The sequence below is a fragment of the Rhinopithecus roxellana genome, chromosome 4 (genome assembly GCF_007565055.1).
Source record: "Rhinopithecus roxellana isolate Shanxi Qingling chromosome 4, ASM756505v1, whole genome shotgun sequence".
NCBI lineage: Eukaryota > Metazoa > Chordata > Mammalia > Primates > Cercopithecidae > Rhinopithecus > Rhinopithecus roxellana.
The window spans coordinates 103,999,224-104,240,155 of record NC_044552.1 but is presented as its reverse complement, the minus strand read 5'-3'; the positions used below and the strand labels follow the sequence as shown (position 1 = coordinate 104,240,155).

Below are 240,932 nucleotides of genomic sequence, written 5' to 3'. Positions count from 1 at the left end.
AATTTCATGAAACAAATTATAGTGGAAACACAACATACCAAAACCTATGGGATTTAGTAAAAGCAGTATGAAGAGGGTAGTTTATAGCTCTAAGTGCCTAAATAAAAAAAGAAGAAAAACTTCAAATAAACAACCTAATGATACATCTTAAAGAACTGGAAAAGGAAGAGAAAACAAAACCTAAAGTTAGTAGAAATAAAGAAATAATAGAGATCAGATCAGAAATGAATGAAATTGAAACAAAAATATACAAAATATCAACAAAACAGAAAGTTGTTTTTTGAAAAGATACACAAAAATGGACAAATCTTTAGCCAGAGTAACAAAGGAAAAAAGAGAGGAGACCCAAATAAATAAAACTAGAGATGAAAAAAGGAGACGTTACAATGGATGATGCAGAAATTCAAAGGGTCATTGGAGTCTACTATGAGCAAGTATATGCTAATAAATTGGAAAACCTAGAAGGCATACATAAATTCCTAGATACACACAGTCTACAAAGATTGAACCATGAAGAAACTGAAAACCTGAACATACCAATAACGAGCAACAAGATCAAAGCTGTAATAAAAAGACTCCCATCAAAGAAAAGCCCTGGACCCAATGGCTTCACTGCTGAATTTTACCAAGCATTTAAAAAAGTACTAGTACCAATCCTATTTAAGGTATTCTGAAAAATAGAGGAGGAGGCAATACTTCCAAACTCATTCTACGAGGCTAGTATTACCCTTATGCCATAACCAGACAAAGACACATCCAAAATAAATAAATAAGCTACAGGCCAATATCTCTGATGAATATTGATATAAAAATTCTCAATGAAATACTAGGAAACCCAATTCAACAATATGTTAGACAAATTATTTATCATGACAAAGTGAGATTTACCTCTGGTATGCAAGGATATTCAAAATATGTAAATCAATCAACATGATACAACATATCATAATGAAGGATAAAAATCATATGATCATTTTAATTGATGCTGAAAAAATATTTGATAAAATTCAACATCTCTTCATTATAAAAAAAAACTGAAGATAGAAGGAACATAACTCAATGCAATAAAAGCCATATATGACAGGCCCACAGCTAGTATCAAACTGAATGGGGTCTGTAAGATTTGGTAAAAAACAAGGATGCCCACTTTCACCACTGTTATTCAACGTAGTACTAGAAATCCTAGCTAGGGCAATCAGACAAGTGAAAGAAATAAAAAGTATCCAAACTGGAAAGGAAGAAGTCAAATTATCCTTGGTTGCAGATGATATTATCTTGTATTTGGAAAATCCCAAAAACTCCACCAAAACACTATTGTAACTGATAAATTCAGTAAAGTTGCAGAATACAAGATCAATGTACAAAAATTAGTAGCATTTGTACATACCAAAGTAAGCAATTTGAAAAAGAAATCAAGAAAGTAATCCCATTTACAATTGTAACAAATAATAGTAAATACCTAAGAATGAACCAAAGAAATGAAAGAGCTCTACAAACTATAAAACACTGATGAAAGAAATTGATGAGGACACCACAAATGGAAAGATATTCCATGTTCATGGATTTGAAGAATCAATATGTTAAAATGTCCATACTACCCCAAAGTAATCTCTATTCAATGCAACCCCTATCAAAATCCCTATTATAGTCTTCACAAAAATAGAGAAATACAGTCCTAAAATTTGTATGGAACTACAAAAGATCCAGAATAGACAAGCTATCCTAAGCAAAAAGAACAAAACTGGAGGCATCATATTACCTGACTTCAAATTATATTATAGAGATATAGTCATCAAAATAGCAAGGTACTGGCATGAAAGCAGACACATAGAACAATGGAACAGAATAGAGAATCCAGAAACAAATGATACATCTATGCTAACCTCATTTTCAACAAAGGTGCCAGGAATATATATATATATGGAGAGAACATATATATATATGGAGAGAACAGTCCCTTCAATAAATGGTGCTGGGAAAACTGGATATCCATAGGCAGAAGAGTGAAACTATACCCCTGATTCTTGCTGTATATAAAAATAAAAATGGATTGAAGACTTAAATATGTGTTCACATACTATGACGCTACTAAAATGAAACATCGAGGAAACTCTTTAGTTTTTCTTTTTGTTTTAGTTTTTGTGCTTTTTTCCCACAAAAAGCACAGGCAGCCAAAGCAAAAATGAACCAATAGGATCTCATCAAGTTAAAAAGCTTCTGCACAGTAAAGGAAACAAACAACAAAATGAAGAGACAGAATGGGAGAAAATGTTTGCAAACCACCCATCTGACAAGGGATTAATAACCAGAATATATAAAGAGCTCAAACAATTCTCTAGGAAAAAATATCTAATAATCTGATAAAAGCATGGGCAAAATATCTGAATAGACATTTCTCAAAAGAAGACATACAAATAGCTAATAGGTATATGAAAACATGCTCAACATCACTGATAATCAGACAAATACAAATAAAAACTACAATAAGATATCATCACATCCCAGTTAAAATGGCTGTTATCCTAAAGACAGGCCATAACAAATGCTGCAAGAATGTAGAGAAAAGGGAACCCTCATACCCTGTTGCTGGGAATGTAAATTATTGAAGCCACTATGGAGAACAGTATGAAAGTTCCTTTAAAAAAACACTAAAAAAGAGCTACCATACAATCCAGCAATTCCACTGCCAAATAAATAACTAAAAAAAAAAGGAAATCAGTATATCAAAGAGATACCTGTACTTCCATATTTATTGCAGTACTATTCACAATAACGAAGATTTGGGAGCAACCTAAATGTTCATCAATAGATGAATGGATAAAGTAAATGTGGTACATATATACAATGGAGTGCTAGTCAGCCATAAAAAAGAATGAGATCGTGTCACATGTAATGAAACAGATGGAACTGGAGGATATTACATTAAGTGAAATAAGCTGAGGACAGAAAGACAAATTTCACATGCTTTTACTAATTTATGGAGGCTAAATTTTAGAACAATTGAACTCATGGAGACAGATAGTAGAATGATGCTTACCAGAGGCTGGGACGTTGTATTAGTCCATTCTCACACTGCTGTAAAGATACTACCTAAAACTGGGTAATTTATAAACAAAAGAGGCGATATGGTTTGGCAGTGTCCCCACCCAAAATCTCATCTTAAATTGTAGTCCCCATAATCCCTATGTGTCACAGTAGAGATAAGGTGAAGGTAATTGGATGATGGGGCGGTTTTCCCCATGCTGCTCTTTTGGTAGTGAGTTATCATGAAATCTGATGGTTTTATAAGTGTTTGGTAGTTTCCTTTGCATTCATTCTCCTTCCTGCCATCTAGTGAAGAAGGTGCCTTGCTTCCCCTTCACCTCCTGCCATAATTTGAAGCTTTTTGAGGCCTCCACAAGCATGCAAAACTGTGGGTCAATTAAATCTCTTCCCTTTATATATTTTCCAGTCTCAGTGTGAGAACTAACTAATATAGTAGATTGGTACCACGGTAGTGGGGTACTGTATAAGGATACCCAAAAGGTGGAAGTGATTTTGGAACTGGGTAAAAGGCAGACATTAACACAGTATTGAGGGCTCAGAAGAAGACAGGAAGATGTGGGAAAATTTGGAACTTCCTAGAGACTTGTTGAATGGTTTTGACCAAAATGCTGAGAGTGATATGGACAATGAAGTCCAGGCTGAGGTGATCTCAGATGGAGATGAGAAACTTCTTGGGAACTGGAGCAAAGATGACTCTTGCTGCACTTCAGCAAAGAGACTGGTGACATTTTGCCCCTGTGCTAGAGATCTGTGGAACGCTGAACTTGAGAGAGATGATTTAGGGTATCTGGCAGAAGAAATTTCTAAGCAGCAAAGCCTTTGAGAGGTGACCTGGGTGATCTTAAAAGCATTCAGTTTTATGGATTCACAAAGAGATAACTTGGAATTGGAACTTATGTATAACAGGGAAGCAGAGCATAAAAGTTTGAAACATTTCAGCCTAATGATTTAAAAGTAAAACCCATTTTTCTGGGGAGAAATTCAAGACAGCTGCAGAAATTTGCATCAGTAATGAGGAGCCAAAATGTTAGTCACCAAGACAATGGGGAAAATGTCTCCAGGGCATGTCAGAGGTCTTCATAGCAGCCTGTCTCATCACAGGCCCAGAAGCCTAGGAGGAATAAATGGTTTCCTGGGCTGAGCCCAGGGCCTTTCTGCTTTGTGCAGTCTTGGAACTTGGTGCCCTACTACCCAGCTGTGATTAAAAGGGGCCAACATACAGCTCAGGCCATTGCTTCAGTGGATGCAAGTGCTGCAAGCCTAGCTCACATGTGGTGTTGAACCTGCATGTGCACAGGGTCAAGAATTGAGGTTTGGGAACCTCTGCCTAGATTTCAGAGGATGTATGGAAATGCCTGGGTATCCAGGCATATGTCTGCTGCAGGGGCAGCAGAATGCCCCCACACAGAGTTCCCACTGGGGCACTGCCTAGTGGAGCTAGAGGGCCACCATCCTCCAGACCCTAGAATGGTAGATCAACAGACAACTTGCATTGTGCACCTGGAAAAGCTACAGGTACTCAGTGCCAGTCTATGAAAGCAGCTGGAAGGAGGAGATACCCTGCAAAGCAACAGGGCCAGAGCTGCCCAAGACCATGGGAATCCACCTCTTGCAGCAGTGTGCCTTGGATGTGAGATATGGAGTCAAAGGAGATTATTTCGGAACTTTAAGATTTAATGAATGCCCTGCCTGGGTTTGGACTTGCATGGAGCCTGTGGCCCCTTTGTTTTGTCCAGTTTCTTTCATTTGGAATGGGAGAACTTACCCAATGCCTGTACCCCATTGTATCTTGGAAGTAACTAACTTGTTTTGATTTTAAAGACTCAGAGGTGGAAGGGACTTGCCTTGTCTCAGATAAGACTTTGGACTTGGACTTTTGAGTTAATGCTGGAATGAGTTAAGACTTTGAAGGACTGTTGAGAAGATATGATTGGTTTTAAAATGTGAAAAGGACATGAGATTCGGGAAGGGCCAGGGGTGGGATGATATGGTTTGGCTTTGTGTCCCCACCCAAATCTCATCTTGACCTGTAATCCCCATGTGTTGAGGGAGAGACCTGGTGTAAGTTGATTGGATCATGCAGCAGTTTCCTGCATGCTGTTCTCATGATAGTGAGTTTTCACAAGATCTGATGGCTTAAAATTGGCACTTCCTTCTTCACTTGTTCTCTCCTGCTGCCATATAAGACATACCTTGCTTCACCTTTGCCTTCCATAATGATTCTAAGTTTCCTGAGGCCTCTCCAGCCATGTAGAATTGTGACTCAGTTAAACCTCTTTTGTTTATAAATTACCCAGTCTCAGGTAGTTTTTTTTTTTTTTTTTTGTCTGAGACAGAATCTCGCTTTGTCATCCAGGCTGGAGTGCAGTGGCAAGATATTGGTTCACTGCAAACTTTGTCTCCTGGGTTCAAGCAATTCTCCTGCCTCAGCCTCCTGAGTAGCTGGGATTACAGGCATACACCACCATGTCTAGCTAATTTTTGTATTTTTAGTAGAGACAGGGTTTCACCACATTGGCCAGGCTGGTCTCGAACTCCTGACCTCAGGTGATTTGCCTGCCTCGGCCCCCCAAAATGCTGGGATTACAGGCATGAGTCGCCATGCCCAGCCTCAGGTAGTATCTTTATAACAGTGTGAAAATGGACTGATACAGAGAGTTTTAAAGGCTTTTTTTTTTTTTTAATCAAATGAGAGAATTAAAAATGTATAACTAGAAGACCAATTAGAGTTGTTAGTCTAACCATTTAATTTTATAGATAAAGAAATAAACAGATGCCATTTTGCCCTGGCTCACTGATTTGCATAGGAATAGGCTTCTATTTATAAAGCACTTTTACATATATTATTTACTTTTTTCTCTCAACAGCCCTATATGAGACATTGTGATTCCTATTCCAAAAATGAGAAAATTAAGGATCATATATCATTTGCGACCTGCCTAAAACTCTAAGCTTCTAAGTCTTATGCTCTTTTCCCCTAACCCTGTTAAACCAGATCAAGTCTCTGGATATCTGAGTTCATTCAATAACTAATGATTACCTGTGTGCCTGGCCATCTTCTGAGTTTAGGAATATAGCAGAGCACAATGTAGGCAAAACACCTGCTCTCATGGGACTTCTGTTCTATTGAAAGGGACAGATTAAAAATATAACAGGTGTATGAAAAAGATAATTTTGATTATGATTTAAGTGTTTGAAGAAATTGAATAAGGTTCTCTAATAGAAGATGGCCTGATATGGGTAGGCAGAGGGTAAGGTTATTTTACAATCTTAAGTTTAGACACAGAAATCAGAAAAGGCTTCTTTGAGATGACATTTAAACTGAGACCTGAAAGATGCAAAAGAGCCAGCCACGTGAAAAGTCAGGAAAGTGTTCCTGGTGAAAGAGGACAGCAAATGCAAAATTACTGACAAGGCAATGAGGTCAGCATGGTTGAGGAGTGAGGGGATACTGGGATAAGTAGAGGCCAGGTGTGTAGTCTTGTAAGCCATGGGAATTTTGGATTTTACTCTAAGTAATTCTGATCTTACCTCTGCTACTACGTGCCTCTGTGAATCTGGGCACATTGCTCTCGGGCTTCTTTGACATCAATTTTTTTTTTTTTTCAAATTTGAATCTTGAAATTGTATGCTTACATGATTGTTGAGTGAATTTGTTCCTCTTCCCTCTGTTGTAATGATACCTGACCTACATTTTAAGATTTTAGTTTAGTACCAATTATGATAATAAATAAAGGGCTCAATCTTACATGTGCAAAGCATAACTTTGTTAGGAAGCTAACTAGATTTTTAGACACTGAAGATTACGAAAAATTCTTCTACTCAGCCAGTTACCTTATATTATGAGCCCCACCCTCACCCCAACCCAACAAACATAAATGTTTAGTCCCTTGGAAATTTTTGGCTTGTTAAAGACAAGATAGAGCTATTTATTATATATCTTTAACCCAGCACATAGTACCCAATTCTTATTAGTTTACTCTATTGCAGTTTCTACTTTTCTTTACATCATAGTTTCAAACCAGGATCCCAGGTCTTTCCTGGTGATGCTAGTTCATGGACTAATGAGGAAAAAAGACAATGAGAGAAAAAAAGACTAAAATGATTATCTTTTGGATTTTATTATTGTTGTTTCTCATCTTAAAGCTGAATTTAAATATTCCCCTTTGAAAAATTAAATAATAATCATGAAACAGAATGAGAACCTGATAGCTTATTTCAAACCATCCTACCACTTGACTTGGCAATGTCAAGTTCTTGCCTTTGACTCATGTTTTTGACTGTGTCTTCTTAACTATCTGAGGAACCTTATTTAAACAGCATATTAAATGTAGATAGAGTACAGAATATAAAGTGTTACAGATTAACAATAAACTTTCAGATACAGTCAAACTGTCAAAACTGTCAGAACTATGAAAGCCTTCAAATAGAATATTAGTCCATTTAAAATAAAAGGCAATTTCGTATTTATGGATGCATTCCAAAAGAAACGTCAGCAGCTACTGAACATTTAGGACAGAAATACAGATATATTAATGTGTGTGTAGGTACATATGATGGCTTATGCACGTGTGCAAATATGTAAAAATATTATCAACCAATATTAATGAACACCTTCTAATTGACAGGTATTAGGTCAGATACTGGAGCTACAAAGATGGACAAACAGCCTTTCTCAAATAACTCATAATCTAGAGAGGGATGTATGCATGAACAACAAGCTAGACCACATTGTGATAAGGACTTATCTAATGGTGTGAAGAAGTGGGGTAGCAGAGAGGAGAGAGCAATTAATCCTGGGGCATGGGAGACCTTCAAGAGAACAAAGTGACATTGCAGCTTGATCATAAAGGGTTACTGGAATTTTTCCAGGCTAAGAAGGAAATGAAGGATATTCCAGGCATGAACAAAAGCACAGAGAATTGACAGCACATATTGTTTAGGGGAAGAGCAAATTGTGGGAAATTAGCTTAGAATGGGGGTATGATACCCAAATAATGGCGTATGGAAGGTAGAATGTTAAGGAGACATCTCGCCAGATTAAAGCACTGAACTTCCCTAGAGTCATTGGAGGAGCCTTTGAGAAGTTTTGATAGGAAACGGCCTAATTGGAGCTGGAGTAGAACACATTGGAGAAGGAGGAGATGGAACAGGCAGACCCGTCAGGAGTATGATCAATAATTCAGGCTGAAGATGCAGCAGCAGAGGCAGGCCCTGAGCAGCAGGGAAAAAAAAAAGGGAAAGTTGAGAGCCACAAATGAGGTAAAAAAGACCCACTGGTGACTGATTAGATGTGCATATGGAGGAAGGCAGAATGTGTGCTGAATAAATATTTTTGGTGGGATAATATTTTATGTTTTAAATGATTTATTTCCTCATCCCACATACAAAATGCCTTGTTTTCCCTTGCTCAGTTAGCTAGGGCACTGCCTCCTCTTTGTCCTGAGCTAGAGTTATTGATGAAGAACCAAACAGAAAGAAAAATGTCACTGTCACTGATATAAGTTCCAGAACAGGGTCTCAGTCACTTTTCTATTTCCAATATTTAAAATAGAGTCTGACACATCCTGGGGTCCAATAAATGTTTGTTGAATAAAAAAAAAAAAAAGCTGGGAATTGAATTTCAAAAGAGAATTTTGGAGATTATGGTATAGACAATAGCTTTCAGGCAAAAAGAGTTTTTGAGTAAATGGCAGCCTGGTTTAAACATCAAGAGCTGAGGTTCTGGCCTAAACCAGAGGCATACAGATAATTGTATCATGCTATGCAGATGATAATAATCTCACAGGCTTGGGTAGAGTGTGGACAGCGTTCTGAGCCGGACCCCAGGGGTTAGCTCTAAGGAGGGGAGAGGAACGATGGAACTCTGAAGAATTTGAGGATAAGTGGGAGGACTGAGGCTCTACTTCCTTCTGGAATACAGAGGCGGTCCCCACAAGAGAGTAGATACCTGGATGGCATGGTTCAGCCCAGGACTGGAGAGAGCTCCCCCAGTGTCTAGTGACCCAGAGGGACACGGAGGAGCATCTTACCTGAGACGCAAGAGACAGCTTAGATCATTCTTAATACATATGTGGGAGCCAGAGTCTAAGGGAAGAGAAGGATGGAACATTTGACATTTGAAAGTCTTCAGGGAGTATTGGGCAATTAAAAATTCAAAAGGAAAAGGGCTATAAGAAGTGTTTTGGGGGCTTTGAGTTGGGTTCCTTTTAGAATCTTTTGAGAGTCAATAAAGAATGGAATTCCTTTATAAGTACTTTTCATCTCTTTTCATCTTTTGTATTCTGCTCCCTGAAATGACAAGACCTAACAATGGGACCTACAAACAGTCTTGACCAAAGATGCAGCCATGTGAATCCCAGCTTCAGTGGCACAGCATTCAAAAGACCTGTGCCTAGGGAAGCACTTGAGAGGAATTTTTAGAAGTTCTTTCCTCCTCTTCATGGTGGTTGCTCTTGAAATGCATGTGATTACGAGTAGACAGAGGGAAGGAGTCTTATTTTCTAGTCCTCCTAATAACAGTAAACGTTCATTGAGTGCTTACTACCAGCTCACCAATTCCTAGATAGCCATCTTCATAGTTAAAAATCTTAAACAAATCAGGATATGTCTTTCAAACACAAATTACCAGTGTTTTTGTTTGTTAGTAGTACCAATAATGGCACATATTACTCTCAGTGGCATCTTAGTTTAATAAAACGCTGTATGCATCAGATACTATCCTGAGCATTTGACATGTACTATATTAACTTCATAATCACTGCCATTTTACAGATAGGAAACTGAGGCATGGAGAAGTTTCATAGTCTGCTCAAGGCCATGCATATCATGGAGTAGGCAGTTAAAGAAATCTTGCTTCAGAGCCCACGCTCACGTTCCTATACTCCGCTGTCTCAGGCTGGAGAGCCCAGGGTGCCCTCACAGAGAGGCCTCTCTGCTGATTTACGTGACTCACATTCTTACATGGAGTCTGTCAAACAATCTCAAACTTGGCACTGTTTCTATTATTTAATATTTGAGGGAAATAAGTTTTTTTTTTTTTTTTTTTTTTTTTTTTTTTTTAAAAGCTTAAGTAACTTGAAGTCACACTACTGGTAAGCAGCATTGGCCTGACTCCAAAGTCTCTTTTTTACCTGCTTAATAAAAACAGTCTTTGAGAGGCAATCTGCTCTATAAAAGAACAGGAAGGTAACACTCTAAATTAAGATAATTTTTATATTTAGAGATATTTTATAAAGAACCTGTGAAAAATGTTAACTATGCTATGACTAAACCTCCAAAAGTATTTACTGTCTATACCAGATAGAAAAAAATGAGCACTTATGAATTTAAATATTGACATGGTTAGGCTTTGTGTCCCCATCCAAATCTCATCTTGAATTGTAATCCCCCTAATCGTCATAGTCCCCAGGTGCCAAGGAAGAGATCAGGTGGAGGTAACTGAATCATGGGGACAGTTTCCCCCATTCTTTTCTCATGATAGTGAGTTGTCACAAGATCTGATGGTTTTATAAGGAGCTCTTCCCCCACTGTTCACTCTGCATTTCTCCTTCCTACCATCTTGTGAAGAAAGTGCCTTGCTTCCTTTTCACCTTCCACCATGATTGTAAGTTTCCTGAGGCCTCCCCAGCCATGCTGAACTTGAGTCAATTAAACTTGTTTCCTTTCTAAATTACCCAGTCTCGGGCAGTTCTTTATAGTATGAAAACAGAAAAATATAAATATATTTGTTTAAAAAACACATTTCCAGGTAGTGGGATTTGGTTACAGTTCTGTTTTGAAAGGTAACCAGAGTAATTTCAGTAAGATCTTGTATCCTGATGATAGTTGGCAATAAATGCATCCTGAGTTGGTTCCCTGGAGTAAACACACAACAAAGAAAAAATTCAGTTGAAACCAAAGGTGCCTATGAAATTCACATTTTGATCTTCATTATTTTATTAAAGATAATGTATCAATTTTTATCCTGATTATAGCAGTAATAATATTGATTTGCTGATCCTGTTATAAGACATGCTATTTGTTCTTCTTTATTCAAATATATCTGATTCACAGAGCTTCTAAAGGACTAAGATTTTTTTTTTTTTTTTTTTGAGATGGAGTCTCGCTCTGTCGCCCAGACTGGAGTGCAGTGGCCAGATCTCAGCTCACTGCAAGCTCCGCCTCCCGAGTTTACGCCATTCTCCTGCCTCAGCCTCCCGAGTAGCTGGGACTACAGGTGCCCGCCACCGTGCCCGGCTAGTTTTTTGTATTTTTTAGTAGAGACGGGGTTTCACTGTGTTCGCCAGGATGGTCTCGATCTCCTGACCTCGTGATCCGCCCGTCTCGGCCTCCCAAAGTGCTGGGATTACAGGCTTGAGCCACCACGCTCGGCCAGGACTAAGATTTTTAAGATCATATAGCTTTGAGTATTTTAATTGTTTTTCTAATAATTTTCAGACGTTATTACATTCCCTCCAGTGGCTGAGGTAGGTAAGGCTAATATTTAGATCACGGTTTTATAAACAACAAAACTCAGGCAAATAGAGGTTAACTTGGAAAAGGTCATTGGTATTGCTGGTAAACCTAGGGACAGATTTCTGGTCTTCATACTCAGACAGATGTGCTTGGCATTTGAAATGAGCTCTATATAAATGCCCACTTTTGATGCACTTAAATAAAATACTAGGCAAGTGGACTTCTTTAATAATCAACCAATAATCACAGATTGAGTTTTGGTTATCAGAAAAAGTGAAAGTTTCCAATACTAATGTTACATAATAGACGTTTATAATCTGTAAGAATCTATATAATCTTCCTAGAATGAATTCATTGCTCTATTTGTCAGGATAAGTTTTTGTTACGAGAAACATACCATATATTGATATGTTTCAGGCACAAATTTATAAAGATAAGTCTTAGTTAATTCACTCTGACTGGTTCAAAAACGGTTTAAATGAGAAAGTGAATATAGACTTATAAGAGCAATTAATGCAAACTACTCTAAAATTCCAAACTAGAATTTCAGTAGTCTATACTTCTATACTTTTATGTATATATTATGGCATAACATTTATAAACGTATTTGTGACAGTCCCACTGCATGGGAACACATTTGAAAAAGGATGGGTCCTAGTGCAGGTCCTACTCTCTGGCCTAAGCGTTCAAATGTCAGAGGGTGTGAGGGGCAAAACGAGGCTACAACAGGAGTGAGGTTAGGAGGGGATACCCCCTTGGGAATGTTTTAGAAATATGTGGGACTTGTCTTTGTTCTTCTCATGTGTAACCTCGGCATTTGCATATTGAAATTCGTTTTAAAAATTATAAATTGCTTTCCTTTTATATCTCTGGCACATTAGTTCAGACACTATGTTGATTTTTAAAACTTGAATATATAGGCAAGCATATTATTTATCATTTCATTACCAGATAGTAACGGAGACATCTAAACCATCTTTGATACAGAGAAGACACTGCTTCTAGGGCATTGCTCTAGTCTACATCAGGGTTCTCAGTAAGTGTGGCTTGCAGACTGGCACCTTCAGCATCAGCTGGGAACTTGTTAAGATACCAATCCTCGGGCCCCACTCCAGGCTTACTGAATCAGAAACTCTGGGGGTGTGATCCAGCAATGTGCTTTCACAAAAGTTGTATATCCAGGAGATTCAGATGCCCGAGTTGGAGAACCACTGCTTAGACTAATGGTATCTGCAGTCACATTGTTATTAAAGGAACATGGAGGTTTTCACTTTCTGAAATGTGGTCTTCTAACTTTTGTACTCATGCAATGCTGTAATTTCTGGGCATCTTTGATCTTGAAAGCTAAAACACCTGCCTGCATCTGGTGGTCCATGCCTGTGATTCCAGCACTCTGGGAAGTCAAGGGAGGAAGATCGCTTGACCCCAGGGGTTCAAGACCAGACTGGAAGACATAGTGAGACCCTGTCATTACAAAAAAATAAAGATAAAGAACTTAACTGGACGTGGTGAGGCACACTTGTAGTCCAAACTACTTGGGAGGTTGAGGCAGAAGGATTGCTTGAACCCACGAGTTCAAGGCTGCAGTGAGCCACGATTATGCCACTGCACACCTGCCTGGGTGAGAGTGAGACCATGTCTCAAAAAATAAAAAAGCAAGCTGGATGAACACCCTAGTGAGGCAGCAGTGTGTTCTATCCCAACATACTCCTCCAGTGCTCTTATGAGTTACAATTCTCAGCCTCAGCACAGTATTTCTTCCACATACTAATGTGTTTTGCTTTATCTGCTGATATTTTGAGTGTCTGGAGGTAACAAAGAGGGATGGCATTATTGTATCTATAAACATTATTCACAAATCTACTCAGTATTTAGGAGGGGCAATGGGAAACAGAGGGATTGTATTATTTCCCTGTTAAACGGGCAAAGAAAAGTGCTCAGCTAAAATAAAACATACTAAAGAGTAAAGAGAATTGGGGTGAGAGGCATGGGGGGCAGGAACAGAACTGAAATGCAAGCAGCAGAGAGAAGTGTAAAGAAAGGTTCAGAGTTGAACTCAGCCAGGGAGAGATGAACAAAGAGGTCTCTTGTTTGGTGGGAGACACACACACTCACACACACTCTCTCTCTCTCTCCTTAACTTTAAATGAAGTCCTCAGACTTCTTTCCTTTCCTACTAACAGAATATTCTATTTTGTTGGAACCTTGTTAAATGCGTATCTTACTTTTATGCTGTTTTTGAAAGCAGTTATTTAAAAAAAAGATGCTATGGGGTTTTTAAAAAACAGTATAAAATCATATAAAATGACTAAAACTAAATGTTAGAATATTTCCATAAGTTTAAAATTAACAGAATATACATTATTGATATTACAAAGACAAACTGAATTTGAAAAAAATAGAATGACAGGTAAGTATTTTCTTATGTAAAAGATGTTTTAGTCTAAAAAAAGCATTTTGAAAGCTTTTCTTAAGGTACCTAGGACAAAACGCTTTTGTACAAAAACTGAAAAAAGCATAAAAACAGGGCAAACATACAATTTTTAAACTAATGGAAGAAAAGCAGAATCTTCCTGTAAACTCCTATGAAGGGTTACAATGACACATAAATTTTTATCTAAAGCAGTGGATAGCACTGTACCATTTACACAGGACATACCCAATATAATGTTCTTTAAAAAGGCATGACCAGAGACATGAAGACAGTCTTCAGTTTTTAAAAGTTTATCACTTTATGCCTCTATTTCCTAGAAAAACACTGAAAAAATTTTTATTATTATTCCATAATAAACCAGATCACTCTACCAAATTATTTACATAACTTTGTAATAACTTAGGAACATATTATCTGTTCCATATCTAAGAATGTTTAATAACTTTCTAGATAAAAAAAAGTATCATGAAAATTATCCTTTGGAAACTGTTTTTTTCCCCCTGTAAAATTGTGCTGCAAGCACTTCTTGCTAAAGGCTCACACAGTGAGATGAGACTGCCACCATGTGGGATAAGCATGCATCACAATAAAAAATATATATTTCAAAATCAAATAATCCTTCAGTGTAATCAGAGAACTACCACATCTTTTATTCTAAAACACAATAGAAACAGTGGTAAGTACTGTTTGGTCTTCTTTACATTTTTCAAGATTCATTAATTTGATACTCATTTTTGGTACAAGTAGCTGGACACTGACACTCTGTGGAAACTATCCACATCCTTGCTACTCAAAGTATGTTCCAAGACCAGCAGCATCGATATTAGCTTGAAGCTTGTTAGAGATGCAAAATCAGGCCCCACCTCAAATGCACTGAATCAGAATCTGCATTTTAATATGATCCCCAGGTGATTCGTGTACACACTAAAGGCCAAGAAGCATGCAATTAGATTTCATTCCTATTTCTTACTCTCACCCTGTCTCCTTTACTCTCCATCCACCCAACACAGGGGTAGGTGTTTTTCACCAAAAACTCCAGATAGTCAAGAAAAATATAGTTGGTGTTACCCGAGTTATATGATTAGCTTCACTTTCAGTAAATGTGGAAATCTATTTTGTATCAATTATTTTCTTGGGTTATTAATCGATTAATTCCATAATTCAGAAAAAATTAGAACAAATTTTCCAGGAAAAAGGGCTTGTTTAGTTTCAGGAGAGATTAGAGTATTTTATTTTGCCCAATCAGAGCCCTTCAGCATAAAGAGACATTCATATACATATATATGAACATTTTCCAGAAACATTAATTTATAATACATTTTTTTAAATACCAGCTTAACGGTATTTATTTACAAAAATATTTCATTACCTAATTTTAAACTTTTTGCTGTGATGACAGTTTGTAAAGTACAGGAATGCAAAATAACTACAAAGTTTAACATGTTTTTAGTGTTTGCAATACTGCTTTTCTTTTTAGATGAAACAATACACAGATTTTTTTAAACCATATTTCAAAATGCATATTCCAGCAATTACCTTTGAGATAGTTACTGGGACTGAGCAAGATTAAATAAAAAGTGCAGCAACTGAAAAACACCTGCAAGTTACAGTTGAAGGTATACACAAGCTAGAGCTCTATACCAAGCATGCTTGTCCCTGAAGTGGACAATGTTAGAAAAACTTAATCTTGCTCTTTTTCATATTGTCTTTTGGTAATGCATTTACAATGAACCAATAGTATAACTAGAAAGCAAAAGTGTTTTTCTGGTTCTAACTATCATGTGGAACAGAGGTCACACCTAACGTATCACAGTACTATTTATTTACAAAAAAAAAAGTTAAAAAAATTAAAACATGATTTACCCTCTTTGCATTGCTTTCCATTGCTATGTTGATTCTATTTTCAACTCCTTACACTGTCTTCAATTGAAGCAAAGTTTAGACAACACAAAACAAATTGCAGAAGTTAAAAAAAAACCCTACCAAATAAACAGGATTCCATTGCCATTAACCTATATCCATTTGAAATGCCTGAGTCAAACAACCTACAATAAATACTGGTTTATTTACATGCCATACACTATAAGATTTTAAACGATGAGTCTCATTGTAAAATACTGGTAAAACTGACATTCATGATTTTTCTGTTGTAAAGAATAAAATAAAGAGACCATTTACATGTAGCCCTGGACTACTGTACTGAATTTGTAAATGAATTGTGCCTATATTGTTAAAATTAATTTGTATTAGTAACTGAAGAAAGCAATGTTATAACCCTGGTAATTGGGAAGTTATTAAAATCATTAAATTCATCTGAGAAAGGTAAGCCAGTTTTCCCTCTTTTCTTTTTGTTTTTGGTTATTTTTGATTGCAACAACTGTTTTCTGTCTACAGAACCTTTTTTAAAACTTCGGAGGCAGTAGTAAAATCATTAATATTCACAAGAAAAATAATCCCCATAGCACTTTACAAGAAATTGATCAGAGTGATGAAAAGTGCAATTAACAAAAGCTGTAAACAGTATCTTCACATTCATTTTCAAATGAAAAGAAAAATCTGTGGGCATACATTTCAATCCAAGAGAACAAATACCCTAAAAGGGAAAAGAAAGAAAAAAGGACATTTAAGATATAGGACTGCTTTTTTATCCCCCAAAGTAAATACAGATTAAAAAGTCTAAGAATGTTGATCAAGTATCAAACTGATAAGGAACAAATTCTATAAACTACAAAATAAAAACCTTCATTGACAAAAATACATAAACTCTGTTTTCATTTTTGGAAATTTATTTTTAAAAAAGGTAGAAGAAAATACCTGGAAAACTATTTTAAATATATATATATATATATCTATATTTTAAAACAATAGTTAAGGTAGGCATCCAACAGCAAGCTGAAGCTATTGAGAGAGATCTTGCAATTATTGTTGTGGGCATTTTCCCCCAAAATAAAATTAATATTTGAAAATGCTCAATAGAGGGTTTTTTAAAGCACAGAAATGGTATCTTTCCTGTTCATGTGTGAAGATTTTTAAATGATGTATGATTTTTTTAAATTAATTGTATCTCGATATGAGATACCAGTATTTCTTATTATAAGCGTAAAACATAACTTTTTGTATGGATAATATACATACTTTTTAAGTACTTTGACTTAAACTTAACAAGTTCACCATTTTTAAAATTAAAGTACATTTATAAAAATTCCATTTTAAAACTAAAAGTATATTTTCTAGCAGTATGTATAAATATAACATGTTACTGTGTGATCTTAAAACAAATCTGAAAGTGTTGCAATAATTTAAGACCAAGAACACTGAAACATACAGCAGATTATTTTACTATTTTTTAAATCTGTATAAAACCCTATTAAAGGTTTTAAAACTGATCAGTTTATTTAAGGTACAGCTAGCAGCATATTCATGATTTTGGTATGTTTTATACACATGTATCACTTGGTTTAAACTGAGCAATGTGGATTAAATGATAATAAAAAGTTTTCATTACCTAAAAAAGTGCAGAAAAAATTCAAGTTTAAAGTTCAGTGCTCTTTATTTTGCTGAAACAAATAAAATCCCAAAAGTTAAAGTGTAAAATAAACCTTTGCCACAAAAAATTTACCTTTGGATATAGCTTTTCTAATGTCACATGAGAAATGCCTTAAGCAAAACATATATGGAAGATAGAACTCAGGGTAAAACTTTGAATTCCGTGGTGTCTTCCACATATTCTTCCTTTCCTCAGCTGTCTCCCCAGCATCCCTGAACCTAAAGGTATGTAACACTTTCAGACTTGTTTAATAAAACACATATCTACATGAAATAGCTTCAGAGGAACCTACAATTAAGAAGTTCTAAGCCAAAAAAAATTTGCTTCGTTCTTTAAACTACTGTACTTAATTAAATTGTAATATACTTACACATAATAACACAGACAAGTAGCAGCATTTTTCACATCCATAAAAAATCAAATGGAGAAGTTAGAAATAGCTCAGTCGAATCTATAACCATTTTTTCGGAAACACTTTGTACAATTGAAATGCAAAGCAAAAGTGTTAAGATGATGCAAAACTTTAAATGGATGTAATGTACAGAATTTGTCAGAATATAAGATTTCAAATAACTTTCTCAGCAAATATATATGTTTTTTAGTTTGAAAACTGAAATGACTGGATATATGGTACATGCAGAAAAACCACTTCCTACTTACAAACTACTAATCATGAATACTTCAAGGATTTTAGAGTCAAGGACAAATGCAACAAAACAATGAGGATATAGAGAGGGCACATAAAAATATTTCGTTTCTCTGATATTTTCTATTTTGACTTTTTTTTTTTTTTTTTGGTCAGTTTTCCTGAAATCGTGGCTTGCTGGTGACTATTACTTTCTTAGTATTTAGAAAGAAAAAAAAAATAGAGATGTTACCTCTCAAATTACAATAAATTCCCTGGGTTAGTTATTACTGCAGACTGTCTCTTATCTACAGATGGAATCAAGTATAACTCTAAGAAGCTTATTTCCTACACTCAAACACACTTTAAGCTTTCTAATCCTAACTGAGTCTCTTGTTTGTTGTGCATAATTTGTAGATTAATTTAAAAATTAAATAAAATAACTCAAAACACTGATTTAAGATTTTCTTACAAAATCTTGGAAATCCATGTAAGGTAAATGTATATACTTTTATATTTGAAAATAATTACAAGACTAGTTCATTTTGTATACAACAGAAAAAATGACAGTAAAAATGAAGTTAATATACAAATACATTTGTGTTATATAACACAAAATAACACAGCGAATTAAATAACTGCAGCTAATATGACCTTCCACAGAGATAGGGAACCAATCAGTATATTAATCTACATAATGTTTTTCAACTTCTTCAAATCCGTAACTGTTGATTTTATTGATGACATTCACAAAACTGTACCTTTAAAATAGGACCTAACACTTCCTGTGACATATCATGGAACTATGGGTTTATTGGATAACACAAATTAAGCAATTTATAAGCTGCTGAATGTTCAGACAGCTGACATTAACTTAACAGAAATATGTTATTCATTGGTACTTTCTATAAATTCAAAAACTTTTGAATAGGGCTTATTTAAAAAATATTTCTTTTGGCTTGATCAATTATCTGTATCACACACATTTAGTCCCTACCAAATGATATTTAAAGTAAACTTTGATGTAAACTTTTGTATCTAGTAGTGCATGTTATAAAATGTAAACATAAAAGCTTTATTAATGAAGAGTAGAGGAAAATATGCGTAACAGACTGTATGAAAAAGACGTCTGACATATTCCTTTAATGATCATATGGAGTAGAAAAACAACCATCTTGTTTACTATCAATTTGTGTTCTGATTATCTCTTAATGAAAAAACAAAATAATTTAAAGGAATTTTTTATAGAAGACAATATTTAAATTTCATTAACATTAATTTTAATGCTTCCATTTCGCTTCTGCTGGGTTGCTTTAACAACAATCAATAATCATCTCAGATTAGTCTGTATTCTGAGATTGCTTACTTCTAGATCTACTAGGTGGTTTCTTTCCTGTCCATAATGCTAGTCTATGAAACAATCATTCATTGTCCATTGCTGGTCTCGAATTGTATTATATTCCAATACAGAAATAATTTAGTTATCACAGTGTACATATTTTCCTTTCTTTTTGGCTTTTTGAAACCTTGAAAGGATATGTACAGATTTATAGAATATTTATACAGAAAATATTTTGTAGGTCATCAGACTAAACTCTTATATAGATAATTATTGACAACAGATGCTTGTAATTTTCCATGCGATAGCATGTGCACTAAGATTTAACTGGCTCATCACCTGAGTGTATTGGAACAGTTAGCAAATAAAGGGCATTTTAAAAAGGGAGCTGAGCATTTTACTGAAATAATGAAAGGTTTTTTTTTTAAGCAATTTTAATTAAAGAATGCAAAGATACATTTGGTTAAACATTTTATAAAAATTCAAGCAAAATTAAAAACACAGCCAATTTCAACATTTCTACAAATTTAACCAGTATTATTTTGGTCAAATCCACCTTTAGCTGAATTAATGAGAACAAGGACAAGGGACATTGAAGTATTCTCCTCACCACAATGGAGGTTTTTCTCACTTTCCACACTGCATAGCCCACTACATGGAAACTCCCAGAATGATGAGCAATTCAGTCATGCTCTACACTTTTCTTTTCAATGAAAAGTGATGTATCTTCTTGTTTTGCTTTTGACAAAATATGAACTAAATACAAGTCTATAATAACAAGAATCCAAGAGTAGCTCATACACAAGTCAACTATGTGTATGTTTTTACTATTTAAAGCCCACCATTCAGCTTATTTGTCTAAAGAGATGATAACAGTTTGTTTGTTTTTCATTAATGATACTGATGACCAGTCAGTGTTAAGAGAGGGAAAGTCCAAGACAGCTGCTTATAATCCAGTCCAATGACACATATATAACTATTTCAGCTTCAAGACTTCTGACTTATTGCCTCTGCCCCAAACAGGTCAAACACTGACAGCAGATAAAATGGCACAAACCCTTTTGGCATATGAAAGTTTAATACAGGAATGATCCAGGATTAGTCCCTGCACCAGGTCTCCTCAGAATCCCCCTTGGTTTCTTCATTTGTCACGTGTGACCTGTTTAATTCCCAAAGTGTCAACTCATAACTGGCACACATCATATACTCCATTTCGAGTGCGTGTGAACACTCCTCAGTTAAAGTCACATGACTGAGGTAAAACAGTGCATGATTGTGCTAGGAAAGAACAGTATTCAGTGACGAACATCCCTTTAAAGTTAACTTTTCTAAATAATGTAATAAAAATGGAAAACTTTTTTCCTTCTGGCTGAAGTTGGACTTATTGGATTCTGGTTGTCAGAACTGGTACCACTTCTTATCTTTGTATTTCAACATAATCTAAAGGGGAAAAAAATAAGATAAACACGTTTTTAAAATGCCAGAACAATAACCTTTATAAGTTATAAGTGATTTCTGTATTTTTCCAAAACATTATGTCATTCTGCAATATTCTGTAGTGCTACTATATTGCTTACTTGAAATCAACTTATTGAAAGCAGTAAGAACTATTCTATTTAGAGGAAAAAATACGATATCCATTAAGAACTAGCCTGAAGTTCCTCAGATTGCTTAGAAATGTGACATAATTTGGTGACCTAAGCTAGTAATATAAAAGTAAGATAATTTTTATTTTGTACTATGAATTAAAAATAATGCTTGAAGAACTGGGGAATTAAAGGTTGAAAATGCTACTCCTACTGCCATCTCAAATTTATTGAGCATGCACTCTGAGCCAGACACTGCATGACACACGTTCCCTACTTGATTTCAGTCACAACAATTCTTGGGCTAGGCATTGTTTTTCTCCCCATTTAATACATGAAACTGAAGCTTCTAGAGGTTGCCCAAGGTAATGCAGTGGTGAAACTGGAATTTGTGCCCAGGCAGTCTAATTAAAGAACCTGTGATTGTAACTACCTCAATGTATTGTCTTCCGTAGACTCTGAAATACAGCTCAAGAACAATTGATAGAAGGGAAAGCTATCAGTGTAAGATTAAGTTCTTTCCTAAATATTCAGAGTGTGAATATATTCCAAAATTGACTGAAGTGCTACATGCTGTGGAGATCACACAATCGGGTGTAGGGTTATGACAACAAAAATCCTGACCTAGATTGACCATCACCAGCCTGTATCTGAGGTGCCTGTGGGTATAGTACAAGTAATCATAAAGGATGTCTGAACCTCTCTGAAGCCCTAGACAAATATCTTCCACGTCCAGTTACCTCTTCATGCATTCTAGGTTTCTGGATTTTTGAGCAAGGAGAAAATGACTTTTGATTGAAAAATTTAAAAAAGAGTTATCACTACTAATTGGGTGCTCAAATAGAAAAACAACCTTAAAATTGTTTCTTCAGACAAAATAAAAATGTCCTCAAGGGCCCGCCTAGGAACTACATGTGTGAAGTAACCTAGTATAAAGCATCAAGGAAAGACAGGCCTGTGTGTCAAAAAGAAAAATGTGAATTTCCTGTAAAGACTTTTAAATTCAGCTTTTTAAGAGCACAGTGTGGTGTAAGGGGACCAGTCGGGGATCCCAACTTTACAGCATATGTCTCTAAGCTCTATCATGACTTCCTAGGTTCCCCATTGCAAAATGCACCTCTTTACTCCTCCATATGAATTGGTCCACAACGCAGACTTAGTATTATTTATTTAAATAAAAAGGTTTGTCAATTTTAGTTATTTATATCTACCTGGAAGACTCAAGGAGGCAAATTATATCTTTCTCTAGGACAAAGTGGTAGTAGACTCTGAGGCACTAAGAAAAATTAACATTGGGCCGGGCGCAGTGGTTCACGCTTGTAATCTCAGCACTTTGGGAGGCCAAGGCTAACACAGAGACTATCCTGGCTAACACGGTGAAACCCCGTCTCTAATAAAAATAAAAAAAATTAACTGGGCGTGGTGGCGGGCGCCTGTAGTCCCAGCTACTCAGGAGGCTGAGGGAGAATGAGGTGAACTCGGAAGGCGGAGTTTGCAGTGAGCCGAGATGGTACCACTGCACTCAAGCCTGGGCAACAGAGTGAGACTAGGTCTCAAAAAATAAAAAAAAAATAAAAAAAAAATAAAAATAAAAATTAACATTGGTATTGCATTCCTTAAGGAACAGTTGTAGTTGCAAAGCTGCTAGCTTTCTTACCAAAAGCCTGAAGGTGGGCAGGTTCCTTCAAAATTTATAGTCTTATAGTAAGAAACCAAAGGCTATTGGAGATACATTCCTGCGTGGTTCCCTCTGGTGGCAACAATTAGGAATTTGCCATTGTACAATGAATATATGCAAATTCATGTGTGTAGAATAGCTATAAAAATAAAATAACATTCACATTTGCTTTATCTAGGGCTTTTTGTTCAAATATCTGTTTGAGAGTCGTACCTCATGCGCATGTTTAGAAAATGACTCTGCACTTGATAACATGGCCGCAGTTCTTTCTTCCAGATCGCCAAGTTTCTGTCCTCTTTCATCTAGTGCCAACCTGGCTCGTGCTAATTCACCGACAACTCCAGAGGCTGCCCCTTTCACACCTTCAATGCCACCAGGGCCAGGAATATGCTGTGCAAGGCTCCTTGAAGCCTTTCCCGAGGATGATTCTCCAACTGAACACATTTGATAAATGAAAGTGTAACTCAAAACATGAAAATTTTACTAATATAAAATCCTACTACGTGATAGCATTAAAATACAATTTTTGGATTGAGTGGTAATATAATTAAAATAAAATTATAAAGTGAAATACGCTTGATACATGCTTTCTTATGATTGGTTTAATAATTTTTAGATACTTTTTCAAACATGCAAAAACACAATGTACATTAAATACTCTATACTGGTTCATTCAGCAGGACTTATGCAAAAAAGGAGCTGGTAAATATTTAATGAAATACATAATAGGTATATTGATACCAATTTATATAATGGCAAAAACTGCTCTTTCGTGTGCAAAAAATGAAAGATAAAGATATTTAGCTTCAAATATACAGATTTAAATTTAAACATACAGATTTGATTACGTTTATTTACTCCATACTTCCTCTTACTTAAAAATATACTATGCTTAGGCTCAGAAGTAAAGAGAAATTAACAATTTATTCAGTAGTCTATTTCAGTCTCCAAAAATTATAGGCATGCTATATTCTTTTCTTTTTCTCCATTTATCTTGTCACTTATGAAATGGATCACATTATTGCTTCAAAAGATCTTGGGATTCATTCTTTTCTTTCCCTTTGCTATCCAGATGTTTTTTTACCTAACACTTATATCACTGTAAAAGTCTTAAATTCTTTAAAGGCTGACCCCAAGTTTCCTGGTTCCTCAGCTTACATTTCTTTCTTTCCTTTTTCTTTAAATGTAACTCATATACCACATTTGCTCCTTTAAAGTGAATACATTGATGATTTTTACTTTATTCACAAGGCTGTGAATCACCATCACCACTAATGAATTCCAGAGCATCTCATCACTGCAAAAGAAGCTCCAGGCCTATTAGCAGTCACTTTCCATTCCCACTCTTTGCAGTTCTTGGCAATCACTAATCTACTCTCTGTCTCTATAAATTTGCCTATTCTGAGTATTTCATTTAAATGGATTCAGACAATAGGTGGCCTTTTGAGCTGGCTTCTTTCACTGAGAGTAATGTCAAAGGTTATTGATGCTGTAGCATGCATCAGTACTTCATCCCTTATTATGGCTGAATAAAATATCATTTTATGGATAAAGTATATTTTGCGTATTCATTCATCAGCTGATGGACACCTGGGCTGTTTCTACTTTTTGGCTATTATGAATAAAGCTACTATGAACAGTTATACAAATTATTTGGGTAAATGCATGTTGTCAATTTTCTTGGGTATACGCCTAGGCATAGGATAGCTGGGTGATGTGATAACTGTATGTTTAGTTTTTTAAGGAACTATCAGAGTTTACCAAAGAGGGTGCATCATTTTACATTTCGACCAATAATATATGAGGGTTCCAATATCTCCACATCCTTGCCAACATTTGTTATTGTAAATCTTTTTGATGACATCCATCCTAGTAAGTGTGAAGTGGTATCACATTGTGGATTTGACTTGCATTTCCCTAATGACAAATGATGTTGAAGATCTTTTCATGCATTCATTTGTCATTTGTATATTTTCTTTGGATAAATATCTATTGAGGTTGATATGGTTTTGCTGTGTCCCCACCCAAATCTCATTTTGAATTGTAGCTCCCACAATCCCCATGTGTCATGGGAAAGACCCAGTGGGAGGTAACTGAATCATGGGGGCAGGTTTTCCCATGCTGTTCTCATGAGAGTAAGTCTCACAAGATCAGGTCTTACGCTTTTATAAAGGATAGCTCCCCTGCACATGCTCTCTTGCCTGCTGCCATGTAAGATGTGCCTTTGCTCCTCCTTGGCCTTCTGCCATGTGTGTGAGGCCTCACCACCCATATGGAACTGTGAGTTTATTAAATGTCTTTTTCTTTATAAATTGCCTAGTCTTGGGTATGTCTTTATTAGTAGGATCAGAATAGACTATTACACAGATCCACCTAAAAATTGATCTATTTGTCTTCTTATCATTGGGTTTTAAGAGTTCTTAATATATTCTGGACACTAGACCTAATCTGATATCAGATATGTGATTTGCAGATAATTCATCGCATTCTTTGGATCATCTTTTCACTTTCTTGATAGTATTCTTTGAAGCACAAAGTTTTAAATTTTGATAAATTCCAATCAATATTTTTTTTCCTTTGGTTGCTTGTGATTTAGGTGTCATATCTTAGAAATCACTGCCTAATCCACGGTTATGCAAATTCATACCTGTTTTCTTCTAAGACTTTTACAGTTTTAGCTCTTATATTGAGATCTTTGAGCTATTTTGAGTTAATTTTTGTGTGTGGCGTGAAGCTGGGGCCCAAAATCATTTTTTTTTTTTTTTTGCAGGTGAATATCTAGTTATTCCAACATCACTTATTGAAAAGACCATTCTTTGGCCACATAATTTTCTTGGCATCCTTTTAAAAAATCAATTGACCATAAATGTATGAGCTTATTTCTGGACTCTCAGCTTTATTTATCTTTATGGTAGTACCACACTGTCTTGATGACTATAGCTTTGTAGTAAGTTTTGAAAATAGAATGTTTTAGTCCCTTCAGCATTTTTCTTTTTCAATATTTGTGTGTGTGTGTGGCTATTGTGAATTCTTTGCATTTTCATTTGAATTTTAAGAACAGCTTATTGCTTTCTGAAAAAAAAAGTTATCATTTTGATAGGAATTGTGCTAAATGTGTAGATCAATTTGTGGATACTGCCATCTTAACAATGTTAAGTCTTCTAATTCATGAACGTGAGATGTTGGTCCACTGACTTACATCTTGGTTTCTCAAAATGATATTTTGAAGTTTTTACTGTATATGTCTTATACTTCTTTGGTTAAACTATTTCTAACTGGTTTATCTTTTTGATACTACTAAAAATGAAACTGTTAATTTCATTTATGAATTAGTCATTGCTTGTGTATAGAAATGCAATTCATTTTCTATATTGATCTTGTATCCTGCAACCTTGCTGAAACTGTTTATTAGCTATAATTATTTTTGTATGGATTCCTTAGGATTTTCTATAGATAAGATTACATCTGCAAATAGAGACAGTTTTACTTCTTCCATTCCAATTTGCATGCATCTTACTTGCTTTTCTTGCCCAATTTCCCTGGCTAGAGCCTCCTTTCCTATGTAAAATAGAAGTGGTAAGAGCTCTTTGAATATGCATATAAAACTTGTAATTAGCTATACATTTTTGGAAGGATTTTGATTAGAACTGCATTAACTGTATATGTGTATACATACATACACACATCAGTTTTGAGATAATTAGATACACATTTTTGGAAGGATTTTGATTAGAACTGCATTAACTGTATATGTGTATATATACATACACACATCAGTTTTGAGAGCACTGGTATCTTTTATTGAATCTTCCATTCCATGAACATGGTATACTCATTCATTTATTTGAATCTTTAACTTCTCTCAACAAAGTTTTCTAATTTTCTATTTTTCCCATGGAGATTCTGAATATGTTCTGTGAAGATTTATTTCTAGGTACTGAATTAAAAGAAATACTATGGGTGATAGGCAGAGTAATGTCTCCCTTCCCCCACAGATGGCTACATTCTAATCCCTGGAACCTGTGATTATGTCATGCAGATATGACTAAGGACCCAGATATAGAGTTCATCTTGCATTACCTAGGTGAGCCTAACCTAATCACATGGGTCCTTAAAAGCAAAGAGGTTCCCCCCCCGCCCCCCCCAGTTGTGGGCAGAAAGAGATGCGGCTTTCAGAAAAATAGAGATATGCAAGGTTGTTGGCCTTGAATACTGACAATGGGACCAGAAGCCAAGGAAAGTGGATGGTCTCTAGAAGCTAAAAAAGGCAAGGAAATGGATTCTCCCCTGAAACCTCAAACAAGAAACACAGCCCTGGGAACACCCATAAGATCTGTGTTGATTTCTAGCCTATGGAATTGTAAGATAATACATTTGGGTTCTTTTAAGCTAGTAATTTTGTGGTAATTTGTTATAGCAGTGACAGAAAACTAATACAAAGAGTAATTTTAAACATTTCATCTTTTATGATTGTTAATATAAATTAAATTTTATTTTTGTATATGATTACATCTAGTAAGTTTGGTAACCTCTGTTATTTCAAACAATTTAGCTATAGATTCTTTTGGTTATTCTAAATATGTCATCTTATCAATCATTTGCAAATGACTGCTTTGTTTTCTGTTTTCTATTATAGTACTTCATTTTTTCTTCCCTTTCCACACCCTCTAGGGACTTGAAAAGAATGCTGAATGTATGTGTTAATAGTGGGCATTATGTGTCATTCCTAATTTCAAAGGGAAAGTTTTTAATATTTAATATTCCTACATTAAGAGTGACATTTGCAATTTAGTTTCTAGGAGTCTCTATCAGGAATTGCTACTGAATTTTTTTTTAAAATGATAAATCAACTTTGAATTCCTGGTACAAACCAAACTTGGCCTTGGTATATTATCTTTATTACATATTATTTGCTATCTTAATATTTTATTTCAAATTTTCTACCTATAAATGATTTTTGCCTTTGTTTTTTGCTTTCTAATACTATTCTGGTTTTTGGTATCAAGGTTGTGTTAGCCTCCTAAAATGAGCTGATGAGTGTACCTATTTTGTCCTATCTTTTGGAAGTTTGTGTGAGAGTTAAATTATTTTTTCCCTAAATATTTGGGAGAAGTATTAGTGAAGTCCAATTTGTACCAGAAGTTTACTTGTAGAAAGGTTTAAAATGATGGTTTCAATGTCTGATAGTTATAGTACTATTAGGGTTTTTATCTTTTTGTCCATTTTCATTGTAATTGATAAAATAAATTCCTTGAAAAATAAAGTTACATGTTACATTCTCTTATTTTTAACTTGAGTGTCATTCCTTTTTTTTTTTTTTTTTCCTAATAGCATCTACTTGTGCATTTCTTTTTTTGTGCTCGGTTTCACAAGAGGTTTATCATTTCTATTAGACTCTCAGAGAATCAACTTCGGCTTTTCTTATGCACTGAACAGTTGTGCCCCACCTCCACCCAGTCATATGTTGAAATCCTTCCCTAACGTAATGTCAGAATGGGACCTCTGGGAGGTAATAAGGGTACTGTCCTCATCAATGGGATTAAAGCCCTTAAAAAGAGGCCAGAGAGGTAGCCTGCTTTCTTTCCCCCAGGTGAAAATGCAGCCAGAAGGCTGTCTGCAAGCCAGGAATAGGGCCCCCAAACAACTCAATCCTGCTGGCACCTTGGTCTCAAACTTCCGACCTCCAGAGCTGTAAGAAATAAGCTTCTGTTGTTCAAAAGCCATCCAGTCTATGGTATGTTGATATAGCAGCCTGAACTAAGACAGCTTTGTTAATTTTTGTATTGCATTTTACTATTTCATTAATACCATAATCTTTTTTATTTGGTTTATTTTGCTGTTTTTCTAACGTTTTGAGATGAATGCTGAGTTCACACATTTTCATGTTTTCTTTTTCAAATACTAATATGTATTTAAGATTAAAATTTTCACTCTTCAGTTACAAACCAATGGTCATAAATTCTTTGACACAAGGGTTATCCAAAGGTAAGTATATTTCTTTGTTTTCAAACATGAGGATTTAAACGTATCTTTGTTATTGATTATAAGCATAATTGCACTGTGATCAAATTGTATACACTGAAGTTATTTTAATTCTCTGAGATTTATTAATTGATATAACTGTTTGTTATTAAATCTATATTTAGAACTTCTTACGATGATTGAGAAACTGTTTCTTCTATTAGTTATGTCAATATTTGTTTTATATGTTTTGAAGTCAAAATAGTAGGTGCATTCAAATGCCTTAATGTCTAATTTTTCTTATATTAATACAGTTATACCAGCTGATTCTTCATTTGTGTTTATGCTTTTCCATCTTTTTAAATTTCAACCTTTCTGTGACCTTATGTTTTATATGTGTCCCCATAAACAATGTACATTTCTTTCTATTTAATTAATTAATTAATGTATTTTTAGAGACAGGATCTTACTCTGTCACCCAGGCTGGGACAACAGTAGTGTGATAATGGCTCATTATAGGCTCAAACTCCTGGGCTCAAGTGATCCTCCTGCCTCAGCTTCATGAGTAAGTGGGTCTACAGGTGCATACCACCACTAAATTTTTAAATTTTTTGTAGAGACAGGGGCTTGTTATGTTGTCCAGGCTGGTCCCAAACTCCTGGTCTCAAGCAACCCTCCTGGCTAAGCTTTCCAAAGTGCCAGGAATGCAGGTATGAGCCTCGGCACCAGCCTTCTTTTCTTTTCAAATTCAGTCTAAAAATTTTTGTCTTTTAGCTGAAACATTTATTCTGCCTACATTTACTATTATTATTTATATTTAAGTTAAATCTACCATGCTTTAGGTACTATCTGTTTATCCCACCTGTTTTGTATTCTCTCTTTTTTTGCTTTGTTTTAGAATGACTGTGATTTATCCGCTATTCATCTGGAAGTTATGTTCTATTTTTCTAAGTTTTACAGGTTATCCTATAAATTACACGCATCCTTAACTTATCAATACCAATGAACACTTTTTACAAGTTTCCCAAAAAATTCAAGAATCTCAGATCACCTTAAATCCATTTACTCTTTCTAAACTCCTTAATGTTATGACATATTTTGGGCCATGTTGTTGTTTGTGTATGTGTGTATACATACATATGCCATACACCTTTATTTTGTAGTTTATAAAGATTATATTAATTATATTTATGCACATATCACTTTCGTTCCAAATCACTGTTGGTGTGTCTCTGACATCCCATCCAAGATTATTTTCCTTTTATCTGATGTGTACCCTTTAGAACTCCCTTTAGTGTGACAGCAAAGTTTACTTATTTATTTGTCTAAAAATGTCTCATTCTTAAAGAATTTTTGTGTATAGAATTATGGATTAAATAGAATCAATATAATTTTCTGTCAATATACAGAGGATCATCTTACTATCTTTGGCTGTTGAGAAGTCATGTATCAGTCTCTATTTGTTAAAAAAAACTATAATTTTTCTCTAGCCACATAAAAGATTTTCTCTTGGTCTCTGGTGTACTATATTTTAATGAGATTAGCTAATTGAAAATTTTTAACATCACTGGAATTAATTGGGCTTCTTGAATTTGTGGATCCCTATCATGTATCAATTCTAAAAAGTTTTCTGACTTATTTCATATATATATATATTCTTCTTTGCAGTCCTATTTCCTTCTTGAGAAGGTCTAAACATATGTTAGATCTTCTCATAGCAACTTCTTTTTTTAATCCTCTCCTACATGTTTTATTTTGTTTGTTTCTTTGTCCTGTATTTTGGATGATTTCTCCTAACCTATCTTCAAGTTACATATTTCTTTCTTCACTTTTGTCTAATTTGTAGTTAAGCCTATCTACTGGGTTTTTAATTTTAGTTTTTGAATATTTCAGGTCTAGAATTTCATTCTGGGTTTTTTCACATCTACTGCTATTGACTTTTACAGTTTTCAGTTACCTGATACAATGTTCAGGCATGATATTTATCCTCTTGAACACAGTAACTACGAATAATTATTTTATAGTTTGTGTCTGAAAATTCCAACATGTGAAGTGCCTATCCTTCTGCCTTTTCTGTTTTATTAATCATGCTGTTGTCTCCTAGTGTTCCTGGTTATCTGTGACTGGTTTCTGGTCATCTATGTTCCTGGTTATCTATGACTACATATTTGAAAAGTTATTTGTAGAGATAATTCGAGGACTCGGAATACACTATATTCTTTTTGAGATCATTTTTTTCATTTGCTTCTGCCAGGAGCTAGGGACTCTAGCAGTCTGGAAAAATCTTAATTAACAATTAACACTGAAGATGTCACAGGCCACCCAGATATTTGAAGCTGAGCTTAAAGTCATGTGTGTGTACGTGGCAGGGGAACGTGGGCAGTTTATTCGCAGTTCACCCTTACTCTCATAGTCCTTTGGTGTCTTTGCAAATAGCAAGGAGTTATTTCAGGGTCCCCACTCTTGCCAGGCAGGGGAGCCCATCTTGCTAGCCCTAGTACAGCTTAGTACCTCAGCCTCATTAGCAAAGCACTGCAGAGTCAAAGTGCCCAAGTTGCCAGGCTCTCTGCTCTGGGCTTCTTTCCCCATGGATACTGTTCTTGAAAATTCCTTACTGTATGATTACTTCCTTGATGTTTTTAACAAATTTTAGAAATATGTTTTCTAAGTCTTATATAACTTTATAAATTTTCTTCAGTAAGAATTTTATTCCAAATTATCAGTCCCCACTGACTTAAGCAGTCTTCATTTTTAAAGCTGAAATAAAACTATAGAGCAATCTTCTCGGTAAGTTAAAAAAAAATTCATTGCACTGCTACTTACTGCTATTTAATGTTAGTTTTTCTAATTAGTCAAACAAACATGAAACAACAATTCTAAATATTTTAGCAAAAAAGAAAAAAACTCAAAGGATAGATAATAGCTGCCATTTATAAGAAAGGTCAAGCATTCACTGATTCATTAGTTCATTCAAGGACAAACTGTTCACTTGTATCAACTTCGTGGAAGGTACTAAATGAAGCAGAAGGTTTCTTTTATTATGAAGGTTAAATGAACTAGAATAGTTTTTAGAGGTTTTGAAAGATAGATTAAATGTTAAAGTAAAAACTTTTCAAAGTTAAGGTTATCAGTTAAAGAAAATCATAGCATTAAAACAACATCACATTTAATGAAAATAAAGTAAGTACTTTCTAAATTATTTACTTAAAGTTGTGAATATTACTTTTTAGTATCGGAAGTTATTCTGATTTTGGTTCCTTGAGTAAAATATTTCCCTGATTTGGGATAGAATAACAGAAAATAATTTTATGTATTTTGTTAAAACATGGAAATAGTAATTGTGACAAACAGAAAAAAGTGAACATAATTTACAGGTATAAAAAATTCGTATGGCTTGTTTCTGTTTTATAGATATATTATCCGAATTAAATAAATCAACTTACATAATTCTTCTCTGTCAAGAGACTGTGCACCACCTCCAAATAAGCCTTTAAAGAATCCCCTGTTTGGTGCTTCAGGTGTTTCTACAGGAGTGAAGAGTTCACCTAACATTTCCTTTAAAATTAAAACAAATTGTAACTGTTAAAATTTCAGGGAAACTAAACTATAATTAACAAAAGTATCACTGTAAACCCTTTTAACTTAAGCTTAGAACATTACCTGTTGAGATTCACTATTAATGAGCACATGTCCTATGATCAGATACAGAACATGCTGATTTATTCCAACACCAAGTTTCTAAAACTAAAATATGACTTATTTGCTGCTTGCCCCTTTCACTAGATCACTTTCTTTGTTTGCATTTGAGGCAAACAGTATTTCTGCTTAAGAGTGTCAGGAGATTCTAATCTTTAAGATGACATTTTCATATAACTCATATGAATTGATAATAGGATTAATAATTACATTAGAAATACTTTTTTTTTTTTTTGAGACAGTCTCACTCTGTCACCCAGGTTGGAGTGCAGTGGCACGATCTTGGCTCACTTGCAGCTTCTGCCTCTGGGGTTCAAGTGATTCTCGTGGCTCAGCCACTGAGTAGCCTGGGATTGCAGGCACACGCCACCATGCCTGGGTAATTATTGTATTTTGTAGAGTCAGGTTTTGCGGCATGTTGGCCAGGCTGGTCTTGAACTCCTGGCCTCAAGTGATCCACCCGCCTTGGCCTCCCAAAGTGCTATACAAGCGTGAGCCAACATGCCCCGCCAGAAATAAGACTTTTTAACAGCAAGTATAAAAGTCCAGTGTAATAATGATGATATATAGTTTTGGAATTATAACCTTTAGCTGAGTCAGAAAATTTGTAATTTAGACACCAACATTTTTTCTCATAAACACATGCTAGGAAGATAATTATGCCAACATACACCTGAAATTTCAGAAATCTGGCAGAGAGATGGGAACTCTTCCTTGTACATCATCAGATTTTTCTGAAATTACTGTCAATATTTTTCAGAGTACAGAAATGGTAAAAGTCAGGAGAAAAGTAAGATTGCTGACATGTTATTGGTTTTGATGACAATACATAAAGAGGAAAGAAGATTTTTCTAAGAAAAGGATGGTAGTGGCAGGGCGCGGTGGCTCACACATGTAATCCCAGCACTTTGGGAGGCCGAGGTGGGCAGATGACGAGGTCGGGAGTTCGAGACCAGCCTGACCAACATGGTGAAAGACTGTCTCTACTAAGCATACAAAAATAAATAGGGCGTGGCAGCGTGTGCCTGTAATCCCAGCTACTTAGGAGGCTGAGGCAGGAGAATCGCTTGAACCTGGGGGGCGGAGGTTGCAGTGCGCCAAGATTGCGCCACTGCACTCCAGCATGGGGCAGAAAAAAGGATGGTAGCAACATTTATATAGGAGTTCTGCTATACTCTGGTATAGGTGGAATAAAAGTATGTATTTTTCATGGTTTTTTCCTTAGGGCTGGGCTAAGAAGGCTGGTAAAGGATGTTTAGGTTTTCTTTTAGACATATCCATATTAATGTTATCCCTCTACCCAGATTGCAAATGGGAGGAGATAACTATTAACACTACACAACAGTTTTATTTGTAAGGCGGAAGTGGACTGAAGTCCTTACGTTTTTATTTTCTTTCCTCTGGATTTCTATAAAGTGTAGTAAACCTGGAATAAAACACTTTCTGAATTCAATAAATCAAACTTGGTAAAACCCACCATAGAATATACTGATATCTAGTATTATATTGAAATTTATATTAAACTCTATAACAAAGGCAATTTTAGGCATATTTTAAATCTTTTAAAAACTGTATTTCACAGATTCTAATTTAAACTATATGTATTAAATTGTTATAATGCAAAAAAAAAAAAAAATCAATAACGGCAACATACCTATCATTTGGGTGTCTCATGCTAAACCAAAAGAAGAATATGACATATAAACAGTGATAGTTTAAAGGCATGCTTTTTAAAAAATTTTACCTCATTTCAGAATTACGGTTTGTACTTCTTATTTGGTGTTTAATGAGCTTACAATTTTACAAAGGTAAAGTAAGAAATATAAAAGCACCAGATTAAACTCATTATATTCTCTGAAGTAGAATGATTACAAACTTTGGAACCAGATGGATCTGGATTTGATTCTCAGTTTCTGTCTTTTACTAGCAGAAGACTCTTAGTCAAATTAGTCTGTCAAAGAAATGGCTTCTTCAACTTTAAAAGGGGGAGATAATGATAACTGCCTCTCAGGAATATTACTAGCATTAAAGATAATGAGCATATAAAGTGCCAGGAGCTGACATCAATAATACATGTACAGAAGTAGAAAGATCTATCACATAGAGATGAAACCAATTAGAAAATACACAAGTCATTTATCCACAGGTTAATATTATGAACAGACATCTTTAAAGGGAGTTGAAAATTCAATGTTTCTTAGAGTCTAGATTATCTGCAGTCTTAGTATAAAGGTTTTGAGAAGTACATAAAATAATATGTATAGGTATTTTTTTCACTTCTATTTAAATAAGGATTTTGATTATAAGTAAATCTACTATTTAGAATGATTCATGTTAATGCTAGTAAATGGTGAAATCTAAAACAGATTTGTAATTTCTGTGATCTTGTTACATCTACTCATAGTAGACAGTATTTCTGAAACAAGACATTGGACTTACTCTTCTAAAATATAAATATTCAGAAAAAAATATACTTGTCCGATTTTAGACTCTTGTATATCATTTGTTTTGCATGGGAGCTAACAAGGTTAGAATGGTATAATTTAGGGCTAATTTCATGAATGGGTTTGTATGGGCTTTGGTTATCCACACATTGGATGCCACTACAAAGTCCTGTATAGTGCATCAAATAATCACCGATTTTAATCATTTTAAGAAAACTTTATATTGTAAGAGTATTGAGTCTGAAAAAATAAATATCTCCATGATAATCACACAGCAATAAACTTCATACTGAACCTACACAATATACATGAGAAGCTAAGCAGTTCAACTGACATCAGTTGTTTACAGTGATTACTTGGGGTTTTGTTAATAAATTATAATCCTGAGGTGCTTACTAAAGTTACTTACTTAGTTGCTTTAAACTGAATTAATTGGTATGTTCCAACTCTATGATTACAGTAAATCTTGGTTAGGGTTCACAAATGAATATAAATAGTCCATTTGAAAAAAACAGTTTATTGTAAATTATCTTTGTGTTTTTCACTATGGTATAGTTAAAAATAATGCTGTAAAAAGAAATTTAAGTATTTCAATCTATAAATATACCATTGACTAACTGCCCGTCAAAGACAATTAAAAGTCCTGAATCCATAATCTTTTAAACAGCTTTACTGAAGTATAATTGACATACAAAAACTGGCAGATATTGGACGTGTACAATTTGGTGAGTTTTGACATATGCATATATGCATGAAACCACCACCACAATCAACACTGTGAATATATCCATCACTCCCAGGTTTTCTTCTGCTCCTTTGTAAGACCTTCTCTCATTCCTTCTTTACCCCCCATATCCAAGTTACTGCTGATCTGCTTTCTATCACTATAATTTGTATTTTCTTGAGTTTTTATATAAATAGAACAACATGTACTCTTTTTCTTGGCTCCTTTCATTAAGCATAATTATTCTGAGATTCATTGATGCTGCTGATTGTATCGTTCACTCCTTTGTATTACTGACTAGAATTCTACTGTATGATAAACTGCAATTTGCTTTTCCATTCATCTGTTGAGGACATTTGGGTGGTTTCCAGCTTTTGGCTATTACAAATTAAGTGGTTATGAATATACATTTCCTTTTAATAATAATAATTAAAAAATGAGTAAAATGGCTGGGTCCTTGGCCCATGAATGTTAACTTTTAAAAAAAACTCCTAAACTGTTTTCCAAAGTAGTTATACTTTTTTACATTCCCATCAGCATTGTATGGAGTTCTAGATCGTCTATATCCTTGCCAAAACTTGGCATGGTATTCTTTTTAATTTCAACCACTCTCATAGGTGTTTAATGGTATCTCACTGTGGTTTTAATGTGCAGTTCTCTAATGATAAATAATGTTGAGCATCTTTTCATGGTGAGCTTTCTTTTTGAATATTCTGGCTCTGTTTTTATTGGGTTGTTTCTCATCCTTCTGGTGAGTTTTAAGGGTCATTCATATATTTTAAAGACAAGTCCTTTATTAGATACATGTTTTGCCCAGATTTTCTTCCCATCTATAAGCTGTCTTTTCATTTTCAAAAGTGTCTTTTGAAGAGCAGAAAGTTTAAGTTTTGTTGAAGTTATCAATTTGTTCTTTTATGGATGGTGGTTTTGGTGTCATAGCTAAGAAATCTTTTCCTAAAATAAGATGTTTTCTTACGTCTCTTTCTAGAAGTCTTGTAATTTTGGGGTTTCCATGTAGGTCCATAATACATTTTCAATAAATTTTGGTTTATGGTGTGAAGAGTGGATCAAAGCTCATTTTTTTTGCATTTTAATATCCAGTAGTTCCAGCATTACTTGTTGAAAGGGCAATTCTTTCTCCACTGCATTGCCCTGTGCCTTCCTTAAAAAAATCAGTTATCCATGTATGTGTTTATTTCTGGATAGTCTATTCTGATCCATTCATCTTGATGCCAAAAATACCATTCTCTACTGATTACTGCAGCTTTACAATAATTCTTGAAATAAAATTGTGTTAGAGCTTCCATTTTTTTCAGAGCTGTTTGGTGTATTTTAGTTCACTTGCATTTATGTATGAATTTTAGGATACACTTGTCAATTCCTACAAAAATTTCTAAAAAAATTTTTAAATTTTTAAACATTTCTTTTATTTATTTATTTATTTATTTATTTATTTATTTATTTATTTTGAGACGGAGTCTTGCTCTGCCACCCAGGCTGGAGTGCAGTGGCCGGATCTCAGCTCACTGCAAGCTCCGCCTCCCGGGTTTACGCCATTCTCCTCCCTCAGCCTCCCGAGTAGCTGGGACTACAGGCGCCCGCCTCGTCGCCCGGCTAGTTTTTTGTATTTTTAAGTAGAGACGGGGTTTCACCGTATTAGCCAGGATGGTCTCGATCTCCTGACCTCGTGATCCGCCCGTCTCGGCCTCCCAAAGTGCTGGGATTACAGGCTTGAGCCACCGCGCCCGGCCAACATTTCTTTTATTAATATTTTATAGTTTTTCAGTGTAGAGATCTTTCATTTTCTGTTAGATTTATCCCAAAGTATTTCATATTTTTGCTATTATAGATGGTATGGTTTTTAAAATATCAATTTCCAAATGTTCACTACTAACATATAGAAATAAAATTATTTTTATATATTTATCTCATATCCTTCACCCTTGCTAAACATACTGATTAATTCTAGTAACCTTTATGGTAGATTTTATTAGATTTCCTATACTGATGATCATGTCAGTTGTGAATAAAGACAGTCCCTTTCCTTTTCTTTTCCTTGCCTGAGTGCACTGGTTAAAACCTTAATTACAATACTGAATGTAAGTGGTAAGAGTGAACATTCTTCTGTAATTGCTGATTTCAGGAAGAAAGAATTAGGTATTTCATCACTAATATTATTTGAGATGTGGGTTTTTTTTACATGTTCTTTAAGTTTTCTTCTATTCCTTGTTTGTAGAGATTTTTAAAAATCAGGAATATTTGTTAGATTTTGCCAACTGTTCTTTTGCTTTTTTTAAGCTTTTTAATAAGATGGATCACAGTGACTGATTTTCAAATGTTAGGTCAATCCTACTTTCCTGGGATAGGTCTCACCTGGTCATAATGTATTATCCCTTCGACATATTGCTAAATTCAATTTGCAAAACTTTTTTTTTTTTTTACAAATTTTGCTTTTATATTTGTGAGAGATATTGGTTTATATGGAGTTTTCTTTTCTTTTTTTTTTTTTTTTTTTTGAGATGCAGTCTCGCTCTGTCCCCCAGGCTGGAGTGCAGTGGCCGGATCTCAGCTCACTGCAAGCTCCACCTCCCGGGTTCACGCCATTCTCCTGCCTCAGCCTCCCGAATAGCTGGGGCTACAGGCACCCGCCACCTCGCCCGGCTAGTTTTTTGTATTTTTTAGTAGAGACGGGGTTTCACCGTGTTAGCCAGGATAGTCTCGGCCTCCCAAAGTGCTGGGATTACAGGCTTGAGCCACTGTGCCCGGCCTGTAGTTTTCTTTTCTTATAATGACTTGGTCTAATTTTGGTATCAGGTTAATGCTTCCTTCATAGAATAAGCTGGGAAGCAGTCCTAATTCTGTTTTTGAAAAAGTTTGTGAACTGGTATTATTTCTTCCTGAAATGCTGATAGAGCTCATCATTGAAGCCATCTAGGCCTGGAAGTTTCTTAGTCCCAAGGTTTCTAACCTCAATTTCAATTTCTTTAATAGATACAGGACTATTTAGGTTATCTGTTTTTTCTGCAGTGAGGCTTGGTAATTTGTCTTTCAAGAAATTTGTCCATTTCATTTAAGGTTTTGAATATTTTTGGCATAAACTTGTTCATAATATTTCCTTTTTATCCATTTTATATCTACAGAATATATAGTAATGAGACTTCTCTTATTACTGATATTAATAATTCGTAACTTCTTTCTTCCTATGGCTTGAGATTAATTTGATTAGTTTTGGTTTCATTGATGTTTTTGGTTTCATTGATATTTTTCTATTGTTTCTTTGTTTTCCACTTGGATGTTTATTATTTTTTTCTTGTATTTACTTTGTGTTTAATTTGCTTTTCTCAGTTTTTTAAAGTGAAAGTTGACATCATTGCATTGAGACCTTCTTTTCTAATATAGGTGTTTTAGTGCTAAGTTTGCCAAGTTCAAACACTGTTATTTTTTTCTGTCACTACGCTTTCAAGTTCACTATCTTTTCTTCTGTAATGTGAAATCTGCTGTTAATGCCATTTAGCATATTTTTCACCTCAAACACTATAGTTTCTCAGCTTTAGAAGTTTGATTTTATTTTTGTATCTTTCGTGTTTCTAACTTTTTGAACATATGGAACACAGTTATAACTGTTTTAATCTTCTGTGTGCCAATTCTGGTATGCATGTCAGTTCTGGTTTGGTTTCTGGTGATTGTTCTCCTCGTGATGGGTCATGGTTTTCTGTCTCTTTGCATGCCTGGTAACTCACTGGATACCAGACATTGCGATTTTTACCTCATTGTGTGCTAAATAGTTTTTACTTCCTTTAAGTTTTCTTGAATTTCATTCTGACAGAAAACATTTTCATCCTTTTGAGTGTAGCTTTTGCCATTTGTTAGGCATGTCTGGAGTAGTGGCTGATAACGGACCATCCAAGGATATAAGGTCCTAATTTCTGGACTGACAAATATTACCTGGCAAGGAAAAGGAGTCTATGCAGATGTGATTAAGTATCTTGCTCTGGGGAAATTATTCTGGACTACTGAATGGGTTATAATCCAATTACAAGTGTCTTTTTAAGAGACAGAGGTAGAGAAAGATTTGAAACACAGAAGACGAGGTAATGCAGCCATAAAGGCAGAGATTCCAGTGATGTGGCCCAATGTCAAGGAACACCAGCAGCTCCTAGAAATGAGAAGGGGCAATAAAAATTATCTTCTAGAGCCTCTGGAGGGAGTAAGACCCTGCTAGCACATTGATTTTGCCTCAGTAAAACTGATTTTGGACTTTTGGCTTCTACAAGTATGAGCAAGTAATTTTCTACTGGTTTTAGCCACCAAGTTTGTGGCCTCAGGAAACTAATATCCACACAAATTATGGGTTTCTCCAGTCTGGTTGTTGGGAACAAGCATGTTCCTGGAACGGTTTCTACAAATCCTCTATTCCTTTCAGATGGTTCTTTTTCTGCTCTGAAAGCTTAGTCACATGTACGTGCTGAATAGCACGTATGGTATACTCAGGGGGACTCTGCACATCTCCAGGGTTCTTTCTCTTTGTAGCTCTTTTCTCTCGAATTTACCTGGTGTCCCCGAACTCTTGTTCCTGACTCTTCAACTTGGGAAGTCTGCCAGGCTTTAACTCAGTACCTTCGCCCTGTGCCATGCTCTGAAAACTCTATTAAAACATTAAAGCTGGGACACCTTCTTTGTTTCCTATGTCAGAAATTACTTTCCTTCATTGCCTGATGTCCAGTAATTTGAAAACCATTGTTTCATGAGTTCTGTCTGCTTTTTTTAAGTTGTTTCAGGAAGGAGGGTTAATCTGGTTCCTATTATTCCATCTTGGCTGGACACTCCATAAATGTTTGTAGCCATCTTCTTTTTTTTTGGCTAAAGTTAAAGGAATGCACAATGTAAAAGGGTACTCAGGGAACCAAGGTATAGTGTTTATCAAGTTCATCATAGTCTTCAACAGGTTTTTACCAAGGCATTATTTCTGGCTACTAAAAATACAGAGGTAAACAACATGTCATTATTGCCCAAAGAAAACATTTTATCACAAATTCCTTTAAGATAGTCCATTTTTTGTTTATCCCTGTATCATGAAGGCACACAGCTGATAATTTAAAATACAGTTTACTACTAAAAGACTATTTCATTTAAACATAAATAAGTAAACTATGGCTACTATTAATTTAAGAATAATTTAAGAATAATTAAAGAAAACACCAACTAAAGGATAGAATAAATTGATCCCAGAAAAGTGATGAAGTTTAGATTTTTGAGTACTTGAATTAGGACCACATTTCAGATGGCAATGAATTAATATTCAATTGTCCATATTATTTCTTAACATTTTGCTAGTGAAAGGAAATTTTAAGGTTTATCCTTCCAACAGAAAACAAAAGTTTACTTCAGAAACTTAGGAATCTTTGAAAAATAACTTTCACTCAAACATAAATGGGAATTTAAATCTAAAATGTCAGATATATAATTTTGTTTTACTCTCAAAGTTTACAATATTACTCAGGACTAGGTTTCCAGTACAGTGTAGCTTACTGAAATAATAACACAATGAGGACAACACCTGACATTATTAAGCACCGTCTGTAGCGGGGCACTATGCTAAGCACAGTACATGCACTGCCTCCTTTAATACCTGTAATATCCCCGCAGATGCCACTTCTATGCTAATTTTAAAGATGATGCTTAGAATCATTAAGAAACTTTTCTATGATTACATAATAGTATAGTTAGCATGATGGACTTGAATTCAGCCTTCTTGACTCCAAAGTCCATGTTCTAAAAATAATAAGCCACAAATTCAAATTTGCAAATGTGTAAAATAGGGCTAACTGCAAAAACTTTCATTATAAAGTTCCTCTAGATAGTACTTTCCTCTAAATATTAAATATCAATCAATATTTTAGCTCAATATTTCCAGAGCACTTTTACTTTAGAAGGTAAATCTAAATTGATCATTTCAAATATACACAGAAGCACATACAGCACTCAAATACTTTAAAAAGGACACAATTCTGTATATAAAGAATTTGTATATAGTCTCTCAAAAACAGATCAACCAAAATACTACAGGAAAACTACCAAATAACAATTTTTTCTTCTGTGTAAATATCCTTGTGAATAGAGAGTATAGGAGATGAGATTACAAAATTTGCCCTAAAATAGACTCATTTATTTTCACATTAACACACTCCTTTAAAAAGGGCTGTGTGTGTGTATAATAGATATTTATTCTATGTAGAGAGTAGGTATAAAATGTATGCAGCAGTTCATATTTCTCTGCCATCACTGGAAAGACAGATATGGAGTAGTAAGATGAAGCTGCTTATAGGAGATGTCTGAAGAATATACTTTTAATCATGGGAGTCTCAAAGCATGTGCTCTGAAAGTCTAATTCAACAGTCTGGATTTTCCCAAGCAGGCTCACTTGTATACTTCCATGAGAATAAGGGGTAGACAGTATACGGGCCCTCAGAGAATACTTTACCTCTGAAGAAATTATAGTAATATTTTTATTAATTACCTGAAGATTTTCACAGGTCTCTTGACTATAAGTAAGTCTCTGGATTTCTGTAGGTGAAACAAGGTATAATGCTTGTCCATTGTTGGTAAAGCAGAACGTTCTGGCTATCCGCATATTGGTAAGGGGCAAGTAATACACATCCAATAGAGGTCTTAAACTTGGCAAACTTGAGAAAAAAATTAAAAACTTGTTAATAATAAGGTAGATTTTAGTCTTGAACACACTATCATTGTTAAAAATGGCAGAGACTTCATAAACCTTATGATTTAGTTTGTATACTTGAGTGGGAGATTAAAAATGGCTTATAATCCTCATATACTTGCTCACTATTAACAGAATAAAAATAAATTCTCAGCGCATAAGACTACACACACGAAAAAAGCACTTCTTTTAAACAATTCTGTAGTATAGTTTGAGGGAGGAAATGCTATATCTGCATTTAAAAAAATATCTAACTCTTACCTAAAAGTCATTATATGTCCATTGGCACAGAAACAAGCAAGGCAGATACTGTTACTCAATGCTACAATATCTCCACGAAGCACAAATGAGGTCTCTGTAATATTTTGCTTATAAGCACAGTTCTGGGTTGGCAGTGAGATTACTTTTGCTTGCTTTTCAGAACATATCACTGCATACTGGTTTTCACTAATTTCCTGAGAAGAGGAGGGGGATACTGAGACAGGCCGCCGTTTTTTCAATTTCTCCTTTTCATCTTTTTCTTCAGGAACATTGTGTTCTCTCCAGGGTTCATATGCAGGTGGTATTAAGCAGCCTGTGGTATCCAGAAATGCCATTCTCAAGATCGCACCTTTTAACCTCAATATAGTACCTAAAATACAGAAGTCTAGTAAATTACTGAAATATTTTAATCAACAGAGTAAACACATTTATTCTAACTTTGACATACATAGTAGATACTCAAATATATGCTGAATGCATATTGAACTGAACACTGGCTCATTGACAGGATTCAGACTTTAAGCGTGATGTTTATGGGTCTGGAAAAAGATGTCAACTTACATGCTCCAAATAGATAAATGCCACTAACGATCACTCACAATTTAATTACATATGATAAATTTGGCAAACATGTATCTGATCTTTAAATGAATAAACAAACAACATGCTGGAGTATTTGGAACTGTTTTCTCTTATACCCAGCAAGTGCACTACCAGTCAGCAAGAGAGCAAGTGGACAGCACCCGGAGCAGTCAGCGTGGGGCCACATGTGGCTGCAGAGCACTGGGAATGCACCTTGTCCAAAGTGTGCGAACAACTGCAGTGCATGGTGAGAGTCAAGCACATGCCCCATCTGAAGACTTTAGCACTCCAAAAAGTTCAATGTAAAATACCTCAATCACTTTTAATAATTACAGGCTAAAATGATAATATTTGGGACACAGTGAGCTAAATAAAATGTTATTAAAATTAATTTCACCCGGTTTTTACTTTTTTAATGTGACTGCTAGAACATTTAAAATTATGTGGCTTTGCATTGCTTTTCTAATAAACAGTACTGATCTAGATGACCAATGAAAAAAAAATCTACACATTTCTAACCATTACCTCTAAAATAATAATTCCTCTTAAATGATTTACAACAACTGTGAGATATACTTAAGGCATTATTTTGGTCAGTTTATCATCTTAATGTAGGGGCTACATTTTTTGACTTGCTTCTATTAATGGTACCCTTTCCCCCTATATCCTTGATAATGTACAAATATGCTTTATGCTCACTTCTGAGTAAACTAAGTGATAACATTAATAGAATGGAAGGGAGGGTAGGTAACTGAGTTAGCATTCAGTTCTTAAAGATTTTTCATATTTTGTTTTAAATTTATATAAGGTTTTATAGCTTGCAGTATTTTTTCCATATATTATTTTCTTTTATTTCTAAGCAAAAGAGTTCCTGATGTTCTCTCAAAACTTTTTAGAAGAAAAAATATTCTTTCCTTTCCTCTTTGCATTTACGATTTATCAATAGTAAGGATACAGAATACAATGGAGCACATATTTCAATTTGAATTTCAGATAAACAATGAATACTTCTTAGTATAAGTATGTCCCAAATGTCATATATCTGTCCAATTCTAAATGCGACACACTTATATTAAAGTATTTGTTATATAAATTAAAATTTGACTGGGCATCCTATAATTTTTATTTGCTAAATCTAGTAACCCTAGATGTAAAGTTTGGCGAGCAGATAATTTAATTATTTTAAGCAGCTTGGTAGAAAACTTCGAAACACAAGACAGTTATAATCTTATAGTTCTGATTATTATTTATCTCAAAACATATTTAAAGCTAGTTTTTCTTTCAAGATCTCTTATTTTTTATTCTGGTCCACCCAAAGAGTCCTTCAGCCTCTAAAGATTTGATGAGGTCAGCTGAATTATCCATTCTAATTTGGGAACTGTTTATAGCACATATATTGTTCTAGTATGCGGATTTTTTTTAAAACCTGGCCTAAAACACCGTTAAATGTATGTTTATCCTATAGTTGATGGGACTTTAGCATGTTTCCCAGTAGAGTAGTGGTTAACTGTTGACTCTTCCTCTTGAAGAAAAGAAAAAATAACAGCCAAAGTAGACCACTTTAGGCTCTTAAGCACAGAAATCCATCAGCTTGAAAACATCTCTCTCTTCTCACAGCTCCAATACAGATGACATCAGTGTCACTGATATATTTTTAAGTAGGCATCTTATTAAAAACAAACCTCAAAGATTCCATCATCGAGAAGAAACTAAGTTGCCTTCTTACATATGAAAGTTATTTTTGAATTCACTTTACAGCTAATTTGATTTATTGCAAGTTGGAAAGTATATTAAATACTTTTTGTGTAGTTAACAGTAAATCATCTATAATCCCGCTCACTCATTTTCATTTATTGGAAACATTTTCTTCTTATTACAAATTGGTGTATGTTTGCTGTAGAAAATTTAGAAACTACAAATCAGTAAAAAAGTGAAAATAAAAATGACCCTAAATCCTACTTACCAGTGATAACTCCTGTTAACCTTTTTTCAACTTTCCAGTTTATTTTATTCCTATACGCATATTTGTTTACTAATAAGAACTGAGATTAGTAAGAACATCATTACGTAACTTGTCTTCTTTAATCTAACAACATGATGTGCAGTATATACTCAAGCATTTATAGAGCAAAATGAATAAATCAAACTGATTAAAGATGGCTCAGAAACATAATCATAAATGCAGTTTAACTTCTAAATTCCAAAAACTGTAAAAGTCAGCACCAAGACAGATTTATTAGCAAAATCATGGTTGTTTCCATCTGGATGAGCATAAATGAGTAGTAACAGAAATCAGAATTCTCAGTTATCTCCTGACCTAACAGACTCCACAACATTTGACAAAATCCAATCTCATTTTCAATATATGAAGTCTAGTACTATTTTTAAAAATTTGCTTTCAAGTCACCTTTTTCTAACACTTCAAAGTAGAAAAATAATCTCAGGTTTCACACTTGGAGATGAAAAATAACCATGTGTAGAATGTTTAAAAATGTACTTTTCTGTTTTTCTCCTAAATTTACAGCATTCTTTTGCTTGTGGTATTTGCTTGAGGTATTAGGAATGCATTACTGTAACCTTTAAAAAAAATTTTCTTCCATGGTAATTATTTTACACATGATCCTAAAGTTTAAAAAAATGGCAAAACTTGAATGGCTGTATAAACAAACAACATTCTGAAATCTTGTTCTATGTATTCTTTCATTAAAACATAAGGCCGTCACTGATTTACTTTACATTTTATAATTCTTAGATCAATTCAAGAATGAAAAACAAAGGCTTCTATCATAGTAAATCACACCTGTAATGTAACTCTAAGTGCAGCAGCAATACATACCACTTGGAGACACAATTACTGGCTGAAGAAGTCTTTGTTCTCCCCCTGGGGGAAGGTTCAGTGCAATGACAAGCACTGTTCCTAGTGTTGTTCCAACCCATAGACAAGGGGAAGGGGACGAGTCCGTCTTTCGAGTAAATGTTTCACAGAAATGAAGAGCGGAGATCGCTTCTCGGGATTCTTTGTCAATGCTTGTTACACTTGAACTCCGTGATCGGCTAAAGGAGTTATCCTTTACATCTGAAATGGTTAAAAATGTTGTGAGATTGCTCAAGATATAAAATAAGTTGTTTGTGCTTTTTTTAATATAAATTTGGTCAAATAATCTGCAAGAAGACAAAATCTACAGCATATTTAATTTTAACTTCATTTTAGTTGATCCTTGAACATGGGTTTGAACTGCACAAGTCCACTTATACAGGGATTTACCTCTACCTCTGCTACCCCTGAGACAGCAAGATCAACCCCTCACTCTTTCTCTTATTCTTCAGTCTACTCTATGGAAACACAACCTTTGTGATGATCCACTTCCACGTAAGGAATAGTAAATACATTTTCTCCTCCTTATGATTTTCTTAATAACATTCTTTTCTGTAGCCTACTTTATTATATGAATACAGTATGTAACACATCTAACATACAAAATATATGTTCATCTACTGTTTATGTTACTGGTAAGGCTTCCAGTCAACAGCAGGGTTTTAGAAGTTAAGTTTTTGGAGACTCAAAAAGTTATATGCAGAGGAGTTGGTGCCCAATCCACATTGTTTGAAGGTCAAGTATAATTGAAAACAAAATTTACTTATATGCTAACGAATTTTCCTTTTTTCTTAAATATATAAACAAACAACTCCACGCTCCTCAGAACCAAACCGGGTGCCTCCTGATGAATATGTGAATGTGCAATCCTCGGGGTCCTGGCTGCTTAGCCCTTGGCACCTTCTTTCTCATGGTACTTTGCCTTCCTTTGGTAATACAATCCACGACTGGTAGAGCGCAACAAGTGTGCATCTTTTCCATTTTCTACCTTTAAAAAACACATTTAGAAGTACTCTGATTTGATTTTCTAATTTACTGTATGATGGATCTTTTATTTTTTTTCAGATCTAATTTACTGTATGATGGATCTTTGATTTTTTTAATCAACAAAAGTTTAGCTTTTTTTCCCATTTTTCTTCAATGCCATTTTAACTACAATCCACATTCACTATAGGCGTTTTCACCCAAATGTGTAACTGCCATCTGGCTCACACTTGATACCAGGCAAATTCCCTTACTCAGCTCTGTCTGTAATGACAGAGACATTTTTAAAAATTATACTAATAAAACTTCTCTCATCTTCAGCTACCTTTCCTTGTTGCTAATCCCAAGCTTGTCTCAAGCCCTAGCCTTTTCCTTTTTCTCTTGGAACATCATTTCCAAATACTTCTTGAACATTTTTTCCAGTTATGTCTCATTATGCAAAACCAAAGCATATACGTTTCCCCAAACCAGTAAATTCTTCGAATGGCACTATTTATATTAATGACACTCCTGTTCTCATAGGCAGAAACACTTAAGATGAGCCACAGTTTGGGTTTCTCCCTTTCATTTGACCCATACATCTGATGGGATGCCAAGCCCTAAGGTATTTTATTGGACATTTTTGTTTCCTTCTTTCCATTGGTAATCTACTTCCATTACCCTAAGTTCGGGCTCTCATCACCATTTACTTAGACAATTCCCAACTCATCTCTTCACCCACAGCATCTCACTACTAACACAACCCAACTAAATTTTATAAGGCATAGTTATAATTCTGTGGCCTCAATCTAAAAAATCCTTAGTAGTTCCTCTTTATTTAATCATACTTATAATCTTACTCAAGTTTTTAAGACTCTTCACAAAACATCTTTAATCTACCCTCCCGGCCTTATCTCCCAATGCTACCCTATTTCAGTTCATTGTGGGAAATAAATAGAGCCACTCAATTTTCCCCAAACATAATCTGCACTTACCTACTTTTAGGCTTTTGCTTGAGGTATTCTGATAGGTGCCTCTTCTCCTACCTATCAAGATTCTGCTTATTTTCCACCTCAGTTACTGTCATCTTCCTGAAGTTTCCCCTGATTCCCACAACCTATATAGTTTCTCTCCCTCTTGAATACCTATAGCCATGTATCTCTTCCATGACACTTAGATTACATTTGTTCTGTAGTTACTTCTGACTTTTCTCATGCCTCACTCTAAAGTGACTGGAAGTATCTTGTAAGCAAGGACTGTGTTGTTTTGATACCCTGTGGAATTTAGCACAGTGTCTTGCATGTGAAAGGAATTCAGTAAACACTTGCTGAAGGCAGATTTATAGTTAAGAATGTCTAAACCAATGCTTCTGCTATACCATTAGGATTTATTAAAATTCCCAGTAGCTTCTACTACTTACGTCTAATAACTCCTTAAATCACATGCTTTCAATGCTATTGTGAAAGAAAGGACTCTTCAAAATGTGAAAACTATAAAACATGTTAAAGTCTTCTAAGTTGTACTTTACTAAATAAAAAAGGTATAGCCAAATCCTAGTTATACCCTACAAAAAGTTTTTTGCAATCAAATTTAGATTCATAGATTAAAAATATCCCCTTAAAATAACTATATGCAACATAATTATGATTATAGGTAGCCTCTGAAAACAATGTTATTAATTATGATAATACTATGGATCTTTTTTTAAACTGTAGCCTCTAAAAATATCTTTCTTTTGCTTGAGATTGGGATTCCCATTATTTACAAATTATGATATGGTAGAAAAGAACTACTTACTATAAATAAAATAACTTTCCGTAATCAACACCTCAATACAGAAAGTCTGTAATATGATACTGATTACAAATGTTTATTAACTCTTTATAGTTTCCAAAGTTATTTTAGCAAAATACATTTTTAAAATTTTACAATGATAAATAAACTTAATTTGGTACTTGTAAAGGATACATATACAAGGCAAATGAACATTTTCAGCTGTGATGTAGTGACAGTAATAGAAAACAATGATATGAGAAAAGTGGATAATAGAGATTCCACTGTAAATTAACCTGTAGAAAAACTCTTACTGTTAAATAACAATTAAAATTACAACAGGTGATTCACAACAACCTATACTTTAAATGTTAACTCATAGGTCAAATGAGCAATGTTCGAATTTAATAGACTAATTTAACTATATAAAATTCACAACCTAAAATTACATTTTTATTACATGATTTATCTATAAAAATTAAGATTACCAAAGCAACTTCTAAAGCTAGATCAAAACGGAAAAATCGACTGAGTAAGAGTCAAGTTTGAAACTGACAGAGATAGGTTGCTTATTTTATTATCTGCCTAGACTTTTGAAAAAAAGTCAGAATTTTCAGCAATTCATAAATTACAACTTCCACTTACTCCTTTTAAGTTAAACATTATGGGTCTCTGTGGGCTCATTTATACAAGTTTGGCAAACTAAATAAATGGAATAAAAGTTTAATTTTAGTAGCTCTAGTAATAAGAACAGAAGTGAAAATAACTACCACTAAGCAAGGCCTACCATGTGCCAGGCACTAATACTTTACATTTATCATTTTATTGAATCTATATAACCACCTTGAAAAGTATTATCATCACAATTTAACAAATAGTTAAATAGAGACTCAGAGAGATTGTGACTGGCCCAGAATGACCAAGCTAGTATATGGTAGAGTCAGAATTTGTGTCTATCTCCAAGCCTAAAACTTTCTCTTAGGCAACTCCAGACAGCCATATCACCACTATCACAGCTGGAACACTATGGTTATTATTGAGAATTAAAGTTCTAGTTTAGATGTCAGAAATGTGCTTGAATATGTGATCTTTTTAGCTGATCTAAACTCAGACAAAATTTGTCATGAATGCTTCCATCCAGCTCTACCTGATACAATCATGCCATAAAATCACTGTTTTCATGCTACTATCTGCAAACTTACAACATGCTACTTGTATATATCACTTTCTCCTCCCCACAGACAGCCTTATTCAACAAACTTTTATATTCCCAAATCAAAACATAATGCCAAGAGATGAATCTGTTCAGGTAAAAATCAGGGTAACAAACTAATTCATATCAAAGTATATAATGGTTCTGATGTTTGCCTCCTATGGCTGACATTTGAAATGTGACAATCAGAAGTGTAACAAAATCACCCATGGATTCTGACTTCTGGGTTACAGAATCCAGGATAGTGAAGCTATAGTGAAAGTACAGTGCTGCACAATTTCCCCATAAGCAAAAATGAATTCTATTCACAGAAGCTTCTGGAGCTGCACAACAGCTCATTGGCCTCAGTGCTTTACCAACACCTGGCAGTTTGAACCTATCAATATAGTTGGAGTTACTCCCCATCGCCTCCCTGACCAATGTAAAATAATTAGCAGCAAGAATCTCCACCAAATAACAGTTCAACAACAAAATGACTTGAGGGACACAGGAATGTTACAGGTATATATTAGTCAAAGTTATAATTGGCTTATGGCATACATGGGCATGCTAGCTAAACCATAAACTGAATAGTCTACAAAAGCATGGAATACACACTTTGATTAAATTACTTACATCATTTGTAAATGTGAGTATGCTTTAAAAAATAATTGGCTATGGTATTTTTATAATTTTAAAAGTATGTTTACATGTGTTTACCCAGATTTTTAAGAAACTAAAATACACAAAGCCACTTTAACTAGTAATATTTAATGCTATTGAAATCCCGGGCCTCTGAGAATCTGATGAAAACTCTAGATTCTGCTATAGGGGAAAAATGCACATTGTATGCCTCAGATATATTTGGTTTCAAATTATATCTGTTTTTTAGTGGAGAAAACTATGACCTCAAAATGTCTACTATCCTGTATTCTATGATTAACTCTTGTTCCCTTATACTAGCGATATCACAGTGTTCTACTAAGTTGTTTTCCTATGAATGAAACTTTCTACAAATGACAGTGTATGCCTACTAACTCATAACTCATAATCACATGCTTTCTGTCAGCATAACTGAGGTAAGATAATGATTTGGAAATGCTAAAATTAGTACGTTTAAATGGACCAACACCTAAGTTTGCATGATGCATAAGAAACATAGTCAAGAAATCTAGAGAACAAATGGTGGTGAGGGGTGTGTGCTAATGCAAGGGAGAAAACCCAGTTATCTCTAAGATACAGGTGGGTGAAATCATCCTTACATAATCACACCTATTTAGTTAAAGGCAACAGAAATTTCTTAAATAAAAAAGGAGTTTAAAACGATACCATGTTTTATATGTATTACATGAAATCTTACTTTTATCTTTGTTGAAATGTCATCTGTCCCTACATGATATCAAGGAGCTATTTGTGGGTTGGATATAAAACAAAATGAATGTGTGAATATATTCATTCTGCTTTCATAATAAATGAATTGCACAGAAAGTGCTGTGGAAGAAATATTTCTCAACTTATTAAAATCAAAAAGTAATGATGACTCTTGCTATGATTCACTGTAATACAGAAAAACGTTAATCTATTTTAAATATTAAATATTTCATTAGTATACAAATAATTTTATAGAGTTCAAAGTAGGTTTTCAGGTGGTTAAATGGGACATAACCACTTTTAATACAAATTAAAATTGCACAAATTCAATCTTATGCTAAGTTCTGTTTAGACATAAAGCATGAGAGGGCTAAGAAAATACATTCTTTTGGTTTGCTTGAATTTGTATTATAATTGTCTTTTTAAATTTACAGATAGCATTCTAAAGACTATTCCAAAGAATGTTTAAACCTTAAGCATCTTAGTCATTTTAAATTTGCTTTCCAATGACTATCTTATAGTAATTATAAATCTTCTGATTTCCCTGTCTTCCCATTATAAGGAGTTAAATTATTTTGAATATTTATTTTACTTACCTAAATCAGGCTTTAGGTCAGTAGGTAAGCTTAACTTCCTTGACATCTTTGCTGAAAAATAAAAGACAATTTTAAAATTCTGAAGAATATTTGATTCATACTAATATCAACTGATTTTCAAGATAGAAGTGAATACTTTTATTACTAAAACTAGATATTGAGATAATTAAAAAATGAGTAATATTAGGAGTGGAAAGTAAATCTTATTTTCAACTTTTTATTTTCTAATTTTTTGAGACAGGGTCTCATTCTATTGCTTAGATTGAGTATAGTGGTGTGATCACAGCTCACTGCAGCCTCAATCATCTGGGCTCAAGTGATCCTCCCACCTCAGCCTCCCAAGTAGCTGGAACTACAGGAATGTAACCACCGTGCCTGGCTATTTAGGATTTTTTTGTAGAGATGGGGTCTCACTTTGTTACCCAGGCTGGTCTCAAACTCCTGCCTCGGCCTCCCAAAGTGCTGAGACTGCAGGCGTGAGCCACCATGCCTGGCCAACTTTTAAAAAATGTGTACTTACTTGATGTAATATATTTTTGTACTTAAAATTTTTACTTTAAGGAAGCCTTTTAAATTGTAACTTATAATTATTTCTTAGGCTCACAGGAAAGGGTTAGGCTTTTCTGAGTGAGAAAAAGTAACTTCTCAGAAGAAAGGTGTTGCAGACAAGGAGAATAGAGGCCGAAGACTCAGTTGGGGTATGTGATATAAAATCTTTCCAGCTCATCATCTTTACAGCTATTGGGTTCATTCTTTTTTTTTTTTTTTTTTTTAATTGAGGTGAATTCTCACTCTGTTGCCAGGCTGAAATGCAGTGGTGTGATCTCGGCTCACTGCAAGCTCCGCCTCTCAGAGTCAAGGGATTCTCCCGCCTCAGCTCCTGAGTAGTTGGGATTCCAGGTGCAAGCCACCACTGCCAGCTAATTTTTGTATTCTTAATGGAGACGGGGTTTCACCATGTTGGCCGGGCTGGCCTCGAACTCCTGACCTCAAGTGATCCACCCACTTCGGCCTCCCAAAATGCTGGGATTACAGGAGTGAGTCACCATGCCTGGCTGGGTTCGTTACTTTTTAAGTTAATTTCTAGCTTATAGGCCAAACCTATATCCAATCAAATTTAAGTATTTGATTACATCATACAATATCTGACTCAACCACTCCTTAAGTTCTCTCTTCTATTTATATTTTAGTGAAAAACAAAAACTGAGTAAGATCATGCATAATCTAAAACTACGATATTTACATAAGATGCAAATCACAGGTATTTTTCTGTAACATTGGAAAAAGAGTGAATGTATAAACTTACTGGAATCCACTTTCCATCCTCAAAATCAGTTATTGTCTTAATCTAGAAAGTGACTTAAAGTTAGGGGTTGTTCAACTATATCTATTATGTTAGTGATAGTGCATGCGTAAAAGAAAAGTGCTTCCTATGTGAAATTTTCAAAAAGCATTTGTTTGTTAATACAGGAATGCATATATTAGGTTAAATTTTGGACTGTTAGGAGATATTTAAAGCACAGACCCTGCTAGTCCATAAGGGCGCCATGTAAACAAAGAGAAATCCAGTCATAGTACATGACTTCCACATCTAAAAAAATGACAAATCCAGTGTTAGGAAAGAGGCATTAGGCAGACTGGGAAGGAATGGGGGTTGGAAGGGACATCAAGTTTTCACTTCTCAGCTTCATTAACTTAATTAGTATCCTTTAGCAAACAACAACGGGTTAAATTCATAAAACTGTCACCCTATTTTCACTGACGTAAAAAATTTCAGTTAAAAGAGAAAATGCAATACAAAATTAAAATGGCCAAATAACATCTGTATGTAGTTGGTATCACATACATGGTTGTTCTTGTGCTTGAAATCCAATACCCTTAAAATTAGAAAATATTATCTCTAAAACAGTCCTCCAAAAGGCAATATTAAACACTGAAAAATCCAGAGATTTTCCTCAAATATCATAGGTGCAGTACACCCTGACTGATAAGTAGTATCTATACAATGTGCATGATGTCAGATGTAGAAAATAAATTTGGTACAGTCTAAAGATAACTCTTTTAGAATCATATGATATGGACGCCACCTTTCTAGACATCACTACTCTGATTTGATCAAGTTATTTTAAATCCTGTGCTTCTCAAACTTGAATGTGCACACCAGTCACATGGAGATCTCGTTAAAATCCACACCTTGATTCTGTCCTCTGGGACTAGGGCTTAAGAGACATTTCAAAGGAGCTCCCAGGAGCTGCTGATGCTGTTGGTCTGTGGATCACACTTTTGAGTAGCAAGGTCCTTAGACACTAAGCAACTTCATGGTAGTAACCAAGACAAATTAATCCCAGTATGTATACATAATTAGGCCCACCAAAAACATTTTGTGAACAAGCCTTAATAAATGTGGAAGAGTAAGTATAGTGGTTAGGACTGGGTTTGGAATCAGCTCAAACCTAGGTTCAAATCCACTTTAACTAACTACTACATGTGTAACCTTAGTAATCACTTTGCCTCTCTAAACTTCAAGTTTCCTCATTTGTAATATGAGGACAGGCAGTTGTGAGGATTATGTAAGATTACATAAGCAAAGAACTGAGCATAATACCTGGCACATAGTATGATTTAATAAATATTATTATTTGTTGTTAATAACAAGGTGAGATATAAACTTTTTATAAAATGTAGAACACTATACAGATGAGCTATTACTACACTTGCAAATAACCCAATGTTCCTTCATTCTAATTCTATGGCAAAATTCTAAGTAACTAAAACAAAACCATAAAAAAAAAATTAGGATAAAAGTATAGAATGCAACGTATCAATATAATAAGCTCAACCTTTTAAGTTCATTTCAAAAACTAAACTCAATATATATGGCTAACCAAAGAAGAGTAATAACTTCAGTGATTTATAAGATAAAAGTAACAAATTCATCTCTAAATACATTAAATATTACATACATATTTTCATCAATTAGGAATGTTTATTTACTATATTTATGCTTTCATTCACTATCTATACATACATTGCTGCCAAAAAATATACCAGCAGAAAATTTCCTTCTGAATTTTCTAGGTGCATGCTTTGGATCCTCCTTAGGATTTCTACTAAAAGTAATTTTATATAACCTCAAATATTCTTAAAAATTTAAGTTAGCCTCTCCCATAAAGTTTTTTTCTAGTACTATTTTTAATTTCGTTATTATGTAAAAAATACTAAATATAACTAACCAGCTTTCCAAATAATTCTGTTATTCTAGTTTCAACATTTTATTGAGAGGTTAAAATCACACACAAAATGACTGGGAAGATTTTTGAATAATAAATGTTTTGAATATAAATGTTATGTAAATTTTAATATAGTCAATTTATTATTTTCTCCTGAAACACGTTGCAAGTGGATATCCACAACCTGGACACCAACTTTGACAGATATTTAAGCCATATTGCTATTATATTTGGATAAAATTATAAGCAATCTCCTTGAATGCAGAACTGGAAATGACATTAGAAGATTAACTTTTGTTATTTTGTGTTAATTCTAGATATCAAGTAATATTTAAAAATACAGAGCTAAGAGCTTCCATGAGTAGAGAAAAACTTGTTACATGTGGAGGTGTGAATATTCATTTATTAAATATCTACTGGGCATATGCCTGTAATGTGCCAGAGGGCAGGGATATACTTCCGGTCTCCCAGGAGCTCACATTAGATGAAACAACTCAAAATGCAGTATGTACTACTCACAGAGGTAGGCATAAAGTGTCAACTGGAGTACACGGGATTTATACCTATCTCAGTCTGCAACACTTATCTAAGACCGTGGGTAGTGGAGACAAAACCGCAAGAGACTTTGTACATTTTCACAAAACAAGATGTTCCCCAAACATTTCTTTTTTGGTTAACAGTATATTTTCTTTTGATGTAAAACTTACATACAAATGCAGAAATTTTAAAGGTATACTCACTGGCTTTTGATAATATATACATCTCTGCAACTCAAACTGTTATAAAGAACATTACCATTCACCCCAAAAAGGACATGCATGCTTCCTCCTAATCAATCCCTGTCCCATTTTCCAGGATAACCACTGCTCTGACGCTTTTTAAGCACAGATCAGTTTTGCCTGTTTTACAACATCATACTGATGAAATCACAGTATTGACTCTTGTGTAAGGCATCTTAAACTCAGGATAATGTTTTTCACCTTCGTCCTGAAAGTATTTTAAGGCTTGTATTTTTCTTCAATGCACAGAATGAATGTAAATACACATCCTCTTAATTAACAGAGTCAGAGGGCCATATCAGATTATATTCTCTTACTGTATTTTACGTTATACATGCGTTTTTATCTTTGAGTTATTTTGAGTTATGTGTTTTCATAGCAAATTTGGACAATAAAGAATAAAGAAACAGAAAAAAGGTCATTATTAATGCCCATAGTCAGAAGCAACATTTTTGCATATCTCCTACCAGTCACTTTTAAAAATCCACTTTTCTTTACATAGTTGAGATCAACTATATAAAGAAATCTGTATCCTGCTGCCTTTCACTATTAAAACAAGCATTTCTTTTTTTTTTTTTTTTTTTGAGACGGAGTCTCGCTCTGTCGCTTAGGCTGGAGTGCAGTGGCCGGATCTCAGCTCACTGCAAGCTCTGCCTCCCGGGTTTATGCCATTCTCCTGCCTCAGCCTCCCGAGTAGCTGGGACTACAGGCGCCCGCCACCTTGCCCGGCTAGTTTTTGTATTTTTTAGTAGAGACGGGGTTTCACCATGTTAGCCAGGATGGTCTCGATCTCCTGACCTCGTGATCCGCCCGTCTCGGCCTCCCAAAGTGGTGGGATTACAGGCTTGAGCCACCGCGCCCGGCCTAAAACAAACATTTCTTAATGTCATTAACTGTCAGTATATTTTAATGGCTGCATATTTATATGAACACTTATGAATCAGGCATTTTCCAATTTTTCAGTATACACAGGAATAAAAGTGTTGTACATAAATATTGGCATATAGCTTGGATTTCCTTAGGATAGGGTTTTATAGGGGGAAATTAATGCCAGTACTACTCCCCCAAATCTCAAGGAGCTCTAAAGTGTGCCTTTAATATTTTTTCAAAGGTATATTAAGTATAATACTACCAAAACTTCTGTTTAGATGAAAACACAGAAAAACATGTGTAACTTTGGTAAAATGTCAAAGTTTTTCTCACAACTATATCCCCTCAAAACTTAAGAAGTTGGTCCATTTTGTTACTGTATTGACTGCAGCTGAAAAATCTGAATGTTAACTAGTTATCACCTATCTACCTCTGAATCTTGTCTATTTTGCATGCATGCCTTTCACAGGGTGGGGGCAGGGAGTAGGAAGAAGGAGGGGAGGGGGAGGGAGGAAGGGAGGGAAAGGATTTAAATCCTAGGATGTAATGGGTTTCTTTCCCTTGCATGAAGAGGCATCTATCTAAATGCTTCTAAGTGGCAGGCAGGAGAACTGTGCAGTATCTACCAAGGCTTTGTGTTGAGTGGCAATGTTGACTTTGTGTTGTGATCACATATCCTTACCTAATTCCTGCTGAAACTGAATGGCCATGTTTTTCTTTGATTTCATAAGTACTTTAGTGCAAAGCTGAGAAAACCTCAGAGAGCAGTTGTTAACCAGATATAATGTCATGACTAACATTTAAAGTAAAATTTTAAACTGCTTTTGTAAAAATAATTCGTTCTTATTATAAAGAATTCAAATAATGCAGAAAAGCACACATTAAAAAAAATCACCCAACATCCTAACCAGAAATAACCATTAAAATTAGTTGAACATTCATTTTATATCATTGTATAAATACAGATAGCCACTAATATTTTGCAGAAATATGTGATACATATGCTTAAATACAACATTTGCTTTTCCTTACATCTAACTAAAGTGAAACTAAAGTAACTACTGTATTTCAAACTTTTCTTTACTACAAGATATATCATTTCTTAAAAGTTCTAAGGATAGGAAAATACATTGAGAAAAACATTCAGAGATTGAAATATTTCCATAACTATTAAACAGTAAATATCGGCTCTCAGCTATGAAAGATCAGGAAAGTAGCCCTCTTTTCCTGTTATGATCAACATTCCTTCTTCTCGATTTTTATTAGTTATATTATTTTCACATTTATAAGTTTTAAAACTCATATTGTATATCATAATCACAACTTGTACAAAGGTTTAGTGTACATTTTAAGTTTAAATGGATTTAAAGATCAACATCAATCTTCCTGCCATGGCTTTCCATCTCTTGGGTTATTTTGCTGTAGTACTTAATTGTGAAACTTTCACCATGAGGTAGTTTTTAAAAACTACTGCTATATTCCTTCATGGTTAGAAATGTCTACTGTCTTCATACTTGAAAGCTGTTCCACCTTCATCCTTGAAAACTCTTTCTCTCTATTATTTAGGTATTCTTTCACTGATATCTATTTTGCTATTTCATTCCTTCTATTAACTTGGCGTTTAATCTGTCCTTCTTTTTCTAACTTAAGACAAAGACTTGAGATCATTGCTTTAAAACAGTTCCAATGCAAGCATTCAAAATACACAGTTCTCAGGACCTAGCTTCAATCTACGGAGATTTCAGGACTCTTGTTGGAGCAGTTCCTCCTCTCTAGCAAGTATTTCAGTCATACCAGCAACCCAGAACTCCACTGTCTGCCTCCTTAGCTTCTGACATGGCAGCTCCACTTGTGCTGCAAGGGGAACATGCTGTCGCAGAAAGCTGAGCAGAAAGGTGGGAGAAACATGGGGCTCACCTCATGTATATTCATTTTCTCAAGGATGACAGTCCTGGAAAGCCTGTTGTTCAATGCCTGGAAATACTAAGCTCGTATCTTTTGACCAATTTTTACAGTTGTTTTTAGTGGGTGGCTAAGTCCCAAACCTAAGGCTTAAAGTTGAACTTCTGGCTAAAAGTTTTTTTTTTTTTTTTTTTTTTTTTTTGAGGAGACTCACCCTGTCACCCCACGCTAAGTGAAGTGGTGTAATCTCGGCGGCTCACTGAAACCTCTGCCTCCTGGGTTCAAGTGATTCTCCTGCCTCAGCCTCCTGAGTAGCTGGCATTACAGGTGCTTGCCACCATGCCAATTTTTTTGTACTTTTATTAGGGGCAGGGTTTACCATGTTGGCCCGGCTGTTCTCGAACTATTGACCTCAAGTGATCCACCCACCTCGGCTTCCCAAAGTGCTAGGATTACAGGCATGAGCCACTGTGCCTGGCCATGTATCTTTCAATTTTTGCGACTTGTGGGGAATATACTTGCTTCAGGTCTGTTTAGTGAACCTCCTTGATGGCAAGACCACAAGAAGCAGACCCATCTCTGGAGAACCTCTAGTCAGTCGGTCCTCCCGGCTTGTACCCTGCACTCTGCTATAACTTTGTGATGATGGGGTTGTAGACTTTGTCCAACAATTTTGTGATGTTCATATTTCTAATTCCCAGGAGTCCCAGAATCACTTATGAAACTTATTTACCCAGCTAGCTTGTTTCACTGTACTTATCAAGAAACTTCTGTTCATGTCTTGAAGTTACTCATCTTCTAGCGTGACCTTCAAGCTGAAAGCATGCCATCTGGGTGAGTTCTTGAAAGACACATTGTTTCTGTTTTCTTCTTTCACTGTGTATTCTTCAACGCTTGCCCCTGACAGAAGGTTTCTTCAATCTGAGGAAAACTAGTCTCAGAGAGTGTAGGCAGGTAGTTAAGGTGGGTCATTGCTCTCTTCTTATAAACCTGAATAAGGACATCAAACTGTCTGGTTGTATAAACAGTAAAGAGCTGCATTTGCTTAGTAGGAATAATGAAGTTATACCTGATCACAATGATTATGTCTGCAATGCAAATTTCAATACCAAGGAAAGATGTATGATGTCCAAGAGAAGCAAATTAAACAGATGTTTTGTAATTTTCCTTTAGTGCTTCTACCCATTGTGTCCACATCTTTTTTTCTAAACAAGTGCTCTTGAAAGAAAAACAGAACTATAACTTCACTTTCTGGAATTTGAAATTTATAGTAAAAAATAAAGCAAAGGTAAAAGGTAAAAAGAATTATTATGACTGATGAAGCTGTCATAAAAGTAAGTTGATTTTTGTTTATACTGAGAGTTTCAACAATTAGAATAAAATGACAATATTACTTTTGTCACCACAGGCAAAGATCCAGCATGACTCTCTTGAAAGGGATAATGTTGGAATGTATTTGTGTTTAATAAAACAACTGAGATAGTAAAGGAATTTAAAAAACTCAGTTTGCAGGATATAGCAGGGAATCCAAGAGGAAAAGTGGAACCAAGAAGTAGAAACTTTCTTGTCAAGTATCACATGTATTTTAGTAGCCACTAGAACTAACAATACCAATGTCTGTCTCCCATGCTAAAATATTCCAGGAGTTCAGAAACAGAATTTACCTTGTAAAATACTCTATATATATATGTTTCCAGCATTTAATGTGTGCTTAATAAACACAATGAATAAATAATTGCAATGAATAAAGGAAACAAAACTGTCATTGGAATTTTACTTCTATAGAATGATAAATTTCTTCACAAATGAAAAGAAATAAAGTGAAAAAGAGGGCAAATTAAATACAGACTGTTAATCAAAAAGATGACTTTTGGAAATACCCATAGAATCTATACCTATTACCTGAAATAGAGGTAAATCTTTAAAGAGATATCAGTATTTGTCAAGTAAAGATTTGACTATGCCAAGTTTTTTTCATTCTTGAACTCGCAGAGCTTTTTTCTTCAATTTTTTTTCCCTGACCCATCTGCTTTCCAAGCATTCATAAAACTTAATGTCTAAATAACATCATAATTAAACTCTTTGCAACATCTCAAAGAGAATTCTGTACAAAATACAAGGTATTACATAAACCTAACACAGTAAGTGTTATGGAATGAATTGTATCCTTGCAAAATTCATATATAAAAGCCCTAAGCCCCAGTTCCTCTCCTATATTTGGAGACAGGCCTTTAAAGAAGTGATTAAGTTAAAATGATGCCCTTAGGCTGGGCCCTAATCCAATTTGATTGGTTCTTATAAGAAGAAATGTGGATACACAGCCATCAGGGTCGTGCTCTGCATAGAAACCTATGTGGGGATACAATGAGAATGCAGCTGTCTGCAAGCCAAGGAGAGAGGCATCAGAAGAAATCAAACTCACTGACACCCTGATCTTGGACTTCTAACCTCCTGAATTGTTTAAGCCTCTCAGTCTGTGGTATTTTGTGGTGACTGTCCCAACAAACTAATAAAATAGGTAATGACAGAACATAAATTGCCATATTTATAGTTTTGTTCAAATAATAGTTGACAAAGTTTAATTTCAGTAATGTAACTTTAACTCAGACTAATTTTCTTTATGCTAGGAAGCAAACTACAGGTTATTTCTAGAAAGGTCACTGCATATCCTTTTAATGTAAAAAAAGGCAGTTCAACAGAGAGATAAGTACACATACAGTAAGTACAGGAATATGAAACACAGACTTTCCAGCATATTTTATTAAGAAATCTGACAGAAAATACATTCAAAAGTAAAATTTAAATTTAAATATACAATATGCCAATACTTTTCAATTTTTATTCATTCTAAAAAAGAAAAATAATTTGTTAGTACTCAGACTCATATAATAATTTTGAAGTATCTGCCTATCAAATTCAGTTCTTGACCAATTAAGGTCAAGTAATAATTTTCCTTCAAAACAGAAAATATTAAAATCACCTGTAAAAAATGGTATCATTGTACACTACTAATCATCCCTTTCAAACTGAGCATGTCTTCTTTTTTTTTTTTTTTTTTTTTTTTTTATTATACTTTAAGTTCTAGGGTACATGTGCATAACGTGCAGGTTTGTTACATATGTATACTTATGCCATGTTGGTGTGCTGCACCCATCAACTCCTCAGCACCCATCAATTCATCATTTATATCATGTATAACTCCCCAATGCAATCCCTCCCTCCTCCCCCCTCCCCCCTCCCCATGATAGGCCCCAGTGCGTGATGTTCCCCTTCCCGAGTCCAAGTGATCTCATTGTTCAGTTCCCACCTATGAGTGAGAACATGCGGTGTTTGGTTTTCTGTTCTTGTGATAGTTTGCTAAGAATGATGGTTTCCAGCTGCATCCATGTCCCTACAAAGGACGCAAACTCATCCTTTTTTATGGCTGCATAGTATTCCATGGTGTATATGTGCCACATTTTCTTAATCCAGTCTGTCACAGATGGACATTTGGGTTGATTCCAAGTCTTTGCTATTGTGAATAGTGCCGCAATAAACATACGTGTGCATGTGTCTTTGTAGTAGAATAATTTATAATCCTTTGGGTATATACCCAGTAGTGGGATGGCTGGGTCATATGGTACATCTAGTTCTAGATCCTTGAGGAATTGCCATACTGTTTTCCATAATGGTTGAACTAGTTTACAATCCCACCAACAGTGTAAAAGTGTTCCTATTTCTCCACATCCTCTCCAACACCTGTTGTTTCCTGACTTCTTAATGATTGCCATTCTAACTGGTGTGAGATGGTATCTCATTGTGGTTTTGATTTGCATTTCTCTGATGGCGAGTGACGATGAGCATTTTTTCATGTGTCTGTTGGCTGTATGAATATCTTCTTTTGAGAAATGTCTGTTCATATCCTTTCCCCACTTTTTGATGGGGTTGTTTGTTTTTTTCTCGTATATTTGTTTGAGTTCTTTGTAGATTCTGGATATTAGCCCTTTGTCAGATGAGTAGGTTGCAAAAATTTTCTCCCATTCTGTAGGTTGCCTGTTCACTCTGATGGTAGTTTCTTTTGCTGTGCAAAAGCTCTTTAGTTTAATTAGATCCCATTTGTCAATTTTGGCTTTTGCTGCCGTTGCTTTTGGTGTTTTAGACATGAAGTCCTTGCCCATGCCTATGTCCTGAATGGTACTACCTAGATTTTCTTCTAGGGTTTTTATGGTATTAGGTCTAACATTGAAGTCTCTAATCCATCTTGAATTAATCTTCGTATAAGGGGTAAGGAAAGGATCCAGTTTCAGCTTTCTACTTATGGCTAGCCAATTTTCCCAGCACCATTTATTAAATAGGGAATCCTTTCCCCATTTCTTGTTTCTCTCAGGTTTGTCAAAGATCAGATGGCTGTAGATGTGCGGTATTATTTCTGAGGACTCTGTTCTGTTCCATTGGTCTATAGCTCTGTTTTGGTACCAGTACCATGCTGTTTTGGTGACTGTAGCCTTGTAGTATAGTTTGAAGTCAGGTAGCGTGACGCCTCCAGCTTTGTCCTTTTGACTTAGGATTGTCTTGGCAATGCGGGCCCTTTTTTGGTTCCATATGAACTTTAAAGCAGTTTTTTCCAATTCTGTGAAGAAACTCATTGGTAGCTTGATGGGGATGGCATTGAATCTATAAATAACCTTGGGCAGTATGGCCATTTTCACGATACTGATTCTTCCTATCCATGAGCATGGTATGTTCTTCCATTTGTTTGTGTCCTCTTTGATTTCACTGAGCAGTGGTTTGTAGTTCTCCTTGAAGAGGTCCTTTACATCCCTTGTAAGCTGGATTCCTAGGTATTTTATTCTCTTTGAAGCAATTGTGAATGGAAGTTCATTCCTGATTTGGCTCTCTGCTTCTCTGTTACTGGTGTATAAGAATGCTTGTGATTTTTGCACATTAATTTTGTATCCTGAGACTTTGCTGAAGTTGCTTATCAGCTTAAGGAGATTGTGGGCTGAGACGATGGGGTTTTCTAAATATACAATCATGTCATCTGCAAACAGGGACAATTTGACTTCTTCTTTTCCTAACTGGATACCCTTGATTTCTTTCTCTTGCCTGACTGCCCTAGCCAGAACTTCCAACACTATGTTGAATAGGAGTGGTGAGAGAGGGCATCCCTGTCTTGTGCCAGTTTTCAAAGGGAATTTTTCCAGTTTTTGCCCATTCAGGATGATATTAGCTGTGGGTTTGTCATAAATGGCTCTTATTATTTTGAGATACGTTCCATCAATACCGAATTTATTGAGCGTTTTTAGCATGAAGGGCTGTTGAATTTTGTCAAAAGCCTTTTCTGCATCTATTGAGACAATCATGTGGTTCTTGTCTTTGGTTCTGTTTATATGCTGGATTACGTTTATTGATTTGCGAATGTTGAACCAGCCTTGCATCCCAGGGATGAAGCCCACTTGATCATGGTGGATAAGCTTTTTGATGTGCTGCTGAATCCGGTTTGCCAGTATTTTATTGAGAATTTTTGCATCAATGTTCATCAGGGATATTGGTCTAAAATTCTCTTTTTTTGTTGTGTCTCTGCCAGGCTTTGGTATCAGGATGATGTTGGCCTCATAAAATGAGTTAGGGAGGATTCCCTCTTTTTCTATTGATTGGAATAGTTTCAGAAGGAATGGTACCAGCTCCTCCTTGTACCTCTGGTAGAATTCAGCTGTGAATCCATCTGGTCCTGGACTTTTTTTGGTGGGTAGGCTATTAATTGTTGCCTCAATTTCAGAGCCTGCTATTGGTCTATTCAGGGATTCAACTTCTTCCTGGTTTAGCCTTGGGAGAGTGTAAGTGTCCAGGAAATTATCCATTTCTTCTAGATTTTCTAGTTGATTTGCGTAGAGGCGTTTATAGTATTCTCTGATGGTAGTTTGTATTACTGTGGGGTCAGTGGTGATATCCCCTTTATCATTTTTTTATTGCATCTATTTGATTCCTCTCTCTTTTCTTCTTTATTAGCCTTGCTAGCGGTCTGTCAATTTTGTTGATCTTTTCGAAAAACCAACTCCTGGATTCATTGATTTTTTGGAGGGTTTTTTGTGTCTCTATCTCCTTCAGTTCGGCTCTGATCTTAGTTATTTCTTGCCTTCTGCTAGCTTTTGAATGTGTTTGCTCTTGCCTCTCTAGTTCTTTTAATTGTGATGTTAGAGTGTCAATTTTAGATCTTTCCTGCTTTCTCTTGTGGGCATTTAGTGCTATAAATTTCCCTCTACACACTGCTTTAAATGTGTCCCAGAGATTCTGGTATGTTGTATCTTTGTTCTCATTGGTTTCAAAGAACATCTTTATTTCCGCTTTCATTTCGTTATGTACCCAGTAGTCATTCAGGAGCAGGTTGTTCAGTTTCCATGTAGTTGAGCGGTTTTGATTGAGTTTCTTAGTCCTGAGTTCTAGTTTGATTGCACTGTGGTCTGAGAGACAGTTTGTTATAATTTCTGTTCTTTTACATTTGCTGAGGAGTGCTTTACTTCCAATTATGTGGTCAATTTTGGAATAAGTGCGATGTGGTGCTGAGAAGAATGTATATTCTGTTGATTTGGGGTGGAGAGTTCTATAGATGTCTATTAGGTCCGCTTGGTGCAGAGATGAGTTCAATTCCTGGATATCCTTGTTAACTTTCTGTCTCGTTGATCTGTCTAATGTTGACAGCGGAGTGTTGAAGTCTCCCATTATTATTGTATGGGAGTCTAAGTCTCTTTGTAAGTCCCTAAGGACTTGCTTTATGAATCTGGGTGCTCCTGTATTGGGTGCATATATATTTAGGAGCGTTAGCTCTTCCTGTTGAATTGATCCCTTTACCATTATGTAATGGCCTTCTTTGTCTCTTTTGATCTTTGATGGTTTAAAGTCTGTTTTATCAGAGACAAGGATTGCAACCCCTGCTTTTTTGTGTTCTCCATTTGCTTGGTAGATCTTCCTCCATCCCTTTATTTTGAGCCTATGTATGTCTCTGCATGTGAGATGGGTCTCCTGAATACAGCAGACTGATGGGTCTTGACTCTTTATCCAGTTTGCCAGTCTGTGTCTTTTAATTGGAGCATTTAGTCCATTAACATTTAAGGTTAATATTGTTATGTGTGAACTTGATCCTGCCATTAGATATTAACTGGTTATTTTGCTCGTTAGTTGATGCAGTTTCTTCCTAGCCTCGATGGTCTTTACATTTTGGCATGTTTTTGCGATGGCTGGTACCGGTTGTTCCTTTCCATGTTTAGGGCTTCCTTCAGGGTCTCTTGTAAGGCAGGCCTGGTGGTGTCAAAATCTCTAAGCATTTGCTTATCTGTAAAGGATTTTATTTCTCCTTCACTTATGAAACTTAGTTTGGCTGGATATGAAATTCTGGGTTGAAAATTCTTTTCTTTAAGAATGTTGAATATTGGCCCCCACTCTCTTCTGGCTTGTAGAGTTTCTGCCAAGAGATCTGCTGTTAGTCTGATGGGCTTCCCTTTGTGGGTAACCCGACCTTTCTCTCTGGCTGCCCTTAAGATTTTTTCCTTCATTTCAACTTTGGTGAATCTGGCAATTATGTGTCTTGGAGTTGCTCTTCTGGAGGAGTATCTTTGTGGCGTTCTCTGTATTTCCTGAATTTGAATGTTGGCCTGCCCTACTAGGTTGGGGAAGTTCTCCTGGATGATTTCCTGAAGAGTGTTTTCCAACTTGGTTCCATTTTCCCCCTCACTTTCAGGCACCCCAATCAGGCATAGATTTGGTCTTTTTACGTAATCCCATACTTCTTGCAGGCTTTGCTCATTTCTTTTTCTTCTTTTTTCTTTTGGTTTCTCTTCTCGCTTCATTTCATTCATTTGATCTTCAATCGCTGATACTCCTTCTTCCAGTTGATCGAGTCGGTTACTGAAGCTTGTGCATTTGTCACGTATTTCTCGTGTCATGGTTTTCATCTCTGTCATTTCGTTTATGATCTTCTCTGCATTAATTAGTCTAGCTGTCAATTCTTCCACTCTTTTTTCAAGATTTTTAGTTTCTTTGCGCTGGGTACGTAATTCCTCCTTTAGCTCTGATAAGTTTGATGGACTGAAGACTTCTTCTCTCCTCTCGTCCAAGTCATTCTCTGACCAGCTTTGATCCGTTGCTGGCGATGGGCTGCGCTCCTTTGCAGGGGGAGATGCGCTCTTATTTTTTGAATTTCCAGCTTTTCTGCCCTGCTTCTTCCCCATCTTTGTGGTTTTATCTGTCTCTGGTCTTTGATGGTGGTGACGTACTGATGCGCTTTTGGTATAGGTGTCCTTCCTGTTTGATAGTTTTCCTTCTGACAGTCAGAAGGACTGTCTGTTGGTCTGTTGGAGATTGCTTGAGGTCCACTCCAGACCCTGTTTGCCTGGGTATCAGCAGCAGAGGTTGCCGAAGATAGAATATTGCTGAACAGCGAGTGTACCTGTCTGATTCTTCCTTTGGAAGTTTCCTCTCAGGGGTGTACTCCACCCTGTGAGGTGTGGGGTGTCAGACTGCCCCTAGTGGGGGATTTCTCCCAGCTAGGCTACTCAGGGGTCAGGGACACACCTGAGCAGGCAGTCTGTCCGTTCTCAGATCTCAACCTCCGCGTTGGGAGATCCACGGCTCTCCCCAAAGCTGTCAGACAGAGTCGTTCGCGTCTGCACCGGCTCCAGCTACTTCCCCTGTTGGTCTTCAGCTGTGCGCTGTCCCCAGAGGTGGAGACTACAGAGACAGGCAGTCTTCCTTGAGCTGCTGTGAGCTCCACCCAGTTCTAGCTTCCCAGCGGCTTTGTTTACCTACTTAAGCCTCAGCAATGGCGGGCGCCCCTCCCCCAGCCTCGCTGCTGCCTTGCGGATAGATCGCGGCAGACTGCTGTGTTAGCAGTGAGGGAGGCTTCGTGGGCGTGGGACCCTCCCGGCCAGGTGTGGGATATATTCTGGTGTGCCTGTATGCTTACAGCGCAGTATTGGGGTGGGAGTTACCCGATTTTCCAGGTGTTGTGTGTCTCAGTTCCCCTGGCTAGGAAAACGGATCCCCTTCCCCCTTGCGCTTCCAGGTGAGGCGATGCCTCGCCCTGCTTCAGCTCTCGCTGGTCAGGCTGCAGCAGCTGACCAGCACCGATTGTCCGGCACTCCCTAGTGAGATGACCCCAGTACCTCAGTTGAAAATGCAGAAATCACCGGTCTTCTGTGTCGCTCGCGCTGGGAGTTGGAGACTGGAGCTGTTCCTATTCGGCCATCTTGCTCCGCCCCCGCCGAGCATGTCTTCTTTCAACAGCCATCTTGTGGATTGCATATAAAAGCTAAATTCTACAAATTCAATAGCCACGTTTTAGGTTGAATACTGGGGAATGTAAAGTAGAAATACCAGCACTACTTTGAGTTTTACAATGAATAAAATAATTTCACAACATACTACTTAATTTAATACACACTTTTTCATTCATATGGCAACGAATCTAAATGAACCTTTGTGAATTTATTTTTTAACTTGTAAATACAAAAGAATTGAGAAGACGCACAAGAAAAAGCAGTAACATAAGAAAGAAAAAGTGGATACTTCAGTATGAAGCATGAAACATGCTACACATAGTAAAACAAGACTCAAAAAGCCTGGATTCCGGTCCTGAGTCATTACCATGGAGCATTATTTGGATGTGTAACCTAACTTCTCTGACATTCCATTTCTTTTCTTGAAAAATAAAGGTGTTAGAACTGCTTTAAAATCGTGTGAGTTAATGAGTTAGTGATGTAGAATAAAACAACAAAGAGAAGATTTTAGTGATGTTGGAATACTTTAAAAAAGGAATCATTGAGATTCATGTTTAAGAGAACTAATAACAGCACTTGAACAGTATTGTCATTTAAACTGAATTCAAAAATTATTCCAGTTTTGCTAAGTTAACGCTTACCTAAATAATTATGCTAACTCAGAATTGGAGAGATAAAAGTGACCCTGGAAGTATAATTTTCCCTCTATTAATAAATACCACATGAAAAAAATAGCTGGTATAGTGTCTAGTCTATAATTTAGGAGGTGCCCAGTAGATGAAGCTATTATTTCTATTTGTTTTTGGCAAAGCACTCATTTAAGTAACCATAATTTTGAGTTGTTATTTTTTTATCCTTAGTATTATTTTCCCCTCACAACTTCATGTAACCAGAAGGAATTTGGTAATCATTCCTTCTCTAAGAAAATTAGTAATAAAACTGGATATAGACCAGGTCACAGACTATGGGTTCCAGCTAGAAATCTACTTTTAGCATGAAACAAAACCATAATGAAATAGAATAATCTTTAGAAAAGGTTTATCATGTAGTTTCAAATTTATCGAGCAATGTTAGCATGTAGGCTGTATTTTATTCATAAGGATATCACAAAAAATTTGATTAATACATTGTTAACAAAGATATGCATTGTAGGACTATTTTTATATGAATTAAAAATAAAAAGCTTTGTGAAACTCTATACTTTCAATTTTTTATAAAACAAATAACAATAAATAAAAAAACTGATACCCTATCTTATTTTCTAAGTGATTTACAGTAGTACAGGAAAAACTATGGATTCTGAAAATGTTGGTAATTAAGATTTTACTAACAAAAATTTATAAGGTATACACAGGCAAAACAAATTACCATATGCATATACATTACACGCATGAAGCTTTCTTTATGGATGCTGCAATTACATTATATTGTTATGTTTTCCTGTCAAACTCACAAGACTAAAGCTATTTCTATAATTTATAGGCTGCTCTTCTTATGCAAGATCCAAGGTCACTGTCAGGATCATTCATCTGATTTAGTTTTCAATCAGGAAATAAATTATGAAGCTAGGCTTTGGGTAGATGGGCTAGGGTACTCCAGAGTTTGCTCTAGTTATCCTTCCTTTGAGTCTAGTCTTTGAGGAAGGTAGACTTTCAGATACTATATTATGCTTGAGTGATGGGTACCAAGATGGCATCCATGATCTGACTCTAACACAGAACTTAATCTTTTTTTTTTTTTTTTTTTTTTCCCAGATTATTGTGTAGATAGAACAGGGCCATAACCAAATTATCTGGTTATTAATCATACCATGAATTTGCTTTGGAATCCTTTAGTTTTCTGTAAATTGTATTAAGAGATAAAATAGCATAGTGTTTAAGAGGACAGACCATGGAGTAGGGCTACCTGGGTATAAATCCTGCTCTCATTTATTAGCTGTGCACCAACAAATACATTACTTATATTCAGTTTCCTTATCTGTGAAACAGGGAAACAGTAGTAACTAACCCACTGAGATTATTGTGTGGATTGAGAAAAATTATTTATAAAAAGCTGGCACATGCCAGAAAAATTATAAGATAAAGGCTAAATACATTCAAAAAGCTTATTATAGTCTCAGCTATCTCAGCTGTCCTGTCAGGCAGTTGAAAAAAAAAGGTAGGGTGATTGATTTCCCATGCTTGGGTTAACCATTAAATTGTGACTGCCATTCTGTACCACCCACCCACAGCACATACACACAAACCCACACACACAAACTGACACCAGCAGCAGTTACTCTCAAAGAACAGGTAAAACTCAGGGGCAAACTTTCAGGGCCAAGCTATTTACTCACCTTCCATACAAGGTGGCTCTTTTACTAGTGCAACCCTGGAGGTACTAATTCTTACGTTTTGGCCACTGCGTAACTACCTAAAGTTAAAGCTATAAATGCTTGTATATTGAGGAAGAAGAGGTGGTAAGTTCATGAGATTCAGGATACTTCATAGCAGGTACGAGATCGGACGATAAGGTGAGTTCAGAATGCTCAAGAAGTCCTAATACTTTTGACATCACAGCTTCACGCACAAAATATCAGTCTGGATAGAGAGGTCCTCAGAAGATCTACGAGTTTTTTTTTTCCAACATTTCATTGACATTTTATGTTTTTTGATAGCATATTTTACGTTAATTCTTATAATAAAACTAGATACTAATGTAAGGAGATAAACTAATGTGTTAGTTTTTCAAATGCAAAAACTTTACAGTCTAAAATGGGGCAGTTTTTTCTCCCTTTGAAAGAAGAAAAAAATTGTGACACTAACTTTCCTTATATATACCCAAATCTTGTGATTTAAAAAAACCACACATACACCAAAAGGTTCCAAACAAAGCCAAAGCATATAACAATGGTTCCTGAGGTTTAAAAATAATTATGTGTAACTGTTCTACAACAATTTTGAAAAGTTGAATGAAGCTAACATAACATGCTTTCCCCAAAATACATGACTACAGAAACTGGCATGACAAAAAGTAAAACTCACCAATAAGATAAAAATAAAGCAAGAATGTCATCAAAGAACTATCCTTCCAATAACATTATCAACACTGATAAATTTGCTAATGTAGTCTTTCAAATAGTCAAGCTCAAGTACTCCATGTTACATATTCTATTTAAAACACAGAAAAAAATGGGAAGGTAGTCAGTACATTTAATAAATAGAACCCCAGCACAAAATAAGACAGAACAATTGTTTTTAAAAATTTAATTATGTACAAAGTCCCTTTCATGCAAGATAAAGTCCCTAGGTAATTTAAAAAGTTGTTTAGTAAAATATAAGTAGGAAAATCTTTTCTTTTTGCATAATATGGCAACAAAAGAACCTCTAATGTACTATTAAGATAGAATTACACAATAACTGAAATTGGTTATTAAAGACTATTGTGCCATAGTGCTAGTACATGATTACAGTGATTTAACTATTACCAAAAGAGTCACTAAAAACCCACAAATACAAAGATAAACAATTGATTCTCCATAAATGAAGAGCCCTTTGCCCAAGAATAAACCACCTTATTATAAAAATGACAAGGGGTGAACAGTCAGTCACCGCTAATATGACTAAACAGGGTTCAATTTACAAAATATGCACAAAAATATGTTACTTCTAAGAATTTTTGAAAATTTAAGCATATCTAAAACATTATCAGTTGAGAAAAAGTAAAACTATTCCACTTGCCTAGAAATTCCTCTAATTTGACTGACCTCAAAGAATATCTGCTAGAGGTTTTGGGAGGAAATAATACAATAACTGTATAATAAAAATTTGGAATTTAAATCAAAGATCAAATTTATCCTCTTTTTCTAAAAGTGTTTTTCAAGACTTTAAAAATCTTTGGAGAACATCTGAACTTTCGTGACCTTAAAACCCTAATTTGATTATGTCCTCAAAGTTTGATTATATATTTTGTTCCCTAATTTTAAACTTTGAGAACTTTGGACTGAGTAATTCATCTCAACATATATTCACAAAAACAATCACAAGAAGTAATGCATTTTTTACTTGCAGTGAGGGAGTGGGGGCAGTCCTAGAAAATTCCTATTTAATCTTGCCAAAGGTGGTACGGATTATAGACTAAAAGGGTTAATCTTTTAGAAAACCATTTCCTTGAAATACGGGGTCTTGAAAATATGAGAGAGATGGAATAAAGGTAGAAAAAACACAAATAAAACTATAAACAACTGCTTCAAAACTTGGGAGTATAAAATTGTGCTACTTATGGCATAAATTGAACCCTGCTTTATTTTAAAGTAAAGCAAAAATAAAATTAACAGAGAAATTCACACTGTAAGTCAGAAAAAGAACTGCAACCCAATTGAACTGATTTTTAATAATTATTGCCCCAATGAGTTTAAAAGACACACAGCCCAAGAGATTATTTTTTAGCATAGGAACAACAAATTTACACAAAAATGCAATGCATTGGATAATTTTCCAGTGTTGGGTTAGCACTGCATATAGCAAGGATTAGAAACAAAATAGAAATTTCTATTTCCTACCTATATCATTGGCTACCATCTTGGAAAACTTTCTGCTTTTGGTCTTCACTGAAAATAATATTTTGATATAAAATGTCAAAATCTATTCAAAGTAAACTAAATAAATTAAACATAAAAGAAAATACTTTAAAATCAAGATACTATACCCTTTTCTATAAAATTATTCATTTTTTGTTCATCATCTGAATTGTGTGGTGATGAAGAACCTACACAAATGAAGACAATGGAAGGAACAGGTACATGGTCAGTCATAAACACTGAGTTGTAACAAGAAAAATGTACAAATAAAAAATCTGGTAACTTTTAAAACAAGTTATCACCTAAGTGACCACAAGAAGAGACCATGTATATAGTAAATAACAGTTCTTATACTATTACAGTATAGTAATAAGTAGTGCAACATCTCTCATGGTAGACCCTGGTATATATAAATATTAACTCTATAACAATTTGGCAAAATCTTGGTATATTAGATGTTAGAAAATATATAAGGAAAACTATAAATAGTGTTTAACTGTTTCTTTGAACAAATCTGCAATTCTTGATAGTATTAACTGAATACGGTTTATCTAGCAGAACCAAGATCTTGTACTATAACTTTGCTGATAAAATTTGTTATTTTAGAGTTAGACTGACAGTTTAAAACTATATATTCATTCTACTACATATTATAGAAATCTTTAAAATGTACAATAAGGGATCTTTAAAATAGTGAAGATAATATTTATATTTGCAGGTATGTTCAAATGTCTACCTAAATTTATGGAGGTAAGAAATATTTAATTTTATTTTGGCTGTGACTCCCAATATTATTATATAATGTTACCTAATATTTCTTTAAGATTTTTTGGGTTAAAAATATTTCTAATTTCTCATAGTATTCCTTTAATTTATAACATACATCTTTTATTATAAATGTGATCCTAAGTAGTATTTTCGTTGATCACTTTTGGACAACTATTCTTTAAAGGCACATCTCAATACCTCATCCATTCAATTTTCACAGTCTCCTCAGCTGTAAATCACTTCTCCTCCTTTGAGTTACCTTAATGTTTTATCTATATATTTCTCATATGATGCTAACCACTTAATATCTTATTATTTTAGATTTATGCACATATGACCTTCCTCACTGGAATGAACTTCCAAAAGGCAGGGCCCACATTTGATTCATTTTTGTATCCCTTTTGTAATTAGTGGAGTGTGTTACATGTAGAATTCTCTAAGTAAGTATTTGCTGAATTCATAAAGCTTTTCTGCTAGAGGGAAATACCTAGAATGTAATTAGAAGCAGATAAAAAAGTTTCTTTCTCTGTTTTAAAAATATCCCAGTAAAAGTACTGAATCTTAATGAATCAGGTCAAAATTTGACACCACATATAACACTCCCCAATAAAATTGTACCTCCTTCCTTCCCTTGGTCAAGTGGTGAATGTCCTTGACAGCTTTTCTCTGACCGACTAAAACCTGCCAGCATTGGCAGAACCACTACTTTTATAGTGGTTTTAGAAGGTTACTTTTTTAAAGTCCCTGTTATTTTTTGCTAAACGTCATTTACAGATCCTCATAAATCCCACTTCAAAAAATATCACACAGGTAACACTGAGCTCATAACATTTCCAGGAACAGAAATAGGTATAGTTGTTTTTAATATACTTCTGAATTTAATTCTAAATAATATAATGGTTATATGTTATAAATATTTGAAAATATCACTATCATCTCTACAAAATAGCCACATGAATGCACAAAAATGTATTATTGATACTAGTTTTGATATATTTCATATCAAAGCAATAGCAGGATAACATATCTATACATAATAAAATTAGAAAAATATTTGATATTTTCAAATACAAGAAGGCAACATAGGCTGTAATGTAAATAAAACAGGAGGTTTATTTTTCTTCTAATTAAAAATACTTACTACTGATTGCTATAACTTCTGTGACAGCTCATGTAAAAGCTCCAAAATAGTTTTCTGCTTATCCTATTTGAATATATTTACTAAATTTCTACAATGAAACACAGATAATATCCACAGCTTATTGTTTTTCTAGGACACACAGCATTTAAATCATGAATGCAATTGAAGGCATCATTTATATTATGGTATGGGTGGCCCTGGGTTTTCTTCAGCTTGAAACAACCTAACAGTTAAAAAAATTATTTTAACATGATTTGTTATGTGTGTTTGTGTGTGTGTGTGTGTGTGTGTGTGTATTTGCATGCAGTACTAAACAAATTCCAGTATTACTAAAGTGCTCACTGAAGCAACATGAGTTCTTTGACGTAAAGATCAAATGAAGGTCTTTCCCTTCATTTGTTCAGGATGCATATGTTCAGTAGGCAGAATTAACTTTCTGTTAGGGGGACCACTGGTTTATTTAAAAATAAATGAAAAGGTTAACTATATGCATTACATGGATTTTCTCATGATGATATCTGAAGACAGCTTTGATTTTAATTAACTAAACAGTTGAGATCACAAATCTTAATTGCGAGATTTAAAAGGTTTTCAAAAAAAGTTTCCCTTCATATATGAATTATTTTAAATGAACTCACTGGTTTTGATAAAGCCATATGGCTATTTTATATTTCTATATTTGTCTGCCTCTTAGTATTTATGAGAGACTCATTTTAACTCCCAATCCACTTTTATACATTTCTTCTTTTCCCATAAATACCAACTTATTTTATATTTGCTATATCGGTTTTAATAATCTATAATGCATCACTTAACTATTTTACCTTTTTATATTACTCTCATTGCGGAAACTATTTGAGGCTTGTAATTTAATTACTAATTTTTATGTTTTTAAAAACATGATCCCCGTGTGGCTCTTTTGATTCACTTCAAATTCATCCCATCTGTTATTCTTTTTTGACCATCGCAAATTAGTAGAATTTGCATGTGTTGGCCACAGGGGTAATAATAAATTATTTCTTTATTTATCTATTAGAATGTTAACAGGAATGAAGGTTCAAAAAAGTTACAAATACACAGAGTAAGACAATTAACCCATAATAGATGGCAAAAATTACTATTAACATTTTTTACATGGACAAGTTGAGAAAGACACACACAAGCTATAAAAATGCAGTGTCAAAATTATTTATATTAAAATAGTTTTCCAGAATCTCACTCTACTTTCTATGGTAATACTCTTACTAGTTGTGCATAACTGGTATCTCCTGCTATGTGAAACAACTATTCCCTCTTAAAGTTTGACTTTTTATTAAAAAAACAGTATTTCCTGATTTGTAGAAACCAGTATGTCTCAGAGAATTCTTATGTTTTTCAGAGCATAATCAAAGACTAAACTAAATAAAGGTTTCTATACCTAATGATAAGAATACATGATTTATCAGTGATTTTTTGAAGTCACAATTTTTACTTTGCATTTCAAACATGCTGAGATAGAAACAATGAAATATCTAGATCATCTGAATTTCTGCATGTTAAAACCATTACTTTCCTTTTCACATGGACCAAAGAGCAAAAATATATTTGAAAATGCTGAACCATGTTTGAGTTTCTCTGTTTTGAGAAACAGAATTTACAGGGTTTTTAACCTTTATTTACTTTTTATATTTATATACTTAGATTTAAATATACACTTATCTTCAAATATCACTTGTTCGTTTGTTTCAAAGGGCTAGATGTATCCACTTTTTGAAAGTCTGGCCCAGGATAAAAAGGAGTACTAATTTATTTGGGTTGAATCTTATTAAAACGCATCCTATGGGATTTAACATATTTAAGCATAACATATTACATGTTCCATGTCCAAATTGTCCACCCTGGCTTATATACTTAACATACTGACAAATGCATTTACGTGGATTTGGGAGAAGATGAGAAGGTCAGAACATTATTTTACGTAGTCAGAAGAAGAGTAAGAACTAAAAGATATTACAATTCTAAATTCCAAATTCAGAAATAAACAGTCCTAGGAGACAGAAAACAGTTCCTGCTTCATACTATTCATTCAAACTTAATTCTACCAATGTTAAAACTTATCAGGTACTAATTATGTGAGCAATTCCTCCATATGTTTTATTAGTTTAATGAATAAATTTAAATATGAAGTTTAAAGAACAAGAAAGTCAGAAAATGCATAGATACATTTTAACTTTAAGAAATAATCAACTAGTTTAACATCAGGAAAATGCAACTGTAAAAGGAAAACATCATAAAAGCTTTTGCAGTCTTAGATATAATAAAATATTACACTAAAATGTGAGGGAGTAAAACAAAATACCCTTGTCAATATTTCCCATTCTGACAATTGTTTCTGATGCATTATACCAGCTATGGAAGGATCAAAAACTGTCTTAACAACAGTGTTACTTATGCTATGAATGATCTTTTCACTAGAAAACTGGTGAATAATATTAACTTTATGAAGGATTAGAAAAGGACCAATCCACCAAAATAAAATAAATTCAAGATCGTGTTAATTTTAAGAGGTCTCCAAAAATAATAAAAATAATATTCTTTTGAAATATTAATATATGCATAGGTCACACAAAGACCCATCTATAGATAAGAAATGAGAACTGCTTTAATACAGCTATAAATATATAAGAAATTATTTTCATCATAAATAAAAATACATGTAACTAGTCTATAATTATTCTAATTGACTATACTCATGACTTGATTATAAGTGTTAAACATTTTTTCATAACGTTTAAAGATTGTAGATAACTAAGACATTTGATCCAGTGGTAAGGAGTAAGATATATTTTCTATTAAAAAGGTGTAAATAAAAGAAAGTTAAATAAACAATTACAGGATTCTCAGCAGGTAAACTTTTGGATTTTTATTTAGCACAGCTACATTTCTTTCTGCTTAATCAGAATTCAAAGAATGCAGTTAAGATTTTAAGGATAAATATATGACACAAAAGTTTTTGTAGATGTATTTTAAATGCATCTCTATCAAAATGTACACTGTTATGTTATCTTGGATTTTGTAGAATCATAATTATTAATGAAATTAAAAAAAAACAAATTACCAGAAGTTGGAGACTTGCAGCGATCCTCTGGAACAACAGTCCCTTCACTAATATCACACAGACCGGCTACAAAACAAAAACAAAAAACAAATCAACCCATAAATTTATGTAAGTGCAGTTTTGTCTTTTATTTACAGTACATATTAAACTACCGTCCATTTATTTATTTATTTATTTATTTATTTATTTATTTATTTATTTATTTATTTTATTTTTTTTTTTGAGACGGAGTCTCGCGCTGTCACCCAGGCTGGAGTGCTATGGCCGGATCTCAGCTCACTGCAAGCTCCGCCTCCCGGGTTCACGCCATTCTCCTGCCTCAGCCTCCCGAGTAGCTGGGACTACAGGCGCCGCCACCTCGCCCGGCTAGTTTTTTTTGTAGTTTTTAATAGAGACAGGGTTTCACCGTGTTAGCCAGGATGGTCTCGATTTCCTGACCTCGCGATCCGTCCGTCTCGGCCTCCCAAAGTGCTAGGATTACAGGCTTGAGCCACCGCGCCCGGCCACTACCGTCCATTTAAAAGAACCCAATAAATCAACAGACTGTTGGTATTGATACCATGCTCATTGGGTTTGAGACAGAAATATTTTATATTAAAATACCTCAAACTAATACAGCATTCATCAGTTAAAAATATAATCTACGATAAAATAGAAAGTAAACAATATGATTATAAATTTCCCTGGTGATTGAAGTTATAAAAACCCCTGCAAATTGTATAAACATTATAAATAAACACACATCAAGGGTTTGGACTAGCTGAGCAAGGAGTCACATGTCTGAGCCTTAGAAGTCAGGTGTCACATCGATGAACAGAATGTGTATGTATCACCAGTATCTGCTTTTCTATTACTTTGCTAAAAAGACATGATGTCACATTTCCAACAGTCACTGAGAAAGCTTTCAAAGTAACATTTCCTGAGAACATGAGTACTAAACTGGGCTTCTAAGAAAAGTTTTCTATTTTGAGGCACACATTAGTTTTTTTCATTAGATAGGAAGTTCTTGAATGAGAATTAGTCATTTGTTTGTTTTCTAAGACGGTGTTTCCCTCCGTCACCCAGGCTGGAGTGCAGTGGTGCGATCTCGGTTCACTGCAACCTCCATATCCTTGGGTTCAAGTGATTCTCCTGTCTTGGTCTCACGAGTAGCTGGGACTACAGGAGTGCCCCACCATGCCCGGCTAATTTTTTTGTATTTTCAGTAGGGACAGGTTTCACCATGTTGGCCAGGCTGGTCTCGAACTCCTGACTTCCAATGATCCACCCACCTAGGCCTCCCAAAGGGCTGGGATTACAGATGTGAGCCACCAACCCAGCCTGATAATTAGTACTTTAAAAAAAAATCTTCATCAAACTAATGGTCCTGGAAGAAAACCTGGTTTTTACGGTTCTAAGATGATAGATGTAATTATAGGTATGCATTTAATATTTGATAAAATATGTTTATATACATGTACTCTTTCTTGATAGCACACTGAGACAGAGGATATCTAAACAGTAGTGATAACATACTCCAGTTTTATGATGTGCCTAGTACTGAATAAAAATGATCAAATTTGAAATTTTACCCCCTTGGTATTTTGTCAACTGCTACTAAAAATTATACTTAGGGAAAATCACTTTGAGGTTTCAGTTGAGGGTCTTCATGATATAATAATTACTGAACTTATTGACTAAAAAAATTATTAGACTTATATGATATAGTTATCATTCTTAAAAAGGCCGAGGAAGAAACATTTAGGAGTTGAATTACAGAATGTGGATAGAGAGGATTTCGTTTAGATATTAAACAACTGTTAAATAAGCTAAACATCCATTCAGTGCCTTCTATCTCACCCAAGGTAAAAGTCAAAGTCCAACCCTACTTGGTCGGGTGATGTATACGATCCGACAGTATACTGTATCCTGTTACCTCTCAGACGATCTGCTGTTTTCACTGACTTGCCCACCACTGGTACTCTCTCTTCTCCAGCCACACTGACTCCTCATTGTTCCTTGAACTCACCAGGTGTACTGCTTCAGAGCAAATTGTACTTATTCTCGTGCATGAAATATTTTTTGTTTGATTGTTTTCCCAGACATCCTCATGGTATTATAATAGCTCTCTCATTTCCTTTAAACCTGAAGTCACCTAGACACTCTATTTTATTTTAACACTCCATCATTGATATTTCAAATCCTCCTTCAATTACTTTCCCCCTCAGCACTATTAATGTAATCTACTGTATATTACTTATCTTTTTAAGTGTGTGTCTCTTCCAGTAGAACATGAGTTCCGTGAGGGCAGAGAATTTTGTCTGTTTTGCTGCCTATAATGGTGCATAGCACATGGTAGTCTCAATATTTGTTGAATGTTTGAGTGAATACATGTGAAAGAATTTCATAGCATGCAAGCTAATCTATCCCTTCTATTGCTGCCAGAATCCCTTCAAAAATATTCCTAGCAATACATCTACCCAGGCTCTGCTCAAACATATCTCACTCAACCCAATTAGTTAAGTGGTCTTAAGTGACATTTACTGAGTACTTACTATGTGCCAGATATGGTTTTAAGTGCTTCATTCATTTAACCCTAACAGCAACAAATGAAGTAGACAGTATTCTCATTTTACAGAAGAAGAAACTGAGGCACTGAGTGTTTTAGGCATTTTATATTGGAACAAAAACCTAATTACTTATAGAAAGGGTCCACTTAATTGCCACTCAGAGTTTTTTTTTTTTTCCACTGGTAGAAAAGCTCTGCATGCTTTAGGACAAAATCTGCTTTTTATAATGCCCTGATTTAAAAATGAGGAGAAAATAACATAACATAGACATAGACATAGAACTATAATTTTAACTGTTCTAAACTTCTCACATTAGTATATTCAGCAGTTCTGCCACATTACTGGCACACACGAAGTTGTGGTCAACAGTAACAAAACAACCTCCTGAATGCCAACAACATTCACTCACATGATTAGGTATGCCACATGTGTCCTCTCACTTAATAATCACACCAACTTTATGAGGGAGTCACCATCTGCATTTTATAAATGAGGACACTGAGCCTCAGAGAAATATCCTTTCTAGTATCACAAACTTATAAAAAGAGTGATTTAAACTTAGATGTGCTTAAACAAAATCTCCAATTATGTTTCACACGAACTACTCTTAAGCCAGTGTTTTCTGTTCTATATGTAAACAATCAGTCTTTATAACCTAAACTCAGGACTCAACATGTATTGTTGATAAATCTCATTTCTTTGGTTTAAATTTACTGTTTCTACCTATAAATTATCTTTTTGAGTTGTTACTCTGCCATCAAATGTAATACCTACCTCCCCCTTAAATAGTGACCATTCTGATACGCATATCTTATCTTTCAAAAGTCCAGAGAGGAAGTTACATTTACTATTTGAAATATTCAACAAAACATAATCCTATGTTATTCAACACAATATATGCATTAACTGAGGCATACTACATCAAGGTAATTAGACCACACATTAATCCAGTACCATGGTTTAACTGAGAGGGCTGGCAAATGTTTTCTGTAAAGATCCAAGTAATAAATAGTTCAGGCTTTTTCAGCCAAAATCTCTGTCACCAAATATTCAGCTGTTATGTTGCAGCACAAAAGCAGCTATAGACAACACATAACAAATAAACATGTTATTTCTCCAATAAACCTGTATGTACAAAATCAGGCACTAGGCTGGGTTTTGGCCTACAGACAATAGTTTGCTGACTCTTGGTTTAATCAATCTTTCCATCATTAAACTGAAATAGGTATTTAGGTCACTTCTACCTGTCTGGTTCACAAAAATATCCTAAAATTAATTTTCAAATACCTCATTAACTTCAGGCAACATTAGGTCAACAGGCTGCCATAAGTCATCAATGTAGTTACAAGATTAAAAAAGTAAAATTGATTTTGCTACAACTTACTTTTAGTGAACTTCTGCTGACTTCTATCGGTCATTTCTATTTTCTATATGCATATAGCAACTCATTCTAGAATTCTGACTAATTTGTGCCTCAAATCAACTGAAATGTAAAACGTTTGACCTTCACCAGCTGGGGATACCTTTTAAATTCACCAATTATCTTGATATTCTTTTTATTATCGCTTGGTCTACCTCATTTATATAAAGGACCTTAGGCTTTAGTTTCTCTTATTATAGCTTTCATACTTTTCGGAGAGGAAAATGATTCTTCTTAATGTAGCACTCAGAATCAAAGTTACTTAACTCTACTTAAGTAGAATTACTAATTCTAATATACACACAATCATTAGTAATATACACACAATCATTAGTAGATGTAATACACACACAATTAGTAGTTTTATCATTCTACTGAATCATAAAACGACCAGCAAAACAAGATACATATTATTCAACAGTTCATTTTTAGTAGAATCAGATTTTTAGCAGATATGAGTAGCTGAAATACTTCATTACTGTTTGTCCTTGTGACAGTTTTAGAATTTTTATTATGAAAACACAGCCTATATTTTACTAAATAATACAACTGCATTGTAATACAGCTATGACACATTTAAACTTGGCTGAAATAGTTTTGTCTTAAAATTCATATGAACTACATTCTTTATAAAATATATCAGCATCTATTTGTAGCAAAAACAAAAAATTTCTCCAAACTGTTCTTCTAAAACAGCCTGAAGAACAATTTGATATTTGGTCTACACCTAAGAACATGTTATAAAATATACATGTTAGGAAGAATATCATTTTTTACCTCACGAGAAAGAACTTTTATACCAATCATTGTATATTTATTTCAAATATTTATAAATTTGGGGGGATTAGTGTCAAAAATATTCTTAAGACGTTATTTTAAAACATATTTTAACATAATTTTAATTTTTATTTAAAATATAACCCTAAATATTGACAAAGTGAGGCATAATAACAATGGGTGAATATCTTAAACTAATAAAGAAAAACTCAAATAGTTCTCCTGTGCCTACATAGCTAATTCTTCAATAATAAAATAAAGCAAACAATAATATAAATAATATGTATTATGGGGTTTACTGGAGAATAATGTAGGATGCAGTGAAATTTTAAAAAGTATTTTTAAAATTAAATGCTAAAAATCAGGCTCTATCCTTAGATAAATCTAGGCATTTAATTTCTAGCAATTTTATATAAGCTAGTATAAGGTATAAAGGAGAAAAGAGGTTAATTTTATGGATAGTGAAATTTTTACCTATTTTATGGATAGTAAAATAAACTAAAAGTTTTATCTTCAAAAAATATTTCTTCTCTATCATGATAACTTTCTAACATTCTAGCGTTAAATATTAGTATCTTGGCTTTATAAAGAGATAGAATTGGGGCATAAGTATTTAAATAGCTGTTTTCATATACATGTCATGAGATGAATCTAAGTAATGAGTACAGTGTTTTAGACATAGAATGTTTTAATAAGCTCTTTTAAAAATGAACAAAAAAACTCCCAATGATTTTACAAAGAACAAACAAGCCAAAGCATAAATGACTTACTTAAAAAAGAAGAACGAAGTTTTTTCATAGATTCAGAATATAAGCTAGAAAGGCCGCACATGCAAGAAGTCACAATCAGCACACCTTAGTGAAGCAATGAAAAGCGGAAGAAAAATAAAAGGAAACAAAAATACTAGAATGGTATGGTTGGGACAATAATCTCTGCTGAAGATATTACATGACAAAACGATCACATTCAAACAAAAATGGAAAAACAAAACTTTGAAAAGAAAAATTCAATCATCAAGCCAAAGTAATAGAAAGGTCTATATCCCCTCATTTTTCTTTCCCATGAATTGTAAAACTTGCAGTATTAGTTAATAATGTACTGAACACAACTGAAAAATGAATTGCAGAATGACTTTTAATTCAGAGCGGACTGAGTTAGGAAGTACAGACCAGAGCTTCCCGAATGGTGTTTCAATACACACTGGTATTCTGCATATGAGTTAAGTATGCCCCAAATAGGGCTGCCCTCAATCTCTGGTCCAGCTGGGCAGGCCCTGGGGAAACTGGATATCACCAGGCCAGTTGTAACTGGAAGCCTCATTAGTGTACCCTGTGTGCCATATATCAAATGCCAGTTTTTTGTGTGTCATGAAATAAAAAAAGGGCAAGAAGTACTGGTATATATAGCTAAGTATACATGTATACCTTGAGGTACTATGGTAGAACATTTAAAATTACGACTAATTACCTAGCAAACGTAAAAGAACTCTATAAAGAGAATCTTCAATGACTGTAGGCTTACATTTAATCAAAGCTATCTGAGAATGCTATATTTTCAAAGAACTAAAATTTACCTTTGCATTTTCCTTTTTTCCCCACATGGGAATGATTCCTTTGAATTAAATAGTTTAAATAATAAATCATTGGTCTTACAAAAACCAAACAATGAAAAGGAGCAAAATCTCTGAAAGTAATTTTTTTATATAATAATGATACAAATATTCCTTTCGTTATATTTCAGCTGAGAAGTTTGATCCTGTGGTTCTTTCTCAATGTGCAATAAAATCCTAGAATATTAAAAAGAAAAGCAGGCCGGGTGTGGTGTCTCACACCCGTAATCCCAGCACTTTGGGAGGCTGAGGCAGGTGATCGCTTGAGCCCAGAAGTTTGAGATTAGCCTGGGCAACATGACAAAATCCCATCTCTACAAAAAAAACAAAAAATCAGCTGGGCTTGGTGGCATGTGCCTGTGGTCCCAGCTACTCAGAGGGCTGAGGTGGGAGGATCACCTGGGCCCAGGAGGTCAAGGCTGCAGTGAAGGCACTACTGCACACCAGTCTGGGTGACACAGTGAGACCCTGTCTCCAAAAAAAAAAAAAAAAAAAGTAAAAACCACAACTATAGAAAACAAAAATAAAAAATAAGACTCATGCCTTTTGCTAGTTTTTGGAAGTTTATATATACAGACTAAATCAGGCAAGCTATTTACCTAACTGAAATACTTATATTCACAGAAGTCAGTCAGCATTTATAGAAATCCTAAAGCTCAGGATTTTCTTCTTTTTACCTCCTGAAGGTTGTCGAGATTTACGAGGAGATCGGGGTTCTCTCCGATAAGGATCATTAGACCCATATAATTCAATAGTGCCCAGGTTGAGCAGCACTGCTTTCTGGAGGTAGTCAACCATAGCAATGCCATTGCAGTTGCCAAAAACCACCCTGCAAATAGGAAAATAACAAACATTTTAGCACAATCAAATAATTCCAAGAAAATGTACTACAGTCTACAAGGCTGAAGAAAGAAGCATGGTGGGTCCTTCAGAAAATTCTTTGAAACAAAAGATAACTATATGAACTGAAATACAGGTTACATGTGCCTTCTCATGGAACTGTTTAGATCTTCTGCAGACATTAATTATTTAATATCACTAAATCAATCAACTGTATTATTTATAAAAATATTTGGCATAGGAGTTGAAACTTGATCAGAGATAGAAATCTCTCACACCTTGCAATGCAACATCTATTTTTCTACCTTGGGGGTGTTTTGAGCTCTTCATGGGTGGGAGACATTCCCTTGTACTAGGCAAGTAGGAGATTAGACATTCGGGTAAGTTTTGGTAATCATTCAAGTCAAGAATAAAAAGTAGAAAGTATACATCTTGGAGGCCTCCCTTTGGGGTGTTCTAAATATCTTCTCAATTATCAGTCAGGAACTATAAACCAACCAACTATGAATAAAGGAAATTTATTCTTTTAAGATATTTTAAGCCAGGAATGGAAAACTGACATGTATAGAGGGCTAGATAAGTAAGTAAAAGAGGACATGTAAGCACATGGTTGCTTAAGAGTGTATGGCACATCTAATGAAAAGCTTCAACTGAGTTCCAGCTGAGGCTGCCATGCAGAAACATGGACACGGCCACATAATCAGATTTTTAAGTTGGAGCTCTAAGTATGGATTTATATAGTCTTGGTAACTAATTAAAATTCTAAAAACACACAGAAATGGCCAAACAAAATACAACTGTAAGCCTAGTGAGGCCTGTAATTCATTGATTTGCACCTTCCTTTGAAACTTCCTATTGGTTCTTTTTCTCATTTCCTATGTTTTTTGAATGGTTGTGGACAATAAAATATTTAAAAGAGGAAAGTCTGTGCTCTTACATTGTATGGCAGCAAATAAAATATGAAAGAAGACTATTTCAGACTGTAGCCAGTGTTAGTTTGATGTATAGTTGTCCCTTGGTTTCTTCAGAAGCTTGGTTCCAGGACCCTCACAGATACTAAAATCTGCGGATGTTCAAGTCCTCAATACAAAATGGCAAAGAGTTTGCATGTAACTAACATACAGTCTCCTATATACTTTAAATCATCTTGAGATTATTTACATATACTTAATACAATGGAAATGCTATGTAAATAATTTTTATACTGTATTTTTAAATTTATTTTTTTAATTGTTGCATTTTTTTGTTATATTTTCTGAATATTTTTCATCTGCAGTTGGTTGAATCCATGGAAGGAAGAGGTGGATACAGAGGGCTAACTGTACAGCTGCAAGAGACAGAGTAGGTGGTGGGAGCTACTGGCAAGAAAAAAATGAATGAGTCCCTAGGGCTAGCATCAAGCAAGGAGACAATGAGCTACACATGATAAATAGCTCCGGGACTGAACAGTCAGGAAGCAGTTTCTTACACTGCAGTGTTGACCTCTGAAACAAGAAAATAACAAATGCTTTACAAGTCTATCATATTGTAATAAAAGTATGTATAATTAACACTATATGGCTGAAGGCATGAATTGATAAATAAAACAAGTATACTGTAGTATAGATGAATATTAATTATCAGGCCTTTACAATTTATACAAGTTAATTGAAAGTAGAAAGAAAAATTACACAACTACAGTTCAACAGTTACAAAAATCAGTTTTATAACACAGTCTTCTGGGTTCATGTTGTTAGATTTCCATTACAGTAACTATTAATAAGAAAATTATTTCTGGGGGTATATCTAGGAGAGGATATACTGACTTTAAAACTTCATCACAAATAATTTATTGGTCCATGAGGCATTTAACTTTACATCAGGAAGTAGTGCATGCATACCCAAAGTAAGTTATTCAGAATGAAATTATGTTCCAAATAAACAGTGAATTTGGTCTGAAATTAGTTACAGAATGCCATTTTAGGTGATGATATAACAAAGACCATCCTTTCTATTCTTAAAAACAAAATGATGTATGGAATACTATGAAGAGACTTAGAACAAAAATAACTTATACTTACAGTCCATAGGAAGAGTTGACTGCCAGGCTGGTTATTTGTTGTGGTGGTTCTCCACCCACCCAAACCAACTGAATAATCAGTTCTGTCTGATAACCTGGAGACTGTTTAAGTGGTGAGTTTTTAACTCTAAAATAAAAGAAAACATGTTATCTTTTAACCCATTTTCAACTATTGTCCTATATAATTATAAACATCTTTTTATATGAAACGATACTAGATATTTAAATATATAAAAATCAGAATCCTGTTATCTAGAAGCATTTAATCTATGCTTGGAGGGACTAAGTATGTAATTAACAAAAATAATATGCAAACTCTACATATAAAGTGGGGGAGGTCAGCAGGGGTGAAGGAAAAGAAAAGAAGTGAGGAGGAAGAAGAGGGCTTGGAAAGAAGGCAGGGAGGGCTGGGGAGAAAGATGAAGAGAAGCGGCAGCCCAAGGATTAAGAAGAGAAAAAAAAATCAAGTTAGAAAAAATGTAAGTTAGAAAAGCAGTTTTAAAAACGGCTAGGCGCACTGGCTCACGCCTGTAATCCCAACACTTCGGGAAGCCGAGAAGGGCAGATCACCTGAGGTCAGGAGTTTAAGACCATCCTGGCCAACATGGTGAAACTCTGTCTCTACTAAAAATACAAAAATTAGCCTGGCGTGGTGGCGTGCGCCTGTAGTCCCAGCTACTCTGGAGGCTGAGGCAGGAGAATCACTTGAACCCAGGAGGCGGAAGTTGCAGTGAGCCGAGATCGTGCCATTGCACTACAGCCTGAGCAACAAGAGCGAAACTCGTCTCTAACAAAACAAAAACACAAAACTTAAAAACATATGTAACAAAATGAAAACTGTCCAAAAACAAGTTAAAAAATGAGTTAAAACAAATATGAGAATTTATCTGTGCGTGTGTGCCTACTTTCACTATAAAACAAATCTACCTTGACTTTGAGGTGACAGTATTTTTGATCGCAGAGACTCTTTTTTAATAATTACTGAATAATGCTACAAAAAATGCTCTTGCAGAATATTCGCAGACAGAAAACCCAAGTTCAAGGATTGATAAGTGTTAAGTTTGGCTACAGTGGTAGGAGTGTGTAGTAAAAATGAGAAGATAGCAAGACAGGCCAGGGCCAGACTTTAGAGGGTCTTCAAGTCCTGTCCACAAAGATTTGATGTTGGTAGAAAGAACTCTCAGCAAGCTGGACTTTGAGTACTGATTCTGTTACTCACCACCTGTCTTTTCACCTAGAAAGCGGGACTATTACTACCTAGTCACAATATGAGGAAACTGAACACCTCTGAAAAGTGCTTTGTAGATGGTCACATTAGACAAAGGTAATGTATTTTCATTATTAAAGAATTAAAAGACAGGCCAGGTGCAGTGAGTGGCTCACACCTATAATCAGAGCACTTTGGGAGGCTGAGGTGGGCGGATCACTTAAAGTCAAGAGTTCGAGACCAGCCTGGCCAACAGGGCAAAACCCTGTCTCTACTAAAAATACAAAAATTACCCAAGTGTGGTGGCGAGCGCCTACCAAGTAGCTGGCGAGTCCCAGCTACTCGGGAGGCTGAGGCAGGAGAATCGCCTGAACCTGGGAGGTGGAGGTTGCAGTGGGCTGAGATCGCACCACTGTACTCCAGCCTGGACAACAGAGCGAGATCTCCGTCTCAAAAAAAAAAAAAAAAAAGAAAAGAAAAGAAAAAAAAAAAGAATTAAAAGCCAATGAAGGTTGATAAAAAATATTTGGGGAAGATTAATTTGGTGAATATAGGTAAGATGAAGTAGAATAGGAACACCAATTGGGAAGTTCCTGTGATTCTGATGTGAAACAAGAAAAAGGCAGATTGAAACACATTAATGGAGTAAGAATAAACAAGCCTTTACATTTCAGGAAGGCAGAAACCTTGCAGCTATTAATACTTATAACACTGGCACAAAGGAGGTACTCAATATTTACTGAATGAATGAATGAGTTGGAGGTTGAGTAGAGGTAGGGTAGAGGAAGAAAATAAGACACAGAGAATCTACAATCAGACAGAAGGGAGGGAGAGAGGGATAAAGAGGTAGTTTTAGGAGACTATGGCGTTAAGTTTGAGATGACGGAGAACTACAAGTGAAACTAATCAGCAGGTAGTCAAATCTATTCCCAAACCTCATGAATAGTTAAGTCCATGCTGAACTACAGTTGTCATTAGGATTTTAGAAATGAAGAGTTAAAGAGGGGCTTAAAAGACTGTGAGAGCTTCTGAAACAATACCTGCTATACTTTTTCCAGAAAACTTCAACTGTACTTGAAAGACACATTTTTTAAAAACGTGAACAATTTTATTTTTGTGTGACTGCTTTTATTGTAAAAAACTCTACTATGACTTTAAGTTAAAAACATTTTTGATTGCACAAACTCGTTGCCTAGCAATTGCTATAGCAAAACATATGCAAAGCCTGGTTACTTCAGCAATTCTTAAGGCTTCTGCCTTGAAATGACAGTGTGTGAAAGCAGGAAGACTACTCAATGTTGAATTTCCTACCACCAAACTCAGAGGTAAGAACCCTTCGGAATCTTTCAGTTGGTACTTCTAATGAGGAAGACCATGGCACCTGATGTTTTGATGACATACATGCTAGGAAACGGCAAAAGTTGTTCAGACTTCAGGGTAAATGTGAATCACTGAGGGCACTGCTTACACAAATTGAGCTATAGTTCACTTTTGGCTGGTCAAGGTTTGCAAGGCAATGCATTCACAACTGTAGACTGGCTGAGGCAAAATTTCTAAATTATTCTCAGGGAAATACCCACTAATCAGCTATAGCTCTCCATCTCAAGTGACAGAATAACAATGGAGGCATTTCATTTCTTCCCAGAGTCAGCCTTGACACAGGAGTAGACTGAAGGGTCTGAGTGACACAGGAGTAGACTGAAGGGTCTGAGTGGTCTATCTTCTCTTTCTATGAATTAGGTATAGAAGGTAAGGGTCAAGGAAGTGTCCTCCCTCCCTCTGGCATATTAAATGTGCACAACAAATTCTCAAGAGCAGAACCAGGCATTCCAGGGATAATTCTAGAAGTGCATACATGGTCACATCGAAGATTTAAGTGACCAGGACACACAGAACTCATAGAATTCTTACTTTAGTTAGTATAAGGAAACAAAAAATGTTCTTAAGTAGAAATAAAAAGGCAGCCAAACATGATACAAAATGGTAAAGGATGAGAAACCTAAGCCAAGAAATGAAAGCAGGTAAGTTACATTTTAAAAATATGAAATGGGAAGAGGGTATTATGTTTTATTCTAAATGGTTATGTTATCATTTTAATGTTTTTAATATATTCAAGTTAATTTGTTTGCTTTTTAAGGAACAAGTTTTATAAAAAGCTGCATAATTTGTACAAATGTATTTTAAATGTTAAAGTGATGGTAGAGGCTCACAGTTTCAAAATGATTGTTTGAGCAAGTACCTTGCAAAGGGACAATAAAAACGCTTCAAAAACATAAAATTTCATTGCTGAAAGAAACAAGTCAAACAGTTGCTTTTTCTTTTTTACCTTTCTTTTTTTTAAGACGCAGAATCTCACTCTGTCACCCTTGGCTGGAGTGCAGTGGCATGATCATAGCTCACTGTGGCCTTAAACTCCTGGGCTCAGACAATCCTCCCACCTCAGCCTACAGGTGATGGCGCCATGATGGCTAATTTTTTAAAAACTTTATTGTAGAGATGGTGTCTTACTATGTTATCCAGACTGGTCTTGAACTCCTGGTCTCAATGAATCCCCCTCCTTGGTCTTAAACAGCTGCTTTTAAAATGTTTCTTCAAATAAACCAATTTTGTACAAAGGCATTTTGTATGAAAAAAAGCCTCAATATTAATTATATTTTAACATCAATTTTTGTTATACTTCTTACTTTAAGAAACTGGCCTACAGGACTGTGGACTAAAACAATGTGAAATTAATACATACCCGCATTTATTTGAAGACAATCAAAAAAATGAGGTATAACTTGTTTGTGATTTTAAAAAAATCACTTATACAGATTTTAGACAAAAATGTCCAAAACTTGTACTTTATATCTTTCACTAGCTTATACAATATTCTACTAAAAGACTAGTTTTCCCTCTCATGACTCTGTCTCCAAAAATTGGTCCTTTAGTAATGTAATACTAGAGAATTATTACTACCAATGAATTAATTTTAAGATAACGGCTGAAGAAAAGGAAATAGTTATCATGCAATCCCTACGTTTACAATCCTCCCACACGTTCCTGTTCTTGAGCCTTCTCTAAAATCCAGAAAAAGGATCAAAATAACCATAACTGTATCAATAGAGCCATTACCTTATGATTTTTTAGTATGATTTGTTTATATTTCTAATTTTAAAAATCAATATTTAAAATTTTAAGTAATGTTGTAATTTAAACGTATAACTTGATGTAACGATATATAACATTATCTATTAAAGTTAGTAACAATTTGTATTTGTGTGACCGGCAAAACCGCCCCCCACCGCCGCCAAAAACAAAAATCAGGCACATGTGCACACGTGCACACACACACACACACATATACACACACACTCAAATTATCAGGACTGCTTCTCCACATCTTGTGTATCTTCTTGAGTGTCAGCGGAACTCCTGGGCTTCTTTCTACCCTCTTACTGTATCCCAGGAATGATAGAGTCCCTATGTAGCTGGTAAATATGGAAATAATTAATGAAGCCCTCTCATTTCCCCCTCAATCTGTGTTCATTTGGGAGCAAGTCTGCCCAGGGGGTGCATTTTCTTTTCTGCTCCTGCAAAAGCAGTGTTCTTAATACTGCCATGATGGGGAAGATAAGGCTATCTTTTTATACAGGTCAGTCGGTACCAGGAAAACTACCTGGCTCTTGTGCTAGTTGGCATCTTTTACCTTTATCAATAATTAAGGTGATATTTTTAGTCACCATCTGAAATTATTTTATTTCTTAATGTGTTAAGAATACAGATGGGGGCCAGACACAGTGGCTAACATCTATAATCCCAGCATTTTGGGAGGCCGAGGCAGGGAGATTACCTCCAAGTTTGAGACCAGCCTGGGTAACATGCCGAAACCCCATCTCTATAAAAAAAATACAAACTTAGCTGGGCATGGTGGTGTGTGCTTGTAGTCCCAGCTACATGGGAGGCTGAGTTGGGAGGACCGATTGAGCCCAGGAGGTCGTGGCTGAAGTGAGCTGTGATCACGCTACTGTACTCCAGCATGGGCAACAGAGTGACATCCTGTCTCTTTAAAAAAAAAAAAAAAAAAAAGAATCCAGATAGGTAAAGAGAAGTATAATTACTGGGCTCCTTCGTAGACTCTAATAAGCAATTACAGGTGACAGGACTCTGGCTGAATCTCCTATGTGTGTCTTTAAAGTCTGAACTGCTTCAAAGTTCCATCCATTTCACAAAACATATTGACAGGGCAGTTTACCTCTATCTGATACCAAATGCTACTTCCAAAAAGAACTGTCCCTTAAAACATTAACAGTCTCAAGATAAAATGAATTTATAAAGTTTTATTATACATGAGGTTAGTTGTTATAAAGTTTTATTCGTGCACAAAAAACCAAAATAGAAGAAAAATTATTAAACTCAAAACAATGTAATTGCCTTACATATCACTTGTCGTATGCTCAAAGGTCTAAAGACAGCTGGCATGTTATATTTTACTATTCATCTAGTGTTTTAATATTAGTGGTAATTTCAATACTGCAATTTTGGACTTACTTTTGTTAACAGATAAGTAATATTAAATGGAATAATTCCAGGCTAATCAAATTATAGAAGAGTGATTTGGGTAAGAGATTTAAAGTTATTTATTTACATTATATAGTAATGTAAAAACTCAATGAAAAATAAAAGAGTTTTAATGACTGTTTTTAAAAAACAACCCCACCTTTTTTTTTAGCTCTCATCACTGGGTGGTCTACTGTAACAATACAGTGCTTATAAAAATAATGTTATGAACATTTCTAAAGATCATATTTTGGTCTATTATCCTGTGAGGGCAAGAAGTATTTAAAGCAAGTCTAGAACATCTTGACAGAAATTAAGGATGGTCACAAAAGTTCTGAGGTGGTGTTAAGAAGACACAAACACCAACAAAGAAGCTCCCTCTAGAAAACTGTGACAAAATCATGTTAAGTTGATAAAATTCAGTAAGTTAAAACAAATTGCCTATAAAAATACCTAGAGTTCCACAATAATATTCAAAAGGAAAAAAAAAAATCATCAAATCACAGTCATTAGTTATTTTAGGATTCAGAACAAACTGTTAAGATGTTATTGTGGTATATCCCAGGATTGGCAAAGTGTATCCATACACAAAAGATAACACTTAATGCCAACAACAAAAAGGACTCTCCTCACATAAATCATTAATGGATTAGCTAATGAGCCTCTCTGGCTGCTGGGAGTAACCATCAGCTTAACACGAATTTCTATATGAAGTGACATTCTATTAAATAATTACAAAAGATTAATAGTGTGCCATGACATTCCAGCACAAGTATGAAAAGTCCTCCCAAACAAGAAAGATGGCCACACCATAATCTCAGGTCCATGAACAATAAAGAAAACTCATAACTGCAGAACTAAGTCACTATTACCTTTAAAATGGATTTGGGTACTACTGAACTCTGCATTTTGGTTTGCTGGTTTTCACAGTTGCTGCTGGTTGCTGCCTTAACTATTATCCTTGCTCTTTCAGACAGTAAAAACACTGGAAAAAAGGCCTTTCTAAGAACAGAGGACAAAGACTCACCTATTAGGCCTGCCTTTAACTTTAATCTATAAAGCCAAGGTAAGAGGTCTTGTCACTCTGGTCCAAACAGTACTGCTTCTCCTGTCAGTAGTACTTCCTCTGACCTATCTTGTCATGAGAAAGCAGTGCATTGATGGTGTTTTTTCTTCAGGTAGGAAAAGAATTTAATGTTTTATAGTGCTGGATCTCTGGCCACAAGCCTAAGAACACTTGGAGGCATAAGAAATTATGAAGTACAAATTAAATAAATTATTCTAATTCTGTTGAAGATAACGTATATTTAGATGTAATTGTTATTTTGTTAAAATGTCACTTCAGTAGTTGAAAACACTGCTTCAGAAGTATAGAAATGTTGCAAAAAAATGCCCCAAAGACAAATTGTACTATGTATGTTATAAAAATTAAATTTAACAAAGGGCTTGGAAAAAAACATTAAAATCAGAAACAAGGGCATTAACAATTTTAAGTGTAAAGTAGTACTGAAGAAGTAATAAAGGGGAAAAGTGTAGAATTCTGTATTCTCAAGTATCATTCAAGTTAAACATGTGCTAGAACTACAGTTATAAGTGTGTATATTTTAGTACATGTATGAGACAGAGAGGGAGGAGAGAAAGAAAAACTTGATACCTTTATGAGAAATGTAGCTGCTTAACCTCAATGGGTATATACTGGTGGGATCAGAGGTTCTTATCCTTGGCACTACTGACGTTTGGAGCTGGGTAATTCTTTGTTGTGTGCATTGCCTTGTCCATTGTAGAATATTTAACATCATCCCTCACCTCTACCCACTAAATGTCAATAGCATCTCCCTTCCTCCTGTTGTGTCTACTAAAAACATCTCCAAATGTCCCCTAGGGAGCAAAATCATACACAAATGAGAGCCACTGGCTTAGAATACATAATCTTAAATTTTCGTAAACATGTAAATAATTTTCTAAAAATCTGTAGTTTTAAAATGACTGCAATATAAAAAAATCTATTCATTTTATCTTTGGTGTGAGTGCATTATTCATTACACAGACATTCTTCCCAGCAATTATTCAACTATCTACCAGTAGAAGAGACTCAAGCAGATTAAAGTAAAACAGTGCAAAGTTTGGTCCTTTTAATAAATGCAAATTATTTCTCTTATTTACCACCCTCTCTACACTGAACCTAGTACACTCTGGCATTTGTCCTCCACCAATCTACTGAATCTCTCTGAGTGCTACCTGAACCACCTTTCTGTCATTATCCTAATTGAATTCTTTGTAAATAAACTATTAATCACATAGTCTTCATGTAAGTTTTCAATGATTTTAATTCCTTACTCATTGTTTTATTTCTCCGCCTATATCATTTAAACATTTTAACCACTCAGTAACAAAAATCGGACAGAAAAAATACAACTTTATCCAATTTATCACTGTATAAAGCAAGATGTATTTAAATTTAGGATGCAACAATAAAAGGTTTTAAATAAAGATACGGTGGTGCTAGTGAAGATTCAGAAAAAGGTAAGACAATGATTAGAAAACAACTGAGTCTTTAAAGACTTAAAAAAACAGAATTTTCAGTCATAGAAAGCAGTCGGAACATAAATCTAAGCTACATATAAATCAAGACTATAAACGTTGATGGGTTTAGAAGACTGAGTGAGAAACAGAGGTTAGATCCTTGCTGCTTTACGAGAATGTTTGGAGATTAAACCTTAATAATTTAAGGATGCAATCATATTCCTCTTGATGTCATAGAAAAATGAGTTAGACTAACCATAGCAAAACATAGGAAGAATCATTCTTATGCCATTTTGCTCCATCAAAAGAAAATGTTACCATAGCTCTACTAATGCTTACAATTTATATAAATTAAAAGATAACATCCAAAACTCCTCTGCAGTTTTTTTATAACTTACTTTAAACAAGGTACATTATCACGAAGCCCATCAGATGAACTGCTACTGGTAGACGGATGAGACTGAGGAGGAATGGGCTGAGGGTTGGACCCTCCCACGGGTGTTGGCAAAGGTGGTGGCTGCTCACCCTCTGGAGTTTCCACATCATTTATCTCATATAATAATCGAACTTCGAGCATCTGTTGTAAAAGTAAGGTAGTTTACTTACTCCTAATAATTATGGCTTATTTTATTACAATTTATACACACACACATAAACTTCAGTGGCAAGAAGATTTTTAAAGGCAAAGATTTAGCAAGATTTCAAAAAGGATTTAGCAAGAAAGAAAATGTTCTTGAGTCAGGGAGTACACACACAAACGTGCATTATGATTTTAGAATTTATGGTACTTGTGTTAATATCAAATTAGAGTATACTCATATTCATATTAGCTTTCCTTAAAGGAAGCATACACTATACTTAATAATTTAAATAATCAGTGAAAATATACGCAATAATGCTATTTTTTACAAAAGAGAAATAATAATGTAAATACTAAGGTGTTTTCAAAAGTTCTGTACAAAACTGACTGCAAAAAGTCTTCCAAATCATCTTCAAATTTAAAAAATGTCAGACACTTGACCATGAAAATAACTTAGACATTATTACCGGAATAACTTCTGTGATTACTTCCTGCTTGCTGAATCTATAAATAATGACATGAGCTGAAACTCCAGCTATGCACAGCATTCTACTTTCTGGACACCAGGAGATGATCTGAATGGCATATGGATCTTCATCTACAATGTCTGTGTTTGGCCTGTCATCTTTATTTCTTGACTTTTCAAATACTTTAGATGTCTTTAGTTTATATAATACTTGTAGGGTTACTGGAAAAAAGATAATATATGTTAAACATTTTAACACAAAAAGATCAAACATAAGGTAACATTTAATCACTCATACTATGTATGGAAAATGGTCTATATTTATCTACACCATATTTTCATTTCTCAATCTACGTTAGTCTATTTTACATTTAGATAATATATTCTTTGTACTCATTGACCGAACAAGGGTATGCTCATTGTATTCATGAAGAAAAATCTACTATCACAATGGATTTTAGGTAACCTTAAAAAAATGACTAATAAAAACATTTTGGAAAAACAGTGTGTAAATACCTGAAAATAATAAACAACACGGTTTGCTTCCTAAAATGATTTTCTATATATATTCTCTAAAAAAGATACAGTACCAATATAACTAAACATTCCTACAAGAGGAAACACAACATATCCTGAGTTAACTGGATTCCACCTGAAGGCTTGCCATGTGTGTTTTGCAAACATTAATCATTAAAGGCATTATTTCCTTTTTTGCTACTATGTAACCACCAGATTTATTTCACAAAGACAACATGAACCCTGGTGATACAAGTATAGAGTCAGGCATTAAAAGTGTTCCAGAAATTTCTGTTGATTTGGACCACATTCCCACTTCCCCTAACTCTGACTTAGGAAGAGAGTTTGAAGAAAGTTTGAAAAAAGAAAAAAAAATTGAATACTTGTGTTGCCCATTATTCTTGATTTACTAATACTAAGACTATCTTTATTAAAAATTCTAAACTCATGTATTTAATAAATCAAGCATTAAATTTATAACCTCTAAATTTCAAATTATTGGTTATGCAATTATTATAAAACAGGATGTATAAAAGCAGTGATTGTGTAACATATAACAAATAATGAATATTAAAAATACTTACTTGCAGAAGCATCCCAGAATTTAACTGAACCATCAGCATGCCTAAGAAAAGCAATGTTAAGAATGTGATGAATAAAATTACAGTTTTTTCTTCTTTAAATGGATACTGCTATTAAAAAGTCACCAAAATGAGTAAAAGGTAACAACAACAACAACAAAAAAATCAGGGTAAACTGGCAGGTTCTTAAGAATAACTTATTTCTTATTATATTACAACATAAAGGAAAACTCTACCTGCCCAATAAGTTAAATTTCATGCAGTCTTAATTATATTTAGCTATTAAAGATTTACTTGGTGAAGACAGACTTTTACTTACCCTGTAATAATTATTTCTGGGTAACTTTGAGCACCCAAGCCCCAATTACCTCCATTGATGGGCCATTCCTATAAAAAAAGATCACTGTATAAAGCAACTTGCAAGCATACTATATACCTTCATACATGTGTGTGTGTATAAATAATCCAGTGAAAAACATATTTTGCTTACAAAAATAATTTTTAATATATTTTTTATAGAAAAGGTATCAATGTCATCAAATACTCCAAGGTGATAAATATAGAATAAATAAGAAATATAACACTACATACTGAAGCTCATGTTCAATACCTTTTTGCTGTAACCTTGACGTTTCTGTCTAGCTCCAACAGAATAAAGTGCAGGAATAAGGTCCACAGGACAATCAGCAAAATATTCGCAACATGTAACAGGGGACTCATGTATACTCAAAGGGTAGGGATTTTCAAATATAGGATATCTTTAACAACAGGAAAAAGAAAAGTATTTATTAATTTAATGAATTATACCATATGATTAATACAATAAAAACTTTTAAAAATGTACATACTATCAGAGATTAAATTGATTTAATTTTTGTAAATATATTTAAAAATGGAAGTCTTTTATAATGAAAGTTGCTCAATTAGAATAGTAAACAAAGACTAGTTGCAACTACATACCATATGCCATACACTACACTAAGTGCTTTAAATATCTATATCTCATTTACTTCTCGCAACAGACTTACGATGTAGGTATTTTACTGAAGAACAAAGGCTTACAGAGAATAATGCGTCAAAGGCATGCCTGCTAGCAAATGGTGGAATAACACATACCTCATCCTTATGTCAGCAGAGCTAACAAATTTTCAATTCTTTTTCTCTCCATAAATATGATACCTAATCCAATATTCAATTCATAGTATTTTCTTGTCTTGTTAATAATCTATATTAAAATTCTACCTTAAATGTTTTCTAGATATGAAGTTATTTTATTAAATAAAGCAAAATATGCTTTTAAAAATCATGAAGGTAAAGTAGAATCCTATCCAAATATAAAATGATGTTTCTTTTCTCATTTTAAAGTCCTTAGAATGAGAATAGTCTGGAAAACCAGCAACTGGCTAAAAAATTTAAAAAGGGCAAAGTGGCTAATTTGCAAAAATTAGATCAGTCTACTACTGACAATTTTTTAAAACAGAAGAGAGAAATTTCCAAAAAGTCCTTTATAGACTGCAAAATGAACCCAAGTATCACCACTCCCACCTCCAGGACCAAACACAAACAACATGCATTCATAAAATGACAAAATGGCAAGCAACTTTCTTCTCTTTATAACACAGATTATTTCCTTAGTTCAGTGATTCCATTATTACCATACATTTAACTGATACTTTTGCTAAATAAAATGCCTAGTCACAGGTTACTTGCATAGTATTTTCTTTGACTTAAATGTATCTCAGTACAGACCACATGTGAAAAGTCTCAATTATTTGAAAAACTTGCCTAAGGGAAAAAAATAAAAGAAAATCATATTAAGAATAAGTTATTCTAGGACTATCATATAGAAATAATATTTTCAAATTATCTTGTTATTTTGAAAAGACCCCTCACAATTGATTAGTACAAGTAGCAGGTACAAAACTAAAGTAAATTTAGAATTGCCTAAACATCAGGTAAATGATACTGTTCACCTACTTCAGGGTCGCCCAACCTCAGTACTATTCACATTTTGGACCAGATAATGTTTTGCTGTGGGGAACTGTCCTTTGCACTGTGGATATTTTGCAGCATCTCTGTCTTCTACCCACTAGATGCCAGTAGCAACACCCTCGAACACACTGAAAAGGTTTCCACAGACATCACCATATATTCTCTGGGCGGGAGGAGGGTGGGGCCGGGGGCGGGGGATGCAAATATCACCCTTGATTGAGAAACACTGAAATACTGAATGGGTAAACTCAATTAAAACCATACTTAATGATTATTTATTAAAACGATACTTAATGATTATTTCTCCAAAGATAAAAAAAATACAATGTGCTTCCATTCAAATAATTTTAAGTAAACATTATCATTTATGATCCAAAAAACAGAATATGGCAAATACCATGAAAAGTTACAAAGAACCTATGGTGGGAAGTTACAGACCAGATATAATACATCTGGTAAACAGAGCATAGGAAAAGCCTGAAAAAGATAAGCAGGTTGACTCTGAAAGTTATGTAGATTTTTAATGGTAGTGAAACAACTAGAGTGTTTCAGGTATTGGGAATTACACAGAAGAAGACGTGGAAATGTGATGTCTGTTGAACACATAGTTCTGTCTTCCTAAGGAATAAGACACTTGTGAGAAGACAGTGGGAGATCAGGTTGGAAAGAAACCCTGAATTCATAATGTTTGCAGTAGCAGGTGTTTTTAAATCAAAAAACAATACTGAACCATGGTTTAAAGAGGATAGTACAAGATTGGAGCTGTGTGTAAAATCAATGTGGCAAAAGCATTGCAATTGAGAGTGAGTAGAGTGAGAGAGGTAGAAAGACTAAAATAGCTTATTTTGGACGTAAATAGCGATGGGATTAATTTCCACAGGATGATTTTGTGTGGCCCTAGGATATCTTAAGTGTCAGGTTGAATCACATGAAATTTCAGAAATACAACAAATTTTTACCTAAAAATGAAAATTTTATGAGATTCAACAAAATAGAGAAATTTGAGTAAGTAGACATGTGAGTTTGGAGCTCTCAAAAGAGGTCAAGGTTATGGATATAAATGTAGAGTTTTCAAAGAAATGAAATAGCTAATGCTATGATAAAAAGCGTCTTTTCCCAACCACATACTGATAGAATCGATCACCAAATTTTATTTCTTACCCATTTTGTGCAAGGTCTATAAGTACTAAATCCTTTTCTAGAAGAACAACTACAGCATATGGTTCTTGAAAATCTGGAATTGGACAACAATGCATGAATTATAGTTTTAAAAATGCAAGTGGATAGCAAATTAGATAAATATTTCTTGCTTGATTTTATTTAGTTTCATTCTCTTGAGTATTTAACATTCTGATCCTATGATACTTCATGCATGTTATTTAAGAGTAGTAAGTTTTATGAGATAATCTATTTAACGACCCTTTCAAAATTATTTTACTTTTGTAAAAATGAGTAAGATAGAAATTTCTATGGCATTGCAAATTTCAAAGCTGGACATGGACAACAAAACTAAAATGTAAATCTGAATACATATAAGAACAAATATCATTATTTAATCTCATAGGAACCCAAAAGAGTTCTACTATAATGCTATAATATCTTTCTTGGACGTTTCATATGTGCTTGTGAATAACTGTAAAATACATTACAAATTCATTGTAAAATTCAATGAATTTCAACTGAAGTAAAAAAAAGGTCCAGATTTAAACTCTTCTTGAATTATATGCGCTAGCTGCGATGGTTAATTTTATGTGTCAACTTGTCTATAATATGGTGCCCCCAGCTGTTTAGTCAAATACCAGTCTAGACATTGCTGTGAAAAAAATATATATATATTTATATATTTAGATGTGATTAGCATTTAAATCAGTAGATTCTGAGTCAAGCAAATTACCCTCTGAACGAGTCAGATTAAGGTCTTAAAAGCACAAATTGAGGTTTCCTGAAAAAAAGGCAGTTGTGCCTCAAGATTGCAACATAGAAACCATGTCTGAAACTTCAATCTATAGATTTCAGACTCAAGACTGCAACATGAATACCTTCCTGAATTTCCAGCCTGCTAGCCTGCTCTACAGGTTTCAGACTAGCCAGTCCCCACAATAGTGTGAGCCAATTTCTTAAAATCAATCAATCAATCAATCAATCAATCAATCAATCAATCAATCTCTCTCCTATTAGTGTCTGTTTCTATGGAGAATCCTTACTAATGCATTACTATCTTAACAGAATTTTAAAATGTTTTTTTAATATGAATAGCGTTTTTTTATTCTCCAAAACAGATTAAGTTTATTAAACAAACTTCTGAAATAAAATTTGTAGATTATGAATGCAGCAGCTCTTCTCAAGAAGAATTAGCACAATAGGATGAGTAGTTTTATCTAAACAGCATAGGCCTTTTTTTTTTTTTTAAATATCAGCTCTCTATAGAGAATGAGCTCTAAAGTTGCAAAGCTTACCATTTGGGTATGGTGTTTCACATAACGTTAGAAAATCCACAATTGAATAGTCCATTTCTAGCACAGCAGTGCTTTTCCCATGCATCACTGTTAAGCAAGGTCTTCTTCCTACAGTATCATATGACAAACCTCCTGATAAAATAATAAAAGGCTCCCTGGAAATAAAATACATATTAAGATTATTAATGGCATAGTAATTTTTCTTGCTACATCGTAATTTTCTTGCTACATCGTAATTTTTCAATTTAGTGAAATAAGAAAATCTTAAATTCTAACATTTTTACACATCTTATAATTGAATTATCTCATGTGGAATTTTTAATGGGATTAGGTAAGAACCAAGTGAATTACCGAAAATTAACTTACAATAAAAATAAACATTGACTAGATTTAACTTTTATACCTCCCTAAAACTTTATTTTATCTCCTAAGTAAAATTTTCGTGAAAATGGCCATACTCCCCAAGGTTATTTATAGATTCAATGCCATCCCCATCAAGCTACCAATGAGTTTCTTCACAGAATTGGAAAAAACTGCTTTAAAGTTCATATGGAACCAAAAAAGAGCCCGCATTGCCAAGACAATCCTAAGTCAAAAGGACAAAGCTGGAGGCGTCACGCTACCTGACTTCAAACTATACTACAAGGCTACAGTAACCAAAACAGCATGGTACTGGTACCAAAACAGAGATATAGACCAATGGAACAGAACAAAGTCCTCAGAAATAATACCGCACATCTACAGCCATCTGATCTTTGACAAACCTGACAAAAACAAGAAATGGGGAAAGGATTCCCTATTTAATAAATGGTGCTGGGAAAATTGGCTAGCCATAAGTAGAAAGCTGAAACTGGATCCTTTCCTTACCCCTTATACGAAGATTAATTCAAGATGGATTAGAGACTTCAATGTTAGACCTAATACCATAAAAACCCTAGAAGAAAATCTAGGTAGTACCATTCAGGACATAGGCATGGGCAAGGACTTCATGTCTAAAACACCAAAAGCAACGAACGGCAGCAAAAGCCAAAATTGACAAATGGGATCTAATTAAACTAAAGAGCTTTTGCACAGCAAAAGAAACTACCATCAGAGTGAACAGGCAACCTACAGAATGGGAGAAAATTTTTGCAACCTACTCATCTGACAAAGGGCTAATATCCAGAATCTACAAAGAACTCAAACAAATATACGAGAAAAAAACAAACAACCCCATCAAAAAGTGGGGAAAGGATATGAACAGACATTTCTCAAAAGAAGATATTCATACAGCCAACAGACACATGAAAAAATGCTCATCGTCACTCGCCATCAGAGAAATGCAAATCAAAACCACAATGAGATACCATCTCACACCAGTTAGAATGGCAATCATTAAGAAGTCAGGAAACAACAGGTGTTGGAGAGGATGTGGAGAAATAGGAGCACTTTTACACTGCTGGTGGGATTGTAAACTAGTTCAACCATTATGGAAAACAGTATGGCAATTCCTCAAGGATCTAGAACTAGATGTACCATATGACCCAGCCATCCCACTACTGGGTATATACCCAAAGGATTATAAATTATTCTACTACAAAGACACATGTACACGTATGTTTATTGCGGCACTATTCACAATAGCAAAGACTTGGAATCAACCCAAATGTCCATCTGTGACAGACTGGATTAAGAAAATGTGGCACATATACACCATGGAATACTATGCAGCCATAAAAAAGGATGAGTTTGCGTCCTTTGTAGGGACATGGATGCAGCTGGAAACCATCATTCTTAGCAAACTATCACAAGAACAGAAAACCAAACACCGCATGTTCTCACTCATAGGTGGGAACTGAACAATGAGATCACTTGGACTCGGGAAGGGGAACATCACGCACTGGGGCCTATCATGGGGAGGGGGGAGGGGGGAGGAGGGAGGGATTGCATTGGGGAGTTATACATGATATAAATGATGAATTGATGGGTGCTGACGAGTTGATGGGTGCAGCACACCAACATGGCATTAAGTATACATATGTAACAAACCTGCACGCTATGCACATGTACCCTAGAACTTAAAGTATAATAAAAAAAAAAAAAATTTTTTTTCATAAAATTATCTCTGGGTTTCTGCTGATTAAAGTCTCTTAAATGTATTGCTTTGACTTCCAATCCTAACCAGGCCTTCTCAATAGAAGTTCCAACAGAGAATCTTAATGCCTTGAGGTATCCATTGCATGTAATGGATTAAATTCTCAAGAACGCATCAAGAATTGTACTCAATACAAATCACTTTTGAGAGAACTGTGAAGTCACTCAAATCATTTCCTGTATGCCTTAATTTCTTCTAGAACCTTAGCTGATGCATTCTCAAACCATAGCTCCCATACACACATTTATCAGTTGCCAGCCTGATAATTGTGATTAGCCCAATAATTCTGTTATAACTAATTTTCCCATTCTCCTTATTAGTCATTATTAAACCTAAATTATTTCTCTAGACTCATTTTTAAAAACTATTAATATATGCTTTTTTTCATATATTATGGTCTGAGTGTATTTCCATGCATTTGACTTGTCTTTCCATTTATTGGTGAAGTTATTTATGGTACATTACACAGATGAATTAAATTTTCTGTATATTATTTTCTTAAGTATCTCCATTTATGATTTCTTAGTTTTTAAATGCTTAATCTAAGGCCAGTGTATCTATCTTCCTCCTCACCCATTATTCATGATGTTACTTCCTTCTTTTCCATCTATAGAATTTTTAGTCTTCACATCTTCTATAAGCCATATGTAATAATATCTAATGGTTAAAAGTGCTAGTTCTGGAACTAAATCACCTGCATTTAAATCTTAGTTCTGGTTCAATTTCTGTATGATCTTAGGCACGTTGCTCACCCTACCTGTTCCTAGCTTCTACATGTATAAAATGGATATGTAGTGATAAGTATCTAATCTCAGATAATTCTTAAATTGGGCAGTGCCTGGCTCAGCACATCCTTAGTAAGTTACCTATTATTATTATATCATCAAATTGTCATTATCATCCATTGTGAAAATTTCCCTTCATGGTGTGTGGGAAAAACACCCATTAAAACCACTAAATTATATTTATTTTTATCTAAAACAAGAGTGAATCAGCTTCACTAAAATTTAATTAGACTGGTAATCATATGGCAATGTGAATTATAATATAAATATCAATGCAATATATGTACGTGCTTGTGTACATAATACTTTTATAAAACTACACTCTTACATATCCTTCCTTGCTTTATTTTTTCCATAGCAATTATCACTACACAAATTTATTTATTTTGCTGTTTTTCTCATTAAAACGTATGCTTCACGAGAGCAGTGGTTGCCTGTGTTTTGTTCATTGCTGTATCCACAACAGTGCCTGGAACAGTACCTGCCATATAGTGGGTAGTAATTAAATATTGTTTCAAAGGAATGAATGAGTAGAAATGTGTGTTGCACTACTCATTTGCTACCTTACTATCGTTTATTTTTTAGCACTAATTGATTTGGGTAATGTTTCTCTAGCTAAATTGCAGTTAGGGAGCTTAAAATGCTATCCTAAATACAACCATATTCATACATTCAGTGTTTCAACCTCTCAGCATACTGTGATTATTATGACCACGCTCAGGAAAGTATATTTAATTTTCTTTCACTTTTTATCACATATAACAAATAAACAGAATACATCTCCTCTCTTGTATACCTTGAGATGCAACATACAACTAAATTAAAATAATCCAAGGACAGGGATGAAGGGATCAATGGGGAACCTATACTTGTTAAATTTTTAGAGTGCAAGACTTGAGCCAGGTATTCTAAATGTAGTATTTCAAGAATGGCTGGTATGTGTACTTTCAAATATAACCTATTTTTTAAACTGTGTTATTAATGTCAGAACAATGAAGAGAGATTATAGCATACATTACATAATAAAATGTCCACAAAGCACCCAGGGAGATCAACCTGGGTAGGTGACCAGTTTATACAATCTTCACACTATGGTAGCTAGGTAGATTTATCCTCAGAAGGCACGTAAGTCTTTCTTCCGTGGCTTTGTAAGCTGCCTGTACTTATTTTCTAAACTTATATTTACAAAAAGAGAAACGGTTTGAAAGAAATGCCAACTGACCTGTCACCAAGGTAATTTTCTTTTTCATAATAATAAACATTTGCCAAATCTATTTTACTTGTACTATTTTATGTGCTGTCTCTTTAAAATTGTCTGATTGCCAGGCAAGAACCATCCAAACAGTGAACCTTCATAGGTTATACGTTTTTTCATTATAATGCCTCACACTTGAAGAGTAAATATTAATAACCATCTTAAAAAAATTAGTCGTAAATACAGTGATAAAATAAAGTTCAATATTTTAGCACTACACAGCGAAAGTTATGAAAATTCAAAGTTTTTGTAAGCATTTGGAATTTTATTAAAAGTTCTAGGGATTTAACTATTTCTAGGTAACATGAATTACAAAGGTGAAGAACATTTTATTTTCTTTTAAAATAAAAAGGTAAGCCTTATGATAAGAAGGTCTAGAGATAATAGTTTTTATTCTATTACTTTAAGTAGAATTTTAGTAGAATCCCTTTTAATGATATTGGGTGTTAACCAAGACTCTTCTTACTTTGGAAGACAGCCAGGTTAGAAAGACGTCAGTTTGGAAGCCTTACAGTTTGATTAGATTTTTTAAGAAACTAGACACTTGATGGAGTATACATGCTTTCTGCCAATGATTACCTTCCCAGGTCTGCCTTAACAATAGGTTCAGCTGAAGCTATGTTTCCATACAACGCCTTCTTCACTTAAAAGTGCCACTTCTATCCAAAAAGCCATTTGTATAACTACTTTGTTAAACTCAGTTCCATAATACTATATATTCATTCACTGAAGTATTTTTGAGCACCCGTGTTCCAGGGAATAAAGCAGTGCTCCTACATCTAGTCTAGGCAGACAACACACTGTGATAGGTATTATAATACTATGAAGATCAACACAAGGCTCAGTGGTGGGCTGACTGTGAGGGCAGGGCCACAGGAGCGACAGTGAGATAGCAGGATGAGGACAGACCCCAGAAGGGATGGCAATTGGGCTGGGACCTACATCAAAAAGAGCCAGCCATTCAAAGAACTAAGTTTGTGGAAGAAGGAGGTCCACTCTAGTCAGCAGGAATAGCCACCGCAAAGACCAGAGGTCAGAAACGAGCTGGGTGTACCTGAGGAGCTAACAGGCCAGTGGGGCTGCAGGACAGCGAGCAAGCCAGGACATGATAATGGGTGAAAGGACTCCAAATCATGCAGACACATCCTGTTTACTCCATTAGGATCTCTAGAATCTGTCTCCTCTGATTCATCTCCACAATTACTTTTGTGTGATAGCATTCAGTTGAGTTGTTCATTGACAGATGTACTTTCCCTCATTTTCTGTTTAGTCAGTTCCTGTTTCTCCTTCAAAACTCATTCCAATCATCATCTCCTCGCAGAAACCTTTCCCAGCCCACCCACCCTGACAGAGTTGGGGGCCCCCTCCATGTTCTTAGCTACCTGCTGCATACCTCTACTCAGCATTACCACACTTCACTGTCACTGTTTATCTGCTTTTTCTCTGCATGTTTTTAGCTCTACATCCCCAAAACTGCAGCTAGGTTCTTTGACAAGGTGTTTGCCAAAGAAATATTTAAAATACTATTAACCCTACAGCTGAGCTGATCACTGCCTCACCAGACTTAATGGATTGGAAATGCTGGAGCATGGGGCCCAGCATTTCAGATGCTTCCCACACACGGCCAGATTTGGGGAACATACCTACAGGAGGGTGAAATTTAATTGCTGTGCTATTTTAATAATTGTTCTGCATAATTAGTACCTATATTATTCAATATCTCCATGTATTCAAAAAATTAGGATTTAAGCTCTAAATAGTCAATCTCACATGACATTGTCTACATTACTAATTGTCTGCATTATTGATTTTACCAAATCCTCAACAATTTTTTTCAAATGGAAATGTACAATTCCATTTTAGAGGGAACACTTAATAACTATATATTTGGTAAGCAGAATTGTACCTTAGCTCTTGAGAGCTATCTGGTAACTAATACCTAAACTTTACCACTCTATTCCTAGTGCTTAGCAGAAAGTCCAGAGACATATGTATTTACTGAATGAATAAATAATTATTGACTTTATACGACCCTATATCAAATTCCTAAAATTCTTAACTCAAATTTCAAATATAAACTATCAATACCTAATTTGAAAAGTCTAATAGAAATTCACACTCTCCTATTTGGTATTAAATTATTTTTCACACAAAATAAAAATTAAAAGTTCAGATTTATTTTGCAGATTATATGTCAATTAAAATAGGCTCATATGCATAAACTGTTAGAGTAAAAACCAAACTTGTGAAGGACACTAAAATAAATTAATAATTTTTTTCTACTAAGTTTTTAAATCTATCAAGTCAAAGTGAAATAATCCAAAATGAAATTTTCAAAAAACTCTTTAATAGAAGGGCTGGGAGGAAAAAAGAAATAAAATTGAAAATATCAGAAGATGAATTTGAAACACTTGTCTAAATACATGCTGTCTCAAACACTGCTTTCCAAACTGTGGTCAAGAAGTATTTAAAATTTTTAATTTATTGAAAAGCTATGCTTTTGTAAAACAAACACCAACTGTGAATGTGCATGTAAATGCTGCAACAACGTCAAGTGCAATTCAAGTTTCTACATTCAGTCTTGATTTCTGTACTTATCTCAGATAATTTAGCACACAGAAACTCTTTACAGGCATAATTTAAGCAACACTAGCCTAGCACACAAGTTGAGACTTCTAATACTATTACTCGACTTATTCTATCACTGTGGGTTTGTCAGCGGAATGTGAGGATATTACAGAGGATCTCAATGCAAGCCTCATACCTCCTCAAACTCTGGATTCAATATGAAACCACATAACTCTAGCTACATACAATGGGGATACAGGCATTGGGTAAATAACACTCATTCCAAATGGGAGAAATTGGCTAAAATTAAGGGGTTACAGGCCCCATGCAAATCCAAAATCCAAAAAGGCCATCATTAAACCTTAAATTTCCAAAATGATCTCCTTTGACTTCCTGTCTCACATCCAGGTCACGCTGATCCAAGAGGTGGGTTCCCATGGTCTTGACAGCTCTGCCCCTGTGGCTCTGCAGGGTACAGACCCCTCCTGGTTGCTTTCATGGGTTGGCATTGAGTGTCTGCAGCTTGTCCAGGCACATGGTGCAAGCTGTCAGTGGATCTAACATTCTGGGGTCTGGAGGATGGTGGCCCTCTTCTCACAGCTCTACTAGGTAGTGTTCCAGTGGTGACTCTGTGTGGGGACTCTGATTCCACATTTCCCTTCACACTGCCCTAGCAGAGATTCTCCACAAGGCTTCCACCCCTGCAGCAAACTTTTGCCTGGACATCCAGGCATTTCCAAACACCCTCTGAAATCTAGGTGAAGCTTCCCAAACCTCAATTCTTGACTTTTGAGTATATGCAGACCCAACACCACACATAAGCTGCCAAGGCTTGGGGCCTGCACCCTCTGAAGCAATGGCCTGAGCTCTACATTGGCCCCTTTTAGCCATGGCTAGGACACAGGGCACCAAGTCCAGAGACTGCACAAAGCAGCAAGACTCTGGACCTGGCCCTCAAAAGCATTTTTTCCTCCTAGGCCTCTGGGCCTGTGATGGAAGGGAGTGCTGTGAAGGTTTCTGCCATGTCCTGGAGGCATTTACCCCATTGTCTTGTTGATTAACATTCAGCTCCTTGTTACTTATGCAAATTTCTGCAACAGGCTTGAATTTCTTCCCAGAAAATGTGTTTTTCTAGTGCATCATCAGGCTGCAAAGTTTCCAAACTTTTATGCTCTGCTTCCTCTCGAACACTTTGTCGCTTAGAAATTTCTTCCAGTAGATACCCCACATAATTTCTCTCAAGTTCAAAGTTCCAAAGGTTTCTAGGACAGGGGCAAAAAGCCACCAGTCTCTTTGCTAAAGCACAGTAAGACTCACTATAGAGCCAGTTTCCAACAAGTGCCTCAGCTCCATCTGAGACCACCTCAGCCTGGACTTCATTGTCTGTATCATTATCAGCATTTTAGTCAAACCCATTCAGCAAGTCTCTAGGAAGTTCGAAACTTTCCCGTATCTTTCGGTCTTCTGAGTCCTTCAAGTCTCTAGGAAGTTGCAAACTCTCCCACAATTCTGTCTTCTTCTGAGCCCTCCAAACTGTTCCAACTTCTGCATGTTACCCAGTTCCATAGTCACTTCCACATTTTTGGATATCTTTTCAGCAGCGCCCCACTCCTGGTGTCAATTTACTGTATTAGTTAGTTCTCATGCTGCTAATAAAGACATATCTGAGACTAAGTAATTTACAAAGAAAAGAGGTTTAATTGATTCGCAGTTCAGCATGGCTGGGGAGGCCTCAGGAAACTTACCATCATGGTGGAAGGAGCAGCAAATATGTCCTTCTTCGCATGGCAGAGAGCTGAGTAAAGAGGGAGGCCTCTTATAAAACTATCAGATCTCGTGAGTACTCACTATCAAAGAATAGCATGGGGGAAACCACCCTCATATTCAATTACCTCCCACCTTCAATTAATCCCACTACACATGGGGATTAAGGGAACTACAACTCAAGATGAGATGTGGGTAAGGACACAGTCAAACTATATCAGTATTAAATTGACAAAATAAAACAAAAATCATCCTATACTGATCAGATTATTTATGAAATTGGTATATTTTATACTCACTTCTTTGAAGTATACACAGATACTACTGAAAAGCAATATGGCAATTTGTCAAAAGCCACAGAAAACCTCTTTCCTTCAAAATTTCACCACGGGAAATTCATTATAATGAAATAATTCAACAAAAGATTTTCACTACTGTATTATCTATGATATCAAAAAAGAAAGCATACTCACTCCTATATTTTTATTTACTATGTAAAAAACCTGACTATAAAAATCAATAAAGACACATAATTGATACCTGTATCTCACCAAATACATGTTATACGCCAATATGCATTTTCCCTTGTGAATCCACCAATTTGTCTTTTTTTTTTGAGACTACACTCTGTCACTTAGGCTGGAGTGCAATGGTGCCATCTTGGCTCACTGCAACCTCTGTCTCCAGGGTTCAAGCAATTCTCCTGCCTCAGACTCCTGTGTAGCTGGGATTACAGGTACATGCCACCATGCCTGGCTAATTTCTGCATTTTTAGTAGCGATGGGGTTTCACCATACTGGCCAGGCTGGTCACGAACTCCTGACTTCGTGATCCGCCCACCTAGGTCTCCAAAAGTGCCAGGATTACAGGCATGAGGCACCATGCCTGGCCCTGTTTTTCTTTCTTTTAATGTCCCTAAATCCTGGCTTGTGTTTGAAATGATGCTAGTAAGGTATTCTCACAAATCAATCCTTCCTACAATATATCTCCTGGCCTTCCTTCTGTTATCATTCTCATCAATCGTTCTGTGGCCCCAAACTATCAAACCAAACCATCTTAGCCTCAGAGCGTATTATGCTGGCTTTCTTTTTGTATGAGTGTGCCTGTTCAGAATCTCCTAGTCCTCTTTTCTACTTGTTTATTTTAGTGTGTTTCAAGATAAAATATCAGTGTTGGGAGTTTTGACTCTAAAGGGTTCGGAGCTGGCAGGAAACCATTCTGTAGGTGCTCACAGCAGGCATATAACAGTAGGCTTCGGTATATATGTAATATCAATTTAAATTCAACAGTGATGAATTAAAAAACAAATATAAGGAAGAGCTTAAAAATAAAGGGGCAAGGATTTTAGCACTTCAAATTGAGTCATGGATAAGCCCAATCTTGGGCATATACTTACACAGCTACTAAAAGAGGTGTCCTAATGTCAAAAGGCAGAGTTATCAATCTAGTAGATGTAATTTTCTGGCCATATGGGATTATAACACAAAGCTATAATAGTCACCTTTCCCCAGAAAAGTGATTAAAAATACAGCAGTAGCAGATCTGAAGTCACGAGAACAAAAAGTAGTGTGGTAATCTCACCATGTGAGCTGGCTTGATTGCTCCTTGTATTTGACTACTTACTACAGGTAGAATTATCCACTAGTTTATTATACAGTGTAGGGAGAAGACATCAGAATTGTGCTAAGCAAATGTAAGTCAAAATGTTATCTTAGCACTGAGTGTGGTGGCTCATGCCCTGTAATCCCAGCACTGTGGGAGGATGAGGCAGGCAGATTGATCATGAGGTCAGGAGATCGAGACCATCCTGGCTAACATGGTGAAACCCAGTCTCTACTAAAAATACAAAAAATTAGCTGGGCGTGGTGGGGGGCACCTGTAGTCTCAGCTACTCGGGAGGCTGAGGCAGGAAAATGGCATGAACCCAGGAGATGGAGCTTGCAGTGAGCCGAGATCGTGCCACTGCACTCCAGCTTGGGCGACAGAGCGAGACTCCGTCTCAAAAAAAAAAAAAAAAAGTTATCTTAAAAACAAGAAAGTGAAAGGCAATTTATCATAGTTAGGTGAGAGATTTGGGGATTAAGAATGGGAGAAAATATTCTAGTTTTGAGAGAATAAAGATTATACAGACAAATCTGGGGTGGGTTGTAGAATGACTATTTCTGAAGACAATGATAAAGTAAAACTCAACGATTTAAGGTTAAAACTTTTTGACTGACATACCAAAAGTAACATTAAAAATGGTAAGGTTAACTGATGAGGCACTTCAAATTGTAAAAGTCCATAGACTCAAAGAGATCTTCACTCATTAGATGAAATTACATACAAATATGCCTGTGGACGTTTTCTTAACAGATGTAAGACCAAGTGCCAAGATCACAAAGGAAACATGGGAGTGCAGATATTGCTTCAACATACTGATTTCATTTCCCTCAGATAGGTATCAAGTAATGAGATTGCTGGATCATATGGTAATTCTATTTTTAACTTTTTGGGGAACCTCCTATGATTTTCCATAATGGCTGCACTAATTTACATTCCATCAACTATATGTATGGGTTACCTTTTCTTCACATACTAACACTTTCATCTTTTGTCTTCTTTGATAACTGCCATTCTAACCAGAGTGAGGTGATATCTCATTGTGGTATTATTTGTATCTCCCTGATGTTTAGTGATGTCAAACATTTTTTTCATATGCCTGGTTGGTCGTTCGTATTTCTTCTTTTGAGGAATGTCTATTAAAGGTTTTCTGCCCATTTTTTAATCAGATCTTTTTTTTTGTTTTTGGCTATTGAACTGAGTTCCTTATATATTCTGTATATTAATCTTTAGTTGGATGTACAGTTTACAAATATTTTCTCCCATTCTGTAGATGGTCTCCTCACTTGGTTGACTGTTTCCTTTGCTCTGAAGAATCTTTTAAATTGGATGTAATTCCATTTTTCTATTTTGGCTTTTGTTGCCTACACTTTTGAGGTTCTACCCAAAAAAATATTTGCCCAGTCCCATATCATGAAGCATTTCCCATGTATTCTTCCAGTAGTTTCATACTTTCAGGTCTCTCATTTAAGTCTTTAATACATTTTTCAGCAGATTTTTGTATATAGTGAAAGATACAGGTGTGGTTTTAGTCTTATTTCCCAGCAACATTTATTGAAAAGATATCCTACTTTCCCAGCAACATTTATTGAAAAGAATGTCCTTCCAAATTTTGTTCTTCATATCTTTGTTGGAAATCAGTTGGCTATAGATACACAGATTTATTTCTGGGCTCTCTATTCCACTCCATTGGTCTATGCATCTCTTTTTATGCCAATATCATGCTGTTTTGATTACTACAGTTTTGTAGTATATTTTGAAGTCTGGTAATGCGATGTCTTCAGCATTGGGTTTTGTGTTTACTCGTTTGGATAAATACTACTTTCACTATTTAATTTTTTTGTGGTTTCATATACATTTTAGAAACTTTTCTGTTTTTGCCAACAATGTCATTGGTTTTTGATAGGAAATACATGGAATCTGTAGCTCACTTTGGGTAGTATGAACATTTTAACAATATTAATTCTTCCAATCCATGAAAAAGAGGTGCACTTCTATTTGTGCTCTTCAATTTCTTTCCTCAATGTTTTATAGTTTTCAGTGCAGAGATCTTTTATCTCCTTTGTTAAATTTAATCCTAGCTATCTTTTTTTTTTCAGTAGCTATTGTAAATGAGATTGTTTTCTTGACTTCTTTTTCAGTTACTTCACTATTAGCATATAGAAATGTTACTGGCTATTGTACGTTTTCTATCCTGCAACTTCACTAAATTCATTTATTACTTTTAAGTTTTTCAGTTGAGTCTTTAGGATTTTCTATACATATAAAATGTCATTCTGTTTGCAGAGAGGGATAATTTGACTGTCTCCTTTCCAATCTGGATGTGTTTGTCTTGCTTAATTGCTCTGGCTAAGACTTCCAGTACTATGTTGGATAGAACTGGTGAAAGTGCACAAGAAATTAAACTAAAGAGCTTTTGCACAGCAAAAGAAACTACCATCAGAGTGAACAGGCAACCTACAGAATGGGAGAAAATTTTTGCAACCTACTCATCTGACAAAGGGCTAATATCCAGAATCTACAAAGAACTCAAACAAATATACGAGAAAAAAACAAACAACCCCATCAAAAAGTGGGGAAAGGATATGAACAGACATTTCTCAAAAGAAGATATTCATACAGCCAACAGACACATGAAAAAATGCTCATCGTCACTCGCCATCAGAGAAATGCAAATCAAAACCACAATGAGATACCATCTCACACCAGTTAGAATGGCAATCATTAAGAAGTCAGGAAACAACAGGTGTTGGAGAGGATGTGGAGAAATAGGAGCACTTTTACACTGTTGGTGGGATTGTAAACTAGTTCAACCATTATGGAAAACAGTATGGCAATTCCTCAAGGATCTAGAACTAGATGTACCATATGACCCAGCCTATCCCACTACTGGGTATATACCCAAAGGATTATAAATTATTCTACTACAAAGACACATGCACACGTATGTTTATTGCGGCACTATTCACAATAGCAAAGACTTGGAATCAACCCAAATGTCCATCTGTGACAGACTGGATTAAGAAAATGTGGCACATATACACCATGGAATACTATGCAGCCATAAAAAAGGATGAGTTTGCGTCCTTTGTAGGGACATGGATGCAGCTGGAAACCATCATTCTTAGCAAACTATCACAAGAACAGAAAACCAAACACCGCATGTTCTCACTCATAGGTGGGAACTGAACAATGAGATCACTTGGACTCGGGAAGGGGAACATCACGCACTGGGGCCTATCATGGGGAGGGGGGAGGGGGGAGGAGGGAGGGATTGCATTGGGGAGTTATACATGATATAAATGATGAATTGATGGGTGCTGACGAGTTGATGGGTGCAGCACACCAACATGGCATAAGTATACATATGTAACAAACCTGCACGTTATGCACATGTACCCTAGAACTTAAAGTATAATTAAAAAAAAAAAAAAAAAAAGAAATTCCCTAGGATGAATCCCACTTGATTGCAGTACATGATCTTTTTAATGTACTGTTTAATTCAGTTTGCTAGTACTTTGTTAAAAACTTTTGCATCTATGTTCATGACAGGAGGTACTGTTAATAGTTTTCTTTTCTTGTTGTGTGTTACTGGGTTTTGGTATCAGGGTGACGCTGGCCTCACAGAATGAGTTGGGGTGAATTCTCTTCAATTTTTTAGAATAGTTTCAGGAATTATTATTGGTATGGGAATAATGCTGGTTTCATATAATGAGTTTGGAAGAATTCCCGTCTCTTCAAGCTTTTGAAACAGTTTGAGGTGGACTAATATTCTTCTTTGTATGTTTAGTAAAATTCAGCACTGAAACTGTCCGGGTCTGGGCTTTTCTTTACTAGGAGACTACTTTTATTACTGATTCAATTCCCTCATTATTGGTCTGTTGAAATTTTCCATTTCTTCCTAAGTCAATCTTGGTAGGCTCTATGTGCCCAGAACTTTATATACTTTTGTTTAGATTACTCAATTTGTTGGCATATAATTTATTCATCATAGTCTCTTGTGATCGTTTCTATTGTACTGGTTGTAATACTTCCTTTTTCATCTCTGAATTTATTAATTTGAGTAATCTCTCTTTTTTCTTATTCTTACTAAAGGTTTGATCTTGTTTAACTTTTCAAAAAAACTGTTTCATTGACATTTGGTATTTTTATTTAGTCTCTATTTTGTACAAACTGTGTTTCATTGCTACTTTGTATTTTTATTTAGTCTATTTTGTACTGGTTGTAATATTTCCTTTTTCATCTCTGAATTTATTAATTTGAGTCATCTCTCTTTTCTTAATCTTACAAAGGCTTGATTTTGTTTAACTTTTCAAAAAAACTGTGTTTCGTTGATATTTGGTATTTTTAGTCTCTATTTTGTACAAACTGTTTCATTGCTACTTTGTATTTTTATTTAGTCTCTATTTTGTATATTTCTGCTCTGATCATTATTATTTCTTTCTTTCTACCAATTTTGGGTTTGTTCACTTTTTTCTTGTTCCTTGAGGTGCAATGTTAGGTTGTCTATTTGAGATTATTCTACTTTTCTGATATTTATTGCCATAAATTTTCCTCTTAGGACTGCTTTTGCTGTATTCCACAGGCCTCAGTATATTGTTTTCCCATTTTGTCTCAAGAATCATTTACTTTACATTTTCAACATCTTTATTGACTCATTGGCTATTCAGATCACAATGTGTAATGTCCATGTATTTTTATAGTTTCCAAAGTTTCTCTTGTTATTCATTTCTAGTTTTATACCACTGTGGCCAAAAAAGCCATGATCTTTATCTTCTCACATGTGTTAATACTTGCTCTTGGCCTAATATATGATCTCTCCTCAAGAATGTTCCATGCATAGTTGAGAAGAATGTGCATTCTGCAGCTATTGGATGGAATATTCTGTAAATGTAAGTTAGATCCACTTGGTCTACACTGCAATTTAAATCCATTGTTTCTTTGTTGAATTTCTCCCTGGATGACGTGTCTATTGCAGAAAGTAGGGTGTTGAATTCCTCTACTACTTATGTATTGCAGTTTATCTCCCCTTTTAAATGTAGTAATAATTTGTGTGCTCTAGTGTTCAATGCATATATATTTATAATACTTATATCCTCATGCTAAATTGATGCCTTCATTGTTACATAATGACTTTTTTGGGTCATTTTTTACAGTTTTTGATTTAACGTCTATTTTATCTGATATTTTATAAACCTGATCATTTTTGGTTTCTGTTTGCATGAAATATCTTTTTCCATACTTTCACTTTCAGTCTATGTGTATCTGTACAACTGACGTGAGTCTATAGTAGGTAGCATACGGGTTTTTTTTTGTTTGTTTGTTTTTTTCATTTACACTGTCTCTTTTACAATTGGGAATTTAATCCATTTATATTCAAGGTAATTACTGACAGGTAAAACTTACTCTTGCCATTTCGTTAACCACTTTCTTGTTTTTCTTAATTCCTTGTTACATTCTTCCTTTCTTGTTGTTTGGCTTTGTGGTTTGGTGGTTTTTCTACGGTACTAAGCTTTGATTCCTTTCTTGTTTGTGCATGTGTTGTGATTTCTTTCTTGATGGTTATCATGAGTGTAACACAAATAATCACGTGGTTGTAACAGAGTATTTTATGCTGATAACAACTTAATTTTAGCTGCATAATAATATTCTAGACTTTTACCCTTCTCTCAACATTTCTCAACCCTTCTCTCAATAAAAATAACATTTTTGTTATATATATATATACACACACATATATACACACATACATATATATATATCCTTATTTATTGCATGCTCCTTAACAACTACTTGTGGCTGTAGTTATTACTGACTGTTTTGACTTTTAACCTTCATAGGTGAGGTATGAAAGATTTACATAGCATCATCATAGTATGGGAGTATTACAAGTTTGCTTACACATTTATTTCTACCTGTGAGTTTTATAATTTCTCATGTTTTCATGACAGTAATTACCTGCCTTTCACTTCTTGTAATAGGACTCAGCATAATCATTTCTTGTTAAGCCTATCTAGTGGTGATGAATTATCTCAGCTTTTGCTTGTCTGGGGAAAAGTTTATTTCACATTCATTTCTGAAGGATAGTTTTGCTGGGTATAGTATTCTCAGTGACAGGTTTTTCTGCTCTTTCAGCATTTTGAATATATCATCCATTCTCTATTGACCTGCAAGGTTTCTGCTGAGAAATCGGCTGATAATCTAACAAAGATGCCCTTACATGTGACAAGATACTTTTCTCTTTCTGCTTTTAGAATTCTCTTTGACTTTTGACAGTTTGATTATAATGTGTCTTGGAGAGGACCTTTTGAATTTAATCTACTTGAAACTCCTAAGCTTCCTGGATCTGAATATACATCTCTCTCCCAATTTGAGCAATTTTCAGCTACTATTTCATTAAATATGTTTTCTGTGCCTTTCCTCCATCTCTTCTCTCCCTCTATAAATATTACGTGAATATTTGTATATTTAAATGCAACTCTTCAGTTCCATGGGTTTGCTTCATTCTTTTTATTCTTACTTTTTTTTCCACCCTCTGGCTGGATTATTTCAAAAGACCTATCTTCAAATTCAGAAAGTCTTTCTTTTGCTTGATGTAGTCTGTTGCTGAAACTCTCAATTGTATTTTTCATTTAAGTTCTTCAATTCCAAGATTTCTGTTTGCACTTTTCAAAAATGCTAACTAGGTTGAATTTCTTATTTTTTTCTCATTTTGTTGAATTGTTTATCTGTATTCTCTTGTATCTTGCTGAGTTTTGTTTTTAAGAAATCATTATTTTGAATTTCTTTATGGGCATATGGTAAATTTCCTCTTCTTTGGATTCTGTTACTGAAGAATTATTGTGTTCCTCTGGGGATGTTATGCATCCTTGCTTTTTCATATTTGTGTTCCTACACTGAATCTGCACATTTGGTTGAACAGTCACCTATTCCAGTTTTAGGGAGTAGCTCTTTAGGGAAAGATTTATTCGTGTATATGGGTCTTATGTTAGTTGGGTAGGGTGTGTTGGCTTTGGTTCTGGGTGGAGGCACCATGTAGTCTCCCTGCAATTTCTTCAGCTGTAAACCATCTCAGCAATGTCTGTAAGTGCCTCAGTGACTTAGGCTATAGACGTCTGTGGCAAGAGTGGTACAGCTTAGCTAGGTTTGGGCTTGATCGGCTGATTTTCAGGTTGACTCGGGGGGTGAACCTACTAAAGGCAGGTTTACTAAGCATTTTTTTTTCCTACTGAAGGCACAGGTTCATGCCAGTTCAACTGGTTCAGGTGCTGATCTGCCAGGTGAGGGTCTGCTGGGCTGTTTTTCCTGCGAGGAGCAAGGACATGTAGTACTGTAGCCAGCCCAGGGCTGTCTCCCTCATTGTACAGGACCATCTGTTTTTTGGGGGACAGAATGCTGCATGGGTGTGGGCACCAGAGCCACAACTGTTCCTCGCCACAGGCTCTGAGCAAATGGGATCATGGCATTGTAGTCACTCATGTGAGCACAGTGGAATGACAGTGGAGTCTCAAGAGTGGACAAATGAAGTGGTTACTGGTCCCTGAGCAGAGCACTCAAGCACTGGCTCCAATTTCAAAATGGCACCATACTATAGCAGCTTGGGTTATGGGGTGGTGAGGATACACACATTGTTCATTATCTGGAGCAGTGCAGCTTCATGGAAATTACCTGAAGCTCTACAAACCAGGCTCCGGGCCTATGAGTACTGTAGAATTCTATCAGAGAAGGACTGCATGTGCCTGCAGTGGTAATGGGGACTGTTGTGGGCCTAGGCTTACGTTTTCTCCACAAGGGGAAGTGCCTCCTGGCTCAAAGTGGGAGACAGGGCAGCAGAGTCAGGGTGTTTTGCTCCCCCTCTATGCTGTCATCCTGGGTTGCCATACTCCACGGGGAACTGGCCACTCCCTTTCTGTATTCCATCACTTTCCTTCAGAGGCTCTAGTCTGTTCTTTTTGGTCCTTTTGTGTGTGTGTGTGTGTGTGTGTCGGGGGGACGGTGATGAACACCAGGCACCTCTAGTCAGCTGTCTTGCTCAAGGATCCAATATTTGCTTTTAGGTTCCATAACAAAGAGATGCTTTTCCCAAAGCTGGTAATTATTTGAATGGTGATCATTTCTGAAGAAAACTAACTCTTCTAATGCTCTGTAGCTCAAAACTCTAGAGTTCATCTGAATACCTATTTGAATCCATCCAAAGTTGTTTCTTGTTGAAAATCTGGCCCCACTGACACTTTCTTATATAGTCTACTAGTGAAAAGAAAAGTGTAAAAGTAGAAATGAAAAGAAACTAGAGTTTATCAAATACCTATAATGTGCCAGATACATATTATTTCATTTAGTCCTTCATGAATAATTTCATAAAGTGGGAATTACTGTCTCTGTTTTACTAAGGTAAGGAAAAAAGGTCAGTGAGGTTAGGTAAGTTACCAAAGATAATACAGTTAGTAAGTGGCAAAACTGGGATTTGGACCCAAGTCTAATAATCCAAATCGTCAATTATTTCTACTAAATCAGGGACTTTCAAATATTTTAATCATGACCCATAGGAAGAAGTGCATTTTACTTCATGATCCAGTATACAGACAAATATATGCCACTGAATAAAAGTTTCACGAATCAATACTTACCCTTAAAATATGCAGTACTATTTCCTATTCTAGTTTATAATTTAGAAATTGATGGTCACAACTGGCAAAATTATTTTCACAACCCACTAAGGAACCATCATATTTGATATCTAAATTTTTTTTTGACATCAAAAAGGACTAAAATTTTTTTAAAATCACAGCCTTTCTCTCTCAGATAAATACGATTCTCAATTTAGGAAGGAATACTAGATTCTTCAGTTATAAAATGTGGTTAACCTTGCCACTTGTACACTTGCTTTGTGAAAGCACAATAAGTGAACAACTGCATTTTAGGTGTTTGTCAGAGGTAATCAAACATCTGAAACAACCTGTATGTGTGAGACATATACTAGTGATGTGTGTGAGACATATACTAGTGATGTATGTGAGACAACTGGTATAAAGAGCATGTTATAAGTGCTTTATATATTTATCTAATTTTTGTAACAATTCAATGATGTAGACAATATTATTATTATTCCCATTTTACAGATAAAGCAACAAGCAGAGAAGGCTTATTTGATTTGCCTTAGATTACACAATGAGTAAACACCTGAGGTGGGATTCAGACCCAGGTAGTCTGACATCAGAGTTCACACAACACTGTGCTAACTGCCATTCACCACGGGACTTCATACCTGATTCACATTAGTTTCTCAAAGAAACAACTTCAATGGAATTGACTTAACATTTAACTTCCGACTTCTTATTAAGAAAGAACTGGTTCCATGTCTATTAAAATACTTTATTTCCCTATGCAAGAGAACATCTGGTTTCTCCAGATCTAAGTTTTATTTGCTTTATTTCATCAGAAAATAAAAGCTATGTAACCTCAATTTCATTTTTTTTGTCAGAATTCGCCTTTGCCTCAGAGTTAAACTAAGCATTTTTAACAGTTAGCTCTTTATTACTATCTTTTCAATATACCCGCCTATCTTCTTCTTCACATTCAGCACCACCATGCTTTCATTGAGGTGAATGTTTAATAGGGGTGACATACACTCAATAAATAATTTCATTACTAATGACATGTATAGGTTGTAGAAAGAAAAAGTACTACATGCTTTGAGATATTATTGGAGGACATAATCTGGCCAATGAGGCTAGAGTATCTTTAAGGTTGCATAGTTTTGCTGAGCCACAAAGGATGACAGGGAATCCACCTCAAATTATTTCTTGGTAAAGAGAAGAAAACGTAGAAGACCCTGAGAATAAAAGGATGGCTTTTTATACAATTTGGTAACTTGCCAACAGGAACTGTACAATACATTCTGTTGGCATCTGCTTATGATACCTGATAGGAACAGGAAAAAGATGAGCGCTGCCCAGCTTAACGAATAGAGGCTGATTCTGCTCTAGGTGGGAATGGGTAGTACAGTTCTTTCGGTTGCATATTGTAACATAGAAAGCTATTTCAAGGAAAGAGGCCAGGGACTGAGAGAAAAGAAAAATATGTTTAATTTACTGAATTTCTCATCTTAGGTGACAAAAGAAATTGAGAAAGTAGAGAACACTGTAACAAAATGGTGATCCTACTGATCCACTTTAACAGTATAACAATATCATTCAATGACAAAGGATACCTTCTGAGGAATACATCATTGGACAATTTTGTCATTGTATGAACATCATAGAGTGTAACTTACACAAATCTCGATGATATACTACATATCTAGGCTATATTGTATAGCCTATTACTCCTAGGTTACAAACCTATATAGCATATTACTGTACTCAGCATTGTAGGCAAATGTAACACAATGGTATTTGTGTATATAAACACAGAAAAGGTACAGTAAAATACAGTATCATAATTTATTGGGACCGTCATTGTATATATTGTCTACCATTGATCATGACACTGTTAGGCAGTGGATGACTGTATTTACAAATGCTTTCAAAAGAGCAGAACGCTTTAAATTTTCATTTCTAATTCTATGAAAGAAAAAGTATTACTGCCATCTTGAAGAAACCTGAACTCATAAATATTAACATTTTTTAGGAGTAAATACTGGAACAGGTGAAACACAGAGGAAAAAATCTTCCCTGAACTGTTGCCTTTGTTGCCAGTCAATATTTGTTAAAATAGCTAGATAAGAATAGAACTTAGTCACTATTAATTTAAATATTTAGCCAATTCATTTCATTTGGTATTATAATCATAGATTTTTTTTTCTGGTTTTCTTCCTGTTTTTCTTTCTTTGTTACCATGCTTTTCCTATTTTAATTCCTTTGCCATAGGACAAATGACAAATAAAAATCAATTGGTGGCAGGGGATTTCCTAAAAAATGGTTTCTCAATCATTTATAGAGTTTATTACATACCAGGAACTGCTTGAAATGTTTTATATACATTATCATCTCAATTAATCACAACTAATGTCTGATACTTTATCCATCTATGTCATAAGTGAGGAAAATGAACCACAAAGAAGTCAGATAACTGCTACAGGTCACACAATGAAGGATGCAACAGTCAAACAGATGCTACACCTCTTGGAGTTCATTTAATCTATTGTTGGAATATAGTATATCTGTTAGATCTCAACAAAGGCTAACAAGAATGAAGGAAAAGATAACAACATTCTTATACATATATTTAGCCTGGTACCTTTACTCAAATGAGTTTAATGGAAATAGAAGGGGAGATTAAAAAGTGAGTGGGCCAGTTGTAATAACTGGTGGTTATAAACTGGCATACAAAAAATAAACCAGTGTTTCTAAATGTTAGAGTGCATCAGAATTTCCTGTAGGTCTAGTTAAAACACAGATTGCTGGGTCCCGACCCCAGAGTTTCTGATTCAGTAGGTCTATGGTGGAATCTGAGAATTTGCATTTCCAACAGGTTCTCAGCTAATGCTGTTGGCCAAGGGACCACAATTTGAGAACCTCTGCATTATACTATATATATATATATATATATTCACTGTCCAACACAGCTGTAGCAAATAAAAGCCATAGTAAATAAAACCACATACTTTTCCTGGGGAGCTAGAACATAAATAAAAGGCTTTCTTTTGTAAGTTAAAGAGATGTGGTATTTTCACAGACATTTTACGTTTTTTTCTTTATTATATTTTTTAATCTAACATTTGACACATACAAAAATATATGTAAAATATATAAATGTTTAAGCAATCTAATTTCCATACCTAATTCATATAGTGACAATATCTTCAAATACAACCAACAAACTCTCAATATTAAACAGTAATTATTTTCATAATTGGCAGATACTCTTATATGAGATTTAATTTCTGAAGAATACATATAACTTTCATATCATATACAGTAAAAATAGTTCAATTTTAAATCTTTTTTTCTTCAATGATTATTCCACAATGACCACTAGTGAATAAACACTATTGCTACTGAAGACTGATCTAGAGAAGGTATGAAGTTTAACAGGAAAAATAATTCAAACTTTCCAAGATAATGTGTAAAACTACTAAAGACAAGAGCACAAAAAGTATTTTATCCTAAATTTACCAACTTTACTTCTTTTGTTAAATTAAAAAAAGCATAAAATTTAAGAATGGTGGAGACCATGCTAAAATAGGCCTTCAAAATTAATGATAAAATAGCCTTCCATGCTATTTGAGGAATTATATACAATGAACATTGGCAATGAAGTAAAATCTTACCCAGATCTAGTCGTTTTGAATTCCACCTTGAGGATAGGTTTGCATGGTTCTGGCTTCTTCCCATCCTTTAACTGTTTTCCTAAAATATATTTTCCTGCATTAAATTCTAAAATTCTAATTTACTCTACATTCTTACATTGATAGTTTATAAAATGAAAGTGAAATATAATGAAATCCACCATGAAACACTTTAAAGTGATTTTGAAAGAGGCATTTAATACACGATAAGATATTTTTTAAATGATCAAGCAAAGTTACTCTTTGAAATTCGGTGCTAAAAAGCAAATATAATTAATAACTTAGTAAGAACATTTATGTGACAAAATTCTAGCAGGAGAAATTGATAGTTTTTCCAATGTTCTTAATTGCAGATAAGCAAAATAAAATTTCAACTTGCTAAATGAATTCATTTTAAAATAGCAAGATTTGAGAAAAACAAATCTACATCACATTTTCACCCCAGTATGACAGGCTGCAATATTAAGCCCTATGCTAATAAAATCATTTATATTTATTCTCCTTAAGTAAATGCATCCATTGTAATATCCAAAAGACTGCTAAAATACACCAACCTCTATAAAATGTTAGAGACTCATTTTGTCAAAGAATTCTAATTATTTTTTAAAATGTTGATTTCAGTTATCTATGTCTACATATTCACTGCAGAAACTATAGAAAACTAAAAAAAAAAAAAAGAAAGAAAGAAAATACAACATTTATTTCCCATATTTCAGAGATTAACCACTGTCGTGGAGCTCATTTAATCTATTGTTGGAATACAGTGTATCTGTTAGAGCTCAACAAAGGCTAACAAGAATGAAGGAAAAGATAACAACATTCTTATATATATATTTTAGCCTGGTACCTTTACTCAAATGAGTTTAATTGAAATAGAAGTGGAGATTAAAAAGTGAGTGGGCCAGTTGTAATAACCAGTGGTTATAAACTGGCATACAAAAAATACTCTAAATGTTAGAGTGCATCAGAATTTCTGTCCACATTATTATATTTCTTTTGACAAATCACCTAACTTGTGAATGGTCTGAGGAATTCCTGACACTCACCCCTAACCCAACACCTCTTATCCTCTTTCACAGCTTTATTTTTTCTCCATAGCACTTGTCACATTCTAGTATTCTTTATATTTAACTTCTTTGTTTACTGTTTCCCTAACTGGCATGTATGTAAATTCTAGGCAAGTAAATTTTTTTTTCTTTTTTTCAAGACAGGGTCTCACTCCTGCAGCCCAGGTTGGAGTACAGTGGCATGATCATGGCTTCCCACAGCCTCAACCTCCTGGGCTTAAGTGAGCCTCCCATTAAAGCCTCTCAAGTAACTGGACCACAGGTGCATACCACCATGTCTGGATACATTGTTTTAAATTTTTTGTAGAGATGACAGATGGGGTTTTACCATGTTACCCAGGTGGGTCTCGAACTCTGGGCTCAAGGGATCTGCCTGCCTCCATCTCCTGAAGTGCTGGGATTACAGGCATGAGTCACTGCACCCCGCCAGGAAAGCGAACTTTTTTAGTGTATTTGTTTTCTGTTGTGGTATCCCGGTGACAAACATTGTTTGGCATATAGTATATCTGGGTAAAGTTTTATTCCAGAGAGGTTGTGCCAATTTACAGTTCTATCAGCAGCGTAAGACACGTATTTTGCCATACCTTCCCGTAGCAATTTTTTTCTTTTTGCCGATTGTTAAGTAAAAAAGGTAACTTATTTTAATCTGATTTGTTTGGATCCCTAACTGGTCATGTATAGTTCTTTTAAAAAATAGCTTGCTGTCCTTTATCAATGCTTCTATGTCATCTCCCTTGTATTAGAAAATAAATTTTATATTTCAGGCTTATTAACATTCTGTCAGTCATGTATGTTGCAAATATTTTCCCTAGTGAATTCTTACAAATTAAAAAAAATTGTACAGAAGTACACATCTAAATAATCAAGTCTATCAGCCTCAATAAGTTCCAATTTAAGAAAATATGAAATCCTAAAATATCTATTCTTCCAAAATTAATTTATAAATTTAATGTAATTAGAGTTTCAACAGCTTTTCTTGAATTTGGACAAAATGATCTTAAAGTACATCCTGGTAGACTAAATGCCTATGAACGGCTGAGGAAACTACCAAAAAGATCGACTTCCAAGACGATACAGTGAGTATTACAGGTAGGGAGCCAGGCATGAGCGGGGCAGGAGAGGGCTTTAGAAATGTTGGGTGATGGTTCGACAGTGGTTTGACAATTATTGCACTCCCTCACTAAAAGTGATAAATTGGCAGCTGGTGCCAGGGAGAACCCATTTCCTGATGGTCCACACCTGCTGCACTGAAGTGTTAACTGAATGCAAGCGCCAGGGAGAGGCAATTCCCAGGCATGGGCGGTGAGTAACAACATGGTGGAGTATGACCTTCTGTGGGAGGGGGGCACTCCACTGGAAAACGGAGAAAAGCCTCAGATAGACAAGTGTACGAATTCCTAAACACACTGCAGGTGTTCACCTCCCAAGAGTAGAGGGCACCACACATACGGGCAGCCCACCCTAAGGGAAGAATCGTGGGAAAGGGGCATGCCTATGAAGTCCTAGGGTCAGAGTTAAACACTGCACTCGTTCTCCAAGTTGCCCACCTGGGTCTCTTTCAAGTACTTCTTCCCTGTTCTAAAGCCTTTCTAATAAACTTCCACTCCTGCTCTGAAACTTGCCTTGGTCTCTTTTTCTGTTTTGCCCCTCAGTTGAATTCTTTCTTCTGAAGAGGCAAGAATTAAGGTTACTGCAGAGCCATATGGATACACTACTGGCAACTCAGATATACGCCACCAATAACAGGAGGACCTCGGTGAACTTGCTCTCCCACAAAAATGAAAGCACTAGTAAAACAACTAAAGTTAACCATTTCAGAACTCTGGAGAATGACCAAGCCGCTAACAAGATGAAAAATCATCTACCCAATAGAAACTACTGAACTTCAGTAACATGAGGGGTCCGGGGACAGGGAACTGTGATATTTTTAAGGAAGGTCTATTTCTATCCCCTGGCTACCCAGCTCTGTGGTAGGCTAGCCATGAAAATGCAGTAGTATTAGCCTGAAGTTTTCTTGGAGCTCTGTTAAAAACATTTTTGCTACAGCACAGTCGACATTTTGTGTGAACTTGCAGCTCTCTGGAAAACACTATTCCCAAAGTGCTGTGGCTATCTCACTTGACACCTCAAATATGGGAGACAAAAGTCCCTACCTCCAGGGCATTTCAGAATGACAGTAATCTGTTGGAAGTATTACAGCTATCTAAGGCTGTAGTTTCAGTTGAGGCAAATGGAACTCAGGCAGAAATTTAAAAGAAAAGCTCAGAAAACTAGACACACTCCTAGGGGTCTAAAATGCTGCCTGCCCAGGAAAGAGTGAGGAACGGAGAAGGCCCCAGTCACTCATTTCTGGCCGACTTTGAGATCCTGAGCAAACAGGAAGTTAAAAAAAAAAAAAAAGTAAAATGAGTCGTAACACCTATTACTGGCAAGTACATTGGGAAACGGATACTCACACATGGCTGGCAGAAATCTGAAGGATATAGTTTTTTGGAAAAATGGTTTGAGAACATTTATTAGAAATAATAAAACGTCAATATTTAGGGGTAGAAATTGTACTCCAAAGCATTTATTCCATATAAACAAAAGGATCAATTCCTATGGCATATGTACAAAGATGGTAGCTGCAGCATAGTTTGCAATGTTTAAGAAATAAAAACAAAGGGAATGCCCATTAATTTGAAATACCTGAGTAAGTTGTGATAGAAACAACTGGCTCTTACACAGACATTAACATAAATGAAATGCCAGAACATTTGGAGGAATCTTCCTAAAGTACAGTGATTAAGATGCAAAAAAGGGTTACAAACAATCCAGTTCTGCTCTTTAAAAGTTATTTTAAAATGTACAATTAAGTTATTGAACTATAGTCACCCTACTATAACTCAAAGGATAAATGTTTGAGGGGATTAATACCCCATTCTCTATGATGTGCTTATTTCACATTGTATGCCTGTATCAAAATATCTCATGTACCTCACAAATATATATACCTATTATGTACTCGTAAAAATTTAAAAAAATTTTAAAGATGCGAAAAGACTAACATAATCCTACTTTTTGTAAAACAATGATCAGAAAAATAATCTCATGTTTATTTGTGTGTATATGTGTTAATATACAAATTTCAGAAATATCTATATTTTAGAAGAACATCTGTAAGATTTTTGATACAGCTTACCTCGTGGGATAAGAAAGGAGAATGGGCTGCTAACATGGGAAAAGGCTGAGGGAGAAGGAACTGGTAGGATAGGATCGTATATGTGTAATGAGATATGTGTGTGAAAACAAACTATCAGTGTTTTTGGTCACTCCCCTCTTTGGTTTTATGCTTGGAAAGTTCTTCCCCACACCAAAATCACATAAATCTGCTTTTTCTTATAGTTTTGAATAGATTCATTTATTATATTATTTTCTGACGTGTATTTTGATACAGGGAAGACACTTTCCTCTTAATAATTAATAAGTTATCAATCATCTGAGTGCTAGGCTAGTTTTATAGCTCTAATGAGCTATAACTGCTAAACAAAAGTACACATATTTAAAGTGTATAATCAGATGGGTTTTGACATAAATATTTACTTGCCAGGCCAATTTATTGAACCATCATTCTCTCCTCACTAGTATGAAATATCACCCATATTAAATTTTTATAAATATATACCTGTATACTGACTGGTAATGGAACATTTAATCCTGTCTTAATTTAAGATCCTAGAGAATCATTGTTTTCCCCTCCTTATGAAGAAATTATTGTACATGGAATCTTGAATCTCTAGCAGCCCAATTTATAAGAACCAAGAAGTGACAGAAGTAACCAAGGAACTGGAAAGAACTGCCAGGAGAAAGGAAAGGACTGCTGAGGTGGGAGAGAGAATTGCAAGGAAAATACAAGGTATTGAAAAAAGGAGGCTTAAACCTGAAAAGTAGTCCCTTGTGTCATACAAGGAATAAATTAAGAACTTCAACCTCTATTCCAATCTATATAGAGATGGATATGACCTTTCAGTAAAAAATTGAAATGTTTGCTCTGAAGAAGGTCAGCTGGCTTATATCCTCTTTCTACCATGCAGAGTTCTAGCGGGAGAGTCAGGCTGACAGACTTTAGGATTATAGACACAAATTTTACATGCAGGTTCAAACATGATTTTGTTTTATGAAGTGAAACAATTATTCATAAATAAACTCCTTTAACTTATTTCAATATTCAACATCAATCTTTGGGAGGTTGGAACAAATTCTAAAGGACATTAGATGGTATTTGCTAAATCCTTCCAAGTCTGAGCTTCTATATCTTGCAAAAAACCTGGCTAGGTACAAAACTCTTAACTTTCTTCCTGTTCAATAGTCCTTTGATACTGCTCTATCGTGTTCTAACATTCAGACTTACAAGTCTAAGTCAGTCTGATTATTATTCCTTTATAATTTAACTTTTATTTCGGTCCCTCTGAGAGGATGCTAATAGAGTCGTTTCATTTTCTTTGTAAATGAAAAATGTTGCAGTGTTTAGAGTGATCATCCTGTATTAATTTTGCTTGGAAAAAAACAAATCTTTGATATGCATAGAAGATATTTTAAATAATGTCTCTGATTACTGCTTATGGTCTAGATAGGTTTATTTATTCATCTATAATTCTAGGCTAGGCATTTTCTAAATCAAATCAAATAATAAGGCACTATCCATGATTTTAAGCACATACAAATGAAAAGACATTTAAAGGATTTCACCACTAGGTGTCATTTTACTTCTTAAATGCTATGCCACTGGAAGAACAAAAATATGTGCTTGTTCTTTTAATTACCTATGAACTACCATGACTAGTCAGTTAAAAAGTCTGATTAATTATAAAACCTGACTTAATAACTCACATAAACTCCCATGCCACATCTGATTTCTCCTTCTTACTATGCCCTATTTCCCCACCCCTCAAACCACCAAGCCACAAATAATTGGTTTAAGTCCTATTGATTCTAATTCCAGAATTTCATTCCTACGTGTCCATTTCTTCCCATTTCCTCTAATGAAATCTCCATTATTTATTAATGCAATAGCTTCCTAATTAGCCACCCTCTTCTGCCTCCAGCCCACCAGATGTACTACCATTAAAGTGGTATTTTTAAGATGTAAACTTGATGCTTCTCACTATAAACTCAATTACTAGGTCTCCATTATGAAGTTCAAACTTTTTATCATACTTTGATATATAATCTTGCCTCTCTGCATGGTTCTGTTTTCATTTTCTGCTACTTGCCCAAAGGTGTTTTAAACTCTGGTCATATTAAACTATTAGTAGTTTTCCAAGAACACCCCACTTTTGTTTATGTCTTTGTGCCTTTGTGCCTTCTAAGATAACTTTGCCCTGCTCTTTGCCGTCTTATACCACTACTATCATCCTTTAAGACCAAGTTTATATACCCTGAATTGGTGAAATAGTCCAACACCTTTTACCCAAAACCAGTCACCACTTATTTGTTTCCACATCATGTTATACATGCCTTTATCGGCATTAATCACAATATATTATATTTATCAGTTTATAGATCATTTTCATTCACTTGACAATGAGCTCTTCAGCCCAGTATATTTTCAGTAATTAGTCTCTGGTACATAGGAGGTGCTCAATAAATGTTTATTCAATGAATAAAGATTTATTAAAAATGAATAAAGATTACTGACAAAAACAGTTGCTTTCTAAAGTTTTAATTTTGCCAGTTAGGATGAGGAACGTATTTTCAGTGTTACACTTGTTACACTGAAGTTCTCAATCTAGCGTGGCTATCCAGTAGGGTAGCCATAAGTCTACTGTGCACTTAAAATGCATGGACAGCGGGGCACTTAAAATGTAGATAGTCCAAGTTAAGATGTGCTAAATACACACTAGATTTCAAATATTTAGTACAAAAAAAATAAAATATCTCAATTTGTATTGATTACATGATGAACTAATATTTTGCATATTTGGGGTTAAAGAACATGTTATTAAAATCAGTTTTACCTGTTTCTTATTACTGTTTTTAATACGGTTACTAGTAAATTTAGAATTACACACACAGCTCACATTACCTTTCTACTGGACAGTGATGTTCTAGAAAATAAAAAGACAAACTGAAGAATCACATTGCTAATAATACTAATTTGAAAAGGGGAGGAGGGTTTTTCCCTCCTAAATGAGTGTACAGAGTTGATTTACAGCTGGACTTGGAACCCTGAATATCTGTTTTTTTACTTTTGGCAAAGAAAAGGACAGTAGGATTTATGATGTGTTGTTTAAGGCCCAAAACTTCCCTGGTAACCACCAGAGTATACTTTTGCTGAAGGTTGGCAACCGGCCTAGCTGATTTATTAGCAAGACTGGCTTGATCATTACAAGGGCCTTCCTGAGAGTTTCTGTGGAGCTCTTCAGAAGCCAGATCTTGGTGACTCGAGGTGTACTCAGTGCAATCCTCGTGTGTAAGTAAGTGCTCACTGGGAGCTCACATAGGGGAGGGATGTTTCAGAGCACCTGCCTGCATTCTCTTTCTCCTGCTGTATCATACCCTTTGCCTTTAAATCATGGTCTTATTTGAGTATGCTCTGTGGAGTCTGGTTAAGTCTTTTCAAATACATAAACTGGGGAAAGGTTTGTGATGAATCATATAAGGAACTGAGTAGTATAGTTTTATTATTTACTGAATGTTTTAGGTTTCAGGTGAATCTTAAAAGCAGATTAATGGAATTCTTTGCATATCTCATCCTTAACATATTAAGCTGATGCACTTAGGTGAACCTGAATTTTATTTTTCCCTCAGTGACCTTCAACAGAATAAAAGTTCCCCAATCTTGGTTTACTTTTTGATAAACAGATTGATTGCATTGATGAATAAGCTTCAGAAACTAAATTTAAAACACCATTTCCTACAGTAAAAATCTGCGGGTGTTGACTGTCTAGCACAAGCTTGTCCAACCACAGCCTGCAGGCCACATGTAGCCCAGGACAGCTTTGAATGTGGCCCAACACAAATTAGTAAACTTACTTAAAACATTATGAGATTTTTTTTTTTTTTTTTTAGCTCATCAGCTATCATTAGTGTTAGTGTATTTTATGCGTGGCCCTAGACAATTCCTTTCCTTCCAATGTGGCCCAGGAAAGGCACCCTGGTCTATAATCTCCATTTCCTTAGGAAACCATCTGATTCTGGGAAAGCTGACAATCACAGAAAATCTTACTCTGCAACACATCACCGCCATCCCTGCGCCAGATGGGAGGTCCTGTGAGGCCCTGGCCCAGAAAATTACAAAACCAAGATGAGTGCTTCAAGGTAAGAATGTGAGCCATGCCGATACCTCCTAAGTAATGAAACCCTATCTGCCATGGGAGAGAAACAAGCCAAAAGAGAAACAGTTTACTCCTAGACATACCATACAGAGATACAGAATCTATGGCCCGTTGAAAGGAAATAACTGCAGAGTCATTATATGGAACCAAATCCTGCTTAATTTTCATATATTCACTAAACTTTATAGCTTAAAAATCCTGTTCAATCTTGACATTTTACAAATAATAAAGCTCAAGTCTCAGAGAAAAGAAATGATCTCCACAAGGTATTTCACACATAGCACTTGCAATTAGATTACAGATTGTCTGATTGCCAGGGAAATGTTTGAGATGCATAAAAATGAGACTAAAGGGAACTATCACTTTTTGTTTGTTTTTGGTAGTCAAAAATAACCTGCTGAGTGTTAAAGTGGAGAAAAATGCTCATCTTTAATTCAGCATTTCTAAAACTTCTTTCACTATGGCATACCTTTTCCACCATATAAATCATCAATATAAGAAAAACTGGTCTTTGTGGAATATATTTTGGGGGTTCACTAATCTATTCTACCAAGTACATAACCATTTCCATACCGACATTTCCTAGAGCCATATATGAATAGCACATCATAATTTCTGGGTAATTTCACTTACATTTTGATTATCTGAACCACAGCTAAGAAAAGTGCCTATCACATAGTAGAACCAACAAATATTTGTAGAATGAGTAAATATAATCTTCACGACAACTGTATGAGACTAGGTAAAGTTTCATTATTATTTGTATTCATGGGTGAGAACATTAAGACTCAAAAATATTAAATGACTTTCTCAGGTCACAGAGCCAGAAACTATGGAATTAGTGCTTAACTACAACTCTTCTGGCTTCAAAATCCCATGTTATATAAATGTAACATAATATCTTCTGAACAGATTCTTCAAGGATATCTTAACCTATTTTTAACACTAAACACCCTAACACTACAACTCGTAGTAAAGTACTGGTAGGAGTCTTACATTACAATCAGTTCTTGGCAATCAAGGTAATACTGTAAATGTTTTTTAAGACTAAGATACTTGAACAACCATTAGATGAACTTAAATAAGAAAAAGTGAAAAAGCACTCAATTGTAAAAGGTTAGTATATTTAAACTAAGTTACCATAACTGTTTGGTTAGAAATTAACAGCAAGAAACCACAACAGAAAATAATAATGAGAAAGTAGAACAAAATTTAAATCCTTTGCAACAGTTAATATAATGAAAATGATATACCACAAATGTGATCTCTGTGGAATAGATGATACCTTGTTATGGTATGCCGAATGTAGTTTTGTACTGTAATATATAAAAATGTACTCAGTTGGCCAGGCATGGTGGCTCATGCCTGTAATCCCAGCACCTTGGGAGGCTGAGGCGGGTGGATCACCTGAGGTCAGGAGTTTGAGACCAGCCTGGCCAATATGGTGAAACCCCGTCTCTACTAAAACACAAAAAATTAGCCGGGCGTGGTGGCGGGCGCCTGTAATCCCAGCTACTCAGGAGGCTGGGGCAGGAGAATCGCTTGAACCTGGGAAGCAGATGTTGCGGTGTGTCAACATTGCGCCATTGCACTCCAGCCTGGGCAACAAGAGCAAGACTCTGTCTCAAAAAAACAAACAAACAAAAAAAAAAGTACTCAGCTTTGCCATGAATTCAGTTGTAGTCAACATGAATTTAGCTTTGGTAGGTTACCTGTCACTTGGTAGTTTTTACTGCCGAAAAGGAAGGTGGAAACCTTATTATACTTGAAAGGAATTCAGATTTTCTACCTATAGTTTATATAAAATAAAATAAATATGCCTTACTTTATATAAAATTCTGGCCATCTACTACTAGACTGCTACACTGTACACAAATACCACGCTAGTTTCTAACACCAGCCACAGAAAAAAATCCACTTCATTTATATTTCATTTGGATTCTAATTTTGAGAAAACATTTAAGTCACATATTGTCTTTTTCATTTAAAAATAATTTTAGCTTTTCTGCTAAGACAATATAATCACTGTAGAAACTGATTTATACCACTTCCTAAAGTTTGCTCTCAATAAACTAAGCTTTCAATATAAAAAAAGATTAAGACCAGATAGACAATCAATACTCAGCAACCATCATAGTAATAGTTAATTCAGCTAAGAAACATCAACAGATGCTAAAACTAGAGGGGAAAAGTCTGATGAAGTGTAATATGTTCATAGAGTCTTGGGGAACTTCCTTCAAATCAAAATATGTAACAATTATAAATATACATAAAATTTATTTCTCAATTTCAAAGGTAAAAAGAAAATCTGTTTAATAATGGAGAGAACTAGCAGAAGACAGAACTTTAACCAAAGGATGTGAGATACCACCAATATGAGACAAATCAAAAACGAGTTCCACTTGAGAGGATGCAAAAAGAACACCTCAATCCTTTTGGGATACTCCTGTCAAAAGCGTGCAACCTAAATCTCATCATGAATAAACACGAGACAAAACCATACTGAGGCATGTTCTATAAAAGAACTGACCTTCAATCTTTGTAATTTATCAGATATCAAAGTCAAAATGTTCAGGAAGTGTTTCAGTTTCGAGAAGAAACATGACAACCGAATCTAATCCATATAAAACTCTTTTGAATAAAGGCAAAAATTGGTTATATAGAAAAACGTCCTTATTTAACAAAAAAAAAAAAAGATCATGGAATATTTGGGAGTGAATCAGCACCATATTGACAACTTACTTGCAAACAGATCAAAGGAAAAAAAGATTCCTTGTACTATTCTTTTTTTTTTCCCCACACATACTAATAGTAACTTTATTTTTTTATTTTTTTATTTTATTTTTTTATTATACTTTAAGATAAAAACAGATAAACTTCAAGCTGCAAAACTAGCATTATATATTTCTATCATCTTTGACATGAGTTTCATTTTCTTTTGGGTTTCAAATGAAAGATTTTTGAACTAACCACACCCTATTGGTACTTTTTTGTTTATCTGGATTCGTAGGTTCCAGTGGGGTTGGGAGATTCTAAGATTCATAGGAATTTTTAGGAGTGTCGAGATGACGAACGTAGATACTAACAGAAGGAAGGAACAAAATATATTAAGAAAAACTTGAACCTACTATCACAAGAAATATCTTCTAGATGCACTCACAAATAGATGTGTAGGGAATTTAAAGTAAGTGCTTTCCCAGAAGATGATTGCTGTCACAAGCAGTGGTAAAGTATTTCACAATATGTGGTTTCAAGAACCGTATTTTTCCCAGAAAATAAGCCTAAAAATCCCATATGCCACAGATAGATAAAATTTGTTTTTAATTTAACTGTTTCTTTCACTTCTATATCGTAGTAAGTCAAAATATATCAACTTTTTAAAAAAGTAGGTATTCAAATTTTAAAGCAAACGATGAAATACTAGTAATAGCTACAAGGACACTCTTGAATATACTATCAATTTATAGAAGAGTTCCTTTAATATGAGTTCCCTAAACTTGCCAGGAAGGATTCTCTTGGGGTGAGGGTGAAGAATGCAGATTAATAAAGAAATACAAATTCTAAAACAAAAATGGTGGCCTTCATAATCTGTTTTTAATAAATATTCTAATAAAAATTTCTTTTAAGCTTTGTAAGTACTACTTATGCAGAAAATAGTTAACACAGCAGGTCTGCTACTGCTATCCCTATAAAGATCTGCTTACAAGGTTGGCCCTTAGCTGATGTCCAAGAAACGCTCATTATTCCCTGAGAAGGGTGATTTACTCTGTCTAATTGGTTTGTACAAAGAATACAGTTTATGCTGAACCCCTGCCTTCCTTCTGGGAGTTTAGAATTTTGGTACTTGCTAAAGCAGAGGATGCCCGCATAACTGATCCCAATAAAAACTCTGGACTCCAAGGCTCAGGTGAGTTTCTCTGGTAGACAATATTTCACACATGTGGTAACAACTCCTTAATAGTGGGATTAAGCATATCCTGAGTGACTCCATAAGGAAATAACTCAAAGACGCTTGACCCTGGTTTCCTCCAGACTTCATTTGTCTTTTCCCTTTGCAGATTCTGCTTTATGCCTTTTTGTTGTAATAAATCACAGCAATGAATATGACAATATGACCTTAGGCTGAGTCCTGTGAGTCTTCCTAGTGAATCATTAAACCCGTGGTGATTATGAGGACTCCTGACACCATATTTTAATATATAAAATTACCTTCTACAGGGTTCCAAGTATTTCAAATTCACTGTTATTTATATATTAACAACCTGCAACTGATAGCTTTGAGATGGAAAAGTTTAATGTAAATCCTGCATCATTTTCATTCACAAAACTATTTGTTTTTTGGACTGTTGGAGACATGATATTCAGAAATAATGTAACATTTTCTAAAATTTCACATTTGCAATTTCAACTGTATATATGCTTAACTTGAAATTTTATTAACTGGTTGTTAGATACTATTTCTGTAAGTGTAAATTTTTTAATTCCCTAAAAATTAAAGGAAACCCCTCCTTATCCTAAAAATCAAACAAACAAATCCAAAGGCAAACTGAAACAAAACAGTTTACTGTGCATTACAATTAGGTGGTATTTAAGACTGATGCATTCTTACCATGTGGAGTGATTGTCTGTACAGGTTTAGCAGGGGACCTCACATTCCATATAGTCAAGGTGCCATCTGAATGACTGCAAATAAACTGTTTTCCTTCATGATGCCAAGCAACAGAGTGGATAGCCTATAGAAGGATGAAAAATACCATTTTAAAATCTATTTAAGTAGCAAACTACTTGTAAATGATCTGATAATCAATTAATTTTCATTTTTAACTTTTCTTTATTTTCTAAAGTTAATATGTGAACTTAACATTTCCATAATAATTTGGCCCTCCTGTAATACAAATGAGATTTGATTTCTTCATATTAACACTGTTTTAATTCTCTGTACTTACTTTACTCCTTAAACCAGCATAAAGAAGGCATAATAGTGACATCTACAGACAAGTTCAGTAAAACAAAATGTTTTCTTACATTATTTTTAGCATAAACAATACCTAAACATAAACTACCAAATTATTACAACCAACGTCCCAATGGAAAAACTCGTTGCATTGACAAGATTAGAATAAAACATGTTAATTGACCACAATCCTAAGAGCCAAAATGTAGATCTGGAATAGAGATCAATAAAAAATGCTCCAGGTTGAGCTATAAGACATGCTCCTCATCTTTCACAGTAATTACAGAGGCAATTTTTAATCTCAGGGACCCTCTTCTGATAACAAGTTTATTTTGTACTTCTGGGTCACTTAAAAACTATCTGGAAAATACTTTTATATCACCAAAGTATGATACCCCTCATTTTTTTGCTGTAATATTATTTAAATCTTGGTATGCAAAAAAAAAAAAAAAAATTTAAATCACTCTCCCATGCATCCTTTGAATTACTTCTTTTAAACTCAAGTTGATAACATTTTAGTTCTTAACGGTCAATTGACTTAAAGCTACCCTACTGGAATGCAAGAATTGCAGAGTACAGTGCAAAAATCATATAATTGAAACTCAAAACTTCTGTCACATATAAAGTCAACATTTTCTATCATGTCATCTATTTATTTGGGTTCTTTCTATATAAATTTAAACTAAATATTATAAAATATCTTGGTATAAATCAGACAGATACAGATAATCAGCTATACTTCTAATGCCAATATTTAATACAATGTTTTTTATTCAAAGTACAGATGTTCTTCAATTTATGATGAAGTTATACCCTGATAAACTCATCATAAGTCAAAAATATCATGTCAAAAATGCATTTAATGGTACCAACACAACAGATGATCCCTTACTTACAATGGCTCAATATGCAAGTTTTCAGCTTTAAGATGGTACAAGCAATAGACATTGAGTAGAAACCATAATCTCATTCTAATTCCTAAGGAGCTCCTTTACTTAGGATGGGGTTATGTCTTGATAAACCAATTGTAAAGTCAAAAAAATCATAAGTCGAAATACTGTAAGTCAGGGACCATCTGCATCTCTTACAAAATTCTAAATAAAATCTTAAAATAATAATAAACTGAAATACACATATGACATTTTGAAAACACATTTTTAAAATAAGCAATCCCTTAGTAGCCTTTACAAGTAAAATTATTTCTGCAAAAACATGAGCAGTGCTAAAAAGCTATTTAATGTTTTAAAAAAAATTGATAAGGGAAAATACAAAAGAAGTCTACAGTGCTATCTGGAACCTATAGATAGAAACATCTTAATAGTAGCATGTATAAATGTATATCATATATATAAATACATATCACATGTAGAGAAATATTTCTACTTTGCTAAAGAAAACAATGTCTATCTTTGTTTAAAAGTGCCTTCTATTTATAAAATGTTATTAAATTATTAGGCATTCCAAAAGCAAATACTATCGAATTACTGGAACTAGTGGTTCACAGTTATCTTGGACAACAGAAACAAGTATCAGAAAACACCCCACAAAAAAGCAAAGAAATAAAGAAATATGGACATGCAACAAACATGCACTAGTTATTTATACAATTTTCTATATGCAAATCCAACTTGATATGAGATGTGTTTTCTAAGTATATATGTAGAACATATGTAGTATTACAAGTATTTAAAAATATGTATACAATACCTACCATATGTAAATTATACATATACAATTTATATTTCACATACAAATTATACATGTATAAAATACGCAATTTACACTTTTCCTTTAGTCTTCTTGAGAAAATGACATAGAAATTTACGTAAACAAAGTGAGAAAATCTAATCTCACCAGCAAATCTGACACATGCTCAAAATCAGAAGCAAGCTGGGTTAGGAGCAAATCCGAACAATTCATGGGAGAAGATATGAGATATAACGTAGGAAACATAAATTGGAGTTGATAAATTTTGTGTGTAAATTGGCTTATCTGTTTTTCCAAGGAAAAGATACACAATTTCCAGGTGACTAAGAATATTTACTTGTTTATGGCCGGGCACGGTGGCTCATGCCTGTAATACCAGCACTTTGGGAGGCAAAGGCAGGCGGATCATGAGGTCAGGAGATCGAGACCATCCTGGCTAACACGGTGAAACCCCGTCTCTACTAAAAAATACAAAAAATTAGCCAGGTGTGGTGGCAGGCACCTGTAGTCCCAGCTACTCGGGAGGCTGAGGCAGAAGAATGGCATGAACCCAGGAGGTGGAGCTTGCAGTGAGCTGAGATCGTGCCACTGTACTCCAGCCTGGGTGACAGAGCGAGACTCGATCTCAAAAAAAAAAAAAAAAAAAAAAATTTACTTGTTTTAAAAACCTGAAAATTATACATACATATGAATAACAGGATTATCTTAGAAAGAGGAATAAAGGACAGATGAATGGAAAATAGAACACAATAAATAAAAGACATACAAAAGTCATGGAGGGACAAGATGAATACAGGGTAGAGTAAAAAGACTGAAGACAGAATGAACGCAGATGATATAGCTGTTCGCATAAACCACAAAGCAACAGTACATTCAATTCTAAAAGCTCTTTAAAAGATGTAGTATCTGAAAAAAATCATAAGTATAAAAAGGTTCATGAAGGTAATTAAGAGTCTGATATCAGTATTTCATTTGGATAAAATTACCGAAAAAACAAAAGCACTGCCTACCGTGACACATCTTTCAAAAGGAGTAATATTAATTATTAGGCTTTGGCAAAAGTAGTACCTATGACGCTTCTGCTATTCTTATCAGACAAGACAGCATCTTGTCTAGGAAGACAAAACAGGCTAACTGCTTACCTATCAAATTTTATATTCACTAACTCAAAATTGTATGGAAATTGAATAAATTCTCTACTTACTGGTTTTGCAAACTAATCAGTATTATTAGAATCATGTCACAGTAACGTGTATATATATATATATTTTTCTTATTATACTTTAAGTTCTAGGGTACATGTGCATACCGTGCAGGTTTGTTACATATGTACACTTGAGCTATGTTGGTGTGCTGCACCCATCAACTCGTCAGCACCCATCAATTCGTCATTTATATCAGGTGTAACTCCCAACGCAATCCCTCCCCTCTCCCCATGATAGGCCCCGGTGTGTGATGTTCCCCTTCCCGAGTCCAAGTGATCTCATTGTTCAGTTCCCACCTATGAGTGAGAACATGCGGTGTTTGGTTTTCTGTTCTTGTGATAGTTTGCTAAGAATGATGGTTTCCAGCTGCATCCATGTCCCTACAAAGGACACAAACTCATCCTTTTTTAGGGCTGCATAGTATTCCATGGTGTATATGTGCCACATTTTCTTAATCCAGTCTGTCACAGATGGACATTTGGGTTGATTCCAAGTCTTTGCTATTGTGAATAGTGCTGCAATAAACATACGTGTGCATGTGTCTTTATAGCAGCATGATTTATAATCCTTTGGGGATATAACCAGTAGTGGGATAGCTGGGTCATATGGTACATCTAGTTCTAGATCCTTGAGGAATTGCCATACTGTTTTCCATAATGGTTGAACTAGTTTACAATCCCACCAACAGTGTAAAAGTGTTCCTATTTCTCCACATCCTCTCCAGCACCTGTTGTTTCCTGACTTCTTAATGATTGCCATTCTAACTGGTGTGAGATGGTATCTCATTGTGGTTTTGATTTGCATTTCTCTGATGGCCAGTGATGATGAGCATTTTTTCATGTGTCTGTTGGCTGTATGGATGTCTTCTTTTGAGAAATGTCTGTTCGTATCCTTTCCCCACTTTTTGATGGGGTTGTTTTTTTCTTGTAAATTTGTTTGAGTTCTTTGTAGATTCTGGATATTAGCCCTTTGTCAGATGAGTAGATTGCAAAAATTTTCTCCCATTCTGTAGGTTGCCTGTTCACTCTGATGGTAGTTTCTTTTGCTGTGCAAAAGCTCTTTAGTTTAATTAGATCCCATTTGTCAATTTTGGCTTTTGCTGCCGTTGCTTTTGGTGTTTTAGACATGAAGTCCTTGCCCATGCCTATGTCCTGAATGGTACTACCTAGGTTTTCTTCTAGGGTTTTTATGGTATTAGGTCTAACATTTTTAAGTCTCTAATCCATCTTGAATTAATTTTCGTATAAGGAGTAAGGAAAGGATCCAGTTTCAGCTTTCTACTTATGGCTAGCCAATTTTCCCAGCACCATTTATTAAATAGGGAATCCTTTCCCGATTTCTTGTTTCTCTCAGGTTTGTCAAAGATCAGATGGCTGTAGATATATGGTATTATTTCTGAGGACTCTGTTCTGTTCCATTGGTCTATATCTCTGTTTTGGTACCAGTACCATGCTGTTTTGGTTACTGTAGCCTTGTAGTATAGTTTGAAGTCAAGTAGCATGACACCTCCAGCTTCGTCCTTTTGACTTAGGATTGTCTTGGCAATGCGGGCTCTTTTGGTTCCATATGAACTTTAAAGCAGTTTTTTCCAATTCTGTGAAGAAACTCATTGGTAGCTTGATGGGGATGGCATTGAATCTATAAATTACCTTGGGCAGTATGGCCATTTTCACGATATTGATTCTTCCTATCCATGAGCATGGTATGTTCTTCCATTTGTTTGTGTCCTCTTTGATTTCACTGAGCAGTGGTTTGTAGTTCTCCTTGAAGAGGTCCTTTACATCCCTTGTAACTTGGATTCCTAGGTATTTTATTCTCTTTGAAGCAATTGTGAATGGAAGTTCATTCCTGATTTGACTCTCTGTTTGGCTGTTACTGGTGTATAAGAATGCTTGTGATTTTTGCACATTAATTTTGTATCCTGAGACTTTGCTGAAGTTGCTTATCAGCTTAAGGAGATTTTGGGCTGAGACAATGGGGTTTTCTAAATATACAATCATGTCATCTGCAAACAGGGATAATTTCACTTCTTCTTTTCCTAACTGAATACCCTTGATTTCTTTCTCTTGCCTGATTGCCCTAGGCAGAACTTCCAACACTATGTTGAATAGGAGTGGTGAGAGAGGGCATCCCTGTCTTGTGCCAGTTTTCAAAGGGAATTTTTCCAGTTTTTGCCCAATCAGTATGATATTGGCTGTGGGTTTGTCATAAATAGCTATTATTTTGAGGTATGTTCCATCAATACCGAATTTATTGAGCGTTTTTAGCATGAAGGGCTGTCGAATTTTGTCAAAAGCCTTTTCTGCATCTATTGAGATAATCATGTGGTTCTTGTCTTTGGTTCTGTTTATATGCGGGATTACGTTTATTGATTTGCGAATGTTGAACCAGCCTTGCATCCCAGGGATGAAGCCCACTTGATCATGGTGGATAAGCTTTCTGATGTGCTGCTGAATCTGGTTTGCCAGTAATTTATTGAGGATTTTTGCATCAATGTTCATCAGGGATATTGGTCTAAAATTCTCTTTTTTTGTTGTGCCTCTGCCAGGCTTTGGTATCAGGATGATGTTGGCCTCATAAAATGAGTTAGGGAGGATTCCCTCTTTTTCTATTGATTGGAATCGTTTCAGAAGGAATGGTACCAGCTCCTCCTTGTACCTCTGGTAGAATTCAGCTGTGAATCCATCTGGTCCTGGACTTTTTTTGGTTGGTAGGCTATTGATTGTTGCCTCAATTTCAGAGCCTGCTATTGGTCTATTCAGGGATTCAACTTCTTCCATGTTTAGTCTTGGAAGAGTGTAAGTGTCCAGGAAATTATCCATTTCTTCTAGATTTTCTAGTTGATTTGCGTAGAGGTGTTTATAGTATTCTCTGATGGTAGTTTGTATTTCTGTGGGGTCGGTGGTGATATCCCCTTTATCATTTTTTATTGCGTCTATTTGATTCCTCTCTCTTTTCTTCTTTATTAGTCTTGCTAGCGGTCTGTCAATTTTGTTGATCTTTTCAAAAAACCAACTCCTGGATTCATTGATTTTTTGGAGGGTTTTTTGTGTCTCTATCTCCTTCAGTTCTGCTCTGATCTTAGTTATTTCTTGCCTTCTGCTAGCTTTTGAATGTGTTTCCTCTTGCCTCTCTAGTTCTTTTAATTGTGATGTTAGAGTGTCAATTTTAGATCTTTCCTGCTTTCTCTTGTGGGCATTTAGTGCTATAAATTTCCCTCTACACACTGCTTTAAATGTGTCCCAGAGATTCTGGTATGTTGTATCTTTGTTCTCACTGGTTTCAAAGAACATCTTTATTTCTGCCTTCATTTCGTTATGTACCCATTAGTCATTCAGCAGCAGGTTGTTCAGTTTCCATGTAGTTGAGCGGTTTTGATTGAGTTTCTTAGTCCTGAGTTCTAGTTTGATTGCACTGTGGTCTGAGAGACAGTTTGTTATAATTTCTGTTCTTTTACATTTGCTGAGGAGTACTTTACTTCCAATTATGTGGTCAATTTTGGAATAAGTGCGATGTGGTGCTGAGAAGAATGTATATTCTGCTGATTTGGGGTGGAGAGTTCTATAGATGTCTATTAGGTCCGCTTGGTGCAGAGATGAGTTCAATTCCTGGATATCCTTGTTAACTTCGTCTCGTTGATCTGTCTAATGTTGACAGTGGAGTGTTGAAATCTCCCATTATTATTGTATAGGATTTTAAGTCTCTTTGTAAGTCTCTAAGGACTTGCTTTATGAATCTGGGTGCTCCTGTATTGGGTGCATATATATTTAGGAGAGTTAGCTCTTCCTGTTGAATTGATCCCTTTACCATTATGTAATGGCCTTCTTTGTCTCTTTTGATCTTTGATGGTTTAAAGTCCGTTTTATCAGAGACTAGGATTGCAACCCCTGCTTTTTTTTGTTCTCCATTTGCTTGGTAGATCTTCCTCCATCCCTTTATTTTGAGCCTATGTATGTCTCTGCATGTGAGATGGGTCTCCTGAATACAGCAGACTGATGGGTCTTGACTCTTTATCCAGTTTGCCAGTCTGTGTCTTTTAATTGGGGCATTTAGTCCATTTACATTTAAGGTTAATATTGTTATGTGTGAACTTGATCCTGTCATTATGATATTAACTGGTTATTTTGCTCGTTAGTGATGCAGTTTCTTCCTAGCCTCCATGGTCTTTACATTTTGGCATGTTTTTGCAATGGCTGGTACCGGTTGTTCCTTTCCATATTTAGGGCTTCCTTCAGGGTCTCTTGCAAGGCAGGCCTGGTGGTGACAAAATCTCTAAGCATTTGCTTATCTGTAAAGGGTTTTATTTCTCCTTCACTTATGAAACTTAGTTTGGCTGGATATGAAATTCTGGGTTGAAAATTCTTTTCTTTAAGAATGTTGAATATTGGCCCCCACTCTCTTCTGGCTTGTAGAGATTTCTGCCGAGAGATCTGCTGTTAGTCTGATGGGCTTCCCTTTGTGGGTAACCCGACCTTTCTCTCTGGCTGCCCTTCAGATTTTTTCCTTCATTTCAACTTTGGTGGATCTGGCAATTATGTGTCTTGGAGTTGGTCTTCTCGAGGAGTATCTTTGTGGCATTCTCTGTATTTCCTGAATTTGAATATTGGCCTGCCCTACTAGGTTGGGGAAGTTCTCCTGGATGATATCCTGAAGAGTGTTTTCCAACTTGGTTCCATTTTCCCCCTCACTTTCAGGCACCCCAATCAGACATAGATTTGGTCTTTTTACATAATCCCATACTTCTTGCAGGCTTTGTTCATTTCTTTTCCTTTTTTCTTTTGGTTTCTCTTCTCACTTCATTTCATTCATTTGATCCTCAATCGCTGATACTCTTTCTTCCAGTTGATTGAGTCAGTTACTGAAGCTCGTGCATTTGTCACGTATTTCTCGTGTCATGGTTTTCATCTCTGTCATTTCGTTTATGACCTTCTCTGCATTAATTAGTCTAGCTATCAATTCTTCCACTCTTTTTTGAAGATTTTTAGTTTCTTTGTGCTGAGTATGTAATTCCTGCTTTAGCTCTGAGAAGTTTGATGGACTGAAGCCTTCTTCTCTCATCTCGTCAAAGTCATTCTCTGACCAGCTTTGATCTGTTGCTGGCAATGAGCTGCGCTCCTTTGCAGGGGGAGATGCACTCTTATTTCTTGAATTTCCAGCTTTTCTGCCCTGCTTTTTCCCCATCTTTGTGGTTTTATCTGCCTCTGGTCCTTGATGATAGTGACGTACTGATGGGGCTTTGGTATAGGTGTCCTTCCTGTTTGATAGTTTTCCTTCTAACAGTCAGGACCCTCAGCTGTAGGTCTGTTGGAGATGGCTTGAGGTCCACTCCAGACGCTGTTTGCCTGGGTATCAGCAACAGAGGTTGCAGAAGATAGAATATTGCTGAACAGCAAGTGTACCTGTCTGATTCTTACTTTGGAAGCTTCCTCTCTGGGGCGTACTCCACCCTGTGAGGTGTGGGGTGTCAGACTGCCCCTAGTGGGGGATGTCTCCCAGTTAGGCTACTCAGGGTTCAGGGACCCACTTGAGCAGGCAGTCTGTCCCTTCTCAGATCTCAACCTCCATGTGGGGAGATCCACTGCTCTCTTCAAAGCTGTCAGAGTTGTTTGCGTCTGCAGAGGTTTCTGCTGCTTTTTTTGTTGTTGTTGTTTAGCTGTGCCCTGTCCCCAGAGGTGGAGTCCACAGAGACAGGGAGGTTTCCTTGAGCTGCTGTGAGCTCCACCCAGTTCGAGCTTCCCAGCGGCTTTGTTTACCTACTTAAGTCTCAGCAATGGCAGACGCCCCTCCCCCAGCCTCGCTGCTGCCTTGCGGTTAGATCGCAGACTGCTGTGCTAGCAATGAGGGAGGCTCCATGGGCGTGGGACCCTCCTGGCCAGGTGTGGGATATAATCTCCTGGTGTGCCCGTTTGCTTAAAGTGCAGTATTGGGGTGGGAGTTACCCGATTTTCCAGGTGTTGTGTGTCTCAGTTCCCTTGGCTAGGAAAAGGGATTCCCTTCCCTCTTGCGCTTCCCAGGTGAGGCGATGCCTCGCCGTGCTTCAGCTCTCGCTGGTCGGGCTGCAGCAGCTGACCAGCACCGATTGTCCGGCACTCCCTAGTGAGATGACCCCAGTACCTCAGTTGAAAATGCAGAAATCACCGGTCTTCTGTGTCGCTCGCGCTGGGAGTTGGAGACTGGAGCTGTTCCTATTCGGCCATCTTGCTCATAAATGTATATATGAATAAATCCTAATCCAGCTGCTCTTATGTTACATATACTAATTAATATTTTTAATTTTAATTATTTTAAAATAATTTTCTCATAGATGTTATTTAACATTCCATTCAAAAGCTGCATTAATTCCCAATGTAACTATCTATTATTGTCGAAGCCCTTACAAAAATGCCAAAAAGTGACAAAAGAAAATGTATAGACTTTCATTTAAAATTACAACATTTGCAAATACATGAAAATATGGAAAATACTGTTGTTTTATTATTCTTATATAATCAAATAAAGTACATGCTTACAGCATGATTTCTTACATATATAAATAATACATTAAATTGTATAGCTTTTGTCCTAGTATTTTAAACTTGTGAACTTTTCAATATTAGTTACACCATAGAAGGGAGACAACCATAATACTATATAAGTAAATGAGACAATTATTGAATCATACATTTTGTAAGGTAGTTGATAAAAGTTATTATACATTGGACATTAAATTATTTATAGCTTTTTCCTTTCTCTCTAAAGATTATAAACAGTTATAAACTGAAACCACTGCCCTTTCCATTAAAAATAACCTCCCCCAACCCTACTGTACTCCAACCTGGGCAACAGAGTAAGACGGCCTCTAAAGAATGAATGAATGAATGAATGAATGAATAACATAATGCAACTGGAACTTTCTTCTGTTATTTTGACAATGTGACCAAATTATTCATTGTTTTAAGTACTGTTTTACCTTTGGGAAAGTGTATTTGTGTGTGTGCATGTGTATGTTTGTAAAAATAAGCAGAAAATAAGCTGACTTAAAAGCACCAATCTAAATATAGGAGAAAAAAACCCTTAAGGGAATAAATGCTTCCATGAATATATATAACACACAAAAAAAATTCATTTAAAGCTGTTATGATTCCTGTGCTGAGTTGCAAACATATTATTTCAAAGTTCTTTTTTTTTTTTTGAGACAGAGTCTTGTTTTGTCACCCAGGCTGGAGTGCAGTGGCACTATGTCAGCTCACTGCAAGCTCCGCCTCCCGGGTTCACACCATTCTCCTGCCTCAGCCTTCCCAGTACCTGGGACTACAGGTGCCTGCCACCATGCCCAGCTAATTTTTTTGTATTTTTAGTAAAGATAGGGTTTCATTGTGTTAGCCAGGATGGTTTCGATCTCCTGACCTCGTGATCTGCCCGCCTCGGCCTCCCAAAGTGCTGGGATTACAGGCATGAGCCATGGTGCGTGGCCTCAATGTTTTTTTTGTTTTTAAAGGTTTCTGATGGTCTTGAGACTTAAATGTACCGAGAGAGCTAGCAAAGCACAAATTATTTTTTCATCATATTTTACTACCAATATTTCTGATGCTTCTCAATCTACCAGGAAAAACCAACATGAAACCAAAATACAAAAGACACTAATAGATGACCCTAGATACATGACAAAGAATAATCATAAAGACGTTCATAAGTATTATTGTCTTAAAATATCAGTAATACTGCATTTCTTTCCTGCCACGCTGATTACTACAAAAGGAATATAGATACTTTATTTTTAGAAACAGGGTCTTGCTCTGTCACCAGGGCTGGAATGCGCAGAGTCATGATCGTAGCTCACTGCAGCCTTGAACTCCGGGGCTTAACCCATCCTCCCACTTCAGCCTCTTAAGTAGATAAGACTACAGGTACACGCCACCAGGCTTAGCTAATTTTTTTTTTTTTTTTTTTTTTTTTTACTTTTTGTAGAGGCAAGGTCTTGCTATGTTGCCCATGCCAATCTCAATCTCCTGGCCTCAAGTGATCCTCCTGCCTCTGCCTCTCAAAGTGCTGGGATTATAGACATTGCCATTGCACCTGGCCAATACTTCATATTTTAATACATTATAGCCTAAAAAAAAGGAATGTCCACTAAAGAGATAAAATTTTATATAGATTAAGTATCATCTGTAGAAAATATCTGTAAAATATTAAGAATACTATCCAAGCACACTCAAAATCTATCATTGAGACACAACCAGGGTAGAGTAGAGTTTGTCAATTAAAAAAATAACTATGGTTACAAAGCAACAAAAGCTCAAGGGCGCAAAGATACATTTCTGTTCCCACTACTCCCACCCATCTGAATCACCCCCAAGAGACCAAATGAACAATTAAAGCTGTACTAAGAACTTAAATTATATTAGAAATGTTCAAAATTGTTATGTCATTTAATACATTTGTGCCTGTGTAATAAAAATAAATTTGAATACAGTAATATACCATTGAATAGAACATAAATATTAGGGGAGGGGAAAGGTAGTGCTTTGTTAAAATCTTAAATTTTTAACTCTCTTAGTGAGAAAGAATTATGACTATAATAATTTCTTGAATATCTGAAACTGTACACCTGGCAAAAACGGCAGTGAAAATGAAATTTGATGACAGAATAGCATAAATTCATGGAAACAAAGCCAGAAATTTTTACTCAGTTTACAACAAGTTAATTTAGAAGTTAGAATTTATACCTAACACCACTGTTATTTAAAACACGTGATTTTCATTTTGTATATTAATGTGTGTTAAGAATAAGTTTTATGACTTAGGCATCTGTGTGCACCAAGGATACTGGTCTGTAGTCTCCTTATAATTTTTTTTTTCTAGTTTTGTTAAAAGGGTAATGCTCGCCTTATGAAGTGAGTTGCAAAGTGTGCCCTTCTCTTCTATTTTTAAGAAGAGTCTAAGTACAACAGGTATTATTTGGTAAAACTCACCAGCAAGATTTCTGAGCCTGGTCTTTTCTTGTGGGCAACATTTTCATTACAACTTTGATTCTTAAATTACAGAGCTACTTAAGTATTTCATTCACAGTGAGCTTTGGTACTTCCAAGAAATTTGGGATCTTTCAAGGAAATTCTCCATTTCATCTAAATTGCTGGATTCATTGGCATTAAGGACATATTTCCTTATCAGTCCCTCTGTATTTCTGCAGAAACTGAAATGATATCCTTTTTCACCTCTACAATGGGTAATCTGTGTCTTTCTTTCTTCACCACTCTGACTATATGTTTATTAATTTTATTGATCTTCACAAAAATACAGCTTTTAATTTTATCAGTTTTATTTATTTTTCTGTTATCTATTTCACTGATTTCTGCTCTTTATTATTTCAGTTCTTCAGCTTACTATAGATTTAATCTGCTCTTTTTCTTCTAGTTTCTTGTGGCAAAAGCTGAGGCCACTAGCTTGAAACCTTTCTTGTTTTCTAATACAAAGCTTTTAATGCTATAATGGATAATTCAGCTGCATCCCACAGGACATGGTAAATCTTTCTTTTCAGTTTAAAATACTTTAATTTTCTTTGTTTTCTTCTTTGACTCGTGGGTTATTTAAAAGTATGTTGTTTCCCTTTTCAATATTTATAGATTTTCCGTCTATCTTTATATAACTGATTTCTAATTTAGTTGTATAGTAAAATAACATTTTGTATGAGTTTAATCTTTTAAAATTTATTGAGATTGATTTTATGACATTAAATACAGTCTGTCTTGGTGATGTTCTGTGTATAGCTGAAAAGAATGCGTACTCAGCTGGTGGGTGAAACACTCTGATACCTACTTTGTTGATATTAATATAGTTGTTTCGGCTTCCTTTTGATTACTGCTAATATTACTTTTTCCATCTATCTTTTTTTCCAACATATCTGTATCTTTAAAAGTGGGTTTCTTACAGACAGTATGTGGTTAGATTTTGCTTTTTTATCCAATATGATAATCGCTATCTTTTAATGGGGTGTTTAAACTATTAATCTGATTATTGACATAGCTGCATTTATATCTACCATCTTGCTGTTTGTTCACTGTTGCTTCCATCTATTCTTTGTTCCCTTCTACCTTCCTCTGGATTGAATATTTTTAAATTCTCATTTTATTTCATATTTAGCTTAACTTTCTGAGTTGCTGCTGTCATTGCTTTGGTATTTCCTTTAGGATTTATAATACATATCTTTATCATAGTCTACTGTCACATAGTATTATGCTACTTTATGTATAAAATAATAATCTATTAACGGTCCTCTGTCTTTTGATCATTGTGCTATTATTGTCTGCTATTATTGTCTGTTTGTTGCCTCTATGTATGTCAAAAATCCTACAATACACTTTTATTATATTTGGCTTGGATAATTAATGATCTCTTAGATTTAAAAAATGAGAAAGTTTTTATATCTACCACATATTTCCCATGTCTGGAGTCTTTCATTCTTTTGAATAGATCCAAATTTCCATCTCATAACTTCTTCTAGTTGAGGTCTGCAAGTGATTAATTTTTTCAGTTTTTATGTCTATAAACGTCTTTATTTTGCCTTTATTTTTGGGAAAAAAAAATTTCACCAGGTATAAAATCCTAGGTTGACAAATTTTTCTTTCAGTACTGTGAAGGTGGTGTTCCACTGTGTTCTGGCTTACATTCTACCTAAGAAACCAAAATTTGCTGTTTTTTTTTTTTTTTCTTTGTTTTTTACATGGAGTCTTGCTCTGTCACCCAGGCTGGAGTGCAGTGGCGCAATCTCAGTTCATTGCGAGCTCCACCTCCCAGGTTATGACATTCTCCTGCCTCAGCCTCCCAAGTAGCTGGGGCTACAGGGGCCCGCCACCACACCCAGCTGATTTTTTGTATTTTTCAGTAGAGACAGAGTTTCACCATGTTAGCCAGGATGGTCTCGATCTCCCAACCTCGTGATCCACCCGCCTTGGCCTTCCAAAGTGCTGGGATTACAGGTGGGGGCCACCGCGCCTGGCCTCTGCTCCCCTGTATTTAATTTAGCTTTTAAAGTTCCTCTAATTGTTCCTACAATTTTCTCTATTACTAGTTTCCAGGAATTGAAAATTGTGCTTTTATGTAGTTTGTTTTGTGTTTCTTCTGCCTACAGTTCATTGAATTCTTAGAATCTCTGAGTATATAGTTTTCATCAACTTTGAAACTTTTGGTCACTGCTTCTTCAAACATACTTTCTCTCCACTCTCCTCCTAGGATTCAAAATACACATATTAGTCTGCTTGAAGTTGTACCACAGTTCACTAACGATCTGTTCTTTTTTCCTCCATTCTTTCATATCGAGTAGTTTCTACTGCTATTTCTTCAAGCTTATTAATCCTTTGGTAGTACCATTCATAGTATTTTTCACCTTATTTTATTTTTCATCTGTAAAAAATCCACTTGTGTGATTTTTGCCTTCCATGTCTTTTTTCAACATGTTCATGCTTTCATCTACTTTCTTAAGCATATGCAGTCCATTTAATAATACTTGTTTTAATATCCTTGATGTCATTTGTATCATCTTTGTCATTTGTGAGTGTTTCTATTTTCATTTTCTTCTCATTATGGGTCGTATATTCTGGCTTTTTGCATACTTCATATATCTCTATTTGGATGCTGGACATTGTACAATTTATATTGGGCTACTATTCATATTCTTCTAAATGTTTTTGGCTGTTTTTCCTAGGATGTAGTTATGTACTTAAAAACACTTTAGTCCTTTCAGTCCTTTCAAAGTTTGCTTTAAAGATTTGTTAGGATGAACTAAGCCAGCCTTTATTAGTATAGGGCTAGTTTAATTCTACCACTGAAACAACAGCTTTCTGAATACCCTTTCTCATACCCTGTGTATTACAAAGTTTCTCCACTCTGTTGGGAATGTGAACTATTCCCAGTCCTGTTTGTGCTACAGAGATGGTTCTACTGTTTCCTTTCCGGTGGATCTCATCCAAGCCTTATATCCATGCAACAGTCAGTATTCAACTGAAGACTCAGGACACGGTTCCTCTTGTAGACTTCTATAACTCTCTTTCTAAGCTCTTTGCTCTCTAATTCCTTGCCTTCTAAGCTGCAGATGTCTTAGTTTCCCCAATTTCCCAACTCTGACTTTTCAACTTAGGGAGACTTCTCAGCTTCCACCTAGGTTCCCTCTTCATGTTCTAAGAACTGGAAAATCTCTTCAGGCCATTAGCTAAAGCAATGGAGGGGTTTACCTTCTTTGTTTCTCCTCTCTAAATAATCCTGTTCTGCATGACCTGCTGTCTAACTGCTGAAAACTGTTGTTTCATATATCCTGCCCAGTTTCTTTGTTTAAAGCAAGAAGGTAAACTAGTCCCTGTGACTCCATAATGGCTCAAGCCAAGATCACTATTTAAAATAATAAGCAAAACCAAAATATTCAGTTTTAAAATCTGCTTTCATCTATGGACCACAATTACAGATCACAACTACACAGAAATGTAGGAACTCTTTATTCAAAACATGCTTGTTTAATTTGAAGATTCTGACTAGTGAGCAGCAAAAAGCATATAGTCATAAAAACAAAGGGAATTCCCTTTCAGTCACGCCTACAAAGATAACGTACAAACATGTGCAAAGTAGTCAAATGTTGCTATAATTACTCAATGTCCTCTGATGTTTCAGTAACTGAACATATCAATATGATTATTATTAAGATTATGATGTACTTTATCTTAACCACTTACACATTTCCTAGATATAGCTGTATTCACTGAACTGGAAACCATGAACACTCTTGATGTCTAAATTATGGCCACCAGACATGGCACTGAAATAAGTTATAGTTCCATGGAAAAATACCTTATTCTAAATTTGATTCAGAAATATACAGATCAGTAGGGAGGAGGTACACTGACCAAAGTTAGGATAATGTGAAAAGCAACTATAACTTCAGTGGACTGAAGTACATCAAATATGTTTAAGTTGTTGAGCACATAGTGAAACTAAAACTAAGAATAAATTGGTCATCATGGAAACTATTATAGAACAACCCCTTAAGATGAATATTAAAATAAAGGGAAAGAATCACATATTTATCCTGTCTTTGCTATATGAACTGTCCTTATTATATAAACGAATAGCAGATAAGAGAAAGGTTCTCTTTACTGAAGTGACCTACATAATAAGTAGAGAAGGAAAGACAGAATTCGAATGTCTCCTATTTTGCAACTACTATACAGTAACAGATCTCGGCCTTAACCACCACTGGCTTCCAACATCTGAAATAGACACTAAGGTTCCACTAGCTAAATGAGTATCAGTATCATCTATGAAGTAGTCTTGCCAAAAATGAAAAATAAACCTGCATTTGATCAAGCCTCAGTAAATTATCCAATTTATAGGAAATCTGAGGGCAAAAAAAGAAAAAAATGTTAAAGACAATGGGGATGCAGCCAGAAAAAGCCAGCATCTGGAAGATTCTATCTTCAATAAATAAATGCCAAAAAAGGAGAGGTAAGGTAAGGAAAGGAAGCGAGGAGCAAGAGGAGAGAAAAGGCATATCTATCAATCACAATTAATCCTTACTGGTTCTTAAAGTTAGAGGATTATAAATGTCTATAGTATACTATCATTCATACAAAAGAAAAAATAGAATATATTTATGAATTTGCTTGTAAATGCACACAGTCTCTCTGGAAAAACATGAGAGAAACTGGTAACATGGTACCTGTATGGAAACTAGATAACCAAATGGCAGGTGGGAAAAAGATTTTTGTATCTTTTGAATTGTGTGAACATATTATCTATTGTAAAAAATAAATTGTGTGCTATTGCAATTACAAAGCTTGCCTAAACTAAAATAACCAATTAAGTTTTTAGAGAAACTGCTTTATATTAGAGAAATGACCATAGCTTTTACTAGCAAAAATAGTATTACCTCATCATATGTGTATCTGTAGTCAGCTTTCTTTGATTTGAGGTCCCATAAAACTACTGTTCCAGATTCAAAGCCAATCAAAAGCTGTGATAAAAGAAAAAGGCACATTACCTAAGAATGATATCAATTATAAAACATTTATATGCTGACAATGAAAATAACTACAATCATTCACATGCGTTGAGTATAAATGTATGATATAAACAAATATCTGTACTGCTAATTAGTAATCACACAAATGACAAATGAGAACACTGCATGGCATATTTATATGTCTTTGATGATCAGGGACTCAACATACAACTGACTTTTGAAAACAAAAACAGTACCATTTTGAAGTCTTTTCAAAACTTCTGTATGTATTTTCAAGTTTACAAACTTTTCAAATTCTACACACTATGAGGCAATCTCAGCTATTCCATCTATATATCGATTAGTTCCAAATCATATCCAGCCTACATCCCTCTGGTGAGATTCAGACACATAATTCTAGTGGCCACATCTCCACTTATCTACACAAAAGCCTCAAAGTAAATGCGCCCCAAATAGAATTAATTATATTCTTCTCTACTCTGCTTCTCTGGAATTCCCTGTTGCAGTGTCTCTCACCATTCCTTATCATGTCTATTCAGTGGCACTGGCTAGAAACCTAGAGGTCATTCGTAACTCTGGTCTCTCCTCCAACAGGTAAAATCACCATGTAAATTTAAATTACATTCTATTATCTAATTTACTTCTCTTCATTTCTAGTGCCTCTTCCCTGGTTCAAGACACAAAGATTCCTTTTCGGGTCTCCTTGACTCCAGTCTTGCTCCTATTTTAACCCATTTCATATTGTAGCTAGAGTAACGGTTCTAGAATACAAACCGAATGGGGTAATGTACGCTTCTGTTTAAAACTTTTAAATGTCACACCATTATTTTTAGGATAAACTGCAAATTCAGTAATATGATCTACAGGATCCATCATGGCTTGACCTCTGTTTACCTCTCCAGTTCCATCCCTTACCACACCACGGCCACTCAATACATTATAGTATATTCTTAAGTTCATACTCTCTCTTACCTTTGAGCCTTTGTACATGCTGCCTCACTACCTGGGCCACTCCATTTGAATGTCATCCTTTTTGCCTGACTAGTCCTACTCATCTTTCAGGTGTTACTTTAGTGATCATTTCCTCTGGGAAGCCTTCCATGACCTACCAAATGTAAGTCAAAACCCTTTCTACGTGCTCCAATAACACTTATTTATTTATTTTTTTTAAATCTGAAGGATCACCACACAATATAATAATGGACTTTTCCTTATCTGAATTATTGTGCAGTCTGTAAAACTGGTATATCTGGGCAAAGATTAGTTTTTATCTTGTTTACCACAATACCTCTAACATAACACACAGGGCCAGATATGTTATAAATACTTATTATGAATGCATCTATTTCAGAATGGAATGCATATTCCTGCCTCACAAACAACATACACTGCCCATAGAACCTGTGCTGCCCCCAAGACCCCACCTCAGTATTTTCCAAATCTCAGTATGAGATTTCCTCTGCTTAAAACCTCCTCCCCTTTCATTCAATAAGCAATCCTCTACTAATATTTTAAGTCTAAATTCAGTGTTGCTTCCTGGTTAAGTCTACCCAGTTCCTGTAGAGAAATTAAGATGCTCCTTTTCTTAACCTAGTACCATGTATTTTCATCTATATGTCTCTAATATCTAATACACTTCCTAATACATAGTAGACACACAATAAATATTTGTTTAATAATTAGAAAAATGATTAGTCTATATCTGTTTGGGTAATCTGGGGATATAAAAAAAATTTGGGCAGAACCAGTAATTTTAATAGGACAAATTTAGAAGATTTCAGAGTACAGGGGCAGCTGGAAGGGCTAGCTATCAAAACTAACAAAATAAGGTTTCCTAGTTTAGTACAGAATACAGTCAATTTTTCTGACCTTATCTCTTCTTTCCTAGGTAATCTGAGATACACCTAGGCAACTGAGATACACCTTCTGGAAAAAAATAGTATTTGTTTCCTCTTTCTTTTCCCACTCTTTTCAAATATTTTGGACATGTGATACAGCATTTCAGAAAAGAGAAACTTCAGGAATAAGGAAAGAGAAGAAAAAGAATAAAATGTAAGGGTTGATGTACCCTGTAAACAGCACTGCACTGCTTAGGACCTTATAAGTAACCTGAGTTCTAGTATTAAATCTGCCACTTAATAGCCATATAACTTTAGGGAAATAATTTTATCTATCCAGACCTTAATAACTTAAGAGGGTTAAACTTTAACCTCTCTAGCCAGCTCTAGTATTCTAAGGATATTAGAAATATATGACAACAGGTTAGAGTTTTATGCCCATAATCTTCTAGCTTTTCAATTCCTTTCCCTACAAAAGCAAGATAATAATAAATATTTAAAAATAGAAAACTAAAGATAGAGCACTTAATTAAACTTGGAAAATTCTTCAATGCTTATTCCTACTGGAATCTTTTATAACCCAGAGATGTTAATGAGCTTATATACTAATGACTAATTCCTGTCTAATTTTTCTCTTTGAAAAAGCATTAGTGTGTATGTGGAATATGAATACATTTCTCTACAACATACATAACCAATCTATATCTAGAAAGAAAGCTTAGCATAACAGAGAGTACTCCTGGGTTAAAGAAACTGCTCTTCAAATCTCAGATCCGCCAAAGTCTAGCTCTGGAGCTATGGAACACATAATGTCACCAAGTCTCTGTTTTATCATTTGTAAAGTAAGGGAAATTTCTAATTTACAATTTGTTGAAAAGATAAAATGAAATAGTGTATATAAAGTGGCCAGCACAGTGCCTGACACATAGAATTAAATAAATGGTGGCTATTCCTATCATAAGTCTAACCTATCTAATGTCTAACCTTCCTTGGCCAAGACCTTTACTTAATGTGGCAGTATCCACCTGTAAAGTTAGCACTGAAGGAACCTGCCCTATCACCTTACATCATTGTTCAATGACAAAATGTCTAGGAGTTCTTTGCAAACAGGAAAGAGTCTACAAAAAATCAAAGTTTAGATAATACAGTTTATTCTAGCACCCTAATATTTTTTAAATTCTATATATATATAACTTAGTTACTCCATCCTCATTATTCATAGAATGAATTATATATATAATTCATATAATTGTATATTGAGTAGTTGGTATTTTTATTGTAAGTTAGATGCTAGGGAAAATAGAAACCTGTATAAATATTACCTTTGTGCTCAAGGAGTCTTTCAAATTCAGGGGAGCTAAGATATGCACATATTTCTAATACAAAGCATTATGTGATAAATAACATAAAATTTCATAACTAAAGTACTAATCAATGTGAAAGAAAGAAAAAGCATTTTCTGTCAGGATTATCAGGGAAGAAATCATAAAAGAAAAATATTCAATCTGGGCCTTCAAGTATGGGTAGGAATTCAGCAGAGAGATGGAAAGAGAATTCCAAACAGAAGGACTCACATAAACAAAGGTATGGAAACATCAAAGAGCAGTTCATAACTGAAAATATAACTATTTGCTTCAGCACAACATTCAGGTAAAGATATCCCAAAAAATAAGGAAATGCAGGGCTGTATTTCAAGAAAAACTGATTTTACTTGTTAGACACTACAGACCCACTGAAAGCTTTGAAACAGTAGAACATTAAGATTAAAATGGGACTCTAAGCCAGGCACAGTGGCTTCTGCTTGTAATCCCAGCAGTTTGGGAGGTCAAGGCAGGAGGATCACTTGAGCCCAGGTGTTTAAGACCGCCTTGGGCAACATAGTAAAACTTTTAGGAAATGAAAAAAAAAAAAAAAAGAAAGCAAAGGAAAAACAAAAGACACAGGAAGAATTACAACGACCTGATGTCCAATTCAAGGAGGAAAGGAAGTTTTGAATTTTCCTACCATGCCTCCCATTCAAAAGCTTGGCTTTTAAATAAGTATCTTGTATAAAAAGAAAATTAAGTAAGGATCTAAGTTACTTCATACTTGGTTTATGTAAAGTTTCTTTCAAAGCATACAATGCTATAATTATGACCTAACTAAGGATCTAAGTTACTTCATACTTGCTTTATGTAAAGTTTCTTTCAAAGCATACAATGCTATAATTATGACCTAACTCCAAACAGTCTAATTATCCTTTTGTTTACCCAATGGCAAACTAAGAGAACAGTGTTAAACAGTGTATCAGCTCAACCTCTCCCACAATTGAGGAAATGAAAAACCTGATTAAACTCCTGCACAAAATTCAGAAGTTTCACTTCACTGATTTCTGATAGCAATAAACTTCCTGGTATTTACTTAGCTTAAGATCATAAAATTATGTAGGTAGAAAAATATCATTATTAAATAGAACTACCTGAAAGATTGGTTTGAAATAGAAAATAAATATTCATCCAAAAATATTTATTATTTTAAATGACTTAAATAACCTAAATTAACAATAGCTAGATACTGATTATATGAAACCGGTTTCAGAGTATTAAAAATTAAATAACATTAAAAAAAACTCTACATTATTAATTGGAACTATTTATGACAAAAAAATTTTAGGGGAGATGAGATATCAAGACAACTATAACATAAGGCAATCTGTGATTAGTGCTACAAAAATTGTATAACCAGTGTTCAAAGGAATCCAAAACCAAAAGAAAACTTTTTATCAGGATTAACAAAAAAATCAGGGAAAACAGTCTGAATAAGCCAAATATAAACAAATAACCTGTAATTATAAGCATTAAGTTTGACTTATGTTTTAAGGTTTTTTTGTCCTTTAAAATTGTAAATGATTCTAATTCTTTCATTTGTTCTTCATAACTAATAAGCATTAAATGTATATGATATGCAACTTTCAATGGCAATCTCAATTTGTAACAAATGTGATCCTGAAATAGTATGTTTATTGAAAAATACAAAAATTTGTGCATTTAAATAATACATAATGTTTTACAAAAAAATTCTACCTTTCCCTCGTCCATTGGATTATCACTTATATGGACCACAGGTCCTGGGTGAGATTTAGATGACCTAAAAAAGAAAAAGTTAGTAAGATTTTCCCTTCAATTAAAAACTTTAATATGGCTACATATTTCATTCCAATAAAAATAAATAGAAAATAATTTATATTTATAAGGAAAGAAAGGATTTCAACAAGTGATAAGTAATAGGCATATAGTTCTTAATATGGATCAAAATAGGAATCAGGGAAGAAGTAGTGACTCATATAAATAAGCAAAATTCACAACTAAGTATACTTCCTGCATAGGAAAGAATCTTCAATTTGGTCAAAGATTTGAGTACAGGAAATCTATTGTCAAGGTAGAATTCTCAAAATTACTATTTTTGAATAATGCAGCACCTATCTTATTTTACTCAATTCTAGCCTCCAATTTAGGCATCCCATTTAGTTCCAATAGAAATAGAAAAACATTCTATTAAAAAAAAACAAAACAAACAAACAAACAAAAAAAGTAATGCCACCTTTATCTGCTCAGAGAAAAAGAAGTTCTACAAATAAGAATATGGTTGAACTGATGCCTATACAGTAAAAATAAGCATACCCCTAACTCAGAAACTCCCTAGTTTGACAGATCACTCCATTTCATGAGAGCCATCTGTCACACTACACAGATACCTGCACTAGGCCTACCCACTAGATGGCATGATCAATTCAAAGAACAGACCATGAAAACCCACACTACCAAAGGACTGATATGTGACAATAACATTCTCACTACAGGAAGAAAAATCAGGATTAATACACTATTACAGCTATGCTAACACATGACTTAAGAGCTATGTCACAGAATTATTCTTATCTCAAAAAGATGTAAATACTGTGGAATGCAACAATACAAGACTATTTGCTTAAAAACAAAAAGAAACATTGAAAAGGGTCTTGCCAATATCCTTAAACTTTGATGTTGATATCTCAGAAATATAAGAAAAAACTTGTAGAAAGACACAAGATACAAACAATTTAAGACTAAAGGGTTAGCACTAAACATCCTTAGGGCCCTATAGTTTAACCTAGTTTTTGTTACCAATATTAGTAAATGAAAACAAGTATCATTTATCAAATTTATCAAACATTAAGTAAAAATTTAACAAAATTAAGTAAAATCAAACAAAATTAATTTCTATTATATTAACTTTAGCAAACATTTGATGATTTTAAAACGTATCAAGCAGTAGTTTAAACCTGGTGTTTTCCAAACATTGGTGGCAACTCATTTGTGGGTCATGACCATCATTTGAAAGAAAAATCATTAGAAGACAAAAGAACAGAAAAAATTAGAGTGCTTTTCATTAGTAGGAATGACTGTTTATATTTAGTGTTACAGTGTACACAAATGTAAATATATGCATATGTAATGTGCATATATCTCTATATACATATGCATAATTTAAATTTACAAATTGCCACATCAAAAGAACACTCACAAAAAACTAATAAATCTGTACTTAATATTAAGAACATCTGTCACATACTTAATTCCATACAGATTTACTGATTGGCTATGATACAATGCTATTGTCATACATAGAACTGATGCTTTCGGATACAAAATATTCGCTCAGACTCACAGTTCAATGGCTTTATTCCACATAATGACGTAGCCTGAGAGTGTGAAGGACTCCACATTGACAATATGTATATTACCTCGTTCAGTGCCCACATAGAGCCACTTACTCTGGAAAGGCAGATGGCAAAATGTAACCCTGCAAGAGAAAAATATATTCAAAAAAGAAATTTCAAAAATGGTAAATTTTACTGATTGCATTAGAGTGTTGATTATGATATATAATTCAGGAACAGCAAAACTGGTACATAACTATCAGATGTATCTATTCATTGTGACTAATATGTAATTATGCTAATTCAACTTATACATCAAACATAAGGCCCTACAGTAAATAAACACCATGGCATGATAGAAGGTGAGTTTTGAAGTTAGAATGTATTTCAAAGCTGGCTGTCCTCCACTAACTGTGTAACCCTGGACATACCACAAATTTAACCTTTAGACCATAAGCTATGATTTCAACATCCACATCACCCTTTAGTACTACTGTGTTTCTCAGGCGTTACTAAGCACACTCATCCATCTCAGTACCTGTGCTTACTACTCCTTCCAGGCAAAATGCACCTCCCTGATTCTTTCCTTCTCTTCAAAGATTCAATTCAAATACCACTTGTGTTGTAACTGATGAGATACTTTTGTATCTCTATCTGGCTTGCCTTATATGATTGTCAAGGTCCATCTTTCTCATTAATTTGTGGGCCTCTTGAAGGACAGAGACCCCCTGTATTCAGCCTTAGACAATGTTACTGAAATATGTTTGAACTATTTCTTCCTATGTTCTGATGATATGGCAGGCCTTCACTAACAAATTACAATAATTTGCATGCATTTGCTAAACTTTATCATTCTGACAACTGCAGACAGCTTTTATATTGGCTCATTTAATTTCAAGGTAAATAATGAATATTATCTTGTCCTGTTTTTTTTTTCTCTTATTGTTTTCGTAGCACTTAGTTTCAGTTAAAAAAAAAAAGGTATCTGGTGAAAATCTATAATGCTTTTTTTTTTCCTACAGCTCCCCCCCATTTTGAATCTTAGAATAGACTTTACAATTTAAAGGAATAGCACCTAAAACAACACAAATGATAATAATGACTGCCAGACTGCCAATACTAACACTAGGCACTTGGCAAAGCATACAGACTATTTTCTATTTCCATTAATACACAATTTTATTACAGAGAATTTTGAAGACAATAACACTTATCAAATAAATATACATGCAACTCATTCTCATTCTTTTTTAGAGGTAATGTTCAGTTAGATAATTACTTAAGCTTCATCTACTTGTAATTTCTGTTGAGTGTTTTATAACGTTCTCTTTCTAAAGAATTCATGTAAATTTAACCAAGTATAGACATGTCTAGTGAATAAACAAAATCATTTGATAGTACTTTGTTACTTCACAGGGCTCACTTTCTCAATATTAACTACCGTCCTAAGACTTTTTTTCTCAGTCAACTATAAAACTAACTTACATTACTGAGATATTTTAAGCATCATTATGTTTTCCAGAAGTGAGAAGAACAAAATATTTAGTATTTAATATGTTAACAAGAAACTTAAACGTTCACTTAACTAGTTTGGCACCAATACTTCAATAAGATCGCTAGAATGACTCACTTTTTTAAAAAATATATAAATCATGGGAGTATATTTGTACTTAGCACCACCAAACTTAAAAATTACTCTGCTCTATAACTACCATCATCATTTAAGTAAAATGAGAAAAATTTAATGTTTTTTAAATCACAATGAACTCAAGAATTTCTTAACTGGCAAACTGTCATAGCTCTGAACATGTAGGAACAGGAAGAGTGAAAAAACTAAACTTCCAGTTGCAACCAAACAATATAATACCATGCCAGTGATATTAGAATCTTTACCTTATGGAGGGTTTAAATGACAAATTAAAGGATATGAAAGATTTTATATAATAATAAATAAATTATATTGATTACTTAAAAGGAACAATGTGTTAGAGCACTTAAAACTATGTGTTATGTGTGTGCATGTTTGCACACAGAGACAGACAGCTATTGTTATTTAATAGTTTTAAGAAAATTATCCACAATAGAATTTTTTTTTTTTTTTAAGGAAACGTGTGTCACATGAAATAGAAATCTAACATTTTTTAGTAAAAGTAAACAATGAAACAAATGGCCTTGAAGAGCTTTGGGACAAACAGATTTCAAATGTAGAAGATTTCAGATTACATCCTCCTTCCACACTGACTCTAGGATAGATCGTGTGGCTTGCACTGGCCAATGAATTATTAGCAGTTGTGCCACAGGCACAGTTTGAAAAGTACTTGCAAGGAAGAGGGGCTTGGTCTCTTTTTTAATGCTTTCAGAACCCAAGTGCCATGTGATAAAGCCCAGACTAGCCTGTTGGAGACCTTGGCCTGGCCCACAGCCAGAACCAACCACCAGACATACAAGTAAGGCAAGCTAGATCATCCAACCTAGTCGTGCAGCTGGATAACTACAGTTGTGTAACTGACTTCAGGGGAAGACCACTCCTGCTGAGCCAGACTCTGGTTGCTGACCCACAGAACTATGAGTAAACAAAGTGGCTATTATTTTAGCCTCTAAGTTTGGGGATGTTCTCTTACGCAGAAATAGAAAATTGGCCTATTACTAACAAATTAAACTCAACTAAAATAAAGAAAAGCTATAAAAACATACAGGAAAACAAATTCTTCTAGAGTTAAGAGGACCCCAGCAAAACTCTTCAGGAATGCAAACAGTGTATGTTTTATGAAGCTGAAATATTGCCTTGGATCAAAATCAACTCTTCACTTTTCTCAAAGATTAATTTTTAATTTTATGGTGATATAGATCATTAATGATAATAAACAAATAACAATGACCCATATTTTTACTTGTATCTTTTACTAATATCAGGAGACCAAGTTAAGGTTTTTAGTGCTGGTGTCTATTAGTAAAACATAAAGTTATACTGAAAATAGTAACATTTAACAATATATACAGTTGAAACCCACATGAAAATCATTAAAACTGAGGAAACACCAATTAGGTTATTTATTTTAATATTATAAGAAACAGCATATTAAATTGAGACTGAAAAGTTACCTTAAAGTGGGCAAGCTGAACCAAACGAAAAGAAAATGATTGAAACAATGTAATAGAAACACACAGATAATGAAGTTGAATCCCCTCAGTATGCCACTAAATACAACTTGTAGTCTAAATCTCTATACTGCACTTGACTTAAATATATCTTACACATAGTGTTACTGGGAACATGACAGTTCTGTATTTGCTTAAAGAATTTAAAATATGTATAAATGTTAAGTACTAGGGAGTAACACATACATCCTATTTGCTATAATATTTAGCCGTGGCAGAAGCCTATCAAATATTATGTAGTCAAGCACCAAATTTGGAAGATTTTATTATTACCAATTTTGACAGAAGAATATGTACAGCTTCCTAAGTAATGCCGAAATTAACCATTAGATTAACCCAACATAATAGAAAATGTCATCACATTTATATTCTCATCAAATATCACAGTATCTTGCTGAATATTCAAAATACCTAATGAGTATTCAGTAAGTCTTTATTAAATGAGCAAGTGAACTATATAAAATATGAGAACTTATATTAATAAAACAATCAGATATTTCCAGTGTACTCCCTCTCCATCCTCATGGCCTGAGCCTAATTTAAACCATTATCATTGATCTTCAAATCCACTCTAAGCTGCCACAAGAGTTATCTTTTTGAAGCAAAGAAAGTTCACATTATCTACTTGAAAGACTCTAATAGCTTCTTCCCTTCTGCACTGCACCCAGCCTGGTAATTTTCTTAATTGTACCTTATACTCTCCTGCTATGAAATAAAAATTTAAATATGCATTAATAAACGTATATTTTTAAAAAACATTTAAAAAGTTTATTAAAATGTTTTTTGAAATATATTTTTAAAAACAGCAGTCAAGAGAAAGCAATTTATAAATCTCTTCCAAGGATTTATCTGTAGTCCCATATATCTTTTCTGAGAAATTGTCATAGCTACTTTATAAAAATACTGATATCTATGTTACCCAGAAGTATAATATTAATGTTTCACAATATAAGCTTTAGAAATCTTTGAATGTTGTTTTACATTTGTACTGATTTACTATATTCCTTATTAGTTTATCTTCATTTTTATAAAATAATTTAAAACTTTTAGAAATATATCCAAATAAATCACAATAGTAACATTTCTTGTGAAATGAGACCTTAGCATAACAATATTAATAACTATCAAAATAACTATCAACTTAATATCAAGTGAAACAGTGAATATCAAACAGGAAAATCGTTATATATCAACTAAAGAAATAACAACAAATGAAATAACTGTTCCCTGCTGTATAAGGGATTTCTTAAAGATCTGTTTGTAATTATCTTGGGGAATGTAAGACGCCAGGGCATTTTTATATAACAAATGCTAGGAAAAACTGAAATAAACTGGTATTCATCAGTGCACTGTTAAACCGCACTTTTCAACGAAAAAAATCGCATTATCTTTCTTTTTTCACTTTCATATGAATTATCCCTCGATTGTACTTTACTGGATAGGAGTACTCAAAATGTCTTACAGTCTATGGCTTATGTTTTATTATTTATAGTTTCTCTCTCCACACACATACATATATACACACATTACCCTATTTGTACATATATGTAAACTTAATATCTTAAATAATTTTTGTCTTATTTTGTTGTTTGCCCCTCCCTCTGCCAAAATTTACTCTCTCCATAAGTTTTATTAACAGCCTGGAACATACATTTCCACATTTTCATTTTCATAAAAAACACAAACATGATGAGAAATTTTGAGTGGGAAGAAAGCTATTTTTAAAAAGGAAGATGCATAAATTTTTCTGAATCTTGTGATCCTCCAGCATTGGACTCCCACAATGCTGGGATTGCAGCTGTGAGCCACTGTTATGTTTTATCTTGTTCTTGTTCTTATCCATCAGTACCTGGTAGGTGAGGTTCATCTTCTAACTGTTGTAAGCATACTGCACAGAAGTTTCATATTTTAATACAAAAATTACATCTCCCTTATTACATAGCTCATGCTTTGCATATACTGCTAAGCACTCCTTGCCAAGGTCTTACACATACTCCTTACATCATTTTCTTCTGTTTTAATTTCAGCTTTTCTGTAGATGATTCAGTTAAGTCTTTAACTGGCCTGCAATTTATTTTAATTATGAGGTAGAGGACACTTTTCCCCATTTAGCTAAGAATGGTCACAGTGTCTTTTATTTACTGCATCCTTTCCTTGTCTGCAATCCACCTCTATCATATATTAAATGTGTCCTTTCTTGATATACACGTTCCTGAACAATGTATACCGTGTTTTAGCCTATTTGCCTCCACCTGTAATTAGTAAATTATTTTAATTTCTAGAGCTCTATAAAAATTTGCGATATCAAATAAAGTCCCACCATCTCTTACTTCTTTTTCAAAATTGTCTTGAATATTCTGGGTCTTTCTTTTTTCCATATGAATTTTAAAATCAGTTTATTTAATCCCATCAACAATTTAAAAATTTTGATTGGAACACTACTAAATACTAAAAATGATGAATGTATAATTTGGACAGAAGTGATCATTTAAATTTTGATTATTCCTTCCTATGAAGTCATTCATCTACATTAGGTATTTTTCCTAATGCTATTTGATTTTATTTTTCAAAATAATTTTATTATTTTCACCATATAGACATTATACATTTTTTGTATAGTCTGTACATTTTTTCCTATTTCCTTCCATTTACCTTCAGGCTTTGTATAATTATGCTTTAAGTGTATCTATTATAAGCAGTTTGACAGCTATATTTTGTGGAGTATCTTTTAAGTGCAATGTGCAAATCTCAAAATTTTAAACAAATTTCATACATTTGCAATGATTTTGATTACTGATTAAGTTAACCTTTCTTTCATCTTAACTGTCCTTTTTATTTCTGTCATTTTATGTCTTTTTCTGACCATTGCTGATTTATTTTCATTTTCTTTTTTGTCCTCTAATGCTCCTAATATTTTCAATCCTTTTAATGGTTACCCTTACACTTTTAAGACACATGTTTAATTTTATAGCCAATGTCTAAAAGGATGAGGAGGAAAGGGAGTGTCAGCTAAATGCGTTATTTTTTTAGTTCTATCAGAGATGATAATGTCATCAGAATATAATTTACAAATGTGTTTCTAAACCTAACACTTATGCCAGGAGTTACCCCTTTCAATGTAAAGATATTTTAGTTTCACGAAATTTTCTTCAGTTATGCCTTTGATCATTACTTCTCCTTCCACTGTTAGGTTTTCTCTTGCCTTCTCCCCAAAAAAATCCCCCGAAAACCCTATAATTCTGAGGCTGAAATCTCTATCCTTTGTCCCTTGTGTCTATCACTGTCTCTCTCATTATGTTTATTATATCACTGTAAAGCGTTTATTCTTTTTTTTATTTTTTATTAAAGTTCTGGGACACATGTGCAGAATGTGCAGGTTTGTTACATAGGTACACACATGCCATGGTGGTTTGCCGCACCCATCAAACCATTATCTACATGAGGTATTTTTCTTAATGCTATCCCTCCCCTAGCCTCCCACCCACCAACAGGCCTCAGTGTGTGATGTTCCCTTCCCTGTGCCCATGTGTTCTCATTGTTTAACTCCCACTTATGAGTGAGAGCATGCGGTGTTTGGTTTTCTGTTCCTGTGTTAATTTGCTGAGAATGATGGCTTCCAGTTTCATCCATGTCCCTGCAAAGGACATAAACTCATCCTTTTTTATGGCTGCATCGTATTCCATGGTGTATATATGCCACATTTTCTTTATCCAGTCTATCACTGATGGACATTTGGGTTGGTTCCAAGTCTTTATATTGTGAATAGTGCTGCAATAAACATACTTGTGCATGTGTCTTTATAGTAGAATGATTTATAATCCTTTGGGACTATATCCAGTAATGGCATTGCTGGGTCAAATGGTATTTCTGGTTGTAGATTCTTGAGAAATTCCCACACTGTTTTCCACAGTGGTTGAACTAATTTACACTCCAACAACAGCGTAAAAGCATTCCTATTTCTCCACAGCCTAACCAGCATCTGTTGTTTCCTGACTTTTTAATGGTCGCCATTCTAACTGGCATGAGATGATATCTCATTGTGGTTTTGATTTGTATTTCTCTAATGACCAGTGATGATGAGCTTTTTTTCATATGTTTGTTGGCCACATAAATGTCTTCTTTTGAGAAGTCTCAATTCATATCCTTTGCCCACTTTTTGATGGGGTTGTTTGCTTTTTTCTTGTAAATTTGTTTAAGTTCTTTGTAGATTCTGGATATTAGCCCTTTGTCAGATAGGTAGATTGCAAAAGTTTCCTCTCATTCTGTAGGTTGCCTGTTCACTCTGATGCTAACTTCCTTTGCTCTGCAGAAGCTCTTTAGTGTAATTATATCTCATTTGTCAATTTTAGCTTTTGTTGCCATTGCTTTTGGTGTTTTAGGCATGAAGTCTTTGCCCATGCCTATGTCCTGAATGGTTTTGAATAGGTTTTCTTCTATGGTTTTTATGGTTTTAGGTCTTACATTGAAGTCTTTAATCCATCTTCAGTTAATTTTTGCATAAGGTAAGGAAGGGGTCCAGTTTCAGTTTTCTGCATATGGCTATCTAGTTTTCTCAACACCATTTATTAAATAGGGAATCCTTTCCCCATTTCTTGTTTTTCTCAGGTTTGTCAAAGATCAGATGGTTGTAGATGTGTGGGGTTGCTTCTGAGGCTTCTGTTCTGTTCCATTGGTCTATATATCTGTTTTGGTACTGGTACCATGCTATTTCAGGTAGCCTTGTAGAATAGTTTGAAGTCAGGTAGCACAATACCTCCAACTTTGTTATTTTTGCTTAGGATTGTCTTGGCTATACGAGCTTGTTGATTCCATATAAAATTTAAAGTATTTTCTAATTCTGTGAAGAAAATCAATGGTAGCTTGACGGGGATAGCCCTGAATCTATAAATTACTTTGAGCAGTATGGCCATTTTCACGATGCTGATTCTTCCTATCCACGAGGATGGAATGTTTTACATTTGTTTGTGTCCTCTCTTATTTCCTTGAGCAGTGGTTTGTAGTTCTCCTTGAAGAGGTCCTTCACATCCCTTGTAAGCCGTATTCCTAGGTATTTCATTCTCTTTGTAGCTACTGTGAATGGGAGTTCACTCATGATTTGGCTTTCTGTTTGTCTCTATTTGTGTAGGAATGCTTGTGATTGCTGCACAATGATTTTGTATCCTGAGACTTTGCTGAAGTTGCTTATCAACTTAAGGAGATTTTGGGCTGAGATGATGGGGTTCTCCAAATATACAATCATGTTATCTGCAGAGGCAATGTGAATTCTTCTCTTTCTATTTGAATACTCTTTATTTCTTTCTCTTGCCTGATTGCCCCAGCCAGAACTTCTAACACTATGTTGAACAGGAGTCGGGAGATAGGGCATCCTTGTCTTGTGCCAGTTTCCAAAGGGAATGCTTTCAGCTTTTGCCCATTCAGTATGATATTGGCTATAGGTTTGTCATAAATAGCAATTATTTTGAGATGCATTCCGTCAATACCTAGTATATTGAGAGTTTTTAGCATGAAGGGTGGTGTATTTTATAAAGGGCCTTCTCTGCATCTATTGAGATAATCATGTGGTTTTTGTCATAGGTTCTGTTTATGTGATGGATTACTTTTATTGATTTGTGTATTTTGAAACAGCCTTGCATCCCAGGGATGAAGCCAATTTGATCGTAGTGGATATGCTTTTTGATGTGCTGCTGGATTCGGTTTGCCAGTATTTTATTGAGGATTTTCACATCAATGTTCATCAGGGATACTGTACTCAAACTTTCTTTTTTTGTTGTGTCTCTGCAAGGTTTTGATATAAGGGTGATGGCTGGCCTCATAAAATAAGTTAGGAAGGAGTCCCTCTTTTCCTATTGCTTGGAATAGTTTCAGAAGGAAAGGTACCAGCTCCTCTTTGTACTTCTGGTAGGATTCGGCTGTTAATCTGTCTGGTCCTGGGCTTTTCTTTGGTTGGTAGGCTATTAATTACTGCCTCAATTTTAGAACTTGTTATTGGTCTACTCGGGGATTCGACTTCTTCCTGGTTTAGTCTTCAGAGAGTGTATGTGTCCAGGAATTTATTCATTTCTTCTAGATTTTCTACTTTATTTCCATAGAGGTGTTTACAGTATTCTCTGATAGTAGTTTATATTTCTGTGGGATCACGGGTGATATCCCCTTTACCATTTTTCATTGTGTCCATTTGATTATTCTTTGTCTTCTTTATTAGTCTGGCTAGTGGTCTATTTTGTTAATCTTTTCAAAAAATCAGCTCCTGGATTCATTGATTTTTGAAGGCTTTTTCATGTCTCTATCTCCTTCAGTTCTACTCTGATCTTAGTTATTTCTTGTTTTCTGCTAGCTTTTGAATTTACTTGCTCTCGCTTTTCTAGTTTTTTAAAGTGTGATGTCAGGGTGTCAATTTTAGATCTTTCCTGCTTTCTCCTGTGGGCATTTAGTGCTATAAATTTCCATCTAAACACTGATTTAGCTGTGTCCTAGAGATTCTGGTATGTTGTGTCTTTGTCCTCATTGGCTTCAAAGAACTTATTTATTTCTGCTTTAATTTCGTTATTTACTCAGTAGTCATTCAGGAGCAGCAGGTTGTTCAGTTTCCATGTAGTTTTGAAGTTTTGAGTGAGTTTCTTAATCCTGAGTTCTACTTTGATTGCACTGTGGTCTTGGTCTGAGAGACTGTTGTGATTTCCATTTTTTGCATTTGCTGATAAGTGTTTTACTTCCAATTATGTGGTCAATTTTACAATAAGTGAGACGTGGTGCTGAGAGGAATGTATATTCTGTCGATTTGGGGTGGAGAGTTCTGTAGATGTCTATTACGTCTGCTTGATCCAGAGCTGAGTTCAAGTCCTGAATATCCTTGATAATTTTCTGTCTAATATTGACAGTGGGGTGTTAAAGTCTCCCGCCATTATTGTGTGGGAGTCTAAGTCTCTTTGCAGGTCTCTAAGAACTTGTTTTATGAAACTGGGTGCTCCTGTATTGGGTGCATATATATTTAGGATAGTTAGATATTTGCGTTGATCCCTTTACCATTACGTATGTAATGCTCTTCTTTACACTTCCTGATAGTTTTTGGCTTAAAGTCTGTTTTATAAGAGACCAGGATTGCAATCCCTGCTTTTTTTATTTTTATTCTTTTACTTTCCATTTGCTTGACAAATATTCCTCCATCCCTTTATTTTGAGCCTACAGTGTATCTTTGCACGTGAAATGGGTCTCCTGTTGGGTCTTGACTCTTTATCCAATTTTCTAGTCTGTGTCTTTTAATTGGGGCATTTAGCCCATTTACATTTAAGGTTAGTATTGTTATTTGTGAATTTGATCCTGTCATTATGATGCCAGCTGGTTATTTTGCCCATTAGTTAATGCAGTTTCTTCATAGTGTTGTTGGTCTTTACGATTTGTTATGTTTTTGCAGTGGCTGGTACTGGTTTTTCCTTTCCATATTTAGTGCTTCCTTCAGGAGCTCTTTTAAGGCAGGCCTGGTGGTAACAAAATCTTTCAGCATTTGCTTGTCTATAAAGGATTTTATTTCTCCTTCACTTATGAAGCTTAGTTTGGCTGGATATGAAATTCTGGGTTGAAAATTCTTTTAAGAATGTTGAATATTGGCCCCCACTGTCATCTGGTTGGTAAGGTTTCTGAGAGAGATCCACTGTTAGTATTTTGGGCTTCCCTTTGTGGGTAACCCGATTTTTCTCTCTGGCTGCCCTTAACATTTTTTCTTCATTTCAACCTTGGTGAATCTGGTTGCTCTTCTCGAGGAGTATCTTTGAGGTGTTCTTTGAATTTCCTGAATTTGAATGTTGGCCTGTCTTGCTAAGTTGGGGAAGTTCTTCTGGATAATATCCTGAACAGTGTTTTTCCACTTGGTTCCACTCTCCCCATCACTTTCAGGTACACCGACCAAACACAGGTTTGGTCTTTTCACACAGTCCCACATTTCTTAGAGGCTTTGTTCGTTCCTTTTCATTCTTTTTTTCTAATCTTGTCGTCATACTTGATTTCTTAAAGTTGATCTTCAATCCCTGATATCCTTTCTTCTGCTTGATCAATTTGGCTATTGATACTTGTGTATGCTTCATGAAGTCCTCATGCTGTGTTTTTCAGCTCCATCAGGTCATTTATGTTCTTCTCTAAACTGGTTATTCTAGTGAGCAATTCTTCTAACTGTTTTTCAAGGTTCTTAGCTTCCCTGCATTGGGTTAGAACATGTTCCTTTAGCTTGGAGGAGTTTGTTATTATCCACCTTCTGAACCCTATTTCTGTCAGTTCCTCAAACTCATTCTCCATCCAGTTTTGTTTCCTTGCTGGCGAGGAGTTGTGATCCTTTGGAGAAGAGGCATTTTGGTTTTTGGAATTTTCAGCCTTTTCACGCTGGACTTTCCTCATCTTTGTTGATTTATCTATCTTTGGTCTTTGATGTTGGTAACCTTAAGGTGAGGTTTCTGTGTGGATGCCCTTTTTCTTGATGTTGATGCTATTCCTTTTTGTTTGTTAGTTTTCCTTCTAACAGTCAGGCTGCAGGTCTGCTGGAGTTTGCTGGAGGTGCACTCCAGACCCTGTTTGACTGGGTATCACCAGCAAAGGCTGTAGAACAGCAAAGATCACTGCCTGCTCCTTCCTCTGGATGCTTCGTCCCAGAAGGGGTACCCGCCAGATGCCAGCCGAAACTCTCCTGTATGAGGTGTCTCCCAGTCAGATTACATGGGGGTCAGGGATCCACTTGAGGAGACAGTCTGTCCCTTAGCAGAACTCGAGTGCTGTGCTGGGAGATCTGCTGCTCTTTTCAGAGCCGGCAGGCTTAAGTCTGATGAAGCTGTGCCCACAGCTGCCCCTCTCCCCAGGTGCTCTGTCACAGGGAGATGGGAATTTTATCTATAAGACCCTGACTGGGGCTGCAGCCTTTCTTTCAGAGATGCCCTGCCCAGAGAGGAGAAATCTAGAGAGGCAGTCTGGCTAGGCTCCATGGGGGTGGGATCTGCTGAGATAGACCACTTGGCTTCCTGGCTTCAGCCCCCTGTGGAGTGAACAATTCTGTCTCACTGGCATTCCAGGCACCACTGGGGTATTAAAAAAAAAACTCCTACAGCTAGCTCGGTATCTGCCCAAATGGCTGGCCAGTTTTGTGCTGGAAACCCAAGGCCCTGGTGGCGTCGGCACCTGAGGGAATCTCCTGGTCTGTGGGTTGTGAAGACTTTGGGAAAAACATAGTATCTGGACCGAAATGCACCATCCCTCATGGCTTCCCCTGGCTATGGGAGGGAGTTTCCCAACCCCTTCTGCTTCCCGGGTGAGGCAACACCCCACACTGCTCCTGCTTGCTCTCTGTGGGCTTCACCCACTGCCTAACCAGTCCCAGTGAGATGAGCTGGGTACCTCCGTTGGAAATGCAGAAATCACCTCCCTTCTGTGTTGATCTCACTGGGAGCTGCAGATTGGAGCTGCTCCTATTCAGTCTTCTTCTTTTTTTTTTTTTTTTAAGACAGGGTTTCACTCTTGTTGCCCAGGCTAGAGTGTAATGGCACAATCTTGGCTCGCTGCAACCTCTGACTCCCAGGTTCAAGCGATTCTCCTAAAGCATTTATTCTTAAGCAAATAAATGAATTTTGATTTCAAACTCAAGAAGTTAAAAATAAAGTAGGGAGAATAGATACAAAAATTGATATTAATAAGTTACATATCAATTAAACAGTAGAACTATCATGATACATCCAACAATGGGATACAATTTTTCTTTGAATTTCTCTGTCCTAGAGTAACCAAAGAAACAAATTATCTGCCCCCAAACACACCCAGCATTCAGAGGTAGGGATGGATATAGGTTACTGGTTACAGTTCTTCCTTGGCATCCATGGGGGATTGGTTCCAGGAGCCCCTTGAATACCAAAATCCAAAGATATTCAGTCCCTCATATAAAATGGTATAATACTGGCATATAACCTACACAAATCTTCCCATATATTTAAATCATCTCCAGATTACTTATAATGCCAATACGATGTAAGTGCAATGCAAATATACTATGTTTTTTGATTTGTATTTTTCCCCAAATATTTTCAAGCCATAGTCGGTTGAGTCCAGGGATATACAACCTACAGATACAAAAGGCTGACTGTATAGAAATTCCCATTGAAACTGAGAGAAAGTGGAAGGTAAAAAAGAGTTTATTAGTCCATAACAGTCTTGAAATTAGTTTTGGCAAATGGTGGATTTTTCTTAGTTAGGATTCAAGGCCAGGGAGTAATTCTCTGTGGGTCTAAGCTCTACTCTCTTAATCATTGTTCCTTTTCCATGTAAGTTACCACTTATTTGCAGCTGAGTTCTTTTATCAGCCTGCTTCTGGCTACAGCTTCCTTTTATTTTGCACTCTCTTGGTCCCTTTCAGTCCAAGCTGGCAATGTGTCTACTGATGCAATTTTCGCAAGAAACTTGCAGGTCTTAAATAAATTTTATTGGGTTTTACTCCATTAGACAAAAGTCACACTCACGAATCTTTTTTCAGAGAACCTTTTCTCTATTTTGGCTCCTGCTGAAATGCCTGTGGGATGGTACTTTTAAACTTTCTAGATTCTCTGGTTTCTTGAAAAGATCTGTGGGGTACACCATTAATCTCTTAAAAGGGACCCTTTGTGTGACTGAATGTTCTGACCTTTTGATCTTTAAGGAGTTTTTAGTAAAAAATTATACAGTCACACTCTCACGTGAATTTTTCTCTGTGCCACACTTTTGGAAATAATATCTCTTTTGCCAGCTGCATCACAGTAGGAATTCCCCAAACTGTCAAGTCTTGGTTCCCTTAAAAGTTCTTCAATTTCTCTCCTCTTGCATTTTACTATAAAGCAGAAAGAAAAAGAATCAGCTCGCACACTCAACACTTTCCTTAGAAATCTCTTCAGCTAAATATCCAAGTTAATCACTTACATATTGTATAGGGGACAATTCTGTTCTCCCACCATACAATAAGGAACCACTTTCTTCAGCCTCTTCCTAGCAAGAGACTCAAGTACTGAGTCCTACAAACAGCTTGTTCTGGGCAATATATGCTTTTCTATTCTATTCTTCAAAATTCTTCTAGCTGGGCAATAGAGTGAGACTCCGTCTCAAAAAAAAAAAAAAAAAAAAAATTCTTCTAGCTTCTTCTCACTGCCAAGTTCCAAAGTGACTTGACATTTTTAGATATTTGTTACAGTAATATTCCACTTTCAGGTGCCAAACTAATACCAGGTAAAAATTTTTTTACCGATTTGTAACAAAGTATCACAAATGTAATGGCTTAAAAGAATACCCATTTATTATTTCTGTAGGTTAGAGGTCCAGATACTTAATAGGTTCTCTGCTCAAGGACTTACAAGGCTAAAATCCACATTTCAGCCATGCTGCATTCCTGCATCCCTTTCTGGAAATGCTGGGAAAGAATGTGCTCCCAAGCTCATTCAGGTTGCTAGCTGAATTCAGCATCTGTGAATGTGGGACTAAATCCCTGTCTCCCTGCTGTCTGTCAGCGGGTATGCTCCTAGAGGCCACTGGTATTCCTACATGGCCCCCTCCATCTTCGAGGCCGGCAAGGAAGAATTCCTGTCCACTGGATCCTTCTCACACTCTGAGCCTTTTGACAGGAAAAATTCAGTCTCTTAAGTGCTCACCTGCTTGTTAGGCCTACTGAGGATCATCTTTGTATTTTAAGGTCAACTAATTTGGAAACTGAAATACATCTGGAAAAATGTCTTCACTGAGATAAGTGTTTGATTAATTAATAAGCAGTAGGTATGTGTACATCAAGGGGTAGATACCTTGGGGGCCATCTTATAATTCTGCCTACCATAGGCATATGTTTAGGAGTAAAATTGCTGTGTCATGAAGGATGTGAATACTGCCCAAGAAACTTCTGAAATGACTACAACACTTAAAACTCACATCAGTAAGTTATGAGAAGCTCCAGTTGCATCACAATCTAACTAACATTTTAGCCCTTCTGATGAGTAGTTGTCGTTTTAGTCTGCATTTTCCTGATGACTGACTTTTGTCTTCTTTAAAAAACTCAATTATTTCATCATATGTTCTCATATAAACCTCTAAAATGACATTCACTCATACTGTAATACACATTTGCATCTCTGTACTTTAATGTAAGCTATTCATGCATTAATAAATAGCTCATTCTGTTCACTGGTTCACTGGCAGAGCCAAGTAATTTTTCTTTTTTTTTTTTTTGAGATGGAGTCTCACTTTGTCGCCCAGGCTGGAGTGCAGTGGCGTGATCTCACCTCACTGCAACCTCCGCTTCCTGGGCTCAAGCAATTCTCCCTGCCTCAGCCTCTCAAGTAGCTGGGATTACAGGCGTCCAGTACCATGCCCGGCTAATTTTTGTATTTTTAGTAGAGAGAGGGCTTTGCCATGTTGGCCAGGCTGGTCTTGAACTTCTGACCTCACGTGATCTGCCCAACTTGGACTCCCAAAATGCTGGGATTATAGGCTTGAGCCACCGCACCCAGCCGAGCTAAGTACTCTTTTATTTGCCTTTGGTTATATACCTTCTCCTTCCACATATTCTTTTAATGTCTTTTTATATAATCTTTTTACACCTTAAGTACATTGTAAGGCCCTTTTGGAAAGAGAACAGTCTCTTTAAATATATCTCCCCTTTTCCTTGACAGAAGAAATTCCTTGTCAGGAAGTTGTAAAAGAGTGTTTCGCTGAGTACCAGCCCCCTAAAAATCTATCTAAGTGTAATGAAGATTTTAAATTAACTAATTGCACATGTTAAACGAGGACAAAATTAATCACAATACTGAAACAAATTAAAAGATGCAGACTTGTAGAAGAAATTCTGACAAGTAAAAGGGTAGAGGTATTCAAAGAGACTCCTTACTATAGATAATTTTATTCTAGGAAGTGATCCAATACTGCCTGAACATCTTTCCTTTAACAGTTTCAAAGTTATCAAATCGTAACTGTCTTTTCTCTGAATATTAAAAGAATTTTTCTTTTATTTTAAAATCTTGCTTGAATATGTGATACTCTATACCTAGAATTTCCAAGATGACTCTTCATTTCCATATCACCAACCAATTCTCTTTGTAGATCAGAATTATGTCCAGAGTAGTAGATCCCACATTTTCCCAACAGGATTGGGCACCAATTCATGCCTATGTTCTACTCCTTAATTTCATCCCATCAAATCACTCTCATATCTAATGTCTGTACACTTTTCATTAAGCTGCTTTCAAAGAAAAGTATTTTGATAATATTATGTGATTACCAGAGAAACTATAATTCTGTTTCAATATTGTGATTAGTTTTTTCCTTGTTTAACATGTGCAATTAGTTAATTCAAAATTGTATTAAGACCTGTATAGATATTTTGGCGGCTGGTAGTCAGCCAAACACTCTTTCACAACTGTCTAAGGTTATACCCTATTTATGTGGATACCAAGCAAATTACAAGCTTTATAAATATGCAAAGCACAGTATTGTAATAAACTAATGAAATAAGAGTGTAATGTAATAAATGAGTTTTTGTTTCCATATAAATTTATTTATGATACTGGGAAAATCTGATGCTAGGGTGGCAACTCATTGCTACAGTACATTATAAGCACAAAATCTCCTTTTGCTGTGCTGGAATCTGAACAGATTAACTTCATTTGTCATACGGTTGTGTTTTTCCATGAGAGGACTTTGAACATGAATTCTCCATTGATATTTAAGTTATAAAATCTTGATTATTAATGTATTTCATATGATAATTTTCCTTCCCTTTCATTACTTTAGAATGAAAGCATACTTATGTTATTCTCTAAACAATGATGCATCTATCATCAAATAATAAGTCATATAGAAACTGTAAATCAGAGTATTAGAATAAAGAAAAAACATGTGTTTAGAAATATATTAACTTTAATATTAAGATTCAGCTTTTTGGGTGTTTAGCATACTTACAGGGGAAAATATTCTATAAAATTTCACTAAGGGAAATTTTTTTAACCCCTGAGAATAAATAATATTTATTTATGTGAAAAGGTTTTACAAACAATAAAGCATTATATTAAATCAAGATGTATAAATATTAGACAATAATACTAGGTTCTAAATAGGAAAGTCCACATATAATTTAGCTTTCAGTCTTAAAATGGTTCGCATATCGTTAGTTATAAACTTATGCAAAAACTTAACATGGTTGAGAATACTGGTCATACTAACTCATGGTGATGGAAAAAGACTAGAAGATAGTTGTAGCTGCTTATCAACCCAAGACTTGCTCCTATTTAAACTTCTTTAAAGGAAAAAACAAGATATAAGCTAAATGGAGCATATTCTGTTTTACTTATCAAATTCTCCGTTTCTACGGGAGCAAAGAACCTTTCTCCTACATGTATAAACCCAATGGCACATATTAATGAGGCTCACCAATATCAAGGAAAAGGAACAAAGGTGATATGTGTTTCCTAGAGCTGCCAAAACAAATCACCACAGCATGGGTGGCTTAAAACAACAGAACTTTATTATCTCACAGTTATGGAGGCAAGAAATCTGAGATCAAGGTGTCAGCAAGGTGCTGCCCTCTCTGAGGGCTCTAGGGGAGAATCTGTTACATGCTTCTCCCCTAGTTGCTGGTATTGGCAGCTATCCTTTGCATTCCTTGGCTTACAGTTGCATCACTCAGCTTCTACCTCCTCCATCACATGGTATTCTCTGAGTTTCTGTGTCTGTGTCTCTTCACCTCTTCTTATGTGGACACCAGATTAGTCTTCACCTTCACCTTCATAATCTCATATTAACTTGACTACATCTGCAAAGACCCCATTTCTAACTAAGGTCACATTCATAGGTACCAGGAGTTAGGATTTCAAAATTATCTTTTTTTGGGAAAACAATTCAATCTGTAACAGAGGATGGGTAAGTAAACTCCACACCCCCAGTATTCTACTATGACATACTACTGCTCCCAATTCCTTTCAGGCTACAGAAGATTGAGATGCTATAGCGACTACTATCAGCAAATTAGTCCCTGTGATAAAAATTATACAGCAGACAAATCCCTGAGCTGAGCCTGGCAATTGGCACAATAAGCTACATGCTAATTAAGGAGGATATTTAAAATTGTATGTTTTTCCTCAACTTTCAAAATATATTTACTTTTTCTTTTGTTTGCTGGTTTAAAAAAATTCCATCTTGCATCCTAGTTGGTTTTAGCCTACTTTTCTTTTACAGCTGAATTGTGTGCTGCCCTCCTCAATTATATGGTGAAGTCCTAACCCCCAGTACCCAAGAATGTGACAGTATTTGGAGCTAGCACCTTCAATTCAAACAAAAATTAGCCGGGCATGGTGGCGGGCACCTGTAATCCCAGCTACTTGTGAGGCTCAGGAGAATCACCTGAACCCAGGAGGTGGAGGTTGCAATGAGCCAAGATCATGCCACTGAACTCCCAACAGACCAAGATGCCCTCTCTCAAAAAAAAGAAAAAAAAAAAAAAAAAAAAAAGGCAAGCAGCAGCTCAGCAAACTTCAAGCAGTATAAATATGAAGAAAATAATAGCTACGCATATCATTGTCAAGGTGCTAAAAACCAAAGATAAACTGATAATTTTGAAAGCAGTCAGAGAATAGGACTCATCGAATAACCACTAATTTCTCATAAAAACAAAAAGGAGGGCAGAAAATCATGGAATAACAACTTCAAAGTGGTGAAGGAAAACCACTGGTAGGTCATAAAACTCATAATCAGAAAGTCAACTACAAATGCTTCAAATTAATTACAAACTGTCATTTCATGTAATTTCAAAAATCATCAAATACTATATTTCACTGATTCTAAATGCTATTGACTCTAGGGCATGCCATTATTTTTATTTAGTATTAATAAAATTCACAAAACATTTTCAATTAATTATAAGACACCATTCATTAACAAAAACATTGTAATTTCAGGGATGTAAAAACGTTAAAAATACCAAATAAGTAAATGCTAAAGTCAATAGTCCTCTTTCAAAAAGCCAAAACAAAATCCCAGCAAGCTACTGTGTGGCTACTGACAAACTGATTTTAAAGTTCATACGAAAAGGCATAAAACCCACAATAGCCAACATAATACTGAAGAAGAAGACCAAAGTCGGAGGGCTGACACTACCCATCTTCAAGATTTGCTATAAAACTACACTAATCAAGTCAATGTATATAGTCATCTCTCCATATCTGTGGGGGATTGGTTACAGAACCCCCTCAGATACCAAAATCCAATAATGCTCAAGTCCCTTATATAAAACTATATAGTATTTGCATATAGCCTATGCACATTAAATAATCTCTTAATTACTTCTAATACTTAATACAGTTTAAATGCTAAGTAAATCATTGTTATCTTGTATTTTTATTTTTATTATCTTTTTATTTTTCCCCCAAATATTTTCAGTCTGCTGATGGTTGAATCCAGATGTGGATCCCATAGATATAAAAAGCTGATTGTATTAGAAAAATAACAGACAAATAGATCAACTGATCTATCTTAAACAGAATAGAGAACCAGAAATAGATCTACTTAAATACAGTAAATTGCTCTCTGATAAAGGAGCAAACACAATTCAATGGGAAACAGATAATCTTTTCAACAAATGGTGCTGGAAGAACTGTACAATCATATGCAAAAAGAAAAAAAAGAAAACTCTAGACCCAGAACTTACGTATTTCAAAAAATTTAAATCAACATGAATCGTAGATCTAAACGTAAAATGCAAAACTCTAAAACTTCTACAACATAACACAGGAGGAAATCTAGGTAGTGATCTTGAGTTTGGTGATGAATGTTTTAGATACAAACAACAGAAGTGTAATCTCTGAAAGAAAAATTAATACGCTAAACTTAATATGAAATATCTGCTCTACAAAGACACTGTGCAGCGAATAAAAGTAAAAGTCACAGACTAGGACACAGTATTTGTAAAATACCTATCTGATAAAGGTACCCAAAACATACGAAGAATTATTAAAACTTATCAATAAGAAACAAACAGCCCAATTTAAAAATGGGCAAAAAATCTGGACAACTCACCAAAGCAGCTTATGAAACAAAGAAGAATATGAAAAGATAACCCATATCATGTGTCACTACGGAATTGCAAATTAAGGTAGCAATGAGGTAACACTACACATGTATTAAAATGGCTAACATCCATAAACTGGCAATACTAAATGTTAGTAAGGATATGGAGCAAAAGGATCTCTTATTCAATGCTAGTGGGAATGCAAAATAGTATAGCCATTAAGGAAGACAGCTTGGCAGTTTTTCACAAAGCCAAAGATAGCCCAGCATATGATCCAGCAATAGCACTCCCAGGTATCCAACTGTGTTGAAAATGTACATCCACAAAAAGTCTGCATGTGAATATTTGTAACAGCTTTATTCATAATGGCCAACAAAAGCAAAAACCAAGATATCCTTCAACAGGTGAATGGAAATACAAACTGTCACATGTGTAAAAGAAATTTACTTCTTGTGATAGTTTGCTAAGAATGATGGTTTCCAGCTGCATCCATGTCCCTACAAAGGACGCAAACTCATCCTTTTTTATGGCTGCATAGTATTCCATGGTGTATATGTGCCACATTTTCTTAATCCAGTCTGTCACAGATGGACATTTGGGTTGATTCCATGTCTTTGCTATTGTGAATAGTGCCGCAATAAACATACGTGTGCATGTGTCTTTGTAGTAGAATAATTTATAATCCTTTGGGTATATACCCAGTAGTGGGATGGCTGGGTCATATGGTACATCTAGTTCTAGATCCTTGAGGAATTGCCATACTCTTTTCCATAATGGTTGAACTAGTTTACAATCCCACCAACAGTGTAAAAGTGTTCCTATTTCTCCACATCGCAAACTATCACAAGAAGAGAAAACCAAACACCGCATGTTCTCACTCATAGGTGGGAACTGAACAATGAGATCACTTGGACTCGGGAAGGGGAACATCACACACTGGGACCTATCATGGGGAGGGGGGAGGAGGGAGGGATTGCATTGGGGAGTTATACATGATATAAATGATGAATTGATGGGTGCTGACGAGTTGATGGGTGCAGCACACCAACATGGCATAAGTATGCATATGTAACAAACCTGCACGTTATGCACATGTACCCTAGAACTTAAAGTATAATAATAAAAAAAAAAGTAAAAAAGGCAAAAAAAAAAAAGAAAAAAGAAAAAAAAAGAAATTTACTGATAAAAAGAAATGATTTAGCAAGCCACAAGACTAGTCAAGACCAGTAACATTAAATGCATATTGCTCAATGAAAGAAGGCAGTCTAAAAAAGCTACATGTTGTACATATGATTCCAACTACAGTCATGTGTCACGTACAGATGGCTATGTTCTAAGAAACCCATCAGCAGGTGAATTCAACATTGTGTGAACATCATGGAGCGTACTTACACAAACCTAGATAGGCTGTATAGTACAGCCTCTTGCTCCTAAGCTAGAAACCCGGAAAGCATGTCACAATGTACTACATATTGAATACTGTAGCCAACTGTAGCACAAAAGTTAAGTATCTGTGTATCTAAACATAAGAAGGTACAGTAAAAATGTAGTATAATAGATTAAAAAATAGTACACCTCTAGAGGGCAGTTATCATGAATGGAGTTTGCAGGAATGAAGTTGCTCTGGGTGAGTTCAGTGAGTGGTAAGTGACTGTGAAGGCCTAGGACATTACTGTACCCTAGTGTAGACTTTATAAACACTGGACACTTGGTCCAGACTTAATTTATTTTTAAAAATTTATTTCTTCAATAATAAATCAACCTTAGCTTACTGTAAACTTTTTACTTCATAAACATTTTAAATGTTTTAACTTTTTGACTCTTTTATAATAACCCTTCACTTACACATTGTAAAACTATTAAAAAATATTTTTTCTTTATATCCTTATTCCATAAGCTTTTTTATATTTTTAATTTTTTTTTTTACTTTTACTTTTTAAACTTTTTTTTTTAAAAAAAAACTAAGACACAAACACACACATTAGCCTAGGCCTACACAGGATCAGGATCATCAATCTCACTGTCTTCCACCTCTAGATCTTGTTTCGCTGGAAGGTCTGCAGGGGCAGTAACACACACAGAGCGATCATCTATGATAACAATGCCTTCTGGAATATTTCCTGAAGGACCTGCCTGAGGCTGTTTTTCTTAAATAAGTGGAAGGAATAAACTCTAAAACAATAATAAAATGTATATTCTAATAAATATATAAGACAGTAACATAGTAATTGATTATCATTATCAAATATGTACTGTACACAATTATATGTGCTATATTTTTAGAGAACTGGTAGCACAATAGGTTAGTTTACACTGGTACTACTACAAACATTTGAATAATGTATTGCACTAAGATGCTATGATGTTACAACAGCTATAACATCCCTAAGCTATAGGAGTATTTCAGCTCCATTACAATCTTTTGGGACCATCATCATATATGCAATCCTCATTGAGTGTAACATCATTATGTAACACATGGCTACATATGACATTGTGGAAAAAGCAAAAACTACAGAGACAGGAAACAGATCAGTGGCTTACAGGGGTTGAGGATTAGAGAAAAAGTATGGATAAACAGGTGACACACACTGGTTTTTAGGTCAGTGAAACTATTCCATATGATACTGTAACGGTAGATACATGACATTACACATTTGTCAAAATACATAGAATTGTTCAACACAAATAGTGAACCTTAATATATTATGAACATTAGTTAACAACAATGTATCAATTTTGGTTCATTAATTGTAACAAACTTACCACATTAATGCATGTTAATATCAGAGAACACCATGGCGGGGGATGAGTTGGGGGAATGAGGGTGGTATATGAGGTATATGGACATTCTCTGTAGTATCTGCTCAATTATTCTATAAATCTAAAACTGTTCTAAAAATAAAGTCTATTAATTTAAAACCTGTGCATGTTAAAATCAAAGAAATGTGATATAGTTCCCTGTTTTGGGTATCACAATACAGTAACTTAGAAATAGAGAGACAGACCTAAGACTACTACTACAAACTTTAAGATATCTCATTTTCTGTTTAACAATCAAATACTTACTAAGTACTTACTATGTCAAAAAAGTCACCAGTTACCTCGTCATGACTTCGCTGTGATTATACCTATTTTTCCTTAGATCTCCCAACTCTCTAGTCTCTATGCTGCTTTTTACCCTTTGCCTTATTCCAAGTATCGTTTCTCCCAAACCACATTTCTCACTAATTCCATGAGATGTCATGAGAATCAAATAAGAGAGTCTAAGATAAAGCCCTAGAGCTCACAGGTTTCCTTCCTCTACTTTAAGTTCACACTTCTTACCTCTACTGTTATTACACTTGTTATAACTAGATTGTTCTCACATTCTCTTCTTTTGCCTTTATTGTCAACAGGTTTTAGTCAAAATTTTAGACATTAAAAACTAAAACTTGACTGGAAAAAAGGAGCTGCTTAAGAAAATCAACTTTTCCTTAGAAATTAAAATAAAAGAATCAAGTATTTCCCTTTTGGTATTCCTGTAAGATTCAAAATTTTAAAAATTTCCTCAAAATACATAAAAAAAGATTGTGCTTTTAATGCTAACTATATATTATATACATACATATATACAACCACACGTGTATATAAAATAACAATATATGTCTCTCAAATTATTGAGGGAAGGGACTATATCCTTACTTATATTTCATACCAAAATAAGTTCCATATAAATCAAAGATTAAGTATAAAAAATAAAACTTTAAGAGTACTACAAAGGCCAGGCATGGTGGCTCATGCCTGTAATCCTGGCTCTTTGGGAGGCTGAGGAGGGCAGATCACTTGAGGTCAGAGTTCGAGACCAGCCTGGCCAACATGGCAAAACCCCGTCTCTACTAAAAATACAAAAATTAGCCGGGTGTTGTGGTACACGCTCTAGTCTCAGCTACTCAGGAGGCTGAGGCATGAGAATTGCTTGAACCTGGCGGGTAGAGGTTGCAGTGAGCCCATATCGTGGCAGAGCAAGACTATGCCTCAAAAAAAAAAAAAAAAAAAAGAGTACTACAAAAACATATGAAGGACAATGGTTAATAAAATTAGGGTGAAAAAGTTTTTCCAATCAAAGCCCCAAATTCACAAGTCATATTAGAAGAAATTTCTATGACCAAACTAATCTACTTCTACAAATTTATCTTATGGATATACCTGTATATGTAGACAAAGACATATATGTAACATGACATCACAACAAAGTAAAATGAATATTATGCAGTTATGAAAATGATTCAGGAAGATTTAAATGTGCTGATATGAGCCAATCTATGGGATACGTTAAGTAAAAACAAGTTACAGGAAGAATATGTAATAGCTTCCCTTTTATGCAAAAAAAAAAAAAAAAAAAAAAAAACATTGCAGGGGAGATATACAGAGATTTTTTCTTTTATATATACCCTGTAAATCCTTCCAGAAGGACACAAAAGAAATTTATGTGGTTGCCTGAAGAAAGTAAGATGGATCTAAAAAAGAAGGAATCTTGCTTTTCAGTATATCCTCTGAAGTTTTTGAATTAGTTTTTAGATTGTGCATAAGGTCCATCACACACAAAAAAATCAAAGACTGAAATTCAAGAAAATATCATAATAGTAAATATCCTATACACAGGATAACTGGGAGAATTCTTACCTTTCTCGGCAAAATTTAAGCGAATGTAGTATGGCAGGCCTCTTCTGACGCAAATTCCATAAGTGTAAGGTGTCATCAGCCAAGGCACTCACAAGAGCTCCCTTAAAAATCAAAAATAATACATTTCATATATAATACATTTTATAAACATGAAGTCTACTCAATGGCTGCCAGAAATATCTCCTTCCCAAATTTCAAAACTTTCTGCCAGCAGATTTAGATCTAAGAAACATTTGCCTCAAATTCAAAACAGCAGATGTAAAAAGTGCATATGTATTACATGCATGTAAATATGTTAACTTCTTCAATAATTTAAAGTATAATTTAGTATCTCATAAGCCAAAAGTATACTAGGATCTAGTAGAATAGTATGGTTAACATCCAGTTATTTAACATTAGAGATCAGACTGTAAGTTACTTTGTAACTATTATACATACTTCCTTGATTAGCAGAGCAAAATATGATATGAAGTAACACCCTCATTTCATTCAGCTTAAGACAAATCCTTATGGAAGTACTATACTCAGATCATAATTCTACTACTAGAATGGTATGGAAAATAAACATAGCATTTGGCACACTGTAATATCTATATCTGAAGGTTTGAAAACTGACTAATTTAGAATGTTAAAATGTCTGATACAACTAAATATTATTTATAGGGAAGAAAAAGCCTGGCAGTATTTGAGAATCATTTAAGTGGCTCATTCTCACCCAAACTCAACAAATCAGAATTTCCAGAGTGCTATGGTTTAGATGTGGTTTGCAATGCCAAAACACATCATGTTGAAGTGTAATTGCCAGTGAAGTGGTGTTGAGAGGTGGTGAACCATCCCTCATTTGTGTCATAAAAGATCTGCCTCTGTGAAGGGTTTAATGCAATCTCCAGAGAGGGAGGGAGTTCCTTCCCTCACAGGACTGGATTAGTTCTTTTGCTAGTGAGTTGTCATAAAGTGAGGGTGACCTCTTTCCTCTCCTGGCATGCATGAGCTTCCCTTTCTGCTTCTCTACCATGTTATGAGGCAGCATGAGGCCCTCACTAGAAGTCAGCCAGATGCAGCTCCTCAGTCTTGGACTTCCCAGCCTCCAGAATCAAAAGTTAAATAAATAAACTTCTTTCTTTATAAATTACCCAGACTCAGGTGTTCAGTTGTAGCAACAGAAAATGGCTGAAGACACAGAGCAAAGATCTATGCAAGAATACTTTGAAAAACCTCTAGAGATGATACTGATAGAAAATTGTAAATGCAATGTGACAATTGTGAATAAAATTAAGACTCTCTAGACTAGAGCTGATTTATTAAGACATCTGAATGCTTTTCCTCAAAGGAGTTAGAAATCTATCATCAAGAACTGAGAGAAGAGTAAGACAAGAGATGAAACATGCAGAATTTACATTAATTTCAAAAAAGATTTGCAAGACCAATCTTTTAGGTTATTGTAAGAAATTGTAAAGTCTCCCTCTTTCAAAATAAGAGTTTCTCATCTACTCAGAAGAATTAAAACAGCTGTCAGGACAAGATTTATATTATCTCTCTAACTCCTTTCCATCTTCAAAATTCTATGAGGGTTACCCTAGCGTGTAACTTCTGTTGACAGGACATGACAACTGGAAAGCAGAAATACATAAAGTCCACATTCTCTCCATTTCACTAAAAGCATTGTCTTATCTAGATCACTTTGAAGTAGAGAAACTCAAAAGATTTAGGGTGTCAAAGATTTGTACTGCTCTTTCTTATTTCCATCAAATAAAAGGCCATGTCATCCTCTTTCTCAGTATGTTTACCGCATCTTAAAATCTCCAGGAAGAAGAGAAGACATAGAGCCAAAATAGCAATAACAGCTAACTTCTTTTTATGGTGGCTCCTTCACCTATATGGTATATAGTTTTCCAAATCTGAAAGCAAACAGGTGCACCTAATTGTCAGATTTCCACTTTTTAAAACAACAACAACAAAAAAACTACCTTTATGTATTTATAATTTAACATTTAAGCAGGTCAAAAAAAAAAATCGCCCTTCCAAAGAAGTCTATGATCAATCTTATTGAAGAGAAAAAGAATACTTAATATGAATAAAAACAGCACAAATTTAAGATTTCTAAAATTTAGGTGTACAGTAAATGATCTGCCGTATTTTATTAACATTGGCTCCAGTGTTGCTTTAAAAAATAATCTTAACACAAGTATAAAAATGAAGAACAGGACAGGCATGGTGGCTCATGCCTATAATCCCAGTACTTTGGGAGACTGAGGCGGGCAGATCACAAGGTCAGGAGTTAAGACACCAGCCTGGCCAACACAGTGAAACCCTGTCTCTACTAAAAATACAAAAATTAGCTGGGTGTGGTGGCACGCGCCTGTAGTCCCATCTACTCAGGAGGCTGAGGCGGGAGAATCATTTGAACCCGGGAGGCGGAGGTTGCAGTAAGTCAAGACCACGCCATTGCACTCCAGCCTGGGTGACAGAGTGAGACTCCATCTTAAAAAAAAAAAAAAAAAAAAAGAGAGAGAGAACAGGTTAATAGTTGCCAGGGACTGAGGGTGAGTAGGAATTCAATTACAAAAGGATTCCCTTAGTGTTGAAGGCACTTCTTTATTTCTGAGGGAATTCCTTCCCTTAGTGCTGAAGGAACTGACCTGTATCTTGATGTGGTAGTCCTTACATGCATCTGTACATGTGATAAAATTGAACTACACACACAAACACACAAATGAGTCCATATATGAACTGGAGAATCTAAATAAAGGTCTATAGTCTAGTTAATAGTATTGTTTTGATGTCATTTTCCTGGTTTGCTATTGTAGTATTGTTATATAAAATGTTACTACTGAGAGAAGCTAAAAGGGTACACAAGCTCTCTCTGAAACTATTTTTGAACTTAACCATGAGTATAATGATTCCATAATAAAACATTCTTTAAAATAGGAAAAATAATCTGAGTCTTCATATATGGCTTCAACAACTTTCTACATTGTAATTTTTAAAAATTTAACATTTTAAAATGCCTAATATACACTTCTATACAGGATACTGAAGGTTTTAAAAACACATCCGCTGACCTTGAAAAATCTAGACAATTGCAAATTATTTGGATTATAGTTTTATGGAGGTTTTTATGTTGTCATAATTATCTTTTTACACCCAAGATGCCTTTCTTAAATCCTCTGGTATGAATAAAACATTTATCAAAAGCCATAGGTATTCAGGAATTTATTTTCTCTCACATACATTTAAGAAATTATTCCACGGAGCCTAAGGGTTTATGGACTAAACTAATGTTCACAATCTATCCTCATATTTAAGGAGATCAGAGCCTTTTCTGAAGCAATTTCTCTTTCTTCCTTCTACGACCAGTTTTCCCTATCAATACTTGCAGTAAACATCTATTCTCAGAGCTGCTGGTATGTTCTTAAAATATGCAAAAACCGTGTTTCCTATGCTGATAAAATGCTGTTTTCTCTAGCTCCTTCTATACTTTCAAAAGCAAAGGCAACGTCAATTACTTAAAGCAATTGACACATTTGTGTGTTAATTAAGAACTCTGGGCAGTAACAACTTTCTAATGAATGAATGTTGGTTTCTTGGTTGCATTTCAAAGCAATTCATTAAAGACGCACATTCTTTGATTTGTAATAAGCTCAATCTTTTAAAAAATATTTTAATATAGATTTCTATGTTACCCAGTATTCAGTATCCCTTAAAATTTAAACGCAGCATGTTTTACCAAAAACGTTTACCTTAGGCCATTCAGTTTACAACACTGTCTTGAGAAAACATTTTACATTATTTATGTAACTGTTCATGATGCTACTTTAAAATGAATTACTATTTCTGATTATAAATTAATTTTTGTTCAAATATTTAAATAAAATGTGAACGCATGTAAGAAATCTGAGACTAGATGTGGTCCTACTTTAGATATAAGTAGAAATGATTAAAACAATTCACTAACCTCATTAATCAGGAACTGGAGCTGGATTACTGCAGCTCCATTGTCATGCTGGCAATAACATTCCACTCCTGGACGACCAAAGCTGTAATTAATTCCATTAAGGAGTTTATGGTATTTGTTTGGTTTTTTGAAACTGGTAAATTATATAATAGGCTGATAAATATTCCAATGACCTCATATTCAATACAGGCTATTTACTGAAGTTGAGATTTAGAGCTAGGTTTGTTACACATCCATCTAATAGTTTCTGTTGAAAAGTCTCAGAAATTACAGGTTTAAACAAAATAAGCAAATTAGAAGAAAATGAATTATTAACATCAGCAATATATTAAAACAAGATAATATATAGGTAATACATTTTATGCTGGCCCAAATTATTTTCTTCATCTTAAAATAACAAAAAGAAGACAAAGGTGGTTGGATCTACAGAACATCCAATTTTGCTGTAGTCAACAACAAATCTGAAAAGTAGGCAAATGTCATTTTGGAATGTTGCTTTTCGGAACAGTAATCTTTTTACTGTCATTTTTCATTTCTGCCATGTAATTTTTAAGTAAGGCTAAAAATATAATGAAGAACTACATAACTATGTTTCTAATTGACACATGATTTTGTTTCACCAAATGAATGTGTCCATCTTTTACAACAGGCATGGATACTGATTAAAATGAATTGGCATACAATAATAACAGCAAATATTTATATAACATTTTTCACGTGTTAGGCATTATGAAAATGCTATATCAACTCATTTAATCCTCATAACTCATGAAGAATATGTTATTTTCCCCCATTTAAACAGATGAGGAAACTGAAGTACAAAGAAATTAACTAACCTGTCTCAAGTCACACAACTAGAAGTAGCGAAAATAGAATATAAAGAAGCATTCTGGCTCCAGAGTCTACACTCTAAATTAATAAAGCATGCTGAGTAAAAACATCAAAACAGAACAGAAAAAAAAAAACTGTACATTTGTAGAACTCACTATGTGCCAGGCACTGTTATATGCATTTTACCTTCATAAACTTGAAATAAGAAGGTAGTCATTTTAATCAGCTGTAAACTAATCTCATTTTGCCAGTTATTAAATATTACCCTAAAGTAAAAAGCAAAATGTAAAAATAAACTTTGGTGGGATTTAATAAATTATAGTTGCCGGTATATAAATTCACATTCAGGTACAGTCTGTTTCTGCATTCTATTAATACATGCCACAAAGTTCTTAATGAAAACAATTGTGCCATAGGTTTAATTCCTATTTGCTATGATTTTTTCCTTTGGATTTCTAGAAATTTTCTAGACGGTACTCATTTTCAAGAGTTTTTTTCTATTTATTACTAGCAATTAATTATAAATTTTATAAATTAACAGGTTGAGTATGTTTAGCTCATAGTACCCTCCTCTTTAAACACCTAGAATTATTGTTAGTAGTAATAATAGTAGTAGCAGTAGCAGTAGCAGTAGCAGTAGTAGTAGTAGTAGCAGTAGCAGTAGTAGTAACAGTAGTAGTAGTATTTTTGCTATACCAGTTGCTCAAATACAACTGCAGGAAACTAGACTTCAAATTAATAGTATTGGCAATGTGCAAATCACACCATGACAGGCCATAAAAAAGAAAAATCTGTATATCTGTTCACTCATTTCTTTCTTTAGAAAAAGAACCTGCCCTTCTACCCAGTATAGTGAGTCTAATTCTTATCTCTTCAGCTAAATTATTCTTTCTGGCATAAATTAGCATATTTTATAATTCCCATTTTACATGAATGTCAAACCTCTCTTTTGAGACTAGATCGGGATCAAAGAATAAGTTGATTTTTTTTTTTGAAAGTGAGTACTGTAGAAAATCATAATAATTATACTTACCTTACATATTATTTTATCACAAAACATACACAATACTGCTAATCTTTTGATATTAGGCAAAGACATTTTCTTTAAGTATGAATCTATTAACTAAAAATCAGAGTTGTTTTTCTTGAGTAAAACATAGCTATCACTACCCAGGTATAAGATTTCTAGTTTAACTTCTTAAATGGAACTTTAAAGATAATGTCAAACAATACGAGTACAGCATTCATATACAGTCTTACTATTTCTTTTTCAGTCATTATAGGTATCCACACCAAATTGGGAGGGAAATTTTAAGTGACTGACTTTCATCAAGTCTTTTAAACGCATTCATCTTAGATGTTTATTTAAAAATGTCTCTTCTGACATTTGTACTTCATCATTTTATAGAATATTAAGGTGATTTACCTGATTATACAATAGACATAAAAAGATTGGGAATACAGAAAAACTGATTCTTGGTAAGTAAAGAATAAGCAACAGGTCTACTAATTTGAGCCTTCTTAAGAAATAGCTTACTGGTGTTGAAATTTCAAATTGCCATGGGCGTCAATCAATGTTTTCTCCAAAAAGAATGAAAAATGTCTATAAATTTAGGAAGTCAGTTACACAGAGGTCAAGAGCGGTTTTACTCTTAGTCTATGTATGACACTACTCTAAACAAAAAATGTACTTTTAAATTGATATAACATAGTTCCTTAACTTCTAGCTAACATGATAAAAATAACTTCTTAATAAACAATAAGAACCACTTACTGAGTAACTACTAAGTGGTTAGGCACTATGCCTTAAATACATAATTGCACCTAATCATCACACTAATTCTGAAAGGTAGTTATTATTCATGTTTTACAGGTGACATTTCTAAGGCTCAGAGAAATGATTTTTTCTCAAAGTTACTTATTTCATTCCCTTTTTCCTGTAAATAAGGCAGTACTATACAGATGCAGCTAGCCCCAAGGGGTCCTACCACCAAAACTGCCCCATGGATTGGAAGAAAAATTTGTACATTATTACTTCATAACAAAAAATTTTAAATTAAGTTCTAAGAATAGATAATGATACATGTAATCTTGAAAAACTAACACAGAAAGGACACAAATTTCAGAGCAAGTAGTTCCCTATCCTGGTAGTTTATCAGAATTCTGGCCCCACTGCAAACTTGCTACACCCAAATTTTCAGAGGAGATGCCTGAGTAGGTTGTTTGTTTGTTCATTTATTTATTATTTATTTACTTATTGTGCCACAGGAACCATCTGAGGCACAATGAGACTTGAAGACCTCTACTTTCAAGTTAGTTCATATGCCAGCTCTGCTATTAGATGCTGTGATCTGGAGAGAATTATTACAGGTCTTAACTATCTAATCTATAAAATGCATATAAGACCTATCTATACTAGCTTGCAGAACTTCAGTGAGGATTAAACCACATAGAGTGTACTTACCAAGTGGTATCCACTATCATTATTTAAGACAATGTATTATTCACCATGTTGGCTAGAACTAAATGTTCCCTGACAGTGGGCATACCATTATAATACAAGAAAATGTCAACACTGAATTTATTAGATCACAAAACATTCATATGTTTTCACATCTATAATTATTATTCCTTGCACACATGATTCTTCCTAATACTGACATTACCGAGTTAACATTTTTATTAAAAAAGTCAAACACTGTAATGAAGACCTGCTTAGTAAGTGATTTCCATTTACTGTGGCTATGTTCACAATTAAATGAAAAAAATTAAATGTCTGAAACTAAAATGAAGAAAAACCAAAAGATTATACACTGAACATTACCGCAAATTTATTAAGTGAGGAAATATTCACCTACTATTCTAGTATTTGTTCTTTTATATATGTAGGGAAAGGTAAGTATCTTTTTCTGTCACTGTATCTTAGCTTGTAACTCTAAACTTCAATGTATTCTTTTGACGATAATACAATATTCCTATCTCAGGTACAATTTCTGCCCTCAATTTTTCTATTGCTTGACTAACAAGAGCTATGATAACTACCTAATCCCACTAGTAGTTCTTGTTTTTAAAGCAAACCAGTTAATTTATCTGACCCACGATACATGTCAGATAATTCCTGCACAGCTAGACTCATGGTCCATGTTCAGACAAGCACCATTATCACTGGCGTATTTATGAAGAGATGTACGAGACAAAGTTAAAACAGATCAGGAGCACAGTCTTTGAACACAAGGCTCTGTAATTTAGTCACGACCCTCTATGTAAGCAATAGGAGAAAAAGAAATAATTACAGAAAAAAATAACATGATAAAACTAGCAATTAACGAATAAGCAGGAAGAGGTGTTCAGGACACATCAGCAGAAACAAAAGCCAGAGCCAGTAAAACCTTTTTTTGTTTTTTACAGTAGTGTATATCAAATTCAAAACAAGCATTAATCTCGCTGCTTAAATGGCTTTTTCTGGTTGACTGGGAAGGGAGGAATAAATGAGGAATTGGGAGGTCTTTAAGTACATCATCATCGTCAGCACCATCATCATCACCTGCATCATCACTGAAGCTGAGATTTGCTGAACACTTAAGATGTGTCAAGTAAAATACTACATATGTATTATCTCACAATAGTTCTCTATGATAAGCTCTGTTTTCACAAATAAGGAAACTCAGGCGCAAAGTTTAAGTAACTTGCTCAAGGCTACTCACCTAGTTAGTAAAGAAGCTGAGATCTGAACCAAGGCAGTCTAATTCCAGAACCCACAGTATAAATTACCAACCCTTGCAGCACACACGCAAACACACACACACAGACACAGCAAAATATATTAAGAGCCCATTTTCACATGTAAATGTTACTTCCTGATTTATTGTAAATCATCTTAAAACTGGAAAAGGAACATATATTTATAATCAACGTTTCACAACTGAGTACTTAATAAACCCAGATTGGTCTAATTCTATAAAACTTAATAAACCCAGATTGGTCTAATTCTATAAAACTAGACTAAACGTAACTTGTAGTAAGTGAACATCATACACCAATTAGATAGTAAACAATATGCTAATTTAAAGAATAATATACTAGAGTCATTTTTCATTAACAGCTGTTAGCTGAGGGTATCATGTTTAAAAATTAATTTTAATAATGAAGCAATATGGCCTAGCAAGATAAGCAAAAAGCTAGAATTCTGAATTCTAATTCTAGTTGTAATTTTGAGACAACCTCCTTACAAATACCTCCATGTGTAAAATGATACGCCAAAAAACATTTTAGAGTCTATAGCTACTGAGAGGAACAATACTTGGCAAAATTAAATGAGAAACAGAAATAAACAATCATATCTTTAAAAAGTATACGGGATCAATGGAATACACGATGTTAGAATACAGGGCACAACCACACATCTCAACGGGTGTAGAAAAAAATCTGACAAAAATCAACACCGTTTTATGATTAAACACACAACTCAATAAAACTAGAAATAGAAGGGAATTTCCTCAACATGACAAAGGGCATCTATGAAAAACTCACAGCTAACATCCTTCTCACTGGTGAAAGACTGAATGCTTTCCCACTAAGATAGGGAAAAAGACAGCATGTCCATTCTCACCACTCATCTATTCAACATGGAATCTAATGTTCTAGCCATGCAAATATGCAAGAAAAAAAAAGAGAGAAAGTGTTAAAAACAAAAAGAAAAAAGTAGAACTATCTTTATTCGTAGGTGACATAATCTTATACATAGAAAATTCTAAGAAATCCACTAAAAAAAACAGGAATGAATAAAAATGTTCAGCAAGGTTGCATAATACAAGACCAATACACATAAAAAGCATACCCTGGCAATGAACAATCTGTAAATGCAATTAAGAAAACAATTCCACTTACAATAACATCATAAGGAATAGAATATTTAAAAATAAATTTATCCAAAGAAATTCAAGACCTGTAACATCAAAAACTAAAAAGTACTGCTGAAAGAAACCCTAAATAAATGAAAAGATATCCTATATCCATGGAACAAAGACAATATTATTAAGATGGCAATAATCACCAAACTTATCGAAAAAACCTAAACGATCTCTACCAGAATCCCAGCTGCTTGTAGAAATTGACAAGCCAATACTTACATATCATTATATGTAAGTATAGCTCACTAAAGCTGTTAAAAACAAGAATTAGCTTGTATGAATGATAAATACTAACACCATATATGAACAGGTAATAATAAAAGGCAATGAATTTAAGGCAAGCAAACACTAGAATTCTTAATGAAAACAAATTAAAACATATGATAGTCTTAAATATATTTTTGTCTGAAACGTTTAAACATTTTTCATAAGCACTGAATGAATTTAACTATTTAGCAACCTAAATGAAATACAGCACAATAGGAGAAAAAAAAACTACGGTTTAGCATTTTTGCAAGTCAGCTACTTATTTCTTTCTGTCCTGCATTTGACTTTTTAAATTTATTTCATCCATGATTTAAAAACAAGACGTATTTAACAGATGAGAAGCAACAAAGAAAATTCAATATTCTTGTAAAAAAATAAGATTGTTGATCATGTAAAGAATTAGTATGGTTTTAGAAATACATGTAAGTAAAAGTCCCAAGAAAAATATTTTACCCTTGTAAATTACAATAATTTGTATTTCTCACTTAGTTTAAAATCTACATTAATTCCTAAAATATGCTGATGAAAATTGCTCAGAAAATCCCAATTTTGGATATTATAATGACTGAAAAGTAGTACACAGAGGTCTTTGGTCCAAGATACCAAGCTGAACAAATATGTATGCCGTCATTTCGTTCCAAGATCCCTTTAAAAAAGTAAAGCCAAAAAATAAAGGACCAGAAAATATAAAAGAAAAAGTAAGCAATATAAGGATCATTTTAGAACATGTAACATCCAATAAGAGAAAACAAAGAAAAAGAAGAAAAGTATCAACAAAATAATAGAAGAAAGCAGATTTTACTCCGCTTCTAATGAACATGGGTCCTTAGATGGAAGTACACAGAATGATAAATGAAATTAGTCCCAACCTAAATACACCACTCTAAAATGTTCCTTAAGGCTTAAAAAGAAGGCCTATAGACTTCCAGGGAAAAAGAAACAAAACAAGTGACCACCTGCAAAGAAATGATCAAATTGCTAGTTTGCTAGCAATGTTTACTAGTTGCTAGAAAACAGTAACGTCCCCAGAGTTATAGACATTCAAGCAAACCCCTGACAAGATCTAAATATAGAACAAAGACTTTTAGATATTCATGGGCCTCAAAAATCATATCATTCTTTTCGGAAGTCATTTAAGACTATGCTCCAATAATTTGAAAGAGTAAACCCCGCCCCTCCCACCCCCACACACAAGGCAATGACGGGGAATCTAAAAAACACTGAATTCAACCCAGAAAAAAAAGATGAAACAAGCCCAGGAGGAAAACAGTACAGTTGACATAAACAACACTGGTCCAGCTTAGAGAAGAACAAGGAGGTATTCACTGGAGGCAGGTTCATGAGAACAAGAGGGCTCCACAGATGTGACTCCATCCTTGAGAAGCCTCAGGCATTTAACCATGAGATGACAGCAGCCAATGCATAAGGGAAGAGGGGGAGATGGAAGAAAAGCAGCTGCACAAGAAAGGAAATGTACTCATAGGATATCATTTGACCGTGGAATAAAAAAGTCATCACAGGAAAAAGTCATAATACATACTGTTCACCCATTTCCAACTTTTAGAATCAAACTAGAAGTTTATATTAATTACACGTGACTACAATTGGCAAAGGAAAGGAGGATGAAAAAGGAAACAGGGCCGGGCGCAGTGGCTCACACCTGTAATCCCAGCACTTTGGGAGGCTGAAGTGGTCAGATCATGAGGTCAGGAGATTCAGACCATCCTGGCTAACATGGTGAAACCTCATCTCTACAAAAAATACAAAAATTTTAGCCGGGCGTGGTGGCAGGCACCTGTAGTCGCAGCTACTCGGGAAGCTGAGGCAGGAGAATGGCGTGAACCCGGGAGGCAGAGCTTACAGTGAGCCAAGATCGCGCCACTGCACTCCAGCCTGGATAACAGAGTGAGACTCTGTCTCAAAAAAAAAAAAAAAAGGAAGAGGAAACCACCATGGAAAAGTGATGGATTAACATTCTCATTTTACAGAGTGGGGAGCCAAGAGCTAGTATGCATAATTGACAGAGCAAGAAATACAGAATTAACTATAAGATACTTTTTGAAATTTACAAAGGTAACAAGGAAACAAAGTAAGAATAGGGACAAGACTACAGGGGAGGGGAGATATGAAGCAAATTTTATTAAGGCAGGAAATCAACTGATAATTTATAAAGTTGAGAAATCAAAAAACATTGGCAAGAGATTTTATTCAGAGTTAGCAACATGACCTGTAACAGTTAAATGGATCCTTCTCAGGAAGGGGTAGGCATGGGCAAGGTAGGACATGTACTTTTCATCACAGCCCCCACTATACTATACTACTTAATCTTTAAACCATGCACATACCTTTGGAAGGTGTTTCTAAAGTGGAGAAAAGCAGCAGTACAGAATCAGACATACAATTATTGGGTTCATTTCATTATGTTATTGTATCCCTATAACTGACTTATACCATTAATACTAGAAAACCTGAATCACGACCTCTCTCCAGATCCACACAACAGGAGAACTTTGTTTTCATACCTCACATTCTGGAATTCTGAATCACTTACCTAGTCTTTCTCTCTTCCCCATAACCACTGGTTTCTTTCCAACCCTACCTGCTTTCATTCACTACTATACAGAATTGTGTGGCAAGAAAAATGGGCACATTACGGGGAAACAAGCAGAGCTTCTTGTACTAATGATCCTAATTAGTCCTCCATGTTCTCCCATTTTGTAGCTCCTAGGAGGTAAAGATGGCAAGCTACAGAATGATATTCCTTAACCATGTTTGCTTAACCCATTCAATTTTTCTTATTTGAGAACTTTAATAAGCACTGAGGGTACAAATCATAGTCTTTATCCTCAAGGATCTCAAGAGTTTAGCAACAGAATTATAAAAGCACTATAACAGTTAGGTCTTCAGTTACTCCAAACAGATAAGAATTTTGTAGTTGGCCGGGCGCGGTGGCTCAAGCCTGTAATCCCAGCACTTTGGCAGGCCGAGACGGGCGGATCACGAGATCAGGAGTTCGAGACCATCCTGGCTAACATGGTGAAACCCCCGTCTCTACTAAAAAATACAAAAAGCTAGCCGGGCGAGGTGGCTGGCGCCTGTAGTCCCAGCTACTCGGGAGGCTGAGGCAGGAGAATGGCGTAAACCCAGGAGGCGGAGCTTGCAGTGAGCTGAGATCCGGCCACTGCACTCCAGCCCGGGCGACACAGCGAGACTCCGTCTCAAAAAAAAAAAAAAGAATTTTGTAGGTAAGAATATTACTTGAAAAAAAAAACTTTTCAATTATTCTCACAAACATCAGTTCATTTGAAATTTGAGCATGTCCTACACTATTCTTATATGCTCATGCCATTCTTTGATTTCCTTCCTTGCTTATTATACAGTCATACTGAATTCTGTACCTACTTCCTTTTCCTTCAGTTGGGACCATCTTTGGCTGAATTACACAACTATGTTTGGCAGCCTATGCTATACTTCCATCCTAGAGTGTGGAAGGCTTTCAAACAGTCTCAGGTAATAACACGTTTATCTGCTCTCTTTACTCCCAAAGCCTGGAAAACCATATGACACATAGTAGACACTCAATGAATGAATGAGTTTTCTTAAAACCTAAGAAACATGTTTTATGTCCAGTAATACCTTTTTTTTTTTAGTAAGGGTCTCACTCTGTCACTCAGGGTAGAGTGCAGAGGCACAATCATGGCTCCCTGAAGCCTCAACCTTCTGGGCTCAAGGGACCCTCCTGCCTCAGCCTCCAGAGTAGCTGGGACTACAGGCACTTGCCACTATGCCTGGCTTTTTGTGTGTGTGTGTGTGTGTGTGTGTGTGTGTGTGTGTGTGTGTGTGTTAGAGCCAAGGTCTCACTATGTTTCCTTGGCTGGTCTTGAACTTTCGGACTCAAGCTTCCCAAAATGCTGAGATTACATGCATGAGCCACCACGTCCGCTCCAGTCATATCTTCTTAGGTAAGATTAATTCACTTTTCAGAAAACCAATAAAAAGTACACAACAGTGGAAAAATGTTCTAATCCTGTCACTATCAGGAAATTGGACTCGATTTTCTCTAGGATCCATTATGGCCCTTAAAAATCCCATAAATTACATTTCTAGCCCATTCATTTTATCTTCAATGATTTTTTTTTAGGTTATTACAATCACAACAATATTTCCTCTTATTGCTTATTCTTCTTTGTGGGATTTGTACTGTCAGCAAAGTAGAAACAAAAAATAGTAAAATAAACATGCCATGGGCTCCCAGTCTGTGATAAAGTCTGAGAGTAACGCTCCTGGGCAAGTTTTCACTACTGTCATTACCACTGTGTATTATGAAAACGTCTGACACACATATTCTGACAACCTCTACTTTTATGAAGAATGAGACAGTATCAAAACTGGTACCTGTTATAAATTATTAATATTTTTTAAGATTATATATCTTTTCAGAGAATCTGTTCATCAATTATTTTCAATGAGGAACAAGGCAAAGAAAAGTAATATTACTCTAATCTCTACAGAAGGGACATATTCAATTTTCCAACCTAGGAATGGAAGACTAGAGTATACATAAAATAGAAAGCAACTAGAGAACTGTGATATCCTATGAGGTTTCTAGAAACACAATTATATCTTGCAAAGTTTAAAGAATAAGGATCATGATATTTTCTATGAACTATAGTTAGAAATGACAATAAATTATCCTACAATAGTATATGTTTAATTATATAATATTCTGTGAAAGTAAATTTCTTGGAGCAGATATTCTCCTAATTAACCAAGAAAAAAATTTAAAGGAAAACTGTTCCTTCCTACCATATACTACAGTAAAAAAGACAAACCCAAGAGCACAATTTTAATTCATCAGAAACACCTCTCTTACCATTTCTTTCAGTACATTCTTTTACTTTCAGCCAACAGGGTAATTTAAACCTTTTTAAGTATTTTGATATGCCTTCAAAATGTTGCTACTCTGAATTGCCTTACTACTATGAACAAAAAGTCAGTAGATGATTTTTACTTTTAATGGCCTAAGTCTCGAAGAGATTTAACCATGATTATTTTTCAATAACAAAGTTAAAATCTAAATACCACTGTAATGGGATCAAAGAATATTGATGTAAGCATTTGTGAACTGAAAAGAGGATGAGCTTTAGATTAGGACCAATGCTGTCCTTTATTTTGTGTGAACATAAAAACAATTAAAACAAACAAACAAACATTGAGCATCATTAGAAACCTTTGATTTCTTCATCTACACTGTTATGGGGGATAAATGAAAGTCAATAAATAAAAGCGGCAGTACATGATATATTTATCCTACTAATGATAAAAAAATAAACTTTCTGTAAGTAGCAGGTTACTAGGAAAAAATGAAAATATATTAAATGATCTGTAATAACTAAAACAATCTACCTGTGCTATAGTTTTCTCATCTGTGAAATGTCATTTGCATTCTTAACCTGATCAGTGAAGTGTGAGGATCACCTGCAACTTAATTTTTTTATTTTATTTTATTTTAGTTTAGTTTGGTTTATTTTATTTATCTGGAGACACAGTCTCACTCTGTCTCCCAGGCTGGAGTTCAGTGGTGCAATCACAGTTCACTACTACCTCTGCCTCCTGGGTGTGAAAGTGATTCTCGTGTCTCAGTCTCCCAGTAGCCAGGATTACAGGTATGCACCACCATGCCTGGCCAATTTCTGTATTTTTAGTAGAGATGGGGTTTCACCATATTGGCCAGGCTAGTCTTGAACTCCTGGCCTCAAATGATCCGCCTGCCTCAGCCTCCCAAAATGCTGAGATTACAGGCATGTGCCACCACACCCGACAAAGCCTTGCATGTTTAAGAATAGACTTTTCAACCATAATTAGACTTCATGGTCTTTTATATTGCTCGTTCTCTTGACCAGTGATAAACTGCTAAGAAGGAAAAACACCATAACTCAAGACCTGGAACTCCAGTTCCTTTCCAAATATTTCACGTAACAGTTTCACAGCCCTGTCTCCAAAGGCAGTGGCAGAACAAAAAGGCAGTGTATTTCCTCACGGTTACACCACAGATCTCAAGATGTTATGACTGCTTTAAAACGACATCCTCTCTATATACAGTAATTAACATGTTTCTTTTCTACCATCTGCCTAAGAATACTGCTACCCAGCCTGTCAAACACTTAAACCAATATTTCTCAATTCTGGCTCTATATCACAAGCATCCACAAAGATTTAAAAACAAAAAATTACAGATGTCATGCCCCTTGCCAGACTCACTGAATCAGAACCTCTAGAGAAGAAATCCAAGCACGTTTGGGCATTGTTTGTACATTTTATTTTTTTCAGCTCCACAAATTAATGTATAGCCATAGTTGAGAAACACTGGGAAACCTTGTGGGCATAAGTATAATCAAGCATTACCTTCCCTAAATAATTTTTTTATATACATATAATCCATTAAATAACTTCTCAGATTTCCTTTTTTTCTAATTGAATAATCATGAATTCCCTACCTCCTTCTAGGTCTTATTTTCCAAATGTTTGATAATTTCCCACTCTCAGCTAAATTAGCTTCTGACTGACGTAACGGAAATGTGCTCAGAACAAGTTTAATAAGTCTTTACCAAAGATTAACATAATGAAGAGCACTTCATTTTGCATATTATGGGCTATGAATGTGCTTGCAATGCAAAGCCTTTGCCAACTGATTAATTACAGTTTTAGAGTACCCCTATTCTATAGTTGCACCTACTTGATAAACGTCAGTTTTAAAACCTCTTTTTGAAGACCACGTATGTTTTCACCAATAAAAATTAACATCAACTTGTTTTCCAGTGTAGTGTGTAAGGAGCATGGAAATCATCATTTTATCTTAACAAGAAGTAAAAAGCTGAACAAAGTGGAAAATGAACAACTCTTCTTAAAGATCTGTAAGAGAAGTGAGATCACAAGACAAACCACTACCCCCAAACTGGAAAGAAAGACAGATGGATACAGAGAATCACAACTTGCTAAAAGCAAAAACCCATAAGCACAAACCTCTGTGAAAACCAGTGTCCGGGTAAGGAAGCAAGCACTGTAACTGAGGAATAGCTGGAGGCTCAAAATAAACAAGTCAGAAAGTCAAAAACTCCAGGGAAACCCAGTCATAGAGATGTCCCCACATCTTTGTAAATTTCACTTCTAAAGCTTGAGCAGGTTCTCGCAATGAATAGTGGAGAAAATTCCCTCACGCTACCAGCAGAGGGAAGAGAAAAGGCAATCATTTTTAAATATGCAAGAGCATATTCTGTTCTTAACAACAAGGTCTGCCTTCAGAAATAACAGTTTTACCAGAGACTAACCTGCTGGGGTTTTATCAGAGACCAACTAACCTGAGAGAAGAAAAATCATTCACACCAGTGGGCCCAAGTCTTCCAAGTAGAAGAAGAGAAGTACGCCACTCCAGCCCACTTTAGCCCTCCTATTCCACCTAAAAGGGAGAGGGAGGAAGTGTGGGAAGAAGAGATTAAGAAGCACTCCTAAAGTTCACAGTGCAAGAGCACAGACTCACTAAAAAACTGACAGCTAATGACAGGACTAGAGCACACTACCCTTCCCCCCACACCATTACCAAAGGCCTATTTACAGCAGTTCCTTTTACTTAGTACATCATGTCCAGATATCAGGAAAAAATTAAAAGGCAAAAAATACAGTTGGAAGAGAGGGAGCAAGCATCAGAATCAGACTTAGAAATGGCAGTAATGTTGGCGTTATCAGACTGGGAATTTAAAACAACCATGATTTATATGCTAAGGGCACTAATGGATAAAGGAGACAATACCAAACAACAGATGGGCAATATAAGCAGAAAGACAGAAATTCTAAGAACTGGTCAAAAAGAAATGCTAGAGTCCAAAAACACTAACAGAAGTAAAGAATGCCTTTGACAGACTCAATAGTAGTCTGGACACAGCTAAGGACAGAGTCTCTTCATCTGAGGATACCTCAACAGAAACGTCCAAAATTGAAAAGCAAAGAGAAAAAAGACTGGAAAAAACAGAACAGAGTATCTGAGAACAGTGAGACAACAACAAAAGGTGTACATGTAACAGGAAAACCAGGAGAAGTGGGAACAGAAAGAAACATTTAAAGCAATAATGACTGCGAATTTCCCCTAAATCAATATCAGATACCAACCACAAATTCAAGAAGCTAAGAAAATACCAAGCAGAATAAATGCTAAAAAAAAAATAAAATAAATAAATAAAAAAAAGCTAAACCTAGACATATCACATTCAAATTGCAGAAATGCAGAGATTAAAAAAAAATCTTGAAAGAAGCCATTGGAAAAACACCTTACCAACAGAGGTGCAGAGATAAAAATTATTTCTGACCTCTCACAAGAAACCATGCAGGCAAGAAGAGAGGGAAATAAAATATTTCAAGTGCAGAAAGTTTAAAAAAAAAAAAAAAAAAAACCTGGAATTCTGTGCACTGCAAAATTAGCCTTCAAAACTGAAGGAGTAATAAAACCTTGCTCAAACAAAAACTGACAAAATTTACTGCCAGTTGACCTGCACTGCAAAAAATGTCAGAGTTGTTTTTTTCTTAAAGAAAATGACATAGATCAGAAACTCAGCCCTACATAAAGGAAGACAGCATCAGAGAAATAAATAGAGGCAAAAATAAAAACTTTTCTATTTCTTAATTGATCTAGTAGTAATAGTTTGTTCAAATTAATGACAGCAACAATGTATTCAGTTTATGTATGTTTATATATATAAACACTTACATATGCTTATATACAGGCAAAATGAACGACAGCAATGACATAAGTGATGACAGTAAAGAATTACAATTTCTTCTTGTTATTATAAGGTACTCATATTACCTGTGAAGCAATATAGTGTTCTTTCAAAGTAGACCCAGATTAATTCTAAATGTATACTGTATATTCTAGAGCAACTATTTAAAAAAATAAAAAAGAAGTATAACTGATACACTAAGAAACTGATATGCTAAGAAAGGAGAGAAAATGTGGAACCATATAAAATGCTCAATTAAAACCACAAGAGGCATAAAAAGAATGGGAAACAAAAATAGAAACAAAAACAAGGGCAGCAAATAGAGAACAGTAACAAATATAGTAGATATTATTCGAAGTATATTAACATTCACTTTAAACTTCAATGGCCTAAATACACCAATTAAAAGACGGATCATCAAAGTGGGTCTAAAACTAAGACCCAGCTATATACGCTGTCTGTAAGAAATTCACTTTAAATATAAAGACACATATAGGATAAAAGTAAACAGATGAAGAAAGATATGCCATGCTATCACTAATCAAAAGAAAGCAAAGTAGCTATATTAATTTCAGACACAGACTTCAGACCAAGGAAAGTTATCAGAGATAAAGAGGGGCATTACAAAATGAAAAAAGAGTCAATCCTCCACGAAGGCACAACAATCCTTAAGGTGTTTGAGCCTAAGAACAGAGTCTCAAAATATATGAGACAAAAACTCATAAAACTGCAAGGAGAAATATATGAATCTACTATTACAGTTGTAAACCTTAATATCCCTCTATCAGAAATGGACAGATCCAGCAGGCAGAAAAAAAGTGCCAACAGAGCTGAACTCAACACCACCCTCTACCAACTAGATATAATGGACATCTACAGACTACGTTATCCAGCAACAGCAAAATACACATTCTTCTCAAACTCGCATGGAACATTAACCAAGACAGACTATAGTCTGTGCCATAAAATATACCTCAAAAAATTTAAAAGAATACAAATGATACAATGGCAGCTCTTGGAACACAATGGAAGTAAACTAAAAATTGGTAACAAAAAGAGAGCCAGAAAATCCCAAAATATGTGGAGATTAAACACAACAATTCTATTAACACTTGGGTCAAAAAAGATATTACGAGAAAAATTTTTAAATGTTTTGAACTAAATAAAAATGAAAACCACTTATCAAAATTTATGGGAAACACAGAAAACAGTACTTAAAGGAAATTTATAGCATTCAATTCATATATATTAAAGAAGAAACAGCTAAATTCAATCATTTCCACTTTAAGAAACTACAAAAAGAGGAGGAAACTGAATCCAAAGTAAACAGGAGAAAATAAATAATGACAAGAAAGAAATCAGTGAAACTGAATACAGGAGATCAAAGGAGAAAAATCAACAAAACTAAAAGCTGCTTCCTTCAAAAAAAAAATCAATAAGCTTCTAGCCAGGCTAAGGAAAAAGGAGAGGGGATACAAATTACTAACATCAGAAATGAAAGACGGACATCACTTTAATTTCCATGGACATTAAAAGGATAATAAAGGAATACTAAAAACACAGCTATGCCCACAATTTTGATGGCACAGATGAAATGGACCAACTCCTTGAAAGATACAACCTACCAAAAGTCATACAAGAAGAAACAGACAATCTGAATAGGCTTGTATACATTAAAGAAACTGAATCAATTAATAGATTCCCAAAACAGAAAGTACCAGGACCAGATGGGTTGACTGGTGAATTATATCAAATTTCTAGTCTCTTTCAGGAGATAAAAGCAGAGGAAATACATTCTAACTCATTTTATTAGCCCAGCATTACACTAATACAAATACCAAAGGCACTACGAGAAAAGAAAACTAAGATTAATCCCTCTCATGAAGATGGATGCAAAAATTCTCAATAAAATTTTACCAAACTGAATTCAATAATGTATAAAAAGAATCACACAGTATGACCAAATGGGATTTATACCAGGTATGCAAGTCTAGTTCAACATCTGAAAACCAATTAATGTAATCCATTACATTAACAGGCTAAAAAAGAAAAATCACATGATTGTATCAACTGATGCAGAAAATCCAAAACTCACTCCAGATAAACACTGTCAGTAAACTAGGAATACAAGGGAAGTTCCTCAATTTGATAAAGAACATCTACATAAAACCTACAGATAACACACTTAATAGCAAGACACTCAAAGCTTCTCCACCGCAATCAGAAACAAGGCAAGGATATCCCTCTCATCACACCTTTCAACACTGTAATGGGAGCACCAGCTAATGCAATGAGCAAAGGAAATAAAATGTATACAGATAGATTAGGAAGAAAGAAAGAAAACTGTCTTTGTTCACTGATAACATGATCAACTATGCAGCTATCAGAAAGAATCAACAGAAAAACTCCTGCAACCAATATGTGATTATAGCAAAGCGGCCAGGATATGTAAGCTTAACATATAAAACTCATTCACACCCAGGCGCAATGGCTCATGCCTGTAAACCCCAGCACTTTGGGAGGTGAGATCACTGGAGTCCAAGAGTTCAAGACAAGCCTGGCTGACATGCCAAAACCCTGTCTCTACAACAAATTTAAAAATTAGTTGGGTGTGGTGGTGTGTACCTGTGGTCCCAATTACTCAGGAGGCTGAGGTGGAAAGATTGCTTGAACCCAGGAGGTCGAGGATGCAGTGACCTGTGTTTGTGCCACTGCACTCCAGCCTGGGAAACAGAGCAAGATCCTGTCTCTAAAACAGAAAAAAAAAAAGTCAGTCCCTTCCTTATATACCAGAAAAGAACCAGTGGAATTTGAAATAATTAATCTGAAATTATTTGAAATTTATATTAGCACCCCAAAAAATGAAATACTTAAAATATAAATCTAACAAATATATACACAATCTACATGAGGAACAGCACAAAACTCTGGACATGAGAATATTCTGTATGATATTATAATGATGAAAGACATGTAATTATATTTGTCTAAACTCATAAATTGTACAAAGAATGAACCCTATCATAAAGACTTTGGATGAAAGTGATGTGTCAATGTAGATTCAGTGTACCACTCTGCTGACAATGGAGAAGGTTACAACTGTTTTGGGACAGGCAGTATATAGAATATCTCTGTACCTTCCATTTATTTTTGCTGTGAACCTAAAACTGCACTAAAAAATGAAGTCAATTTAGAAAATATATTAAAAATGAAGATAGCCACATCATCAATAAGAGTAGGCAAAATTAATTTTTACTGCTTACTCAATGCTAATATTCTGCTAATCTCATTTAAGTAAAACTACAAAATGAACTATTTCTGCAGTAAAAATTTAACAAAATGCTAAGAATAACCATGAAAAAATGTGTACATCAACATTTAAAACTTTAAGTCAAGACAACTGTAACATTTTACAAATGTCCAACAGTATCTGAAAATTTAGGTCGGTCAACTACTTTCTTTTAATGCGAATAAAACAAGCACTACAACAGAAAATTGCAGCATTCAGACTAATATGTAATTATAGTATTCACTGGGTTGGAATAGGCCTCTAGTTACCTCCTTCCACTATTATTTTTAGTAAGAAATTTATTATTATTTATAAACAAATTAGAGTGGTTGAAAACAATCATTCTTAATATTCACTGTTTTGGAGTTAGGACTATTTTTGAAGAGGCAAAAATGAATTATATTTATTATCACAGGCAATTATTTAGAATGGTTTTTGATATATAAATACACTTCTAAAGGAACCACTTGCTCAAACTACTATTTACTATGTAGTCATAAACAAGAGTGGTCTGGGTTAAATGAACAAGAAAGAATGTAAATTCTCACATGTAAGTAAAAACAGCTTTTTATCCCAGCATCCATTCCCAGATGCCTAATGGCTAAGTTCTTTTCTCAACTATGTTAAGTGAATTTTAAAAGAAAAATACAATACATTATGAAAAATACAGTACAAAGACTGCACAGATGGAAAACATGTTTCAACTCTTTCCCTTTTCAAAAGACAAAAAGAGATAAACACACAAAAGGAAAAACATTTAGCAGAAAGTACTGCAATAGCTGATGCCGCCAGATTTATAGTCACCTCTGACACAGTGCTGCTGTGAAAAAGCAGAGGTACTGCTATCACAAGAAAGGACTATGTACTTTCAAGAAAGAGCAGGATTAAGCACTCTTCAACAAACAACTTCACCAGGAAAAGCTTCAAAAGTTCCAGACTGTAGTTATTTGGGGGGTGGCGGGGGGGAAACAAGACCAAACACTATTATTAAAACACCTCCAACTGTTTAAAACTTGATGTTTAACAATAACTACCATGTAAGTTCTAGGACTCATCATATCTTTTACAAATAACAAGCTGTATAAAGCAAACATTTTTCAAATGAAGATTAATATAAAACAAAAATTAACAGCTACTTTTTATTTAAAAACTTTGCTAGGTGAATGTTCACGTTAAAATCATAGCTCCAATAAATATAAAGAAATATGCTGAGCATGTTATTTCATTTGTCACATATATATTTACATATACTTCCAAAAGAATACTAGTTGGAGAAATGAAATCAAGTAAAAATTAGCCTCATTTACTAAATAAAATTATATCTTTATTTACTGCTACTGGAAAAATGCAAAAAGTGGTCAGTGGGCAACTATTAAATATTTTCAAAAAGTAGATATAATTCCAGTTTCCAATTAAATTACCATGTATGTTCTTTCCAACAAGATGTAATATATCTGATTCTAAAGAAAGCGGCCAAAAATCTGAATTTTCTTCTAGGAGCCTTGTGAATTTTTTGTCCTGTTTTGTTTTTTGTTTTTGAGACGCAGTCTCACTCTATCACGCAGGCTGGAGTGCAGTGGCACTATCTCAGCTCACTGCAACCTCTGCCTCCCAGGTTCAAGTGATTCTCCTGCCACAGCCTCCCGAGTAGCTGGGATTACAGGCACCTGCCACCATGCTTGGCTAATTTTTGTATTTTTAGTAGAGATGGTGTTTCACCATGTTGGTCAGGCTGGTCTCGACTCCTGACCTCAGGTGATCCGCCTGCCTCAGCCTCCCAAAGCTGGGATTACAGACGTGAGCAACCGTGCCCAGCCATTAATTTTTTAAAAATACATTATTCATTTTTCAGGTAGTTTTTTCCCAGTTATTTTTGACAAACATCTGTAACATCAAAGAAGCCACAATATTTTAATAAAATGTTTACATTCACTTTTATCTTTAAAGGCATCTATCTAAATGTACTACACATATGTATATGATATTAAGAAAGATATTAAAAGCTACAAAGGCAAGTATATTTTTAATTAAAATTAGGAAGTCAAGCTAAGCACTTCAATAATTGAGCTAATCATTAAACTACCCTCAAAGGATGCCTAATTAAGCTACTTTTTTTTTTTTTTTTTTTTGAGACAGTCTCGCTCTGTCGCCCAGGCTGGAGTGCAGTGGCTGGATCTCAGCTCACTGCAAGCTCCGCCTCCGGGGTTCATGCCATTCTCCTGCCTCAGCCTCCCAAGTAGCTGAGACTCCAGGCACCTGCCACCACTCCCGGCTTTTTTTTTTTTTTTTAAGTAGAGATGGGTTTTCACCGTGTTAGCCAGGATCCTCTGGATCTCCTGACGTCGTGATCCGCCTGCCTCGGCCTCCCAAAGTGCTAGGATTACAGGCATGAGCCACCGCACCCAGCCTAATTAAGCTACCTTTATTATTATACTAATCATAATTCAATAGAGATAACACCCCAAGATTAAAAAAAAAAACTATAAAAATAATCTACCTTGATATATAGAGTTACTGTGTATTATTAAAAATTACTGATTCTTCACTAGGCGCAGTGGCTCATGCCTATAATGCAAGTACTCTAGGAGGCTGAGATGGGTGGATGGCTTGAGCTCACGAGTTCAAGACCAGTCTGGGCAAAATGACAAAACCCTGTCTCTACAAAAAAATACAAAAACTAGCCAGGCGTGGTGGGCGCCTGGAGTCCCAGCTACTTGGGGGACTGAGGTGGGAGGATCCCTTGAGCCTGGGAGGCAGAGGTTGTAGTGAGCCGAGATAGCACCACTATACTCTACCTGGGCAACAGAGCCAGATCTTGTCTCAAAAAAAAAAAAAAAAAATTACTGATTATTTTTAAGACTCTTTTATTTGTGACGAAAGGTTAAATTTCAACTAGCAGCAAGTGCTATTAATGAAATTTAAACACAAAAATGTATTTCTTACTGAACATTCTTCTCTGCATATCCTTTAAAAACAAGCCAGGCTGATAAACTAAGGCAGAGATTTGCAAACTGTGGCCTGTGGGTCAAATCCAGCCAACTGCTTGATTTTATAAATAAAGTTTTATTGACGCACACTTATTCTTCAGATATTGTTTTTGGTTGCATTTGTGCTACATATAAGCAGAGCTTAGTAGCTGTCACAGAGACCACAAAGCCTACCATAATTTGCTATCTAGCCTTATATAGGAAATGTTCGCTGACTCCTAAAGACTTAGATCTTCTTTAAATGTCTGTGCACACGCACATACTCATCCACTCTATGATCCTTACTGAAGGACATAAAGTTGATCATTTAGGAATCTGTATGTTCCCTCCTCTTGATTTTATAATTTATACACTCCTACTATCTAATTTCTGGACTCTTGATAAAGGAGACGATACTGGTTGACTTTGCTGATTTGCATTACTTTGGACTGCACTGTATCTTGTCATATCCTGCAACATTCTTCATAGGTTATTTTAAAAGAAGATGCCACTCCATATTACAGCTATAATTTCCAAAAGGTCTATTTTTAGACATTTAATGTCATATATTACTTATAAAGAAATGGCAATATAGAAATCAAAATTTTAAAGGCTCATCTAAGAAAAAGATGGCTAAATAGGTTAGAAGTGGGGATGGAATCAAACCAAAACATATGTCACAAAGACAAAGACACTGGGTTTTAAACATAAGAATTATTTAAACAGAGAAAAGTTTATTCTAGACTTCTAGACTTAAGGAATCACTAAACACATGGCCATTGCGGAACACTGACTGTAAGCAGCCAACTGTGTCAACAATTCTTACCCCTACCTCCTTGACCTCAGCTTACCTTCCCCTCATGGCCAAAAGAAAAAAGATAAGTTACATGGTAAACAGAACTGGTGTACAAAATGTATTTAAAAGTAAATATGAGGAAAATAAGAGATTAAACCAACCAACTAGAATTGCTAAATCTGAAAGTAAACGATGGCATTATACTTATTTAAAAATGATTAATACAGATACATAGAAGATCATGAAAAAGTCCTTATTTTTATGGCTGCTAATAAAGATCAGAAATGTGTTCAAATTAAAGTACAAAATAACTGTATAGAAACCTGAATGTCTCTACAGGAAGTCTGAGTAATTAAATCAGAAAGCACCATAACTTCTCCTTAGAATAATGTGTGCTGCATATGACTAAGGGAAGAGAAATGTATCAAGTACCTTTTGGCAGTTTTGTATGATTACAGTTTTATTAACTCTTAGTTTATTTCATAAAAATCAAGTCAGTAAGCACTTTGTTTTGCTTCCCAAGAACTTTTGTAGAATGACAATATGTTTAAAATCGATCTTAATTCAAATCCAAATCTAAAAGGTATTAATAGTGAAATGCCCTTTTCTCTGTATCAATCTGTTATACTCTTAAACAGATAAACATCTGTTTACGTCAAACCAAAAAACCGTTTCCTTAATCTGCCATCCCAAAATACCAAGTATACCTTCTGATGATGCTAATACAGCAAATCAGCTCAAGAAACTCTCATTTAAACCTCGAAAACAAATACACATTCTGATTACTACTAATTATTACTGCCGTATTACTGATATCCTAATTATTAATTTTCTTCTTGTAGCTGGGCACAGTAGCTCATAATCTTTAATCCCAGCTTGAGCCCAGGAGACCAGCCTCAGCAACATAGTACGACCCCATCTTTGCAAAAAAGAAAAAAGAAAAAGGAAAAAGAAAAAGAAAAAATACACACACACACACACACACACACACACACACACACACACACACACACACATAAAATTATGTGAGCCAGGTAAGGAGGTTCACATCTGTGGGTCCCAACTATTTGGCAAGCTGAGGCAGGAAGATCATTTGAGCCTGGGAGGTCTAGGCTACAGCGACCTGTGATTGTGCCACTGTATTCCAGAGCGAAACCCTATCTCAAAAAAAAAAAAGAAAAAAACTCTTCCTGTAAATAATTGCCTCTTCCAGGGCATAAAGGTAAAGCCAAATTGATCCAACAATTAAGCTTATCTTTTATTCAGTGACACTCAAGCCTATAGTCCAGTTACTTACATGTAAATGCCCAACAAGTATTACTCCAAGTTATTATACTATACAATTACCAAATTTAGTACTCAAATTACATACTAGCAATTCAAGGGAGATAGTCTCTATAATAAATCTCTAAAGATTAATCAGATCATACGATCAGGAATTCAATATTCTTGTTTAAGTTAATTTATTTTAATTTTACATCCTGACATTTAACAACCAAGAAAGAAGGTAAATTTTGTTAATAGTATTAAAAAAAAGTCCTGGTTTCCTACTTCATAATGAAACTTTATCTGTTATACACAGAAAATGCTACAACCCATCATCTTAGTATTCAATGTGAGCTACTGTTTCAAGAAAGACATTTGTATTAGTTCATTCGCAGGCTCTTTCCTGGTCCCTCCTGTAAACAAAGGTTTACACTTGTGCCTCTACTGACTTGGATTATGAATGTAGTCAATGGACACAAAGCTGAGGGAGCCACAATGGTATGGCGTCTAATACTTCATTCTCTTTAACAGGAACTCAGAACAATCAACCAGAAGATCCCTCTACAGGAACATAGTCCAAAGAATTCCTAAATCCCCCACAGAAAAAGAAATTCTAAGATCCAAAAGTTGGAAGGATTCTTGGAAATAACACATCCCAATTTCCTCATTTGATAAGAAAGGAAACTGAAGCACAGAGATTTTAGTTCACTTATACAAAGTAAGTCTGAAGATTATTAGAACAAGAATCTCCTAATAATAAGGTAATGGTAATTCTTCCAAAGTGCCTTTACTTTTTCCTTTAGGATGGCAAAATTAAATTGTAATTTCAAATGAATCATACTGAAAACCAAACAGAAAACAAAGAGAATATCCAAAAGAGAAAAAAACTCATCTTACTTAAAGCAGAAAGGCTTACAAAACACGGACTTGATTCTCCAATAGTTAACCTATTCTTTTCAATTCCATGGCTTTTATCACATTTGTTTCCCTCCACAAGAAATCCATTGCAAAATAAACTGTTTCCAAGCAGATTCCATTTCTGGTTGTTCTGAAATAAATGTGCCGATTCCTCCTGCTGCAGTAGTCCATGCTAAGAATCACAACTTACAGCTGATACAGCACTCATTCTTCCTTTTATGCAATGTCCTCTTGAATGAGGAGCTAAGAGTTGAGATATGAGCTGAGTATTTCAAGCTCCTTGTTTCTCCTGCACAACTACAATTCCAAATGACCAAAACTCTTCCATGAACAAAAAGGATGGAGGAGGAGGAAAGTGGCTATGAACAAAAACAATGGGGAGGGAGAAGAGTGGATAAAAATCTGGCGTGGTGGCTCATGCCTGTAATCCCAGCACTTTGGCAAGTTGAGCTCAGGAGTTCAAGACCAGCCTGGACAATACAGTGAAACTCTGTCTCCGCCAAAAATAAAACAAAATAGTGGTGGCACACACCTCTGGTCCCAAATACTTGGTAGGTCAAGGTGGGAGGACTGCTTAAGCACAGAAGGTGGAGGTTGAAGTGAGCTATAATCCTGCTACTGCACGCCAGGGTAACAGAGTGAGACCCCAACTCAAAAAAAAAAAAAAAACAACAAATAAACAAACAAACAAGAAAAAACACTGGCTAAATTCTAAACTAATTATTTTACTTTTAGCCTATTTCAAACGAAAATCATTTCCAATTTTTTTCATAGTATAAGTATGTTTTATAGAATAAAATTAAGTAGCAAGTCAAAATATTCTAATGCTATCTTTTAAGTACAGTATAGAAAGTCATTAATTAATTTAACATTTACTATATGTGAGAAACTTTCACACACATTAATCTAAGTAGCAATTTTGAAAACTTGTGGTTGAGAAGAACATAACCTTTTTTTTTTTGAGATGGAGTCTTGCTGTGTCGCCCAGGCTGCAGTGCACTGGCACAATCTTGGCTCACTGCAACCTCCACCTCCCAGATTCAAGCGATTCTCCTGCCTCAGCCTCCTGAGCAGCTGGGATTATAGGCGCACACCACCATGCCAGGGTAATTTTTCTGTTTTTAGTAGAGATGGGGTTTCACCATGTTGGTCAGGCTGTTCTCAAACTGCTGACCTCGTGACCCACCTGCCTTGGCCTCCCAAAGTGCTGGGATTACAGGCGTGAGCCACCATGCCCGGCCGAATACGACTATTTTAAAAACAAACTCAAAGAAAAGAACAGTGCTTTTCAATATTTTTTCCTCAAAGTTTGTATTAGCTACAAAAATAAACGAAATGGAGGCCTTCCTACACAGTTGCCACTCAGTATTCACTGAGAGAAATGACGGACCTGAAAATTAAAGCCACAGAAAAACTCTCATATGGATAATAATCATGTATTATAATAATAATGTAATAATCACGTATCCACCAAAATATCCCTTCATGATCGGAAAAGCTACACACACACATTTTAGTAGATTTAACTGTGACAATCACCTCACAAGCTAGGTAGCATTATTATTCTTATTCAACTGGTGAAGAACTTAGGCTAAATGCCCAACCAGGGGCACCTGGAAGTGTTTTGGAGGGTCTGGGTTGCCACATTGACAGGGGAGGCAACATGGGCATTTAGTAGGTGGGAGACAAGGATATTAAATATCCTGCAACGCACTGGACAAACCTACAGAATTATCCTGCCCAAAAAGCTACCACTTTTGAGAAACACTGACAGAAAATAAATGGACAATGCCAAACAGCTACTAATGACTTTAAACATAAATTCAATAACAAAATCCTGGAAATCACCAAGGACCAGCCAAAAAAAACAAAACCAAACAGTAAAAGTATATCAAATTCTCACATTAAAATAAGAAGTCTAGGCTCCTCTCTCAAAATAACACAATAAAAGTTAAAGATAACATAATTTCAAACTCAACATTTCTCTGCCACTTCTTTGCCAAGTTTTTCACTTCGCTTATAATGCCTCATTACTTTACTTGCAAAACCTTATCATCTTTAGTTACTCCCTAAGATTTTATACAAACAAGTCGAGCCTTTCTCCAATTCCCATTCTGCCACCCCTGTTTTGGATCCACTTTACTACCTACATGGATTAATAGTTTTCTGTGAGGTTCACTTGGTCCATTCTTTTCATCTATGATACCACTACACCACTAATCATGCTAAAAAATCACACTTTCTTCCTGTCAGCATCTCCTATTACATAACTACAATTCCTAACTGAACATCATGCAGATACCTCAGGTTAATATTCAGGACCCTCAACAGCCTCCTTATTTCTCCTGCTAACTCCAACCAGCCTCTTTATTCCAACCAGCCTCTTTAGTACTCCTCCAAACTAGCATAATTCCCTTTTCCATGCTTTTGCCCATACTGTTTTCCTTGCCTAGAATAATCTTCCCACTCCTTCCTCGCTGTCATTCTGAATCCTTATTTACCCATGGATAGAAATGTTCATCAAATGCAACAAATTTACATGTAACCTGACTTTGTGTAATGTCAGTAGAGCCCCAAATAATTCTCTAATTTCAACTGCTTATTTAGTTTCAGTCCTTTGGTTAGAACTGGAAACTTTTTGAAGAGAAGGACCACATTTTCATTTCTTTTGTATTACTCCTCTAGAAGAACACATAGCTACTTGAAATCATAAAATTTTTCCTTGAAGAAATCATTTAATACTGCATCTTCATTTTTATAGAAAGGAAAAAAAACGAATTCAAGGATATGTAATTATTTAGTGGAAAGAGAGGAACCAGAATTCAGGCCACAATTTATAATCTAATGTTGTCTGACACTCAAGTGCTTGTTAAATCAACTGTAAGGTAAAAAAATCATTTTGTAAGCCTGTCTCCAGCAAGCATTATAAAAGACAATCCATGCCTCGTCAAAACAGAGATTGTCTATATCACTGTATTTTCCACCAGTCAAGAAGACAATGAATGAGGTTCTTCGATAATAATTTGACAATTCATTTTTAAACCTCAAATTTTTACACAAGTTCAGTAAACCTGAAATTCCATTTTTCTGCTCAGTCCTTGAAATATTCACATATAAAATGACCTCATTGTGTTTAGAAAAAAATTTATTTTAAAAATAATATCAGGGTAACCCATGATTACATTACAGTATGAAGCAATTTGAAATTTTAGTAGTAAATCAGAAGTCTAGATAAAGACAATAGCATTATTAAAAATACCTTCATTCTTCAATCTCATATTCTCTCCAGAAGTCAAGAAGGTTTAGCATTCAGCATATTTATATCATCTGTCATTTGCTATACATTAATGTAGCAAATACATTTAATTTATTTTCCTTCATTATTTGTTATATCTTATTAAAGAATTCAGATTTTTCATTAATCCTTATCTACAAACATTAGCTATCAGATATATCTTTCTTGTCTGGTTTTTTGGTTTTAAACCAGAGTAAATAAATCAATTTAGTAAAGTCTTCTGACATTTAGGAAGACATTCATCAGTTAAACTACATATACATTTGAAATTGTAATAGCCTAATCTTACTTCAGAAAACATCACCTAGTTTTCAATCTGCAAGGAAAATACTTTATCTAGAAGTCCATTTTCTGCTCTAAAATGTGATAACTTTTTAGGATAACTGTGTTACAGACTACAAGAGTCTAACATAAGAAGAGAAGTATCAAAGAAACCAATTACAATAGGAAAATCTACGAAAGCTCCAAGTTAATATATACACATTTGTAGTAAATCTGCATGTTAAACCAATGTGGAGATCTGGAATTTAGGTGTCTAGTTTCAAAAATAACAAAAAAAAAGATACTAACATATATCTTAAAGCACATATATGGAAAATGAGATAAAATAAAAAGGGCTTAGTCATTTTCTATAAATCAGAACCATAATAAACAAAGCTCATAAGCTCATCTGCTACTTAAACGCAACAGAAGGAATGACTAGGTGGTATTACTGGCAAGCAAGCCAATTTATCACTCTGGAATGTTCATAGAAATCTCATAAAAAGGCAAAGTAGAAAGTAATTTGGTAAATAGTTTTCCAGACTTCCTTCTTAGTAAGGAGGTTCTAAAAAAATTTTAGAGTATAACTGCAAACTATGATTACAGGTTCACTTTTATTCACTTATTTAACTATAAAAAGTATACCAAAAGTCATATACAAGTGATAATTTTGGCCACCTGATGCTTGATTTTAATTGGCAATTAGCACTAGGCCTAACAATTTACACCTTTTTGTGCCATCTCAATTACTCAAAAGCATTAGGGTAAAAGTGTTGTCTAAGAATCTGGTTTTATAAAATCAGCCCTGCTGGTGGTACTCACTTATAATTATACTAAATTATAAAAGGGCTAGTTTGGCTGTTACAAGGAAAAAAAGTTATTTACCAAAAGAATGTCGAGACCACACTGGCAAAACAGTAAAACCTAAACTCATTTTAAAGAAAAGCAAAATAATGGAAAAATAGCTTATTTAATTCAACTTCACTTTCCTTCTTCTAGTCCAGTTATGCAATTCTTTTGCCGGGAAAAAAAAGAAACTGCTTTCAGTTCCAAAGAATGCATCTAGATCCAACGCTATACTAGTCTTATCTACTATGGAGTTTTGCTGAACACTCAGGACCCACACCTGACAAAATAACTTCATTCTCGTCTTCACACAACAACCCTAAACTGGATGGTCTTGATCATTGAGTTCAGGAATAAATATACCTAAACAATTGAAGCCAAAAATATTCTGGTCATAACCATCTAGATATTTGGGCAAGAGCACTTGAGACATACTGCCTCAGAAATTAACAGATTCGCATCTAGGTCAGATTTTATCGCTTATATAGGTATGACTGCATAGTATTTACTATGTATAGTAGATTTCACTTAGTAACACAGTTCAATAGTCCATCCTAAAACTTCTATTAGCATTTTGAAGACAGCACATTAAATCACAAATAAAACTTGAGGCATTATCTTTATATATATATATATTTCACATAGTACTTCTTTGAAATAATGACCTTAAAATGTAAGTAAAATGCCTGGCACATGTTTAACTCAAATGCAGATTCCCTCACTCCTTCTCAGGAACCAGAAAAATCTAAAATGAAAAGCAGTAAAGCTCCTCCCTTATCCCATATTTCTTTTCTTTCTTTTCTTCCTTTTTTTTTTTTTTGACAATAATAATGTCTATTGAGATCATCTAGTGATTTTTTTTTCTATTTATCATCAACACATTACTCATTAATACGTAGGAAGTAGATATCCTACAGATGGATGAATCCAAATCTTATTAAGTTTAAAAATAAGAATATATTTCGGTTAAGTATGTTTCAAAGTCACAGTAAAAGAAAACATTTCAATATAAAAATAGAAAGTGAGTAGTCTGTACTGTTCTCACTAAAAACTTATCTTGAAAAAAATCTTTTGAAGTATTTGAAAAAAATGCTTGATAAAACTAATATAGTTCAAACATAACCAGGAAAATTCTTTCTATACTAGTAGTTTAATGTATAGTAACCTAACAGTTTTTACAAATACATAACAAATGTAGACTATGAGAGAAAAAATATATCGAGAGAATAAATTTAACCCTATGCATTTTTCAAGAAAATGCTCTAAAAAATGGTAGAAGTATTAACCATTTATAACTTTACAGAAAATTAATTTGCTGCATTTATCTTCTGCTAATTATTTTTCTACATGGACATATCAAAAACAACCAAATTCAGATTCAAATCCAATCTCTAATTTATTAGAATAGGTCATAAGTTCAATACCCACCATGCATAATATTTTTTAAATTGTCTTTAAATCTCATCCTTAACATACCCCATTCATCAGACCAACAATATAAGCAGATATATTTTTCCTTATAAACTTCTATCTCCTTACAAATAAAATAGTTACTATAACAAAACTTCAGACCTCTCTTTGGATATATGTTTAGCTACTATAAACGAAGAGCTGAGAAACATCACAGCAGTATATGAGCTGAATTATAATCAAGGGAAAAGCCAACACATGACTTCTCATAGTATATATCTGATCACACCAACAGGAAAATAAAAATTTTCTTTGGTACTAATCCTCAGAAGGACCGGGGAGAACAAAGTAGAAGTTAAAAAATAAAATTTAAAAAAGGATACAGCCTTAAAGCACCAGTCTGAGTTCCCACTGCCAGGATCTTCTGTACAGGATCAAAGGCCAGGGCTGAGGGTTGATAGGGAAATCCATGGCGAACAGTCTAGGGATGGGCAAGTGACATCACAGCAACCAAGGCAGCAAGCGAAATTTAAAAATAGAAAAGTCAACAGAGGCGTTAGAATGTAGAACCACTACCACTGATGCAAAACACACATACACATGCACTTACTGCTTTTAAAAAAAATAAGTGAAACCTACACTCACAACGTCATTCACATAGAACCTGAAACAAAAATCTAGTCCAGCGATATACTTTAATTTCGCTTTTCCATACTGGTATCCCATAGAAGAAAATATTTTATTAATATTCCATACTATTACATCCGACACCAAATGACTAAAGTTTGCAATAGTACAAAATTCTGTAAACCCATTAAATGCAATTCATACTTTATTTTGGCAGTATTCATTTCATCATTATTTTATTTGGATGCTAACGCAAGTACTTCTAAGGAAAAGCTGTCATATAATTACTTTAGTCAAGCATTCAGTAGAGCAATAATCAAACCTCTATCCCAACATTTTACACTTGTAACAGAATGAAGATGAGTACAACATATATTTTTGCAATTTACTATTAAGGCCATAATCCTTTTAGGGCATTAGATATATATACATACACACACACACACACACACTTTTAAGAAACTCTGACATACAAATACATGGCTATTTATGAGAAAGGCAGGTATTAATACCGAGACAAGTTTGTGTTTCTTATTAAGCAACTGGTGAATTAATTCGCTGCATCATTCTTTCTGAATTACAGAACGCTATGGTAATCATCGTGCCACTAACAGGCAAAAATCTCAGTACTAACTTTTTAACAAAACAATGATAAAAAGAACCCTACGATTTCATATCGTAAGCCACTCACCACATTTTAAGGGAAAAGTGATGAGCAAAGGTGTGGTAGAACAGGTTTGGCTTTTTGATAAACAACATTCATTAGACACCATTTCCAAAGGAAACTTCGAAGTTGGTGAATCATATTAAAACGATTGAATATAAAAGCTTCCAGGTTATTGCTGGTGGTGTCAGAATACAAATTAAGGGTCGGATAATAGTTTGAAGCAACCTTGAACTGATTGCTGCATGTGCAAAGGGAAGAGAGAAAAATCAACGAGAAGGAGTAAAGGTATCAATCTCCAAAATAACCCACCGAAGAAAGGTTTGCCAGGGGAGGAGCGAGCCTTTTATTACAGTTATTATCATTATTATTGGCGTTCTCTTCCCTTGCATTCCCATGTAAAGCCCGAGTAGCCCCCTTAAAACAACCCCAATTTTTCAATGACGGCGTCGCGGGGCTGCGCGCTCCGTTCACCTTGCAGAGCTGAAAGTGCTCGGACTGGAGCGTTTCCTGGATCTCTGGCTCCCGGTTCCCAGGCGGATGCTGCTGCTGCTGCTGCTGCGACGCCGAGGACGAGCTGGCGGTCAGGCCGTCCAGCACCTTCCTGATGTTGAATTTCCTCATGGTCTCGGAGGGGCTCCCCCGCAGCCCAGGAGGGGAGGCACGGGGGTCCCCGGACGGGGCAGACTACCCGGGGCCGAGGGCAGTTTCGACCGCGGAAACGGAGGAGTGGGGGTGTGAGGGCAGGAGGCAGCTGGGGGGAAGCAAAAGATAATCCGAACAGGAAATACTGCGACGACGACAGGCGGCCGCAAGAACCCCGGGCGGCGACCCCTCTTCCTCCGAGGCCGCCGCTGCTTGGCCCGGCTGCTGCGGCGCCGCTTCAGCCGCCGCCGCCGCCTCCTCGCTCCGCGGCCAGGCAGCAGCAGCAGTGGCAGCGGCGCCCGAGCCCGCTCAGCCCAGCCTCACCTGGCCGCGGGCGGACTCTGCGCCGCGCCGCCGCTCCGGCTCGCCCCCGCCGCCGCCACCGTCGCCGCCGCGTCCATGGCCCGCGGCCGCGCCGCTGCTCGCCCGCCCCGGCCCCGCAGTCCCTCTGGCGTCCTCCGGCTCCTTCTCCTCCTCCCGGGGGTCGCCGGCTCTCTGTCCGCGGCCGCCGCTCGGCCTCCCAGTCGCTGCCCGCCCAGCCTCGCACACTAGGCGCCTGGGGTGGGTCCCCGCGCCGCCTGTCTCGCTCCGCCTCGCTCCTCCGCCGCTGGACCGGCCCGCCCTCGCCGCTCGCGAGCCCGGCTGCGTTCCTCAGGCGCCGCCGAGGCAGTCGGCTCTCCCCGCCCAGCTGCTCCCCCTCGCCTGACAAGGCGCCTCAACACACGACACCAACACCCGCCCCGAGCAGCAGCGGCAGCCGCGGTTACAGCGCGGGCCACGGCGGTGGCGGCAGCAGGGCCTCCCCAGAGCCGGGCTGCAAGACCTGCGCATGCGCGGCGCAGCCCAGTTCCCCCACCCTGGCCCCGCAGGCCCCGAGCCCCCAGCGGGAGCGAAGCTGGGGCTTAAATTATCTGCGAAAATCCCAGACGCTGGCTAAATTTCTCCCACCCTAGTCGAGTTGCCAGAGTATGCAGCTGCTTCTCTTGCAGCTGGCATAGTAAAAATGTTGACAACTAACTAGCAGCATGAAACCTTTCTTTCCAATTCAGTCCTTACAGCAGGGGTTGATGCTTTCTCCCCGTTAATGGGGTGCACGCTCCCGGCCGCTAGCTGCAGTATTATTGTTCTTGCTTTGACGGGCTTTGTTTTTGTTTGATTGGATTTGAGTTTTGAAAAAGAACGTCTAGACAACGATTATGTCAGTGGCAGGAGGATTATGGACTTAGGTACTAGGAAAGGAGAGAAACCTAGAGGGGAAAAAACGGGTTCTTTCCTGCAGCTGCGACTGTTGGTGGAACGTGTCTGGCCTTAACAGGTACCTGCTGGGATGGAAGAGGCTGCCAGCGGGGAACGGCTCCAGTGCCGCTGTCAGCCCCGGCCAATGACACTACCCCGCACCCAGCCGCTCGCCGGGGAGGAGCGCGGGTGGCAGGAAACGCCGCGCTGCCACTCTGGTTCAGAACCTTCAATCCGCCCTGACGCTGATTAGCCACTCAGTAATCTCCTGGGAGCTTCACTCTTGAACAGGGAAAGGGGGATAGGATGAAGTTTTTGCTCAGATCTTTCCGCGGCCGCACTGCCCATCTCGCGTGGATGCTTGGAGACAAATGCCTGGCTCAAGTTGGCAATGACAGAGATTGGACTGGGGAAACCTCCCGGAGAGTGGGTTCAACCGGACAGGTGGACGGAAGCACAGGTAGTTCATTAGAAGGATGTGGAAATAGGAAAGACGTAAGGAAGGAGGGAAGTGCAGGGAGACTAATCCTAATTCGGGGAGAGGGGTATAAATTCCTGGCAAATGACTCCTTGAACGCTCTAGTCTGCGGAAAAGCCACGGAAGCGCTACAAAGGGTTTTTTAAGTTCCAAACCGTCAGAAGTACCCGCCCTCTTCTTTATGATTGGCCGGGTCCCTCTCCTTTAGGGAAATTTTCGTCACCCTATTGGTTGACGTGACCAGCATTCAAAAGCAGCGAACCAACTACGACTGGACCCAGGGATTTCGGGAAATGTAGTCCACTCTGCAGCTTCCGCATCCCAGGACAATGTCTTACGTTTGGAACGTACAAAATTTTGATTTGTCGTTTAATATTTATTGATTCACTGGGTGCAACGGCCAATAAAGCAAATTTGAGAACGTTCTTAAACTATTTCCAAGTGGCTCTGAATTTTTTGTCTAACATTTTGTTGTCAGGCGGTGTACTAGGTACTAAAGACACGAGAATGCAATTCTTGCTTTCAGCAAGCTCACCACAGTCTAAGGAGACGACTTTTAACATAAATAGTAATTGTAAAACGATGTGATGAGTTCAATGATGGAATAATGAAGGAGGACGGCAGAGGGCCACTTAACTGACCAGGAAGGCTTGGACATAGTGACTCCCACTATAGATCATGTCAGATAAGGAGGAGCAGACCAAGCAAACAGAAGGCAAAGACCATTGGAAGACGATGGGGAGGAGAGCCTCAGAATTACCTTAAGAGCATTTTAAAAATACATGTGACTCCACAGGGGAAAATTGCAAAACAGACAGATGAAAACCCCATAGAATTGTACAACCTGCCTTTTTACTTACCTGGGTCTAAAATCTACTGGATAATTTTTCATCATTGGATTATAAAACTTTCTGGAAAAAAAAAAGACAACTTCTTGTTGAGAGACCTTTTCCTAGTGGGAAAATATAGGCTTTGTTGTTAGCCAGCCATGAACTTCAGTCCAGGCCATGGTAATATGTGTAATCTTGGGCAAATTTTTAAATTTTTCTAGGGATCAGATTACTCAGGTTTAAAATGAGATTAACACCACCTTCTTCTTAGAAATTTATGAGAATGAATTGGAGGGGGAAAAGAAAGAATATGAAAAGTTTGTACTACATTGCTTAGTACTCTGTAGACACTCAAAAATGTCAGTTTCCTGTTCTACTATCAGGGTCCTTGAGGTAAAGGGGACCTCAAAAAGTCACCAATTTAAGCCAGTTTCCTACTTCTGACTCTAGAATTTTTGTTTTTATTTCTATACTCCTATCTTTTCCATCAACTTATGAACTCATTCTGACATTCTTAAAATTTCAGTTCTTAGTAGATACCTGGAATTTAAGATGAATATAGCTTACCTTTGTGAACTTGCAATCCATCCTCTCTATGCTCAGGGACACTGGGACTTATCCAGAAATCCATATTGCCAAAACCAACAATGGCCCAAAATAACGACCTTTATTATAGCAAAGATAAAATAATCAATCCTCAAACTCACAGTAATTCTTATAAGTCAGTTAGAATGAATCAATTCGTTTTTCAAATTAGAACTGAAATTTTAAGAATTGTACTTGAAATTAATTAAACATTTTAAGTTTAGAATTTAATAAATTAAAAATAAATAATCTATATTACTCATTTTTAAGTTGAGCACAAAACGGAGAATTTTACCCATCATAATTTTTCAGAAAAGTTGTGTTTATTTGTTTTATTTGAATGAATGAGTAAGTATGTTGATTTCAAGCAGTTAAACAGCTTCTGCCTTTAGGTGACATTCTCCTGAATGAAATTATTTCTTACCTGTTTGTTGAAGAATGGACCACAATGTGATGATGTAACAGTATACCACTGACAAATTATAAATATATATCTTACATTTAGTTGAGTCAAGGTGGCACTAAATATTCTGCCAACACAATGAAAATAAAAAGACAACTTTTTAAGAAAATGAAACCACACATACGCTAAAAGAATGTTAGCATATGAAATTGACAGGTGCAGAAGACTAAAGACCAAGAAGTCATAACATTTCTGAATCTGTGAGTCCTCATTATCCAGTTGAAAGGTTATCAGACTAATGCAGGCCCTGGTACAGATCTCAAAGGTAAGCTGGATGCTGATTTAGATGGAGAAGGCAGAAACTGAAAATAAACATTTTACTGAGAAATTATTTAATGACAAAAGCTTTCTGGAAAGTAGAATAAATCTACCTCACTTGCTAGCATTCATTTTTATTGACTTAATTTCCGTTTATTGAGTCCCGAAGGATGTGTGCATGACAATAATTAATTCACTACATAGTTTAACAGAATATTGAATTTAAATTATTTGGAAATTGCAGCAGAGATGTTAATTAATTGGTTTGTCTAGTTCAAGCCACCTTTTCTGAATGGGTTCCCTAGCTCCTGCTAAATGATGGGCCTGGGCAACCCTGTTTTAATCAGGTCCCCCTGTTTCCTGGTTCAAACCGCTAGGATCTGAGGCAGAAATCAGAAATAAGGCAAGCCAAGAGATCATCTTCTGGGAATTTAGAATTGGATTACAAAATTACAAATTAATCTGAACGAGAAGGAAGCCATGTTGTCCTAGGGCTGGGTAGTGTGTCTTATTTCCTGCATACCACAGCTGAGTGTACACATTCTTAGACAGAACTTGGGAGGATGAAGAAGACACAGAGATGACAGAGACTGACCACCAGTGACCCAAGGAGGTGGAGAGTAGAATCTTGATTTCTGACTTTCTGGTTCCTGGGTCTTATTCTTTACCGAACCTTAAGACATTCTTTCCTGGTTTGTGTTAATTAGCTTGATTATATTTCTGGTTTTTGCAATCAAATATTCTGATAGCAGTTTAGATACAACTTGCATCTAATTATAAAAGAAAGTAGAGATCATTGTAGCCATCTTTCACTTGCCATTTTTACCTTCTACTGTCAGTTCTTCCTACAGTGAAGAGATGGCTGCAATAATCGAGCAAGGGGTTGGTGGCTTGGACCAGAATGGTTAAAAGTGGTTGTAGTGCACAGGGGGTTGGATTCAGGATTATATTTTAAGGATAGGGCCAAAAGGATTTGCTGATGGTATGGGGGTATCAGAGACAGGAGAGGCAAATATGATACCTCGAGTTTTGCCCTGAGCACTTCAAAGTGTGGTACTGCAATTTCATTTCCAAAATTATGACTCCCGAGTAATTTCTAGTTACCATTTGTTCCTTAGTGGATTCAACAAATATCATTAGCTAAATGTACAAGACTCATCTGGGAACAAGCAGAATCCACTATATTATGATTTTTATTTTTATTTTTTTTTTTTGAGACGGAGTTTCACTCTTGTTGCCCAGGCTGGAGTGCAATGGTGCGATCTCGGCTCACCCCAACCTCCGCCTCCTGGGTTCAAGCAATTCTCCGGCCTCAGCCTCCCAAGTAGCTGGGATTACAGGCATGTGCCACCACGCCTGGCTAATTTTGTTGTGTTATATGTGTTTATAGTAGAGACGGGGTTTCTCCATGTTAGTCAGGCTGGTCTTGAACTTTTTTTTTTTTTTTTTTTGAGACGGAGTCTCGCTCTGTCACCCAGGCTGGAGTGCTGTGGCTGGATCTCAGCTCACTGCAAGCTCCGCCTCCCGGGTTCACGCCATTCTCCTGCCTCAGCCTCTCGAGTAGCTGGGACTACAGGCGCCGCCACCTCGCCCGGCTAGTTTTTTTGTAGTTTTTAGTAGAGACGGGGTTTCACTGTGTTAGCCAGGATGGTCTCGATCTCCTGACCTCGTGATCCGCCCGTCTCGGCCTCCCAAAGTGCTGGGATTACAGGCTTGAGACACCGCACCCGGCCAGTCTTGAACTTTTTTTATGTTTTTGATGCCAAGTCTCGCTCTGTTGCCCAGGATGGAGTGCAGTGGTACTTTGTGATCTTGGCTCACTACAACCTCCACCTCCCAAGTGCAAGTGATTCTCATGCCTCAGACTCCCAAGGAGCTGGGACTACAGGCATGCGCCACCGCACCTGGCTAATTTTTGTATTTTTAGTAGAGATGGGGTTTCACCACGTTGGCCAGGCTGGTCTTGAACTCCTTACCGGAAGTGATCTGCCCATCTTGGCTTCCCAAAGTGCTGGGATTACAGGTGTGATCACAGTGTGGCCCATTGTGATCTTTTATAAGCTTTGGCCTTTCTATAAAAACAGTTCAGGCAGATGTTAGTAAGCCTTCACTATAGAAGAGATTACCTCTGTAATTTAATGTTCAATATTATTTGTAAGGGTATAATTAAACTGTAGATGAAAATGTCTAGACAAAGGTCAGAAAGTCCGAGGGAAGAGAAAATTCCAGAAGTGCAAAACAAGACTAATAGAACCAAATGTACAGTTAAATGTAAATAGTAGGCATTAATATATAATATGAGTGAAAAATAACATCAAATTCTAAAACCTAGACCCTGATTGGGCAAGCAGGAATTGCTTGATACATCCTCATATATTTCAAGTGCTATCTCTACAATGAGAACGGTATTTCTAAAATGGGAATAGTATCTGAGGTAAGAAACAATGCTCCCACTATTCTTTATTTTAATATTTTAGAATTTGAATATTATTGTAAATGCAGTGAACAGTTTGCTAACCTTTTCCCAAAGGATTCACTTTTCAAATGACTCCTTAAAATTTGATTTGTGGACTAAAGAGCTAGCAATAAAGCTTGTTCCTTATGGAATTACTCACAGCTAATATACTGTGGTAATGGAATAAGCTTGAAACAGCAGTATAAGTTAATATTTTGTTCCATCCTCACCTTCACTGTCTCCCTCTACTGCATCACGCATTCCACCCCTGGATTCACATGTATATATATATATAAATAGAGACAGCAAATAATCGTATATCATATTACTTCTAAAAAGTATTCTTGAAGGGCAGGTCAAGCATACCAAGTGTGATTTTGAGGGCTGTGTCGCCCAGGCTGGAGTGCAGTGGCCCAATCTCGGCTCACTGCAACCTCTGCCTCCTGGGTTGAAGTGATTCTCCTGTCTCAGTCTCCGGAGAAGCTGGGATTACAGGCACCTGCCATGACACCCAGCTAATTTTTTTATTTTTAGTAGAGATGGAATTTCACCATATTGGCTAGACTGCTCTTGAACTCCTGACTTCAAGCAATCCTCCCAGCTTGGCCTCCCAAGGTGCTAGGATTACAGGCATGAGCCACAGCGCCTGGCCATCTTTTTTTTTTTTTTTTTTAATTAAAAACTACACAGCACGCAAAGTAGTACTCTTCATCTGAAAAATAGGTCAGTAACTAAATACTAGCATAGTAACAGAAAACTGCGTTTTCCCCTCAGAGAGTTGCCTGACAGGGCAGCCCAGTGAGACAGTGTTAACTGAGACTGATGTAACAGAGCCTGCCATGGCAGGCTCTGGGGCTGTGTCACCCCTCTTAGTCACTGAACTGTGGAACATATAGATGCAAATTCTTCTTTCTGGTCAACCCTAAAGATTACCATATAAGAAATCAAAAAGGACCAAAACAAAAACTTTAACATAAGCAGAGTGGGAACACTGTCTCTAAAGATCCATCAGAGCCAAGAGAATCATATTAATACTAACAATGAAAACATGCAAAGGATGCTAATTAACTCTTAGAGGTTTTATGCAGAAGGTAAGAAAGCATAGTCTCAATCCATGGGATGGAGTTCCTCAAAATAGGACTAGGTATCTAGTTTTAAACTCAGAATGGATTTTTTAAAATGTGTTTGTAGGAAACACTACACACTTTGTCCAAAGACAATGTGCCTGCAGACCTAAAACTGGAGTACCTGCTTCCCCTAGCCCAGGTCAAACAGCTTCCATTTTGGGGTGAATTTCTGGCCTCCTAACTACCTTTAGGCCCCCAGATCAGCTGCTCTTTTGTATGGCATTCTGTTATTCTATTTTCACACTTTCCTAGTCCCAATTCCACCTCTAGTAGCCATCACACTGTTCCTGATTCTATGGCCAATGGCACAAACTAAGTTCCTTTAGGAATGCAATTTTTTAATGCAAAATCTCCATTAAATTACTTAGTAACATGTTAGTAAACCAAAATGTTAGTAAAATGAATATAAAAAATATGGACTATACCCCAAATAAAACTGGGCCTTTTAATTCTCAGCATAATCTCTCTCTCTTTCTCTCTTTCATGCAAAACACACACACACACACACCTCTAGCTCCAAAGCCTTGGAGAACAATTAAGATATTGTTTATTTGTTAAGGCCACTTTTGAAGGAAGATAAAACACTTAGCATAAACATCCTCTGAATTCTCTTCACCCTTTTATCAGCTTCCCCACCCGGTTCTACCCCAGTTCAAGGCAGTTTTTCAAATACCCGCCATCCCTCTCTCCTTAGAAAGCCCAGCCTTTGCTGGATGGCTTACTTGCTCTTTCCAAATAACCCCTCGTCTCACCTCCTAGACTTTTCTGTTCTATATATTTTCTTATATAGCACTATCTACTCCCTTCTCTCTGACACTCAGCTAATAGCCTTAGCTAATCAGGAAGGGAAAAACTGGTGAATAGGCCAGAAGCACAAAGAAAGAATATTCTTTATAAAGGAAGGACAAGCATGTAACTACTTACACTTCGGCATTTTAGTTCCAATCTATTCCTGACCCATAAATAAATCCAGAGAAAAAATAATCATGATGTTGGGGACACAAAATGACTAAAGTCTATAGAGCAAGGGAGGGACGGAAGGAACAGTGTCAGTGCAATTTCCAAGACAGAGGATCAAAAGTCTGAATCTTTTGTTTGTTTGTTTGTTTGTTTAACTGCCAGCAGGGTGAGCATTAGTATTTCATGCCACAAACATTAGCTGCAGGTCTACTATGTGACAGGTATTTTGCTGGATGTTGTGGGGAATACAAACACGATTCAGCTTGGTTTTGGCAACCAATAGGATGGCAATTTAGTGGTAGGGAAGCAGAATCCCCGAAAGGAAAGACAAACCCAATGTCAACGGCATGTTTTTGTTCTCCTGAGGATAATTACTCTGTCTCATTTCACTCCCTGTGGCAACACTCTCCCACTGGGCACATACTCATCACCACGGTACTTGGTCCCAGAGCATGGGCCTCCAAGGATAAAACTCTTAGGGTTGGAAAATGTGGAGGGTGGAGGAGGCAGGGCCCTGAAATCATTCAATCCCTTGTTACTCATTCAAAACTTCTGACTACTCCCACTAAATTTCATCCAGGTCAGCATGACCCAAATGTTTCTACCAAGACTTAATCTCCTTGTTCAACAGGCCCCCAGTACAACTTCCCTTCCTTGGTTTCCTCATAACTGTAATGACAGTGTAACCTCAAGGTGTGGCTTCATAATTAAAGTAAATGGGGGTTTTCACATTTGCATACAAGATAGTCACTATTCACCCTTCAGCGTGGAGTGCCATGCCTCTTTCGATTTTTGTTGTGATAAAATAAACAATGATCCTTTCATTTCAAGACTATAGGAAGAAAAAGAAAAGGGATACCAGACTTTTTCTTTGCTTCACATCATTTTTTAGCAGTTGGATATGACTGCACTTTTGAGAAGAAAGTGAAAACAAGGTAGTTTGAGACTATCAGTCAACCAAAAACATTTTTCATTAGGGCCAATAGATTTGTGAGGGTAAAGGCAACACCATAAAGATTTTAGTGACACTGTGGGTTACATCTGTTGATGAGTCACATTCTCTGCCCTGTATTATTTCTAATGATTCATATTTACTTTTCAGTCAGAAAGTCTGTTTTTTCTAACTTACTATAGGATGTGTCCAGTGACCTACAAGAGCACCCAAATTTAGTAATCTGTAGTTTGCCTAAAATGTGCATATCATTGATACATAAATTCCTAGGCAGTGGCTGCCTTTTAAGCTAGAAATGTTCTGCTTATTCATGATGAGAGGGTCTGTTAAATTCAGGAAATTGAGGGGGAAGTTCCATGAGAACATTATCATAGCTTACCAGTCTAGTGGTTTCCTTAAAGAGGTGTCTCACTGCAATTGAGACATAGAGGAGCGGTATCCACCTGGTGACAATATTGGTATCAATGTGCTACCTACTTCAGTATTTGTTTTTTGTTCATTCAAATATGTGCTACTGATGCTCACTCTTTTGTATTTCTATTTCTTATGTCATGACATAACAGTGAGGGCTCAGACTGCTAAGGCAGACATACCTAGATCCTGTTGTTAGTAGTGGTGAGTCTGTATGGTTCTGCAGCAGCTCGGTTCTTGCCTCTTCAGAGGAAATAATTCGTCTGAGGGGCACAAAACAGATAGACCGAGGCAAGATTTTGAGCAGGAGTTCATTAAGAAGTTTTAGGCCAGGCACAGTGGCTATCCCAGCACTTTGGGAGGCCGAGGCAGGCGGATCACCTGAGGTCAGGAGTTCGAGATCAGCCTGGCCAACATGGTGAAACCTCGTCTCTACTAAAACTAAAAAAATTGGCTGGGCATGGTGGCGCATGCCTGCCATTCCAGCTACTCATGAGGCTTGGGCAGTAGAATCGCTTGAACCTGGTGACAGATGAAGCTGGCTGGGCTTCTGGGTCTGGTGGGAACTTGGAGAACTCTTCTGTCTAGCTGAAGAATTGTAAATGCACCAATCAGTGCTCTGTGTCTAGCTAATGGCGTAGGGGACTTGGAGAACTTTTCTGTCTAGCTAAAGGATTGTAAATGCACCAGTCAGCGCTCTGTGTCTGGCTAAAGGTTTGTAAATGTACCAATCAGCACTCTGTAAAAACGGACCAATCAGCACTCTGTAAAACGGACCAATCAGCTCTCTGTACAATGGACCAATCAGCAGGATGTGGGTGGGGCCAAATAAGGGAATAAAAGTAGACCAGCCTGTGTCAACAGCCACAAGCTGCTTGGGTCCCATTCCACACTGTGGAAGCTTTGTTGTTTTACTCTTTTGTGATAAATCTTACTGCTGCTCACTCTTTGGGTCTGCACTTTTTTTTTTTTTTTTTTTTTTTTTTTTTTTTTTTTTTTTTTGAGAGAGAGGGTCTCGCTCCCTCGCCCAGGCTGGAGTGCAGTGGTGTGATCTTGGCTCACTGCAAGCCCTGCCTCCCAGGTTCACGCCATTCTCCTGCCTCAGTCTCCTGAATAGCTGGGACTACAGGTATGCACCACCATGCCTGGCTAATTTTTTTTTTTTTGTATTTTTAGTAGAGATGGGGTTTCACCATGTTAGCTAGGATGGTCTCGATTTCCTGACCTCGTGATCTGCTCACCTTGGCCTCCCAAAGTGCTGGGATTACAGGCGTGAGCCACTGTGCCCGGCCTGGGTCCTCACTACCTGTATGAGCTGTAACACCACAAAGGTCTGCAGCTTGACACCTGAAGTCAGCGAAACCACAAACCCAGCAGGAAGAATGAACAACACCCATGCACCACCTTTAAGAGCTGTAACACTCACTGCGAAGGTCTGAGATTTCACTCCTGAAGTCAGCAAGACCATGAACCCACCAGAAGGAAGAAACTCCAGACACATCTGAACATCTGAATGGAACAAATTCCAGACGCATCATCTTTAAGAACTGTAACACTCACCGCAAGCGTCCACGTCTTCATTCTGGAAGTCAGCGACAGCAAGAACACACCAGAAGGAACCAATTCCGGACACAATGGGAGGCGGAGGTTGCAGTGAGCCAAGATAGTGCCACTGCACTCCAGCCTAGGCAACAGAGTGAGACTCCCTCTCAAAAAAAAAAAAAAAAGTTCTAGAGCAGGAATAAAAGGAAGTAAAGAACACTTGGAAGAGGGCCAAACAGGCAACTTGAGAGATCCAGATGCCCACTTTGACCTTAGACTTGAGCTTTTACACGTTGACATGGTTCTGGGCTTTTGCATCTCCCTTCTCTTGATTTTTTTCCTTGAGGCAGGCTGTCCACGTGCACAGTGGCCTGCCAGCACTGGGGAGGTGAGCATGCTCAGTGTGTTTGCTGAAGTTGTGCACATGCTCATCTGAGACATTTTCCCCTTACCAGTGGAGTGTTCCTAAAGGAAGGTCATATACTATAGACCACTTAAACACTGCTATTTTGCCTTTTAATGTGCATGTTTGAGCCCACTCAACCAACTCCTGAGATCTTATTGGGAAGCTGCTGATCACCATCTTCAGGTGTTTTCTATCTACTGGGACACAGCCGTCTGTTAGCACCAGCTGCAATCAATTATTTTAGAGAGCGAGTTTAACAATTTGACTATCACCAGACATTCCTGGAAGGAAGGTGGCGGGGCGCCCTCTCCTGCACTGCTCATGTCTCCTACCTACTCTAACATTTCACTAGCTAAGTAGAGTCAGACAAGTCATTTAACACTTTTCATTTCCTGGTGTGTAAGATGAGCATACAAATACCTAAGTAGAGTGTTGTAAGATTACCTAGTATAAAGTTCCTAGCTCAAAACGTGTCACATGTATTGAAATTAAGTGGTAACTAATGAAGTCATTCTAACGTCTCTAACCATTGTCTAGATGATTTAAGGTATCTAGGTGATTTAAGATATTAAGATGACTTAAACATTATCTAAACATTGACTCCCAAATTCATTTACTTCAAACTTCTTCCCTGGACTCCATATTTGACTTGTGTATGCTTTTGATTTATATAAGAAGCTTATATCCAAAAGGCATGTAAAATTTAACGTCCAAACTCAATTCTTCACTTCCAATTGCAATCTATACCTTACACCTCCCCAAATCTTCCTGTGTCTGGTGATTCTACCATCTCAGATGTTCAGGCCCACATCAGTAACCTCTGATCAGCAAGTTCCCTCACCTCTCACCCCTGGCCATCACACACATACCTCTATTTTAAGTCCATTGGCAAATCCTATTCTATCTTTACGATATATTTAGAATTCAACAAGTTCTCACAATCTCCACCTTCATACTTTGGTTCAGGCCAGAATCATTCTTCATCTGGGTGATTGCAGTGTATGTTAAACCCCCTTTCACCTAGTCGAGTTTTTGTTTTGTTTTTTAAATTTGAGACAGGGTCTCATTCTAGATTGCAGTGGTGTGATTATATCTCATTGCAACTTTGAACTCCTGGGTTTAAGCGATCCTCCTGCCTCAGTCTCCTGAGTAGCTGGGACTACAGGTATGCACCACCACAGCTAACTTTTTTATTTTCTGTAGAGATGAGATCTACGTTGTGCAGGCTCATGGCCTCAAGCCTCCCAAAGGGCTGAGATTACAGGCTTGAGCCACTATCCCCAGACCCATGTCATCTACTCTAAAGAGAGTGATGACGTTAAAATATGTCAGTCCTGTACTCAGCATCCCCCAGTGCCTTCTTATCTCCCTCTAAGTAAAGGTCAAAGTTCTTTATAATGGCCTATAAAGATGCTATAGGATCCATCCCCACTCTCTACTCTCTGTCTGTCCTTATCTCCTCTCCCTCTCCCCTTGCCCATCCCAATATAGCCACACCTGCTTTCTTGCTGTTCCTTAATGATAACAAGCGGCCTCAGGGCTTTGCATTTGTTGTTGCCTCTGTGTAAACTAGTAGTCAGCAAACCTTTTCTTTAATGAGCTAGATAGTAAATATTTTCAGTTTTGTGGGTCACATACAGCCCAAGTTGCAACCACATTGCAACGGTGCCAGTGTTGCACAAACTGTGCAAATACAGCCGTAGATAATATGTAAACAACTGTGCTTGGCTGTGTTCCAGTGAAACTTTATTTACAAAAACAGGTAGAGGACTGGATAATCTGGATAATCCCTGGCCTATACTTCTCTTCCCCCGGATATTTGCATGATCCTTCCTTTTTCATATTTTCTTCTTGTCCTTGACTCTTTGTAACAAATTGATGATGTGAGAAGCTGACATTGATGTCACCTCACCAATATAGCACTCCTTGACTTTTTCTCACAAACTAGGAGTAATTTCTGATATGGTTTGGCTGTGCCCCCACCCAAATCTCACCTTGAATTGTAATAACCCCCACATGTCAAGGGTGGAGCCAGGTGGAGATATTAAATCACTAGGGTGGGTTTTCCCCATACTGTTCTTGTTGTAGTGAATAAATCCCATGAGATCTTATGGTTTTATAAATGGGAGTTCCCCTACACAAGATCTCTCTCTCTCTCTTGCCTGCCACCATATAAGATGTGGCTTTGCTTCTCCTTTGCCTTCCGCTATAATTGTGAGGCCTCCCCAGCCATGTGGAACGGTGAGTCCATTAAACCTCTTTTCTTTATAAATTACCCAGTCTTGGGTTTGTCTTTATTAGCAGCATGAGAACAGACTAATACAATTTCCCTTCCCCCAGCATTCACACATAGGCACTTCCCATATTCATCCCAGTCCCCCTATGTGAACTTATTTTTTCCCCTTAGCACTAACCACTACCTGAGGCACCATACGTTTATGTGTAAGGGACTTGGTTTTCTTCTTTGTGGCATCCCTGAGGCAGAGGACAGTTGATTAAGGAAGAATGAATAGACTCTGGACCAGAAGGCAGGAGTTCCTTTTAGCTCCAGTGTAACCAACATAGCCCTTACCACATAATTTAACCCGTCCATTTACAAACATCTCTTTGTAAAATGGAGGAAAGTAAGACACACTGTAGCAATCAAATAGTAAATGCCAAAAAAAGTCCTATTGAAAAGGAATCAAAATGTAAACTTTGTTAGTTGTTATACCCTAATTAGGAAAACTATAAATACCCTTCAAATCAAAGAGCTTTGAATAAATCTTTGATTTGAAGAACTGACTTCTTTAAAGTTCTAAATAACCAGAGTAATTTTCCCTTTATGGTAATGTTCTCTACTTCAAACTTTATATAGAGAGAAAAAATGTAAATCTTCAGGAGTAATTTGAAGATCCAATGTAATTGTTCTCATTTCCCCAAACATCCTTCAATAATCTAACCATCCACTGCACAGGTCAGGCACAGGTGATCATCTGGACCTCCATTTTATAATATCACTATTAAAGGTTATTTAATTTTAGCTAATTAAACCTAAGGTCTTATCGTTGACCCACCTGTTTCTTTCACTAATTTGACTGGCAAGCTATGATTTATATTAGCTCTAAAGTGGAAATATATGCCAGAATATTATTGTCTAATGTTTATGACTTCCAGTTTCTTGTGAGTTGATTATCGTATTAACTCTTATTCTGAGTGAACAAGTTTCAGAAAAACACAAAGCTCTGTCCAGCTGCAAACACTCATCTTCCATGGAAAGCCTTGGCATCTCCAGATACAGCACAATGAGCATTCCCTATGCCTGGGTGGAGAATCAGGATGCTATTGGCCAGGAAGATACTTCAGCGATCAGAGAACTGGGAGTGAGGGAGTGTGACTAACTCAAAAATGCAAGCCAAACAATTCTGGCAGAGAAAAGCCCATTTTACTGGTTGCCCCTGAGCATGAATTGCTATGTCCAATTAGCAAACATAGGATCTGAGATTTTCTTGGCTGCCACACAACTCAGATTGCTGCTTTAGTGGCAGCCAAATGATTATCCAGGAGCAAGTTAGGGAGAAGGACAGAGATCCTCCAAACAGTCTGTTCGAAACATTATAGCAGCAGGGACAAAGTTCACAGAATGCAGGTGAAACTTCCTTCATTTTCAAATGCTAAAACTAATTTCTAACTTGAAGCCTATTCCTCATATTTTTTTAACCTGATGTAGAAAATTAGTCTCGTCATGTCAGGTAAGCCAAGGGATTTTTTAGCCATTCCCAGTTTTAAACTCAGTCATTTCAAGATGTTTGCTTTTTGCCTTTCTCACAATGCTGCCATGGTGGTGAATGGAAATGGTGTTGACTTCTTAGCCTTGGTTTGTCCTGCCAGGTTCTCAGCACAGGTTATGAACCTCCACCTTTCAAGGGTAGGGATGGTCTTGGGAAGCTTACTCAACTCTGCAGCTGAGAGTTGGCTGAGATGAAGCCACGGACTCACCATAGCCATCTAATACGATACTTTTTTGTCTAATTGTAAGACCCACACTAGGGCCAAGAAGCCTTTCTCCAATCCTCTCCTCCCTACCATAGTGCTATGTTCTGACTTTATTGGCCATGCCAAATGAGTGGGGTGGGTGATTTCTTCTCTGGGAAGCTGGTAACTTCCTAGAGCAGGTTTGTTACTCTTAGATCACCAAAATGAAAGGGAGCAAAGAGAAAGAAGACACTTGAAGAGATAGACATTGTTATGGACTGAATGTGTTCCCCCAAAATTCATATGTTGAAATCCTAACCCCTAATGTGACGGTGGAACCTCAGAAGGAAATGAGGTACTGAGGGTGAAGCTCTCATGAATAGGATTAGTGTCCTTATAAAAAGGACCCCAGAGCTGTCTGTCTCTTTCTACCAGTCTGCAATCTGGAAGAGGGCCTTTGCCAGAACCTGACCATGCTGGCATCCTGATCTTGACTGCTGGCTTCTAGAACTGTGAGAAATAAATGTCTGTTGTCTATAGGCTACTCTGTCTATGGTACTTTGTTATAGTAGCCAGAGTTAAGAGAGATATGTTTGTGAGGTGCCCTTCCTCAACTCTCCATCCACCTGTGGAAGGAGGCTTGAGGTGTAGAACTCCCCACATTTGCACCTAACACTTCTACTTTTCTCTTCCTTTCTTCCCTGCTCATATTTGCTAGAGAGGGCAGAAAGAGCAGACAATTCTTTTTCTTTTTTCTTTTTTTTCCCCTCAATCACATTTGTCTGCTTCCTAAATCTTTTCATTTTAAATTAAGGATTGAATATTAAGACACTGCCCCTTTTGTTTACCAGCAAAGTTTTCATGATCTCTCAGGGAGCCAAAAAGGAACCTACTTCTCTGAGCCCAAAAGCAAGGAGGGTGGTTGGAGGGATGGACAATGAGTGAGAGAAAAATCATGCTCGTTACTACCTATTTGCTTATCCTACCATATTACATTATATTGAACATTTTTGTAATATTCCAATTATTATTTTACTTTGACATAAATTTATAAAACTCTTAAAAAGAAGGAACTCATTTATTTTAGTCTAAAATATTATAAAGATCCTAAGAGTTAGTTATCCACATGTAGCTTGGTTCTCTCCTTCATTCTTCCAAAAGTACCACACTTTTTCTCCTTTTAAAAGGGGAAAAAAATGTTGTCATGCAGGTAATCTGAAGTCATGAATCCACATAAGGCAAGTGATGCTGTCAACAGCATAACATCTCACTTTTTTTTTTTTTTTTTTTGAGATGGAGTCTCGCTCTGTTTTCCAGCCTAGAGTACAGTGGCACAATCTCGGCTCACCACAACCTCTACCTCCCAGGTTCAAGCAATTCTTCTGCCTCAGCCTCCCGAGTAGCTGGGACTACAGGTGCACACCACCATGCCTGGCTAATTTTTATAGTTTCAGTAGAGACGGGGTTTCACTATGTTGGTCAGGCTGGTCTTGAACTCCTGACCTCAGGCGATCTGACCACCTCAGCCTCCCAAAGTGCTGGGATTACAGGCGTGAGCCACCGTGCCCAGCCTAACTTCTCACTTCTTAAGATTATCAGACCGAGCCCCTCTGACATAATGACCAAACACATACTCCTTGAATTGACAGTGCAATCACTTTTGAATGAGCACTCAGCTCTTCCACACAGCAATGACCTTCCAAAGGACTGAAGTCACTCACCTCTCCAGGGCCTTATTATTCCCCTCTCATTTTGTCTGGGAAAAGGGGTAAGTAGGGATAAATCTCAGAATTTATGGCAGGTAAGCATTATTTATTTTTCTCCACTTTTCAATTTCAATCTTCCATTCCATTTTTTTTAAATTAAAGTATTGTTCTAAAGCATTTTGTAAAATTTTTGTTAGTTTATAGGTTTGTGGAAATGGTTAGAAGTTAAGGATATACCTTATTAATGAACATTTCAAGATTCTGAATCAAGGTTATAAATAGCATCAATAGCAAATATTCTATTAATTCAGTTTGACTTTGTCTTTCTTCCTAGGTTTAACTAAGCACTCAGCAGAGATTAGTTTTCTTCCCTTCCAGTTTTCATTGTATTTCACTTTATTTCACTTGTCCAAGATTTTAGTTGATTTTCTACCCAAGTACTGGAATAAATATGATTCCTCCTAACATTATCTCTACCTTTGTTATTTATTTATTTTTTTTTTTGGTGTTGGCACTGAATTTTTGCCTGCTTTTTGATCAGTGACTTTTCTAAATCAATAACTTTGAAAATGTTGTAGAGATTCCCATTGCTTATAATCCAGATAATCAGAAAACTCAACTGACTCTAACAATCCTAAGACTCAGCATCATCTGGTGGTAATAGTAATGTTGCTGTAACAGTGGCTGAGGCTGACATCCCCAAAGAACCCTCTTAATAAATCTACGCTGAGCCCCAGCATAGTAAACTGAAACTTTACATTACGCTGGTTTCCTACCAGCTGTCAGACCCTAACCTCATTGGCTCTGTTCCTTTGTCCTGTTTCACTCCATCTTGTGAAACCTGTTCTACCCCTAGAATTACTAGTGGTGAAAGTTGGTTGCAGTTACAAACATGCTCATTGTACTAACATTTTGTAGCAGAAATACTGTAATGAAGGAAATGAATGTAATTTCCTTCTTGTTCAGGAGTTCATCATGCAGCTTATTTCTCTTACCTGAAATAGAAATATATTTCCTAAAATATGCAAGTTTAAGTACATTGTCATTATACTTGAAAATTGGAAACTTACAATAGAAGTCACAACACTCCAATGAAGCCTAAGAAGATTGTATAATAAAACTGCAACATAATTCAAAATTTACTTCTGTTTAATAAGGCATAAAATGGAGTGGTTTCACATGTGCTCCTAACTTACATAGTCGGATTGCAATTTCTTTTTTTTTTTTTTTACTTCCAATAGTAGTTGTTTTTTTTTTTTTTTATCACCATTTTTTTTTTTTTATTATTATACTTTAAGTTCTAGGGTACATGTGCATAACGTGCAGGTTTGTTACATATGTATACTTATGCCATGTTGGTGTGCTGCACCCATCAACTCATCAGCACCCATCAGGTCATCATTTATATCATGTATAACTCCCCAGTGCAATTCCTCCTCCCTCCCCCCTCCCCATGATAGGCCCCAGTGTGTGATGTTCCCCTTCCCGAGTCCAAGTGATCTCATTGTTCAGTTCCCACCTATGAGTGAGAACATGCGGTGTTTGGTTTTCTCTTCTTGTGATAGTTTGCTAAGAATGATGGTTTCCAGCTGCATCCATGTCCCTACAAAGGACGCAAACTCATCCTTTTTTATGGCTGCATAGTATTCCATGGTGTATGTGTGCCACATTTTCTTAATCCAGTCTGTCACAGATGGACATTTGGGTTGATTCCAAGTCTTTGCTATTGTGAATAGTGCTGCAATAAACATACGTGTGCATGTGTCTTTGTAGTAGAATAATTTATAATCCTTTGGGTATATACCCAGTAGTGGGATGGCTGGGTCATATGGTACATCTAGTTCTAGATCCTTGAGGAATTGCCATACTGTTTTCCATAATGGTTGAACTAGTTTACAATCCCACCAACAGTGTAAAAGTGCTCCTATTTCTCCACATCCTCTCCAACACCTGTTGTTTCCTGACTTCTTAATGATTGCCATTCTAACTGGTGGGAGATGGTATCTCATTGTGGTTTTGATTTGCATTTCTCTGATGGCCAGTGATGATGAGCATTTTTTCATGTGTCTGTTGGCTGTATGAATGTCTTCTTTTGAGAAATGTCTGTTCATATCCATTGCCCACTTTTTGATGGGGTTGTTTGTTTTTTTCTTGTATATTTGTTTGAGTTCTTTGTAGATTCTGGATATTAGCCCTTTGTCAGATGAGTAGGTTGCAAAAATTTTCTCCCATTCTGTAGGTTGCCTGTTCACTCTGATGGTAGTTTCTTT

General features: G+C 35.6%; 1 protein-coding gene across 4 annotated transcripts; it reads right to left on the bottom strand.

The window, feature by feature from the left end:
- Positions 1–15,135: 15,135 nt before the first annotated feature.
- On the bottom strand, positions 15,136–221,602 carry STXBP5 (syntaxin binding protein 5). Of its 4 annotated transcripts, XR_004056799.1 has the most exons (29): positions 221,129–221,602; positions 219,747–219,844; positions 189,538–189,619; positions 185,583–185,683; positions 160,732–160,866; positions 159,108–159,171; positions 154,115–154,198; positions 136,967–137,090; positions 123,957–124,035; positions 101,578–101,732; positions 100,283–100,355; positions 97,740–97,887; positions 97,449–97,516; positions 97,133–97,173; positions 96,034–96,254; positions 95,385–95,563; positions 86,719–86,844; positions 84,496–84,647; positions 77,464–77,529; positions 72,586–72,645; positions 72,440–72,487; positions 51,868–51,918; positions 45,934–46,173; positions 42,516–42,885; positions 42,054–42,219; positions 32,116–32,227; positions 22,925–23,145; positions 17,854–20,887; positions 15,136–16,529 (listed from the first exon to the last, which is right to left on the bottom strand). XR_004056799.1 is itself a non-coding variant. In XM_010386921.2 (28 exons), exons 1-28 carry the CDS (start codon positions 221,276–221,278, stop codon positions 20,846–20,848), a joined length of 3,456 nt encoding a protein of 1,151 aa, XP_010385223.1. In that variant the 5' UTR covers positions 221,279–221,602; the 3' UTR covers positions 15,147–20,845. The 4 variants fall into 4 exon arrangements, 3 of the variants coding, with proteins under 3 accessions (XP_010385223.1, XP_010385230.1, XP_010385232.1); XM_010386921.2 differs by having other exon boundaries at positions 15,147–20,887; XM_010386928.2 differs by lacking the exon at positions 72,440–72,487 and having other exon boundaries at positions 15,147–20,887.
- Positions 221,603–240,932: the final 19,330 nt, after the last annotated feature.

What these genes read in the sequence shown, in the direction of transcription:
- STXBP5 (XM_010386921.2), bottom strand. Translation starts at nt 221,278, where the DNA reads ATGAGGAAATTCAACATCAGGAAGGTGCTGGACGGCCTGACCGCCAGC. An exon ending in TCCAGTTCCTGATTAATGAG is followed by an intron (nt 185,684 to 189,537) that starts GTTAGTGAATTG and finishes TTGATTTTTAAG; the next exon opens with GGAGCTCTTGTGAGTGCCTT. An exon ending in GAATAATTTTATAGAAAAGG is followed by an intron (nt 72,488 to 72,585) that starts GTATAGTATCTT and finishes TATTATTTTCAG; the next exon opens with TGAAGACCAAAAGCAGAAAG.